At 38.7% G+C, this 288358-nt stretch overlaps 5 protein-coding genes, 1 long non-coding RNA gene and 1 pseudogene across 16 annotated transcripts; 6 read left to right on the forward strand and 1 right to left on the reverse strand.

Moving 5' to 3' along the window:
- Nucleotides 1–2008: 2008 nt before the first annotated feature.
- Nucleotides 2009–2125, forward strand: LOC130088209 (5S ribosomal RNA; annotated as a pseudogene).
- Nucleotides 2126–5390: 3265 nt separating this feature from the next.
- On the forward strand, nt 5391–75098 carry sema4c (sema domain, immunoglobulin domain (Ig), transmembrane domain (TM) and short cytoplasmic domain, (semaphorin) 4C). 2 transcript variants are annotated; one of them, XM_056254678.1, is made up of 15 exons: nt 5391–5524; nt 44156–44370; nt 56324–56478; nt 56749–56811; nt 56947–57045; nt 58255–58351; nt 58590–58709; nt 64628–64779; nt 67579–67754; nt 68058–68202; nt 69735–69948; nt 71712–71827; nt 72010–72167; nt 72444–72535; nt 73659–75098. In XM_056254678.1, exons 2-15 carry the CDS (start codon nt 44268–44270, stop codon nt 74558–74560), a joined length of 2592 nt encoding a protein of 863 aa, XP_056110653.1. In that variant the 5' UTR covers nt 5391–5524; nt 44156–44267; the 3' UTR covers nt 74561–75098. The 2 variants fall into 2 exon arrangements, with proteins under 2 accessions (XP_056110653.1, XP_056110652.1); XM_056254677.1 differs by lacking the exon at nt 5391–5524 and adding an exon at nt 11705–12156.
- A 13401-nt stretch (nt 75099–88499) lies between these two features.
- Nucleotides 88500–112309, forward strand: cdca2 (cell division cycle associated 2). Of its 3 annotated transcripts, none has more exons than XM_056254688.1 (13): nt 88500–88695; nt 89258–89447; nt 90076–90206; nt 91116–91275; nt 92113–92267; nt 92476–92587; nt 107304–107611; nt 107772–107832; nt 107910–108068; nt 108488–108591; nt 110090–110164; nt 110416–110578; nt 111127–112309. In XM_056254688.1, the coding sequence occupies exons 2-13, from the start codon at nt 89288–89290 to the stop codon at nt 112050–112052; spliced, it is 2514 nt and encodes an 837-aa protein (XP_056110663.1). In that variant the 5' UTR covers nt 88500–88695; nt 89258–89287; the 3' UTR covers nt 112053–112309. The 3 variants fall into 3 exon arrangements, with proteins under 3 accessions (XP_056110663.1, XP_056110665.1, XP_056110664.1); XM_056254690.1 differs by having other exon boundaries at nt 110419–110578; XM_056254689.1 differs by having other exon boundaries at nt 108491–108591.
- An 18359-nt stretch (nt 112310–130668) lies between these two features.
- kat6a (K(lysine) acetyltransferase 6A) lies at nt 130669–184719 on the forward strand. Of its 4 annotated transcripts, none has more exons than XM_056254679.1 (17): nt 130669–130814; nt 132855–134148; nt 156299–156407; nt 158061–158176; nt 160076–160157; nt 160351–160465; nt 160570–160934; nt 167094–167209; nt 169483–169598; nt 170656–170797; nt 175945–176106; nt 176470–176563; nt 176709–176940; nt 177641–177830; nt 177946–178695; nt 178858–179116; nt 179247–184719. In XM_056254679.1, the coding sequence occupies exons 2-17, from the start codon at nt 133519–133521 to the stop codon at nt 182492–182494; spliced, it is 6726 nt and encodes a 2241-aa protein (XP_056110654.1). In that variant the 5' UTR covers nt 130669–130814; nt 132855–133518; the 3' UTR covers nt 182495–184719. The 4 variants fall into 4 exon arrangements, with proteins under 4 accessions (XP_056110654.1, XP_056110657.1, XP_056110658.1 ...); XM_056254682.1 differs by having other exon boundaries at nt 160570–160925; XM_056254683.1 differs by having other exon boundaries at nt 160570–160918; nt 167090–167209.
- A 2158-nt stretch (nt 184720–186877) lies between these two features.
- On the forward strand, nt 186878–193988 carry ap3m2 (adaptor related protein complex 3 subunit mu 2). 2 transcript variants are annotated; one of them, XM_056254692.1, is made up of 9 exons: nt 186878–186993; nt 187430–187710; nt 189102–189273; nt 189362–189499; nt 189615–189700; nt 190189–190322; nt 191399–191606; nt 191985–192129; nt 192817–193988. In XM_056254692.1, exons 2-9 carry the CDS (start codon nt 187438–187440, stop codon nt 192915–192917), a joined length of 1257 nt encoding a protein of 418 aa, XP_056110667.1. In that variant the 5' UTR covers nt 186878–186993; nt 187430–187437; the 3' UTR covers nt 192918–193988. The 2 variants fall into 2 exon arrangements, with proteins under 2 accessions (XP_056110667.1, XP_056110668.1); XM_056254693.1 differs by lacking the exon at nt 186878–186993 and adding an exon at nt 187222–187341.
- A 3245-nt stretch (nt 193989–197233) lies between these two features.
- On the forward strand, nt 197234–233900 carry tet3 (tet methylcytosine dioxygenase 3). Of its 4 annotated transcripts, none has more exons than XM_056254684.1 (11): nt 197234–197650; nt 207707–207763; nt 220984–223903; nt 225415–225505; nt 228613–228706; nt 229099–229307; nt 229652–229802; nt 229913–230002; nt 230288–230425; nt 230691–231039; nt 231799–233900. In XM_056254684.1, exons 1-11 carry the CDS (start codon nt 197285–197287, stop codon nt 233523–233525), a joined length of 6192 nt encoding a protein of 2063 aa, XP_056110659.1. In that variant the 5' UTR covers nt 197234–197284; the 3' UTR covers nt 233526–233900. The 4 variants fall into 4 exon arrangements, with proteins under 4 accessions (XP_056110659.1, XP_056110660.1, XP_056110661.1 ...); XM_056254685.1 differs by lacking the exon at nt 197234–197650 and adding an exon at nt 206896–207282; XM_056254686.1 differs by lacking the exon at nt 197234–197650 and adding an exon at nt 206896–207278.
- Nucleotides 204959–217500, reverse strand: LOC130088081 (uncharacterized). The gene is made up of 3 exons (XR_008807436.1): nt 217206–217500; nt 216661–216740; nt 204959–205805 (listed from the first exon to the last, which is right to left on the reverse strand). It is a non-coding gene; the product is annotated as an uncharacterized LOC130088081 (long non-coding RNA).
- Nucleotides 233901–288358: the final 54458 nt, after the last annotated feature.

Consider the following 288358-nt stretch of genomic DNA (forward strand, 5'->3'; position numbering starts at 1 on the left):
CTTCAGAATCATTTGGATGTCTGACCAGGCCAGCGTTTGATCAGCTCAAGTAAAAAAAAAAACATGTACTGTTTAAGATTAGTTTACCCAAAAAATGTAAACTCTGTCATCCCCCTTATGTTATATTCAAAACATGTGTGACTTTCTTTCTGAATTGAGCACAAATGCAGAAATGTTCAATAATACACTAGTCGTTCATTTCCATGGAATTATAATGAATGGTGCCGAGGTTTCAAGCTTAAAAAAAAAAAAGTATCATAAAATCAGTCCAAATGACTTGTTATATTCCAAGTCTGAAGATATAAAATAGCTTTGTTCTGAAATGTAACATGCTATTGTTCATTGAGCTTCCGGATCATTGAATTAGTGAGTTCATTTTGATTCATGAATGAATCATTCAGACCAGTTTGATTCACTGAAAAGATCTGACTCCAAAGAACAATTAGTTCAGTTTCACTTTATTCTGATGATCCCTTTAACACATTCTGTTCACTATAAGTAACATTGCACCTATGTCTAATAACTTTCAGTAGAGTGTTAGTAGAGTTTTAGATTGGTAGGTTATATGGGTTAGAATAAGTTGACGTACTTTCAAAGTGACTGTTGGAGGAGCATCACAATAAAATGTTAGCAGATATTAAACAGACAGTCTACTAATACTCTAATGAGAGTTATTTGACATGTAGTAGCAAATGTCCTTATATGCTGCGTCCCAATTGGCATACTATCGATCCTAAATAGTATTCGGAAATAGAATTAGTACATTGAAATGAGTGTTCCAAAGAGACCCGGATGGTCTACTATTAATCCGAAGTGCAGATCGATGTGCACTCTAACGGCTAAAATTGCCCACAACCCATCGCGCGTTGGACGAGGATTCGGCTAGAACTACAAACACGAGTGAAAAGTGTTAAAAAACTACAGACATGGAGGTTGAGTCCGAGTCCGGCGGTGTAGAGAGGTTTAGATAAAGGGGTTTGAGTGATTAATTATCAGTATCTAACCTGACGAAAAAGTATTTTTTCAATTTTGGCCAAATTATATTGCATCTGCAGCAGCATTGTGAACTTTTGTAAAAATACGTTTAGCCATTAACTTTTAAAGTCCCCGTGAACCGGAAGTTGCAAACGACTTTTCTCCAGTGTTGTGACGTATTTCCGAGAGAAACGGAATACTAAATGAGGCAAAATAGTGGGCGTGGCTTTGGCTTTTTTTCCAACTAGCACCTGATTGGATCTAGAAAAGTAGGTGTTTTCATTCAGCCTGTCTACTGTCAGTTGGAGGGGCGTGGTTATGGATGTTAAGCAGACACCCAAACCGTAAAGCCTACGTCATCGGGCAAGGTCCTCCAATGCAGAGGGGAGGGGCATTTTCAAAATTTGATTAAAGATTACGAAGCCAAAACATTTTTTTTGTGTGGATTGACTTGCATGGATGAATTGTTCACCACAAAACGATCAATTTAGGCAAACAAAGTAAGTATGGTCAATTTTGATTTCATGGGGACTTTAAATGCATCATTATATTTAAATTGCAAACATGAGGAGAGTCTCCGCATGAAAGACCCACGACTGGCTGGTGAACGTGCTACAACATTTCTCTCCGAAACAGTAAGAAATTATATTAGATTGAATGGAGGATTTTAACAAGATGATTGACAGCGCAGTTTACGGTGACAGGGTGCACGCGACAGAGCTGTCCATTAAAGATGACGAAGTAGTATGTCCCAAAGCTTGCCTACTCTTTTGCTACACACTCAAAAGTATGTACTTTTTCTTCACAAAAAGAGTACATACTTTAAGGGGGTAGTATAAGTAGGCGCATTGGGACGCAGCCATAGTCAACAGAATGTTCAAAAGGGGCCATCAAAATAAAGTGTTACCATTTGTTCTCATTGAATCAATGAGCTGAACTAGAGATCCGAAACATGTTGATTTATGAATGAATCATTCAGACCAGTTTTGTGAACTGGATAAATTTATTTATTTAAAAAGCAGCCATATGGCTTCCCAGCAGCCATATCACCCTGTAGGCCAAGACTGGTTGCCCACTGAAGCTAAGCAGGGCTGAGCCTGGTTAGTACCTGGATGGGAGACCTTCTGAGAAAACCAGGTTGCTGCTGGAAGAGGGGAAGAGGTGTTAGTGAGGCCAGCAGGGGGCGCTCACCCTGTGGTCTGTGTGGGTCCTAACGCCCCAGTATAGTGACGGGGACACTATACTGTCAAAGAGCACCGTCCTTCGGATGAGACGTTAAACCGAGGTCCTGACTCTCTGTGGTCATAAAAAATCCCAGGATGTCTTTCGAAAGAGTAGGGGTGTAACCCCGGCATCCTGGCCAAATTTGCCCAGTGGCCTCTGTCCATCATGGCCTCCTAATCATCCCCATATATATATATACACTGATTGGCTTCGTCACTCTGTCTCCTCTCCACCAGTAAGCTGGTGTGTGGTGGGCGTTCTGGCGCAATATGGCTGCCGTCGCATCATCCAGGTGGATGCTGCACATTGGTGGTGGTTGAGGAGATTCCCCCTTACATGTGAAGCGCTTTGAGTGCCTAGAAAAGCGCTATATAAATGTAATGAATTATTATTATTATTATTAAAAGATCTGACTCCAAGAGCAATTCGTTCTCTCTGCTAAGGAAAACTAAGAACGATTTTTTTAGCGAATATGTCAAATTAATTTCAGTCTGTTGTATGGTTTCAGAAGACTTAGAATATAATACACAAGTCACATGGACTGCTTTTTCTGAACTCGACAGCCCCAGTCCTCATTTATGTGCATTTGTATTGAAACAACTGACTGTGATATTGTTTTGAAAAATGTCCTTTTATGTTCCAGGGTAAAAAGTAAATGATGAGTGAATTAGCATTTTCATTTCCTTTAACATTACCACCCAGGTTCGCAGGTGAAATTTCATCTGGCCTGACATCAATGGTCCCCTCTATCTCGGAACACGGTGAGTTTTGGAATTAGAACATTTTCTCTTTGAACTACCATTGGAGTTCTAATAGAACTTGTGGGCTTAGCTGAATTCTAATGGATTGTGTTATCATCAGAGTGCTCTGTGATGTGAAGCAACTGTTCGTGTGTGTGTGTGTCTGCTCATTAAAGTGAGCAGACAGCCAGAGACAGGCTGGCTAGGGTGGAACAGAGAGCCGGTATAGTCCCCTGAGTCTACCCAACATGCCTCCCTCAGCACTTTTCACTGTGCTGCACAATGGAGCAGCCAAAGGGAATTCAACCCAGTTAGTCTCGAACACGGTCCAAATGTGCTCGCAACTTTTCTAGTTACGTCCCACAAGACATTTGAATAGCGCAACGCGGTAACGTGACTTCAGCTGAGCATTGGCCTTGGTTGTAGTCGAAAACACGAATTCTCAGTTGCGAATCTGTGATACGTCTCATCATCTTCTCTGATGAGCGAATAATCCATCCCAGGCGACTCCATCCGAGCTGCTCCGAAGAATGAGAAATGGCACATGGTGCGGATTTACGTTTTTATCTGTGAGTGACTGACTGCACCCTTGTACAATATTTAACAGCGTCTCTGCATATTCAAATCTAATTAAACATTATCAGATGGAATTAACATGCTCTCATCAATTTGTAATTGTGCAAATGAATTCTAAACACAATCTTCCCCTTTGAGCCTCATAATTCTAGGCTTACCTCTCAGAATCATCCCGGAGCGGCCACCCAGCTGTGTGTTTGTACGTTTATTTAAAATTTCTGCTGCGAAAATGACTTTAAAGTGAAATGTGCGTTTAAAAAAAAAATGGATGTGCCACTCACGAGAAATCGTGTAGTATGGGCATGTAATTTCCTGCTGGAGCCACAAAGTGTCTAACTCATCTCCTCCCGACGTCTTTTAATGCCTTTCTCAGATGTTAATGAGTTTCGGTACTTTCTGCCAATATTGAAAAATACCACCCACATCTCAAATACATCAGGCCCCTTCCTGCGTACCCGCATGAAAAAATCACTATACACTTCAACCGGTTATGTAATGCCGAGTGACAGCTCGTCATTTTAGGAGACCTGGGTTTCTGTCAGACAGCCAATGTAGCGATAAAAACTCGCAGACGAGCGGGGAGATGTATCTGTACACAGCTTCAAACTTCACAATTCCATTTCACTGCTCATATATGGTTCATCGACGACGCTATAACTGTTAATTGTATAGTTGAAACTTACCGTAGATGGAACATTTCTCTTGTGTTTTATTAATTGCGAGCGCTGATGGAGTGTGAGTCTGGTGTTTCGGTGCATGAATGAGTGATGAACTAATCCGAAATGACACTTCAAAATGCTGCTGCAAAAACAGAGAGTAAATTGGGCACCTGTGAATCGCTACAGAGCCATTCATCAAGATGTCTCGCAGGGTTAATGAGAGAGGGCAGGAAGGAACAAAATAAATAAATAAACCGTTTATTTATCTTCTTGTAACATCTCTTCAAAGATCCGCCTCGTGTGGCGGATGACCTATTCACAGGTGCTGTATGTCAAGATGACAGGAGAGAGTTTCGGTCTGTTAGATCTGCTACACAAAACAATCACAAAGTCGGATGGGGTTCAATATTTCCCTAAAGACTGAAATAACCCTAAAACCTATGGGGCGCCATGTGTAACCTGATTAATTTTGTGGACTGACATGATTTGTAGTGTTTAATGACAGAATGCTGTTTTATTGCAGTTTGTACACAGAAAAACAAAAGCCAATTGGATATGTCAACGGAAATGTAAAGTCAGCACTATGATCTCCAATGAATGTGTATTTGGTAAAAGAAACGTGAATACATAAAATGAAGTGCTGACCTTACATTTTTGTTAACGAAATGCTACTGGCTTTCTTTATGAAAAAAATTGAAATTATAACTGCATTTTGTTTTGAAATTATGCATTTTGCACAATGTCGTTACAAAGTTTGGGATCATTTGTTAATACTTTTATTCATCAAGGATGCATTAAATTGATCAAAAGAGACAGTAAAGACATTTATATTGTTTCTATTTCAAATAAATGCTGTTCTTTTGAACTTTCTATTCATCAAAGAATTCTTAAAAATGTATCATGTTTTTTACAAAATAATTAAGCAGCACAAATGTTTTTAGCATTGATTATAATAAGTTTTTTTTCTTGAGCAGAAAATCAGCATATTAGAATGATTTCTGAAGGATCATGTGATTGGAGTAATGATGCTGGAAATTCAGCTTTGCATCACAGGAATCAATTATTTTTTGAAGATAAATTAAAATACAAAACAAAAAGTGATTTAAAATTGTAATAATATGATCAGATAATTGCAGCCTTGGTGAGTATAAGTATACAAAACCCAATGTTTTTGAATGGTAATGCATGTTTTGGGGGGTTCTTTTTATTCAGATTGGACCGTTCAAGAAGAGACAAGAAAATATTGAAGAGGAGAGAGGGAAATGGGATCAGGACGGAACCATGAGATGGGGTGCTGTTACAGTGCATCATTTTGCTCAAGAATATGGCTTAGACTGGCCCTCAAAATTGGTAAGGTCAAGCAAGTCCCAAATACATATTGCTGTCTGACCGAAGTTGATGTGTGCTTTTGGATGTTAAAATACTTTGTCCAGGAAACCTGTGTGAAAATAGTCACTATTTCTGCAGTCCACTTTGCTGATGCGTGTGCCAAAAAATGAGTCATTTCACCTTTAAGAGCTAAGATTGAGTAGTTCGCCCTTACTTGATCCAAGGACCTCATTAAAGGGTTTCATTGCTCTGACATGATTAGATGCTGTTGGCCGGCGTCTCGCAGCTGTAGATGCTTTGCAATCCATCATGTTATTTTTCTGCACTTCTAACATCACCGTGCACAAATACCAACTCACAGGGAAAGATAAAGAGAGGAAGAGAAGCAAAGAAAACCGCATATCGGATGTTTTGACATGGCATCATGGGACATTGGTCCTTAGTTTCAGCTTTCACTGAAAAGGGCATCTGTTTCTTTTCAGGTGTTTATAAAGTGTTAACTCAAATGAGAACAAGCTGTTGTTGTGAAAGAGAATCCATCCTCTCCCTTCTGTTGTCAATGTTTGAGGTCATTTGAACTCTCTGTTCTGTGAACGCTACCACAACGCCTTTAGCAAAGATGCAATCATGCTTAATTTGAAATTACCCTTCTGGTTGACCGTATCTTTAACAGATTTGACTTTCTTGGAAAGCCCTCACAGCACTCTCCGTTCCGAGATTACGGACGACATGGTGCCAGTGCAACTTTGTGCATGAATCTTCAAAAAGTTGGGCAGGGCTCCATGTGTGATCTGAAAGATCTGAGCTAGTTTTTGGTGCAGGATGAAAAGTTGCCAGAACATCTCAGGCGGTTCTTTCATATCTGAACTTATTCAAGCATTCAATGAATTCATCACCGCTTTGGCAGCAAGAGCAGTGCCAGACAGAAGGAATTACCACAGCTGTCCAAAGTATCCGTATCCTGTGAAACCTCCCAGCTTTCAGATGATGCATTAGTGATAGCAAAATTCTCTTTGCAACACGCTCTTTCTTGCATGCGAAATGAGTGGCTTGGTGATTTCAGCATTGGCCAAAGAGTTGTGTGAATAAGCAAGGCTTAATTAGGCCTGTACATGCTGTGCCAGATACTCGCTGTTTACCTAAACCCGAGGACTAAAACAAGTTCTCATCAGCATTCATTCCGTTTGAAAGTGTGTCTCTGCATCCGTATGATGCCAAAAATCTGCAGTAACCCATTCAACATATTAAAGCCACGATAGGATTTAGCTTCCTTATATCCTGCAGTGGTACGCAGTCCTTGATCTTCTTGTTTTCTTCCCAATTTCTATCTAATTCTGCAGTGCCGAGGATCCATCCACCCCCCACCCCAAAACCATATATTCAAGCTTTCTTGTGCTATTTTCTTGTTTTCATTTAATTGCTCTAGATTAGCTTATAGCAACGCTTGCGATAGCTCTGCTATCATCTTCCTGCTGTGCTCTAGTGCAAGTCAATTCCAGGCCTGTCATCCAGAACTGAGCGTGTTGGCTCTCTCCCTGAACTGTAGCTGAACCTGGCAGCGTTTCTCTTTCGGCTGCAGGTAAATAGAGTCAGACGACAGGAACGGCTAGCCTATCCACATCACTCCTGGGAGTCAGGCTGCAATGGAAATGCTCTTGTCGCTCTAGATTTATTTAGCTGTTGGGACAAAGTTACGACTTTTAAGATCATGCGCGCCCATATGCATTTGATGAAATGCATGCATTTATGGTGAATGCAGCCAAATGGGATTATGCCAATAGATGATAATTAATTGAGTTTGGTGTTATGGTCGAGAAAAACAAAACAATATGAGGGTCATGTTATAAATTGAAATAGATTTTTTTATATATATACAGTATATATATATATAAATAAATAAGCCTTTATATCGTCAAGAATCTGGAGTGTAGAACTTTGGCAATTGTACACAATTTTGCCCCTTCTTATCTTTCTAGTATGCTGACATTTTATAATCCATCTAGATCTTTGGGATCCGAAAATCAAAATCTTCTCTGTGTTGTCAGAACAAAGTACAAACATAAGGGCGACAGGGCGTTTTCCCGTGTCGGACCCAAAACTTTGGAATGATCTCCCTCTTTCTATAAGGTTAGTAAAGTCACTACCAAAATTTTAAGGCCATGTTAAAAGCAAATTTTTTAAAGACTTCCTGGGCATCTTCATGATTGGTATTTGATCATTACCTTGTCTATGTTGTGTGCATTTTATTTCTTTTTTTCTCTGTACTTCTCTTATTTTTATATTTCTTTTAGTGATTGTGAAGGAGTTTGGGCAACAGCTTGCATTAAATGTGCTATATAAATAAAAATTAAATCCTTTATTTTAAATTTTTTTATTCTTTTAGTTGTCTTGAATAATAATTAAAGTGGGATGACATTATTTAAATGGGAAAACATATTTTTACTAAATTATATTGATCAGCTGATGCATTAAACCCTTGATTAGATACATTGAATAAAGTTCATTACATAATTTAATTTAAGTTTAAATTAAGTTTAAATTGTTCTATTGTAATACAGTTTATTTATTTTTATTTTTGATAAAGTTACCCACAACATGATAGCAAGATACAATTTGTGTATGAGTTTGATCTGATTTGACCTAAAAAGAAAGAAATGTGCACAGAAATGCTTTTAAATGTATCTAGAAATCTTTTTTATTTAACAATTTTAGAACAAAAGCTGCTTTTCCACCGTTGGGCCAAACGGTTTCTAACAACCGTAAGGAACGGTTCCAGTTATGTTTCCACTTGAACCTGGTTTTGGCACGGCACGTTTACAAACCATCCTCGGCCCAGAATGTGTGTAGTGACGTCACAACTGTCACTTGTCTGTTGCCTGGTTACCAGTTTCTCTGTAGTTGTGAGCTCTGTAATCGAATGCTTATCAGCATATTAGATCTGTGCTTTTGTGTTTTAAAGTGACAACAGCCTAATAAACCTGCTGCTGTCATAACATTTAATGTTAATCAAACAACAAAAGAAAAAGAGAGAATCATTTACTGCTCTTCACTGAATAACTTTAGTAACTTTAATAAGAATCAATGTAATATGTAATTTATTTAATTCATACGGTGAAGACTATACACAGTTTTATTTTAATTCAATATCTGTATTGGCTATAGGCAAAAAATATATATTTTCTATTTTATTTTTATATTCTATTTTTATTTTATTTTTTCTATTGTATTTGTCCCATTGTTTGTCGTTTTATGGTATTACTGACTGTTTCAACTCACTATTGGTTGACAATGAAACTGCTCTGAAAGAACATATTAAGGGGTACGGGGTCATTTTAGGGTTTTTATGAATGCATTGACAGGAGCCCCCTTACAAAGTTTTGCTTAGAGCCCCCAGAAATGTAGGACCAGTGCTGGGCCCGACGGTAGAAAGGCGGCTAAAGAAACGATCATAATCTTTTTCTTCTCTTTCTCTCTCTCTAAAGCAGAGAGAGAACTTTAATGTAGTGAGCATCACTCTAACTTATTTGTGATTAAAGTGCCCAAACGTCAACCATATACAGTATTGTGCATCGCAAGGTTCTTCATTGATTCACAGATCTGAGTACTGTCTTCTCGTATGCACTGCATTCACCTACAGAATGAGTAAATCTAACCTTGTTAGTGAAGTTGTGTGGTCATATACTGTATTTTCGCTATCATGACTGTGCATGCTTTCAGCACTGTGGTTTGGGCTTAAATTAGAACAAATGAGCAGTAGTAATATATCTATAGCTGTAGCTTTGGGGAAGAGACCTCTGGTCCCCATCCTAATGAGTGTACACCTTACCTCTTTGTCCTGGCCTAGTTTCCACATTTGTCTGCTTCGTGTGCTATATTCCAAGCTGTGCTTGTTCCACATGACTAATACAACCTTGCTGAAGCAGGAACTGTGAATAGATACAAAGTCGGCTCTCACTCAAAAAGTGATTCTGCATTTCAGTAGAGTGCTGAAAGGTTTGTTTTTTGTTTTTTTACTCAAAAGGCAGCATCTCCTCAAGGTTCAGCGTGTATCAATAAGACTCACCCTTGTCCATATCTTGATCTGAATTGAGAATAACCCCTGATAATCCTTCCATCAAGGGCAAAACCTTTACAAAAATAAAGCCAGGTATATAAGGTTTGCACGTAAACCCTTCGCAGTGATGCAAGCGACAGGGTTGTTTCACTATGTATTGCTTAATGCTATTTATTTAATGATATTCCATAAGAAGCATATAACATTGCAGCACTATGAAGGCAAAGGGTACTTGCAATCAAACATCTCCATTTTGCATTCAGTTTATTTACAATATCTAAGAAATGGCATTAATTGTGGTCCAGAGAAACAACTTTATGGTCATAGCAGCAGTGTTTGTTACTGGTATCCGTGTCTTATCAACATAAATATTCCCAGTAGATAATCTATTGAAACATCTCACGATGCAGAAAAACAAATCAAACCCTTTTTCTCATATCAAATTAACCTTTATAGGTTCTCCATGCACATACCGTGGCAATTGTACATTTCACCATGTGACTTGGCATTGATGGAGATTGTTTTTGTTATAATGTGAAGGGTTTTCTGTTTGGTCTCCTGGGTCCCGCTGTGGACCGGTGTCCATTATCCATTAGATTCGCCTCCCAGAGTAAATCCTCATCCAAACAGATTCTAAATGATATCTATGCCTGCTCCGTTCCCAGCGCCCGCACTCAAGGCTTTTATTCGTGAATCTGAGGGGCCTCTGGGGCAGGACGCTTTTATTTAAGTAGCCTGTGTCACTCAGAAATATAATGAAGATTTCCATTATGATTACACTAGAGGAAGCACTGCCCATAATTGAGTGTCTCAACTGCAGTTGTACACGTTTAGTTCGTCTACTCAAGTGAAGCCAGTCCAAATGTTCTAGAAAGACCCCTCCTCATTCAGATCTGCTGCAGTCCCTTGACTATCCTACATGCAGGGTCCACTAGTACAGTTGAAGATGAAGTATAATTGGTTATGTGCTTTTCTAAAGAAATGTAGAAAAGAGACACACAAGGTTGAGAGACATTTGAATACGCTTTTCTTTCATTGCGATGTTTAAATTCACATAATTTAGGTTAATCCTTTGGAGATATTTTCTTTGGCTTTGGCAAAGGCAAGATGCTTATCTCTAAGTATAGTGTATATTACGTGGGAGATTGTTAAGCTGAGGATGCAGACAGACAGATTTATTCAAGTGTTAAAATGCAGAGACTGGCCATAATCCATTGAATCTACTAAAATGAGAATATACTGGATTATCCTAGGGCTGTTGTTTTGCTTCCTGTTGCTGCATCTCTAATGTTTTAAACATAACCCCAGACATGCATATCTATCTATCTATCTATCTATCTATCTATCTATCTATCTATCTATCCGTCTGTCTGTATATTTTAATTCTTAACTGTATTTACAGCAAACCATATATTTCACATATATTGAACCATATAATTTAAACGGATATAAAAAAGAATAGCAAATTTAATATTATTACTATAGAATATTATCAGATGTGAAGCACAAATTATGTGATGTGTCACACACATATACATGTCACACACACAAACACACACACACACACACACACACACACACACACACATATATATATATATATATATATATATATATTTACAATAATTTACTTATATATATTTTAAATGTAAATTATTCCAAAACTTTAAACATTGTATTGTAAGATTACATGTTTTATCATGTTAAATCGAATATATTCACTGTAATTGTAAGGTAACTTAAGTCAAGATTTTGCTGTAGCATTTTTACATTATTATTTTTTCCTGTAAAAATGTATAGCATTTTTTACTGCATCTCTATTTCTGGTTAAAAAGAGTTTGTATTACAATGCTCATGTTACAATATAAATACATAGGTCTACTTAATTCGTATTTTTTACATTTACTATATAGCTTGTATGAAAGGTAACTGTAAATGTTAGAAAAATTCATTAAAATAATGTAGTAGGCTACAGCACATAAGTCCATTAGAGAATGACAAATACTTCACTTCGCCTGATTATGATGATATTCCGGGCCCGTTCCCGTACAGGACAGGGCGATTGGGGCGGAGACCTGTTTGTACTGCTTTTGTGAGCCACCGGTCCGCCTCATCGCTTTCCCGATACCCATCAGGAGGCAGTATATCCTCCAGTGCAGTGTGTATGTGTGTGTGTATGTGTGTGTGTGTGGCGTACTGGAGCTGCGCTTCCCATCCGCTACCTTTGTCTCTCTCACAGAGCTTCACTTTAGCAGGGCGCGGGGTTTAAGTTGCTGAGACGGAGGGGAACCGCTTTGAAGAAGTGGATCTGGACGGGTTTAATACACCCTCCCTCTCTAGAACTACTACAAAGGGAGTGAACGGAGAGAGTTGCGCTGCGTAAACCGACACCGACCATCGCGCCGCTCGCTCGCTCCCCTAGACGTCAAGAAAGCAAGCATGCGGGAAAACACAAGGAGCTGAGTCTTTCTTTGGGAAATGTGGATTTTGTTGGGCTCGTTTTGAAATGCTGGTTCTCTGAGACCAAGCGCTGGGTGCGTTTTCGTGCGTTTTTGGACGCGCTGACAGTCCGTGAGCGTTACGCACTGACTCGCCAGAGGTAAGTTTGACGCCTCCAATACAAATACAACTGGATTATTGCAGCGTTCTATTATTACAGCGTTCCGTTCTGTTATAAATTGACGTCACAACGTCGCGTAATTAGTGCTTTTTGTAAATGTCGTTTATTGTTAAAAGGGATGGGGGTGGAAAGGATATTTGATACCGTCATTAAGTCAGCCAGTCGTTCAGTCGGCGGAGCTCCAACTGTTGCCATATTGTTTTGATAAGTTTTAAACCCCAACTAAAGATGATTGTATTAAATTTAGATGTCAGTTTGTGTCACTTTGGCGAAAACGCAGTGCGGTCTTGTTTGGACACGCATTTCAACGTAAAAACAAATAAGATACTAACATCTTTATGTGCCAGATTTAAGTGAGTGAACAAACGCTGATTGTTTGTTGCATATGCGATGGGATTGTATAGCCTACTATATTTAAAGCCCAACATCAGCACTTTTTTCTTAATGCAATTACAACGTCCCTGCCACGTTCACAGCGCAATAAAACGCTTCTTTCAAAACGCTTGATCATTATTTAGTGACAGGTTTAAGCGATGATGGTATTTTCTGGAAATTATATATAGCCTAGAAGTGATGTCGGATATTGACCACCACCAGCTGTGACACATCTTACAGAGTGCGTATTCCTTCGTTTCATATAGACTGGTCGTCTGTAATGAAATAAGTGCGCACTGCATACTGGATATTACAGTAATTACAGCATGAAGTGGACACTGGTGTTTTCATATGGCTGGGTGCTCATTCATGCAAGAAATGGTCAAAGAGACAGTTAAACTAAAAATAAGATATACTGTCATTATTTACTCACCTTTATGTAGCTCCAAGAACTTATGACTTTCTTTCCACTGTGGAACACAAAAAGAGACATTTTGGAGAAACACTGTTTTTCCATGCATTGACAATAAAACGTGACTGAAGATCTAAAATAAGATGTAAATCGCCATAAAAGTTGTACACATCCCAAGTCTTCCGAAGATTTACAGTAGCAGTCGTGAAATTTAAGTCATTATTCAGTGATCTTCCCCTCTATTGAGCTGTTAACAGCAAGTTGATCAATTGAACTCCAGAATCAGATCAGTCTGATTTGTAAACAAATCATTTAGATCAACTTTGTGAATGGAATTAAACATTTTTTGACTGCGATCAATTATTTATTCATGAATCGGACATAGGTAGTTCCCTAATGAATTCATCAATAAGCGTGAGGATGAATGTGAGGACTTAATTTTTTTCACACAAAAAAAATGCCTGTTTGTCACACAAACCTATTGGGTTTTTTTCCGGAGTCTTTGAAGTGACGACTTTTATTATACTCTTGTTGTGACCCTTATTTATCATATATTTCTACTGCATGGAAAATATCAATCAGTCATGGGGTTTGGATTGATGGTGAGTTAATGATTACAGAATGTTCTTTTTGTTTTTGGGTGAACAATACCTTTTCATTTATTTTTCAGGGAGAAGTGTGTGTTTGTGTGTGTGCGCATTTTGTGAGGGGTCCTCTTATGAGGTTCAAATAATGTCTTAAAGGGATAGTTCACCCCAAAATGTACTCACCCTCATGTTGTTCCAAACCAAACCTGTATGACATTTTTACCTGCAAAACACAAACAAAGATATTTTGAAGAATGTTGGTAACCAAACAGTTTTGACCAAAACGTCATACAGGTTTGTAATGACATGAGGGTGAGTAAATGATAGAATTTTCATTTTTTTTGGGTGGACCCCCCCCCCCCCCCCCCCCCCCCCCCCCAAATTTAAATGACAAAAGGTTTATACAGGTTGAGAGCAATGGATGTCAGTGGGGTTTTATAGATTGTGGTTGTGTATATGTGAAATAATGAGGTCAGTGTGTATCATCACATCCAAGAACAATTGATTGTTTATTATAATGGTTCATACAGTGTAAGCATAGAGGATACTGGAAGCCTCGAACAAAGCTCTTTATTATTGTGACGTAGGGCTGTCATACGCTCTCGTCATTGTCTGTTAATGAACAGTGGAAGGAGAGGAGAGCAGTAACTGTATAAATGTGCTCCATTCATGTTTGTTCCCAGCCTGTCCTGGACAGTGTTCCCGCATTAAATGCAACTGGCAGGGAATAGCTTGCTGGGGGACCATACACTGTCACCCCTTCAGCCCAGATGTTCCTCAAATCCATTGAGAGTCAAATTGGGCTCCTGGAGGGAAGATCTTCTCATTGTTGTGCCACAATAGACTCGCATCCTTCCTTAGTCAATAGTACCTAAAACTGAATCACACAGACACACACACATTGACATGAGGGATTCACAAGGACAGGAAAAGCTATTAGTATTCTGATCATCCAGTCTAGAATCTGGAATGTTGAATTCCAACTCCTAAAATTCAGACTTTGATCTCCGACTATTTAAAGAGAGGTCAGTTCATGTGAAAATGTTCTTCATGGAGTAACATCTAAATTAACCGGTTTGATCCAGTTCAAAGAAACTATTTCTAATGACTGAATAATAGCGGTTTCTCCAATGTAAGAATTTTAAAGGCTCAGATCAGGTAGAAATATCTACTAGTCTTTTTTTTTTAGCTGCATGTTCACGTTTACAGTGTATTTTCTTGCAAAATAAGTGCTATCCTTGGGCTTAAAAAGCTGTTTGACTAGATTTAAACCACAATTTGACCTTTTATGCAACTGTAAAGATGCATTCCTGGTAAAATGCCAGGAATAAACCATCCATATTAATTGGATCATCACGAACGCGGTCACAACTCTCAGTTGAAGTGCATCAAAATCGCATTATAATGTCAACAACATTCGGATTGCACAGAGCCATCACGAGTACCTGTATGGAATTCAAAGCCTCTTTTCTAAGTCGTCCCGAGCGCTTGCTATCTGCCCCTGCAGGAACTCATATCACATGAATGAATTATTGGATTACATCCCTGACATCATGAAGCAAATGTTCTGGCCTTGGGTCTTGTTATAATAGTGTGGTTTTGCGGACACTGTTGTTCAGTTAGCGCATGCAGCGCACCGTCATAACCAACGTGACTGTGTCCCTAAAACACCTCTACGCCGAATGAATAGAAATCAATTGGCAACCACGATACCTCGCCTTGCGTGACACCTTCCGTCCTCTGGCTTATTGTGAAGTGTGTTCCGTACAAGGGTCAAAGGTCATTTGTCCCCCTCTCTCTGCCGGGAGTTCATGTGTGGTGGCCGTGCGTATTGACGGCGACCCCTTCGACTAGAACCCTCATTATTCTCTATCAGTGTGCGCTCCTATATGCCATTTCCTCTCTGCCTTTAGTTAGTCTCTCTGTTTTCTGGCCTTCACCTGTATTTGTAATGAGTGCAATGGTGCTCTAGGAGTCTCAGGAGTGATGTGTAAAAGTGGAGAGAGGTCAAGGCAAGTCCGTGATCCTGAGTGGATGCAGGCGGATGGTGAGACGGGGGAGTGAAAACAGCAGGGGCTGGGGATGGACATGGGTGATGTTTAGATAAGAGGATGGGGAAGAGTGTTTTAAGAGCAGCACTGCAAATATAGAAGAAATTGCGTGTGTTTGGATGGAAGGGCCGCTTGTGTGCATTTGTGTTAAGGGTAGTGCTTTTTTCCACCATCCCCCAGTGTGTTTACACATATTGGAATGATGGTTGTGTGTGTGTGTGTGTGTGTGCGCAGCTGTGGGCCAGAGGTGGAGAAACACATCCGCACAGAGCTGTGAAAGTGATACAGGCTTGACTATTTTAGAAAAGACAAGTTTCGATAGACAAACATTTGTCATCGTTTACTCTCTTGTGTCATTCTAAACCGCTGTAACTTTCTTTCTTCTGCAAGCCAGTGTTATTTTAGTATTATACCTCACCGGCCCGTTTTCGGTAGCGTTCCTTCACCTCGTTTTTTCCTTCTTCCGCCCAGGGGCTCGTTTTCCTGGTGCTGAGATGGATCCATCAGGCCAGTTTTGCGTGTCTTTTATGAGCCTGCATATGTAGGCCGCGCAGAAGGGAAAGGTGGAGAGCGTAGGCCCTCTCGTTTGCTTGCAAATGACCAGTATCGACCATCTGCTATTTTAGTGTCCTTCCCCACAGGCTCTTCTAGTGATTTTTTCAAGCTGTGCATTTGTTGTATGTGTATGAGAGCGACTGTATGCGTTTGTGTTTGCAGGGCTTTTCTTCCAATCCATCCTAAAATTAGGGTCGTGTTTTTGTTTTTCGCCATTCAAAGCCTGGCAGCCACAGGTAGGAGCTGAACTGCATTAAAGCAACCGGTCAATGGTTTCCTTTAGTGTGAGCCAGTTCCAAATGTCCTTTTGGAAATTGTGTTTACAGAAATGTTATTTAGAGGCGCAATCACATGTCTGTGCTTTCGCTTTGAGCAAGTGCAGCTTTTCTCCTCCCTCGCTGCTCTTTTCTGTCTCTCGCTCTCTTCTACTCGTGCGTTCCTAACAGATGTTTGCCCTAATGCATCTCGGGCTCAGGTTGTTTACTGAGCTTACATCTGGTTTGGGTGCTTCATATCCCCCTTTGCCTGGAATTAATGGGTGTTTTTTTCTCCCCAAAAGCCAAATGTATTTACTTAAGTGTATTTTTGCACACAATGGAGTTGGAATGGGGAAATCATGGTCTCAGAGAGTATTTGGTACTCAGTTCAGTTCAGGTTGTAATGTGAAAATTGCAGTGTTTTAAACCCATCTGAACAAATAAGCAGTTGGGGGCTGTTCAGCCTTTACAGTTCATATTATTAGTGGTGCTAGAATTCAGACAACCCTTAAACTGAAGTACATAACGCGTCCCACACCATTTGTGTTTAGGGCTGCACGATTAATGATAATAAATCAGAAATTGCGGTATGACTTAGTGCGATTATCAAATTGCGAAGACTGTCATTGTAATTACATAAATAAATGCACTGCGTGTTTCAGAGTGAAGCTTATTATCCGCCGGTGTTTGCAGCGTCTCAGAGCGGATCGGTTCACAGTAAATGCTGCTGGACAAGAAGCTCTGCATTTGCTCAGAAGCTAGTTATTTTAGTTTATAAAGTTTTAAATATGGATATTTTTCTTACAAAAACCCATTGCTTTGCTTCAGAAGGCCTTTATTAACCCCCTGGAGTCTACTTGGAGATTACTTTTATGATGGATGGATGCACTTTTGTAGCCTGGTTCTACCAGACTCTCATACATTTCATTTGTACAGAGAGTCTGGCACCGCTCCATTGACAAGCGTTAACTTCCTTGTAGGCGGGTACTCTATTGAAGTCTAAAACTATTGGATCTGCCCAGAGTCACTCTGGATTTGCCACCAATTGCTAACGTTTGCTCGTGATGTATGTCGAACCCCGTGGGGAGGAGGGCGACAACATCATGGCCAAAACAAAACTAAGCAAAGATTGTTCTTGCTCCGGCTTTAACTTCTTAATATTCGGCAGCGTTGCTACAACGGACCGAATGGCTTCGCTCGCATCTTTCTCCGCTGCCATTACTGAACTACAACTCAAAATAACGCACAACGTCATCGTTCTCAGCCACTCCCTCTGTTCGCTGATTGGCCCTACAAAAAATTGATCGGAGAAAACCAAAGTCTACAGCAGAATCCCAGACGTAGTACTGAAGGAAAATGAAATTGAGCGGAAGTGCGTAGGAGGGCACAGCCAGGCTAGCACTTTTGTGGACTTCAAAATCAGGAGCGCCATTCACTGCCATTATAAAGCTTATAAGAGCAATGATATTTTTTAATATAACTCCGAATGTGTTTGTCTTGACGAAAGAAAATAGTCATATACACCTAGGATGGCTTGAGGGTGAGTAAATCATGGGATAATTTAAACAGCCTTAAATATGTATATATACAGTATATATACAGTATATATATATATATATATATATATATATATATATATATATATATATATATATATATATATTTATTTATTTATTTATTTTTTTACAGTGAAATATTACTATGGTAATATTTCTTTTGTTTTTATTTAGTAATAATGATATCGGTAATAATAATGCTAACGTTAGTATTATTTTATAGCCATATTGATATATAAATTGTAATTATTTTAATTAAATAGTTAAATAAATTATAAAATGATTGACGTATTGTGCAGCCCTACAAACAAGCACAACAAAACTGGATTTTTGTGCAGCCCTACAAACAAGCACAACAAAACTGGATTTTTGTGCAGCCCTACAAACAAGCACAACAAAACTGGATTTTTTTTTATCGCATTTTAAATCGCAATCACAATTTTTATCAGAAAAATCACAGTTCGATTTTTTTTCTCTGAATCGTGCAGCCCTAACAGACGTGATTGATGTGTCTTGTTGAGATGTGCATTACTTTTTAAAGGTACAAAAATTATAATTAAATCGTCATTTACTCAACCTTGTGTCATTCAGTTACATATCATTGCTTTTTGTCCATAAAGGGATCCAATGTTCTTTCCAAAGTTGTTTCGTTTAAGTAGTTAGATTCTACATTGGGGTTTTTTCAGTTAGAAACCACTTAGCAACACCCTAGCAATCTTTGCAATTGCATAGCAATGCCCTTTCAACCATGCACAGCAGTGCAGGCGTGTTGCAGTGTAACAACACGTTTTGGCCGTGTTCTTCAGAAAATTTAGCAATTTAACTCATTTTGGCATTGCCCTTTAACATAATTCTTTCCCGTGTGACTTGAAGATTGAACTGTTAGCAGCAGGAAACACCAGAGGAACAAACAGTCAAGCACACCAGCATTCACACACAATAAAAGTGGCTGTGTGTTGCCATTGGGGCAGAAACAGCTCCACAGCTGGGCTCGCCCCCCTTCCCTTAACCCTCCCCCCCTTCCCTCGGGAAATACGTCCACAAAAATCTCCCCGCACAGGCCCGGACCACCCCAACACCTCTGCCTCCTGGTGTAAGGCGGGTTCCTCTACCCGTTTCTACAGCTTGATCCCCAAAGCAGATCTCCCCCAGATGTGCAAGACCCACAGGATGGAGTAACAATAGTGAGGCTGTTGGACCATTAGACCCTGGTGAGGCAGTGTGTGCGAGCGCTTAGCCCTTCACCCTCCCCCCATCTTCTGCAGGACGACCTTTAACCCTGGTTCGCTACATGCTGCACACCTCCTGCTGCGCCTCTCACACGCAGTCACACTAGCTCTGTCACTCAGAGAGAGAGACTAATGCAGATAGAGACTGCGTGCTGATATAAAATAGCAAGAAAGAGAGAGATCAAATGCAAATGCTACTGGGGGAGGATAGATATGCATCTGCAATATTCATATTTGAGCTGCACACCTTCAGAAACCACTGCGATCATCATATTTAATGTTGTCTGTGCAATAGAGTATTCTTACAGCAATAGTTCAGCCAGAAATGAACAAAATCTGTCATTATTTATTCACCCTCATGTTGTTCCAAACCTGTATGACTTTATTTCTTCCATGGAACGGGATACTTTTATGGTGCTTTTTGTCATTTTGAAGTTTGACAGCCCCAGTCCTTATTCACTATATGGAAAAGAGTGGATATTCCTCATAAAGTCATGTGTTGTGTTTGGAATGACATTAGGGTGAGTAAATAATGACAGCATTTTTTTGGATGAACTCTATTCCTTTATTCTTGTAATGTTAATTCTGTCTTTGTTCGATTTTATTTATTTTTTTGTTTTATTTAAATGATATTTCAATTTTATTTTATTTTTGTACTGTAAATGGAAACTGAGAAAGAGAGAGAATTTCTTTCCAGAAGAGGCGAAAGAGAGAGGAAGATAGAGGAGCAAAGCATGGAAGCGCCCATAAACTCGGGACCTGAGAAACAGAGATAACGGCAAACCAGCAGACAGCAAATACAGCATCAATCTCCTCAGTCACTCCTTCTCTTTCTGCTCCTCTCTCCATCTCTTTTCCCTCCAGTGAGTCTTTTTTCCCTTGGATCCTCATGCCGAGTGCTCCTGTGTGTTTGTAATAGACCCTTTCCACGTGCTGCCTGCTCCTTCTCTCTTTTCCTTTGCCTCTCTCTATCTCTCTCTCTCTCTCTCTCTCTCTCTCTCTCTCTCTCTCTCTCTCTCTCTCTCTCACCTCTCCAGCACACATGGAACAGTTTATCTAGGAGCTTATTTTTTGCGCCTATTAAGCAAAGTTCCTTCTCAGACACACAAAAAAGGCAGCCATAGAGAGAAAAACTCTTTTTATTATGATTGTATAGCAGCACTTTGAGAAAGGCGGAGAGAGAGAGAGAGAGAGAGAGAAAACCCCCCCCTGGTAAGCCAAGGCTCTACCACGCATGAGAAAATCAATAAAGCATCTCTTAAAAAGAGGTTGACGGATAATGGAGAAAGACGGGTGGGAGAAACAGACCAGGTCCCCTGGATACCTTTCTGCCCTTTCTCTTTCCCCTTCATCCCACAGATACACCGTCAATGCTGTGAAAGAGCAACACAATTGTATCGCTGCCATAATTTTTTTGTTTGTGGCATAGGCTGTCTTGTCAATTGTAATGGGACCAATATAGTTGTCGTGTCACATCACTACAAGCAGTGTCAAGAACATTTTTAATTTCTGGAGATAGCTATCCGATAGCATTCCTATTCTTCTCAATGGCAGTTGCTCACCTGGTATGTAACCCCCCAAGTCGTAAACTTGGCATATACCTGAAGGATGTCTATATGATGCTGAGTCTATCAGATTTTGTTCGAATTGAACACAGGGTGGTGCTCTAATGTGTAAATGTACATTTCTTTGCATATGTTTCTGGAACTTATGGACCAGAATGTAGATCTTTCATCTGAATCTGTGAGCGTGTCTACATCTACATTCAGAGTTTCACACACCTTCTTGGCCATTTGACTGATTTTGCCATGTGAAATTTGGTATACGTCGACTACAAGCAGACCTGGTAAAATATGTATCAAAAGAATTGTGATTTGTTAAGTCATTTCTATGAACCTGTAAGTTTTTGGGGCATGACTATCTGACATGGTCTGCGTTTCCAAGAAGCATCGCAAACCTAATCTTAAGACTGTATCTGATTTTTTTGAGCATCCATTAGTGCATTCTTTAAGGTAGGGTAGGCAATTTACGGGGCGTTTAGCAATAGCAAGCTAGCTTTAAAAGCATGAGATCCCCCCTCCCTTCAGAGCGTCTCCAAAGCCATGTCTCCTTCAAAACACGAGAGAGTTTGCAAAGCGTCATGAGACGAGAGACAGCGTTAAACTACTGCATGTCTCAAAGCACATAACATCACAATAATGATGAACATAAACAACTTAAAGAGCTCTGACCTGTAGCACCTCACTGCTGCAGTTCATTTAGGCGTTGATAGTGTTGCCATTGAAACCCATAAAATTGAGTCACAAACCAAGTATATAACGTCACAGGTTTCCATCTATTTCAGATTGCATTCGGATCAAATGCAATGATTGGATGAACATTTTATGGTCAGATGCCTTCCACAGACTGTATATACTGTACTGTATAAATATAAATAGTGATTGCTATCAGGATGTAAAGAGACTTTCACCCAGCATAACACCAAACAAATCAAATCCCCTACCCTGCCTTTAAGTATGCATGCTAATTTTCTCTATTTTTACATTTAGATACTTTTTCCGTCATCTAAAATTATAATGTGGCGTTGTCGAAATATACTTGTGGCATTTAAAAGGATTGATTTTAGTTTTAATTTCACCAACCCTTGCTTGCTATATAGTCTACTTTGTTGATTATAAAAGGTGCGGTCTAGTTTTGTTGGATCGCACTGCTTGCTTGCAGGATAGACTGCATTGTTGATTATAATGCAATCTAGTATAAACCACTCATTATGATTTGACTAATGTGATCAAGTTTTGTTGCATCGCATCGTGCCACAAGCTGAAAGAGAGCGCTACGGCAACACAGCGTGACATTACCTCTCTCTCTCTCTCTCTCTCTCTCTCTCTCTCTCTCTCTCTCTCTCTCTCTCTCTCTCTCTCTCTCTCTCTCTCTCTCTCTCTCTCTCTCTCTCGCTCTCTGCCCATCCAGACTTCTGATGCTGTTATTGAATGTGTGTTGATTAAATTCACACAATCCACACACCCCCTCCTCTCCCTCAGGGAGCTTTTATTTAATTAATAACGCAGGCCTACCATTAAAACACTTGCTGTGTGTGTAGGTGTGTGTCTGACAGAGCGAGTTTCATGGCTGTTGTGCTTGTGATCGCCGTGTGACGCTGTGTGTGCACTTGTATTGTTGTGGTGGTGGGGTTCCCCACCCGGCGTTAACAAAGCAGTATTGTGTGTGTGGTTATTGTCGTGGGTTAAGCTGTGCTCAGGGCTGTCATGGGTAATCTGAAGCTCTTCACTCCATTAGTATGTACCTGGAGATGCAGGTATGACTTACATATTAGTGCTGGATTGTATATCACAGATATGATGTGCATTGACTGAACGCATCATGTGTCCTGGAGTATTGATGGAAGGGAAGTGCCGGTGTTTTTGTAGGGATGCTGCTATTTTTAGGAATGCACAATAAAATGGTTAACCTATTGATGTTGATAGATCTGTCCGTCTGTCTGTGTAATTATCTATCTATCTATCTATCTATCTATCTATCTATCTATCTATCTATCTATCTATCTATCTATCTATCTATCTATCTATCTATCTATCTATCTATCTATCTATCTATCTATCTGTCTGTCTGTCTGTCTGTCTGTCTGTCTGTCTGTCTAGATAGTGAGAGATGCACTGCCTTTGGGCTAAAGTTTTGTTTTTGAAAGTATCCTATGCTCAACAAGGCTGCATTTATTTGATTACAAATACGGTAAAAACAGTAATATTGTGGAATATTATTTCAATTTAAATTTCTATTTTAATATATTTTAAAAATTAAATGTATTCCTGTGATGCAAATGCTGAATTTTCAGCATAATAACAGTCTAATCAGTCTTCAGTGTCACATGATCCTTCAGAAATCATTCTAATATGCTAATTTAGGGCTCAAGAAACATTTATTTTTTGGCAAAGTGAGACGACTTTGGCAAGTTTACTTGAGTTTATTGAACACAATTTATCTTTGGCGGTATGGTTCCTTGTGGGGGTTCTTGCTCCATAATTAATGACATACGAAGCTTTAGCATTAACCCCCCTATGGAATCATCGGCTTGAGCATTATACAGATGATTAAGACAGTTAGTAATGTCTTTAAGCCGTGGTTTAACATGTAGATGTATCAGTGAAGTCCGGGACGTCTATGCTGTAGCCTGCTATTTGGAAGGGTGTGTCTCTCATGATGATGTCCGTGACTCTTGGACTTGGAAGCCTTGATAATCTGAAACAAAGAAGACGACAGCCAAAAGGTGCACAGAAAAATGCTTGATACTTATAGTGGTCAGGGTGGGGGGGTTGCAAGCAGTTTAAGCATATTTCCCAGGCGGAAGTGCCGCATATATATATATATCCTTCCGGTCTAACAGGAGAACGGTAGTGGTTGGAGCGATTTGACAGCTGAGCGCATCAGCTGATCGCAGCCTATGCCTACGCGACCTGTCTGAACTGACGCTGTGCTCGATTTTATTTCAAAATTGTCTATTACATTGCATCCTTGTGAGTTTAGTCCTGTGTCATGCTGTCTATAGGGGTTCATTTTGTGATTCCAGAATGATAATTGTTATAATATACATAAACATAATACATTTACATTTATTCATTTAGCAGACGCTTTTATCCAAAGCGACTTACAAATGAGAACAATAGAAGCAGTTAAACTAACAGTAGGACAACAATATGCAAGTGCTATGACCCTTCTCCGTTTAATCTAACGCAGTACATGTACCTTTTTTTTAAGATAATGCGTGCGTGTGTGCGTGGTTGTGGTGTGTGTGTGTGTCTGGCTTCACTTTTTACAAGTGTAATCAAGGATGCTGCACAGGTGGCCTGCATCCTCTGACCTGAAGTGCTCTCCTCTTCTCTGCTGGTGTTTCACTTTCTTTTGTTTTTCACTTCATGCCACTGACCCCAGGCCAGCCCGGTGGCGTACTTCTCCCCATCTTTCCCTTCTCTCTCATCTCTCTTTGTGTGTCTTCATGCCTCTTTGAAATGTTATTTTCCATTGCACCCCTTAACGGAAAATATATTCTCATTTTTAAGTGCCGAATCGCCTGTAACCGAATCACTTTCCACCCTGAACGTATCAATTTAAAGATGCGTGTGAAGCGCGATGTGAGCTAGCTGCACTGAAAGATTTCACAGTTGGTGATTGCCTCTGGGTCCGTTGTGGATTTTAATAGCAGCTTTTAAACTTAGCAACATTTACCAGCAGTTTATTAGCTAGCCGTTGACCGAAAGTGGTTCTAAATGAATTTAGGCCGAGGCCAGAGAGGGTTTGAGAGCGTCTGCATGGGTTCCGCTGAGTAGGACAGAAAAGGGGCCTTTGCTTCCTCTTTCTTAGCTTTTTACCTATTACAGATCCATTACCAGAAAGATATCAGGACTAGCAACCCTATAGAGCAGAGAGATAGAATTTCAATCCATGTCTACTGAGAGTCTCTTCAAAATAAAAAGAGTGAGAGAGTGATACACAGCCTTTAGTAGTAGGTTAGATTGATTTAGTGGTCATTCAGATGGACATCCTTCAGCAAAGGCCCCAAAAGTGCAAGTCAACAGCAAGTGCACCATAGTGGATAGTGCCAGAGCTATAATGTAAAAGATATAATTGTAAGTCCATTTAGAAATTAATTGATAATAAAAGAAAACAATTGGGCACTGGCAAAACATCTGCTATAATATAATGAAATATTTGTGTTTTATTTGTATATTTATGTATATTTATATGTGTATGTATATTTTTTAAATTATTTTTTAAGTACATTTTGTAATATGTATTTTGCCATTTCAAGGTTTGAACAAAATGCATCATCAGTTTGAAAAGTATATTTCATTAAGCCACGTTATTAATAATAAATATTAAATTAAATACTCATTAATGCAAATATCTAATCAGCCGATCAATCACAGGGCAACAATGCAATGCATTTATGCATGTAGACAAGGTCAAGACGCTCTACTGAAGTTCAAACTGATCAGCAGAATGGGAAAGAAAGGTGATTTGAGAGACTTTGTCAAGGTTTGTGGGTTGATGCCAGATGGACTGGTCTAAGTATTTCAGAAACTGCTGATCTATTGGGATTTTTTCACGCACACAACCATCTCTTGGGTTTACAGAGAATGGTCCCAAAAAGAGAAAATATCCAGTGAGCGGCAGTTTTGTGGGCGAAAATGCCTTGTTAATGCCAGAGGTCAGAGGAGAATGGTCACACTGGTTCGAGCTGATAGAAAGGCAACAGTAACTCAAATATCCAGTTGTTACAACTTCAGAAGAGCATCTCTAAACCCACAACACATCGAACCTTGAAGCACACTGGTGCCGCTCCTGTCAGCTAAGAACAGCAAACTGAGGCTATAATTCGCACAGGCTCACCAAAATTGGACAATAGAAGACATGTTGCCTGATGAATCTCGATTTATATATATATACATATATAATGAGCTCTCCCAGAGAATGCATGCAAGTGACTGTTTGAAGTCGTTATGTGGCACAACAGATACAGTAGAAAGACTAGTGTCTTGTTTTATTTTTGTGTCGACGTGGTACAGAAGTTACGTTACTTTTGACATTCCTAATCACAGCGGTAAAATGTGCAGTTGGCAGTAAGTCAGCAGTATATGAGTTACTCTCTCTCTCTCTCTCTCTGTTTCTGTTAGCTTTTGACAGATGTGCCTCTAATCCATCCAAGCTCCCAACCACCACCATGGCCCTGTGTAACCTCTATTTTTCTGGCTCTCTTGGTCTTTCTTTCTTTCTCTTCTCTATGCAGTGTTCTCTGACAGATCTGCTCTGCTGAGATATATCAGGGGCAACATGTCCTACTAAACAAACTTCTACACACACATACACAGGAGAACACAGGCACACACACATGCATGCACATATTGTCCCATTAAAATGATCCTTGTCTGTACACACTCTGTGCCTGTTTGCATTAGTAGGGGTGTTATTAATAAATATGACCTCATCTGTGTCCGCAGAGAACTTCCTCTCCCTTCCCAGCTCTCCCTCTATGTACTTCATTTGCTTTTCCCTTCTTTCTTTGCACTGTTCTCAACCCCCTGTCTCTCTGTCTCTTGGTCTCTCAATGCAATACATCTCTCTGTGTCTCCAATATGTCTTGCCCTCTGTCTCTCACCTTTTCTCTGTTCTTGTTCTGTTTCCTCTGCTGTTGTTTTTTTTTTTTCCAGTATCATCCATCTGCCCGCCCTCTGTTTCTATTTACTCTAGTAGTCTGTTTCTGCCCTTCATGTCTGCTCCTTGTCACTCTCTGGCTCTCACATGCTCAGCTGTACTCTCATATTCTCTGTGTGTGTGTGTGTGTGTGTGTGTGTGTGTGTGTGTGTGTGTGTGTGTGTGTGTGTGTGTGTGTGTGTGTGTGTGTGTGTGTGAGTTGGTTTATGTGATTTATGAGGACACAAATTTGTATAATGACATGTGTATTACACTGGTATTACAACTTATGGGTGGTTTATGAGGACATTTCAAAAGTCCTCATAAATCAAATGGCTTAAAAAACATAAAAAACAATGTTTTATTAAAAAATTAAAAATGCTGCATGTCTCCTGTGATGGGTAGGTTTAGGGATAGGGGCAGTGTAGGGGGATAGAATATATAGTTTTTACGGTATAAAAACCATTACGCCTATGGAGAGTCCTCATAATGCTGTTGCACCAACGTGTGTGTGTGTGTGTGTGTGTGTGTGTGTGTGTGTGTGTGTGTGTGTGTGTGTGTGTGTGTGTGTGTGTGTGTGTGTGTGTGTGTGTGTGTGTGTGTGTGTGTGTGTTTGAGAACACAGAGAGACCACTTCTATTTACCAGGGTGAAGCCAACAAAAGTATGTTTCACCCTAAAATCAAAAGAGGAAATACATATTTAAACTTTTAAGGTAATTTTAATGACAATTCAGCACCCTTCCTATATAATAAATATAATATTTAATAAATATGTAATATATTTTAGCAATAGAAATTAGCTATATGTTCTATATTCTAATTATTTCAATCTGTGTTGAGTGTTGAACTATTGGGTTAAATGCATTATTTACTCTAATGCATTGATTTAAATGTGTATATATTTATATTTATATTAAAACATTTTTAGCAATGCAGTAATGATGTTAAATTTAAGATTGTACCTGATAAAAAATATTTTTATCATCTTTCTGCACACTTTGTGTGCAAGTATACATCACATTGCAAAACAATCTTTATGGACATATAGTTTATTATTTGTTCCTTTTGATTTCTTTTGTAATCCTTTAATGCACATGAATGATTCACTCTGGTTGTTGTTCTGTTTTTTGAGAATTCCAGCTGCATATCTGCATGAATGTTTCAGTTCAAGATGCATCACAATTAACCTTAAGATAGCGTGTAGCTCAATTATTTTTAACGATAAACAACTGGCAGCTGGTTTACTTTAATTTAACAATCACTGAATGCATTAGCTAATTTACAGTGACAGACTGCCATCAGACTATTTACCTGATGTTTAAACAGAAACATTGATTCATTTTAGAGCACCGGCCATATGTGTGAATTATTGCAATTAGAACCAGCATCTGAGGCTTATCCCAAAGGCTTGATGTCATCACGTCGTAATTAGGGACAATGATGTTTCTTTTATGATGTGATGTTTTATACAGGGTGAAAAGATATATTAGGATGCATCAGAGACTGCAGTAATCAGCTGGATACCATAGTATTTCCTCATTAAAGCGTGTAGCTCTACTATTTCCTTTGGGATGGAGTCTGAGGTAAACATATGAGCTCACCTCAACCTTACCTCACCTCTGTGTGTCTATGTGCGCAAAGGTGAGCCATCACATTTTTAACGGTCAATAAAGCATGTCAGTATGCACTTATTTGAAATGGATATGTGCATTTTTCTATTATTCATATCTCATGAATAAAACTCTCCTAAAATATTCCGTTTTCTCCAGTCTCATCGAACACAGCTGAGATATCAGTAACCTTTGGAAAACTGACCCACAAGCTCTCCTTTCTCACCCTGCGTGGACGTCTGTAGACCTCCGTAGGGCTCACAAACACTTGCTGTTGAAAACGGAAACGTCATTTAAAAATATATATTATGTATTCGACTGTCAAAAACAGATAAATGAGAGAGCAGATTGTTTTATAGCGGAGCTGAACTAATGCGGAAAGCAAGACAAACTGATTTTTAAACAATTGAAGTAAACCAAATGACTTAATGTTGTTTTTCATGCACCATACAAAGTCACCATCTGTCGCTTTCGCTCAATCTCTTTGCAGTATACAGCAAAATATAATTACGGCCATTGTGAGAAACGTCCTTGAGAATAAGGTGGTAATTCTGGGTCATAAAGTTTACCCATATGAAATGTCATCTAACAAGACAACTAGTTTTGTATTGTAATAATGCAAGATTTTCTTTATCCTTAGCGCCCTCACAGCAGGACAATATAAACAGGAACACTTAATTATGTACCCATAAGAGAAGGAAAGTTTGTTTGGTGGGGGCAGGTTTGAATCCAGTGCTTCAGATCGGCTGTTTATATCAGTGGGCGTCTCCTAACATGGGATTTGTTTGGTTTGTACTTTTTTTTATGAGAAAATTTTCAGATAAATCTGACACAGCCCTGGGGTTTGTTGTGAAAAGGCTTGAAATGAAGCCAGAGCATTACTTTGTTAGCCTCCCACTTATATAAACACAAAACACTCACACACACTAAGCAAAGGCACCCAAAATCTCTCTACCCACTCTCATATAGCATACAGATCCTCTCACATACTTTATAATGAATATAAGCATGACTTACAAAAATACTCATCAGTGTGTATAAAACACACACCCAGTATGGCAAAAATACATTTTCAGATATATTTTTAATAAATGTCAAACAATACATTGCTAACATATTTGTAAAAAATTATATTTACATTTTACACAATGATAATTTAAATTTCCGCATATATTTTTAAATACATATATATATATATATATATATATATATATATATATATATACTATATTGCTCACCAGCCACTATTGCTAGTGGTTTCCCAAAGTTAGCCACTCAGCATTTTCACTGGCCACAATTTTGAAATTGATACCATGGGAAAAACCTGCCATATATATATATTTTTAATTTTAATTCATAATTTGGCAGCAGGTATATTAGGCTGGTGTCACTTTAAGACCTGACACACAGATCCATTATACTGTTACACATGCGTTTTCTTTCTTAACTGTTTACATTCACTTAAAACATAACTGTGTATACGTAAATACTCGCCAAGCCCGGCATTTTGACATTATTTTGTGTGTATTGTTTAAGCTGTTTAAGCGCAATAAGCAGCGAAAAAAATAACTCAATTTAGTACTGAGAGGCGGCTTTATAATCTGCGGGAATGAGTAAAATGATGTACAATACTCGCAATCCCATGCCAAATCTCAAGCCCATTAACACCAACAATATTCATCCGAATTAAACGAATAAGTGAGGGGAGGTGGGTTTGTGTGTCAACTCTCTGCCGGAGAGGGGAGAGAGCGAGAAAGCGTGGCTGGTATCATGTATCTATTCTGCAGAAAATTAGTATTGGAAGTGTTTCAGATATTTCAGTATTGATATGTATCAGAAAATCGATATTTTTGACGACACTACATTGCACTTACTATTTCAGATTCCTTTTTAAAAGACTACAATTGAAAAATGTAAAAAAGATTACAAAATTCACCCGGTTGGCGGGTGTTAATGTCAAGCCCTGTATATATATACACTACCGTTCAAAAGTTTGGGGTCAGTTAGAATTTTGTTTTTATTTTTTGGAGGAAAGAAATCAATACTTTTATTTATCAAGGACAGTAAAGACATTTATAATGTTACAAAAGATTCTATTTCAAACAAATGCTGTTCTTTTGAACTTCCTATTCATCAAAGAATAAAAAATAAAATAAAAAAACTGTACAACTGACAGACCAACAACTGTTTCAACATTGATAATAATAATAAATGTTTCTTGAGCATCAAATCCTCATATTATACTGATTTGTGAAGGATCATTTGACACTGAAGACACTGACACTGGTGATGCTGAAAATTCAGCTTTGATCACAGGACTAAATTACACTTTACTATATATTCACACAGAAAACAGCTGATTTACACTGGAATAATATTTAATACTATAACTGATTTATGTTGTATTTTTAATCAAATAAGCGCAGCCATGGTTAGCAGAAGAGAATTCTTTTAAAAGTATTTAAAATCGTACCGACCCCAAACTTTTGAACGGTAGTGTATATATATATATATATATATATATATATATATATATAACATTTTTAGCACTTGAACTATATTTTGGCCACAAAACGAAGAAAAAAAAATTGCCAAATGGGAAACACACAGTTCAAAGCTCAAATAAAACACATTTGAACCAAACACTATGTGCTACAGTGAACTTGTTAAACATATCACGATTTCTGGACAGAAAAGTTGCACAAGTTCTTTCAAGGTCACGGACCTCTTAAAAGGTGCCGTATGAGTGAAACTATTTTAGCACCAAAGATTCTCTAGACTGTTTCTCAACCGTCTCCGAAAGGCCGTCCTCCCACACACTGTCTAGTCATAGAGTGTGTGTGTGTTTGTATGTGTGTGAGCGTCTCCATGCTGGCCTTGTTGGCGGGTTGCTAATTTCTTGCCAGGCCCAGCAGCAGGTGGAGGGTATTACATGGTTCTTTCCCCACACATTGGCATATAGTTAAAGAAATAACAAAAGCAACCCACGGCATTTTTTCTCAGACATGCTTTTATCGGCTCGAACACACCACAGCCAAAGCCCACTCTAATGAATGCGGCTCTAGCTGTGTGACTGCATGTGCTAAATATTCATATTTGTCACAACCACAATGATTGCTTCTTTCCTTCTTTTTATTCTCGTCTTTCTTTCTATTTTTAGTGGATGGAGGGTGAGGGTCAGCGTGACAACAGCAAATTTAAAGCGAAGGTCGGCCATCATGACCCTATGAATAATTTGCTTCTAGGGGTCGAAGGTCAATGCAAAAGTGCAGTAACTCAACAAAGAGGGCACACACACGGGCCGACACTTCTGCTTAACTGACCCACACTGCCCCTTTTATGTGTGGACAGACTTTTATGGCCTTACGAATGACCTTGCAAATGGCCACCGGTAGAAAATAAAGGACACTTTGATCAATACTAGTGCTTACAAGCATGCTAGTTTCCACATATGCTTCTACATACTAAGCTGGTTTCACTTCATTTCACATACCATCAAGTATGCACTACTGTTGCATTTCCAAATGCATTACTAAAATTTTTTAGCATTGCATCATTCTCAGTTTTGACAGTGTTTCAGTTGTCATTTTATAATTCTAAATGGTGCTTGTGAGCTGATTTGTAGTTGATATGCAGTGCACACTTTGCTGAGCATTTGTGGGATCTCCTTTTCTATTCTGCAAAGGATTTTGGGTAATTTGATCAAACCATGCACAAATCAAAAATTACACCCTTCAGGCACTCTATTTTCAACATGCTAGGATTTGGAATATGTTAATTAGGATGGGTAGTATGCAAATTGGGATACAGAGCAAGACTTTTTACACTTTGAAAAGTTCCAATGAAGTCGAAGCCAAAACCGCAGTCGAACGAATGACGTCCGATATGAAAATCACGCAGTAAGCGCTAAGCCAATACTCTCATAATTATCACTGCTAGCACCAGCGTCTTCACCATACTCAAGCCAGAGCAGGCCTCAGATAAGCATCAGAGAGCATATGACTCAGCAGTGTCTCCCAAACGCTCTGCACGGCTGTGATTAGCGTTAGCGATGTCAGCTAATGAATCATCCGTATTATGCCGCTGTCACGCTTGATTTCAGGGTTTAATAAAGGGATGTTTTAATTTAGCTCTGACTTCTCTGTGCTCTTCTCCATAGGTGAAAAGGTGGTCAGATTGGTTTGAATTTATTCATGGCCGATGCTTTTACAACAGTACTGTCCGAAACTCATTACAGTTGCCCATGGTCGATTTGCTATTAAACGAGAGGTTTTAAACAGCATGCATGGGCTACACATGTCTAATTCATGAGGCTGTTGAAAGGGTTTCTGAGTGAAACAGAAAGTTTGCTGAAACTTGTTACTACAAGTTATCTGAATTTGACCGACAGAGTATTTTTTCAAGGGAAAAAACTGGTTCATAAATAAACAGTGTTTTTTTTTTGGATTCAGTAAGTTAAGATTTAGTAGGTTACTGAGAAGCTTAAAATTCAGTTCAACTTTTAGTGCAATAGTTAGGGGTTTTAATGTTTATGATAAATACTTTGATTGTCACTTAAATCTGCCACATTTTTAGTTGTAGATAAATTATAAATGTTATCTAGATTATGTTCACTACCTGAGCGATGTATGTTTATGCTCAAATATGATTATGAGTCATGATGTGCATTGTGCATTGATCATGATCAAACAATTTATGTTTCATGCTTCAAAATTTATGTCAAGGCAACATAGTGAGCAACGATGATCCCTGGTTTTCATGGCAACGTTTCTGTGCACAGTGATTTTGCGATTATGACAGTCCTAAAAATGGCCAATTCCCTGACTATTGAACTAGCGGGCTGATTAAGATGTACCCTAAGATTAGAATAAATAAGTAAAGTTTAGTTTCTAGTTGATAATATTACATTTGTATCAAGCTAGCATTAAGATAGCTACAGTATGTAAATATTTGTGTGTTTTGAGAAGCTAAATACTCAGAAGATCAACTTTTAGTGCAATAGTTAATTCAATTCAGTAAGGTTAGTTTTTAGTAGTTATAATAATTAACTTTGAAAAGCTAGCATTTAGATAGCTACGGTATGCCAAAGATTATCCGTGTTCTGAGATGCTTAAAACTCAGGAGTTCAACTTTATATGTGCAGGTGTTTTTCAGATCCCACATTCTCCACCAGAAAAACATCCAGCCCCACCACTGGATCGGTTTGGTGTGTGTGTGTGGAAATTAGGTTTTCTGATGGCCTTTATTTTGGAAAATCAACACTGAGCTCAGTAGCAAAACGTGCCGGCAGACATTTTGTACACAAGTGTGTTTTTATGTGTGCGTCTTTGTATTTTCCATTAGTTACCATTAGTTTAACATTTCCTTGCCTTTAAAGGACAACTCCGGCGCAAAATGAACCTCGGGTGTTATAACACATTGGTACAGACTAAATCGTTCCCTGAGATTTGTTTTCATGATAATCGAATATAAAGAGTTTTATCTCTAAAAACAGTTTAGCTTATAACGCTAGTATATTGGGCATCGAGTAAGCAAAAAGAGATCGCTAGTTAATACCATTAACAAGGCTCAAATTAGCCCCACACTAACACGGCAGCATAATGAGTGTCCTTACATGCAAACCGAAGCATTGAGAACTTTGTAAGTGTATAGACAGTTTAATAAGAAGATACTTTACACAGACAGTACAGTTAGCGCATACAGACAGCAGCCATCTTGGAAAACAGTCTCGATCAATCGAACCACGAAGGTGAGCGAACAGTACGTGTAGATATTGAAGATAAGATAAATTATATTTATTTTTTTATTTTCTCTGTTGCGTTCAGTGCTTCTCTTATGCGCTCAGTGCTTTCTTCCGGAAACAACGGACCATATGAGATTCCAAGTCACAGTTCAGCTCACATATCACCGTGTTCGTGGTTTGACTGATCGAGACTGTTTTCCAAGATGGCTGCTGTCTGTATGCGCTAGCTGTACTGTCTGTGTAAAGTATCTTCTTATTAAACTGTCTATACACTTACAAAGTTCTCAATGCTTCGATTTGCATGTAAGGACACTCATTATGCTGCCGTGTTAGTGTGGGGCTAATTTGAGCCTTGTTAATGGTATTAACTAGCGATCTCTTTTTGCTTACTCGATGCCCAATATACTAGCGTTATAAGCTAAACTGTTTTTAGAGATAAAACTCTTTTCGAACATTCGATTATCATGAAAACAAATCTCAGGGAACGATTTAGTCTGTACCAATGTGTTATTACACCCGAGGTTCATTTTGCACCGGAGTTGTCCTTTAAGTAGTGTGCATTCGTTTCCAATGCATCCTAGATTTTGCCAAACAGATCATAAAGCCATGGGGATTTTTCTTTTTTTCTTCTTCTTTTTTTTTAATAGTTCGGAAGGTTCAACTCCAAGCAGAGGGACTCTCTGTTAGGGGTTAAACGTTTTAACAGCAGAAACACACACACAATAGTTCTCCCAGATGGGTTGTGCTTCTTATTATGGCCCAAATTGAGTTTGCAGGTCATTTGATTAAAGTAATCTGATATGAGATATTCGCAGAACTTAATTTGATGTGCGTGGGTGTGCAACTTTAACATAATCAAAGGGACAGCGTCCCTTTTTTCTTAGTGATTCAATGTGACTGTGCTTTATTATAGCATGTGTAACAATATCTTCTAATCGATCACAGGGTGAAAGGATGAACTCTTCAGAAACCTAATCTGTTTAAACGTCCCCTCCTGTCTTATTCGTTACTCTCTATTCTTTTTTTGTGCTATATTCTTGATACCCAATGGATTCTTTCATCTATTATATGCATGTGTGTGACAGCTGACAGTCTGTTATATGAGGGAGTATTTCAAACACCCTGGCTTCATCTCTCCGTCCCCATTCATGCGGATGCGTTTCTATCTCAGAGAGAATGAGAGAGAGAGAGATCACTCTCTAGAGAAGGACATTAACCTGATTGAAAGCGCCCACCCCTCACCCCCCGAGCTAGCGTGACCTTCAGTCACTTGTCTGTGTGTGTATCTTACACTCCCACAGGAACTTGAGTGAAAAAAGGGTCCTCTGGTACTTTTAGAGTTAGAAGCAGAAGAAAGACTCAAGATAAGGAAGACCCAGAGAGAAGATGGCTGTACATTTTGAGGCCAGTAGTTTCACAGACGGGCGCTTCATACGGCTTTGTTGATTATAAAGGGAGTGGTTTGGATTTTGATGTGTTTGATGCGTCTAGTCTTTTATGCATTTGGCAGATGCTTTTATCCAAAGTGTCTGGCATTGCATTTAAGGTATATATTTTTCATGAGCTCATGCATCGAACCCAGGATTTTGCTGTTGCTAGCATCATGCTCTAGTGTTTGAGCTACAGGAATGCTAGCTTAATCACTCGCATCTAGTGTAGAAATGTGAACAACATGAGAGTAGGTCAATTATGCTAGAAATTTTTTATTGAACTACCCCTTTAATATCAATGTGTGCTGTGCATTTACACTCTAAAAAATGCTGGGATTTGAAAAAAAATTAAACCAACGGTTGGGTTTGTCCATATTTGGCCCAAACTTGGGTTGAATCAACCCAGCATTTTTTAGAGTGTAGTGCCTCGTTAGCTTAGCAAACTGCTTACATCATAATCCATTGAAATCAATAGTCTCCTGTGCATTTCACAAGTCTGTTGAGCTGCTGCCTATGAAGAGCGTTCCAAATCAGTCACTTTTGAGGATTCTTGGAGGAAAAACAATTTAAGCAATCTTCCATCCATGTTCTTGTAAATCAAATCAGCATAAATATATGTTTTTTGTTTAGTTTTATGTTTTTAAAATGCCCACTGTAATATGCAATGGACATTGTTAAGAGTGCTGTAGCAACAGTTGAACTTGATCAGACCTGTCAAGCTTTTTATGAATGAATTGGTTATAATGAAATGCATTATGTATAGTTTTCTGAAATGAGATTTTATTCTAGCTAGAAATGTAGTCTTAGATACTTCTTGAGTAAAAAAAGGATCTAAGCAAAACAGGAAGGGGGATGAAATGAGATGAAAATTACAGGTATTTGAGAAACTAGTCAAAGAGAAGAAGTGATTTATTCCACAGATAGCTTTCTCTCCCCTGACCGCAGCACGGCGGTGGAACAAATAGGTCCGTAGGGCAAGGAACAAAACAGAGAGATGGAGATGGCGAACGAGAGATGGAGGGATAATTTGGGTAAGATTGGGGTAGTGGGGCGTGCGGGAGAAATCAGAGACAAATTATTGTTGTGTGAGGCAATTGTTGCAATAGAATAAGCAGCATTCAGTTAAATTGAAGACCTCAGACTTTTGCAAATTGCCTGAGATAACAGTGTGGCGAAAACAAGGCAAGTCGTTTGTATTCCCGCCGTCGCCGAACCTGCACACAAAAGAGGGACTCTCAGTCAATCAAGAGAAAGAGTAAAAATAACCCACAGTGATCCCTTCTTTCAATCTCTATTTCTGCTTATCTCGCTTTATCTCTGAAGCTCTCATTTGCGTAGAGGAAGCGAATGGATTGAATCTGGCCATTGGTTGATGATCATAAATAGCTTTACGCCGCCTAAATCCCCCTCTCGCATGCTGGGAAGGAGGAGGCCGGGGGAAGGAAGATGATAAAAGCAGGGTGCGGGGAGGAGAGAAGAACGGAAACAGGAAGATAAAGAGGGAAGTCTGAGGTGAAGTGAGCTGGGAGGGATTTGAAAAGAAGCAAAACTACATATCATGACAGTAAAGACGTGCATTTCGAACACATAAACACTAAAGATATCCGGAGATGAGTGCAGGGACCGATGGATTCGTGTTTCGGAATAGACACCGCAGTGCCTTCTCAGCAAAATAAAAGAAAAACAACACCAGCGATACGAAAAGCCAAATTTGTCCCAACATGACATGCGAGTGCATCGCAGATACTTGAGAATCAGCATAAATACAACCCAGTGTTCCTACAGATGTGCACTGGATGTTGATTAAACTCGATCTGTCCTCCTTCCGTCACTGAGATCCTTCCTGTTTACATCCCAGCAGATTTCATCATTGATCTCTCATCTTATCGTCTGCTTAAATGCTCTTCCTCTTTTGCGCTCTCTCTCTCTGTCTCTCTGTATTGAACAGTGTGATGTGAGTCGTGTGGAATGAGGTGTCAGTTTCGTATCGCACAGCATCGCTAGACAATTGCAGAGCAGCACCGCATGACTCCACATTAACTCCGCTAACAGGAAACACTGGAGAGATGCAGAGGTGCATCGTGGCCTTCCCTGCACCCCTTCTCTCTCTACTTTCACTTATTTCAGCGGGAAGACATAGATGTCAATGAGAGAGGACACAAATAGCCTCTCCACCTCTGCCCACCTCTGGCCCCAGTACCTCCGGCTGTCAGGAACTGCGGGGCGGAGGGAGAACGGTGAGGAATAAAAGTATGGCCTACAGGACAATTAACCCCCGAGGGAGCACAGTGGGCGTCCTGCACTTCCAGCCTATTAACATACTAAAGTACTCAACCTGAGTAAGACACGGCTATACAGATGGCCTAAGGGGGGTTTTACACACACACACACACACACACACACACACACACACACACACACACACACACACACACACACACACACACACACACACACACACACACACACACACACACACACACACATAGAGAGAGAGAGAGAGAGAAAGAGAGAGAGAGATGTACAGTCTATCTATCTATCTATCTAATATATATATATATATATACATACTGTATATATGTTTATCTATATATCTATATATACACATATATCTGTTTATCTATCTGTCTATCTATCTGTCTATCTATCTATATCTGTCTGTCTGTCTATCCATCTATGTCTGTCTGTCTGTCTATATCTATCTATCTGTCTGTCTATCTATCTATCTATCTATCTATCTATCTATCTATCTATCTATCTATCTATCTATCTATCTATATCTGTTTATCTATCTATCTGTTCATCTGATATATCTGTCTGTCTATCTATCTATCTATCTATATCTGTTTATCTATCTATCTGTTCATCTGATATATCTGTCTGTCTATCTATCTATCTATCTATCTATCTATCTATCCATCTATCCATCTATCCATCTATCCATCTATCTATTCTATCTATCTATTCTATCTATCTATCTATCTATCTATCTATCTATCTATCTATCTATCTATCTATCTATCTATCTATCTATCTATCTATCTATCTATCTATCTATCTATCTATCTATCTATCTATCTATCTATCTATCTATCTATCTATCTATCTATCTGTCTGTCTGTCTGTCTGTCTGTCTGTCTGTCTGTCTGTCTGTCTGTCTGTCTGTCTGTCTGTCTGTCTGTCTGTCTGTCTGTCTGTCTGTCTGTCTGTCTGTCTGTCTGTCTGTCTGCCTGTCTGTCTGTCTGTCTGTCTGTCCGTCTGTCCGTCTGCTTGCCTATGTATACCATAAAACAAATTAGAATAGTAAATATTGGTAGTAAAGTAAATTTGTATTTGGTATCTCTCAACATGCTCACCATTTGCTTTGTGTCATGTTTTGGTGGTTGTGTTGCAATGGATGTAGTGGCGTAGAATTTGTGCGTATTTCAATATGTGGAATATTATACCCCTGCACAATAACAGGAACTAATGCAACCGTGTCCCTGTAAGATATTGTACACAAAATACTGAATTTCGCTCCCAGGCTCCTAGCCAGCTCTCCAAACATGCTACAGTTCTCTGCTGAAATGATTATGCGCTCCAGCAGTCATTGCTGAAATCATAAAAGTAGAACATAACCGTAATCGTTATTGCATAATGTTAAAGCCGATCCTGTCGCACAGCTATTTCCTTCGCTGATCGCTGGTGTCTTTAACAGAAACACAGCAGCCTATATGTCTCTCTTCTAAAGGCCCCTGTGGGACCGTATGCACACAATGTGGTTACCGTTGCATTGTCTTCTAATTGCTGTTGTTCTGTTGATCTGCTAGCGTGCGCTAACTCAGCATTCATGTGAGGTGGGGAATCAACCTATGGATGTGCCACACGTGTGAAAGCAGCTGGGTAATGAGGTTGTCGCAGTTGTCGTTAATGAAGCTGATTGAATTGGCAACACATGCAGCAGTAATGACAGGTCACAGAGGGTATCCCAGCATCCCCTGCTCCTGAGGGCATGGGGGAGGCATGGAAACACGTGAGAGTCTCTCTCAAACACATGACCAACCAAACACACACTCACTCATCAGTTTGTGCTTAAAACTCATCATTAGAGTAACTGACAGAGCAAGGTCAGAGAGAGATGGACTACATTCAGAGAGAAAGGTTTATAGAGAGATGATGAAAGAGGGAGAGGGGGGAAGAGATGTGGTTTTACCAACCCAGGCTCATTGGAAAAACTTGCCTGTGGCGACTTTTCTGCTAAATTACATTACATTGCATCTTGCACCACACATTTAGCAAGACTTTCGAAGTGAAATGTCCAGTGAGTGGCACTAAAAAAGGTATATGCTCTATCTATTGAAAATAACATACATCTGGTTTGGTAGGAAATTAGTGTTTTTGCAACTATAGGCACTTTTGTCACTGCAGACTTTTGAATAGACACTCTCTTAAACACTTTTATACTTGAATTATTTTATAAAAATGTTCTACTAACAATGTCCTAGGAAGTATACACATACATAAGAATTATGCCATTTTTATCATTTTTTCATTCTCATTTCCACCACAGATTACATTTATTGTTTATTAGCATTATGTGCTGGAAATAGTGGTTATGGAAATTAGATTTCACTTTATGAAAAACTTTCATGAAAATTAACCCTTGGGACATAAAAGTTAAAGGAACACCCATAAATGAAAACAAAAGGTTAGATCTACATAACAGTAGACACAAAGTGAGAAAAAAAGAGGGAACAGATGATCCCAAAGGGCATCTTAACACTCTTTCTTTCTGTTTTTCTTTTTAACTCTTGGGTTGATAATTAAGTGGATTAAACTGTTTTTTTTTTTCCAGATTGAAAGGTGACCTTGATCGTGCTCAATGGGCCAAGGGCCACTGGGAGGGGGGATCCCGTGACAGGAAGGTTTTCCTGTGGAATAGGAAGTGGGACGCGCCTGCAGCTGATCAAACTCCATTTGATTATTAAGACTTTCATCTATTCTCATTCACTAATGAAACATCACACTGCCTGTTGATGTCATAGAACAGACACACACAATCATTCAACACACACACAAGCTGTCTGCCTCCCACTCTTTCACACACTCCCACATCTAACATCATCAGTCACACTTACAGCACACATGCAGTCCGACCACAACAACATTCACACTTTCTTCTACAAAAAAAAAATACATAATACATGCATGCCAGCTGCAGGCGCTGTCACAAAGGCATAAACAAAGAGCAAACAGCATTAAACCTTCAGCTCAACACTTTCATCAGCACAAGACTGCAGCCTTCAGTTCAGAGTCACTCTGAAGTCCTGAGACTCTTTCTGAAACTCTGATGGCTGAGTTCACTAAACCATCACGCCACTTTCGTCGGCAGTATTTCAGTGCAAAATGCCTCATTTATTTCACAAACGCAAAACAGTTTAACCAGGTGGAATGCAGCTGCTGTGCCGTGTTATTCAAATTAAATCATTGTCATTCTTTTCAGTGCAAAACACACCTCCTTTCTATGTAAATCAGGCTTATTATAGATTGTGCCTAATTCACAAATCTCTTTGCTTGGCGCAGTTAACATTGTGCTATTATCACCTGCGGAAAGCAGGCAGTAAATGGAAGTTCATTTAATAGAGGTGTTTCATTCAGGGTTGTGTGCCATTCAGAATTGAATGGAGAATGCATTTAAATTTCAATTCGAATGTAAGGAAGAAAAATGTAAATAAATTAGAGTGTTCATAATTGTAACTAAAAAGCAAAGTTTGACAAGACCAACTTTATATAATGCCTTGATAAAGACTTGTAACAAAAAGCCTTAAAGGTTTATAGACTTAGATTAGATCCATGGATGGATGGATGGATGGATGGATGGATGGATGGATTGATTGATTGATTGATTGATTGATTGATTGATTGATTGATTGATGGATGGATGGATGGATGGATGGATGGATGGATGGATGGATGTTTTTAATTTTTTGGAGTGAAAATTGTTTCAAATTAAACCCTACCCCATTTTTTTTCAATGCAGTAACATGCCTTTAAAAGTAAATTGATTTCATTAAATAATTTTAAATCTAGAAGTCGACATCTTAAGACTTAAATATAAACTTAGGTGCGTTGTTGTTTTGTCTGCTTCTTGTATATGACCAACTACCTTTACTTGAGTAGGATAAATATACTGTAAACTACTACTGCTTACTGACACTTACTGCTGGTTTACCTGATATTTCCACTTCATGGTTGCCTGTCGTTTTGGAAAATAATCCAATGGAAAATATATAGAGTAAACAGCTCTCAGTGCCATTGAGATGTACGTGTCTGCGGTGGTTCACGCCAGACTGAATGCGTCAAGCATAAACAAGACTTAAGGGCCAGTAGACCTTGAGAGGGCTGGTGGCTCCTCTAACCACCTACTGCCCTGCATCTGTGGCTATAAAAGAACCCTGCCTGTTACTCTAGGGGATGAAAGCATGCCGCCCTGTTTTGACTAGTGCCATCTGATCTTATACCGAAATAAATAGATCATATGCTGAAGGCAGATTTCTTTTATTCTGATCATTCTGTTTATGCGGTGTACATTTCAAGAGAGTTTGGGTTTGACGTAGGTGCTTTTTTGAGGATTTGTTGAGCAGCTGGTGTTGAGTGGTCAGTTTCTGCAATCGTTGACATGGTGTAGAGATAGTGGCAGGATGTTGGGAAATTACCGGCCACTGACATGCGAAGGGCTTTTGTTTAAGTTTCATTAAACGAGGGATGATTGGGGAACGAGGGATGGAAGGAAGGAGGAAAGCTCTTGAGTGAGACACTGGAAAGATGTGTTTATGTTGAGGGGTGGAGTTGTTTCCTCTTGTGCATCCGTATGGTCACAGTCCACCATCATGCTGTTGCCTTGACATCTGCTGTCTCTTAGGGGTCAGTAGGTCATAGTTCAAAGGGTCTTATTTTAGTTTAGATGATGAACATGGGGATTGGCTGTTGGTTCTAGAGAAGAGCTTATTATTGACAGGAAGACAAGAGCAGATTGGAAGGAGATGGGAAACTCTTTAGAGCCACAAAGCTGGTCATCACTCAACCTTTGACCTTTTTCCGGACGTGCATGAAAAAACGGCGGATGTTTGTTTTCTTTAGGGAGGAGTTCATTTCAAAACACGCTCTTTGAATATACGTCCATCTTCACACAGATCACATCCTTTGGCAGAAGGACAATGTTTATTACATGACTTGTTTTTTTGTATGTAATATTGAATTATTACTTTATTCTTTTGGAATTTGTGTAACTGTAAACTGTAATTGTTTTGAAATTCCTTGTTCTTTCCATATACAGTTTTAAAATATGCTGTAAATATGTCATTTTTACAGAATTAATATTAAAACATACCTAACAAATATCTTTACATTATATATAATAGGCCTATATATATATATATATATATATATATATAAAAACTAATATAGCTTTTTATATTTGTAATTTGGTCCACCAACAGCAATGTTCCTCCTTATTCGCACATGACAAATGAGATTTGCTCTCTGTTCTTGCTGGTTGAAATGGTTGTTTTCCAGAGATTTAGCACAAGGCTTATTTACAAGGTCTAATTTAATTAAATTCTATCTATCTTTTATTATCTCTTTTAAGCAGTATATAATGCAGTAATATTATTCAAAGATATAAAGTGTAGAATTTATAGTTTAAATAATTTATAAATATATAATATACTAAATAATATATATAGAGATAATAATATGTAGTATGTATAGAAAAAAATAGAGCTATATATTTTTTTATTATATAATAAAACATTTTTAAAATGAATAGTAATTTTAAAAACATACAGAGTTTATAAATCTTTTTTATATATATATTATATATGCAGGGAGAGAGCAACGTAGCATATTTAGTTTGGAACTGCCGTGCATGAAAAGGTGCAGAGAGAACACAATCACCTGTTTTTAAAAGTCGAGTAGAACTAGACACCACCTGTCACAACAGTCTGACGCATTCCAGATATAACACAGATATAAGCAATGGCGCATCGATCCAATAAAAAAAATGGCGTGCAAGTGGAGATGTGAGTCATCGAATTGCTATATTGCAACCCCTCTATAACGGACAACTCATTTGGAGTGAATCGCCACCATCTCTGACTTCTCTTATCTGGCTCTCTCTCTCTTTCATGCTAATGAAAAAAGAAAAACAGAAATCAATGGCCGTGAGATTGCTACCGCACAGGTCCACATCTCAATCCAATGATGGCAAGAGGCCACCCCTCCACACTTTCTTATCGTTGCGCACATTTAAATTCACACAACCTTTTCAGACTGAATGATAAAACACGGTGCAGGCAGAGAGAGAGAGAGCTTTACATTGTTATCTTCACCGCTAAACAGTATTTGACATTTGACGCACATTTAAAAGTCAATGGGTTTGCTCTCAAATCAGCAAATATTATCAAGGCCCTAATTTCCCTTTTTAATGGAGAGAAACAGGTGTGAGTTGATGATTAGAGCAAACGTGTGAAAACGGCTATTGCTGAACAGACTGGACCGCTCAGGCCTTTTTTTTCCCCACTCTTTCCCTTGAAACCTTGCTTCGGGCATCATCATAATGCATTCAGGAGAACGCTGACTCCAATTATAATTACAAGCGCACGTCTCGTTTGTCCGTGGCTGTCAAAAACAGGCCTTCTTAAATGTGCGACATGTTCTTCGGGACACGATTGTGAGTTGTGTTGATGCAGCCTTGCTCTGACAAGCATCCTCAATTTGGCTGCTGGTCTGCCAAGATGCATTTATCATTGTACCTTCTGAAAGAGTGTAAAATCTGTCATTAAAATGGTCCTGACTGTGTTTTCTCACTCCATAAACAGTTCCAGCTCTATTGGGATAGCGACAAGAAGGCTCTAGGGATGTTGGCGTTCGTCTCGTAATCACTTTTGTTTATGTTTTTTGTTTGTTTTCTTTATCTCCCCTGACAGGAGCCGTTGTGCGCATCTGGAGCCTCCACACCTCGTCGTCCAATCAGAACCCTCGCTTCAGAATCTGAACCTGCATTCCGTGGAGCAGAATAAAAGAAGTGGGAGCGGAGAAATGGGGTGTGCGAAAGTTCTTCTCGTGATGTTCGTGATCGGGTTTGAAAAGGGGATTTGCGTCAACTGGAACCCCGTCCCACGCAAGACAGTTAAATATAATGGTGAGTATCTAATGACCAAACAAAACTGTGAGCGATTCCTCCCAGCGGTGACTGCCCAGCAAATGAGTGTTCTCACAGTATTTTTATGGCACTTTCTTTATTTGTCCGTCTCTTTCTTCTTTTCTTCAGTCGACCCCTCCCTTCATTCTCTATGCAGATTTGAGATAAGAGGTGTGATCTCTGCTTTGAATTTACTGAGATATCACATTACTGCCTGGTTTTATAGGCTTTTATTGTAAAGAGCTTACATCCCCATTCATTTGCACTCGCTTCATTTGTGCCTGTTCTCCCTTTCTCACACTGTTCTCTATTTCGCGGCTCTCTACTTCTCTTTTTCTCTTACTCTTCCTCTGGAGGGAATTCAATGAGAATGAATTGTGCCTGGTGAGAGAGCTTATTAGAAAAAAAATATTTTTCTTTATCAGTATTTTTGTCTATTCCTGGAAAAACTTCTAAGCATTCATAAAAATGCATTTACTTAAGAAGCAAAATTGCATATTTTTTTTTCAAGATTTGTTCTCAGATAATATCATTTGAATTATGGGTATTTTTCTTATCTCATTGGCGAAATATATCCTCCTGGGACCCAAGAATAGACTTTTGTCCACTGTAGTGGACATTATATTTTAGTGAATTTCTCTGACATCATACATGTCACATGACACAACCTGGCTGTCCTGTAAAGAGCACATTCAGGACTTTTCAGAGATACCAAATGTTTGGAGGTTTCACCATGAAAACAACTTCTCCTTGGCCTTTAAAAATGTCTGACATTAATTTAGTGATCAAATGTAGCATTCTTATGGAAATATGATAATATAGTGTAATTATAATATAAATTGGACTACTTTTCAAATTGTATTTCATAAAACAACATCTCAGGAAAATGTTAAGGGGTTTAAAAAAAAAAAAAACTTTCTGTTACAGAACAGGGCATTGATTTCAAACGTGTCCACTGTAGAGGACATCAGGACTAAAATCATGTTTATCAGGCATTCTGGGAGACACAACAAGTGAATATGGAAATAAATTATACATCAATATTCCTATGAAATGTTAGATATTATTATTAAAATGTTGCCAATTATTACTCCAATTATTACCCTTTATTCTTTCATTAAATGTTGCTCCCAGAACACATTAATGTGCAAATTAGATACAGTGTATAGATACATTGCATTGAATGGGAATATTAACTTATGGCCATTTTACCCACATATTGCAAAAACTAAAATGGTGTATCAATTCATTCCATTATTTCTTTCATAACATAGTTGAGAATAATCTTTATACAAATTTTGGTTGAAAAAATCCTGAAACCCCAAAATGTATTGGTGATTGAAAAAAAAATCCCATTGTTTTTGCCTATACATATAATTTCATGTCATTTTATTTTTTAAACAACTTAGTCCTGGCGTCCACTACAGAGGACATAGCATAACGTATGAATAAAATATTATTTTATATATGTGTTTTTTTACCATTTGTTTATTGTGCTCTAAACAGTGTGATGACATGGAAAAAAACTAAATTCAAAAAACTTTTTTTTTCTGGGTCTCAGGAGGATATATATGTTTTAATTAAGCATACATCTGACAACATTTAATGAGGTCTATGCTTAAAGTAGGAGAAAATCTATTTGCCAGTGGGGTTATAAAAATAATTTTGGCTGTCAGACTGAAAACGCTCTGGAAGCTTATTTTCACAATTTTGTTTCTCAAGTAAATCTGTCCTGTTTTAGTCATTTGTAGATGTTTTTACAGCAATATGGAATGAAAACCTGTCTAAGAGATTACAATTTAGCACTGATTTCAATCTGTATGCTTTTTGCATGCCAGTCCTGAATAAAAGGTAGTGGAGGACTAGCGTGATGTGGCATACTATGCTGAGACTGTAAAACTTCCCTTCATTACTGTAGTCCAGGCCCCTGAATCGGCTCTTTAAAATGCAGAAAGTGCACTAGTCTACGCTGCGTGTCTGGATGGATGCCCTGTCATAATGCTCTTCTCCATCATTTGATTAATTACCTCTTTAAAGATCAATAGAAAATGTACTCAAAAATAAAACATAACAATTTAACATAATATCACAGTCAGTTGTGCCAGGTAGCTCTGTATTTTGTAAATGAGCAAGTCGATTTTCATGGTCAGACAATTTTTCAAAAATATTTTTAAAGAAGTGTCTTATGCTCATCAATGCTATATTTATTTGAGTAAAAAAATACAGAAAAAAAAAAAACTATTAAGATTTTTTTTTTACTCTTTCCCCCACCATTGACGTAATTTTCCGTCTTACCGTGTTTTCACTGTTATACGGTAGGGGGCGCTACTACGCATCTTCTGAGTACAGAATATCCTGATCAAAAAAAAAAAGCAGAAACAAGTGATAGCATATGTAAGCAGATATGTAAAATAATGCGATCATCAACATTAAGCAGCATATAAATCGAAACTGCCTATTGTTACCGAATGAAATGTCTACCCAGGATGAGGTATAGGACTGTGAAGCTTTGGGGGTGTTGATGGACTCGATCTACTCCATCTATGTTTTGATCATTGTTCATGAATCCGATCTGGATGTAGTTCTTGTCAAAAATGCGATTTTCTCCTCTTTTTGCTCAAAATGTTGCATTTTTTATGAAACCCTAATTCTGGCCTATTGCATATTCAGATATTCATACAACAAAATATTCTGGTAGCCATGAAAGTTTTGTGAAAATGATCAAAAATGCTGGTGCTGGCTGGCAAAAATGCTGTTTTTTATTTAAATGTATTCAAAATGTTATTTATTCCTGTGATGTCAAGAATTAATCAAGATTCTTTAAAGAATAGAAAGTTGAAAAGAACAGCATTTATTTGAAATGAAAATCTTTTGTAACATTACAAATGTTTTACTGTCACTTTTGAGCACTTAAAAAAAATACCGCTGTATACTTAGAAGGAGTCATGTGTAACATGATTTGGCTTAAATCAAATACTCTTGGCACCGCAGTATTATAGCTTAGCGACTTTCAACTAGATTGCTGAAATGCTGCGTGCAAAAGTGGCACAGCGTTTAGTTAATTTGCCCCTCAATCTTTTCCTGTTTTAATCTAAAACAGCTACAATAAACATTAAGCAGTACTCATGATTTTATGTACACCCATAAATTGATAGCATCTCCTTTTAAGCCCTCGGTAGAGATCGTAGCGGCTGGGAACACAGCCTTAAATGGACAGGAAATGGATTTAGTTGAGCTACAGCAAGTGAGAGGGACGTCAACGAAAGTCCAGAAAGAACAGAAAAGTACACAGTGTGTCTGCAGTGTGTGTTTAACTACTGTTTCAGGTCATGTGTGACTTCATTTGGGCCCTAAACCACATAAACAGTAGGCCTGCGCAGCACACATGCGCTTTTCGGGGAGGATGAAAGCCAGAAAAACAGGCAAAGCATCGGAGTGCACTTTAATGTTTGTGTGTGTGAGCGCGCAGAGTGCTTAGACTGGCAGTCTGAGGGATTTAGAGCTGCAGTAGCGTGTGTGTGTGTGTGTGGTTGGAGGTGGAGAGCTGGATCGCTGCAGAGATAATATTTACCCAGTACTTTCCACACCCCCTAAAGACCCCTCCTCCACAATTATCCCCATCTTAAAAACACAGAGGATTCGCAAGCATTGCAAACACTTGTCTTTAGTCTGCAACTAAACGTCTTTTCATTCCCATTTTCCCCCTTTGTTCATTATCAAAGCTCTGTACGTGTCTCTGTGTGAATGTGTGATGAGGTTTCATCAACTACACATAATGAAGCATCCTTGAGGCTCGTGGTGTTTCCAGGATCTGCCGTCTCACTTTATGAGGACGTGAACACATGAACTTTGTCTCCAGAGCTGCTCTGATGCTGCGTTCACACCATGTCCTAATTACCGTAGTCTCGTAGGGCCCTATTTTAACAATCTAAGCGCATGGTCTAAAGCACAAGTGCACTTAGGGCTTGTTGAATCCACTTTTGCTAGTTTAACAGCGGGAGAAATGGTTGGCGCGCCCAGCGCATGGTCTAAAAGGGTTGTCCCTATTCTCTTAATGAGTAATGGGTGTGTTTTGGGCGCGTAACGTCCAATAAAACAATCAGAGTCTCATCTTCCATTCCCTTTAAAAGCTAGATGTGCTTGCACCATGGCGGATTGCTATTTACATGGCGGAATTTGCAAGCAGAAAAACTGAACGCTTCTCCATAGAGCAAACGGATCTGCTCGTGCGCGAGGTTAAAGCGCGCAAGCAGACCATCTACGGGACAAGCCGGATTCCACCATATCTTTATGTACACACAATAACAATCTTTTACATTGTAATCCTTTTATTTTTCATATTTGGCATGTTTGTGTGCTGCACGTCCCTGTGTGTGTGTGTAATAAACAGAGTGTATGAGCGTTATGGACCCACCTATAGGCGCATATTACTAATGAAAAATACTACATATTACAAAAAAATACTGCGCCATTGACTTTAGACCAGGTTTTTGTTGGTCAATGGCGCAGTCTATTTCAGTTGCCTCAAAATAGCAACGTGTCATCAATGCGCCTGAACACCCCTCTTTATCAGACCAGCACGCCCATGGGCGCATATGCATTTGCTATTTAAACAAGGTGGTGCAGGACGTGAAAATGATAACTGCGTCGGGCTGAAACTAGCAAAAGACACTTGCGTTGCCTCTAGCGCTGCATTACGCCGGGTGTATGATAGGGCCCAAAATGACAACACGTGACGTTCTATTCGGAGCTGTTCACATCCTTGGACTGGGAATAATCCATTTCTGTGGCACCACTATCAACACCTAAATTAATCTGTATCGGTCAGGTGGTACAGCAGTCACGTGATACAAGTAAATCTTACAAGCTGTAATTACATGCTCTACGAGGACGTGAACGCTTTTTACAAGTTGAAATCTTGTAATTACAGTAATTTAAACCTGGCGTGAACGCACTTTGAGAGTTCACTTCACCAGAAGTCTTCACGACAAACTGTCAAAATCAAACTTCTGTTTAACTTAAAGAAATTGTGAAAGAAGTATGTTATTATTGTGATAAAAAAATGTTCCTCCATGTTTTCATTTTAACAGTAAACATCTGTTGTGCAGCACTTTGTTTGCCAAAAAATAAAAGGAATTGTTAAATTTTCATTCAATTACATTTTAAAATGAAATTTTTTCATAAATTATAAATCCAGAAAGATAAAAACGAACACAGAATTTCTGAAAAAGATAAAACATTTAATAGGGACCAATTATTGTAAAAACTAAATAAATCATTAATTTTTTTATGAATTATATCGATTTTACACATTCATTTTGATTATTCAAATTTAATGACCACTAAATGTAATGTCCACTAATGGAATCCAGAAATATTAAAATGGAAAAAATAAATTTCAATGGGCCCTAAACTTTTTTTATTTTTTTTATTTTTATTTAATACATTTTGTATAAGTTTCATTATTTAAAATAATTAGACATTTTGATTACTAAAATTTATTTAACCATTAAATGGGATCCATACATTTATATTTTGGGGCTTTTTGCCTTTATTTAGATAGCAGGAGGACAGACAGGAAATCACAGGAGAGGAGAGAGTGGAATTGGACTGGGAAAGGACCTCAAGCCGGGACTCGAACTCGGGTCGCCCGAAGTGTAAACGCAACATACATCGGAGCACTTGCCCCACATGGCTCCAGTGGAATCCAGAAAATTTTAAACTGAAAAAAAAAGGAATTCGGCAACAAACAAAAAACACAATATGATAAAAAATAAAACTAATTTCATAGGGCCTTGCTTATTTTGGCAGCCGTTAAACTGTTGTCTTCATGCTAAAAAACAGCTCTGAGAGTTCAAAGGGGAGTCAGATGCCCCGCCCCGTCAGACTTCCACGCCCCACCCATAACTTTCCACAGCAGAGCTCCACAACTGCCATCCTGGCACGACAGAGACCGAGAGCAGGTCAAACAGAAAATTAAAGACGAATTTCAACGGAGGCCAAAGGAAACTCCCGCTGACTTATAGAGGAATAGTATATGAACGTCCAACATGCTGAGGATGGCAAAGCTACAGAGAGAGAGAGAGAGAAAGGGACTGCCTGCTTAGCACATCTCTCTACCCTCCAATTACTATAATGACGGCCTCGGCTGAAACGGACAGGCCCACTGCGAGTGTATGTGTGCGTGTTTCCGTCTATCTGTGCCGAACTCCTCCCCACACACAGATATACACAGACGTCTGTGATTTATCCTCTCTAACAGACGCCCTCTCCTCCGCTTCTACTTCTCATTGTCTGTAAAAGTGTTTCTTTTTTCATTCAATAAATCTGTCTCCCATAACCTTTGTAGGACTGTTCGCTCCAGAGTCTGTTTGTTAAAGGGGACAGAAAAAAAGAAAGTCTTTCTATTTTTTTGTGCGCTTGCCACTTTCACGAAAAGGTCAAACTTGGTACAAACTGTGAGCTCAATTCTCGAATGCAGTCCCCCCATCCCCCCCGTTCTGTCAAACGACGGCCTATTTTCAACAACCTTTCACACATCTCTCCCTTTTACCGTCATCCAGTCTTTTCCACTAACTCTTTCATTTTCTTTCAGTCTTGCATCCCCCCCCCCCAATTTCTACCTTGCTCTTTTACTCCCGTGCTGTAATTTTTCAGCGCCCACACCTTTTTTGCTCTCTCTGCCATTCCTGCATGTTTGGCCCTGAGGACAGTTTCATTGCTCTGATGTTGCTTTTTCATAACTCAGGAGACTTAAAGTCACCATGAAATCAGAACTGACCTTATTGACGTTCCTAATGCACTTTCCTGGACTTCTTGTGTCTGTTTTGGCAGTTTTGCCCCAAAAATCTTGCTCTGCCTATAAAATGACTGCTTTTTAATTTACTATCCAATTATTTAAGATATCCTATTATATTAGTCCTGTGCTACTTTTTGTTGTTGTTTCCTTAGGTAATTTATTGCAGACTTTGGTAACTTGTGATATTGTTGAGATCTCTTATGAAACTTTCCTGGTGTTTTGGAACATTGTAACTGGTTTGTAACTGGTAAGATAGTCATTAGTTAGTCAAAGATGGCCATTAGCTGATGCAAGTGTTCGTTTAGCATTATTTTTACACTCTAATAGTATTTATTCAGTAGTGAATTAGCTTTTATTTTTGTTTTCAATTTTAGTTTGGTTCAGTCATTTTGTTATGTGCTTTTGTCATTTTTATTATTTTTATATTTCTATTTAGCTCGGTTTTAGTAATTTTAGTACATCAACTTAAAAGTTTTACATCAGTTTTTTATATTTTATTTCAGTTTTATTAACAACACTGTCAACGTTTAAACAGCTACAAGTTAATCTTTCCAACTTAAAGTAAGGTTAAGCTGGTTTTTGAAACATGGTAGCTGGCTAACCAGCTAGCGCCATTAACTAATGAGCAGCTGTTGACTAACAACTTTCCAAAACCCAGCAACTAGTATGAGATTTTACAGAGAATACTATAATAAGGGTTGTTGTTTTTTTAGAAGAAAAACATAATTGACTCAAAAGTGCTTTCAGCTAGCTATTTTGCTAACTCCCACCATTTTGCTAAATTCAACCACATGTCCTCCTTTCAAATCCCATCTAAAACATGTTAGCAAAGCAGATCAGCAATCATGAACATCATGCAAAATGGTTCACATGTAGAGAGCGTTTCTGATAGGCTAGTCTTCAGGCGTGGCCGCTCACCTGTCTCTTTTTTGCTGTTTACACTCTAGCGCTGTCACCGAGACACATATTCCAGTGACATCTGTCAGGAAGTTGGGATGTTGGTCATCATGATATCAAAATTGACCTTTTTTTTTTTTTTTTTTTTTTTTTGAATACTGCAGTATTATAAATGATTTATCTGTGCACATCATATTCATGTGCCCTTATAATCTTTCATCAAAACAACTTCCCCTCCCTCTTGCAGTGACATCTCTTCCCTGATGATGTACTACATTATTTTTCATATATTTTACATTATTGCTACGCTTCTCTTTCCAGTCTGTCAGTAGCGCTCTGTTTAGCTCCGGTCTCTATGAAGCCCCTCCTTTGGAAAATCATAATGTGCTCTGATTGGTCGGCTGGATCAGTGTGTTGTGATTGGTCAACTGCTTCAAGCGTGTTTCGGAAATGTCACGCCCCTTACGGCCTTACCATAACTGTGAGTTTCAATGCACTACTAACCCAACACAATCAGGTCTGTTCCTTATTTTTTGCGTATGCCTGGGTGGGAATTATTTAAATGAGGTATATTGTGACGAGTAATTTCCCGGAAGAAAACGTAAGACTAATCGAGGTGTTTCAAGGAGTTCAGAGGGACTTTGTAACTTTGCAGACTTTTTTAACACTCAAACAGCAACATTACACAGTAAAAAAAGTTGAAAATTAAAAAAAAAAATCATAATAAATATCTGTATGCTAAGCATTTCATTGCTAACCACTACCAGGAAAACCAGCTATTCCAAATATGTTTTTTCTTTCCTATGGAGACAGAAATATATTCCCATATACTGTTTGTGTCGTGTTCTCCACAACTCTTTCTGCCGACGTTCGCTCGCTCTCTGCTCTTTAGTGGCGTTTGTGAGTTTTACAGGCTATTGTTGTGGTAATCCGTTCTGACCATTTCCTGCTGCTGAGTTGTGTTCTCCCTTTCTTCCCTTCCCAAAGCAGCGACAGCCCCACCACTCCTTCAACTAATCTACTGCAATTACAGCACTTCCCCTCGTCCCCCCAAACGCCCACTTTACAGCACTTCCCCTCGTCCCCCCAAACGCCCACTCTCTCACGCTCTTAAGCTCAACGTTTGTGTTTGTGTGTCAGCGTAAACACGCCACCTGTGTCTTTCTTAATGTGTCTCTGTTCCCTTTCTTCTCTTTTTAATTGTACTGTTATGTGTCAGCATCAGACGGTGGCTCCTCTCGTCTTTGTCCTAGAGAACGTGGGTGTGTTTTTATAGCTTGTATATGAGTGTACGCGCTTTTCTCTTCCTAATTAGTGTGTGTGTCCATTTTCTGTGTTTCCAAGTCATTTTTTGTATCCATGTCAAAGCTTCAAAGGCCTTAAAATAGGTCTTTAATAGCAGAGTGTGTGTTTGGAGTGCTGCGGTTATGAGCTATAAGCAGGGCAGGACTGTATTTATAGCAAAGCTGCTTTGTAAGGAGCCGTGGAGGAACATCAGAAGAAAACTGCAGCCTTCAACTTGACTCGCTGGTCCCTCAACCAGAGCTCACTGCTCTCTCATTCGGCCCAGCTCAGAACTCATGAAGGACAAAGACACACACACACACACACAGAGTTCACCTCTGTTCCCTTTATGTTGCTCACATCTGGATTCCATTCAAAGTGACATCTATTTTTAGATTGTTCCTTTTTTAGTCTGTTCACTTGTAGATAGAGGCTCACTCTCTTCCCATTAGATATGCTGCTGGTGGCTTTGGTCAACTTGTTCTTTGTGTATTCCATGTTTTACATCAGCTTGGTCAGTTTGATTGGTTTAACTTTTTTAATTAAACACTGCTAACCATACACAACCAAGTTTAGCATCAGCAATCAGCCCCTACTGGTGGATGCTGTAACTACACCATATGGCATCTTTCTCCTTTGACGGCCATTCAAAAATATACATCCACTTTTTATACACACACTATAGTACACGTTTTTCCAGTGCCCAATTTGTTTTTGGAGGGATCCTATTCATATTTTCCATGGTATGCACAATTTTTATTACATGAAGTCTTGTATCATTTTTCAAAAAACTAATTTAATTACATTGTTGTAATATCATAAATTTACATTATAATGTTGTGATGCCTTTTCCGTGGGGTGCACAATATTTATTGTATGCTTATTATGAATATAATATATGACTTAAGTTTTGTATAAATTTGTAAATTATTTTATTAGTTTTTAAATATTTATTTAGCTTTAATTTTTTATTTCAGTATTAATTTTACTCATTTTAGTATGTCGTCTTATGTAATATTTAATATTGTAATAATTATATGATGTAATATTTAGAGTGTACATTACAATGTTGTAATGCCTAAATTCAAATGTAACATACAAAATGATTGATTTTATTTTTCATTAACTTAAAACAATATTTTAGCTAAGTAAGTAGTAGAGGTTTTTATTATTTTCAGTCATAAAATGTGATTAATTATCAGCGTATCATCTCGTCCTGAATTTTAACATTGACACGCCCCTAAATTTCCCTCTCAGCTGTCGTTCACATCACAACTCAGGATACTTACTAGTGAATGGTTTGCCACTATGTATTTTGTTTGTGATACCATGAACCAGAACACCTTCTAGAAATCAGACAAAGAACCCCCTCAGTGGACAGTTTGCTCAACGTTGCCACTTTCTGGCTGGGATCTGTAAGTGCGTCCTGTCCCACTGTGTATAATTGCCAATGCCATGTTCTCTGAATGATAATTAGAAATGACACTCTCTGCTCGGCTCAGCACAAAGCTCAAAAAACTTGCTCTGTGACTGGCTAAGAGGCATTTGAGTAATTATGCAGGTATTTAGAAGTGTGAGCATGTGTGTGTGTGCGCTCTGTCACATCTCCCAGGCTGTTTGCATCCTAGCAGATGTTCTCCGTCCTCCCTGGGGGAAGTCTGTTTCTCCTCTTCTCTTGGATCATCCAGCCCTCTTATATGTTAACAAGCTGCCGCTCTCCAACTAATAACCACACACTCTCCTGACTTCCATCCTGGCAGAATCTTCATCACCACTCATGGTGTCTTTTCTCCCCTCCTGGAGCACTTGCTCATCATAACCCTCTCTCCACTCTGCACCCATCTGCCATGGTAACGGTGAATCTGATGAGGCACAATGTTCTTGTGTGTTCAAGGGTGCATGGAATACTGGTGTCCTCTCGTGGCTTCTTCACTGGCTTAAGCCAAGACGGAAGATATCACCTTCTGTTTTAATATTGCGACAAATAGCCACAGATAGTAGTGACTAGTAGTGTCAGGAAGTTGAAGATGCTATCTATCTATCTATCTATCTATCTATCTATCTATCTATCTATCTATCTATCTATCTATCTATCTATCTATCTATCTATCTATCTATCTATCTATCTATCTGTCTGTCTGTCTGTCTGTCTGTCTGTCTGTCTGTCTGTCTGTCTGTCTGTCTGTCTGTCTGTCTGTCTGTCTGTCTGTCTGTCTGTCTATCTATCTATCTATCTATCTATCTATCTATCTATCTATCTATCTATCTATCTATCTATCTATCTATCTATCTATCTGTCTGTCTGTCTGTCTGTCTGTCTGTCTGTCTGTCATATATTTAGTTAGAATATATATATATTTCAATCATTACAACTCTCAGAATAGTTTGAGCATGTTATTGAATATGGCAATGTTAATGTATTTGGTCTTGGCAGAGATCTGCTATGTAAGCGTGTAAGATATGTTGCTGCTTCATAAATAGACATAGATAAACCCCATAGCAGATCTAGGCAGGTGGAGCTGGGGGATGTCAGAGGAATAGTTTATAGCAAACAATGAACCAAAATATTGAAATGTTGAGTAAGCAATCTCATTGGCTGCAGGATCAGCAGAAGCCAATCAGCTTATGTCATGTGGTTTTTCATGGAAAAGTTTTTCATCTTTATGCTAATTTCTACAACTTGAAATGTTAAGACCACCATCAAACCTGCGCAAACCAGCATAAACCAGCCTGGATCATATAAATTCATTTTAGCCCAAATGAATCTTTTTAACACATTGCCAACCAGTTTAAGCAAAGGTTATGAGTATCCATGAAAATTCATGCTTGCCTAAGTTGGCATTTTCAGCTGGGCTGGGACGTTGGTGAAAATGATAAATGTGAGAGATTTTTTTAAGCCCAAGAGTCATATTGGATCAGTGACATTTGGATCACATCTAATACCCCTAAAAACCTTTTTTCCTCTCTTTTCAGATGTGCACGACAGTATGGCGAGGTTTCGCGCTGTTGGGGTGTGGAACTACACCATGTTGACCCTGGCAGAACATGAGAGGGTTTTATACGTGGGCGCCAGAGAGCACATCTTCGCCCTGGATCCCAATGACATCAGCAGACAACTCCGACCACAGGTATGTTCTGCAAGGAAAAGGCTTTTTTCGATTTATTTCATTAAAAAAAAAAACTCCAAATGCACCCAATAAATACTAATCCACAAGTCATCAAGCAAAAAAGGGCATTAGCATTTTATCATTCAAAAATATCAGCATTTAAAAATGACTCACTCTTCCAATGCCACAGCCATTTGTAGTAAATTGCCAGTTGCGGCTGTCAATAGTGAGTGCACATTTTAAATGCAGAGTGCTGTTTGCTTGTAAAAGTCATGTCTCTTTCTCTCTTAGATTGAGTGGTCGGCTCCTGTGGAAAAGAAAAGAGAGTGTGCAGCGAAGGGGAAGAATAACCAGGTACTGGCTAATGTTGCATCCTTTATGTTTTAACAGCTTTACTTTGTCTGGCCCCGCTGAAATACATTTACTCTCCCTCTCTCTCGCTTATTTTCTCTTTGTGTCTCTTTCTCTCTTTCCTCGCTGTCTTTTCAGACTGAGTGCTTCAACTACATTCGTTTCCTGCAGAGCTACAATCACACACACCTGTACACATGCGGGACATACGCCTTCCAGCCCAAATGCACCTATATTGTAAGTGTGCGCTTTTATCTTTGCCTGAGAAATCTGTCCGACCCACATGATCAAGTGGAGCGGGCTGCAATATGATGGAGAAACTGTGTGTGTGTGTGTGTGTCAGCGAGTGGCTTCTAGTGTGTCAAGTGAAATATATCAAATGTAAATGAGGTTGTGTTCTCACACTGTGCGGACGATGTGATAAGACGGCATGACGTGGCTTGTGTATTTTTGTGTGTATGAATTCATTTATTTCTTATTAATTTATCATTTATAGGGTTATGTCATTTTTTAACTATTTACATTTTTTTACAGCATTTAAAAACTTACTCTACTAGGTTCTTGATAACACTTCATAGCAGCCTTTATATATAATGCATTATAGAAATATTTTTAATGTATGAATTATACCTAATGCATTGTATGATTTCATGAATAATTGTAACCACAGTTATAATACATTATGTTATTATAATCTATTAATTGTAATATAATCTATTCATACTTTAATCTATTCATACACCTTCAGAAAGTATAATGCATTAAAACACGACAAAAACAATTTCGCAGATCTGCAAATATTATGATGGAATTTAACTTTGGTTACAGTTATTTATGAAAAGATTTCATGCATTATAATGTACAAAATTAATACCTTTATAATGCATTACACATAAAGGCTTTAATTAAACCAATGTTTTTATGAAGCCTCTTCTGCTCACCAATGCTGCATTTATTTGATCAAAATACAGAAAAAACTGATTTTTTAAAAAAAATATTATTATAATTTAAAGTAACTGTTTTCTATTTTAATCTATACATTTTTTATATTAAATATTATTATAATAATATATTTTGAAATGTAATTTGTTCCTGTGATGCAAACCTGAATTTTCAGCATCATTACTTCAGTCTTCAGTGTCACATGATCCTTCAGAAATCATTCTAATATGCTGATTTGGTGCTCAATTATTAATAATGGTTCTTATTATTAGCAATATTGAAAACCGTTTTTGCTGCTTAATATTTTTGTAGAAAATGTGATAAGACGGCATGATGTGTGTGTGTGTGTGCTCTTATTTGTGTGTGGGCAGGAGGACGATGCAAGAGGGCTCAGCTGCTGCTTAAACTGCAGTTGGCAAACAGCCGGTGGCTCAGTGTGTGTGTCAGTTCATGTGTGTGTGTTTGCTTGATCCATATGTAACTGTTTCTGTCTTTCTCTAATAGAATGCAGATCATTTCACTCTGGATAGCGCCGCCCCGGAGGATGGTAAGGGAAAGTGCCCCTACGACCCCGCCAAGGGTCATACAGGCCTCATTGTGGGTGAGTCAGCTGTATGCACACGTTTCTGACATGTAAAAACCTGCATTATTATTCTTGCGCCTTGTGTGTGGGTGTCCGTTTGTGCTCGGTGCCGCCTGTGGATGCGTTTAGGCCTCCTCTCTTCCCACACTTGGGAGAGAACGGAGTCCCTCTTTAATATCTCATAACCGTGAGGCTGTAGACAGGAGTGTGTGCATGTGTGCCTGTTCCCGCTCTAAGCGTTCTTCTCCTTTCCTAGACAAAGAGTTGTACTCCGCCACCCTCAATAACTTCCTGGGCACAGAGCCCGTAATCCTGAGGAACCTGGGACAACAACATTACAGCATGAAGAGTGAATACCTACCGGCTTGGCTCAACGGTAAATCTGAAAACAAACACAACATATATTTCATTCTCCTGCTGAAAAGACTATCTTATGTTATGCTGGTGCACATGGTTGACCAGCGTTACCAGCACCAGGACAGAGAGTAAACCAGGCTGCTCCTTCAGACATGGATTACTGAGTTCTGGATTCAGTTGTTGGCACTTGGCGACTTGACACGATCCTGTAATTCTTATATTATACAAATAGATATTACACATAGTTATGTAGATTTAATGCTTCTTAGCTTTTATGTGTAGTACATGTCCGGTTGCATTTAGGTATTTATAATTATATTAAAAAATTATATATACATATATATATATATATATATATATATATATATATATATATATATATAGGCATTTTTAAACCGAACGGTTCGTTGGACCATTTTTCCTGCCCACCAAAATTTTGTTATTTCAAATGTAGGCGCGTCTCACGTGGCAAGCGCGCCCATAATGTAATGGTGTGTTCACACCGAACGCGAATTTAATTATTTGCGCGAGTAGATTACATACAAAGTCAATGCAAAGACGCGAATAGACGCATCATTCGCGCCGGGCGTTGCGAATGACGCGAATTGACGCGAATTGGGTTTGCCGCGAATGTCTTCCGCGCAAGTTGAAAAATTTGAACTCGAGCGAATGTTCAAGCGTTTAACTAAACGCGATAGACGCGTATTTGACGCTCTATTCGCGTTCGGTGTGAACACACCATAAGAGACGCTGGCATGACCACAACATTGCCCAACATCAAATGGCAAATGTAATGTAAGCGGAACGAAACCACTCGTTATTGTGTGGTTGACGGACCGTTTATCAGTTTGGACAAATGCAGCGCGAGCCGATGGCCCTGTCCCAAATGGAACCCTAAGCACTCGCGGTCTTCCTCTGAGTCCGCACTTTCGCGACGTAACGCCGCTTTGAATGTCGGGAAGAAGTCTGCTGTGGAGTCTGCATCAGCGCGTGCTCGCCAAAAGTGCGCATCAAGGGCGCAAATCGACCGCAGAGGGGGCGCTCGCGAGCACCCTTCTGAGATCTAAAAATGACAAATGGGACACACTGCGGTCTCACCAAGGGGGTAATCCATCAGCCGGAAGTTGAAGCTGCCTCCGGGGGCCGCCATTGTAGCTGGCTATCACCTGCTGTTAGCATCCCATTGACTCCCATTCATTTTGGCGTCACTTTGACAGCGAATAACTTTACATCTGAGGCGTCCAAAGACTCCATTTGTCCATTATTTATTTCTTAAGAAACACGACAATGTATAAAATGCTCCATTACCTTGTATCTTACGTTATAGCCCCGTAGAAGCCATTCTTGTAAAAATAGGCTAACGATTGCGTCATAACCACGGGACGCTCTGTCGCACAGTAGAGAAATTACCGTATAGACAGAAGTAGAAGCTCGTAGGCAATCGTTTACTGTCTATGAGGCAATCGGGTGGACATGGAGGCATAAAGTCAAGGGAGAAGCCCATAGATGGAGAGTTCATAAAAGCAACGGGACAAAATATTTCAACAACAGATTTGTTTCAGATTTCAATTCAGATTTGTCCCGGCACAGCTACTAGAAGGTCAGAACGGTTGCTCACGTGACAACTACGTCGTCAAGCTCAGTTTGAGCCTACGCAGTGCGCTTGGCTATCAGGAAGTGAGTGCCCATGTTGGGCTTCAACTCTCTCCGTTGAAATCAACGGGGTCGCTGTGTCCATTTCTTTTACTGTCTATGGGTCTCACGGACTTAACGGACACGCGCACGCGGCAGCCATTGTAAGGCCCTGTCCCAATACCCGCACTTGCGCCCTTGTGCCCCTCAATGCGCGTTCTCGCTAAGGGGTGCAAGACCGTAGGGTGTCCCGATCCTCTAATAGTGTTCTTCAGGGGTGATCATAAGGGCACTTAATGCACCCCTTTCGCAAGTGCGCATCAGACCTCACTTTGCTGTGGGATATTACCCAGAATCCTTGTAGTGTTGTGACGTTTCGAACAGCTAACCAATGGGGGAGAATGGTTGCTATGGTGCTGTTCGGGAGCGGAAACTCCGAAGATAAAGGAAGCCGGTGTGGTGAAGTGTTTTTCAAGGCCGCGAAATTTAAAAATATTAGTGTTATCGTGTCACGAAATGTAGTTATCAGAGTGTTTCAGTCGAGAATATAGTTGTTTAAAGCTCAAATCTGGGGTTTGTTTATAAAGATAGCGCCTATTTAAAATTTTGATCTGACTTTTTCGGAGTTCCAGGGATCAGCGGGCGCACAGCGCTCATGTACCCCGCCTGGAACAGCCTTACCTCGGCTAGTCATTCTGACGTTTCCCGCGGGCTCTGTGTCTAGTGGTTAAACATGAGCTATAAATCGGCTTGTGTATATCTAACAGGCGATCTTTGGTCTCATTAATCTATGTTCCCTGGCAAATCGTTTTGGCTGAGGGCAAAGTGAAGTTTCATAACTTTATATATTTAACGTTATGCTATTTAACTGTAACGTTGTAACGTTAGCCTGTTGACTTATCTTTGACTGAATCTTTTAACTTGCTTTATTTCTTGACTTATATAGCTTCTTATACTTTTTAGGCTACTTATAATTTAATAATGGCTATTATTGATCAATAAAACTGAAATTTAACAAAAAGAGACAGGGTTGTGTCATTTTATTTCATATAGCCTATGTAAGACTTTTAATATAGCCTTAGCCTATATATAATATATCACCAACACGTCATGTATTTTTTCATGTATGGGATGGGAAGAATTTCATATATCAATTTCCATAATAACATAATTAAAATTGCATTTCGAATCGCTGTGAATACGGTAAGGCAGTATAAGCTCAGGTAAACCCCAATCACAATTTATCTTAGCCAAAAACTGTTTTAATATTAATAACATTAACAGAAAGGTTGGTAGCTAAGAGTAAAAAAAGATATTATTTTTTTCATTCAAAGGATTGTGTCATGTTACAGCTATTATAAGCAGCACACACATTAGCCAAATGAATGGTGTTTGCTCTCCTGATCACAACAGAAGTGGCGTGTGCAAAACTGTGTCTCTTCACAGCTTTGGGCCCTTGCGCACTTACTCCGCTAAGTGCACTTTCAACAAGTGTCCACTTCCAGGAAGGCCTTAGGGCTCAAGTGAGAATTGGGACTGGGCCTAAGTCCACAAGACCGAAAGTGCACATGAAGTGTGCCATTTGGGATTGGGCCGATCTTAATGGTCTCTATGCACGGCGGTATTTCCGGTGAAGGTCTAAGGATGCTGGATTACTTCCGCCGATCGTAGAGTCCAATGCTATACCGATAATTTATATTGGTTTTTATACTCTATTGCTATACTAAAGAAATGTTAGTCACAAAAACAGATAAAACAGACAACCCTCATTTTGTTTATGCTTCTTTGTTTATTATATTAAATAAACATAACTATATATAAAATTACATCTAAACGTATTAAAGTTTCGTTTCAAAGACGAGAGGACAGTAAATTTTGAAGACTCTGCCATAATCCCGTTTTCCTCCGCTTTAAATCTCCCCAACCGGAAACTGAAGAGCAGCCTTGCGTAATGCAGAACTTATGCGTGCATATAGCCTATCAAGCAGCACTGTTACTACACAGAGTTACTACACACAAATCCAGTAAAGAAAATTTTTGAATTCGCCACTGAAGTAATAACATCGCTGCGAGATATAGTGAGAAACATTCACATTTCTCTGTTATTAACGGATCAAACAGCGCTGACGTGGAAACCGGGAAGGAACATTTTGCCATGAATGAACTATCCAGTGTCCACAGATCAGCAACATTCACCATGGATTACCTGTAGTAACACTACTAACTGTAACCATTGAAGTTTGGCAGGAATAGTAGGCTATAATGCTTTCAAGTAACATTACGTCGCTTTTATTTTGACATTATGAATACAATTGCTGCCCTCAAATGTTAATCTGAACTAAAATAAACCTTTGTTTATAACTACTACAATATTACATTTCATTTTGTCCAAGGAGCTGTTTTGTTTTATATGCTCCTAAGAAAAGTCAAGTATAGCTCCATCATTGCTCAAAGTAAAAAAAATATCATACTTTATGATGTTAGTTTTAATAAAAATATAATTAAAAAAATGAAATCAAGGAAATTTCTCTGGCATTTCTTTCTTTTTGCTGTATCGAAAACGTACCGAACCGTGACGCAAGTGTATCGTATCGAACCGAACCGAACCGTGAATTTTGTGAACACACCCCTAATATATATGAAGCGAATACAATTTTTAATTGAATTAATTACATGACGTGGTGATTAATTCATCTAATTATTCGCACATCAAATTTGGCAAATATGTCATTATTGTGTAAAATGAGAACAGCATAAAGTAGACAAAATAGAAAAAAAATATTTGATTCAACATTGAATTTATTACATATAAACTTTTAGGCTTCAACAGCCATGAGGGTGACTAAATGATGACAGAATTTTCCTTTTTGGGTGAACTACACCTTAAATTGATTTTTTTTTATTATTCATATGGAAATATGGATAATATTTGTAATGAAATGATACTCTAAATAAGAAACTAAAACTGCCAGTGGTTGGCGGTAAATAGATATAATTTAACAATTAACATTTTTTTACAGCATTTGTTAGCGGAGAATAAACCATGTTGCTTCTTTGGACATGGATTACTGAGTTATCTGGATTCAATTGTAGCCGACTTGACACAATCCTGTATTGTTTCATTCGCCAAAGCTCATCTCTGAGTCGTTGTCATAGCAACAGGTCCGTAAGCTCAAACCTTTTTTGTTTAACGTAAACAGGATTAGATTTCGGATGGTAAAGTCTGTCCCAGCCTTTGCACCATTCTCAACGCACCCAGGGGATGTAAGAATTTAGTATTATTATAATTATTTTAATAATAGCCTAATTTAAAAGAACATAATCTTTTTTGTAGATGATAATAGGCACAGACGTGTTACTCACTGTGATGAACTGCTTTAGGTGTGCGGGGGGAATTTACCTCACATTAGATGCACAGTTTGTCTGGTCTGTGCATTAACTGCAATGCAGACATTGTGTTTTCTACAGCTCAGGAGATGCTCTCTGTCGTGCCATTAGAGAAGAGTACCTGGCCCTCCTACATAATAAGAAAACATTTATGATTTTTGTTGTTTTCCCGGTCACATAAGAAAGCAGGCTTTTACAGAGAGCTTTTATGCCGTGATGCAGTGGCATTGCAGGGCCTGTTAAATTAAATGTTAAGTTCATCTGAATACATTAACATCTGACACATGAAACCTGTAGAAATGCAAGGGAAGTGAAAATGGAAATATAATGTAACGGTTAAATATTTACACGTTTAATTCTTCCCCAGCTTTCAGCCAGTTCTTTCTCCTTGTTGCCTTGGCAGTGTTTCGTTGCTCTTTTAAGGTCCAGAAATTCAGACTTACTTCTTGTTTGGCTTGTGAAAAAAAAATTCCAAAGAAAGATGTTTATAATATAATATAATAAATAAAAAAATTCGGAAAGAAATGAATGCTTCTATCCGGCATGAACAGAAGTGACGGTAAAGACTTTTACATTGTTACAAAAGATAAAGTTTATGATCTCAAAAACTCATTCCACTCATGCTAATCAAATCCAACCATGTGCTTGATAAACTGAATCAGCCAGAAAGGAATTATCACAAATTAAAAGATCTGGTCTTACAGCATTTGATATATTATCTCAGTATTAAGCGATGTACAGGGAACAGGGCCCTGATCTATCCAGCAGGGTTAATCCGAAATCAGCTCAATAAACAATGTCCCAAGGTGGATTTTTAAGATCTTTTATCTGTTTCATCAAGTAACCACCAGCCCCTTATCTATTAAGTGCTGTGTCTCCAACACGTTCTTCCATATCTTCCCCTTTTGTCTGGGACAGAGCCAAACTTTGTGGGTTCGGCGCTGGTCCGGGAGAGCCGTAACAGTAAAGATGGAGACGACGATAAGATCTACTTCTTCTTCAGCGAGAGAGCGTTGGAGCTGGACTGCGACAGCGATCTGACCGTGGCACGGGTGGCGCGTGTGTGTAAGGTGAGAATGTAAATACACCAGAAGTATTCGACCAGAAGGTTTCTGAATGAGCAAGGCACTCAACATCGGGTTGCTCTAGGGCAGGGTTTCTCAAACGGGGGTTCATGAGGGAACTGCAGTCGATGAAAAGCTGATAATTAATTGATTAAATCAGATTAAAATAAACAAATTGAGCTGCACATTAATCAAAATAAAACTGAAATAATGTTGCGCTGCGTGTTTCAGAGTGAAGAGTGGCACTGTGGTATAATACAGTGTTATCAGAGCAGCTCGGTTCACAGTAAATATTCTGCTTCTCTTTAACTCTCTGCAAGCGTTTAATGTGCATTTCTGAACCAGCGTTATTTTAGAATCCTTGAGGTATATTATAGTTTTTATTAATAGTTTGAATTAGTTTTCATTCATATATATTTTTTATTTAATTTTAGTCTTAATTTTAATTTTGGTTTTTAGTTTAGTTTTGTTTTGTTTTTTGTTTTTTTATATGGTTTAATTTTATTTCAGTTTTAGTTCGTTTTGTATCGTTCGTTTTGTACATCAAGCTAAAATAAAAATGGGAAAATGTATTTCCTTGGCAGGTTGCTCAAATAAAAAAAATTATATATATATATATATATAATCTATTTCAGTGTTTTATCTCAAGTAACAACTTTTTAATGGTTTTACTTTTTTAGTTAGGAACATAATGTGCACTAGGTTCACTTTATTTACATTCACATTTGCATAATTTTTAACAATTATGTGTGCAGAATGTGTGTCTCATTATGAGACATTTTCATATGAAATTAAATCTCATGGCAGGTCAAGCAGCCTATTATATATATACAGCTCTGGAAAAAATTAAGAGACCACCGCAAATTTTTCTTAAATCAGCATCTCTACATGTGTGGCAGCCATTGTTGAATTCCAACACAGGCACACTTCATTCTACTGAATGAGGTGCTGATTAGGTCATCACTTGAACCAAATCTTATTTAATGAGGAAAAGTATAAAAACCACTGCTGTGGTCACCACTGTCCTCTTGCAATAGGACCAGCTGGATGGCAAAAACAGCGCTAGTAATACCTCAAAATTAATTGGAATCAAAAGATAACTATTGACCATGCCAAAAGAGTTGAAAAGGAAAAGAAGGGTTCAATTCTGGCTTTACTGGGCAGAGGGATGCAGTGAGCGTCGGGTTGCTTCCATCCTTAAAATTTCAAAGACGGCGATTCATAAGAACAAGGTCAAGCAGCAGACATTGGGGACAACAAAGCTGCAGACCGGCAGAGGGCGAAAACCACTCTCCACTGACCGGGATGACCGCTAACTCATTCGAATGTCACTCAACAACCGTAGGATGACATCAAGTGACCTACAAAAAGAATGGCAAACGGCAGCTGGGGTGAAGTGCACGGCGAGGACGGTTCGAAACAGGCTCCTAGGGCCAGGACTGAAGTCGTGCAAAGCTAGAATAAAGCCCTTGATCAATGAGAAGCAAAGAAGAGCCAGGCTGAGGTTTGCAAAAGACCATAAGGATTGGACTGTAGAGGACTGGAGTAAGGTCATTCTCTCTGATGAGTCAATGTTTCAGCTTTGTCCAACACCTGGTCATCTAATGGTTAGACGGAGACCTGGAGAGGCCTACAAGCCACAGTGTCTCGCACCCACTGTGAAATTTGGTGGAGGATCGGTGATGATCTGGGGGTGCTTCAGCAAGGCTGGGATCGGGCAGATTTGTCTTTGTGAAGGACGCATGAATCAAGCCACATACAAGGTTGTATGAGGATTCCAACTCCGAGGATTGGTTTTTCCAGCAGGACAATGCTCCATGCCACACAGCCAGGTCAATCAAGGTGTGGATGGAGGACCACCAGATCAAGACCCTGTCCTGGCCAGCCCAATCTCCAGACCTGAACCCCATTGAAAACCTCTGGAATGTATTCATACCTATATCTAGTAAAACCAGAGAAACTGATAATTTTGCAGTGGTCTCTTTTTTTTTTTTCCAGAGCTGTATATATATATATATATATACAGGTGAAACTCGAAAAATTAGAATATCGTGCAAAAGTTCATTTATTTCAGTAATTCAACTTAAAAGGTGAAACTAATATATTACATGCAAAGTGAGATATTGCAAGCCTTAATTTGTTATAATTTTGATGATTATGGCTTACAGCTTATGAAAACCCCAAAGTCAAAATTAGAATATTGTGAAAAGGTTTTCATAAGCTGTAAGCCATAATCATCAAAATTATAAGGCTTGAAATATCTCACTTTGCATGGAATGGGTCTATATAATATATTAGTTTCACTTTTTAAGTTGAATTACTGAAATAAATGAACTTTTGCACGATATTCTAATTTTTCGAGTTTCACCTGTATATATATACTGTATTGGCTATACAGTATACTATACTGTATGTGTGAATATATACTGAAGGGAGGCACAGGCAAACTTCAAGCAATATATATATATATAATAAAAGCAATTGAAATAATATACTTAATGAAAACATTTGAATGTGTTTTTAAACGTCTAAGGGGTTCTGCTGAAAAAAAAGTTAAGGAACCCCTCCCTGCTGAAAAATCCTGCATAAACCAGCAAGAATTCCATGTTGGTCCATGCTGGTTTATTAGAGCTGGTTTATGCTGGTCTAGCTGGTGGAATAGCATAGTCATGCTGTTCTCAAGCATTCTGGTGAGAAGCAATGCTGTATTTTTCAGCAGGGCTGCTCTAGGGCAATTGTACCTGTATAAAGAAAATCACTTTGAACAAAAACGTCTGTTAAATGGCTACTTGCTTCACTTTTCAGGGAGACCTGGGTGGCACACGGACCCTGCAGAAGAAGTGGACGACCTTCCAGAAGGCCCGGCTGATGTGTTCTTTCCCCGAGCGCCACATCACCTTTAATAACCTGCGGGCCGTCTTCACCCTGCCTGGGGCGGACTGGAGGAGCACTAGTTTCTATGGCATCTTCCATGCGCAGTGGTGAGCGAACCCTCCTGCCATGCCAGTCCGTGTCATACTCATAAATATTTCTCTCTCTTCCTCTTCCTGACGTAGTTGTGAAAGTCACTCTGTCCTCTGCTTATATAAAAGTGTCACCGTGCCAAACACCCAGCCGTGATCCTCAAGTGTAGAAAATGCTGCACTGTCATTATGTTGACAGTAAGACTATAACTGTAATAAACCAGCCAATGTAGCGCAGTCATTTAGTTCAGACTGACTGACTACTTTTTTTTTTCTCTCTCTCTCTCTCCTTCTCTTTCTTTATCCTTTGTTCTCTCTCAGGGGGGATGTGGATGTGTCTGCTGTGTGTCAGTACCAGATCGGAGAGGTGAAAAATGTGTTCGACGGGCCGTATAAAGAGTACAGGGAGTCGTCTCAGCGATGGGTCCGATACACCAGCACTGTGCCCAGTCCTCGACCTGGAGCGGTGAGCTGACCAGCCGATGAGATGAGAGGCCGTGACTAAGCACTCGGATAAAAATAGCACACCATTTTTGTACATACTGTGATATTTCATAACAAAATAAGAACTTAATAATATTCCTGTTGGATTATAACATTTTATAAAGATCTTAACAAAGATTTTGAGTCCGATTATGTCAGAAAAATTTGCGGAAAACATTGTTTGGAAAACTTTTATTATGTAATTTCAGGTAATGTTAATATTTTGGGATGAAGAAGTGCAAAAGTATACAGTGATGTTGACTGTGGGCCATTCAGAAGTAAATTTACAAAAAACTAAAACCATTTACAGGACCGTTCAAATGCTTAATAAAATGAATACTTTTATTCATCGAGGACGCATTAAATTGATCAAAAGTTATGTTGTTATAACAAAATTATCTATTTCAAATATTCTTTTGAACTTTGTTCATCAAAGATCCTGAAATTTTTTTTTACTGTTTTGAACATTGATACTAATAAGAAATGTTTTTTGAGCAGGAAATCAGCATATTAGAATGATTTATGAATGACCATGTGATACTAAAGACAATGATGCTGAAAATTCAGCTTGTGTATTAAATATTACTGTTTTTACTGTGTTCTTGATCAAATAAATGCACTCATGGTGAGCATAAGAGACATCTTTCAAGAACATGAAAAAATCTTACCGACCACAAACTTTTTAATAGTAGTGTACATTAAAATAAAATTACATACCTGAATTTAAATTAAGGTTGCAAAGAGGTAGCAGATTAAAAATGAATTGAAACTGAAAGAAAGAAAATTATATTGCTGTAATTTTTGTATTTTTAATTTATATATCTCATCACGTTTATTAATTAACTTTTGTGAACCGGGGTAGAAGGATACTTCATTTCCCATAATTCTTTGAATTACAGCTCATTCTTTTTCCTGTTATTCCAATGCAAGTTCCTGTGGGGTGTGGCTAGTTTGATTCAAAGTCCAGAGCTGCGTCCGAAATCGCATACTCTCTTGAGTAGGTACTTATTTTGAATAAGTAATATAATAAGTAATTACTTTGCAAGTAATTACTTCTATATTGTATGACTGTGTGTAGTTTGAATGCAATCTGGACGTACTACATTCGCCATGCTGTCATTATCATGTGACCTACCAGAGTCAGTTGCGCCACTTCACTGCCGTTCACAAATCCTCTCCTGTGGCCTTATGGGATAGTAAAGTGTCCAGTGTTTGCACACTTCAGATTTTTGATAGAAGTAGTAGGTCAATTGATGAATTCTGACATACTTCTTTTGTTTTTCGCCTACTGTAGCAGGGAAGTACGCGATTTCGGATGTAACCCAACTCGTGAACTGACAGGGAGCCAGTTTGAAGTTTTGTAAATGTCAAAGCGTTAAACAAACTGAGAATAGCCTACTATAATGGTTGTATTTTAAATTTGTATGATGTTGTTTAAAAAATACACATTATGACATAGGTATTATTAAGTAAAAATGCCTAATCAAGTAAAAAGACTTTCGTTTCTTTCTACAGTGCATCACAAACTTTGATAGGGAAAACGGCTACAACAGTTCTCTTCAGCTGCCTGACGCTACGCTAAACTTTGCCAAGAAGCATCCGCTAATGGAGCTCAGGGCGGAAGCTCGCCCCCTGCTGCTTACTAAAGGGATCAACTTCACCCGAATAGCTGTGGACAGAGTGAGCTCACTGGACCAGAGATCCTACAACATGCTCTTCATAGGCACAGGTGTGTTATATAGGGTCAAACGCACACATGGATCATTGTACGGAACGTTACACAGCTAATAAGAGCAGTGTTTCTTTGTCAAGAGGGTCTCCTGCATTGTCCTTCTTGTTCCTTTGTCCTTTTCTGTGTAAATATAAATAAAGCAGCCAAAGAAACCATTTTATTAGCCATAATGTTGCATCTAAGTGGAAATGTCACCTCTGCCAATGAATTCCTGTCATGCAGGAAGGTCAGTCCTTGAAATATAAATTGAAAAGATGTATTTGGCCTTGGCACTCTCATATAAACACACTCACAAGGCTCAAGGCTCAACCATTATTGGTATCCAAAAGAGTTCAGTATTTCACCAATCCCTCGCAAAAGACAAATACATCTAGACAATCCTAGTTAGTTGACGTTAAATATTTTCAGAAAGCAATTTTGCCATTTTCTTTTAGAATTATTATTCAGTTTAAGCATATAAGCATTATATTAAGCATCATATTAATTGAAAGACTTCATAAATCTTATTATAAAATATATTTTTATAATAAAATATATGCTTTAAAATAACATGTATTTGTTATAAAAAATACTAGTAAAATTACTTGTGAAGGCAAAAAGGGGTTTATGACATCATATTATTTTAGAGACTACATTAGTATTATTTTAAAATATATGTTTTAATACAATATATATTCCTAAATGTATTTTTATACTTTTAAAAAAGTATTTATCATACCACAGGACTATTTAAAATGACTAGTGCACAAAAAAAGGTTTGTATGACATAATATTAATTGAAAAACGAATGAATATTATTATAAAATACTGTTTTATATAATATACATTTTTATATACATTTTTAAAAAATGCATTTGTCATACCGCAGGACTATTTAAAATTACTAGTGAAAGCATAAATGATTTTATGACATATTATTTGAAAAACTACATGAATATTATTCTAAAATATATTTTACAATAATTTTTTTTTTTTTACTTAAACATGTCACACCGCAGGACTATTTAAAGTGATTAATCAAGGCAAAAGGTAAAAATGCCTAAAATATACATTCAGGGTATAGTGTAACCCATTTTGAGTGCAGTCAGCATCTGAGGCAGTGTGTGCGTGTGCGTGTGTGTGTGTGTGTGTGTGTGTGTGTGTGTGTGTGTGTGTGTGTGTGTGTGTGTGTGTGTGTGTGTGTGTGTGTGTGTGTGTGTGTGTGTGTGTGTGTGTGTGTGTGTGTGTGTGTGTGTGTGTGTGTGCGTGTGTGCGTGCGTGCGTGCGTGCGTGCGTGCGTGTGTGTGTGTGTGTGTGTGTGTGTGTGAATCTTGGATTGAGGATTAAGAGTCAACATAGATACTCTGACATGAGCAAAAGTGCCAGGGTGGATTTGTAAAGCACACCCTGTAGCTCTTCAACTCTCCTCCATTATCCCTTTTCCGCACGTTCCCTTTTTCTCCCAGACTGAGTGAGAGGTCAGTGGCACATTATCTGTGACAAGCACTGTGTGAGAGGACGGGATAAAGTACACACACGGAGTTATGATAGGTCACGGCACCAGCTGGGGTGTATTCAATTTTCCTCCCGGTAATCTGCGTAACCTTGTTCCTAAAATCCAATGACGGAAAAATATGCCACATGTTGATGATACATTAATGGACTATTTGTCTCTCCTTTCTCTCCTTTCCCCCTCTCTGTCCCCATCACATTATTTCTCCCCCTCTGAATATAATCTATCCCCACCATCTTTCCTCCCGGCCTCTTTGTTTGTCGTTCAGCGGATGGATGGCTCCAGCGTGTCGTGATTTTGGGTTCAGAGGCCCATGTGATAGAAGAGATCCAGCTGTTTGATCGGCAGCAACCGGTGGACAGCCTCACCATCTCGCACAGCAAAGTAATTTCTGATCTGTTTTCTTGCTGAGCCAATCTCTTTGATGCCAGCTCTCCCGCCTGACTAGCATTAATGGGTTTTGTTCAAACAGAGTAGGAAAACAGAATGCACCGATAGCTGAAAATAATTTATTTGCTATTGTTTTCCTTCATTTAATTCCAAATCCTCCCATTCTTTCTCTACAGAAGTATTTGTACATTGGCTCACGCTCTGAGGTTCTTCAGCTGCCCTTGGCAAACTGCAGCCGGTACCATTCACAGCCAGACTGCCTGCTGTCCAGAGACCCGTACTGTGCCTGGGACAGCGAGGGACGCGCTTGTGTCCGCATCGACCTCCACCGCGGGTAAATTCATCAATCTTTTGGTTCTACTGCTAGCATCCTTGCACCATCCTCCATCTGCTCCTTTTCTGTCTTTTGCGCTCTCCTCTTTATTTTCTCTCTGATTCTGCTCTTGCTCTCCTCCGCCGCTCGCTCCTCATCATTTTGCAAAGGCTTTCCCTTTCCACCCCCTCTGTTCTCCTCCACGGGTCCCTTTTTATACTTTTAAGCTGCATCCCCATAGCAGTGTGTCTAACAGCCTTCTGACACATCGTCAATATTTGTTCCCCCCCCCCACAGCTCCACATCCACACTCTCGCAGGACCTCATGCTGGAGAGGTTCAACCGAGGAAAAGCCAAGTTTGATAAGCCTTTCTCCATCCCCAGCCCTGGTACGTCAGATTTACGCTGCCCCCTACAGGCCTCCCTGCAGTGAGCGGTTTCCATTAGGGGACACGCACACTTTTAAAGGAAAAGTTCATCCAAAAATGAAAACTCACCCTCACTTGTAAGACTTTCGTTCATCTTCGGAACACATATGAAGATCTTTTTGATGAAATCTGAGAGCTTTCTGTCCCTCCATTGACACTTTGATGCTTCAAAAAGTTGATTAAGAGATCGTAAAACTGATCCATATGAATTAAGCGGTTTAGTTCAAAGTTTTCTGAAGAGACACAATCACTTTATATGATGAACAGATTGAATATAGGTATTTATTCACATATAAACATTCATCAACTCACACATCAGTTGTGGTAAACGGAAGCTCAAGCATGTTCGCTTGACATCCGAGAACCAATCAGGTTCATTCTTGTGTGTTAAGCAGCATGTATGAGCTTCCTCAAGAACCAATAAGGTTTGTTCTCGCGCCTCAAGCATGTTCGGTTGAGCTTCTGTTTATGTTCGTTGAATAATGTTTAAATGTGAATAAAAGCCTAAATTCAATCTTTTCATCATATAAAGCAAATTTTAAAATTAAACCGCTCAATTCATATGGATTAATTTTACAATCTCTTTATGAACTTTTGAAACATCAAAGTTTCAGTTCCGTAGCTGTCAATGGAGGGACAGATTTGTGTTCCCAAGATGAATAGAAGTCTCTATTCGGGTTTGGAATGACAAGAGAGTGAGTAAATGATGAAAGAATTTTGGGTGAACTAACCCTTTAAAGCAGTGTATATCTGGTCAATGAAATTACTAACAAAAATAATCAATTAAATTAGAAAATTACTTTTATATTTTAATTGAATCAAATTAATTAAATATAGCAAGAGAGAAATAATACTGTAAAATATTAACAATGTACTAACCATGTTTTCCGAAGAAGAGAAATCTAGACAGAATATGATTTGTTTCAAATAATCTATTCACATTCAATAATGTCAGGGAATTTACCTACATGAGAACAGACTAAAACAAAAAGCTATGTAGAAAACTTTGAATGTTTTAATGAATGTTATTTCAATTATTTTATTATTTTAAAAGTGAAATAAATCTTCTTTTTTTTTTTCCCAGATCATTCTAGGTTGAGAAATGTGACTGTGGTCGTTGGGTCGGATCTGGTATTGCCCTGCAATCTGGTTTCCAACTTGGCCCAGCCCTTCTGGGAGCTCAACGAACGTGAGCTGGCCCTCGTGGAAGGTGAGGCCATTGGGCCGCGATTCGACAGAGCCCTCCGCTCCCTCGTTATCCCCCAAGCCGGGTCCCTTCAAGCGGGCCGCTACATCTGCTACTCGGAGGAGCAAGGCGTGAAGTTCCAGACGGAGAGATACCAGGTCGCAGTGGTGGCCAGCGCGCCCGTCTTCATGGAGGCCCGCGCTCCTGACGGCAGCATGGGTTTATTCTGGGTGCTGGTGATCACATTGGGTGCCGCTTGTCTGTTGCTGCTAATCGCGTCTTTGTACCTTCGTAGAAGACTGAAGTTGGCACTGGGAAAAGGGGCGGAAATGAAGCCGCTGGAGAGCACTTTAGTGTACCCCATTACTTTACCCAAAGAGCCTCCCAGCCGGCCATCATTCGTGCCGAGCAAGATGGCGAACGATGACGATCGCTTCTGGGAAACGGGAGCTAATTACTACTACTCGGACGGCTCCCTTAAAATTGTCCCAGGGCATGCAATGTGCTCCACCGGCAGCACGGCATCTCCGAGTGCTATTCCCGGTCAGCCCATCCACTCGCCGAGCAGGTTGAGCCTCACCAACATCCGAAACTCAGGCACCAATGGATACATCCGCCTGAATCTGAGCACGGCCGGAGAGGAGAGAGCGAGCACGGGATCGGGAATGGGCATGGGAAGCGGACTCGGACTGGGCAGCCGAGAGAACGACTACACCAGCCCATTCAAAGAGGAGCTCCGGAGAACTCTGCAGCAGAGGAGCGTGCTTCCCGATGCCAATCCCGAGGAGTCTTCTGTGTAGACCTCACAGGAACCACAGAAAACCTCACCTACCTCCCTCCTGCTTGGGGAACTCTCTTCATCTTACTCGCAACCTATTTCTTCTCTGTCAATCTCCCGTGCCATAAGGCCACCGACATTCCCTTGGATTATTCTGGTTCTCATACGTAACTAACACTCAACCGAGACTGAACACATCTCGCAAAGCTTTTTGTAAATGTCTATATTTAATGGACCAGACCGACAGGGCCTCGTGTTGATCTTGGCTAACAGGCGAACACAGGTACATCTCTGAGAGGAACCCAACCAGCCAAATGTAGCCGTCAGTCTGATCTGCATTGGGCAGATGTCTGGCAACCTAATCATTTGGCAAGATGGAGGATACAGAGCTTATTTTTGACGTCCAGAGGTTGCTTGCCCCCGTGTTTTTTGCACCCTTTTTATGGGTAGAACACATGAGAGAGGAGGCGAAAAGGACATGCATAAACTTAAAGCGCAAGATGACAATCACGCTCTTCTCTCAAGAGTAAAGCAGAGGAGAAATTGTTTAGGGGAAAAAACTGAGTGAGCTGTAAAACTGAAGCAGGACTTGAATCATGAACAAATGCTTTGCCTTTCTTTCTCTACGGCTCAAGAACTTTTTGTAAAATTTTGTCTTTTTCTGAGAATGTGTATTTGAGACTTGCAGCACTAATATATTGTGAGGGTTTTTTTCATGTCTGTTTATTGCAACTGTTAAAGAAGGTTTTCTTCTTTTCTTTTCTTTTCTTTTTTTACGATTAATAGTTTCATCTGAAATGTGAAAGGATTACCAGTGGTAGTAGCATGAGGAAAGTGTGAACAGAATGTGTACTAAGACTGTGTTGGATGTGACAACAAGTGCATTATTGTATATATTTGGCTTGAACTGCCAAATTAAGTACAACCCCAGTGTTTGCCTACATGATGATGGAATGAAACTTTACTTCTGGAATGGTATAGAAGACTCCGCCCATGTTCTAAAGCCGGATTGTTCTACATGAAAGGGATCCTTGATAAAGTCCAGGATGCGTAGTAGAGGCTACGGCTGATCTAAACACAGGTAAGACTACAGCAAATCATACTTTATCATACCCACATTTTATTTGGGCTGCTTACTTTTTAAAAAATTAAATGAAGATTTGAGACCTATTCATTACCATTCAAAAGTTTGGAGTCTAAGACTTTTTCATGTTTTTGAAAGAAGTCTCTTATGCTCATCAAAAAATACAGTGGAAATTGTAATTTTATGAAATATTAATACAATTTAAAATAGCTTTTATTAGAAATCATTCTAATTTGCTGATTTGACGCTCAATAAATATTTCTTTGTGCTGCTTAATATTTTTGTAGAAAAATATTCATAAAAATACTCACTTTAAGAATTCATAAAAATAAAAATAAAACTTACCCCAAACTTTTGAACTGTAGTGTATATAAGATTCTTGGAAGGTTGATATATGAGACAGGTGAAAAGATTATGACAATAAAAATATATCCTGTGTGTAATAATAATTTATATAAATGTTTTAATGACTGGTGAATGTTTATTTCGTTTTTTCATGTAATAAAGAATTCTATAAAAGACCACAAAAATTATGTTAAAGACCATATTTTGACTTGATTTTGTCGTAAACTATAAACTAACTGACTATATCTTTCTTATCTCTTTCAGTGTGGGCTTTGCAACTCTTAAACCGAGACTAAATACAAAAACAGGGTGAAAACTGAAAGCAGAGGACATTTCATTCCATTGACTTTGATTGTGAAGACAAATGAAGGAGATTTCGATTATCCGTGACCCTGTGGGTGGAGAGGCACTATGATGCTCATCACTGGTTCATACTTTGTTGCATGATGTTCTGCAAAATATATTATATAAGTTTCAACAATAAAACAATAGTCTCATATGTTTTAGAAAAAATATGAAAAAAACTTTTCGTACCTGTGCCTCTTCACCTTGGGTGAAGCCAAAGCAGACTGCAGACATGTTTTTCTTCTCTGTTTACTCTTCTTCTTTCTTTTTTTCAATTCTCTGCTTTATGTTCTGGAATTGGTCCATTGCACAGAACTCAAGTATTGTCTGAAATCTTTGTTACTACTACTCTTGTTTTGGTGGAATGCTATTCTTTGTGGCATGAGAGCTTTACGATTTTGCAAGCGGCTTTCCATTCTGTCATTTGCTCTTTTCTAGTCTACACTTGTGAGAAATGTCAGATTAACAAGGACCGAATACTTTCTGCCAGGCCTTCTCAGGGCTCTCTTGAAATTGTGAAACTTCACTAATTGCTTTGATAAGCCTGTCTAATGACTTAAAGCCTGTCATAATTTCACTGAGCGACCAGAAGTGTTGCATATGCTTGTTTGCATCATGCATGGCTTTTTTTGTACTGACCAGTATTCCCTGCTTGATAAAAAAAGAAAAGAAAGAAAAAGGCGGTCATCTCAGTTCATTCAGTTCATCTCCCATGGCTTTAAATCTGCAATTTCTTTGTGAGTTTTTGTATTACAAAATTTCCCTTTTCTTGCATTTCAAGATATCTTTAAAAATGTTGCTGTTTTTTTTTTTTAGGTAATTATGTTAAGTAACTTATTTTGCTTGTACAAAAAGTTGATATTTATTACCATTGTACATATGCCCTTATTTTTTATATATGTATATATCTTCAGAAAATAAAAGTAGAGATCAGATCACAGTGAGTAAGTCGTGTATGCTTATATGAGTAACTGTTTAAAGCAGAACTAAGTAGGAATTCCGTTTTTGTCAAACAGCGACCCCTAGAGTCGCTGTGGAGTACTTGTACTGTCGTAAATAGCACTCACGCAGAGATGGCTCTGCACTCACGGCCGGATCCCCTTCCCCTGTACACCGGTACCTGTTCAGTAGGATGGACGCTGTAACGAGTGGAAATAAGGTATGGCCCCTTTAAGAGCTGCGCGCGCCCAAAACCTCATGTATACGGCGCCGGGTTATTTCTGTTTGATGCTCATTTTATCAGATCTGTTTTTTTGCCGTAAAACAATTCGTTACTTCGCGAGACCTGATATCACACGATACTTCCTAACACTGAGGCCAAGGGTGGTTTTGCGGCTCACAGGCACCAGGGGGGTGCGAGACGACCACCATTCAACACGAAATCAGTAATATAAACATTACAATGACTCCAAAGCTGTTCGGTTAAGGTAAAAAAGTGACTTAGTTCACCTTTAATTGACTTAAAAGAGGACCTATTATGCTTTTTTTTACATTTTCAACTTTCTTTACTGTGTTATGTTGCTGTTTGAGTATGAAAAATGTCTAGAAAGTTAACTTACAAAGCACAAGGTCACTCCAAAGGGAGTTATTCTCTATATCAGTAGGCTAAGCACTGTTTCTGAACTCCCTGAAATGCCTCATTTGTAGTCTTGAGTTTTCTTCCGGGAACATACACGTCTCAATATTCTTCATTTAAATAATTCCTACTTAAGGCATATGCAAAATAAATGAGCGAGGCCTGTTTGAGTTGCGTTAGAAGTGTGTTGAATTGTCCCATTGCCTGCGAGCTTCTCCTCCTGTCTGTACAGTAATTTCTGTGCAGCGCGACAGAGAGTCGAGTGGTTATGACGCAATCGTTAGCCTATTTTTACTAAATCTGTTTCTACGGGGCCATAATGTAACATAGAAGGTAATGGAGCCCTTTATACATTGTCGTGTTTCTTTAGAAATAAAAAATGGACAAATGGAGTCTTTAAACGCCTCAGATGTAAAGTTATTCGCTGTCAAAGTGACGCCAAAATGAATGGGAGTCAATGGAAATGCTAACGCAAGTGAAGTTCTGCTACAACATGGCGGCACCCGGCCGGCTTCAACTTCCGGTCGATGGATTACCCCCTTGGTTGAAACTCGTAGTTTTGGTAAGAGGCGTGACATTTCCGAAGCACCCTGGAAGTGGTTGACGAATCGCAACACACTGATCCAGCCGACCAATCAGAGCACATTACGCTTTTCGGAAGGCGGGGCTTCATTGAGACCGGAGCTAAACAGAGCGTTACTGACAGACTGGTAACAGAGGTGCCGCAATAATATAAAATATGTAAAAAAATAATGGTTTTTTTTAACATTCAAGCAGGAAAACCAATAGACCCCAAAAACAAAATCAAAACTAAAAGGGCATATAATAGGTCCTCTTTGAAATGCCATTGAAATGTCATGTGCAACATTTGTTGGTAATGCAAAATGGCTATAGTGGTTTTCATATTGCTTCTGCTAAACATATGTCAAGACAGTCATAGTGACACTTACCTTAACTCTTAGACAACCGCTAGTGCAGTCTTTCCTGCGTAGTATCTATGCTTTTCTCTTTCATACTGTGCATCTAAACACACTCTCACGTGTACAGCAGGGCAGACACAGCTGTGTGTGACATCAGCGGTGCATCATCACTGTCTACACAGCTGGCCTCTACTTCTGGAACAATCTCTATACATTATAGGACACCAGTCACAGCTGACTATAAAATGAGGAGAGGAAGAGAGAAACCCAGAGATCACATATTATTTAACCATCACTGACTTCTCGATTACCCCACTTTAAAAGCCCCCGATAACCAATTCCAATTGTTTCTGGGCAAATTCAGCCACAAATGAATAAAGCTCATAAAGACAAAAACTGCATTGGGTGTAAAATCCTCGAACAACCTCTGCATGGTCTGGCCCTATTACCTTCAGTCATTGATAGATTTCCAAGGTGTGTCTGCAGAAAGTTCAATAAAACACTTCTGGCTCCGGCAGACTGATCTCAAGCCAAGCCTGTTTGCCAAGATCTCTGCAGATGTCCATCGCTCTGTAATAGGAAAAATAGAAATATTACATTCATATATGTGTATAATTTTATCTGGAATATCAAGAGGCATCCAGCTGCAGCCCCGCAGACTCACTTCTCGCTAGACACCAGTGGCTGGACACCAGTGGATGGACAGCCTACGTCATTTCCGTATCGTCATTTCCGTATCGTCATTCACTTTTCAAATTTGACGCGCCATGCAGATGTCAGCGGTAAGAAAAAAAATATAAACTGTCGATGATTTATAGGTCATGTCAGAATTCAAATGCACAAACTAGCTAGTTAAAAAATCGTCTTGTTTTCAAGGTACTTTGTCGTGTTTTTTAAAGGTATTAGTGAACTCTGGTGTGCCTCAATTCTAGAGCTAGGTTGCTACAATAGAACACTTGTACTCTAATATAGTTAAATATAAACATGCTCATTCTAATCATATTGTACATCTGTTCTTGCTTTAGGTGTGGTGAATGTCAAAAAACTGCCCCAGGCTGTAAGAGACATGTGTGTCCCTTTTAAAATTGTACAATGCAGAAATTGCAGATGTTCTTTCAAAGACTGGGTGGGGTACCGTGGAAACGGAAGACGTGGAGACCTGGCTGCGAGGGTTTTATACAGACCCTGAATTTCCTGAGCATTGCCCAGACTGCCAGTTTTAGGGGGCAGGAATAAGGTGTGGTGTGCACAGTGTGCAATAGTTTATTTGGTCTATAGTCTATAGTTTATTCTCTTGAAATAGGGACTTCCCCCACAACCTTACGGGCCTGACTGTGGCATCTTCATTCTGATGGTCAGATTTGACTAATTTTACTAATTAGATTGTGTAATTTCCAATAAATATTGCAAAACCATGAAGTGTTAATTTGATCTGGATTGTTTGGTAAATTGTCTGATCATGTGAATCTACGTATATTTTAAAAACAGAAGTGGTTACATTTACAAAAAAAAAAAAAAGAATTGAATATCCAAATGGGCAAGGCAAAAACTGTGGTCAATTAACATGTACAAGTCTGTTGTATTGACAAAACGTTATAGTCCATTGATCTAGGCTGAATTTAAGTCTCAAAAAATAGTGATATGATCTGAACAATATATATTTTCAAGGTGGTTCTTGTGAATGCAGTTTGCATGAATTATTGAAGTTATAATATTAGGTATATAATTGAGAATTGTTTTATGTAAAGAGATATGATAAAGATCATATTTCAATTTGCACACAGCTTTTATATTATATATTTTAAGTCATAAAAGTAAAATGACAATATGGAAAAGACGTGTGCAATTAAGCCTGCAAAGAATGCTGTCTATCCAGAGGTGAAAACAGAAAATAAAAATGCTGTCTATCCAGAGGTGAAAATATAAAATAAAAATGCTGTCTATCTAGAGGTGAAAATATAAAATAAAAATGCTGTCTATCCAGAGGTGAAAATATAAAATAAATATGCTGTCTATCCAGAGGTGAAAATATAAAATAAATATGCTGTCTATCCAGACAGAGGTGAAAATATTAAATAAATATGTCTATCCAGAGGTGAAAGAGGTGAAAATATTAAATAAATATGCTGTCTATCCAGAGGTGAAAATATAAAATAAAAATGCTGTCTATCCAGAGGTGAAAATATAAAATAAATATGCTGTCTATCCAGAGGTGAAAATATAAAATAAATATATGTCTATCCAGAGGTGAAAATATAAAATAAATATGCTGTCTATCCAGAGGTGAAAACGGAAATTAGCGGCAAAACGGAAATGACGGAGAAAACGGAAATGACGTAGGCTGCCCATCCACTGGTGTCCAGCCACTGGTGTCTAGCGAGAAGTGAGTCTGCGGGGCTGCAGCTGGATGCTATTGGGAATATCAGGTTGACACTAGCCTGGGAAAACCCAGACAACTTCCGGCAAATTTAGATTTGCTCTGAAAGTTAGTCTGGCAAAGAGCTCACTCAAGCCCATTTCTAATCCGTCGAAATCGAGGCACCAATCAGAAACGTTGGGGCGGGCTTTACACGATGACGACAGCGCTGGGATTTTGAAGCAGATTTTGTAGCCTACATTACAAAGATGGATGCCGCCGTCGAACATCACTCGTTCGAATCAGCTATCGCGTCTGTTTTAAGCGATTTGAACGTTTCCTTTTTGTTTTCCTTTTGGTGCATACGTCATCTCCTTTATCGCTCTGATTGGTTTTTTGGTCTATGCGCGACGTCCGTTGGTGACGCCCCTCTGGAAATGATTTGTCTATGACGCTTTGCCAGACCATAACTCAGTTACAACTGAGAATGGTCTGGTTTTAACCAGGCTAGGTTGACACTATATATTTTTTCTTTCCACCACTATACAGTACTGTAAGATAGATACATTTTCTTTCAAAAGTAAAAATAAATAAATAATTAATTCATACTTTTATTCAGCAAGGACACGTTAAATGCCTTTTGATGTTCAGTAAAGACAATTATAGTGTTACAAATGATTTTGATTTCAAATAAATGCTTTTGAATTTTCTATTCATCAAAGAATTCTGAAAGGAAAAAAAACGGTAAGCAACACAGCATTGATAATAATCAGAAATGTTTCTTGAGCACCAAATCAGCATATTAAGAAGAATTTCTGAAGGACAATCAACTGCCAACAATGTACTTTAATATGCCTACATGACATTACAGCATCTTATTGATGGAGATAACAATAATGATGATGATCTGCATTAGAGTTTGAGACTGGTACAAACCACTCCAGCCAGACCAAACTGTCATGTTTCAGATTCACCTGAACTACTTTTATTCTTAGTGCTTGAAGCAGCAGATACAGAATCCAGCCACCTCCAAAACCTCTACTGTTTTCAAGGACTGTCATAGCTAGCAAAGGCTTTCTTGGATGAAATGCATGGCATTTTAAAAATAAACAGCGCTTACTGTCTCTGGGCTAAAATTAATTGCATTAGCCTGCATAAACAATGCAATGTCTCTTCAGGCATTTCTTTCTTCCATGCATCCAGTCAAAGGATCAATCACAGCATGGGAACATTTGAAACTTTTTAATGTGCATATGAAAAATAAATTACCTCATTTTTTAAATCACTTGGAATGATTACAAAAACATTCACATTTCCACTCTTTGTTTTTATACTTCAAGGCCCCCTGGGTGTCAAGACTTTATTTCTGAGTGTCCTTCTGCTGGCATCAAGAATATTTACTGAATAATTTTCTGTTAAATTAAAAAATACTCTGTTCATTTATTTAACCAGAACAGGCTTCACAAGAAATCGCAAGAACTGGCATTAATTATAAAGAAATAATTCATCCAAAAATAAAAATGCTGTCCCTCGTGTTTCCAAATCCCAAGACAAAATGAGAGCAAAATGCCAACACAGTCTCATGGCAAATTGTAACTATTTTATGTTTTGGCAAATTCAAAACATGAATTTGTATGAATTCATTGGTACGTTTTGTATGATGTGCTTACGCCGCCCTGACGGTTGGGTTTAGTGGTGGGGTTAGAGGCGGACCTTCATGCTTCCTTGTTTTCTTTAAACTGTCAATTTTTGTGCAAATCACAAAAATTACTGAAAGCATGCGACCACAGAAAAAGTCAAAGAGTTTAAAGTCAGCATGAAACGGACGTCGTGATCGGTTTTTCTTCCCTATTGTGACGTATATCAGAGTGAAACGGCTTCTTGAACAAGAAAAAAAAGTTTTGAATAAAAAAATTGTCCATGGGGAATTGATTGGATTGTTGGATGGCTGTGGTTTGCTATTGGTCGATCTCATTTGAGTGACAGGTTGCCCCGCCCTCATGTCAGTAAGAAGAGATGTCAGAGAAGAGATATCACAAGTTATTTTGATTAAAGATTACAAAGGCAAAAAAAAAAAAGACAAAGTGCATGGATAATTATTTATAATAAACACTGCTCTATTCCATAAAAAGGCATAGAAGAAATTGTCCATTTCTATTTCATGGTGACTTTAATGGTTGGTTATTTGATGTGTTTTGCAAAGGTGTAACTGTTTTGAATGTTGGGGCAATGACTTATGAAGGAGTCCTTTGTTTTTGACTAGTTGCAGCTCTGTCTATTTTAGCACATCTCCTGCCACCATGTGGCAGGGGGAAAAAAACGTTTTTGTGTATATGGCAACACATCCAGCAGCTTTTGATATATTCATTATGCACCTGCCATAATTTCTCATCTGGCAGAAGGCCTACCATAACTATGTCATGAAAATTGCCTTAGTTGAAAGTACATTTACATTCATGCATTTGCAGATGCTTTCGTCCCAAGCTACTTCCATTGCATTCGAGCTATACTTATTAATCAGTATGAAATTGTGACCTTGATATTGTTAACTTAGCTGGAGTCTCTTTGCAATGTTTAAACATCCGAGCCTGCCAGCCTATACCTGCAAAAAGTACTGTAAATTACCGTATTCAAATTTGTCAAAGCAAGGAATGGTTGCAGTACTGTAAACCCGAATAAGTTGGCACAACTCAAAAAATTTAAGGCAATAAATTGCCTCAAATTTTTTAAGTTAAGAAATTCAAAGTTTAAGTAAGCAGAACTGACATATTTTTATTTTGTATTTGTACATTTGAATTGTTCTTAACTTGAAATGTTTGAGTACACTAATTCATACATTTAACTTAAAATTTCATGTAATCTCAATGTGAACACTTTTATTAGTATAAACTTAGCTAGCTTTAACAAGCTAGTTTGCTAACATACTATTTTGTTAACTTCTTAACAATAGTATGCTATACAGTAACACTTGCAGCAATATAAAGGTATTATTTGCTCTCAAATCAAGCTCATGCACCACTTGTCACCATGATGGTAACTATCCTAAAACCAACATTAACAGAAATTCTTCTAAATTAGCATAACGAAACATTAATCATTACTAAATCACCCGCTTAACATTAATCTTGCACAAAAAAACATTGTATTACACTTAATTTTAGCATTTACTCTCCCTTTCGAGTGCCATCGGCAAAGCATGCTGGGAAATATACATCCCAGCCGTTTCAGTTAAACTTAAGTTCGTCTAAATTAAAAGAAATAATTTCATAAAACTCAAAACAATGAAACAGTTCAGTTTACTTAAAATATATCCATTCTGTGAACTTGAAAGAAAAAGAAAGTGCTAAATACTCATAAAAGTTAATTTGACTGAACTAATTAGTTTAATTTAAGTTTTTCCTACTCAAACCAATTAAGTATTTTGAGCGTTAGGGTTTACAGTGATAGGCAGCAAACGTGTGTTCAAAGAAGACAGCAGACAGATTCTTCAGACATCCACGCTTAGCTCAATCTCTCACAAAGAGGCACCTCCAGTCAAACAGAGAGCGAGATATTTCAAGATCACACGGTTTATTTCCTTCGAGATGGAGGCTGTTTGCAGTGCCTGACTGAATATCTTAAGGAATAAATTATGACTGATCAGTTTCGTTTAAAGAAGCTTTTGATCTTTCACTCTGCAACCTATAAACTGTGTCATTCTCTTTCACTTAAACAGATACAAAATGCAAATTTAATGTTTGCTAGGTTTTTAGACCAACATGGAAAACTATAATTACAAACTGTCTAAATAACAGAAGGGGGATGTAATGTGATTATCAGCTAAGCTTTAAAACCCTAACCAGACGAAATATAGCAGTGTGTGTGTGTGTGTGTGTGTGTGTGTGTGTGTGTGTGTGTGTGTGTGTGTGTGTGTGTGTGTGTGTGTGTGTGTGTGTGTGTGTGTGTGTGTGTGTGTGTGTGTGTGTGTGTGTGTGTGTGTGTGTGTGCTAAAGTTAGAGGCAAACTGCTAATAAGAAATCAAAGTGGTGTTCTGCAGCCCAGCTTAATGCTACCACAGGCATCAAAGAATTAAAGTAAAAAAAAAAAAACAGTTCAAGTTCTCAACAATATCTGACAGAATTGGGGTGCGCTGCAAGAACACGTCAAAGAGACAATGACTCAGCCATAACTGTCACTGGATCCAAATTAGTGGATATCAGCTGTGCTTATGGTGAAAGTCAATGCTAAACCAATTCTCTAACTTTACATGGTGCGTGTCAAGCTCTCACTTTCACATCACTATCTCTTAGACACATCAATCATGTCAATTAGATGTTCTATTGGTACTTTGTTTTAAAATGATAAGCTGTTATTATTTTATCAACTTGGTTGTCATATTAGAGTGCAACAAATACCAACAGACAATGAAATAAAGTTGTCAAATATCATTTTATTAATTAAAAAATACTTTTTTCAAATTAATTTGTGAATTGTGAAATGGCATTTACAAACTGACCCTATATGTTTAAAATGCAATTTATTTAAGTGAAATTATTTACGTCTATTTATTTGTTTATTTGAAAAGTATATATTTATTTAGGCCTATTTAAAATGCGATTTAATTGACTAATTAAATGTATATGTATTTGTTAAAACGTAATTTAATGCAATTTAATTCAATATTATTTTGAAAATCTGATTATTTGTCTATTTAAAAAGTAATTTATTATATATTCTTTTTTAAATGCAATTGAATTAAATAAAAATATTGAAATGTATATTTATTTGTCCATTTGAAAAGAAATACTTATATTTTCATTCTTAATGCAATTTAATGAAATATTATTTTGAATATCTGATTATTTGTCTATTGTAAAAGGAATTGTATGACAATTTGCATTCAAATGAAATTTTAAGTGGCGCTCCTATACTGAATCTGGAAATTTCATTTATTTATAGTTATTCGTTCAAAAATGAAAATCACAAAGCCAAGTTTTACCTCTGATGAACCTGTACCCTGACAAGAAAGTACTTCTAACAGGCATTTCGCATGATATATATAAAAACCATGGTATTACCCAAAGTAAAACATGGTATTACAGTACCACATCCAAAAAGTATAAATGAAGATTAGGTAACAAAATAGTGCTCTTGATTTTGTCTATGAACGTTTCATCTCTGCTCTACTACTTTTATGTCTCAATTGACCTTTCCGTGTATTTGTTTACGCCACTTATTTTGAGGCTTAAATTATAGCTTTGGTTGTAATGAATGATGTTGGGGAATGCTGCTGTTTAAGTCAAGGTCAAACGAATAAGAAACAGAAAGTTATATTCATTATTAATGGTATTAAACCCATCAGTATGAAATGTTAACTGAAAATTGGAGAGTACCATAGCCTGAAGCAGCCTCATCTGTGTCTGTGAAACACCTGGGCTCCCCTGGCACGTCCGTCTGGATCCTGTTCGTGGTTTTTAGCTCTCCATTCAACACAAACAGACCAGAGCATCTCCTCCCCAACACACTCGAGACAAACAGCGGATCAGGCTTTCCGATAAAAAAAACAAAGTCTTTGTGACGCACGAACATCTACCTGTCAAACCTCATATCTGTGAGACTCCTGTCAGACCTCAGGGTTCTCTACTCCCTGATCACTAAATACTGCACATCTGGATAGACCCTCGGGCAACTGCTTAAATATGCAGATCACATCACTCAAAGTGGCATCATCGCTATCAATGATGTATTCATCAACAAACTTCTGATATTATCTTATACAGGTCAAAAGTTAGTGGTCAGTCTTTTTATTATTAGTCTCTTATGCTTACCAAGGCTGCATACATAAAACAGCAATTGTGATATATTAAAATGTAAATTTATTCCTGTGATGCAAATCTGAATTTTCAGCAGCCGGGCCATTACTCCGTCTTCAGTGTCGCAAGATCCGAAATCATTCTGAGAAATATTTCTTATTATTATCGATGCTGAAAACATTTGTGCTGCTTAATTTTTTTGTGGAAACTGATACATTTTTGCAAGATTTATTGATGAATAGAATGTCTTTACTGGCTTTACTTTTGATCAGTTTAACCCATAGACAGTAAAAGAAATGGACACAGCGACCGCATAGATTAACGGAGAAAGCTTAAACCTTGCTTAATAAAAGTAGCCTATTAAATAAATAAAAAAATCTTTCTGACCCCCAAATATTTGAACAGTGGTGTACCTTCTTGATCTCTACGCCTTTTTTAATTTAATTTTAATTTTATTTTTCAATAATGTTGCTAGCAATAAATGTAATCCTTTCAGAACATCCGGCTGCTTTTGAATGTCGAGCTATAGAGAAAACAGCATGCTTTTTGCCTGCATAAGGATGTAGGCCTATGGCATATTACCAGCAGGGGCTTAAAGAGATAGTTCATCCAAAAATGTACTTGCCCTTAAGTTGTTCCAAACCTGTGTGAATTTCTTTCTTCTCCTGAACACAAAGGAAGATATTTTGAAGAATGTCAGTAACCAAACAGTTGTGGGGCACAATTCTTCATTCATCAACCTTTTTCAAAATATACTGTATATATTTTTTTTGTGTTCAACAGAAGAAAGAAATTCATACAGGTTTGAAATAACTTAAGGGTGAGTAAACGATGACAGAATGTTCATTTTTGGGTGAACTATCCCTTTAAGGTCACCATCAGCCAAACCCTGTCCCGCTGCAAACGTGCCAGCAGAAACCCAACAGAGATGTCTGTTGTTCCTCTTGCATTAGAGGAGGTTGAAAAGTGTTTTACAGTTGAAATTAAAAGATGTTTAGTAGTTAACTGCACTCTATGACTCTAATGCAGAGAAAATTGCTGTCACTTTAGAAATATTTCCTTATAAGATAGGCCTACTTCAGCTCCAAAAATAGCAAATGATGACAGCATTTTAGGGTGAAATATTTATACTTTTTTAAATAGGCTACTTAATTTAGAATGTAGACAACCTACTGTATTGTACAGTTTTATGAAATGTTTATTTATTTTGTTCTTACAGCCACATGCTACATATAACGGCTAGCACATTTTCATTTCCAAATTATTTAAAAAACAATATATATATATATATATATATATATATATATATATATATAGTAATTAGTAAAGTAATAACTTTACTTTATAGTAAAGTAATTTTTAAACAATCTTCATTATAACTACACCATTATTTACAGTCTACGAACTACACATAACGTGACAATGTGCAACAGGCACGTTGGGTACGCCTGAATGTTATTGGCCGTTTTGAAGCACATGACGCATTTTCTTAAACCTGATTGGCTGATTCATATGAACAGGACGTTGTTGCCAGATGGACAAGGACAACCAGATGCGTTAGAACTAGCACTCTCTCTTGTCCAGGAAATACGCATACAAATACACATTTAAAATTCAGTAATATTTATATACAGATGTATGGTAGATTAGTGGCTGTAAAAATACGTTTATTTTAAGGTCCATTCAGGTGATTTCAGCTTCCTTCACAGCGGAAGAATATTTGCGTCGTTTTAACGTGCGGGTAAGGAGCGAAGTTTGAACATTTCAGTAAGTTACAATAGAAACAAATATTTGTTTTTACATATTAGATGCCACATTTCTATATCTAAACTAGTTGTGGTTATGTTGGTAGCTACGCAGTAGGGTAAACCAATGCAGATATGTAATGTTTATTATAGTGCCTGATGTTTTAAGATGTTAACAGACGTGCATAAAGTAAATTGCTCCTGTCCAGGGACCAGTTCCATAAACATAACATTAGCTGCTAAATGTAAACAATAAAATTCAACTAACCGTATAATTGTGTGTGGTTAGGATAATTAAACTTAGATGATGTGAGTTTGAAGTATTGTATATTAATATCAATATCTGTTGTGTAATCTGTATATCTGACCAACTAACAGTTAGCATTTAGCGGGGGCTAATCAGTCTTACTTTTCAGATTCAAATTAGAACAATCTACCTTTTATGTAACAGACTTTAAAAAGTTATGACTAGTCTTGAAGAGTGGAAGATCTTGTGATCGTACTATTTGAAGTTTTAGTATGACAGTCTCTTATCTTCAGTTCATTTATTTACTCAGATCTAATTTCTTATGTACTGGACTCAAGCATGGAGGATACTGAAGCCATGGACAGCAGACCACCACTGGCAGCCCTGTCTCCCTCTCGGCAGAACACTGAAGCTGCTGGAGATGTGGATTTCTCCAAACTTACTCCTTCACAGTTTGGCATATCAACAGACAGCTTCTTATCGTCATCCCAGATTAAAGGTTAGCAAAAATAAACTGGATTTAAATGGGTTAGTTCACCCAAAAATGTCAATTCTGTCATTAATTACTCTCCCTTCATGTTGTTCCAAACCTGTAAGACTTTTGTTCATCTTCTTAACACAAATGAAGATCTTTTTAATGAAATCTGAGAGCTTTCTGTTCCTCCATTGACAGATACGCAACTATCACTTTGATGCTTCGAAAAGTTCATAGAGATCGCTTCAAGAGATTGATAGTTCATAAAACTAACTGAAGAGACTCGATCACTTTATATGATGAACAGATTTAATTTAGGCTTTTATTAAAGATCTTTTATAAAAAGATCTTTATTTGTGTTCTGAAGATGAACAAAATTCTTACCGGTTTGGAACGGCATGAGGGTGAGTAATAATGACAGAATTTTCATTTTTGGGTGAACTATCCCTGCCTTGTGTATGTGCCGTATGCACTTTTTGTTTAGTTAATGCCTTTTATTGTTACATTTTTATTATTTATGATAATTTTCTGTACAATGTTATTTTATTTTGCACAATTTTACCCTACGCAGTTCTGTTTTGTCACTGAAGCACACTAAATTAATTTTAAATGTAACTGAAAGCACACTTTTCATGCTGTGTTATCTCCTCAGATAAGTCCAGAGTGGCTCAACTGAAGTCTAGGAGGAGATCCACGATTGGGGTCCGGGGATCTCCAGAAACGAACTCTCTTATCTGCTTCAGAGCCAGACAAGCTGCAAAAACACCTCCTCGAACACCACAGGTAGATGCACGGTCTAACACAGCTATTTTTGTTTTAGGAACCAGATTTTACATTGATCATCAAGTGGTGACCTAACACAGTACCAAAGTGTTTATCAAACAAAAGTAAGCATAATTGATTTAATCATTAAAGCTAGGCATGAGTTGTTGTGGTTGCCTTTTCTTCCCTATTGTGATGTATATCCAAGTAAAATGGCTTCTCAAACAAAACAAAAAAATGTAGGGACTTGATTGTGTCCATCATGAATTGATTGGATGGTTGTGGTTTCCTGTTGTTGTGATCTCATATGTGAGTAACAGGTTGCTCCGCCCTCGTGCCAGTAAACACATCATCAGAGAAAAGATGTCATTGCTAGAGGGAGGGGAAGTTATTTTGATTAAAGATTATGAGGGCACATGAATAAAAAAAAAGATGTGCATAGATAAGTCATTTATAATAAATACTGCAATATTCCATACAAATAAGAATTGTCCATTTTGATTTCATTGAATTTTGTGAATGCAAAAGTGATTTCCACCCTAACACATTGAATAAACACTGAGCAAGAACTGTACAAGTATAGTAAGCTAAATTATTAGTGACATAAATGTGTGACAGAATACCATACAGTTTGATTAGAGACACAGCCTTTGACATCAACAACAAAAGATATGGGCCCATTCAATTTGCTATTCAAAATGCATAATTATAAATGATTATTTGCATTAAGCATCACTTTTTCCCTCAATGTCTACAAACCTATCAGGACAGACTTGCGATCCATTTATGGGACATGACCCACCAGTGTAATACAACATGAATGTGTTTCATAGAGTGAGGCACATTGTTTAACGTCATTATGATGATGATGATGAAGGTTGTTTGCATTTTTCTTTATCTGCTGTAACTTTGTGCCCTCTCCTCATGAAGCTTTTGCAGGGGAGTCCGTTTCTTTTACGCTGTGACTCTCTGAAGAAGAAGATGGCTGCTTTCCAGTGTCTGATGGAGGAGGAGGACGAAGAGGACGAACAGAAGAAAAATGAGGAGAATGGGAGTGCGAAAAATACTTTGGCTAAATATTCTAGGAACGGTCAGTCTCTCCTCAAACTGTTAATTTTCTGCCAACATAAAAACAGAATGTCTTTCAGATGCAGGCTTGTAGGACCAGATGAAATTGTGAAGTTATTAAGAGAATGTCATACTGTCATTGTTTGCTATTTCCAGCTAATAGAACTTATTCAGAAAAAGCAGGCACCATAATAAATTTGACGCAATTTGATTTCCTCCATTGATCCCAGTTAGAGCACAGCAAGATGATGTGCAGAATAAATCAACTGAAGCTTATGAGCCTTCAAATAAATGTGTTTACATTTCAGAGGGCTTTCAGATTGAAAAAGCATATCTAGTCTTCCAGTTTGAATGATCTGTGATCATTTCAGGTTTTGACACTTTGAATTTGTAAGTTTTATTCAAACGTAAACAAGACATTTGAGGAATATCATTTGAGGTCCTTTCAATACTATCTCATTTTTAAAATTCATAATGTCAACCTGGAAGGTTGAATGCTATTTAATGTTATAATAACGCTAAAACCACTCTGAAATATGAACATATTTATATTAAAGTTTATAAGCAGCTGTTTTTCTTTTGATTTACATGTCAGCGGTAGGATTCTCTCTTGCACGCTGTGCTTTAACTGGAATCAGTAATAGGATTCCAATCATTAGAAGCAGTTCTTAGTTCTCTGTGTGGCTTTCATACATTTTTGGTCAGCTACTATTGAGATTAGCAATTGCTGATTCACTGCAGTTTTAAAATGAGCACAGATTAATTATGTTCTTATGTAGCATGACCTGTTTTTGCTAAATGTAATCTTGGGCCATTATCTCGATGAGGACATCTCTTTCTGCTACTGTCTGTCCTGTAGGAAAGGAGAACACGCTGACTAAGCAAAGTCAGTTCACTTCGATGACGCCGCCTCCCTCTAAGAAACGCTGCTGGGCCCCACCAGTGGAGTGTGAGGACAAGATTACTGAGACGCCACTCCCCTACCCCACTTTCACAATACAACAGGAGCAAGGGGTAAACATATCAGCATTTAACGGCACCATGTTTGATATTCGATATCATCTGTTAAATTGCCATTAGCGGATAAAGTGGCACAGGTAAAGTGCTTGCAATGCAACCAATGGATGCTACACTAACTCGAACAGAGTTTGCGGTCACTATTATTAGTCTGGTGGTGTTCCTGTAGTCAGCGTTGCGGTCTTCTGTTTTTCTCTGATTATAGGTGAAATGCTCTGAGTCTCAAAACCAGAGGTCTCTATCTGGTGTGGATTCAGATGCAAAGAATGAGCTTTTGTCTTTACCCATGCTGTCAAAACCAGATGTTAAGCCAGCAGGTAAGGGAACTTCACCATGGCAGCGTTTATTTGAACAAAAATACAGGAAAAACAGTAATATTGTGAAAAATAATTACAATTTAAAATAACGGTTTTCTATTTTCATATATTTTTAAATGTAATGCATTCCTATGATGCAAAGCTGAATTTTGATATGCCACACCTGTGAGGCTCACTAACACAGATTTAGACAGATTTGTGGACAATATTTGAAAGAAATAGGCCTTTTGTGTACATAGAAAAAGTCTTAGATCTTTTAGTTCAGCTCATGAAAAATGGGGGCAAAAACAAAAGTATTGCGTTTATAATTTTGTTTAGTGTAGATTATCATGACAGAATATGCTAATTGAAGATAGTTAACTCCACATCAGCAACAAATTCATCAACTAACCATTCAGAAACGTCCTGTTGCATTCTACATGTTGTCTCTGTCTCCATCATTGTCCGACTCCAGTTTAGACATAAAAGGCAAAACATTTTAGTGTGTCTTTGTGAGGTAATCGGAGCTGCTAACACACACACACACACACACACACACACTAGCTCTTGAAGCTCCGCCCTCTTTGACCAGCAGCTCATTTGCATTTAAAGGGACACACATGAAACAACGCGTTTTTACTGACCCTCATAAAGGGACAATTTTAACATGCTGTATGAAATTATCTGTTGGGTATTTGAGCTAAAACTTCACATACACACTCTGGGGACAACAGAGACTTATTTTACATATTGTAAAAGGGGGCATTATACCACCCCTTTAAGTTGCCAGTAGGGCTGGGACAATGCGTCGACGTCATCGATGACAAAATATTCGCGTCGATTCGTCAGACCCAAAACAAAGACGGCGGCGCCGGAGACAGTAGTATAGCAACACGAGTGGCTCCTAAGTGCAAGGCGGCACGCACGCACAATGCATGCGAGAGATGTCGCGTCATGTTTTTGTTTGGGCCGCAGTTCCGAGATTCCTGTCTGTTGGATTTATTACAGCACGTGAATTCATCAGTTTCTCCCGAAATACATGAAAGTAAGTGGCCGGTGAACTGGGAGAAACTATAAATGTATTGTTTTACTATAAATTAAATGTATTTAAATGTCTGAAACCTAAAATAAACATTATGTGGTTAAAAACACTGAACAGTTGTGATATAGCCTATGATGACAAGCGCTGAGCGCGTCCGTCTTTGGCTCAGCGCCAGCCATAGCGCGAAAGCACAGTTTGAATCTGGCAGTGATGTCACGTCACTGTACATTCGCTCCTTAGTGCTCAGCTGCTGCAGAGCGTGCCGAAATCGAAATTGCTGATGAGATATAGAGGAACAAATCTAGTGGAAAATGAATGTTACGAAAATAAGAATGCATTACTTTGCACTTATATAGTCTTTTATTTTGGAATTTTAAGAGCAATAAACATATATTGCAATGTTAAGGAATTCATGTTTTTTTTTCATTCAGATATGTAAATCAACATGTATAAAGTGCTATTAGTCAATTAATGGGGAGATAATCAAATCGAATCGGACTGGAAAAATGAATCGTTAGATTAATCGATGCATGGAAAAAAATAATCGCTAGATTAATCGTTTAAAAAGAATCGTTTATCCCAGCCCTAGTTGCCAGCCACCGCCAGCATTTTTGATCATTTTCACCAAATGGCCCCCAGAACAGACGCTCTGCTTTTAAACAACCCCCCCCCCCCCCCCCCCCCCCCCCCCCCCCAAAAAAGCATTCTTTTTTATCAACACTTGAATGTGGGTAAGTTTGCATGAATTTGAACAAATTAAAACACATTTTATATAAAACACTCATATCAGAATAATTTCTCTCAAGCTTGTGTATATTTTTAGTTAAAGCTGTCAATGTAAGAAATGTCTCATGTAGGTGTCTTTGTGTTTTATATAATGACCACTAGGAGGTTCTCTAGGCCAGTGGTTCCCAACCTTTTTTCCAGGAGACCCCTATTTTAACATTCAAAATCCTTAACGACCTGCAGCAGCTGCAGACGGATTTGATTTACAACATGTCTAACATGTATTACATGTTCAGATAAAGTATTGACCAAATGTTTTATTAAATTATAAACCTAATATTCCAGCCTTTAAACCATTTTTAAGAAACAGGATGAGTCAAAATGATTATTTTATCTGCTCAATTAAAAATTCTAGATGCCTTCTCCGAATTGTGTACATTTTTAAAATGCACATTAGCTTATTTTCCATTAACTAAATTTACAACAGTACATTCAAATACAAGCCGTCTCCATTGACTTTGCATTGCGAGAAGCTGCCTCCTTGTCATTTCTGACAAAAAAACAAAACAGTCTAAAAGCTGCTATTTGACAAGGTGTAAACTGTAAAGCCTGGAACACACCAAGCCGACGGTCGGCCGTCGGGCAGTTTTTGTGCGTCGGCCAACTAAGTTTCCTCTGTGTGTTCCGCACGGTTCCGTGCCGTCGGCTGAAATTGGTCCTCGTCAGCTTTGTTTCGGCCGATTCGACATGTTGAATCGGCGTCAGGCCGTCGGTGAAAGAGGGAACTCTGATTGGCTGTTCAGCTTAGTGAAAGAGTCAGTGCACGAGAATAATAGCAAAACAGCGAGCAAAGAAGTCAAAACTCTACAGATAGAAGGCTTATGTTACGTCATCTTCCTGAGTGTTCCTTGGCGAATATTTCAATATTAACACGAGCGGAGTGGAATAAAGAAAGTGTTTAGCAGGATTGATATTTAAAACAGTAAGCATGCACTGCTTTGTTTACGGTATGTTTCCCCGTTTTGAATGACAAATTTTGTCTCATTTACACTCAGGCGCAGAACGCGCATGCTAGCTGACAGTCGGCAGTAGTTCTCTCGGTGTGTTCAAGTGCAGCTTTTTACCCCGACGCAAGGCGACAACACAGTCGGCTTTCATCAGCGCTAGTTCGTCAGCGTTGGCTTGGTGTGTTCCATGCCTACAGCAAACAACCTAAAAAAAGCTGTCGACCCCAAAAAACAAGCGTTTAAGGACACAAAAGTAGTCCAAGTTTTTTTTACTATTGTTTTTATATATATATACACTCACCGGCCACTTTATTAGGTACACCTGTCCAACTGCTCGTTAACACTTAATTTCTAAGCAGCCAATCACATGGCGGCAACTCAGTGCATTTAGGCATGTAGACATGGTCAAGACAATCTCCTGCAGTTCAAACCGAGCATCAGTATGGGGAAGAAAGTTGATTTGAGTGACTTTGAACGTGGCATGATTGTTGGTGCCAGAAGGGCTGGTCTGAGTATTTCAGAAACTGCTAATCTACTGGGATTTTCACGCACAACCATCTCTAGGGTTTACAGAGAATGGTCCGAAAAAGAAAAAACATCCAGTGAGCGGCAGTTCTGTGGGCGGAAATGCCTTGTTGATGCCAGAGGTCAGAGGAGAATGGCCAGACTGGTTCGAGCTGATAGAAGGGCAACAGTGACTGAAATAACCACTCGTTACAACCGAGGTATGCAGCAAAGCATTTGTGAAGCCACAACACGCACAACCTTGAGGCGGATGGGCTACAACAGCAGAAGACTCCACCGGGTACCACTCATCTCCACTACAAATAGGAAAAAGAGGCTACAATTTGCAAGAGCTCACCAAAATTGAACAGTTGAAGACTGGAAAAATGTTGCCTGGTCTGATGAGTCTCGATTTCTGTTGAGACATTCAGATGTTAGAGTCAGAATTTGGCGTAAACAGAATGAGAACATGGAACCATCATGCCTTGTTACCACTGTGCAGGCTGGTGGTGGTGGTGTAATGGTGTGGGGGATGTTTTCCTGGCACACTTTAGGCCCCTTAGTGCCAATTGGGCATCGTTTAAATGCCACGGCCTACCTGAGCATTGTTTCTGACCATGTCCATCCCTTTATGGCCACCATGTACCCATCCTCTGATGGCTACTTCCACCATGTCACAAAGCTCTAATCATTTCAAATTGGTTTCTTGAACATGACAATGAGTTCACTGTACTAAAATGGCCTCCACAGTCACCAGATCTCAACCCAATAGAGCATCTTTGGGATGTGGTGGAACGGGAGATTCGCATCATGGATGTGCAGCCGACAAATCTGCGGCAACTGTGTGATGCCATCATGTCAATATGGACCAAACTCCCTGAGGAATGCTTCCAGCACCTTGTTGAATCTATGCCACGAAGAATTGAGGCAGTTCTGAAGGCAAAAGGGGGTCCAACCCGTTACTAGCATGGGGTACCTAATAAAGTGGCCTGTGAGTGTATATATATATATAATTGTGCTGTCATTATTATTATTTCTTTTGTTATTAATTTATTATTTATTTAATTTTATGTACCATTACTGTTCATTAACATCATCTAAGACAGTTTGTTCTGGGTTGGATGAGGGATTGAAAATGTAAAAAATGCGAACTCTGTACTAACAATAGCATTTGTCTTTGGAATAAAAATGAAGAGAAGGGAAAAAAAGGACACAAAAGTGGATACAGGCAGAGCGTAACGTGTCATATTACTCTGAGAACTATGCCCTCTGGAGCAGAACGTAATCGGCGACAGTGATAGCTTAGCTTACAGAAATATAATATATAAAACTGACATTTGGATATTTGATTTACCAGAGACAAAATGTTTTCTGCACACATAGTGTATTTATAGTGCTTACTGAGTGTCAGGATCCCACAATTTACCCATTCGTTCCAGCCTGTATTCACTTTTGTGTCCTTTAAGGTGCAGTGTGTGATTTTTAGCGGCATCGGAGGTTGCGAATTGCAACCAACAAAATTTACGGTGGCCGACAGGAAAAGATGTCTTTGTCTGAGACAGCAGGGAGTAGCCAGTTAAGCAATGAGGTTTCTTTACAAAGATAAATTAGTAGTGCTGTCAAACGATTAAAATATTTAATCGCATTAATGTCATAGTTAACTCGCGATTAATCGCAATTTATCGCACATTTTTATCTATTCTAAATGTCTCTTGATTTCTTTTTGTCCCATTATTTTTTCTCATTTTAATGCTCTTATCAACATGAAAAAGTGGATCGGCTTGCTTTGTGCAAATGTTTTTTTTATTTATTGAAAACAACATTGGCATATACTGTGTTCAATTTCACACTAACATTCTCACTTGGAGCAAATGATCTCTCACACAATGTAACACTGTCCATCAATAAAAGGGTGAAAGAAATACTGACGAGGGCCTGATATTGACAAGGGGGCGGAGGATTCGCATCAGCTGTGTGTGTGTGTGTGTGTGCTTGGCCATCAAGTGGTATTTCAGACTGGACGTGCTGCGATGATGATACCTCAGTTCACAACGACAAAACACACAAATCACTTTGGTCTTGTCAATGGAACCATTTGGCACCTTTTTAAAAGTAAACTTTCCATTCAGAATCTTATTGGCATTCATTTCGGCGTCTCGCGCTCGTCATCCACTCAAAACGTAACGTTAACCTACTATTTAGCCGGCTCGCAAGCCCAAACAAGTGTGTGCGGCGTGCCTGTTGTTTTGTTTCCGGTCTACCTAGATAGCTTGCGCTTTCAAAACGTCCTCGCGTGGCGCAAGCCATTGAAATGAATGGGTTTCATAGCGCAGTGCACCGCATGCCGCGTCCTGTTGCAAAAGCATGTGAAAAAAACTACAAAGTTTGCTAGGCCAAAAAGACCGTTAATTATGCGATAAAAAAATTAACGCCGTTAAAATGGGTTTGCGTTAACGCCGTTAATAACGCGTTTAACTGACAGCCCTATAAATTAGGTTTACTTTAGTAAAACGATGTTATTGCGAATATTATTATTACTTGTTCATCATTCTGTCAGTGTTTTATTTGCTGACTTTAGCTAGCTTCCTGCAGAAACATGTCGGCGCATTTCAATGTAAGGGGGCCCGCGGTGAATGTAGATAGAAATGGCTCATTCTAAGGGGTCTCCAACCTTTTCATTTGAGAGCTACTTTCTCAAAATGAAAGTGGCCGAGAGCTACTCACACAATACTTAAATCTCTAACATAATGTCTCATATTACTCTCTCATATTAATAACTATCCAAACTGTTTTAGACCTAAAATCGTTTTTGTAGGCCTATACACTCACCTAAAGGATTATTAGGAACACCATACTAATACTGTGTTTGACCCACTTTCTCCTTCAGAACTGCCTTAATTCTATGTGGCATTGATTCAACAAGGTGCTGAAAGCATTCTTTAGAAATGTTGGCCCATATTGATAGGATAGCATCTTGCAGTTGATGGAGATTTGTGGGATGCACATCCAGGGCATGAAGCTCCCGTTCCACCACGTCCCAAAGATGCTCTATTGGGTTGAGATCTGGTGACTGTGGGGGCCATTTTAGTACAGTGAACTCATTGTCATGTTCAAGAAACCAATTTGAAATGACTCGAGCTTTGTGACATGGTGCATTATCCTGCTGGAAGTAGCCATCAGAGGATGGGTACATGGTGGCCATAAAGGGATGGACATGGTCAGAAACAATGCTCAGGTAGGCCGTGGCATTTAAACGATGCCCAATTGGCACTAAGGGGCCTAAAGTCTGCCAAGAAAACATCCCCCACACCATTACACCACCACCACCAGCCTGCACAGTGGTAACAAGGCATGACGGATCCATGTTCTCATTCTGTTTACGCCAAATTCTGACTCTACCATCTGAATGTCTCAACAGAAATCGAGACTCATCAGACCAGGCAACATTTTTCCAGTCTTCAACGGTCCAATTTTGGTGAGCTCTTGCAAATTGTTGCCTCTTTTTCCTATTTGTAGTGGAGATGAGTGGTACCCGGTGGGGTCTTCTGCTGTTGTAGCCCATCCGCCTCAAGGTTGTGTGTGTTGTGGCTTCACAAATGCTTTGCTGCATACCTCGGTTGTAACGAGTGGTTATTTCAGTCAAAGTTGCTCTTCTATCAGCTTGAATCAGTCGGCCCATTCTCCTCTGACCTCTAGCATCAACAAGGCATTTTCGCCCACAGGACTGCCGCATACTGGATGTTTTTCACACCATTCTTTGTAAACCCTAGAAATGGTTGTGCGTGAAAATCCCAGTAACTGAGCAGATTGTGAAATACTCAGACCGGCCCGTCTGGCACCAACAACCATGCCACGCTCAAAATTGCTTAAATCACCTTTCTTTCCCATTCTGACATTCAGTTTGGAGTTCAGGAGATTGTCTTGACCAGGACCACACCCCTAAATGCATTGAAGCAACTGCCATGTGATTGGTTGATTAGATAATTGCATTAATGAGAAATTGAACAGGTGTTCCTAATAATCCTTTAGGCGAGTGTATATGTCACCCTTAAATGTCAAAAAAGAACAGAATCAGAGATAATAAAAAAAATGATAGAAAATTTTACTTTGCATATTATACTGTAAAAACACATAATTATAGTTGATTTTAGTTGATCATAGGTGATCATAATTAGAGATGAAATGGCATGAAAATTCCATTTCATGATTATAGTGACCAAAATGATCACGGTTATCACAGAATCCTGTTCAAAAAGTACTAGGCTAATACACAATGAAATCAATTCACCAAATTTTATGTCAAAAAACAGCAAATAACAAATAAAATTAGCATCAATATCCAATTTTTGTTTACATAAACATCAAAATAATAACATTAAAAATGATGGCCAGGGAGATTTTAAAGGTGTCTTGCAAGTGTTATCTACTAACATGTACAAGTTCTAATAAAGTTTTGTCAAAAAAGATTTTATAAAAGGATAAACCTCACATATTTCAGCCTTTTAAGTTAAAAAAAAGATACATAACTGACATTTACAATGCACGTTAGCTTATCTTGTATTATCAATAGTAAAATTCGGTCCAATTTTCCCTTGACGTCTGTCGTTGCTATGCAAACATGCACTGCGCTCTCCACTACGACAAAGAAGTTTTAGTAATGGTGCGTTCACGTGCTATGGAAAATATGATATTTTCCACTTGTGAACTGGTATTTACCAGTGTGTTGCGTTCAAGTGCTTTTGTTGTCGTAATGTGGTAAAAAGATGGAGATCCAGACCTGTTATTTAGCTAAAACTATTTTAGATTGCTTAAGTCATCTGCTACAGCAAGAAGATGATTTATCAAAACTCAAATGGTAAATAATATGCTGTATATTTTCTAGATCATGAATAGTACATATGTTTACCAATCACGACTCTCGCGTTGCTCTCTGCCATTTTGAAAAGGTCAAAGGTTATCTCATCTCGGCAACTCGTGCATCAAAATATTCTACGAGTTGCCCAGTGTAAAATACCACATGAGGGGGTGTTCATGTGCATTTTCCACGTCGGCTTTTGGTATTTACCATAATTACCATAGCACGTGAACGCACCATAAGTTTGAGAGGTTTTACTGTTAAAAGCGCGTTATAAATGAAGGTGACTTGATTTGACTAGTAGTTAATGGATTTCCACCACCGAAAAACACTTGCTGTAGCTCTGCTACATGATTTATTTACGGAGAAGAGAAAAACACCCTTAATGTTTGGGTGCACTGATCTATATAAGTTACCGGTAATGAATCGAGCACCTATACTTACGTAATTGTTACACAAAATCTAAATAAATAGCCTAATTTTGTGATATTTTAAATAACAATTAAACGCATTAAAATCAATATAATATTACAGTAACATTGTTTTGTTTTTTGTTATAAGTCAGAAATGACAAGACAGCTTCTGCAATGCAAAGTCAATGGAGACCCCCCACCCCCCATAATTTCAGATTATGACGCGTGTCGCTCTGTCTCTGGAACACCTGAAATAGAGCTGTTTCCCCGGTAACCTCTGTAAACAAAGCAGCACTACGCTACACGGAGGAAAGAAGATGAAAAGAAAATGCCAGAAAGAAAGAAAGAAAGGCAGTCAGTTTATTCAGAGATACATTGATAGAATTCATTCATACTCTAATTCATTTGATTTTCGTCAGCATTATGGTTGTAAAACTGCCCACTTCTTTCCGTCATTTAAAAAAACAAAACCTGCGCTGCTGTGTCTGCGTGAGACTGCTGCTTGTTACTTTTCTTTATACTGGGCAATATTTACCGTATAAACCGTATTTAAAATATAAAACTGTAATACATAATACCCGTCGGAAATTGCATCTTAGTTTTTTTGTCAACCTGGTAACTAATTTAACCGTTCCATCCCTAACCCTCAAACTAATTTAAGTGTGGCGGGGGGTTGACTATCCATCAGGGGCGGACTGGCCATGTGGAGCACCGGGACTTTTCCCGGTGGGCCGCTGGCCAATGTGGGCCGGCCCGGTACACATATAAAAAAAAATATCTACAAATAAAAAGACGGAAATCATAATATTACATTTCTTTTCTACGCAAATGGATGAGGGAATCGATCGCGCGGGCGCGGCCAACAAGGAGTGTGTTTCGTGTGCATGCATGTGAGTGTATTGCCCTCCCTCCCTGTTAAGTTTGGTCTACTCCAGATTGTGTATCTTGAAACACGCCCTCTTTCACGTCCTGGAAACACACCAAGCCAACGCCGATGAACTAGCGCAGAATCAGATGAAAGCCGACTGTGTTGTCGCCTCGCATCGCCGCGTCGCCTGTGTCGCGGGAAAAAGGCTGCACTTGAACACACCGAGAGAACTATAGCCGACTGTTAGCTAGAATGCGCGTTCTGCGCATGCGTGTAAATGAGATAACTGTCTATTTCTGCAGATATATTCGTCTATATTCGTCATTCAAAAAGAGAAACCGACGCTGCCGGCTGCAGATACACACCGTAAACAAAGCAGTGCGTGCTTACCGTTCTGAATATCAATCCTGCTTAACACTTTCTTTATTCCACTCCGCTCATGTTAATATTTAAATATTCGCCAAGGAACACTCAGGTAATATGACGTAAATTAGAACAGCCTTCTATCTGTGCCGTTTTGACTTCTTTGCTCTCTGTTTTGCTATTATTCTCGTGCAGTGCACTGACTCGGTCACTAAGCTGAACAGCCAATCAGAGTTCCCTCTTTCACTGACATGTCGAATCGGCCGAAAAAAAGCCGGCGAGGACCAATTTCAGCCGACGTTTAAAAAAAGCATTAGAGGTAGATGCTGTGAAATGGTTCAAATTAACAGATTATACATTTGGCGCGAAGAGTAGCAGTTCAACAGGCTCTGATGGCTATACCTAGCTCCCCCTGACTAGCTGATATGCTGTCCTGATAGTTTTATTTGTGTTTTTTAATGTTCTTCTGTTTGTTTCCCTTTGGTTTTACAAATATGACCTAATATATGTTGTGTTACTTAAAATAAATGTTTAAATAGCATTTATTTTTGTATTGAGTTATGTTTTTATGCTATAAGTGGTGTTAAAAAATATTCTGCACATTAATGGGCCAATGTGTTATGATTTGGGATGTGATGGGCTGCTGTGTGCCAGAAAGTCCAGGGCCACTTTTTGCCTTTTTATCTTTAGCGCCCCCCAGGTTGGGAAACACCAAGGCATATGTTTTCCTTGATTGATTTTCCCTGAAAGAGATATACAGGCGTAAGTTACGTTGTTGAAAACGAAAGTAAAAAAGGTTCGTTGCATTTTACTGGTAAATGACAGTTCCAATGCTTTATTAAAATCAACACATTAATGATTTATCTCATCCACCCGCAAATTTTGAATATTTTATTTCTTGACCCACCCCACCCGACCCGCGGGTTATCCGCAGAGTCCGCGGCGCATCACTATTATTCGATAGTTTGATTTTCTTGAGGGGGAATAAATCTCTCCTAACTAATGCTGTAAACTAGGGAATATTCGATGTGTAAATATTAATCGAAAAATAAAATACTATTTGAATTTTACTACGTTGCTTTGCTGGCTGTGAATCCAAGATAAATCGCAAGCACGAACTTTGGGTGGCGCTGTGGAGCGTGTTAAGTTGAATGTGTTTGATCATAACGTTGTCGTTAAATCATAACGTTGTCGTTATCTTTGGGTGGCGCTGTGGAGCGTGTTAAGTTGAATGTGTTTGATCATAACGTTGTCTGCCTCGCGAAGTTTGGAATTACTTGGATGAAAATGGAATTACTTTTGATCAAATTAATTAATTAAACTGAGTTATCATAATAACACCACCACAATGAGAAATCACATGAAATCCAAACACCAGTCGAATGAGGAAATACAGCTGTCCATCACTGCATTCACGACTGCAGGTAAGCGTTGTTACCCCGAGTGAGCCGCGAAGACACCTTATCTTAGCAAAATGATTTCTGACATATGCTTCCTGTAAGTTTCGTGGAGGGACAGGGTTAAGAACAGAAAACACAAAGTGCTGTTAGAAACTTCGCTTAGCACACCATTATATTTGTGACTGCAACGTCTGTCAGCAGCGCGTTTTCTCACTCGAGCATGTGGATATTGTTTTTCTCAACTTGTCTTGAACGTGATACAATGAACATGAAAAATAAACATGAAAACCAAATGCTGACTCTACTAGTGTATATGTACGATTATTGGCGCGGTCTACTTTTGTGCGTTTATTGTCGTTTGCGCTGCTTGAGCTTAAATGCATTTGCTCTTTATATTTTTGTTTACACATTGTTTCATGTTTTCAATTAAAATAGAACCTTGATATATAACGTAAGCTTGTTGTGTAACGTTATACAGGTGAAACTCGAAAAATTAGAATATCGTGCAAAAGTTAATTTATTTCAGTAATTCAACTTAAAAGGTGAAACTAATAGACTCATTACATGCAAAGTGAGATATTTCAAGCCTTTATTTGTTATAATTTTGATGATTATGGCTTACAGCTTATGAAAACCCCTAATTCATTTCAGTAATTCAAATTAAAAGGTGAAACTAATATATTATATAGACTCATTACATGCAAAGTGAGATTTCAAGCCTTTGTTATAATTTTGATGATTATGGCTTACAGCTTATGAAAACCCCAAATTCATTTCAGTAATTCAACTTAAAAGGTGAAACTAATATATTATATAGACTCATTACATGCAAAGTGAGATATTTCAAGCCTTTATTTGTTATAATTTTGATGATTATGGCTTACAGCTTATGAAAACCCCAAATTCATTTCAGTAATTCAACTTAAAAGGTGAAACTAATATATTATATAGACTCATTACATGCAAAGTGAGATATTTCAAGCCTTTATTTGTTATAATTTTGATGATTATGGCTTACAGCTTATGAAAAAGCCAAATTCAAAATCTCAGAGAATTAGATATTGTGAAAAGGTTCAGTATTGTAGGCTCAGGAAGGGAACTGTGTGGAAGAAAAAGGTGCACAAGCAGCAGGGATGACCGTAGCCTGGAGAGGATTGTCAGGAAAAGGCCATTCAAATGTGTGGGGGAGCTTCACAAGGAGTGGACTGAGGCTGGAGGTACTGCATCAAGAGCCACCACACACAGACGGATCCTGGACATGGGCTTCAAATGTCTTATTCCTCTTGTCAAGCCGCTCCTGAACAACAAACAACGTCAGAAGCGTCTTACCTGGGCTAAAGAAAAAAAGAACTGGTCTGTTGCTCAGTGGTCCAAAGTCCTTTTTTCTGATGAGAGCAAATTTTGCATCTCATTTGGAAACCCCAGAGTCTGGAGGAAGAATGGAGAGGCACACAATCCAAGATGCTTGAAGTCCAAGTTTCCACAGTCTGTGTTGGTTTGGGGAGCCATGTCATCGGCTGGTGTTGGTCAACGCAGCCGTCTACCAGGACATTTAGAGCACTTCATGCTTCCTTCAGCAGGCGAGCTTTATGGAGATGCTGGCTTCATTTTCCAGCAGGACTTGGCACCTGCCCACACTGCCAAAAGTACCAAAACCTGGTTCAATGACCATGGGATTACTGTGCTTGATTGGCCAGCATAGAGAATCTATAGGGCATTGCCGAGAGATGAAAGACATGAGACCAAACAATGCAGAAGAGCTGAAGGCCGCTATTGAAGCATCCTGGTCTTCCATAACACCTCAGCAGTGCCAAAGGCTGAACACATCCATGCCACGCCGCATCGAGGCAGTATTCATGCAAAAGGGGCCCAAACCAAGTACTGAGTACATATGCATGATTATACTTTTCAGAGGGCTGACATTTCTGTATTTAAAATCCTTTTTTTTTTTTTTTGATTTCATGTAATCTAATTTTCTGAGATTTTGAATTTGGGGTTTTCATAAGCTGTAAGCCATAATCATCCAAATTTTAACAAATAAAGGCTTGAAATATCTCACTTTGCATGTAATGAGTCTATATAACATATTAGTTTCACCTTTTAAGCTGAATTACTGAAATAAATGAACGTTTGCACTTATTGCCTAATCGTAAGCTTGTTCAGAAATGGTGACAACTTGATGAATAAAAAAATAACGTCTTTCCCGTTAAACGTTATTTAAATAAAGTAATATTCGATTTTTATGAGCCCAAATATTCGAATAATATTTTTGAAAAATACCCATCCCTACTGTAAACCTCTCATTTGGTACATTACTATAATATTAGAGGTTAACCTTACTGAGACCAAACTATTTTATTCACCTGCTAAACAGCACAAGCTGTTTTATTGATGTCTTTCTGGGTTGAAACAGATTGGGTGATTTACATGAGACATTATACTTTTTAGTAAGTTGCAATGTATCTTTCAACATACTTTCTGATGTTCATACATGTTTTTACGTGCTGTAATTTAAAGGGTTAGTTCACCCAAAAATGAAAATTCTGTCAGTAATTACTCACCCTCATGTTGTTCCAACCCCGTAAGACCTTCGTTCATCTTCGGAACACGAATTAAGATATTTTTGATAAAATCTGAGAGCTGAATCACTCCTCCATAGGCTTCTTCAGGGATTGAACTTGCCGGCCTCGAAAAGTTATTAAAGACATTGTTAAAATAGTCCAAGTGACTACAGTGGCTCAATCTTAAGTTTATCAAGCGACGAGAATACTTTTTCTGCGCAAAAACAAACAAAAATAATGACTTTATTTCAACTATTCATGTCCATCTCCTTGGGCCTCGAGTCAGTTCACTAGTGTAATAGTGTAAGCTTCTGTTGTTGTACGTCACACGCATCACGCACATGACCAGCGTCGGCCAATAGTGAGCCTACGTGTGACGTAGCTCTACGGAATCACACTACGTTAACTGACTAGAGGCCCAAATAGAAGGACATGAATTGTTGAAATAAAGTCGTTATTTTTGTTTGTTTTTGCGCACAAAAAGTATTCTCGTCGCTTGATAAACTTAAGATTGAGCCACTGTAGTCACTTGGACTATTTTAACGATGTCTTTAATAACTTTTCGAGGCCGGCAAGTTCAATCCCTGAAGAAGCCTATGGACTAGTATGGAGGAGTGATCCAGCTCTCAGATTTCATCAAAAATATCTTAATTCGTGTTCCGAAGATGAACGAAGGTCTTACGGGGTTGGAACAACATGAGGGTGAGTAAATACTGACAGAATTTTCATTTTTGGGTGAACTATCCCTTTAAAGTGGAAGAGATGACTTGTGCTCCGCACTGCTGCTTGAACTGAGGATCTACAGCGATTTATCAGATTTAAGAACGTCAAAACGAGAATGTCATGTTTTCATAGTCCATTGATCTCTTTATTTAAAAGATCAATGAAGTTTGATGCTAAAAATCCATTATATGACCTTTTAATCCATTTCTTTATTTATGGTTCAGGTTCATTTTGTTTGAAATGCTAAACTCATGAAATCTTTTTTTTCTTTATAGATGATAACATGGGCTCCTCTATGCGCAAGAAGAAGCAGGTTCGTTTTGGGGCACCGCTCTCTCCAGAGTTCTTTGACAAAACCCTCCCTCCCAGTACCCCACTGCAAAAAGGAGGCACCCCAATGTGTCCTCCATCATCTACGGGACTTAAACGCTCTCTGCTGAAGACCCCTCAACGATGTGATGCCCCTCTTCCCCAACCTGACTTCAACAGTCCCCAGTTCAATGGAGCCTCTCCTGTCCTTGTTATCAACAGACGCAGTGCTGGACTGTTGTACAGTGATGAAGTATTTGAAGAGATCGAGAAGGTTTGACACTTGCCAGCTTCTCCAAACTAACTTACCTGATTGTAGATTAATCATGTCCGTGGCTTGTGAGTTTATTCCGTCATTGCACACAGGCTCCTTCCTCTATAAAGTTATGTATTGATGGTGAGTTTTTGTGCCTTTCTCCAATTAATCTCCTCAGATAAGTTTTCCCAGTATGGAGGAAGAGTCTCCCTCACACAAGCCTTCAAAGAACTGCAAGGGTGAGTTATGAAACGATTTTGAACAGAAGGAAAGTTTCTCTGCGGCCTGTATTCTAATTGTGTATGTAAAACTGTAGATGTACTCTCTGCTGAGGACCCACGGCAGCCTCAGGCGGAAGACTCAGAAGTTATGAACGCTGCTTTTCAAGAGGAAGATGATGAACCTTCAAATTCACAGACAGAGGAAAAACTGCCATGTCCCACTAGTGATCAGCCACTGGCTCTCTCCGTCTCCAGTGAGTTAAACTTTCTTCCACTTTTTTTTAGCATGCTCTCTTTCTCGCCCTTAATAAATTCATACCAGTTTTTATTTCTCTTTGCTAAAAAAAAAAAAAGCAAAATAGGATAAAGATTATGGGAGCTCAGTGCAGAAATATAAGTTACTTTTTTTCTAATACATTTACAACACATCTGTTTTTATCTGTTTGTCTATTTTTCTCCCGTTTTTGTGTTAGTTTTAATATTCAATCATTATAAATTTCTTACAGATTCTGCAAGGAGAATGTAAACTTATGAGCGGAAATGCGTTGTTTAAATACTTCTTAACTTTATCTGTTAGACTCTTATGTCCTAATTAAATGTATTTCAGAACAGAAAAGTACATCAATATGTATTTAGTTAGTTTATAACATTTGAAACTCATGTTTCTTGTCAGCAGTAGAGGTGGACCAGGAGTCAGAGTCTTCTGCCATCTCTGAAAAGACACTTTCATCCAACTCCAGCACTGAACCAACTCGCTCTCGCAATAGAAAAAGAAAGGTGAGGACTCGTATCTGCAAATCACTTCTTTAAAACTGTCCATTTTGATGGATCAGTTCAAAGCACAGATTAAAGGGATACTTCAGGATTTAGCATTAAGCTTTGTATTAGTAGAAAACCTGTAGTATTTTCGAATTACCATGCTTTCCACCCTCATATCCCCCTGAGACGAGAGATTTATGTATTTTTTTGTCTGGAAAATATCCTCCGATGACGCAAAAATCGTCATTTTGCGTCATCGAGGATTTTTTGGCCAGAGGCTAAAGACTACAGTCAGTAGTAGGGGCTGTCCCGCATGTTCTCAACCCGCCCATAGAGGGTGGGATCTCACTCACAGAATGTACACAGTGTCAGCCATCTTTTTTTGGAAGCTAAGCTAGCAGGCTCTTGTTCTGTGGAGAAAGCTGAGTAGTAGGGGTTACCATCCTCTTTTTCCCGGACATGTCCGGCCGTCGATGTCTGGGATTCAGCTTTTGCTTTCTGCAGTCGCCATTCATTACATGCTCACCTTTTGTTTCAATCTAACTGAATTCATTCCGATTGGTGAAACTGAATGTAGTGTTTACATGAATGAACGCTAAACAAGTGATTGGTTGATGTGCGTTTTAACGTTGCTAAGAAAATTCACGCTCCTCCATGAGAGATACGAGAGCGTTGCGTCTCACAGGTGTCGCTCATCGGTAATCACGCCACTGGCCTCGCGCCGTGTTCTCCCGCGGCCCTAGCCACGTCCTGCTCGCCACAGTAAACAACATAATGAATGGCGACTGTAGAACGCAAAAGCCGAATCCCGGACATTTTGGCCGATTTTGAAACACATTTTTGGGTAGACTCATCACGGAGACTCACTAGTAGCCTAGACTTGCTGTTTAACTACTGCGCTCTGTTACCGGTAGGCGTGGCCTCCTAGGGCAGCGAAGCAAGTGCATTCTGGGAGTTGTTGTCTTTGATCCAAATAAGCCAAAAATACATTTTCTGGCTTTTCTCAAAAATAATTTCACATTTCTTCTACATAAATGACCCATTTTAAATACATTCATCTTTCCAGAGGTGAAGTATCCCTTTAAGCTCTTTATCATTCAGAAGAGTTTGTAATAGACACTTTGTGACCAAATGTACTTTGTAATATCTATATATTTGTATATTGGTAGAATATTTCTTCCTTGTCTGTACTTTATTTTGATTTAGAGATTTTTACTGTGAGAGAGTTCTTTGAACCAGGCATTATTTATTTATTCAGTCAGAGAAACCACAATTTGAAACTGTTGCCATTTCAATGTTGCATTTTTCAACAATAAAAAAATTCTTCCCAAATGGTATTATCAGCACAATATTTGATCTTTTTTACTTTTATATTCTTTTTCATTTTAAAACTTTATTTCTAAGTTAGTAAATCCCAGATTTTCAATGTGCTTTCAGGCTTTATATTGAAGAACATCAGAAGGCTGAAAGAAATATAATTTCACTCATCCAGCTCTGTTGTGTTCCTTTGTTTCAGCAACCGGGGGAGATTGAGCCTGAGAAAAGGAGAAGCTCGCGTACTGCAGCAGCTTCTGCTTCAGGAAAGATGAAGGTATGAAGCTTAAAAAGTGGATTTATAAGCTGACATTGATGAGTCTTGGTGAACGGGGGCTTTTTAAGCTCTAATTATTAACACTGGCATCAAACTGACATTGAGCCTGAAATAATAACACTAATGTGACTTGGACTTACCATTTGGTATATAAATAGCATGATGCGTGATTTCATTCGTCTGGAGCCTTTGAGCACATTTGTGTGAACTCTGTCCATGTTCATCACTGCAGCTTTTTTTTTTTTTTTCAGAAGTCGTCAGGAGTAAATAAACGATTTGGCAATAAGGTGGATCGTTCTCTGTACGGGAAAAGAGACTATGCTTCAAAAAACCCTCTGCTCAGCCCCATATTTGAGACCATGTCTACCAGTCTCAGCAACACACCAACACAAACCCAATCAGGAAAGCTAACAGGTACTCTTGTCCAAGCGTTTCATTTATGATTCAGCCAATTTTGTCATCCCTGCTTAGTCTGAATGGACTGATTAATCTAAATTAGATTAATCTTCTGCAGAGAAAGACTGATGAGTTCATTGCACACAAATATGTTCTGCTCTATTCACCTTCATGTGTATGACTCTTTTCCCTGTGGGAAAAAAGTTTGGGGTCAGTAAGATAATTTTATTCTTATATAGAATTATACTTTATTCAGCAAGGATGCGTGAAATTGCAATTCTTTCTTTTGGGAGACAATAACTTTATTTATCGTGCACTTTCAACTTTACAACTTTGTAGAACGTTTACATTCACAAACAGCTATATTATACACTGCATGAAAGGGAATATTCAGAAAACCATAATGGGGCATTTTCAAATTTGTTGGATGAACTAGCCCTCTCAAACAGATATTCTGAATTAACTTTACAATCCAGAATAAGAGAACGCAGCTTTGTTAACACAGAACTATATTATGTTGGCATTTTGAACAACTAATGTAAAGGTATTACTCTCTTCACACACAGATGGAGAGCAAGACTGCATTCAGACACCCAACCTTCCCCATAGCAAGACAGTTTGCCCCATGGTAATTCCGGGTACTCCCTGTTCACAGACCAATGAGAACGAGCAAACGTTGAGCTCCTCTGTGACAGACACCACTGACAACCAACCAGATTTGAACGCGGCTTATTTGGAGCCCTCAGTCGGCACTCAGAGTCCCGCAGGAAGAGTAAACTCAGGGTCTAAGACTTCCAAGGCCAAACGATACTCTGGGAGGCCTGAGCGCCAACGTCGTAGCTCAGGCGCAGCCAAGAGAAAGGAGCTCAGCAATACAGCTATTAACTCCACTACTGAATCAGATTATGAATTTGGGGAACAAGATGCTGAGAGCCAAAAGCCAAATCAATCTGCAGGTTTGAGCCCAATGTACCGAGACAGTATTGATTGGCCAGTGCGTCATGAAGCTGAGTGCTCTAAGAACAAGGAAATTGAGGCTTTGAACAGCTATGTGCTACCAAATGAAGACTCCATAACCACTGATAGGTTAGAGCAAAAGACACCAAGTAATAGAAGACGTGGACGTGTCCACACGGTGCTGAACAGTCCTTGTGTAAAGGTCGATGAGAGTGGTCAATCAGAGCGAATTACTGTTGGCATGTCAGAGAGCAACGCTGGACCTAAAGAGCCCAGTTTGGCCCCCTGGCAGCAGGATGACTTCAATATCGACGACATCTTGAAACCTGTGGCGAAGAGTCGAGGGTCAGTGCGACGCAGCCTGAGGAACCGGAGGAGCGTGGACCTGCAGGCTGTGGGCCTGGCCTGGGTGGACCACACGTCCCCGGAGCTGAGTAAAGCGGCTCGGAGAAGGACGCGTGGAAGACTCAGCGGAGTGACGGAACCACTCTTCTTTCAGGCCTCTGAGGAACCAACACCAAACTTGGGAGAATAACTGACCTCAATCGTTTGTGTCAGTAGCGATTTACTGTCGAATAAACTTTTAATGAAAAGTTTAGTCTTTTATCTTATATGTATTGTTTTAAATTAATTTTTTTTTTTATGGATGAAAATTGCCTCTTATTAAGAAGATTGTATAATTGTTAGATTACTTCTGCTCATTAAATCTTCATTTAGATGAAGGATCCTGTTTGAATGGGATTTTCCCGCGGTGATCATTTTGTTTTACATAAATGCCTATCCCAGGACAACGTTTTTTGTTTTCTTTTACTGTATATTTGCCTGCTTCACAATTCAGTTGTACAAACCAATATTTACATCCGAACCTTCAAACTTCTTTTCCATTGGCACTATTTGTCATTAGCATCACTTTTGAAACAAGTTATGGGGCCTGCTTTAAATTTTACATGGATGAATGTTATGAAAACATGTCTGGATCATATTTCAACCCAAAAGCAAGAGAATTTTTTTTGTGTGTGAATGTTTTGTGACATTCATTTTCATAACGGTTAAGCACATTTTTCATTACCGTAATGCATTTTGTTATTCTAACTACTAATATACAGTAGTTAGTTATACAATAATTTTTTTTAAAACAATTTTAAAAAGCCTTTGCAGTATACAAATGCATAACTTTGTGTGTGTGTGTATATTGTAGTTTATATTTAATTGACATAACTATATATATATTTTTTTTAAAAAGGCTTTGTTTATTTTGCATAAACAAAATGTTCAGAAATTTTAATGGTTCTAAAATATTTCTTGTTTCAGGGTTTTTTGGGGGGTGCAATATGGTCTAGTCTAGACATGTTCTTGACATTTGAAATTAATGTATGAAGCACACTCTAAAATTGCAGTCAGTCATTTCTAAAAACAATTTGGAATAAGACTAACAATCTTTTGAAGCGCAACATGTCTGATTCCCTCGGTGGGGTTTAAACTGGCACTCTTCTCAGTTGTGTACTACACCTGTAATTGAGTTTGTGCTGAACAAAGAGCCAACTGTATTAAAATCTAATGGACAATTCAAAGGGGGACTTATGAGTGAATAGAGCACAATAGGGCTTCAATATAATTATATATTTACAACAGTTATATTTACGTTTTTTTTTTTTTTTCCCACAAAACTGAGTACAACGTGGAAATAATTACTCTAGCCATTGATTCATAGCCTTGATTCAGCTGTGTTTGTTTAGACTCACATTATGTTTTATGTGAATCAATCCTCAGCAGTGCTGCTGTAGTCGAAATAGCACTGCAACAGCGTTTAAATATTTATGTCCTGTAGTCAGTCTCCAGTTTCAGAGATCCAGAGGCATTATTTGAACATGGACTTACACCTTTGCTGTACGTGATCAATAGCTTTTCACAAATCGTGCTTCCAATGCAGCTTAAGAATTGTTTTATTATTTAGTTTAAGGTCTTAAAATGGCAATTGAAATTGGGTCTGGCCAGGCAGTTTTCTTGTAGTAATAGAACACTGCCATCTAGTGGAGGCCATAAGTAAGGCTATCACATCCTCACACAGGCCAACACAAATTTGACTACAACAGGATAAAAACGTTCTCTCTTTTTTTTTTTTTTTTTTTGAGAATGCATGATCACAGAGTTTTACTTTTTCCCAATTTTAGAATAACTACATTCACTTTACATGAGTTTACAATGACCTAAGTTTGAGTTTGACTACAACAAATCAGCTAATTGACAGTGATTAGACATTTCGTCCTGGTTTCACAGACGGGTCTTAGATTAAGCCAGGATTAGGCCTTACTTTAATTAGGACATTAGGGTTATTGTATTTATCATGTGCTCTTTTTGACCTTCTGTGTTAACCTATTTTTTACAGTCTATGGTGTTAACACCCTTGAACGTCTGACGGTAAGCACTCAGTGGTGCAGGTGGTGATGTGTTGTTTGCGTGTGTGTGTGGGTGTGTGCCAGTGTTGGGGTTAAAATGATTGTGCTAAGTGTTTTTTTTTATTTTTCGTGGCGTGTGAAGGAGGGAAACCCCTCTCCCCCATCCTGCAGGCCCAGGGAAGGCAGCTTAGCACCAGAACAATGGGGTCCTTTGACCAAATTGAGGCCCTTTAAGACATGTGGCCTCTTGTCACCGTGGCAACCCCCCGAGACAACGTACTAGCCGACAGCTGGAGAGAGAGACTAGAGAGAGTTCATCTCATTGAGCTTCAGGACTCTCCACTTTGTTCTGCCCATTATTTTCTCGCCTACGCCCGCGCTAAGCGTTGAGCGCCTGTCTTCCTTTATTTGTTAATAATGCATACATTTCACATCCCTTATCGCCCATCATCTATTCCATCCAGAGTGATGCTTTAACTAGATCCTTAACAGAAAGACTCATGCAAAATTGATTATGAGTGTCTCATACCACGATTAGATTAAAGTGGTCTGAGGTCAAACGTTTGAGCTGGTGGGCTGAGTGTTTACGTTTTCCAAGTGTCATCTGCTGCGTCGCTGAATTATTCACAACGTGTAAAGTCTGTTTCTAGTCTGTTCCATTGCACATAACTGTCACTCTCCATCTATGCTTTCCATTCAGCGTTCATATTACTCAGTGCTGTCACAAGGGGCACTATATAGGGATTAGCGTATGTTTTACAATTTTCTCCTTCAGTTCTGCTGCTGTCGTGGTTGAGCAGCTTTAACACTTTAACAGCACAGTAACAAATGAGTAGCGCACTACTAACATTATAGTAACTACTATTAACTAACAAGAAACTCTCTGATTAACGAATTAGTTGGCCTAATATCTTTTTAGGTTTTATGTCTCTAACCTGGCAAACTGCCAAATTGTCAAAGTTCTCCCTGTATTAACTCTAACCCTTTGTTTGCTGATGGACTGATAAGAAAACACCTGTGTGCTCTTAATTATATAAATATGCATCCCTTTTGATCGATATGGTTTTGATAATGGTTAGTGCACAGACTGTGTCATTTGAGTCTATTGCCACAGTAAAGCAAGAATACATGCTTATTAAATATGTACCACTTGCGATGCATTAGCAAAATAATTATGTTTGTGTACTTAGAGTATTTCTTGCCTTATTTCACATTTACCTGATGCGTTTTTTTAACCTTTGCACTGTTTTCAGGTCCACTCCTCTCTGTGCATCATAGGTTTCTTTTTACAGCATACAAGCATTGATTATTGTAGCCAATCACAATTATATCTGTTGAGCGCGTGAACGCAATAGCCTATCAGAGGTAGTCAGTTGCCCTGTTCACACCTGCGTTTGGCTCGATCAGATCACAAGTAGACGAGGTAAACACAGGGCCGGCGCTCCGCACACGCACATCACGCGCTGCGCGTAGGGCACCAAGTGCTTGGGGGGGCACCAAAAAATCTGGGTCGTGAAAAATCATCAAAATAGGCTACTAGTATAAATAACAAATAAAATATGTCTAAAGCATGTTAATATACAAAAGCAATACAAAAGTAATATAGGCCTAGACCAAATTAGTCGAGAAAAAGGTGAATCTCATTTTTCGTCTCCCTCTGGTGCCCCCCCTTCCCAGTGGTCTGTTCGATTATGCCTCAATCAATGTCAAATTTGGCAGACACCGACCATAGACATGGCCTCGGAAAGGCACCAAGAGTCGGGGGCGAAAAAAGGAAAAAGAATAGACAGCGGGATGATACTCGCGCGTCGCTTTGCAGGTAAGACAATGTTTTAAATAAAAATGTTAGTTTTGTAGCGCGGGCGCCCTTGCGTCGTGTATGCATGTCCAGGGGGCGTCGCTAGTAGTGCAAATGATCCGGGGCTTTTTTAGCCCTGCATGTTGAATCTTTTATTTTAACGGGGGTCCGGGGCTTTCTCCCCCGGAAATTTTTTAAACTTGGGCTGTTTAAGATGCAGTTAGTTTGTTTGAGAAGAAAAGGAAGACCGCTTAGATACGTTTTTCCGTTGTTGTTTTATGCGGATAATGCGTTCATTTTCAAGAGGCCAAGGCCCAAGGGCGACATCTGTTGGTGAAACTGCAATTAGAAAAAAAAACCCCACAATCTCAGTGTTTGTATATTTTCATATTCACAGAGTTGTCAAATTATTAGGGCTGGGAAAAGATTAATCGCATCCAAAATAAAAGTTTGTGTCTACATGATATATGTGTGTGTACTGTGTATAATTATTTTGTATATATAAATACACACACATATGCACGTATATATTTAAGAAATATTTGCATGTATATACTGTATATATTTATATATAATTTATATTATATATAAATTTAAATATTTTATATATAAATAACAAATATTTCTTAAATACATACATGCAAATGTGTTTTTATATACACTACCGTTCAAAAGTTTGGGGTCAGTGAGAATTTTATTTTTATTTTTTGGAGGATAGAAATCAATACTTTTATTTATCAAGGAATAGTTAATTTGATTGAAAGTGACAGTAAAGACATTTATAATGTTACAAAAGTCTTTTGAACTTCCTATTCATCAAAGAATCCTAAAAAAAAAAAAAAAAAAAACTGTACAACTGACAGACCAACAACTGTTTCAAAATTTGATAATAATAATTAATGTTTCTTGAGCATCAAATCCTCATATTATACTGATTTGTGAAGGATCATTTGACACTGAAGACACTGACACTGGTGATGCTGAAAATTCAGCTTTGATCACAGGAATAAATTACACTTTACTATATATTCACACAGAAAACAGCTGATTTACACTGGAATAATATTTAATACTATAACTGATTTTTGTTGTATTTTTAATCAAATAAGCGCAGCCATGGTTAGCAGAAGAGAATTATTTTAAAAGTATTTAAAATCGTACTGACCCCAAACTTTTGAACGGTAGTGTATATACAAAATAATTATACACAGTACACACACATATATCATTCATGTAGACACAAACTTTTATTTTGGATGCGATTAATCGCGATTAATCTTTTCCCAGCCCTACAAATTATGTACAGAATTATTATATTGTGCTTCATCAGACTAAGAAATTCTGAATGGTTGTTATTCCTTGGGTGGGTGAGGGGGTGAGTGGGGTGGGGGGGCACCACCAAGCATTTGTGCTTAGGGCACCCAAATGGCTAGCGCCGGCCCTGGGTAAACACATTCACGTTTGTCAGAAATTGCGATGATTGACAGTGATAACCAACGGACGAGACAAAACAGAATACATTTTTTAAATTTCAAGTTTTTGCTCTGGTACATAGAGCTCTGGTACAGAAACTCCTCAGTTGGGGTCAAATGTCTTCCTAGAAGCCACAGTGGTGCTACAACATCTGAGCAACTCTAGGTGATCGAGCCCCCGTACTTTGGAAAGGAACCTATACAAAGTTAGTGTTTGCAGCCCAGATCACGGATCATTAGTTTCCCAGGAGCCCAAAGGATCCAAACAGCAGGGCTGCCAGTCTTTGCTGTTTATCTCTTTGAAATGTGCTCTCTTTACGTCAAGTCATATTCCTTGGCCTGTGAGCGAGTACCTGAGACGCGAGGAGGATGTGCTCGCCGCATCTCCATTGGGACGGACTTCAGTAGAGCGATGTGGAACCCATGCCTGCTGCTCCATTATTAATGAACTGTTGAGTCCTCAGCGCACTCTGTCTGCTGCTGAAAGATGACAATGTAAGAACTGTGCGAGCTCTACAGCTGCTGCAAACGATGTCTCCGTATGAGTAGTTTTGTTTGCTGGTACAGTACCAGTGCCTGTTGCCTATACTTCATGGTTTTTGGGAGGGAATTTGACATGGTAGAAAGCAGACAAGAAGTTGTTGGGGAGAGACGTGGAAATGTTGTAGATGATTTTCATTGCGGGTTTGCATTGCAAGCATTCCATAAACAGATTCCATTCTTTTTAAAAGTAAATTTTTAATTACATTTGTTTTCAAATAAATAACGAGTTACTCTTTTATATATATATATATATATATATATATATATATATATATATATATATATATATATATATATATATATACACTCACCTAAAGGATTATTAGGAACACCTGTTCAATTTCTCATTAATACAATTATCTAATCAACCAATCACATGGCAGTTGCTTCAATGCATTTAGGGGTATGGTCCTGGTCAAGACAATCTCCTGAACTCCAAACTGAATGTCAGAATGGGAAAGAAAGGTGATTTAAGCAATTTTGAGCGTGGCATGGTTGTTGGTGCCAGACGGGCCGGTCTGAGTATTTCACAATCTGCTCAGTTACTGGGATTTACACGCACAACCATTTCTAGGGTTTACAAAGAATGGTGTGAAAAGGGAAAAACATCCAGTATGCGGCAGTCCTGTGGGCGAAAATGCCTTGTTGATGCTAGAGGTCAGAGGAGAATGGGCCGACTGATTCAAGCTGACAGAAGAGCAACTTTGACTGAAATAACCACTCGTTACAACCGAGGTATGCAGCAAAGCATTTGTGAAGCCACAACACGCACAACCTTGAGGCGGATGGGCTACAACAGCAGAAGACCCCACCGGGTACCACTCATCTCCACTACAAATAGGGAAAAGAGGCTACAATTTGCAAGAGCTCACCAAAATTGGACAGTTGAAGACTGGAAAAATGTTGCCTGGTCTGATGAGTCTCGATTTCTGTTGAGACATTCAGATGGTAGAGTCAGAATTTGGCGTAAACAGAATGAGAACATGGATCCATCATGCCTTGTTACCACTGTGCAGGCTGGTGGTGGTGGTGTAATGGTGTGGGGGATGTTTTCTTGGCACACTTTAGGACCCTTAGTGCCAATTGGGCATCGTTTAAATGCCACGGCCTACCTGAGCATTGTTTCTGACCATGTCCATCCCTTTATGGCCACCATGTACCCATCCTCTGATGGCTACTTCCAGCAGGATAATGCACCATGTCACAAAGCTCGAATCATTTCAAATTGGTTTCTTGAACATGACAATGAGTTCACTGTACTAAAATGGCCCCCACAGTCACCAGATATCAACCCAATAGAGCATCTTTGGGATGTGGTGGAGTGGGAGCTTCGTGCCCTGGATGTGCATCCCACAAATCTCCATCAACTGCAAGATGCTATCCTATCAATATGAGCCAACATTTCTAAAGAATGCTTTCAGCACCTTGTTTAATCAATGCCACGTAGAATTAAGGCAGTTCTGAAGGCAAAAGGGGGTCAAACACAGTATTAGTATGGTGTTCCTATAATCCTTTAGTTGAGTGTATATATATGTTTTTTTTTATTCAATACAAAGGTAAGTAAATAATGACAGAATTATCCTTTAGTTGAGTGTATATATATATTTTTTTTATTTAATACAAAGGTAAGTAAATAATGACAGAATTATTCTGGGTTCCTCACAATTTAAAGGGTTAATTCTCCCGAAAATGAAAATTTTGTCATTAATTATTCACCCTCATGTCTTCCAAACCCATGGTTTTCGTTCATCTTCGGAACACAAATGAAGATCTTTTTTGATGAAATCTTCTGTCCCTCCGTTGACAGCTACGCAACTACAACTTTCACGCTTCAAAAAATTCATAGAGATCGTAAAACTAATCCATATGAATTGAGCGGTTTATTCCAAATTTTCTGAAAAGACTCTATCACTTTTTATATTTAGGCTCTTATTCACATATAAACATTCATCAACTCACACATCAGTTATGATAAACGGAAGCTCAAGCATGTTCGCTTGATGTGTGAGAACCAATCAGGTTCATTCTCGTGTTACGCACCGCGTTTGAGCTTCTGCAAGAACAATGAGGTTTGTTCCCCCCGTCTCAAGCATGTTCGGTTGAGCTTCTGTTTATGTTCACTGATCAATGTTTAAATGTGAACAAAAGCATACATTAAATCTGTTCATCATATAAAGCAAATGACTCTCTTCAGAAAATTTGGACTAAACCCCTCAATTCATATGGATATTTTTACGATCTCTTTATAAACCTTTTGAAGTGGCAAAGTGGTAGTTGCGTAGCTGTCAATGGAGAGGCAGAAAGCTCTCAAATTTCATCAAAAAGGGATGAAAGTCGTACGTGTTTGGAACGACATGAGGGTGAGTAATTAAAGCTGCCGTCAGCAACATTTTTTTTATCATATTTAGTGAAGTCGACACTATAATCCGACAGAACAACAAATAAAGTGGTTTTAGAAAAAAAACCCGAGCTTCTAACTCCACCTGAAGCATGTTATTTGTTTTGCAAAAATCCACAGCTCCCGGTTCATCGGGTCCAATCAGCGCAGGGGGGTGTGAGATCTGACTGTCAATCACAGATCGAGCACACGCCACCCCTCGCGCACGTTACAATCACATGCACACGCCTGAAGTTCGCGGAAGCTCGCGCAGTAACGAAGAGTGATGGCGGAAAATCAAGTAAGCTCATTTAGAGTATAAATGACGTTAGCAATTGCAATCTATCGGTAGATTAGCCAGGACAGCATACCTCCAAATAATCCATGGTGTTGATGGATGCTGATGAGACGGGCGCGTTCACTGAAAATCTGGTGCACACGCACTGACGAGCATGAACTCGGTGGGAGGGTATTCGTTGATACTGGGGGAGGGCAATGAGAGTTGTAAACATTCAAAATTTTGCCTAAGTCCACTCAATGTGCCAGACTTGCCGACTGCAGCTTTAATTACAGAATTTTCATTTTTGGGTGAACTATCCCTTTAAGTTCAACTGACAGCATGGCATAATGTTGATTACCCCAAAAATATAGTTCCACTTGTCCATCCTTTAAAAAAAAAAAAACCTGGGTTACATTGAGTACTTCTGCCAATTAGTAAATATATATTTTTTTTTAAATGTTCTTAGTATGGCCACTAGGGTTGTCAAACATACCGATACCACTGATACCAGTTGGTATACAAAAACAAGTTGACGGTACTAGGATTTCTGCAGTACGTTAGATGCTGCTTTCTGTGCATTAAAGGTTTCTATTTACAACATGTTTTTACAACCGTTGATAATTGTAGCCAATCACAATCATATCTGTTGAGCACTTGAACGCAATAGCCTATCAGAGGTGCTTGTTAGTGACCCTGGTCACACCTGGTATGTGTTTTGTTCGATCAGATCACAAGTAGACGAGGGAAACACGATTATAAGTTTAGTTTTCTAAACTTTTTGGTACACTGCAAAGTTTCTGTATTGACAACTGTGTGATTGACAGTGATAACCAGACAAAATGGGACAAAATATACATTAGCCTACTCACATTATAATAGAATAATTAATGTAAGTGCTTTTATAATGATAAGCTTCACATTCCTGTTTTTAAATCTTCCAAAAATATCCCATTTACTTCCGTTGTAAGTTCCTCCCTGTAGACATGATTTTTGCTACTTTCTTTTACTGTTTTTTTTTTTTGTTAAGAAAACAAGGGACGAGTCAGAATTATTTTTGTCGAAATCAACACAAATGCTGTTAATTTAGATTAACTTAGATTAGATTCCTTTTAAGAAACCTTATGTATCTGGTTTATTGATTTAGGAAAGATTATATTTCAGAAGCCTGGCTGTAATGAGGTCATTTAAAAGTATTTGGGGGGTTTTTTTGTTGGTTTTGACAGAACTTTAAAAGTTTATCTGATTACAGTAGAATTAGTTGAGCACACACTGAGTAAATTAACCAGGGTTAAGCAGTGATGTCATGAGTTGTTGACCAGCTTGCGATGGGCAGAGGCAGACTGATGTATTAGATTAGTGATCGTCAGAGGTCAGGGGTCACGCTGTCCCGGGCCAGAGGGTCTGTGCTGTGAGGATATCTGAAGATATCAAAACAAAAGCCAGAGCAGCCGCCCACAGACTGCATGTCAATTATGACAATGAAAATATTCCATTGTGACAAGAATGACGGCATTATTAGAGGGAGATATTGTTGTGTAAATAAAATATCTGTGTATGAATAAAAAAATGCAATGTTAAATGACAATTTATCAAGACAGTTCAGAGAGCAGGAAAGCTGTCTCTGTGTGTCCTGGAAACCGGACATAATCCAATAACAGTAATTCATTTTCCATGTACTGTCGAAGCTGATTTTATTTCATTTGAGACATTGCCCTTGTATTTTACAGCTTTTTTGTTTACTCACAGAGCATGAATGATAAATAACTACAATCAGCCAGCCATAGTAATGCATTTCAGCTATTTCTGTCAGGATCTAATCATATTTGGATTTGTACTATTGAATTAAAGACACTTTTCACTGACTCTTAACTTCAATTTCATATCGATTAGTCTCATTAGACTGACAGGCTCTTATATCAGAGTGCCAGAGCTGATATAATGAGGAGTACAAAGCAGTATTGGGGGTAACATGAATCTGACTGCTACACTTAAACTACATAAAATGCAGAATGATCTAAACAAATCAAGTTAAGTTTGGCCTGAAGGACAAACCCTTTCAAAATAGATCCAAAACACAAATCATAAAATCAGGGTTTTAAAAAAAATAAATGTGAGTCATGCGTACCCTTGTAAAAGTCACAGACATGATTTTAGTTTGTGGATGGTTTCCAGGGTGTTGCTATGCCGTTGGGTGTTCTTGGTGGTGGCTAGTTGAATGCTTGCTGGCCCAAGACATAAAATCGCACTGCAAAGTCTCTGGCCTATGCTCCTTCGATGCAAATATATGGGATTTTTTTCCCCTCCATTTTATTGTCCACCAGACAGAAAAAAGTCTGAAATCGTATATTTATTAATTAATGTTGACTAACAATTGGAACTTTATTGTACAGTGCAATTTTATGACATATATTTAAACATTATAGTATTTTATAATATATAAGCCTATTTATATTTTCAATTCGGGTGGCTTTTGATTAAAAAAATAAGAGGGGGTTAAAAAATAAAGTGTGAAATTTTCTTTCTTTTTTTGGAATTTATGATGTCTTTGCGCTGATGAATCATTCACAAACATCTGTTAAAGAAATAAATATCTATTCTGTTTTTATTTTTGACTTTCAACAAAATAGCATGAAAATTTAATTGAATAATCTCGACATGCATGGCTTTGAAATTACACACTAAATCAATAATGGCATGAACTCATTTCACATTCAAGGTGAAGTGCATAAAGTTTTGACTTGTGTTTTGAGGATATAGTCTGGCATTACGTGACCTCAGAAGTCAGAATCACCATCAATTTTTACTGTAAAACAAAAGACAGATGCACGCTGATGAGCTCTTAAGGGAATGTATAGTGAGAGCTCCTAAGGGGTGTGCGCTGCTGGGCTGAGAGTAGGAGAGGGCGTCCTCCACTCACTTCCAAAACAGGAGAGAGGGAGGAGGAAGAGTGAGAATGAGAGAGGCATACATTGTCTGCTGCTCAAAAGAAGAAATACCCGCCAACAGCCCCTGCAGGAATTCAGGAAGGTCTTAGGTTGCATTGTTGTCTGCATCGTATCCTGCCCTGTAAATATACACGGCACTCCAGCTATGGCCTGTCACATGACCACGTGAAGAGCATGTAGTTTATGTCTCTGTTTCCATCCACCTATTGTAATTATAATGCAAACTAACAAACTTTGAGTAAAGAACTTTTTGGAAAGAGTTTTTCTTTTTCAGACGGTGGGCTGCCAGGGGACCAAATGCTCCATGACTTTGTTTCCTTGCTCTGACTGCTCTTTGTAATTTGAGATATTGGCCCTTTGCGAATAGGCTACTCCACAATGACTGGAGAAAAAAGACTTGCTTTTATGATAAACTCATTTTATGATTTCGCCTATGATTTCTGGGTTGAATTGAGAATGCTTTTGAAATTCCAGTTCCTAAATTTGAATTCCAATAGGAAACAGGATGAAGAATAACTGCAATGTGAAACTGAATGTAGGAAAGTAGAAGATAGATGGATGGATGGATGGATGGATGGATGGATGGATGGATGGATGGATGGATGGATGGATGGATGGATGGATGGATGGATGGATGGATGGATGGATGGATGGATGGATGGATGGATGGATGGATGGATGGATGGATGGATGGATGGATGGATGGATATCGAGAATTGAGAATTGTTTTAAAGCCACAGCCTCCCTGAGTATTGTTGCTGATCATGTCCATCCCTTTATGACCACAGTGAACCCATCTTCTGATGGCTACTTCAAGCAGGATGCGATGTCACAAAGCTCAAATTATCTTAAACTGAACATGACAATGAGTTAATTTTGAGTTTCAAATGGCCTCCACAGTCACCAGATCTCAATCCAATAAAGCACCTTTGGGATGAGATGGAACGGGAGATTCACATCATGGATGTGCAGCAGAGAAATCTGCAGAAACTTGAGAGATGAACAAATAAACCTCAATAATCATCAAAAGCCTGATGTATCATATTTGATACTAACGTGATTTTTCAGTTACACTTTATTTTAAGGTGTCCTTGTTAGAGTGCAATTACTGTGTAATATCAATTAGCTTAATACTGTGCTTATAGGGTTAGGATTAAGGGTTACACTTTATTTTAAGGTGTCATTGTTACAGAGTAATTATATATTTAAGTACTGAATAATATTAAGTAACTACATATAGGGTTAGGGTATAGGATTAGGATTTGGTTGAGGGTTAGTTGCATGTAATCATGAATAATTTACTGTTATTAAGTGCATGTAACATAATGTAACAAGGACACTGTAAAATAAAGTGTTACCGGATTAAGATTAGGTTTGGTATAGTAATTACTATAGAAACTACATGTAAAATGTGTAACAAGGACACTGTAATGTAAAGTGTTACCGTTTTTTCTAAAAATGATGTGGATAGTCAAGTAAACCTAAGTTGCTTGAGTCGAGTAAGTGTTGTTCATCCTGAAATATTACTTACAACACAATAGTTATTACATTTACTTAAGATCAATCACGATTTCACAGCAAAAGACATGCATTCATACAACAACCTAAAGATGGACATTGTTGGAAGGCCTAAAATGCCTTTTTCTTAAAAAAGCATAATAAACAAATGACAGGTCTGTAGAAGATTGTGTACAACAGGTTTTTCAGCAATGTTTTGATCATGCTGGCAATTTAGAGGCCTTAGAAATGTTCCTATCAAATATGACACAGTTAGCCATAACTTGCTTTGCTTTCATTTTCAGTTGAAATCGCCAATAGCCGACTGCTCAAGTGACAACATATCCTGGCAGTGTTTCAGAAGGGGAGGCATTCAAGTCTCAATTCCCTATATGGAAAAAAATCACCTTATATCATAATTTTTTCATTAAAGAACTTTTTACTTTGAAATATGTGACATTACAAAAGCAAAATATAAAAGCTGTGAACACAATTTCATGTTGAATTTAAAACACAACACTGTAGCATACTATTTACTTTTAAAGGGATAGTTCCCCTAAAAATGACAATTTTGTCATCATTTACTCACACTCAAGTTGTTCCTAGCTTTATGAGTTTCTTATGAATTTTAAAGAATGTTGGTAACCAGACAGTTCATGGTAGCCCTTGACTTCCATAGTATGTTTTTCCTACTAAGCCAATGGTTACCCTCAGCTGTTTGATTATCACTGTTCTTTAAAATATCTTCTTTTGTGTTCAACATATGAAAGAAACTCATACAAGTTTGGAACAACTTGAGGGTGAGTAAATGATTTTTGGGTGAACTATCTATTTAAAATCACTGTATGTTTCACATTCAGATTTTCAATAGTTTCTTCACAAGCAGACACAAACACCGGTCCTACAGACCGGCAGAAGTACACTCATACTTGAATGAGGAGGGCACTTCTGTGCACTTGAGGGATCGAGAAGGAAAAACAGAACTAAAGTATAGTGTCAGAGAGATCTTTCTGAAGTTGCTCTCTGCTTAGAGGCTTTGGGATGAAAAACATCTATAGTGGATTGGATGAGGTGTTTCAATTGAGTTGAAAGTGAGGTGGAGGAGGATTGGGTCTCTCAAACAGGCCCGACTTCAGTTTCAAGAGCACTATAGGTTTAAATGGACAGATTGGAGGTAAATGTCCACATTTAACCTTCGTAATGTAATTTTTTTTTACTGAAATGAAATATTGAATAAAAAAACATAGGGTGCAACTTGATATTTTCATATTCTGACATTCTTTTTTTTGTTTTCAATTTTTTGTCCCAGTCATCAGGCCATATTTATGTTAGCTTCTGCCTTTTGGGAGCCAAAATTATGTTTAACTAATTGAAAGATTTGGAAGCTATTTGGCTGTTAGTTAAAATGATTTTGGCATAAAAGATTACATTGGAATCAAACACACTGATGAATCATAAATCATACCCCAGCGTATAAAGGAAGAAAATATGGCCAGTTTTGAATTCCTTTTGACTTTAAAGTGAGAACCAACAGATAGATTAGTTAAAGTGGGTGGGGAGCCTGGTCTCTCAGTTACATATGCCTGGAAATTTCCGTTGTATAGGCCTCAATCTGCTCCAGGATGGGAGGGGTTTGCGTGTGTTATGGAGAAATAAAGAGCAGTGGTTTGGGACTGGAGTTGGGTTTTGAGAGTTGGCCATGAGCCAGCCTCAGCAGGAAGCCTACTGGTTCACACGGACAAAAGCAGTAATGACTAGTTCCAAGGATGTCTGTGGTGCGGACATGACTGTCATCATCCACCCCAACCCCCTTCAAAAGTGTCTCTTTTTCTTCAAAGCCAATATCTGGCCCACTGTAAACGTGACTTAAGTTGTGACTTGTGAGAAAACACTTGAAATACCCAGAATTGTTAGTTCTGATGGCTTCAAGAAGTACATGGAAACTAAATGTCATTGGATTGGATCACTGTGTTCTTATACTTAAAAAGTCTCAGTGTTGTTGTCCATATAATGAAAGTCAATGGAATTTAAATGTTATTCGGATCCCAACATTCTTCAAAGTATGTTATTTTGTGTTTTGTATACGAAAGAAAGTCATTCAGATTTGGAATAACATGTGGGTGAGTAAATTATGGCAGAATTCTCATTTTTGGGTAAACTGTCCATTTAAGCAATTTGCACAGTTAGCAAAAATGCTTTAGAATAGAATAGAATAGAATAGAATAGAATAGAATAGAATAGAATAGAATAGAATTAGGGTGACCAGACCCTCTAAGTTTAGTGTCCCGACTTATTATGAAAAAATCATGTTTTGTCCCGTATTTCATCGTTAATATATATTTTTATATATTATAGGTTTCGTTTTCGAAAGGCTACGTGAATATGTATGTATGTTATGTTCAAAACCGTGTAGCGCGCGCATGACAGAGAGGGAGAGAGCGAGTGAGAGACCAACCCCCCCCCCCCCCCCCCCCCCCGGTTCTGTGTCGGTCCCGTATTCAACTCCGAGAAATCTGGTCACCCTAAATAGAATAGAATAGAATAGAATAGAATAGAATAGCTTTTCCAGCTTTTTTGTGACTTGAGGCTAAGCTGTTTACAGGCCCTTTTGAGGAACCTAATGTTTAAGTTTATGGGTCGACTTAATGAGTCAAGAAACTATATTATAGTAAGGCTCAAGTCCCAGGTGTAGCTCGGTCCGATATCAATCACACTATATGGAAGCATTGGTATGAGTGCCTTTTAAGATTTTTGTAAAAAAAAAGGGTGTATTGTATATGTTTATGTAATTCTTTTAAATAAAAAAATTTTTCTCTTCTTTTTGTGTGTATGTCCTGTTGTTGGGCCTAGAGCCTGTAATAAAGTTTATATATGGAATAGAATAGAATAGAATAGAATAGAATAGAATAGAATAGAATGTTTCTTGTGGAATTTATTTCCACAACTTACTATGGCACATATGCTCTGCATCTCATCTTAAGTTACAGGGATATCCCCCCCAGGTTAAGAGTCTTGCTCAAAGGCACAATTATGATAGTTTTTTTTAACAAAGATTGCCCTTACAACATACATCACCAGTCCTGATCTTTATCCACAACGCCACATTAGAGAAACCAATGTTTGACAGAAGAGTATGGGCCTTTTAAAAGCTCAAGTAAACACTGGCAAAGGTCAGAGGAAGCTTTTCTGACCTGAATTATGCTTACAGTTGGTCTGTGAATGGTCTGGACCCTAACAATCAGATGACCCCAAAATGAAGATCTTCTCTAAAAGTATAGGAATTGCCTTCACTCACATGTAAGGTCAGCTCTTTTATTTCACTACAAATTGTATGCTTGTTCTTCTTTACCAATTAAACATGCTTTGATCCTTGTTAACACTTTGTGTTTACCAAAGCGGGAATGACCCAACAGTTAAACTGAATGTTTTAATTAAACTGTGATGATCTTTATTTGATGAAGTTTGTGCTTCAGGGCAACTACAGCTCGCCCACATAGTGTTATGAAAGTCTATCAGATGCCATTGCTACCTACTCATAGTACGGCTTTATTTATTTTTATATGTGTGTTTCTATAGTGACAGTGCTGGTAGCACTCAAAAACAGGAGAACCCCCTCATGCATTGAGAAGGTTGACATGATGCTGTTTTCACACTTTCACCAGCATAAATTCAATTATTAGGAGGACTTTGCAAAACAGAGGATTCATTTCATTTGACATTCATCATGCAAAAGGAATTTCAGAATTTTTACTTTAAAGGTGCAAGGCAACTCTTTAAAATGAACAATTGGAGAAATATTAGTATGGCCCAGAAAGAAACCAACGTGTAATAAAAGTTAACAAATACTGAGGTAAAGTGTCAACAATCAGCAATAATAGTGCTTTGGGTGAGTTATACTCTTGAGTCATGCTGGCACGAATGAATCATAAATAGAAAAATTTAGATGTATTTTTTTTTTCTTACCGCTAGTGTTTTGGATGAAAAAGCAGACATTGTTTGTACAGCATCATAGTGGTTTTAGTATGTGTGATTACTAGTTTATAACATCAGTGGCATCATATTATTCAATACATTTAATAAGTCTCTTCATAACTGCAGTTCATTGAAATAACTGGTTCTATTTGAGAAGTATATGTTGAAGACTTATCACACTCTCAACTTCCTTCACCAGCCAGCCACGTCTCTTTCCTCATGTACTCCCATACATATGAGAACTGTGGAAGGGAAAAGCAGGCAAAGCTGACTTTACTGCGTGTCAATTAAATGCCTAGACAATACTGAGTTTAATTCTTTCGAAAGACTGCAGCTTTAAAAAATGGCCACAAATGGTTTAAATGTGACCCCTTTTTTCAATCAAGCTTAGTCTAACAGGTGAGCCATTTTGTATTACATACAAAAAAAAGATTGATTTGTACACAAAGCTTGACCAAATCCATGTTTGAAAATTCTGAATTCATTTCCCTTATAGTAGTTCCTGTTTTTAAAACACCTGCCAGCTAGCTCGGTATCAGCTGTCGAATAGACAAGAACGACTTCAACATTCTGCTGTTTGTAAGAATATATAAAGTATAGGCCTATACATTTAAAATGGGCTGTCTGGAGTCCTTGACAGCAGTGAGTCAATATTGGGTGCTGTTCAGGAAATAATCCATGCAAAAATACATACTGTGTGAATATGTGCATTGATTTATAATATATTTTATCCATATAGCTTACATGGCTTACTTTTTGACTTTCAAGTATACTTTGATTTACCATATTGGTTTCTGCAGTTAGCCATATAAAAGGTCATATTCACACAATGTAGTTACAGGTGATCTACTATGATGTATCAAAGTATGTCAACAATTATCTCATTTTACTTACACATTAAGAAAATTGAAATAAGCAGAGATATCAGTTTTATATTTTAAACACCAAACAAACATATTGTGTGATATTAAATACAGAGATATGGCATATAAGAAAGACCCTATGTATTACATAATTGCAATTATTCTGAAACAATTATGATAGTCTTAACTCTAATGTTTCCTAACTTTCCTCTTTTGAATTTTAAAAATGATCTAGAGCATGCTCTAAATAATGATGTAGGCTATTCATAATATTAATATATTCACGCAGCTCAAACATTACTGCAATTACAACGCAACTACATCATATCATAAATATTCTATTAATGACTAGGGATGGCACTAAAGCAACAGATTCACATTTCCCGAGTGGGTGTTAAATTGAAACATCTCTCGCGTGGAGCACCGAAGGGAAAGGTGTGTGTAGGTCACCTGTCATCACTGGCTTATACAGCACTGCGGGAAATTTACATAATCATATCTAGTAGTGACTCTCACAGGCATTGTTTATATAGTGCGTCCCCGTTCCCAAAAATCAAAACATATGCTTTTTCAAAAGCGCTGTCGTTTGCGTTTATTTATTTATTATTTTACAGCATTATGATTTCTCTTGGAAACAGGGGACGAAAACAGCAGAATGGCTACGCAGAACCCCGATGGGAGGTGTCGAGGGGCCGTCTTTGATCTTTAAATACCCTCTAACATTAAAACCACACTCCATCGCTTTGATTTCTTTTGTCGCTGCCAAGGCGCGACTGCAACATTCAGACGTTCCCTAAGCGTGCCACATCGCCTTTTCTTTTTTCCGCTCTACCATCTGTCCCTTTCTTCCATTTCACGCAGAATCAACGGACATTCGCCCTTCAGATGTGTGCAGCCGTATCCCCCCTCTCTCCTCCCGCTGCAGTCCCTTTCTTATCCCATGCCTCTCCCTCTCTCACTCGGATTCGCACGATGCAGACGCTCCCTAGCGCCGACTGTTTCCCCCCTCCCCCACCCGCAAAGCTCCTGTTTCACTCAAAGATGGCGTCAGCTCTGGAGCCACTGCTCTCTGGCTGCATTTTTCGGGCTTGTTGTTGTCTGTGTTTCGAACGCTTTCTGGCACCTTCTCCTCGGCCACTCGAGCCGAAATTCTGGTGAGTAGCTCACAATTACACGCAGCGTTCAAAATGCTCTCGGCTCGAGAGCCCGAACTGGACTCGTGGTTCTGCCTTTCAGGGAAGGAGCGGGAGAAGGTAGAGGGAACGGGGGGTACGCGGAGATGAAGGGGGAGGGTGGGGGGAGCTAGCCGAGGCCTAACTACTTCCCTCACGGGCCTCGTCTCCTCCGCTACCACCGCCACCGCAGGCTCTCCGGTTGGGGAGGGAGGGTAGGTTACAGTAAGCGGGGAAGGAAGTGGCGGATAAAATGGTGGAGGAAGCGCGGAGGAGCAGTCGAACATCTCGCGTGAGGATTTTTTTTGTCATGCGCTTATCCGAGGCAGAGATTGAGGCCGCGCGCGGCCGTGTCAAACGTTGGCGCGAGGGAAGGAAGGAAGGAATCTTGGCGTCCCTTTTTTGTAACGGCTGAGGCGCGCTAACCGCGGTAGCCACTGGTTACGGGCATTGTGTTTTCAGTTAGGCCGCGATGTTTTTTAACGGAATATGAGGTTGGAAAGGTCTATAAAAATGTCCTTTTTCAGATTGTTATGGTGTGAAATCTCAGGCGCTGAGAGGAATGGAGGAAACATTGTCCTTATTCTCAGCTGCACGTTGCTTGTGTTTTGGAGCTAACAACATCCGCTCAGTGCACTGGCTTCGTTACTTCAAAGTTTACATCGTTTGGAATGGGAAAATATACCTTAATAATCTTTAGTAAAGTATATTTACTGGTGTTTAGCCACTATCAAACTGCTGTTTGTAATATTGTTTACATTTTTTCAGCGTTCAAGAACCGTTTCTGTTTTGTTTACTATTAGCCATGTGTTGACATTTATTACGTGCTTTCCTTTCTGCTGCAGTTTGACATGTGATTAGCACCTCATTACAGATGATTTCTGACTGACCATCTGTCATAGGTGTTGTGAAGTTGCTCAACGTCTGTTTGAAGTTATAATAATAGACATGGCATTACACAATTTACATTTTGTTCATGAAAGAACAGTGCTTTTCTTTCAGTCATATAACTTTTAAAAAAAGTATGTTTCAGGCACTCTGGTTGTAAGACATATTTTTTAATATAACCCTTGTCACTGATCTGCTGTCATTGAAAATAGTGTATTTTTAAAAGTTTATTAGCCAGTTCTCCTTTGCAAGTTGTTTTTGTTTAGATTATTGGGTTACACTTTATATTAGGGTGTCATTGTTACAGTGTAATTACACAAATAAGTACTAAGTGATATTTTAACTTACTATAGTATTAGGGTTTCGATTTGTTTAGGGTTAGTTGCTTGTAATTATGCATGATTTACTGTTATTACTATAGTAAGTACATGTGTAGCAGGGATGTAAAATAAAGTGTTCTATTATTGTTGATAATATTGGCTAAAACTTGTTTAAACCAAAGCTTAACTTGGTTTAAAAATGTAAAGCGCACCCTTCAGATGCACTTTATATTAAGTGTTTTTAACTACTATGTGCTATAACATTTCAATTAACCATTTGATACAATGCACTTATTGTGTACATAGATGTTTTTATGTTGTACTTGTATTTAAAATGACCTGTATGAGTGCATGTAATTACATCTGTAATTAATTTCTATAGTTACATCTATAATTGCACTGTGGACCCACCCTTAAAACTAAACTAACCATACCAGTAGCCTTAACAGTATCCCAGCTCAATAGCAGCAAAAGTGTTTTGCAGTAACACACGAAGACAATAAGTACATTGTACCGATATATATATTTATTTTTGTAACATAAGTTCATGGTAGGTAAAGACTCCTAATATAAAGTGTGACCCAAACATTTCTGAAGAGTTAGTTTGCTGTCATTGTGCATTTAATGCATATAGATATTTTACCCTTCTTTAGTGAGGCTGTGTTTCCGTAAAACTGTTTCTGTTTTCGGCCCTTTTTATGTACTGGATGATTAATATTGATGAGTGTTCAATAATTTTGTTGGTTGCAATGTGTTTTGTGTGCTTTTCAGATGCTAATCCTTTTCATGTTTTTTTTTTTTTGGTTGTGTGCAGGTTGCAGGAGTTTCTGAAGAATACCCAGTAGGAAGATGGTCAGCCTACGTCGCTTCCTGGAGTGAGAGTTCTGTTCAGGACCGCTTGTTCCAACAGCGCTAGGAGGATCAACAAGGAAGGAACGAACTGCTGGACAGTATTTTCACACTTACATTTCCTCAACGGAAGAAACCGAAACTCTCCGAAAGTGCTGTCACAATTCTTAACAAAGATGCTCCATCTAAACGGATAACAATAACCGTCAGAATCGAGGATTCTACTTTACTGACTGCTTTTGAGACGGGCAAATAAGACGACACCCAAGGCTCTTGCAACTTTTTCTCTTGGAGTAGCTGTTGTGTCCGCCTGTTGCATACCTCACCTCTTTGCTTTGGTGTGGCAGCCCTTCAGGAGGAAGGGTCACTGGGTTAGGGGAATCTTTTCGAGGTTGGGGGGGGGGGATTTAGGGAGCCTATGCTATGGTGATCGGCTCCCTCACTAACAGCTCCTGCTCAGGCACAGAGAGACTTACTACACCTCCCCGGGACAAAGGATAGCCTCCTGGAAGAAGAGAGAGGAGGAGGAGGACAACGACGTTGAGGCAGCGCCAGGGCTGAGGCCGCTGGGTGCTCCCTAGCGGTTGTGAGAGTGTGTTGGGCTTTGGCCCAGCAGTATTACAGCAGCCATGGTGAAGCTGGCCAACCCGTTATACACCACCTGGATCTTGGAAGCCATCAAGAAGGTGAAAAAGCAAAAGCAGCGGCCCTCCGAAGAGCGCATCTGCAATGCTGTGTCAATGTCCCATGGGCTTGACCGCAAGACGGTTCTGGAGCACCTCGAGCTCAGTGTTAAAGATGGCTCCATACTCAAGGTGTCCAACAAGGGGCTCAACTCATACAAGGACCCCGATAACCCTGGACGTTTATCGCTCCCAAAACCCAGGGCGGCAGGAGGTGGAGGCAGTTCCAGCACCTCCAGCTCCAGCAAAAAACCAGGCTTGGACTGGAACAAACTCATAAAGCGCTCTCTGGAGGGGCTTCACGAACCTGGTGGATCATCCCTAAAGAGCATCGAACGCTTTCTGAAATGCCAGGCAGATGTTGCAGGTTATCTGTCTGGCAGTGGCTCTATGGGGCCAGGCATTTTCCACCAGCAGCTCCGGCTTGCTCTGAAGCGGGCCGCAGCTCACGGGCGGGTGGTAAAACAAGGACCGCTCTTCCGGTTGGTAAGCAGGAGTTCTCATAATGACGGGACGGGCTGTGTGTCTCTGGATTCTCTGCCTCCAGTGCGTCTGCTGCCCCACGAACAAGATCGGGTGAGCTGAAGTTTTTTTTGAATGTTTTGAAGTTTTCTGCGTGTATTGAGCAAAGTAAACTTTCAGTTTCCTTTTCTGATGACCTATATTTCACTTCTGTTTCAAAAACCGGCTCTCAGCTGTGACATGATTAGAGTTGGCAAACGGATTTCTTACATTCGCTAAAATGTCCAGAAATAATTTAGCATGTTAAAGGCATCCTCATAAAGTGCATGTTACATTTTCTGACATTTTCTATAGAGTGCAACAGTCGGGTTTGAAAACTGATTTTTAACAATAACTTATAATTCTTAAAAGACAGACAGGTGTGAGCAACAAGGTTGCTAATCAGTGTTATATGCTTTTGTTGAAGCTGTCTGTTAGGGTTTACAAACATATTTTTTTATATAATTGTGTTTAACAGCGGTATTCGTTGTGAAAACTACATTAATCATGACGCTATAAGAAAATTCCACCAATCAGAGAGTCGCAGCAAGCAAATCACAAAAAATGAGAGCCCTGAGGTCAGCCCTCTCTATGAAGCACCGCAAATGATGTTATCGAGTTGGTCTTCCTACGCTCTCAAAAAATGTTTTTTTTTTTATATATAATTTTTGTATATTATACTTATTTTGCAATAAATTAAAAATATAGCCTATTGTTTGTATAGATGAAATAAAAAAAACTTAAGTTTTATTTTTCATTCGCAATGCTTCATGGGATTGTAGTTCTTTCCCTCACTAAAGTTAAGTACACAGTGTTGTTTGTTGTCTTTTTGTCTGATTTTTAAATACGTTTTTGCTTCAAATCAAATTTGTAATGTTGCGATTCACTTTGTAGCTGGTTGGTTTGGTTCATGGCTTAAAATATTTTACCAAAGACTTAATTTTTTCCTATGGGAAAAATTTATGGAAAAATACTTTCGAAACCAACAACACTGGAAAAAGTGCGCAGCCACGCACTGTTGCACTCTGACGTTAAGATGTGCAAGTCAAAATCCGCTAAAGCAGGGGTTCTCAAAGTTTTGATAGGTGAGGGCCAATTTAGGAACCCAACATTGAACTGAGGGCCGCCAAAGTGGCGGGGGAAAAAACGAAGAAAAAAAAACTGAAAAGAAAATCCCATTTGAAATTATTTTAATGACCAGGTTGCATCTCTACAGTTTACATTAGTTGCAATAAACACATTTTAATTCATAACTGAGGCTAAACCTGACAAAACTTGTGAAAATTTTGGGGGGGAGAGAAAGAAACTTTTAAAATAGAAGCTTACCAAACAAGTCATCATCATCATTCATTTCTATCATTGCTTGTCAGTCGCGTTTCCATTATTGCAGATTTGCATATTATTATCTATCTTTTTTAACCCGTAACTGAAAAACGAAAAATGAACGGTTGTTGTCTTTTTAAAACGCAAAGTTGAACAAAATTTTAATTTGAACTGGCTTCACCAACTGCTGCGCAAAAAAAGTAAATATCGACAGACTTTTTCAGATTTTTGTTTAAATGACTTTCTGCCCCCTTATTAAACATTTTAAATATTCACAAATTAATATGGAAAACATGTCGATTTTACTGGTTTTCTAAGGCCAAATTAGAACCTGGAATTTATATTTTTCCCGCAGTGATGAATGAGAAGAGCCATATAGCCTGTACGTGTCTGATCTAGCCTGATTTATAGGTGAGTTATAGGCTAATGATAATAAATGCGTCTGAAAAAACAGCGAGGCATTTTAATTGTTTATTAATAAACTATTGTTTTCTAAGTGTCAGCTAAAAACATATCTCCATCTCCGCTGTTAAGCAGATGCGCTTTTAGAGAGAAATCCACCTTTCATACGGATTACATAATCAGGTATTTGCTTTCGATTCGAGTTTGTTTGTTTAAAAGTGCACATTTTAAGCTTTAGCCTACATAGGCTATATTTTGTTTCAGTTCTCGCGCTCCAGTTCACGGAGATCATGAAAGCGCGTAGTAGCCTAGGCTACTGATTGTTTTATTTTATTTTACAAAAGCACGTTTTCTTGTTATGAGTTTACACAAATAAAAGTAGTTGCGAATAATGCATTATTATTTTCTGTATGACCAGAAATGATAGACTAGTTTAAGTTGTTTCCACTGTTGATAGGAAAATGCAAGTGTTCGCGCCCGCGAACATTTTGAAAGGTAATGGAAACGCGGCTATTAATAAGCTTGACATTGTTAAGATTATTATTAAGTCACATTGAATATTGATTACTTGGTCAACATACCCTTTTAAATTGCAATGGGATTTGTGGTGCTGGTTTCGGTTGGCCACGATTCCTATTCCTGTGTAGACAACCACTGTTCCTGGTGGCCTTGGGAGTGAGGTCAAGTGCGATTGGTCGGTCGGACCATGTAATTACCGCTTATGCCTATGGATGCCGCTAAACACCACTAAACAGAGATATTCATTTTTTCAAAGCAATAGTTTTAACAGTTTTACAGATGTTATCGCGGGCCGCCAGAAATGTTTCGGCGGGCCGCACTTTGAGAACCTATGCGCTAAAGGGTGGCCTAATTAAATCTAACAAATCATGTAAAAATGTATTATCTTTTATTGGAAAATTAAAAAATGTTATCGAACTTTGATAACTGCCTCAATATTTTTAAACAACTGAGAAGAGTGGTCAAACTACATTTTTATAAAAATTGCCTGTCACGTTTATAATATCTGCATATTAGTGTCATATTGGACAACTACAAGGACTTCAAGATCAATAATTTAACAGTTCACCTATTGCCAAAATTATGAAAAAAAGATCAGTCCAGAATACAAAATTATTGAAAATATTAAAATAAGGAATGTCAGAATCAGAATGCGTAGTTCTTGCATAAAAATAACCGTCAAAAAACACGTTGAACGATCGGCCAATATGTGATCCTTTTTAATGCTATCATTATCGACCCGATAAGAAAATTTGGCCAATATATTAAAGCCGATAAATAATGGATTATTTCCTTCAGCTGAGACACTTTTTGCACGGTTTGCCATGATGGTTTTGAATCACTTTGAAAAGGAAAATACAGAAGTGCAACATGTGCAGCGCAACTCTCTCATATATGCTACATACAATTATAATGAAAACGCTACTGTAAAAGAATATTACGGGAATATTACGGGAAGATCCAAAACGGAGTTACATCTTTATGACTATACGTTTGCTTGCCTTGTGCATTCGCAGCCTTTTGTTTTGTGCAATATAAGTTGTATTATTGTTTACTTTGTGTATATATCTGATTTATCTCATATATGATGTGTTTGGTTAAGAAATAACGTGGTAGTAAAGTGTGCCGGTGATGATCTTTAGCTTCAGCGCATGCAGCTCAAACAGCAATGGATGACAAACTATGATTGGGACTAGGGGTGGGCGGTATGACCAAAATTCTATTTCACGGTATGACTCATTTTATTTCACGGTAACGATATATTTCACGATATAGATATTTATATATGTAGTTATTCTCGAAAAATCGACAAAAAGGGCTTTGTATAATAAATAAACCCAAATACTTTAGAAATGAAAAGTACTTCACATTGTTTTCTTTTTCTCTTATTTGGTAAATTATTTATTTGGTAAACTATTTAGATAGCTAAATATAAACAAAACACACTCATCAACTTTTAGATAAACTGCCCCCAACTGATTGATATTAAATACAACTCATAGGTGCAATTAAACTTTAAATAAAGTGTTTCTGAATTATTTTTCAATCTCATGTTATGCTTTACTTCATCAATCAGTTTATAATATCTGAATATTTTATATTGAACTATTCTATTCATGATAAATTAGTTACTTCCTTTTAATTTTGTAGGATAGTAATACTAGTTGTTTAAATGTGTTCCCCGGTACATTTTTGCCATGTCTGCTTAGGCTACACTGCGTTTTTAAGGGGCTTGTTTTGCTCTTTTTGTGATATCTGGCAACCCGTCACCCTGCGCTTTAATCAATAGAAGTTCAGAAGTGACTAGCAGGAGAGCAGCAGTTTGAAAACCGAACAGCAGCTACTGTTAGTGCTGACTAAGTAGCCTAGTTTAAATTATACACACCTTGTAACTGCGTCATTATTTGACGATTGATAGACCGGTGAACACCGCGCTCCCTCAGTGCGTGTGCACGCGCGCGTCTTCTGCATCAGTAAAATGCGATCGGTTAATTTGAGTGTCAAGTTGTAATCACGGATCGAATCAAAGGAAGATTTTATCAGCTGGTTCGGTGGCCAATTGTTTGGAGTTAGAAATATATAACTCACGATTCATATTTAGTAATTTTGCCTCAGATAGGCTACAGGATTATACATTCACTTTAACAAGCAGGTTGTTCATTACCACGCGGCAAGCTGTTTGCGTGTTTAAAAACTATAGCCTACATAAGAGACGGAAAGATGCAGATAACTATACATTATTTAAGGTTATTTCTATTCGTTACGATATTGATAACTGTTGTTGTCCAGCTTTCCCCGTTGCGAGCGTGCACTAATCTGTAGCCTGGGTGCTGCACTGCTCTAGTTAACTGCTGCGCCTTTCCCCCCGAAAATATCACGTTAACAACAACAACCCTTTAGAAAATGTAATTCCTTTGTGGATCCTCTTGATCTGCTTTCTCCGTGTTTCTTTTTACAATTCTCAGTGTTTCAGTCTTACGCACGTTGCACGCGAGTTAACCACGCCCACTTATTTGCATTTCGCGGTATACACGGTATAAAAAAATCTGTTACGGTTGACATTTTCTACCGCGGTAACGATATATACCGTCATACCGCCCAGCCCTAATTGGGACATAACATTATAATGAGTAGGGCTGTATTCAACCAAAGAAAATCTTGGTCGACTGAAGTCCTGACATTTTCGACTAAAAATCGACTAAAAATGACGTTAGAAAAAAAACCCGTTAAATTAATTAGCTGGGCACAGTGCGCAGTACTTGGTAGCCTTGTTGTCCGCCTAAATGAATTATAAATAAACATAAAAAAACTAGTAGGCTGTTTGCAGTATATTAAATCGTTTTTGGCCGAATTATTTTGCACTGAAATGAGTCTGACACACAAGTCTATCGGCTCTGACAGCGTTGCATCACGTGCACCTGCGCAATATCATAGCCTATGATTTCCGAAGATAGTACTATGGTTGTCAACTAGTGATATCATCACAAGAACTGTTGAGGAATATGCAACATAATTTAGACAATTATTTTTGTCATATGTTATAACTGTCAGACACTATCATTTCAGCCGCTCTGTGCATGTCCTCGCACAGGCTGAACATAGGAGAGATCAGCTTCGCGGCTGACACACGAATAGACTATAAACTTAAAGCTTTTACTCTTAATAAACACACTTTAATAAAAAAAAAGAATATTTATTAAACAAACCAGATCAAGAGCAGAAACGAAATAAAGTGCATAACTGAAAAATAAAGCATCTTAGGCTCAAAACTAACACAAACAGTCGGCACAGCGCAATTGCGCATTAGGCTCCAAACAAAAAAATAAAAAAGTTAGGTTATCACACTAAAACATTGAAATATGCAAATTCTGATTTGTTCATATAGCCTATTCAAAACAGACAGGGCAAGCTAACGCAGACAAGTGAGCTTAACTTACCACTTTTAGATGATATGTCATGTTTGTCGTCGAGGTGTGGTTGCTTGCACACTTTGCATTCGATCTTTTTCCCGTTATCAATTTTAACAAAATGCTGCCACACTGTCGATTTCTTTGTTGTTGACATGTTAGAAGAGGACTGACTATTAAACGCTCTCACAATTAAATAAATAATATTCAGCATCAAACCTTATATAGCCTACTTATCGTTCTCTCTTGGGTTGGGCTAATCCAAAAAAGGTGAAAACAAGGGGGGTGTTCTGAAGACAGACTGTTACCTGTGAAACAAGGGTACTCTGAAAACACCCCCATTAGCAGTTAGTGCTTTCCACCTGATGAAATGAGCGCGCCTCAGCGCGGCAAAACCCTTTTTTTACAGTCTATGGGCAAAATGAACGCGGGGAAAAAATCGACCAATCAGAATTTTGGTCGAACCAGAACGTATCGACCAATTAATCGACTAATCGACTAGGACAATACAGCCCTAATAATGAGAACACTATTGTATGATGAAACATTGTTAATTCTTTGGGTTTTATTGCCGTGTTTCAGTGCGTTGTTACGGAAAGAGCCATCCACAACAGAAGGAGTTACACATTCTGACTAGCACGTATTTTAGTTAAAGTTCACTTGTGCATTTGTCATTTTTTGCAGATATAAGTTTTAATATTGTTTATGTCATGTATTTTGATTCTTTATACATAAGTAATGTTGTCCAATGACTTGTTTGCATTATGTAGGCCTTATTTTATTTGTATGGCAGTTTTTTTTTTGTTAAAGAAAGTTGGCCATAGTGTAAAATGAATTTTAGAACTTGCACTGGTTCAAACTTGGCTTCTGTACTGTTACTGTATATGTTTGATTTATTTGGAAGTGTTTGGGACATGGCTTTTTATGTTGAGACGTTTTGTTTTTGTAATCAGGCTCTCAAAAATGAGTATTTAGATTTATCTGCCAATATATCGGTTATCGACTTTAAAGAATTATCGGTTATTGGTATCGGCCAAAATTTTCATATTAGTGCGTCCCTAATGTTTACTAACCTGGTAAAGTTTTTCAATTGGTTTGCCGTTTCTTCTCTTTAGCTTGTAGTCAGTGTGTGAAGTATTTCACTCAGTTCCCTGATCATTCTTATTCAATTTTAGAAATATATATCACATATATCATGACAGACTTTCAGTGTGTGCGCGTTATTTTTTTGACAGACATCGATGTCTTGATATTCTAATGATGTGATTTGAAAACAGATGGATCGAAAGGTAATAATTTATTTCTTAGCCAGCAAGTATTCAGTGAAGTGATTGATGCCCATGAGTGTGCTGTTGATGTTTTTCCGTCTAATAATACAACCGATAGCTAGCCTAAGTTTTTGACGGACGTGATAACATGCGTGACTGGTGAACTATGTTTGATTTTTGGGTAATTATGAAATGTCCTGGGGACATTTTTTTTTGCGTAGTTCATTACGCGTATTTAAATTACGTTACTCAGAGACTGACACAGGGCTCCAGACTGTGACCATTTTTCCTCCCAGTGTGACCAAAATTTTGTTGGAGGTCGCGCTGGCACAACGTTGGCAAACTAAATGAAAGCGGAACGAAACTGCTACTCATTAGAAGCATTTAAATTCGCCATAGAATTCTGTTCATTTCAGATCAAACCGCTTTGACGTGGAAGCCAGGAGAAACATTGTGTCATGAATGAACAAGTTATAGAAGGCTTTAAGTCCACAAATCAGCAACATTCACCATGGATTTAATGTAACACTAACTGGTATTGTGACAGAAATAGTCAAACGCTTACGAGTACTAGGCCTACACATCACATCGCACTTCAAATGTTATTTTTAATGTGATGACCAAAACATTATTTGGTCATCCTTCAAATATCGTCCCATTTATAAAGCTAAGTTTCAAGATGTAGGAAAACTCACACTTATTTATAAAAAAAAATTTAAATTACCATTGTAACCATTGAGCACTTATTGGCTACACTCCCTAATATTTTTTCCACTTGTTTTGATTTAATTAATATTAAGACATTATGATTAATAATAATTAAAGCTAATTTTATCTACACCTCAACTTAAGCTCAGTGCTTTATTATCATCCCCCAGTGCTACCAAATACTCTCTGTAGAACTTAGTGACTCTGGTACTGATGCCCTCAAATGTTAGTCTGGAGCCCTGTGAACTTAAAATAAAACTGCACATTGTAATTTCTATACGTTAAATCTATTTATTACCAAGGCGTTTGTTAGTAATAGTCCAAATGGGGAGAAATGTGAATAATTGTGTTGCAGGTTGATTTAAGGTGTGCCTCTAAATGTTCTGCTTCTGCTCCTAAAAATGACCAGTTAGGGGCTACAGCGCTTCTAGTAAAAAAAGTTAGTCCAGAGCCCTGTGACAATTTTACATTCAGATGTCGCAGATTCATTGATTCATTGAAATATGGTTCATTTTTTACCAGGAAAAGAGTGGTTTCAATGAGCAAAGTTGTTTTATTGTCTCTTATAACAAAACTATTTTATTTAAACCCATGAAAATGCACATCCTGTTGTAAAAGATAGTAAAAAAGTCACTTTTTAAAACTGTTGTTCCATGATTATCCCTTTAACTTGTTTAGATGACATCCTAATGGATTTCAGGAGTTTTTGGTTGCATGTTCGGTACATCCAGGGTAGGGGCAGTTTCTCAAAATACTGCAGTTGTCAGTCTGAAATGCCTTGTTTAAGCCAGATAATCTGAAAGAAAACATTACAGAGATGGTCAAGAATGAGAGGTCACGTGAGTTTTGCTTCCTGCAGCCTAGGCTACCAGCTGCAAGATGGGCTTGTGCTGTTGGGGAGAGAAAGAGAAAGACAACATGTGAATGAATGAGAGCGTGCGTGTGTTCGTTTTTGTTTAGAAATGTATGAAAAAACAAGGGTTTATGTGTTGGATGGGACAGATGAAATGGAAGGTTATGTCCAACGTGTACCGTTGGCAGAAGAGATCCACACATGCTCAGACCGATAAACTCCATACCATTCTGCACGAGAGAGAGAGAGCGAGGGATGAAGAGAGAGAGAGATAGAGGCTGAACAGCAGACATACAGGCGACAAGAGCAGCACAATACACACACCCACTTTTTTGTAACCTGATAAATAGCAGCTCTGCCTTATGCTCCCCAGAGGCTAAACACACACGCATTCACACCCACCCACCCCTCCTATCACATCTGATATGGGTCACATCCATGATGTTCACTGCAGGGTGTTGGCTGTCAGAATCATGCCATGCTAAATCTGAGCTCAGTTTGTTGCTGTTCAGGTCTGTGTTTTGATTTGTGAGCATGATGTTGAAGTTGTTACACGCTTCCAAGTTTCTCCATGTGTGTTGTGTCTGGCCTGATGTCACATGACCACACGTCTGCAGTGGAAGAAAAGGTTTAGAATATAATCTTGGCTTGTTTTAGATTGGTTCACCAAAGGGTCATTCCGCGTCAACTCAACCAGAGGTCCCTGGCTCAAATTTTTGATTTTGTTAATATTTTTTCTGTAGAAAGACAAACATAAATAGTGATGAAAGCCAAAATATTAAATTGTCACAGAGAGATGTATATTATTTACGGAGTAATTCACTATTTTGTAGAGGGGGGTCAAAATGACAATTTTCACCCTATATTTGGAGACAAATTATAGGGGTGTAAAAATGACTTTAGAAAGATGGCAGCATCATTATTTTATTTTTGCACAGAGATTGGCAGGTCTATTAGAAAAATCTGTTGACTTTAGCAATCTTTGTTGCATTGTATGCCAATGGTGACAGTTTAAAAATGGCAAAAAGTACTTGTTTTTTGGCCCCGTTTGCATGCCTGTAACTCAAGAAGTATCTCGAGCCCTGCTCTTTACAGTAACATTAAAACGACAGTAATTTGAACAATAAAAACTTGAGTATTGTTTTCAGTGTAATCGACTAATTGTTTTCAGTGTGGACTAGTAGCAGCTGCACTGTATTTTAGACTAGTCGACTAAACTTTCTCATTTACCGTCAAGATTCAGCAAATGCGCATCCTACTTAATTTAAACAAATCTCTGAATATCTAATGAACATTTAATTTCACAAACCTTGCAGATTTAATCAAATCCAGCTGTGATATTTTGTGAAGTGTGCATTTGCAGCCTGCATAAACGTGTTACTGCGAGTGACGGTCGGTCCGTGCGACTGCGACGTGAGTTAATGCGAACAGAAGATCAGCTTCACAGGAGACGCGATCGAAAAACTTTAAATCCTTCATTTTAAAATATGCTGTGCTATATCCAGTTGCCCACTGTGTCATATTCATATCGTTTTCACTGTGTTTTCACATAGTGAATGTTTAAATACTAATATCAGCTTACAAGGGAAACGGAGGCGGAGTTAGTGGTGCTTCAGAGGCTGCTACTGCTGGAGATGATTCGGGAGAGGTCTGTGCCCCTTTACCAATCAGAGCGCGCGCTGACACGGAGTAAAGCCTTGTTTATACTCGACGTGTCCGCACGAGCACGAAGGTGCGCGCAGCAAAAATGACGCGTTCGGTGCGCAAGACCGACCCCATTTCGCTTTTTTGTAACAGCGCGCGTGGCGCCGCGTCTGAGGATGAACGACTTCAAGCTGAATCTGCCCGAGCATGTACGTCTCACCGCACCGGCACGCAGTTTGCGCGTCTAAATTGCAAAGTTTTATTTGTTAAGGTTTTGTTTACTGTGTGTGATTTATTTAAAGGTGCTCTAAGCGATGTCGCGCTTTTTTTAGGCCAAAACATTTTTTGTCACATACAGCAAACATCTCCTCACTATCCGCTAGCTGCCTGTCCCCTGAACACACTGTAAAGAAACGCGATCTCTGTAGGCAGACCAGGCTCCACAAACAGCAACAAAAACAAACTGCGGCGACCCGCACCACGAAACATGAGGCCATCCTTAAAAATATTCTTGTTTGCCGTAACCCGACCGACCCTGTCAAATTAGGACCGACCCAATTATTTATTTATTTTTCCCTTTTAGTCCGACCGACTTGCCGGTTGTAAACTTGCATTAAGACCGACCGATTTTTTTTTTACTCTTCAAACAACTAATACAAATGGATGCAATAAAATAATATACATTTATTATAGTAAGTATTGTGAATATAAATTGCGTAGGCTACGTTCTTTCTTTTAAATAAAAACCCGTGGCGTCATCTATTATGATTATGTTTACACCATTGGTTTACGCATGTCACACTATGGCCTGTGCGTTCGCTTCGTTTCATTCACTGTCAATGGTTCGCGCTCGGTGATGATGGCTGCGGCGCGGCTGCTTGTGAAATACGTCTGCATGAGCCTACATTTAGTCGCTCATTATTCGAAATTCTTAATGGTCAAATAGGGAATCGATGTTAACGGCCTTTTCTCGGAGCGCGTCCAGCTCGTCATGACATGCCCACCGCGAACGCGCGTCACACAGCAACTGCAGGCTCTGACAAACAAACACACATAAGTGTGGGAAGCCAAACACACCGAAAGGGGGACGAAACGGCGCGGTGTGTTACAGAGTTCGCGCTGCGCTGACTTGTAATCTGCGTGGCTCAATGGACCGAGACGCGCGAGCGCGACAGACTCGACAGCGCAGAGAGAAGTGTTTGCTTGCGGCAGTCAATGGTCAGAGCGGCGGGAACTAATCTCACCAGCGCCACGCTGACCAATAAAACAGCACATCCCATACCGAAATGTACTAAATTGCACAAAAGAAAATCGACCATTCCATAATATGTCAGGACTACTTAATCGGCCTATAGTTTCCTACAATGCGCCTAGCTATTTGACCACACTGATTTCTGTTAATAATAGCAGATGTTTATGGGTCAAATCTTTCACTCTCTCCCTGAAACTTTCTGTTACCTTCCTTTCCTGCCCCTAGACCAGAAAGGGGGCTTGTAACAGTATGGGTCAAATGTAAACGAATGGTGCCAAACGCGCTGTTTTATTGGTCGGCGCGGCGCTGGTGAGATTAGTCATTTTAATTTATTTGTTTCCCTCTGAAAATCCACTTTCATTGAAATCTAGTGGCTCCTTTTTTTTTTTTTTTTTTTGCCTATTTTTTTCCAAACGAATGCAGCTGGAATTAATGCAATAAATATGTTTTTTTTTTTTACAAAGATTTCAAATTGTTTGTGGTCTATAACCTGCATCAGAATGAGGTTTGCAATGGTGCGCCCGAAGGCATGGGGGTTGAAGACCCAGTCAGTGACGTCACGATATGCACATTTGTTTAAATTCATACCGACCTAATCACCATGACCAAAATTATCCTTTGTTTTTAACATTGAATCTTGAAAAAAAAAAAATATAGACCTACCTACCGACCCTTTTTTTTTTTTTTTTTTTTTTTACTGCAAACCAAAATATTTTTAAGGATGGCCTGACAAACAGTTCCAGCCAATCACCGACAAGAAAGACTTGGGGGCGGGGTTTGGGGGGTTAGTGCGCGGATGAGGAGGAGGGAGGGTCTAGCTAGCCTCCGTTTTGTTTGACAATACTTTAAACGTCAACAAGAAGTGACGTCACCCGACATTGCTTAGAGCACCTTTAATGGAAAGCACATTCACTTAGTTGTCTTGCTGTTAATTTTAAATAAACGTAGAGCAAGTAGGGGTGTAAATCGGAGCCTACATGACGATACGATACCGATTTCTTAAGCCAACGATTCGATTATGTTCGATACTTCAGAATTCCCCGCGATGCGATTCGATTCAATAATCGATAATTTTACATGATATCTATTAAGTTTCAAATAAATCAACAAAAGTGTTTATAATTTCCCTTTTATTGAGAATACAGGAACAGTATTCTATTCACATAATGTGTATGTTGTGCTCAATGCACTGCAAATAGAACAGCAAATATAACAGTTACTGCATACAGTTCTAAACTTGATTCTATCGAATCCTGGTGCGTTTCCGTGCATCTTACGTCATCGCAAACGTGCACGACGCATGATAGAAAACAGAACGCGGGTCAATATATTGTGTTTTTTTATTTTATTTGGTGCTATTATGCACAGCTAAGTGAACAACACCGTTTTACTGTGTGTCGCATTTGGCTTTTTGCTGATTGCAAACGCAGGAGACAGTGGATTTCCATTAATTTGTTGCCCTGAGTCCACGCGCTATGTGTGTGCGAATACAGACTCACTCTCGCTCTTATCCAAGGTAAATTATCAACACTATCATCCCTTACATGTGTTTTATTTAACTAAATACATCATAATCAGCTAATGCGCAGGTCACTTACTTCCTGAACAAGTGCGCACCCGAGTCCGTGATGCTTTCAAATTCACGCGAGCCGCGGCACGGTTCGAGTGCAACCGAACTCAGCGCACCTCCTCCAGGCAGTCTCGGGTTTGGTACCCCAGTGCGCACCCGGGTCCGCATAACAGACAGCGTTTACATAATTAGCGATTTTTCATGCGAACCGTTTCCATTCCGTTCCGAGTTGGTGTGAAAGCACCCTAGACTTTTCAAGTAAGCTGTTGAAGTAGCCTTTTGTACACGTTAGCGCCTGTTTGTTTACGTTAGTAACTGCTAGCTTAGAATTCGCCGACTAAGTGACTGAGGGTCCATTCACACTGGCAGTTTAGTTCGGTGACTAACTAACGTTAGCCCAGTGCATAACAACAATCGTTTGTACGCATATGAGCAGATGCTGAAAATAGACTGGCGGCAAAACAAACACATTAATCGATACTCTTGCGAACGCATCGATGCATCGATACGAATCGATTAATATTTACACTCCTAACTAGCAAGTAGCTAATCAGTATCTGCTCGTTTATTCAAACTAAGTTGTTCTATAACAGACGAACGTCGCTCTGCATACGTCATCTCCTTCAGCGCTCTGATTGGTTTTAGGTCTATCCAATTGCGCCCAGAGGCATTTGAGCTACGTCCGTTGATGACGCCCCTTTGGAAATGATTTGTCTATGAAGCTTTGCCAGACCATAACTCAGTTACAACTGAGAATGGTCTGGTTTTAACCAGGCTAGCAATCTCTATAAAATGAGAATGCATTTAAGAATTGGCTTTGGACAATAAATAAGTGACGGTCCCACAAAATGTATGTAATGGCAATTTGAATTGATTCATGTCCAGATGTAGCCTCGTCCCACCAGACTCTCGTACATTTCATTTGTACAGAGAGTCTGGCATCGCTCCATTGACAAGCGTTAACTTCCTTGAAGGCGGGTACTCTGGGCAGATTTAGAATAGTTTTAGACTTCAACAGAGTCACTCTGGATCTGCCATAACCAATCGCTAACGCTTGGTCGTGACATATGACGACTCAAACTAGCGCTCAACATCAACGTCATCATTCTCAGCCATTCCCTCTGTTCGCTGATTGGCCCGGTAAAAAATTGACCGTAGAAAACCAAAGAATACAGCACAATCCCAGGCGTAGTACTGAAGGAAAATGAAAATTAAGCGGACGTACGTAGGAGGGTGGAGCCAGGCTAGTCCAGATGACCAACAAACCCCAACATTACTGGTGCTTTTTTTTCAACGCATTCTTGACTCGACCGTTTTTTGTGTAAACCTGTTAGCAGATGAACCTAAAAACACCAATCAACTTATTTTGTGCAAACAAAACACTTTGGCCCTGTCTTAAGCTTTTATTGCAGCAATTATCATTTGAGGTCATTGAATTAGTTTTAACGCAGCTGTATTTAACTTTGATTTAATGCTTGAATTTAGAAGAATGCACTCGATTTTTCACTAACAGGTTCATGTTTGTCTGATATGGTGTTTGACCGTTTATACCCGCATATTGCTGACTATTCCCATGCAGCCTGTATACGATCATTGAGGGTTCTGCTTCAGTGCAGTGAGGAAGGGATCAAAACAAATGGGCGAGCACTGGCTGTGACCCCGATATGAAGGAGCGATTTGTGTAGTCAACACACGAATGACACACTCCTCCATTTAAACATGATCGCAGACTCGCTCACACGTTCTTCCTCTAATAGGGGGTCATTGCCAGGGCATATGTGGGGAGTGAGAGGGGGGCTGAAGTCAAACAAGGGGCATGGAGGTATAGATGGGAAATTTCATCGCTTTTGGGGGGTTATTATGATAGCGTGTGTATTTAGGACGTCAAGTGGGCTGGTCCTGATGAGAGGGTTTTGTATAAGAGTCAGCAGTAAGAGGGATGGGAGTCTCGTGTTGCCCTTTCACAGCTGAAAGCTCCAGGGTTGAAGGAAAGTTCCTCAGGCGGTCATTCAGGGGACGTGTGAAAAATCTGATGACGCTCAAATGTATGTCATGTGAATTTGTAGCCTGATGATGTTCAGTAGGTTCATAGTCAGCATAATGTGAGTATGGACCACTGAAATGGTGATCAGGAGCAGCTAATTGGTAAAACCTGGACATTTTTCTTACTAGTAATATCTAGGATTGTAACAGTATATATTCATGTCACGATTTGGTTCGACACACGATACTGATGATGATACTGTAAACAAAGCCATCAGTGGACTTGAATAGGCTTGGACTTGGTATTCTCCCCCATGCACATAATGGAATAAAAATATTGTATCTTATTTGATTTTTTATTTTCAGTTTATTAATAGACATGGAAGCTCAAATGTGTGACCTTCTGGGTTTACCATGTTCAATGCTAAATAATTAAATGTCTAAACTTTTGTTTTGTGTGGACTGGTCACAATACATATTACAATCCACTTTGCATGTTGTTTGCATTTATTGATATTGTGACACAATATTTTGTTACACTTAATCTCACCAAAAATAAAATGATGAAAGTAGTCTGCACTCTAAGTTTCCATTGTAAGTTTGTCATTTTCATGTCCAGATGCAATTTGCAGATCTTATTCAGTGATTTTGGTGGAAAATCTGCAGAATTGATTTAAGCGTTGTTAAATAGGAGCTGATAGCTCTGCACTTTTGTATAGGAAGCTGAAAGCATAATCCGATTATCCCAAAATATTGAATAAACAGTTTATATTTAATAATTCTTCATATTCCTGTTTTATACTCTCTTCATTCCTCTGAACAGCATTGTTGTAATGACCTGCACCCCTCAAACCCATCAGCACATATAAATGTGTACTTTTTCACCTTTTTCTTGTTTCAAAGTGAAGCTGTAGAGAATACAAGAGACATGCATACAAAATTGCCCCGTACATTGATTATGTGTCTGGATTGGAAGGTAATCAGTGTTGGCCCCTTTGTCCTGACTGCTCTGGCATGGCATGAGTTGACCATAAACGTTTCTGGAATGTAAAGAGGTTTACAGGGCTTGTGTGATAACCATTAGAAATACTATCATCCCTCTATATAGGTCTAAGGTCATTGAGGCATTAGAGCATCAGACGCTGTTTCCTAAACACACAATTTGATTTAATAGTTTCTCTGTATGTAGTGAAATTTCATTGGTCTAATTCTTTTTTTATAGTTAATGCTGATGCAGTGGCAAATTAAATATCTGGTAAATATAAGGAGATGTAAGGATAGCAAATGAGATGTATGCAGAATTAAGTAAATTCAATGAACACGTTTGATACACAATATTTGATCTATTTATTCAAAATAAATCAAATTTGTTGTTGACAAGGCTGTTGGTAGATTTTGGATCTTCTCTGTTTATCAGCCAAAATGCAGTTATCAGCTGACACATGCTCTCTCAATAGTTTAACATCCAGGCCTGTTGTGTATTAAACTATTATTCTGATTGTTTGTTGTTGTTTTTTTGCTTTGTACAGTGTTGCTTTTAGTGAGGACAGAAACAACAATGCTGGAAAATTTTCTTGTGACGGTGTAAGAAAATAGAAAGTGTGGATTGTGCTGGATGGTTTTGTATTTGCAATATGGATAGCTAAATATTTCACAACTATGCACAAGTTTCATAAAGGGAAACTTTTACATCTATAAATGTATCCTACTTAAACCTTAATTTCCACCTTGCTTTATGTGCGACTGCATCTCTTCACGTTGACTCTTTCATGACCTCAGGCATCGTATGGTCATCATGTCCCATGATGGACTTGAGCTTTACAAGGTTGACCATTATTTAGCACACACATGTTCTCTGCTTCATTGCTCCCTGCTGTTAGATGTATTTGCAACTACAGCACATGTCATTGGTGTCACTAGCGTGACCTCCAAATCTAAATCCCTTATTTTAGATAGTCTATCAGGGATGGTCTACACATAGTATGATGACTTGTTTGGCTCTTCTATTTGTGAAGCCACCCTGACTTGATGTATTAACCAATGGGCTTCATTTCTCGTTGCTTCTCAAGTCAGCAGGAGGCGTTTTGGCAGTTGCACCCTATCTGAAAGGTGTTTTATTGTTTGTGTTACTGTGAAAGGTCTTTTAGAAATGGAGGGAATCTGTTTAAAGAATGTCTATCTATTAGAGCTGCATGATTAATCGTTAAGATCGCAGTATCGCTTCAAACATCCACACAATCTTATTACTAAACGACAACGATTTGGCCATTTGTATTAAACCTTTGACAAGTAGCCTATGATCACAGTGAGCATCTCTGTTGGCACTGCTGCTGACCAAGAGAGAGCAGTTGTCATGTAGCCTATAGGTATGAAACAGCTTCAACAACTTTTCAACCACACATTATTATTGCTGTTAAAATAATTCAAATCATCACAGAAATACTGGGATAGTCATAATAGTTTATAGTTCGGATATAAACACTGATGTCTATGGTAGAGATCAAAATACAGTAAATCACCTTCTATTCTGAAAGAACTTGACGCTTCAAATAAAGATTGTATCAATTGCATTGTTACGCCACTATTTAGCAACAAGTGACTGTTAACAAAGTCCCTGTATTTGTCATTGAATCATTCATTCAAGAGATTCATTCAAAACCGCTGATTCCTCGAGTTGTGAAACAAGTGAAGTCTTTATTGATTATTCAAACTGATTTTTTTAATGAATTAAAATAACAATTTAAAAAGTTAACATTTTGTCAGAACCTCTAGTCAATTACATGTTATTTTGTTTGTCTCTTTAGAATCATGGGAGAATCGTAATCTCTATTTGAAAAAAAAGAAAAAACGTGATTCTTCTATCTATCTGTCGGATGGTGTCTATTTTTCACTCACAGTATCGTTTACAGTTGTTTGAAGTGAATCATTTTATTATGTTACTAATAATACAAATTAAGTTAACATTTCAGATTTGATGTTGATGAAGAAGGGGTACTTCTGTCTTACTGGTGCGGGCGGCTATGGGAGTACCTCAAGACAAAAAAATGTTGTCTACCATGCATGGCAATTAAAAAACTTAAGGTCAAGGCTGAGAACACCCCATATTCCCATCCAAAAGACGTGTATGCTATGCGGAACCAGTGAGACAGTGAGAGCCTGCTTTGTCGTTTGACAGTATTGTTGCATCTGCACGTCTCTGCCCTCTTGTTGTTTTCTTTCAGTTCCCTTTCTCTCACTTGTTTGTGTTTGGTTGTGTTTTTTAGTGTGTGCGAGTGTTTCCAGCTGTCTCCCCCTGTACATTGATCAGTGAGGTTCTTGCACAGGGGCTTGTGGGTGATGGGTAGGGGGCTGCACGAATGCAGAAATGAGTTTCACATGTTAATGAGAACCTTGACAGAGCCAGAGACAAGGACAGTAGGTTTTGTTCTCTCACCCGCTGCCATTCCTGTTGTATCCCCATCTACTCATTCAGGTTTCCAGTGTCTGATTGCCCACGCACAACATGCACTCAGCTTTGTGTACATTAAGAGGAAATTGAAGGCTTCATTAGAATGGGGAAAAACTGGCAGATTGATGCGTGTGTGTGTGAGGGGGCGGCTTTTGTCCTGTCAGATGCGCTTCTGTAAGAATAATTTTTCTCTCCTACATGAAATATTTTTAGATTTCCTGTGGTGGTCTGCTGCCTGGCAGCTGTGCTTTAATTTTGCTCTGTGTTTGCTCTTTTTGAAGAATGAAAGAGTTGTTGTATGAACTCAAGGTGTGTCCGCAAACTGCCCAGGTTTGCTACTTGTCCTGACTTGTTCTGAACAAAAACAATTATCAAGTGCTATCAAGCACTATCCTAAGTTGTGTGTGTAGTAGTAATAATAGTATTAGTAGTGTACTGTTCAAAAGTTTGGGGTCAGAAAGATTAATTTATTAATTTATTTATTAATTTATTCAGTAAGGATGCATTAAATTGATTAAAAGTGACAGTAAACACTTTTTTAATGTTTCTTTCCAACAAAGAATGCTGAAAAAAATGATCATTTGCACAAAAATATTTAGCAAGACAAATGTTTTCAACACCATGTGACCCTTCAAACTGGATTAATCGTCTGCTAAATCTTAGTCTGCTAAAAATCATGTTTGCCATCACAAGAATAAATTACTTTGTAAAATAAATTAAAATAGAAAAATAATTTTAAAAACGCTTTTACTGTATTTATCAAATAAATGCCACCTTGGTGAGCATAAGAGACTTCTTTCAAAAACAAACAAAACAAATCTTACAAAACAAGATTTTTTTTGTGTGCGTTTTTTTTCTCCAGATTTTTGCACTCTGTCTGGTGAACTTAGATTTTTGGTCCCTTTTAGTTCATCCACCTTAAACTCAGGCATGAGCGCCAGAGCGCCGAACAAACGCCCAATATGACATGCACGTTAATTGCTTTTGTTTACCAAGATATAATCAAATGTGCTTCTTTAAGTGCATTTTTACAACAAGAGAGCTGTATGTAAGGGTTTGGTTTTCTTTCTTAGAGTCCCACCCTTGAGTATGGATGCGTGTGGACCTGAGTCAGAGGAAAATGAACCCAATAAATCACACTGTCCTCTCTCCTCCCTGCCTGGACCTGCACACACACACACACACACACACAAACCATAGAAACACCCTCATATGTGCACTGACCTTTTTTCTCCCAGCCTAAATCTGCCATTTCTTACTAGCCAGTCAAGAAAGCTATATGAACACACTTCCAGTCTAATACCATTGTGTCTTTCTTTACAGCTACTGCCATAATAGCCTATCAGATTGAGCCGCATTCAAAATCATAGTAGCAATCTTCATATTTGTACTGTTCCATTGGCTGTAATGTTGTACAATATCTGTAAAGAAATATACGTTCAGCTCTTCTTCTTGAACTTCTCCTTGCACTCACATGTAACTGTGTGTGTGGTGTATGATGCATACTGCATCGTGGGTGGGTCTCTCTTGGACACACTGAAAGATTAATGTTGCTCCAGAAGCAAATGTCAGATGGTGTGGCTTAGAATAAGCATCAACACATGCTTTTGTGCCCACCCCTTGCCAATAATCCCACCTCTAGGCCCACACAATCACTGTGATCATGCCCATTGCAGCCTCTTTGATTATCAAAACTCTGGGCAACACTTTATTTCGATGGTCCACTTCAGACATTCTACTAACTTATAGTAACTTTGCACCATATGCCACCTTACTCTCAATAGAGTTAGAGATCAACCGATATTGATTTTTTTCTTTTTTATTACAGATACCAATTATTTTCATGTTTATGTGCCCGATAACCAATATATACAGAACATAACCTAGCTATATTTATTTGTTGGTTTATTTCTGTTTTTGACAGTTTTTGCTGCACTGAACTGAACAAACTGTTTAACACATTTTTAATACTGTAATTTCTGACATTTCACTCCCTCCTTGCATGCAAAACAAAACGCACTTCTACATCAATAAATAGTCTGAAAGAGTGCAAAAAAGTGCACTGTCACTAAAATGTCTCTTTTAAATAGGATCATTAATCAGGTAAACAAACAGGTAACGAATATAGCATGTGCAAATACTCCTAACAAATAAAAAGCATAAAAGAATCTAAACCGCCTGAATAAAAAACATTACTACTTTAGTGTATCTTAATAATCCCAGTTGCATCTTTTTATTACATAACAACAGCATTAATATTAACAACAGGCACAATTAATTTACAAGTCTGTTTTCAAATGCAGAAAATGAATAAATGACAGGGGAATCTATCAACTCCCCATAAATATAAGCATAAACTACAGTTAAACATAATACAGTTTTAAAAGGTTTATGTGATGTTTGTTAAGCTAAAGAGTTAAGAGAATGGAACACGCTGTAATATTCACTGGAATACATAAACATTGTCAGAAAAATAAAACGGCGAATACAACGGCATGTTTTCAGAATTATTAATAATGTTTTTGTCCATCTAGATTATAAAATACCTGCTGACAGAGTGCTGTTTTTATCTGTGCGTTACACAGACCTTCTCTCGCGGAGGAGATCATAATTAATTATTGAGCTGTAATTATTTCGATGTTTTTTTTGCGAAATAAAGGTTATATAGTTAATGTTAATATAATTTAAGGAGTTTTAAACGAGTGGCTCGTGTTAAAAGCTGGAGCATCAACCTGGTGAGTGAAGACTAATGATGAGCATAGACAACAGAGAGAGCATTAAATTCAGTGCTTTTATTTCCAACATATACTCATTCATGGCTGTTTTATTCAATTAATGTAAAGTTGCATCTTTATTGGGACAGGACTGGCCAGATTACGTGACTGTCAGTTTGTCTCTATTCTGTAGCGCCAAGTTAAAACTACATTTCAAGCATTTATGCAACATATCGTTTGTGCATTAATGGCTGTTATGTTAAAGTTTATTAAATAAGGGAGGTCAGTTATTTTACCTTTGAACACCGTTGTTGATTCATCTCCCCTCAGACACAGTGCTTCAATGGCGGTCTTGTGTGCAATCTATCTTTGAATCCGATATTACAAAACCGATACCCGATTATGGGAAAATGCTTAAATATCGGTAAAACTGATTATCGGTCGATCTCTAATATGGACTATTTGTAGAGGGTTAGGGTTCAGGTGAGTAGAATAGTTGACAGTTACTTATAGTCAGTAGAATGACTGACTGTTGGGGGAGCATCAAAATATAGTGTTGTTAGCACATATTAAGCAGACAGTCTGCTAATACTCAAATGAGAGTTAGTTTACATGTAGGTGCAAAGTTACTTCTAGTTAGCTGAACGTCTAAAGTAGACCATCACAATAAAGTGTTAAACTCTGAACCACTAGGTTTGTGTCAGATTTGTTTTTGGGCTTTCTGATGCCACTCATTGACTGACTCTAGAGAGCTTAGCAACTGGCTGGCAATGAGTTTTGCAAAGGGCAAATACCACTCAGAAAATGTAAAAAAATGTTTGGACACAATTTGTAACATTTATATACGGTTTCTTTCTTCCTTTTTTCTTTTTTCCTTTCCTAAAGAATGTAAAAGCTGATCTGTTTGCTTCAGGCTTTTCTAAATCTGTCTCTGTAGAGAGGTATAAGCAGTGCTCAGAGCTGAATGAAGCAGACCCTAATATGGTTCATAAAGGGCAATTAATTCATCCATGCTGTCCTCAGCTGGGCTCATTTACACAATATTCAGACCTCTGTTTCATTTTTGCAAAGTTTATGTATTAATATTAAATATTAATATTGTTTATTAAATAATTTGCTGTTTTTCTCTCTCAGCCTGTGGCAGAGCCCATACCCATCTGTAGTTTCTGTTTGGGGACCAAGGAACAGAACCGCGACAAGAAGCCTGAAGAGCTAATCTCCTGTGCAGACTGTGGGAACAGCGGTAAGGAAGGGGTGAAAGTTCATTTGAACAATTTAGGGACGCACCGAATATTTGGCCACCGAAACAATACGGCTGAAATGTTGTGATGACGCAAACAGAAACCGCGACCTGCACGTGCTTGTCTGAAGCAACATGTCTGCGGTGTGGATGTATTTCAGTATATCTGATGGTGCGTTCACACCAAACGCAAATAGAGCGTCTGGCGCGAATGATTTCAATGTTAAGTCAATGTAAAGAGACGCGTTTACGCGTGTCTAGAGATCATGCAAATGACGCGAATTGAGCGTCTGGCGCGTTACGCGCAAATTATTTTATTTGGTGCATTCACGCGTTTGACGCAAATTTGCGTCTGACGCCCAAGTTGAAGATTTTTATTAATAAAGCAGAGAACCTACTCTTCATCAAGAGTACCTCAAGAAGTAGAATAGGCGTGTCTAGTGTTTAAATATTTATTATTTATTATTGCACATCTGCAATTCTTGGTGCATTTGTTGTTGTTAAAGTTCTACAGATAACATATGGGCTATGGCAGTCTTTGTTTTGATACACTATTATGTTGAAGGCCTACAGAGAAAATATTGTTGTATCTTTAAGCAGTTGCACTTGTTCTGAATGCACTTTCTTGTAGTAGTCTTACAGAGAAAATTTTTAAATGCCCTTGACCTAAATGCACTTTGTTTTTATGAGAGAACTTTTCATTTTAAAACCTTTCATCAGGCCAGTTAGGCCTGTACATTTATTATTTAATGTACACATGATGAGTGGGGTCAAGTTAAACATTTTAGTTTAAATTTTATTTTATACTGTGCATTGTTGCAATGTGCTAAATAAATATTTGCATAATTTGTAATTGATTTATTCTTTGAAACTTTAATATTAACTTATGCAATTGCAATGCCTTGATTTTAGTAAAGTTAGTACACAGTCATAGCCATAAATGCAATGGTACTAATAATTGGCATAATTTCTTTCGGTGTTTCGGTTTTCGGCCTTGGTTTCCTCTTTTTCGGTTTCGGCCAAGAATTTTCATTTCGGTGCATCCCTAGAACAATTATATTATTTTATTTTAAAATATTAAAAACACCAAGTATGCTGGAAGTAGTTTTGGACAAAGGCATCTACTAAAAAATGTATTACATTTTAAAATACAGAGTATTCTTCTTGTATTCAGTTTTTTTAAGTTTAAAAAGGTCTTAAATTTGTGGATGGCAAAACATGTTTTCACACGCCATATCACATTAATTCGTATCGGCACAATGATCTGTTTTTTGCCTTTCTTTAAACGCAATATTGTCGTATAAACAAAATCCTATATCGGTTGACCTCTAATCTGTATGTATTAATATTATGTTGGTTTAATTTCAGTACATATGTATGTATTGGATAAAACATGTTAAATTAGGTGAAATAATCTTATATATGTGAATTATTTCGAGATTGAATTTGCTTGTTCATTGGATATACAATATTAATTTTAATTGCGCATGTCTTAAAGATTTTAAAAGGTTTTAAATTTGATTTTCAAAACTCAACAAATACCCTGAAAAATAATTATGGTTCAAGATAAGAGTAGAATGCATGAATGGCACTGTCTTCTCATCGGGATGAGGCTTTATTCAGGTTATTTAAGGTTGTTTCATTCTGTCTTCTCAGGGCACCCATCCTGTCTGAAGTTCTCTCCGGAGCTCACAGCACGGGTCAAAGCTCTGTGGTGGCAATGTATTGAGTGCAAGACCTGCAGCAGCTGCCAGGACCAAGGAAAAAATGCAGTAGGATTTTCCAGGGTCTTTCTCATTGTTGATGCCAGATCATGTTAATTTAGGCTGCGTCCTCATTTACGCTACTGTTCAAAAGGTTTAAAAAATCAAACGTTTTTAAAAGAAGTCTCTTATGATCACCAAAGCTGCATTTATTTGATCTAATGATTTGGTGCTCAATCATTTTTTTTTATTATTATATAGAATATTTGTACAGAAACTGGACTTTTTCAGTATTCTTTTGCTGAATAGAAAGTTCAAATGGAACAGCATTTGAAATTTTAAAGGCTGATTTACACTTCTGCGTCGGACCTACGCCGGAGCCTCTACGCTATAGACTACGCGTTGGTTTTCATTTATACTTCTGCGTCGTTGTCCGCGTTGATGCGCAATTACACATGCAGAGGGAGCGTGTGAAACCCGAGGAGCGGTTCTAGCAGGCCAATCACAGCGCTTGCGGTACGCGTAGAATTGACGCGTTGTTACATTTTTGGAGAGGTGCACATCAGGGTACGCCGAAGGGTACGCGCGCTACACAACCTACGACACAGCTACGGCGTGAGTTCGACGCAGAAGTATAAATTGGGCTTAAGTCTTCACTGTAACTTTTCATCAATATATATAATGCATCCGTACTGAATAAAAGTATAATTCTTTTTTTTTTTTCTGACCCCAACTTTTGAATTGTAGCTTACATTATGCAGTTCGGTATGTACTTCCTACTTCCTAAAATCCTATTTCAAAATATGATAATCTTTTTTATGATAACAATGTATATCACAATTTATTATATTTTTATTATTAAAAATAAGCCAATGACAAACAATAGGACAAATAGTATAGTATAAATATGCAAAAAGTATAGTATAAGTATAGCAATAATATGAATTAAACAAATTAAGTTTTTCATGTACATTAAGTTTATTTAATGTAGTTAAATACACAGAAACAGAAAATGAATAATCAAATGTACACAAAGTACTGCATAGTCTTAACAATATGAATTACAGACATGCATAAATACATTTAAAGTAAAAAAATACATTTATCTTATTAAGGCTACAAAAGTTATTCAGTCAGGAGGTGAGAGTCGAGCAGGAAGTTATTTTTTCTGTGTTTGATTAACATTAATGACAGAGGGCAGCAGGTATATTATGCTGCTGTCACTTTAAATATGTATCAGTATAATAGATCCGTGCGTTCTGTCTTAACTTGCACTCAACTGTTTCCTTTCATTTGAGACATAACCGATTGTGTTTACATGAACACTCCTCACGATGGGCATTTTGACAATTGTGTGTGTATTCGACCTTTCAAGTGCAATAAGACGTGAAAGAGAACTGAATTTGCGATCCAATGCTTAGATATGTGGCTTTTTGTGCTCGTGGTTCAGCTGTGTGTGTCAGTCAGCGCAAGCACGCATTGAGTTCTTTATCACGATTTATTGCGCTTAACTGTTTTTAACATCAAGAAAGTCCTGCTCTTTGGCTCATTTATGCGTTTCATCACTCTAAAGTGTCAATAGTGCTGTGCTACACTTATATGTTTATGTACTGTGATGTACACAATATAGCAAAATCTCCAATGATATACCTTTTATACACTAAGATACATATCGTCATACCGTGCAGCCCTAGTGTAGTACAACAGTGTATTAGGTGTATTGGGACGTTGTCAAAATTCTGTCCTGATACCACCGATTTCTGGTTGTGTAATGTTTACATGAAGCTTGTCTTGGTTTACATTTATTTTTTTATTTTTTTTTACTTCATCGTAGCCTTGCGTTCCTTACCACATCTCTTTAACTGAAGATCTCAAAAGCAGTCACAAACTCCTAGCATTCAAAATGGCAAAAATTCATAATTAGGGTCCTTGACTCTTGTGTTGTCTGTGTGCATTTGTATTCTACAGGACAACATGTTGTTCTGTGACTCCTGTGACCGAGGTTTCCACATGGAGTGTTGTGACCCCCCACTGATGCGAATGCCAAAAGGTGTATGCCCACACACTCAAATGCAGGCCGTTTCTACTACAGTGTAATCAGTGGATTTGTGTCTAAGGCTCATATGTTTAATTTAACGTTCCCTCTATTAACTGCATATCGTGTTGATGAATTCCTTCACACACAAATTAGTTTTCTTTCTAATTATACATCCAAGTAATGATTCTTGATTGCTGCTCCGCAGGCATGTGGATCTGTCAGATCTGTCGGCCAAGAAAAAAGGGAAGAAAGCTCTTACATGAAAAAGCAGCACAAATCAAACGGCGATACAATGCACCACTGGGGCGACCAAAGGGCAGGTATATTAAACTGTTTGATTCTCTTTATGACCATGATTGCAGAACTATGTTGAAATGATTTGCATAAGTTTTCATAAGACTACTACAAGCTCTCTTGTTCTTAGACCGGGCCGACCTTTTAAGAAGCTTCGAGGTGGTGGGCGTGGCAGGAGAAGGCGGGGCACCGGAGGGGTGGATCGGTGTTCACAAGGCTCCTCCTCCCCACACTCTTCCTCGAGCTCCTCATGCGAAGGTTACCCTGGTGACGATCGCATGCTGTTCTCTCTCCGAGAAGAAGATTCTGGGCATGGTGGCCTGCGTTTTAACAAGAAAACAAAGGGTCTGATTGACGCTCTCAGCAAGTTCTTCACGCCATCCCCGGATGGGAGGAAAGCCCGTGCTGAAGTGGTGGACTATTCCCAGCAATATCGTATACGCAAGAAGAGCAACCGCAAGGGCGAGCATGATGACAGGACAGGAGGTGAGATAGGTCAGTTTAGCTTTTTTTTAAATTTTTTATTTTTTTTTATTTTTAAATATCCATATTCGTTAGGGCTGTCACTTTACGTTCGAAAATCGATTGCACAATCGATCGGACTAACCAACACAAGTTTCGAAAACGAAAATAGGGAATCGATTTTAACGGCCTTTTTTAAAAAAAGATTTTTTTTTTACCAAAAATGTGTTTTAGGTGGACAGATCAATACAGCACACAGAACATGTAGGATGTTGGAAAATAACAATGTCTTTTCTGTTAACCAAATGCTTTTTAATATTCGCTATTACTTTAATGGAAGTGAACAAGCGCGCCGCTATTTGTTGCTTAGTGACGTGTGTGTGTGTGTTCAAGTAAGCCAGAAATGCACAGATTCTGCGCAATACGCTGTATTTTATATATCATGAGGATCATCAGTTGTGTATTTGCGCTTTACTCACTTTCCCCAGCAAAGTGAGTAAACACAGAAACACGCCAGATTGGCTCGTGATTTGACAGCGTTTCCCACCAAAGTTCATTTTTACCCGCATTTAGCGAGTCGGAGGGTGTTAATTTCAATCCCTGAATGTTGCGCTCCTGTTTGTCATTGTGCACGAAACTTCACGCCAATAAATCATCAGAAATATTGCTGACTTGTGCGTCTCAAGCGCCCTCTTTACGTTCGTCCTAATGCCTGTTAATTGTCCGTGGATTTGCCTATATTTGGTGTTGAAAATGGAAACGTCTTTAGACATGGAAAATCGATTTTACAATCGATTCAATGAACACTTATGTCTCAAAAATCGAACAGGATTTTTTCACAAAAGTGACAGCCTTAATATTAGGTAATGTGATGGCAAAGCTGAATTTTGCCAGTCTTCACATGATTCTTCAGAAATCATTCTGATATGCTGATTTGGTGCTCAAGAAACTATTATTATTATCAGTGTTGAAAACAGTTGCACAATGCAGGGCTCCAGACTGCAACCAAAGGGTCACATTTTGCAACCTTTTGTCCTGCCGGTGTGACTAAATTTTGTTAGAGGTTGCACTGGTGTCACCACCACGTTGTCCAACTGATAAGAGCTGCCATTTCTGTTGCATATGAGAAACATCAAACGGCAGATGAAAACCGAAAGTGGGACGCTTTTATATGGAACGCTACAATATAAATGTAACAAATTATTATTATTGCTAATATATTTTTTTCACACATTGTGCTTTTGAATTTATATTTACACACTATACAGTCACTTTTATAAAATATCAAATCTTCAAGAAATCACTTTTGTGTCAAAGTTTTGCACTTTTTATGCTTAAGTATGAAGATTGTGTAGAAGTCACAATTTCATGAAGATTTTTTTTTTTTAAATGTGTATTACACACAGAGCAATTAAAGAGCGCTCCTTTTATAAACACTGAGGCTGTAGGTCAGTTCAGTATGATATCATACTATAGAAGCTCTACCAAATCCGGTGCCGGTCCCCATCATCTGTAGAACTGCTCTCAAATGTTATGCCAGGTTTGCATTTACTCCATTTGCAGTGCGTATTTAGTGTGTAGTAATTTCACCATAAACGCATATAATTAAACTCTACTGTGTTTCACAGTCAACACATTACTTTTTGACCCGCAGGATTTCTTGTTTAAAGTTTTATATGCAAAAGAAAAAGCATTAGAGTTAGCTGTTTTTGTCAACTTTACATTTTAATTTAAAATTGTTGTGATTTTAACATAAGAAAAGAATAGGCTATGTTTAAAGGTTTTGCCACTTGCTTGAGCAACTTAATATATAAATATATATAGAAGTAATAAATTGAATAATATGTTTAAATAGTGCGTTTGTCTATGAATGATTGTATAACTCTACTGCAGTGTTTCCCACACATAGACTAATTCGTGGCAGTGCGCCACAGATTCAACACCCGCCGCCACAGTGTTACCCGCAGCCTGCGTTTCGGGTAACACTTTACAATAAGGTTCATTTATTAAACATTAGTTAATATATTAACATGAACTAACCATGAGCAATACATTTGTTACTGTTTTTGTTAATCTTTGTTAACGCTAGTTAAATACAAATCCAGCTGTTCATTGTTTGTCCATATTATTTCACAGTGCATTAACTAATGTTAACAAGATTTTAATGAAGTATTAGTAAATGTTGAAATGTACATTAACAAAGATTAAAGGGATAGTTCACTTTGAAATTAATTTTTAAAATATGTTTTAGCTTACCTACAGTGCATCCAAGATGTAGGTGTCTTTGTTTCCACAGTATCTTCAATTTTGATAATTTTAGGTAAAACCGTTGTTGTCTGTCAGTCATACAATGGAGGTGAAGGGGGTCCTCCTCAAAGAGCATGTCAAAATTAAACATTATTTAATGACTCGTAAATGTAAGTACACATTGATGCCCTAAGACACGAAACGAGTGGTTTTTGTGAGAAAACGAACAGCATTTATATTGTTTTTACCTCTTGTAACCACAGCCATGCCCAAGTGATCTGAGGGCGCGGACGCTTCCGTGTGTGACGTGTACGCAGACTGGTGCATAGATAAACTAGATGTCGCCTTGGCTAAGGTTTCGTTCCAATGAACTGCCGTCGCCAAGGCGACATCTAGTTTATCTATGCACCAGTCTGCGTACACGTCACACACGGAAGCGTCCGCGCCCTCAGATAACTTGGACATGGCTGTGGTTACAAGAGGTAAAAACAATATAAATACTGTTCGTTTTCTCACAAAAACCACTCGTTTCGTGTCTTAGGGCATCAATGTGTACTTACATTTACGAGTCATTAAATAATGTTTAATTTTGACTGCTCTTTGAGGAGGACCCCCTTCACCTCCATTGTATGACTGACAGACAACAACGGTTTTACCTAAAATTATCAAAATTGAAGATACTGTGGAAACAAAGACACCTACATCTTGGATGCACTGGAGGTAAGCTAAAACATATCAAAAATTAATTTCAAAGTGAACTATCCCTTTAACAGATGCTGAAGAAGTATTGTTCATTCTTAGTTAATGTTAACTAATGTAGTTAACTAATGAACCTTCTTGTAAAGTGTTACCGCTTTTCGTTATTCTTTTATTTTTACGCTATTTAAAACACGCAGCGTATTTGTTCAGCTGCATTTCCTTTCCCTGCTCTCCCTCCATCTCTCTTGGCCGCCAAAGCGAATTTTTGTCCAGCCAAAGCCTTATTTGATTGGTGAGTGATGTAGATGATTGCTGCGCTTGTTTTTTTCCCTGAATTACCGCTGGGTGTGAATTACACGAATCTTGTGCGATGTCCTAAACTGACGGGATAATCACACAACGCGTGCCGTGGTCCGCTAATGACGCGTCCGATTTGCGAACTTATGACTCCTTGAACCGATTCAATTTAATGAATGGTTAAAACAACTGATCTGTCCATCACTGAACTCATGAGACGTCCGAATCGGTGTATAACAAATCGGTAACACTTTACAAATAAGGTTCCATTTGTTAAACTCAGTTAACTACATTAGTTAACATTAACTGTTAATAAACCGCACTTCTACAGCATTTATTAATCTTTATTATGTTAATTTCACCATTTACTATAGCCTATATTATTGAAATCAAAAGTTGTATTTGTTAATGCACTTTGCCTAATGCACTGTGAAGTAACACGAATAAAACTTTTTTTTTATTAACTGAGATTAACAAAGATGAAAAAATACAGTAACAAATGTATTGCTCATGGTTCATGTTAGTTAGCTTAATACATTGACTAATGTAAACAAGTCAAACCAAATTTACTCAGAACACCTCTTAAAATGAGAATGTAAGTGTGCTTACCCCATTTTTTTAGTAGGAGTGGTTAGCAAGATTTAACCTTAATAAACTACAATATTTTCAGTTTATTTATATGAAAATGTGTTGAACGATTACCAAGTATGAACTAAACCAGTGAGGCGAAACCAGAAAAAAAGTGCAAAGCAAGTTGTTTATAGCTAACTGCTAATTGTATTCGATTGTATATGGTAGAAAATTAGACTCTTAGTTAAAATAAACTTTTTAATGCTACTTTTTTTATTCTACTTTTTGAAATTGATATGATATACCAAAAAAATGATTAGGTCTAGCAAAGGATTTTATCTTTCAAAGCTATGAAATCCAGAGGTAAAATCACAGCTTTTAAGAAAAAAAAGAGGGCAAGAAAGGAAGACCGTGTCCGTCGGCCACCACCGAAGACCAATTTTGACCCAGGAAAAACAAGAATTTTGACCCCTTAGCAAACAAGCGATTGCGCCTTCTTTAGAAAGTTAACTAGTCGCAAGTTTGCGGTAAAATGCAGTTGGGTTGTCGAGGTCAAAACACTAAGCTGTGAATCAAATAAACTTAAAATAAATTTGTGAAGGTGTGAATCATTTTTGATTAATATTTAATATAACAAAGTTCTGTGTAACGAATTATTAACGAAGGAATTATTTTGAACATTATAATTGTTATAATAAATGTGAGTCTGCTGTGTCTTTTATTAGTGTGTTTGCTTTGTACCTTCAGTTTTGTGCTCGCACTCACTCTGGGTGTTTTTTTTTTTTTATTAACTTTTTAACAACATATATTACACACACACCAGGAACAAAAATACAAAATACAGTATAGACGCATATTGATGTCTTTCGCATCATTACAACTTAGCATATCTCAATTTGTACAGGACTCACATCCTCAAGACTAATGAACTAAAGAAAAAAAAGAAAAAAAAAGAAAAAAGAAAAAAAAACATACAAACTATTAAGGCCTCCTAATACAAATACATCCTATAATCTCACATATCTTCAATTGTCTCTTTAAACATGTCACTATCCTCCTTCTCTATGAAGGATCTAAAGGGATTCCAAACATCTTTAAAAGTCTTACCCTTTCCTTTAATAATATATGTTATTTTCTCCATTGACATATTCAGTACCATCTCCCTGAGCCACCTTTTAATGCTGGGTGGTTCTAGATTCTTCCATTGTAATGCAATGAGGCGTTTAGCTTGTAAGATACACATAGAAATAAAGATACATTCCTTTGACTTAAGCTTAGGATACAAATGCAGTAGAAAAATCCTTGGTCCAAAAGGAAGACTCACATTTATAATTTTACCAATCATATTATGCACTTCTTTCCAGAATTTCGATATTTCTTCACATTCCCATATACAATGGAAATAGGTACCTTTACAAACATTACACTTGGGACATGTATCTGGTATATTTTCATTAAATTTGTTTGATAATACTGGAGTTATGTATATACGCATAAGCCAATTATATTGCAACAACTTTAATCTTATATTAACTGTTTGTACTTGAGCATCTTGACAAATCTCACTCCATTCATCTGGTGTGATCTCCTCGTTAAGATCCTTACTCCATGCTCCTAAACGAGAGCTAGAAGACTCCGGGGAGCCCTCTACCAAAATATTATACAGAAGTGAAATCCGACCTTTATCATAACAATCTTTGGTGACTACTCTTTCCAAAACTGATAATGGTGGTATATTTCCAGTACTTTTTTGAAATGATAAAATGAAACTTCTTATCTGTAAGTACCTAAAAAAATGACTTTTAGGTATATCAAATGTATTACTCAATTCTTGAAATGACATAAGATTGTCTTCCTTATATAAATCTTTTATACTTTTAATACCTTTTTCTGCCCACGTCTTAAAACCTACATCTACTTTTCCGGGACTAAACTTAGGGTTTCCCCATATTGGACAATAGCGAGATATCTCACTTGTATAGGAGATATTCAAATTACTCTGCGTCTCATGCCATACCCTCACCATATTTAAAACCATTGGATTCGTAACATTACCCTTCATTTTCTGTAAAATTTTACGATCTAAATCATATAAATATGATTCCAAGGGTATTTTATTCGGAATAGAGTTTTTTTCAATTTCTACCCATACGGGTTGTTCATTAGATGGTGAGAAGAAAAACATAATAGATCTTAACTGGGCAGCAGTATAATACCCTTTAAAATTAGGGCATTGAAGCCCCCCCCCCTATCAAATGGCAAATATAAAAGAGATAATCTAATTCTGGATCTTCTATTGTTCCATATGAATTTAATAATTAACTTTTTAAGTCTACACTCTGGGTGTTTTAACTGTCTTGGTGTCTGTTTGCATCACAGACAATCAGGAGTGTGGAGACAACTGGCGGGAGGACGAAGACAAGCTGCCAGGACATGAAAATCTAACTGAGAAAGACGTGGAGCTCTTCAGGCACATTCAGGAACTGGCACTACAGGTACAAAAAGGGAGGGGGAAAAGGCTTGCTCTGCAGCTCAGTTTTTTGAAATCACACAGAACAGAATGAAACTGTTACCAAAAAAATGCATTCATGACATTTAAAACAACAACAACATTTAATTAAATCCATATACTAATGTGTAAACTTTGACAGCCCTCAATAAAAATCAAACCGAATCCTGTCTACAAATCGTATGTTTGATGGTAGGGGTGCCCATTGCTTGTTTGCAGTCACTGAATTTTCTTTTGCTATATTAGTGAAGACTTGGAAGCTGTCAAGGCCTTTATCTCTGCAGAATGTAATGTGGGGGATTTGAGAGTTTCCATTATCTTGACAGCTGGTGCCTCTCTCAGTGATACACACACAAACACAAATGCACATGTGTAGACTGTTTGGCTGATTTGTGTGCGTGTGTGTGTGATTTGAAGCTCCCAGCAGAAGCAGCCACTCTGACTGCCTGAGGCCATCAGTCGAAGAAAAACACACACTAACCCAGAGAGATACAATCATATTTGCACACACTGCATCAGAAAGAACCAGCACGCTTGTGTTGAGCAGACAGAAAGAAAGAATACCATGCTATAGTTTGTCAATAAAACTGAATTTGTTTGCTCTATAACATTTAGGCCATGTGCACTGCAAAGATGTATTATCTAATAAAAACTAGGGCTGGGCACAAAAAAAAAAATAGATTTTGCAATTAATCGTTTTTTTTTTTTTTTTTTTTTTTTTTTTAATCTGGTCGATTCACAATTTTTTTTTAATAGATTTTTCAATTAATGTTTTTTTTAAATGTGGTCAATTTGATATTGATTTTTATATATTATACATATATAATAATGTATGTTTTAATAATTATATATTATTTATATATTATACATATTTTTTTGTTTTATTGTTTTAGCACTATGGTTAACTTTGTTGTATTATTATGTGCTTTATAAATAAATTGGAATTGTGTGAACTCACCTGAATCGCACAGCTGCGCGTCTCAAGACAGCGTGCAAATGATAAAATGAATTCTCTTTCACGTCTCCTTGCACCTAAACGGACAAATTCACGCAAGTTTATCTCAAAATGCCCGCCTTTGCGAGTATCCAAGTAAACATAGTTGATTTTGGCTTAAGTAAGCAGTAGAGAAAGAACGCATGTGTATCATTATTAGATCTGCGCATTAGTCTTAAAGTGACATCAGCCTAATATTCCTGTTGTTAATCAAACTACAAAAGACAGAGAAAATCACTCCCTGCTCTTCACTGAATAACTTTTTTGTAACTTTAATAAGGATTAACCTTTATTTAATTTGTACTGTGAAGATTATATGCAGTGTTATTTTACATTTGATTACTTTATTACATTTCTGTACCTGAAAACTACTGATGATAGACCTACCTGAAAAACTTTAAAAGCACTTATTATTTTATCTTTGTTCTGTTGTATTTATTTATTTGTGCAATTGCTTGTAGTTTAATTATTTGTTCTTTTTTATTAATGACGGTCTAATCTTTGAAATTGATATTAGTTTGGTGTTTTAGCTGTGGTATCGAAAATGGAATTGAGAATTGTTCAACTTCACTGGAATATAAAATATTGGTTATCATAACCTTATTTATTACAAAACAAGGATACATGGGTCAAAAACTAACTCTTTTATTCAGTGTATCTGAATGTGACCATGAACATTTGCATTGATTCATGTGCAGCTTGATTGCTAGTAGAACTTGTTATACATTAAGTATAGACCTGCTCATATTTGTATTTACTTTTGGTTGTTTGCATTTGTGTTTTGTTAGTTTCCTTAAAGTACTTACTCTTGAACATGGAAATGTTACAATTAATACACATTTTTTTCAAAACCAACATGACATGATCTAAACGGTGGTTCAACAAGCTGATTCGCCCCTAGTTTGTATATGGAATAAATGGATTGCATATGTTATTGAGATGCAGAGCAGAAAAGTGTGTGATCACTACTGAGTGTCAGCAGGCTGGTGAGTGGCAGATGCTCTCAATGTCCAGTTGGTCTGTGGGTAAGAGCTAATAATAATAATCTTGTAAGTCTTAGTGGGGAGCTGTATGCTTGTGAAAAACTGTTCTTGATTATTAGAATAAAAGTCAGAGCCTTGACACATTTCTTGTGTAAAAGAGTGACTTTGTTCTCTTCTGTGTGTTGCAGGACGCTCTCGGTGCCATAGTGGCCTAGTAGTCTCTAAATTGTATGTGCCCACTGGTATCTTTTTCTTAACTTTCTTGTGCTTGAACTGTTATAGAAAGTCGGAGTGACTGGTCCACCGGACCCCCAGATGCGATGCCCATCAGTTATTGAGTTTGGGAAGTATGAAATACAGACGTGGTACTCTTCGCCATACCCACAGGAGTACAGCAGGTAACCAACAACATGTGCCATAATCATCATCATGAAAAAATAAAATGCATTTTGTTTTAAAAATGCATATTTAGAATTATATTTATTGGATTATATGTGGCTATTTATCTCCATCATCAATAACAATGGACTCTGCTGGTTGACATACTTTTTATAGATTGGTATTTTCTTGTCATGATCCAAAACTACAAGCAACCTTGGATGATCACATTTTCTTATTTCCAATATTTTTTTAATATTGAGTATTTGGTCAATTTAACATGGTAATTTAGCAGTGTTGTTATTGTTAACTAAAACTATAAAAAAAAGAATAAAGCTGAAATACAAAGTATAAAGTACTAGAATTAATAATAATAAAAAAATGACAATCATATATCAAAATTACTAAAACTTAAACTAAAATGAAAATATAAAAAGTAAATTTATATGAATAAATAGTATAATAAGTGAGGTTTTATATATATATATATATATATAGGGCTGTCAAACGAATAATCACGATTAATCGCATCCAAAATAAAAGTTTGTGTTTACATAATATATGTGTGTGTACTGTGTATAATTATTTTGTATATAAATGCACACATGTATATATTTAAGAAAAATGTTATTTATATATAAAATGTTTATATTTATATAAAATATACATTATATATAGGCTACATTCAGTCTATATACAGTATATACATGCAAATATTTCTTAAATATACATGCATGTGTGGGGATTTATGTATTAAAAATAATTATACACAGTACACACACATATATTATGTAAACACAAACTTTTGTTTTGGATGCGATTAATCGCGATTAATCGTTTGACAGCCCTAAAAAAAAATATATATATATATATATATATATATATCTATCTATCCCCGCATGCTTTTCTCAACATATGTATATGTTGACTCTATTATAGTGACTCTGCATATTAGTGTCAAACTTAAACTCTTGCTGTTTTGATTTTATTTAAATGCTTGCACGAGAGATGTGTTTCTGCACCTTGATTTTTTTTTCCGGCTTTAAATACTGATGTGTGATCGTTTCAATTTGACAGGCTCCCTAAGCTTTACCTCTGTGAGTTCTGTCTACGCTACATGAAGAGCCGCAGCATTCTCTACCAGCACATGCGAAAGTGCAGCTGGTTCCACCCGCCTGCCAACGAGATCTACAGGAAGGACGACGTGTCCGTTTTCGAGGTGAGGAAAATAAATCTACACTCCGGATAAAAACCACAAATGCACACACACTCGCACATACACCTCTGTTTATACACACCTGGGCAGCACAGACAAATGCTCGTCAATACTAGTCATGCACCTGCACGTGTGTTTTCGTACGTGCTGAGCCAACAAAGGAAATCTCATTCACACTGATAGACACTCACACTCCCACACTGGCTCAGGCAACAACATCCGCCCACTTCCTGCCCTTACGAGGTGTTGCAATGGTGCCGCACAGCAGGGTAATAAATGAAGAGTGGTAAGCGCTCATTGTTTCAGAATCACTATGGTGATTTACTACAGCCATTGTGTTTCTATAAAAGGACATTTAGGTGTAAACATGACATGCAGATCTGTATCGGTGTGGTCTAAATCAGTGCTTTCTGACCAGAATTAACTGCGCTTACATGGTTACGTTCACACTCTTGAGTTTGGGGATTGAAAACCATATGATTCTCAAATTATCCACTACAGAAAGCAGCTTACAGACTGCTATCTATATGAACAGATAATCCTTTTCTGGCCCTTTTTTCCAGGGGCCCTGCTGGTCATTTAAAAGTTTAAATGAAACCGCATCTACGCCATTCATTCGCACAGAAATACGCAGAACATGCAGGATTCGTATTTAAATACTTTTTGCAGTTTAATATTCACAGACACTGGTTTATATCACGATTTGTTTTAAGTGTACTAACCTGCTTTTTATTTATTCTTCAAAAATTTGACACATTCCATGAAAATCCACATTATACAGTAAATTCCGTTTTTATGACTGGATTCCGTGATTCCATCCCTGTTTTCTAGTAATTTTTTTTTTTTTTTTTTTTTTTAAATTGTAGCAGTTTTTTATACAAACACAAAACATATCCAAGTCTCACAAAATGTTTACAAAAAGAATGTTATACATAAAATAAAATAAACCCCCCGCCCGCCCGCACCAGACAGAGAGAAAGAAATTACACTTTAAATCACTTCATCAAACTTTACATATATGCCCAAACATATTTCAACTCTTAGAAAGATACTTAAGGAAGGGGCCCCAGACTTTATCAAATTTTTTAAAGCATCAGCTTTAGAAAAACGAATCCTTTCGTTCTAGTAAGTTTTTGATTGGTTCATTTCCATTGTAAAAATCATTAGTTATATTAACTATGGGGCCGCTTACACCACACCGTTTTCTACTGAAAACAGAAAACTTTTATTGCATTCTGGATGTTCATTTACACGACAAGTGTTTTGGTGGCCTGAGAACACAAATGATCAAATAGTTTTCTGAAAATGAGTTTTGAAAACGATATCGTTATCATCGCCGTGTAAACTTAAAGGAACACTCCGACTTTTTGGGACTTTAGCCTATTCACCTTATCCCCCAGAGTTAGATAAGTCCATACATACCTTTTTCATCTCCGTGCGTGCTATAAGTCTGTTTGACGCACCCACCGCTAGCCTAGCTTAGCACAAAGACTGGATGTTAATGGTTGCAGCTAGCATACTAATCCAAATAAGTGACAAAATAACGCAAACATTTTCCTATTTACATGTTGTGATTTGTATAGTCACAGAGTGTACAAAAAACAAAGTCACATGAGACACAGACATATTTTAATATAGCACGCACGGAGATGAAAAAGGTATGTATGGACTTATCTAACTCTGGGGGATAAGGTGAATAGGCTAAAGTCCCAAAAAGTCGGAGTGTTCCTTTAACCTTGAATTTGTAAAAACGGTGACGGCATGCACATGCGTATTACGTGTTCAGTAGGCGTGCACATTTCAATGCGCATGTGCGTGGGCACGTAGTCTTTCTTTACAAAGTGACTTCGCCAAATCACTTGTCTACTTGTCTGTATTACTTGCATAATACAGCATTTTATGTAAAAATAATTTGACCACAGAAGTTTTTCAAACACGACTGACGTGTGTTGTATATAGTGAATTGGAGCGAAACATGATATTAATCTCATAAATTGTCGTGTTTGACGCTATGCTAGCAAACATACTAGCTATCCCTGTTGGCAAGAGCGATTATTTTATTACTAATTTTGAGAAGTCCACCTAAGTGCTTTTGCCCTTCTTAAAAAAACACATTCAAATGATAAGAAGGGTAAGTAAGAGGTCTGATCAAATGAGGGATTAAAACTGTATGAATAGAAAAGTGCCTGTAAAAAATTGTGGCCTACAGTTTAACATGTTAAATAAAATGCTCTTTTTTCATTCTACCAAAAAATGTGCCAGGAGCCCACTGTTGCTATAGTAACGAACTACACTTGTATGTGCATCTGATTGACAGATAGATCATGCAATCTTATTTCACTTTTGCTAATATTGAGGTTATTTCAGCTTCGTAGAAAGTTTGCTTTGTACATTTGGTTTAACTGCATTGTTAAAGAGGGCAAGCTTTACCATTAAACTGAACTGTGCGCATGCATTTTAGACACTTACATTGTTCTTGCACTGTCCATACAATAACTGCGTCCTTGTATGAGCAGAGTTTTCTATTTACTTCAACTGCTCAGTGCTCTGGTTATATCAATGGTATGAACCATTTCAGGCGCTGCCACAATTACAATTTAAAATCAGAATGAGCATAGCTAACTAACATTCACTAAAATATTGAAACTTTAGCGATACTGATTCAAAACGTGATATCAGTGATTGTATGTCAAAGAGCGGTTTGAACGCCCCACCCCCAACTGAACTGGAAGTTTTGATTGGTTTTGCACCCGAGTCAGACCTGTCTGTTATTGGCTGAAGCACAGAGCTCCACCGCAGTTGTTTGAAAAGTGACAGCTCGCCCTGTTGCTCGGTCGACACCTTTATCAAAGTACTTTTGGTGAAAAAAAAATAAATGTAGCAATAATAAATGTAAGTTGAATATTTTTATTCAACACAAATAAATACAATAGAGCAAAGATACAAATAAAATAAACCGTGCTTTTCAGGTTTTTCAGGTATCTAACAGTAGTTTTCAGGTATAGAATTAAATAAAGTAATCAAATCTAAAAGAACTTCTCATACAATCTTCACTGTATGAATTAAATAAAGAATAATCCTTATTAAAGTTACAAAAGCTATTCAGTCAAGAAAAGTGAATGGTTTTCTTGTCTTTTGTTGTTTGATTAACATTAAAAACACAGACAGCAGGATTATTAGGCTGCTGACACGTCAAGACATAATGCACGGATCCAATACACTGATACTGATACATATGCATTCTTTCTCGACTGTTTACGTTCACTTAAGACAACCTACTATGTTTGCTAGGATTCTCGCCAAGACGGGCATTTTGACATAAATTTTGTGCGAAGTTGTCTGTTCAAATGCAAGAGAACTCAATATTTGCCCACTGTTTCTTTCATGCCTTGCGCTTGAATATTTAAATTGGCAGGGTTTAAATTAGTTTAGTTTAAACACAGATAGCAATGTGTGCTGTTCAGGTCTCTCTATCAACACCCTGGTGATGACGGCATAAATGACTGGCCATATTAGAGGATACTGCACTTGCATTGAACAAAGTTTAAGGGAAGCCAGAATTCGTATTTATCGACAGAAACATACATTAGCCTAGCTCTGTCAGAGTTATTTTCAACAAAGCCATATTGTAGATTTTAGATGAACCGCGCGCGGTGCAAGTGCGTTTCGAACCGTGGTTGGAGCAAGGTAGGGTTTGGTTTTTACACCCTTAGTGAAATCATAGAAGTGTTTTTTTTTTTTTTTTTGCTATTTCTAATTCCTTCCCTGCTGTAGCTTCTATTCAAGACTATGTTTAAAACATAGACATTTCCAATTAAGACTCCCCAGTGTATTTTAGGCTTTTTTATAATTAAAAATCAAGCATTATGCATAAAATCTTTTTTTTTTCTGGATACTTTTGGTATTTTGGTTACCCTATGAACTGTATCTGTCATTTAATTCAACGTAAACTCTTATGGCTTCTCTCTGGGCTGCCCTGTCAGAGGTAGGAAAGACTAAGAACATAAGAAACATTCAGTATATATATATTTTTTACTAGTATCAACTTGATAATCTGTTTGCCTTTCTTAAAACACATTATTATTGTACGTAAAAATTCAATATTGATCGTTTAGCAGTTGAATGTGTGGCCCAGTCTAAGTAAAGGTGTCTGATTGATTGCATAATATGCTTAGAGTAGTCTTGCAAGAAAGTCATCTAATTTGTTTCTTCAAGGCTTTTTTATTTTTTTTAAGTCAGTTACATAAAAAGGTAGATTGATCTAATTTGAATCCGAAAAGTAAGACTGATTAGCCCTAACTAATTGCTAGTTGGTTAGACAAGTTCTCAAGACACAGTTTTAACTGGGCAGCTATGCTTATGCAACTGGCCCCTGAAATAAAGGGTCTTAAGTCTTACAATTTAATTTTAAAACTATGTCGATATCCGTATCATTCTAATGATGGTCAATAACCCCTGTAACCAAAGTGAGTGGCTGCTATACTGTATGATGTTTCATAACTAGTCCTTCATTGCCATTCCATTCACCGCAAAAGTTAACCAAACGTGGGAACCTTAAAAATTTCAGGAGTCTGTTATCTGGTTATACAATGCAGTTGTTTTTTGTTTATAACTAAAGTATGTGTGAATGTAATCATGTTTAGTGCACTTAAGCTGGACTGACAACTTTATTCTGCCGCTGTGTGACCTGCCTGTATGTTCCACATTAATCAACACCACTTGGTGTTGGGTGTGTTACTGCTTGCCTTCCTGTTTGGTCAGTTGGTTTTAGAGGCTCAGGTTTCAGAGCTGCTCCTGGTCTGGTCCTGACTCAGCAGCATACCTGTGGTGGCAGCACTGCAAAAAGCTAAAATGGTTGTTATTCAGCCGACAGGAAAAGCAGGAGCCGTGCAATTTGTCATAGCCTCTGTTCATGTGGAGCAAGTTTTGTGCCAGTCTCTGCTGCATGACTTTTTTCAAAATGTTGATTTAGTATTTAGAAATTGAGAATCTTACTGGCATTGCATTTTGCTATTATGATTGGGAGCTAATTGTTAGTGTAACCGTGTCGGAATCCTAGCAAATACACTGCACATTGTTGCTTTATAGCATTATATTTGGTTAGGACACAGTAAGTTGACCAAAGTCTGAAAAACTTCTCTCCACTCCAGGTGGATGGAAATGTCAGCACAATATACTGTCAGAATCTGTGCCTGCTGGCCAAACTCTTCCTGGACCATAAGACGCTGTACTATGACGTGGAGCCCTTCCTCTTCTATGTACTCACACAGAATGACAGTAAAGGCTGCCATCTCGTAGGATACTTTTCAAAGGTGAGCAAATAATTTCACTCAGATCAATTCAGTTACTTTTACATTCTCTAAAGTCAAATGATGATGTTGAGCACTTTGGGTTCATTATTATATAAGGTAGCATGCCTTTTGCACATTATTGCTGCTTTTTGGCTTAATTATAGAAAATAGTCTGTTTATTTGTGGGTTGATTATGCTCCTGGAAAATATGTTTACAGTGAGTTGATTTAATAAACAGGTTTTAAACACAACAGTATATGGCACAAAATGCAATAAATATGTGTAAACGTTAGTGTATGCAAGTAAGATCTTACCTAACAAATATTTTGTGTGGTATGTTTGTTACATTTGCTTTCATTTTATACTTTCTTTTTTTATCCCTAGGAGAAGCATTGTCAACAAAAATATAATGTATCCTGCATCATGATTCTTCCACAATATCAGCGCAGGGGCTATGGGCGATTTCTCATTGACTTCAGTAAGTACACTGCATTATCTTTCCTCTCTTCCCTCAGTCTGTGGTTTTATTTTTTGTTATTTAGTAAAGAAAATATTTGACAATTATACTCCTTTAGATGGTGTCATTAGACACAAAGGATAAACCGTTATGGCTCTCTCTGCAGGTTACCTTCTGTCCAAGAGGGAAGGCCAGCCAGGATCACCAGAGAAGCCATTGTCAGACCTTGGCCGGCTATCCTACATGGCATATTGGCGTAGTGTGGTGCTGGAGTGCCTACACGAGATCAGAGATCGACAGCTCACCATCCGCAAACTCAGCAAAATCACCGGCATTTGTCCTCAAGATATCACAGCCACCCTCCTTAGTCTAAATATGCTGGAACAGAGAGGGGACCGGTGAGAGAGACGCTCGCACACTATAATGTCTGATTTAATGTCTTACCTTTTCTGTACAAGCTGAAGCAGAGAACAATAATGCAAGTTCTGTTTCATAGCTGTCACAGATTAATTCTCATGTTTCAACCTAAAATATTTGCATTCCAAAATGTGCACAGTGCTTCGTCTTCAGCATACTTGACTAAGTACATGATTATGATTTTGTGCTAACAAGAAAAAAAAAAAAAAAATTGTTTAATTCAGCAAAAATGCACTAAATTTGTCAGACGTGACAGTAAAGACATTTGTTACAAAATATTTTTATTTCAAGTAAATGAGTTTCAAAGAATCCTTAAAAAAATACATCATGTTTTCCACCAAAATATTAAGCTACACAGCTTTTTTTAGTATTGATAATTAATGTTTCCAAAATCAGCATTTTAGAATGATTACTGAAGGGTCATTTGATACTAAAGACTGGAGTAATGATTGCTTAACATTTGGAGGAATAAATTACATTTTAAAATGATAAAAGTAAAAAAGTTTAAGTTGTAATTATATTTCACCATTTTACTGTTTTTATTCATTTGTTTATCAAATAAATGCATCCTTGATGACAATAAGAGTTCTTATTGCCCCTAAAATTGAGCAGTAGTGTACATTTGTTACATTTTTAGCTCTCTTTATAGTCTCCTCATTTTGATTTCTTTTCCTATTATAGGGTGATTATTCTGCGCCGAGAGAAGCTGGTGGCTACTCACATGGTCCGACTGAAGGCCAAACCTCGACTTCTTGAAGTTGATCCAGACTGCTTGCGCTGGACACCTGTTATCGTCACCAACACAGTAGCATCTGAAGGAGAAGGAGATGAGGAGGAGGAGGAGGAGGAGGAAGGAGAGGGACTTAAAGAGGTAAGCATCTTAACTTTTATTCAAGGTTCATTAGATGAAGTATGCAATATTTGTGATGTGTATCAGTACATTCTGAAGCTGAACTTCTGTTATGTGCACCTTATCTCTTGTATAGATCAAACCCAGCCACAAGAGTTCCCCACTCTCCTGGCATATGAAAGGAGAACAGGACAAGGAGGACGAGAAAAAGTGCTTCACAGCATTGCCTAAAAACCAAAGCCCTCCACAGTCCTCTTCTGTTTGCAACAATGTTCTCAGTCCTGAACGTCCTTCCCTTTTTCTTACGGCTAATGGGGAACGCAGGGGACCTGGGCGCCCTCCCAAAAACTGGTTATGGGGCAAGGTGAAGGATGCACCACGTCCAGGGCCAGGTCGACCCCGTAAACTAAGGCCCCCAGAGGATGATGATGAGGATGATGAGGAGGAGGATGATGATGATGATGATGAAGAAGAAGAGGATGATGAAAGAACTGGCATTAATAAAGTGACAACAACATCGTCAATGCTCCTGGCCTTAGAAAATGAGCCTGACTCTACATCAGCCTGTCCCTTGGAGGCTTCCAGGCACCCTGCAGTTCCACCCCCACGCAGCAGAGGGCGTCCTCCACGAAAAAAGCGTGGCCCAAAACGCAGGCTCAGTGAGGGGCATGAAGATGACCTGCCATTGTTGCCCCATACCACAAGGCTGAGTGAACCCACACCAGTCTGTCCGGCCTTTATCAGTGAGAGCAGTGAAGATGAGGATGAAGATGATGATGAGGATGAGGATGAGGATGAAGATGATGAGGATGATGAGGATGAGGATGAGTTAAGGGCTCGTTCACCACCTCTCCTCACTAAGCCCACATTAGGGCTTAAATGCAAGGTATGTGCAATATAGGTCAATGTATGTATTTTCTTTTGCATGGCATGTTTATTTAATATAGACCTTAAAAATAAGTATGTCAGTCTATGAAAACTTTTTTATTATTTTGAACATAAGATGCTGTGGATAATAAAGATTTTTTCTTTTTTTTTGCTCCTGTAGTCTCAGAAGTCCTTTCGAAAGCGACGTGCACGTCAGCGCAGCCATCCCCACAGCAGTGTAGTTACAGAAACCATCTCAGAGACTACTGAAGTTCTGGATGAGCCATTTGTGGATTCAGATTCTGAAAGGCCCATGCCCAGACTAGAAGAGGAAACTCCATTCGGCAACCCTCTCCGACGCTACACAGCAGCCCGCAAACACATGGGACCAGCCCTTAAAAGTATCAACAGAGGGAATCTGACTGAATCGGAGGAAGACGGTTAGTACACCAAAGGACTCCTGCTGGGGTTATTATATGTGCATTCTTGAAAGTTTTGTGTAATATTTGTTTGCCAGAGTGTGATTTAAAAAAATTCTTAAAGAATGGTTACCTCTTTTTTTTTGTTCAGATCCCACTCCTGTGCTGAAGCCAATTGATGTCCTGAGAAGACCTGAAACTTCAGAGGCCACACAGAGAACAGGGGCAACAACTGAGATGCCTGAGGTCCCAGTAAAAAAGAAGAAAGGCTGGCCTAAAGGCAAGAGTCGCAAGCCACTCCACTGGAAGAAACGCCCAGGCAGGAAGCCTGGTAGTGGAGCCGGTCAGACAGCTGACACTAGTCTGGCAGTTCCATCCTCAGAGGACCCACCTCCCCCAAAGATCAAAATGAAGCCTGGCAGAAAACCTCGCAGCTATTACCTTCAGCGGGCCCAGGAGGAAGCAGCGAGACAGGAATTTGAGCAAAGCCGATTAGCTCAGCAGAAGCAGCTAGATAATTCAACATTGGAGGACAAGACCTGTAAGAGGACAGCCAGAGCCATAACATCTGACCTCAACCCTGATAAGCAGAAAGACTCTGAAGAGGAGGATGATTTTCTTCAGAGTTTTAGAGAGCCATCTAAACCCAAAAGGCGAGGTCGGCCACCAAAAAATTCCAACCTCCCTCCCCCTGTACCTAAACCTTCTCCTCTGTCTGAGCCAGAAGATGATGATGAAGAGGATGACCGACCATGGGCAGTGGAGAAGATCAGCTGTCCAACGTCTCGTTCCATGCCACAGTCTTCCAGCACCAGGGTCTCTCAGCCAAGAGCTAACGCAGATGTGGCAGATGCAGAGGATGAAGAGCAGGATGATGAAGATTGCGATAATGGGGTTAAGCGGAGAACAGCAACTACACCAGGTTCAGGAAGCCGACGTAGTGATGATCATGATGCAGATGACGAAGGGGACGGTCGTCTTGAAGAGAAAAGTGACTGCAGCAGTAGCAGTAAAAGGAAGAAGAGCCAAGACTCTGAGGATGATGTGGAGGAGCAAGAGGATGATGAAGAGGAGGAACCATCGTCGCCTGCTCGCTCTCCCCCTGTGAAAGAAGAACCCCAGAGTAGTGAGGGTTTTTTAGACATGCAGGTCAACGTGACACGGGATTATGTCAGCAAACAGGAGGAGGGCGAGGACGAGGAGGAGGATGCAGAGGAGGTACAAGAGGTGAAGACTAGCTCTGCTGATACAGATGAACGCCGACGACGAGAGCAGGAGGAATCTGCAGCAGCTGCGGCAGCTGTAGAGACAGTAACCACCATTGCGGTCCCCTCTGAACCTCTGGACATGCAGCCTTTACACGTCGAGGATAAGTCCGTGCTCATGATGGGGGCTGAGCACTCACACCAGCATCCTGACTTCAAAGATGACCTGAGCCACCAGCAACACACGCATCACCACAGCAGTGAGCTGGATTTAGAAACAGTGCAAGCTGTCCAGTCACTTACGCAAGGTGAGTCTCAGGAGGAGGATGCAGAGTCCCATGGAGCCTACCAGGACTGTGAGGAGACGCTAGCTGCCTGTCGAACCCTCCAGAGCTACAGTCACGGTGAGGGAGAGGAGGAAACACTAGCCCTGGTGGAAGAGTGTGGAGCCTCCCAGCACAGTCCCATGCCCAACCCACCAATGCCCACGTTACCAAACCAGTCTGTCCGTTCAGTCAACAGCCCTGGAATGACTCCTGGTCCTATGGACCCTGGACCAGGGGTGCCTGGTGCCACAGGAACTGGAGGGGGAACAGGCGGAGGGTATACCCAAATAACCCCAGAACATCCCAGCTCTCTATCTGCTCCCTCACTGCAAAACATGGAAACCTCCCCCATGATGGATGTGCCATCCGTTTCTGATCATTCACAGCAAGTGGTGGACAGTGGCTTTAGTGACCTTGGCAGCATTGAAAGCACCACCGAAAACTATGACAATCCGAGCAGCTATGACTCAACCATGGGTGGTGGAGGTAACGGAGGAGGAAATGGAAGTAATGGAGGTGGCATGTCTGCAGCTGCTGCAGCAGCAGTGGCTGCTTCCTCTTCGTCATCTTCATCCTCAAGTTCAACCACACCATCGTCATCATCTTCGCAAGGCAACAGCTGCTCCTTCGTCTCAACTCCTGGGCTGACATCCTCTAGCACAGGCGTTGGCTCTCAGATCACCATGGGGAGCTGTAGCCTTATCCAGCAAGCGGGTCCTGGACCAACTAATGGACCTGGAGCTAACAGTGGTAGTGGCGTCCCACAACCTCCACCCCCACCTCCTCCCCCTTCTTCCAGCACTCCAACTTGTGGTATAAAGTCTCCACAAGGCTGCGTCATCGAAAGGCCTCCAAGTGCCAGCCAGCAGCAACAGAAGAAAGTCTCGCAACCACCTCAACAGCAGCAAAACCCTCAGCCTCCACCCTCTGCTCCACCACCCCCTCCACCTCAACAGCAAGCACTCTCGCAGTGCAGCATGGGAAATGGGTTCGCTTCCACACCCATGATCATGGAGATTCCTGAAAGTGCAGGCAGCGGTGGTGGAGGCAGGAGTTTGTATGACCGCATGGGCCAGGACTTTGGAGCGGGTGGGTACGGTCAACCCTCAGCTACTTTCAGTTTAGCCAAACTCCAGCAGCTAACCAATACCATCATGGACCCGCATGCCATGTCTTACTCGCATTCAGCTGCTGTCACCTCATATGCCACAAGTGTTTCGCTATCCAACCCAGGCTTAGCACAGCTTGCTTCTTCCCCACACCCACCCTTGCCCCAGGCTCAGCCCACTATGACCCCACCTCCCAATTTGAGTTCTGGCTCCATGAACCTGGGCTCTCCCTTGATTCAGTGCAACATGACAGGCGCTAACATCGGACTACCTCCCCCTCCCCATACTCAGCGGTTGCAAGGCCAAATGGCTACTGTCAAAGGCCACATTTCAATTCGTTCCAAAGCCTCTCAAATTCCTGCAGGCTCCCCTCACCAGCAGCAATTGTACAGTCGCAGCTCTGGCGCTGTGACCATGCAAGGCTCCCCACGCACTCTAGCGGTGCAGCGTGGCATGATGACCAACCTTATGCCCACACCTGCTGCCTACAACTCTATGAACATGAATCAGCTAAATGCTGCCATGTCAGCTGGCTACCGCATGCCGCAGCCCATGATGAACAGCGGGTACCACAGTAACCCGCCCTATATGAACCAGCCGGCCCAATACCCCATGCAAATGCAAATGGGCATGATGGGAGGGCAGGGTTACCCACAGCAGCCTATGCAGCCCAATCATCATGGAAACATGATGTACACGGGCCCCTCACACCACAGCTACGCTGGCGTCCCCAAACAGTCGCCTTACATGAGCAGATGAGCACCAGAGAACTAGCAGAGAGAACTGAGAGACATTCCCCACCAGACTCTGCATCTCTGTACTTGATCCATTTGTTTCCACCCTCCAAAGTCTGGGCGAAAAAGCAACACGATAAGTGAGCTTGGTGGAGGAAGAGGACATAGAGACTACGACGATTTCTTTTCCTTTATAAATATTTTGTCGTCAAGCTCTGTTCCTTTTAGGTTCATTTCCCAATTGCCTGAGCTGATGGAGCTGGGGAAATGATGATGGGCTGATCATGCGAGATGATCTAATGGACCTTTATTGTGGCAAGTGTCATGCTCCTTCAGTCCTTCAGACCAGTCTGCCACGGTTGTACCAACAGGGTTGGTCCGCCGAAGTGTCCGCCACTCCATCCATGCGACAGAAGGGGCAAAGCATATAAGCAGCTAAAGGGGAAGTGGACCTAACTTTTCAAACTGAGAAACAAATACATTTACGTTGCTAATGAACATACATTGAATCATGCACACAATCGTTCAATTGACATAGGAAGCCTTACCTTAAAAGAGACAAAATAATTGTAGATGGACTTTTTTTCTTTTTTTATATTATATTATTATTATTTACTTTATTTTTTAAAATGTTCTCTTTTTTTTTTTCAATGACTGTTGAAATGCTTGTGTTTCAGTTTGACCTTCTCATGCTTTATGTGTGTGGTTGTTCTGGACAAAGTGATTCATGCTCGCTCACTCGTACACTCACTCACTCATGAATACAGTCGCTCACACACACAGCTCTATAGCCACTTGAAAGCTTACGTGGAGGCACTTCTAGTCGGGACGCACAAGGTGTCCGAGTTGTCTGTAAATCTGTGTCTTCCCATTATGGAACCGTGTACATCACAACTTAATAGTGGTAAGAGCCCTAATGGACTTAAATAGTAATGACCATGCGTCCATAGACTGGACTGAACAGAAGTCCATGGAAATTAATAATGTAAATATTCTGGTACTACCTGGTTCACAGCACATACTCGTGAAATCTATTACACACTTTTCACGAACACTCCACAGATGTCAATAGTGGGAAGGTCTTTAATTTCATACTACACAGTGCAGCGTCCACTTAATGTGGTGGGTCAAAAGGGTTGAACCACACAGGAGTACATCTGCTGAGCAGTTAGCTTTGAACTGTGCTCATCCAATGATGTTAACGATGCCTCCTAAAGTAGGCCTTACTGTGGCACCAGTAAGTAGCGCTCCTCGTACTCCAGCTGATCATGCAGAGGAAATGTTGTCTGTTAGCCACGAGAGGGAGTTGTACAAATAATTAGATCCGTGTCTGCAATGCACACATGGACAAACGAACACTCATACCCGGGATAAAGGTTAAAGTGCATGATGTCCTGAGATGTTACTGTTTTAGGACAGCGGGCAGAGAATTTCTTAATGTTCCAGTATTCATTGTCAATATGAGGAATCTTTCTCAAAGACCTGACGTTTCATATATTATTTGTGCGCTTTTGTTTTTCTGAATTTTATCAGACTGGGCAGCTTTCTTTTATGACACAAGCTGACTCTTTTTGACTTTAGAAGACTTATTGTAGAGAAAATGTTTTTTCTAAAATATAAAAAAAGAAATTCTGACATGGATATTGGTACTGTCATTTTTTTCACTTCTGTTTCAGGAAAAAACAATGCATATTTTTTAGCTCGACTCTTGGGGTAAAATTATTAAGAAATTCAAAACTAAAAAAAATTACAACTCACTTTTAGTGAATTTAAGATGCCTTTAACCTTTCCATTCCATCTCATCTCTAGAGTTTTCTATCTTTGTGTAGTATATTAATGCTATTTTAAAACAAAAGGAAAAAACAGATATCTAAAGGTCACTTAGCGTTATTTTCTTTATTTTCTTGGTTATTGTGTGTGTATAGGACAACTTCCTTACATCTATGAGGCATGTAAAAATGAGCTCAGTATATTTCTGTCTGTTTATATTGCTTACCTTTTCGTATACTTTGTAATTGTACATGGTGAGTTGTAAGCTAAGAGAGAGCCTGGTAGCCGGAGAAAGAGAGAGAGCCAAGCCGGGGCGCTCTGTGATGGTGGGAAGCGTCCACCTTCCACTCCTCTCTGTTTTGTCCTTGTATGTATTTCCATTTATTTGTTTCTTTCTTTTCTTTTTTTCTTAGCAAGTACTTTCAAAGAACTCTGTACATTTTAACATGAAACAAAAATAAATTATGTTGAGCCATTTCACTTGTTGTATTTCTTGAAAAATTTCAGGAGCAAATCATTCATTTATTTTAATAAAAAGTCATGCTACTCTATCATTTCAAAAGCAGAGTGTGCTTCAGTCAGATGGAGTTTGTTCAGGTTTTGAAAACTGGCTAATCTTTACTGTGTTCCTAATGTAGTCAGTGGAGTCTTGTAAATGAGTAAAAACTGATCTCTTATTTAGAAACTGTATTAGCTGAATAAGGTTTCTGAGCTTTTCCATTTTATTCTTTTACACTAAACTTCTTTAAACATTCTATCAGACAAGTCTTTTTGTTAAATTGCGTTGTGCCATCTGTCGCTAACTTGGGAAATTCTTTGCATTTAAAAACAGGGTTGTCTGTTTTAGTTTATTATTGTGCTCATCATTAAACTATGATGTATTTGAAGGGTTTTGTGCTGATTTTTCAAATTTATATATATATAATATTTTTATTATATATTTAAGATTAAATCTATTTTTACAGTTAGATTACCTTTGTCATCATATACCACACACTTAAAGTCTTTAATAACATTGTTTAACAATGTTTTTTAAGTTAATCTTTAGTAGATCTCAAAATATGTCCATCTTTTATACTGGACTATAGGATGCTGTCATACCTAAATAAATCACTTATGGCATTTTATTTCTAAATATTTATTTAATAGTTTATTTATTTATTTGACAGGGAGAGTGTACATTAATTAACATTGCTGCAAATGCACCAGAATTAGCCAAAATGCTATTTTTCATCCGTTGTTTTTATATTTGTATTGTTCACTGTATATCTAAAAGAAGATTACAGTGAACAATACAAATATAAAAAGCAGTAAAACAGATATAACTCTTCAAATCCTGTTGCAGTGTACAAGTTTGCAATAATACAGGCATTATGTTAAAATAAAATAAAAGTTATTATACACATTGACACAGCAGAGACACAAGTGGCAGCAGGTTGGGTTATGGCAAGATACATATTCTTATTAATGCTGACATGTCTGATGTGTTATGAACCAGTTTTTTAGATCTTTTTGAACAGAGTGTATGTGGTGAGTTCTCTGATGTTCTGAGGGACAGAGTTCCACCTGTGCTGCTGAAACTGAAAAGGCACTCTGACTAAATGCACTTTTCCGCAGAGGAACAACAGTCTCCTGGGCCGACCCTCGCGTTACTCTCTGGTGTTCCTGATGTTTACGAACTGACTGAGTGGAGGAGATGACAGACCATGGATGATTTTGTATACAGGTTTGAATACTTGATGACATTTTCCCAACTTAAAAGCTTATGCTTTTGTAAAATGGCACAATGGTGATATCTTAATGTTTTTATCCACAATTTTGATTGTCTGTTTATAAAGTGACTCTATAAAGTGATTTTAGTGTTGTTTTGTTTGCCTGTGACCAGGTTGTAAGACAGTGATGTGAGACAGAACCATACTGAGCATTTTAGCTGCCTGACGTGACAAGTGTGATCTTAAATTTGACTCGATTGCAGACCTTTTTTTAAAATAGTGATTTAAAAGTTAGTTTAGAGTCTATTATGATGCCTATAGGTATTTGAATTCGGACACAACTTTTATTTATTCCCCTGTCACATAAATATCTGCCTGATTATTTGCAATGTTTGATTTAGAAAAGTAGCTACATTGAAACTTTTATTTACATTTAGTTTTAAGCAGGATTGATTTATTTTTATGTTTGTTTTTGGACAGTGTAGTTTAACAGTCATGGGGACACAACTGGCTTGAATAAAACATTCTGTTAATACTAAAATTAGTTTTATTATTGTATATGAAAATGATCTGTCTATATAGAAACACAAGATGGTGACAGGATTAACAGGCATCTATGTGGAGACAAAATATTTTTAATGATTTTTGTTTATATGCAAAGAAAGCAATATGTCTTATATAAATGCATTATGTAGAGAGTTTATTATCCTATGGAGATGTTGGCAGCCCTATTTTCAAGCTTTATTCCCATTATCAGAGGGCACGATACCTTGAGCCAATAAAAAAAAACGCTGTGCGGTGACGTTTATTTGCCCCTGTCCAATGACCTTTGAGTATTATTGTCAACTAGCTTCCGCAATATATACCAATTAAAACTAGAGTGGGCGGGCACACGTGCTATACGTAGCCCACCATTGGTCAGAACGAATGACAGTCAATAACACATTTTCTAGTCTCAAAATAACAGAGAAGGAAGCGACATTTCTGGTTTTGCTTTATTAAAAAAAATCACGGGAAGGGGCAGAAATAAAATCCAGAAATCGTGAGTATTATTTAATGTATACGATATGAGCATTTACACCAAAAGAAAAAGAAACGCCTGGTGAAAATGTCGAATGAATGAACCTTTTTAATCCGTAGCTTGTCACAAGACAGTCCTGTGATGCGAGAGAGGGGAGGAGAAAATATTAACGCATAGAAACGGGGATGGTGATGTGATCATGTTAACAACAACTAAACCAACTCGTTCCTGTCTCTTCATCCGATCTATTCTCTATCCGGTAACCAGATAGGGATGTAGAATAACAAATGAGCTCAGAGGCCTATCAGTTACCCATGAAGATGCTGGCAGGTTTACTCTTCTGTTGTTGCCTGAACGACTAAAGACCATGTAGGCTTCAGATCTGCATTAATCATCATGTCTGTCATAAAAGTATTTTGTAATTTTGCGTTTCACATTTTTTGATTTGTCTTTCCAGCTGTCACGATGATCCACAGTCTTTTCTTGGTTAACGCATCGGGGGATATCTTTCTGGAGAAGCACTGGAAGAGTGTGGTCAGCCGATCCGTTTGCGATTACTTTTTCGAGGCGCTGGAACGGGCAACGGAACCGGAGAACGTGCCTCCGGTGATCCCGACCCCGCACCACTACCTCATTAACGTGCTCCGACATCGCATCTACTTCGTGGCCGTCATACAGAGCGAGGTGCCTCCTCTGTTTGTCATCGAGTTCCTCCATCGTGTGGTGGACACATTTCAGGTTTGTGGGATTTTATTCTTCTAATTTACCATGATGTTAGGTTGTAATACCATTTTGCCTTGATATATGGGTCAATGTCATTACGTGCATGTTTTTGTGTCCTGCTTTTGCATTATTGTTGTCTTAAACCCCCCAAAATGTCAGGTGGTGCAACTGTCCGAACAAATGAACAGAATAAGAAAACTATTTTAAATGGTGTCTTAATTATAAAATAAAATAAAATTCGTCCAGCAATTTGTTTCCCCCCAAATGTCAGGGTGGCACAACTGCAAACATGGCTCTTTTGTTATGAATTGACAAGGTAATAGGCCATGAGACGGGACCCCAAATTTGGGGTACCGGTACCATTTTGAGGGATTAAATTTCTTTTTGATTTTCATGAAGGTACACATCTCTAGTGTTGGAAAATGTGTGATAGCATCCGATCCATGGTAGCTTTCATTAGAAATCAACACTTATATCATCCTACCTCAAGGTAAGGTGTTCAGTGACTACAAGAGAGAAAAATTTATCCTTTTATAATTTAAAAAAATTATTAAAAAAGTTATAATTTTTTATTATAAAAATTTATAACATTTTATAAAAATTTTATACAATTTTAAATTGTAAAAATTTTTTAAAGATAAATTAATTTACCCTTTTTCTTTGACATATGTTTGAAAATCATCCTCCGTAATCAAAAACTACCTTGAATCTAATGCTATCACACATTTTTCAAATACAGGGTCATATACCTACACAAAAATCACCATTCGGTTTAATCCCTCAAAATGGTACCAATCAACCCTCTGTCTCACGGCCTATAATGGTCAACATGATAATGCATCATCCATAGGAGCCCAACTGATCCTTGTAGCAGAGTGAAAAGGTTTGTAGATCTCTCTCAAATACTGGTAAAAACTGCTCATTTCAAGTATGGGTCGGTTGGTACACTTTCCATACAACTATTTGGTTGTACCGCCTGACATAAAAAAGTAAAAAAAATAATTTAAACACATTGAAATGTTATTTAACAGCTGAAACTTGTTTAAACTCATTGTTCATGACTCATAAATATAGTAATCACTATAAATTAAACACTGGTACAGTGATGGTATCAGATGTTGATAACATGGTAGATCAGTATAAAATATACTGAATGAGTACGATATTCATAGAACATGGTATTTACACATAGTACATTTACCGTGGTTACATTACATGTGGCAGATTAGATTACCGTGGTACATTACATGATCTACTGATCCGTTAATATATAATATATTATAATATATTAACGTATACTGATAAAATATATTAACGTATTACTGAACTTAATATAAAGCATTACTTTTAAGTGCAACTATTACTTCTGAAAACATTCAATTAACGTGTTATATTTTCCCCTTTAGGACTATTTTGGGGTGTGCACAGAGGCAGCTATTAAAGACAATGTTGTTGTGGTCTATGAGCTGCTGGAGGAGATGTTGGATAATGGCTTCCCTCTGGCCACCGAATCGAACATCCTAAAAGAGCTTATTAAACCTCCAACCATCCTGCGCACAGTAGTGAACACCATCACAGGTATTCTGTGTGATTTTGTGGTGTGTTAAATGTCTCTCAGCTCGTGAATCCATAATAATAATTTCTTGTGTTTGTTATATGTGCACAGGAAGTACTAATGTTGGCGAGCAGCTTCCTACAGGTCAGCTGTCAGTGGTACCATGGCGGCGCACAGGAGTCAAATATACCAACAATGAAGCTTACTTTGACGTGGTGGAAGAAATCGATGCTATCATTGACAAATCAGGTAGATCTTATTATTTGTCTGAATCTCGATTTTCGCAGATGACATTGCTGTCTGATCACTAACCTATGAATCAGTAAATCATTTATGAATATGAATTAATATATTTCCCTCAAAGGTTCCACTATCACAGCAGAGATCCAGGGAGTTGTAGATGCCTGTGTGAAACTTACAGGAATGCCTGATCTTACCTTGTCATTTATGGTAAATCTTTAACTTTTTTGAAGTCCTGAACAACCAATACATCAGTGTCTTGGAGTTTTTTAAAGGAATAGTTTACCCAAAAATGAATAATTTACTCACCCTCAAGTCATATTAGTTGTAAATGACTTTCTTCTTTCAGCCGAACACAATCAGAGTTATATTAAATTATATCCTGGCTCTTCCCAGCTTTGTAATGACATTGAATAGTGCTAGAGTTTTTGAAGCTCCAAGAAGCGTATCCATCCATTATGAAAAAAGGTGCACTCCATAATGCTTTGCTTGTGTTATCTTGGGCTGACATCTTCACTTTTCAAAATTGCTTCTCAATTCTAGAACATTTTTCACTTTTAAAAAATGACCAAATGCACTTCTGAAGTTCAAGTCTGCAATATATTTTATATTACTATATACTACTAACTCTAACCCATATACCTCATTCCTTTTCTTTCTTTTTTTTTCTTTTGCATTCGGCATCTTTCATTCTGTAGAACCCTCGACTCCTGGATGATGTCAGCTTCCACCCCTGTGTGCGGTTCAAGCGTTGGGAAGCCGAGCGAATTCTTTCCTTCATCCCACCAGACGGAAACTTCCGTCTCCTCTCTTACCACGTCAGCTCTCAGAAGTGAGAACATCCCAACATATGATTAGCTTTAAAGGCAGGATTAGTAACTCATAGTGGGGAAATGGCCCAAAAAAATCCCTTTTAGATATTCACTTTAGGGGCTTTCACACCAGAGGAACGTTTTCATAGTTCTTATAACTATTGGTGGAAGTACCTGCTTTTTGGGGTGTTCGCTCTGCAGGAACTGTGAACGATTTTAGTTATAGGAACGCCTCTTGGGGGAACTACATTATCTCCTATGTCAGAGTAGGGTCTAACCCAGCACAACAGGAACTATCAGTGACATAAGTGTACGTTGATTGGCCGAATGCATGCCATACAAAGCACCGGCACCAACCTTTTTTAAAAAGCCATGTAAACGCAAAGGTTACATATACAGGAATTAACTCCATGAATATGGAAAACAGTGATGGCTAGCATTTACCTGTCGCCTTTGTCTGCCTCGATGAAATGTAGCACAGAAACTTGTAGGAGATTTAATCTCTTAGCCCTCTATTTTGCTTTTTCAATCACATAAATTGTACGACTACATTCCATCTCCACTATCACGAAACCCACAACACACAACAAAAACACAGTGCCGATCACGCCATCCTCCAGTTGTTGAATACCATGCTTAAATGATGTCACTGTCGGCCGGCTTACGTTGCGAATGCAACCAGGAAAATGGCCCTAGGGGGAAATTTCGTTCTCAGGGGACCGCCCTGGTGGTTATAGTTCCTATGACTGAGTTCCTATAACTTCCTGGTGCGAAAGCCCCTTTTGTGCAGAGCAGTGGGACAATCTCAAGAATCCCTTACTAATATCAGTCATTTCATTCTGTTGTTGGTAACTTTTTTTTTTTTTTCATGTTTTTGGAAAAAGTTTCTTATGCTCACCAAGGCTGCATTCATTTGATCAAAAACACTGTAAAATGTTGTGAAATATTATTACAGTTTAAAACAACTGTTTTCTATTATAATACATTTGATATAGAACATTATGTAACATGTTTGAGCAAAGCTATAAGCTGTTATTTTGCAGTTTTATATACAGTTATATCTGTGATTTGAATACTTCATTGCCTTATTCTTCAGCCTGGTGGCCATCCCAGTGTATGTAAAGCATAACATCAGCTTCAGAGAGGGCAGTTCTCAAGGTCGCTTTGAGCTCACCCTCGGCCCAAAGCAGACCATGGGTAAGGCGGTGGAATCGGTCCTGGTGAGCAGTCAGCTGCCCCGTGGCGTCCTCAATGCCAACCTCAACGCCTCACAGGGCACTTACACTTTTGACCCTGTCACCAAGGTAAACAAGCATTTGGTTTCTGTGTTTGTTGTTCTTTAGGTGCTGCTGATGTTCATTTTGAGCAAACTTTTTATTTTCACACTGTTTTTCCTTGTAAAAATCAGTTAGTGATGTCAAGTGTGCATTGTATTTTTCACGTGCAAAGGCTAAGAAGTGCTCCCTGATCAACAGATATCAATTGGTTTAATGGTGACATCAAATAAATACGTCCATTTTAATAGCAGGTCATGATTTACCAGATATGGGCTCATAATATAATAAATTTTATATAATGCAATGCTGTCATTATGTGCATCAGTCTTTTTATTTAGTTTCATGTGAATTTTTAACTGGCAGAAGCTGCATATTAATTTTGCGATGAATTGTTGTTATTTGCAGCTTTTGTCATGGGATGTGGGTAAGATAAACCCCCAGAAACTGCCCAGTCTAAAAGGATCTGTGAGTCTCCAGGCTGGAGCCTTTAAACCTGATGAAAACCCAACAATCAACATCCAGTTCAAGATTCAGCAGCTGGCCATTTCAGGTACCATAGATCATTGATTTCTTAACTGATTTTGCTTCAGAATTTATATAGGACATCAAGTGTTGACCCAACACAACACCAAGATTGTTCATAGAAAAGTAACAAAAAGTTGTATGTGTTTTATACATTTTCGAAACCATTTTAGCCCACTAATTGAATTTAAACAGTTATGGATTACACACGGTTTTTAGTTCACATTTAATTGTGGATATTTATTGTATTATTTTACTATGCACAGTAGAATTTGCCACTGGGGATATAAAATGTATTGCATTAATTAGTCCATTCAAATATAAAATTAGTTTGTTGTACCTCAGAGATTGACATTTTGTTCTGGTAAAATAAATGTGAAATAAACAGAGAAATTTTCACAGTTGACCTTCAGTCAAGAATAATCTCCCACAGGGGATGTAATAAAGTGCAATTCTGCATATGAATGTGCAAGTGAGACTGTTTATGACAATTGCATTATCTGGCCAGGAGGTGGCGCTGTTTTGATTCTCAAACAGATGGCTGGAACAGCTGCACCTGTAACATGGCACTGTAAGACAGAGGGTTTCAAGCGCTTTGACGGATCATTGATTCAGTTCTTTTAGCATTCGCAACCTTTCCCCAAAGACTCTATCGTGCCACATGCATACGTGCTTCGCAACTGACATGTTTGCTTTCCGTTTTCTCACCCGACAGGTCTGAAAGTAAATAGGTTGGACATGTACGGCGAGAAGTACAAACCTTTCAAAGGCATCAAATACATGACCAAGGCTGGCAAATTCCAGGTCCGAACCTAGAGGACCTCTTTCTGCTTCCGTACCATAATTAAAACAATGGGTTTATGGCAAAATGGGGATGAAGAAAAGAGAGAGGGAACAGGTTTGAGTAATTACATGTCCTTTGGAATGCATTTCAGGATTTTTTCAGGAAAATGTATGATAAGACTGTCATCCATTAATGGAAGCGTGTGACTCCCAAAGATGCAATGTTGTTGTTATTAACACTATCAAATGTGCTATTACAGGTCCACCCAGGTTAAAGGGACAGTAACTACAATTCTGAGCCTCATTTTCTTATTTAAAAATGTTTCATCCATTTTATTTACAGCTTGTTTGGATAACATTTGCTCTCAAACCTGTGTTCATAGTACTCTTTCTTGGTTTATTTCTTATTGTCAGCTTTATAACTCTGTCCTTCACACTGTATTTCCATCCTGACATTTCTGAGTCTCATTTCTTCATGAGATTGAACTGCGCTGTCATGTATTGATCTGTGCCTCCGAGAAGTGAGGCAATAGGTGACTAATTTCTGCATTGCAGAACAATAGTCTTATATTACCATTACAGACTGATTTTGGCTTCCGTCCTCAATGATTGTGTGCAAAGTAAACCATATTTCTGATGGTTTAACACTGAAGCTTTTCTTTATTTGTTTACTGTACTATTTTGACAGTATAAATCTATTTTGTTTGAATGTTTTTGAAAACTGTTTCTCATATTATTTATTGCATATATGACCATAACCAACCTATTTGAAGCATAACTGAAAATAACAATCCATAATAATGCTATATGTGATGCTTGATTGTATCATTTGTCTTACCCAGAATGCGACATGCATTGAAAAAATGATGGACTTGTAGCACAGTTCTTGCATCTGTCCAGTCATTTAAAGTCCAGTTCTAGAGATTTGATGATGATGATGATGATTCATGGTTTGTTTGCTTATGGAAACTGAATGAAATGTAGTAGGAAAGATGTGAATTTTGTTTTTAGTATACTATTGATGTTGTTTTCTTTCCTCCTTATTGTTTTTCCGATAAATACAACTGTTTACAGTGCTATGTAATAAAACATACACAAAACGCCCGTTTGGCAGTGTGCATCTCTTAAACCAGGCAAATTTAAAAAAATGTATTATGTTAATATCTGGAGTTTAAATGTCACCATGTGGTAAGGATGTTGGCAACGTGATATACCATTGGGTCTTATAGAGAGCGTTTAACATGAGTCTTCCCTTAAAAGTTCTCTTCGAATCTAGACATCTTGTTGTCACCGCGATGACGTAATTTTAACCCCATCGTTCCACTCTGAACTCCATTCCGCAACTTACTTTAGTCTCTCGCCGCCTCTCCTTCCTCCTCATCGTTTTTTAACTCTAAATCTTCCCTTGAGTAAATGGATGAGACTTAGAGGAAAGTTTAAAGGGTCTGTCCCATAATGAAATAGCAACTTTTTTTTCTTATCGTGAAATTCGCCATGTCATGTCCTGGCTGTTTAGTGTGTTTTTTAACCCGTGCAGCAAATGAACTTTTCCCTCATCTGCACTGCATTTTAAGATAAAAACGACTTGCGTTTTAGTCATTCTAGTCATGTGGAGTTTAATATGCATGCATTTTTTTGTTTTTGTTAAAAGTAAATCATCTTTTTAATCTAAATGGGGTTTGACAAGACGCACGAGCACGTTTCCATCGCTTGGTAAGTCCTTCCTGCATATTATTTCTTTACATTTTGGAAACTTTTTCTCCTTGGGGGAAAAAGTTAGAAAACGTAAATTTTGCACAAGTGAAAGATGTGTATTCTCATGTGTACGTTTTTGTATCCCTAATGAGGTGATTAGCGCAATACACATCGATTACTGATAACTTTTTCGATTGTATTAGGCTATGAGGTGAAATGAGAGCTCAATGTAACGAGAACACCAGAAAACGTTGGAACTGCCTTTGTTACAATGTATTGAATGCTTTATAAATGTAACATTCTGTTCACTCAGAAATGTTCTATTTTGTGTCTTTGTAACAAATCGCGCACGGCAACGCTCCAACACGCACCCCGGGGTGTTGTTTTCTTTATGCAGAGGGGGGGCCTTGCTGATGTGTCGTTTCTCTCACCCTTCCAAGGAAAACTGTCACTTGTTTGTCAACTTTAATCGGAAAAGCTAATACAGGCGTGTATGTGTTCACAGTTTAAGCGATCATTGCCGGTTTTTACACCTCAGTTTCTTGAACTCTTCATTTTTGCCGCCAGTTAAAGCGCCCGGCTGAATGAGGAGCCACGTGCTCAAGTCTCATTGAGCGCGTGCGACACACTTGACTGGCTGGTTTTTATATTTGGGCCATTTAACGATTAGGCAGGATTCCTTAGTTGTCGATTGCAGGATAGACTATACTTTTCATTTCGCCATACTAATAGGGTTCATACGGGTTTATTTTGCTCTAGCTCTGTGCTTATGTAGGCTACTCAGTTTGAATGTCATTAACAGTTACTTTAGTTTCATTCAGCAGATACCCTTACATATTTTGTAACATGGGTGTAACACCGTTATTTAGTCATTTATAAATTACCTACATGGGTGAAATTACGGTTACCACCATCATCGTGAGGTGACAGTAGCCTATAGCCTAAGTGTAAAAATATGAAGGATTTGCAAGACAAAACAATTTTCACATGTAAGTATTATTTCAAGTAAGTTACAATAATTAGTAATTAATGAACGTTAAAAGAAATAACGGGGTTCATCCGAATCAGCAGGTTCTCTGCTTTAATTCGATAGATATAATCTCTAGTTTTTAATCTACAAATTAAAAATACTTGACTAACCAGACTTTCCAGTGCTGGACTCACAGAAAGATTGCACAAGATAGGATAGTCATGAATACCGGCGCACATATTTTCTGTTATCCTTTTAGAATGCTTTTTACCTATGTTTTCAATGTGTTTACAACGTTTTACACGGTTTATGGGTGCGTTGTAGGCTATATGTCTAAATTATCTTTTTTAATTTGTATCAGATAAAAATGGGAATGTTGTTACAGTTTAAGAGCGGGTAAAAACTCTGAAAAATGCTGCTGACTTAAGCATTTACGTTACTCAAGCATATCGATCTATATTTTGCTCACAACAATGTCTAGACTATGTAGACTTGACTGGTACAACTTATATCTTAGTAGGCTATTAAAAAAAAAGAGTTTACTAAATTACTATGGTAGTAATATATAGGCTATATATAGCTACCGTAGTAATTTCTTTGCAGTGTGTTTTATCGCAACATTAAGCCAGGCACAGAGTGATTGCCTCATTAAAACCCTATTATCGTCCACCACACAAACTTTATCAAATAAATAACGCGTCATTGCGAATCATATCGTTATGTTAACGATTCCTTAACCTTAACAACAATGCCCAATAATACGTGCGCTGCGTGACCCGTAGTTACTGTTAAAATATTTGAGTTTATTGACGGTCCCCAAGCGATGAACAAAGAGAGTCGAGCGAAAGACCTGCATTGAGACTCATAGAGGACAAACAAAGAGCTGTGGTGGATAGCAATGCAGAGCTGTGCTGTCTCATAGGGATTCGCCATTCTAACCGAGCATTTTCTCACATTTCACACGTAGTACCGTGATTCAGTATATTTGTCTTGTTTGGGGTTTCCCCCTTTGGAGATTGAACGAGACTGAACAATGATCATGAAATTTCAGGCTGATACTGTCAATGTCTTTGACTTATAACCTTTATGAATCTTATTAAAAACTTTATATTACATAGATAATATCCCAACTTATCTTAGCCTAATATACAGCTAGATAGATTCTAATACTTAGCCTATTATTTTGATCTTTATTTTTTATTTTTTTGTACATATAATCCAAACTTTGGCAATATTGTATTTACAGTCATGCCAATAATGCAATATTTTTTAAATTTGAATTTAAGATGAAAAATGTTTTTATTTTTATTTTATTGACAATAGTTAATTTAACCAAAACTGAAATATATCCTTATCCATATTTTCTCTCTCTCTCTCCATACAGTCCCCAGACTGCCTTAAGTGGCAATGAGCTGAACTGCTTTATGTCTTCATCCAAATGACATCAAGTTTGTGTAATAGAGAGATGCTCCCCATCACCTGCGGCCTTATTCCTAACATTCCTGCACCTGCAGGTGAATGACGTCATGCTCAGAACTACCTCTTGTGCCCATCGCCACCCTTTAAACCCCATTGCAAACTTTCTTCCTTGTGGTCCTAACACGGCACACACACTTTATGGACTGGTCTGTGCTGTGCTGTGTTGTAAATAACCTTATATTTTACCTTATATTTTGAAACCGTTAGTGGCCACTTTTACCACTCTCTTGTCCTTAAGGAGAGTGGGACCCTCAGTATGCACAAGCTGAAGGGTGGCTCTGGCCCTCCCGTCCAGGACATATATGAATTCTCTATGGACGAGGAAGACCCTAAAGTGTTCCTCGGGGCCAGGAGCACAAGGGTGGTTTCTCCTGCAGCTGACTACATCAGGTCTGAGCATGAGCAAGCAGGCATGTTAACTTTGCCGCATATGGAGGACCAGGAACTGATGGAGCCTCTGGTACCCCAAAAAAAGAAAAGGAAGAGATGTGGCGTATGTGGGCCTTGCATGCAGAAGGAGAACTGCGGTTCCTGCAGCAACTGCCTGAACAGAAAGATCGGACACCAGATCTGCAAACTGAGAAAGTGTGATGAGCTCAAGAGAAGGAAGAGCCCATGGGAGGTAAAAGATTTGATCATATTACACTTCTGTTTTTGTACAGGGCCGGACATAGCCAATAAGTGAGGCAAGCAGCCACTTAGGGCCCCAACAAATACCCAGAAGCATATAGAAATAATATACAATGTATTAATTTTCTTAATCATTAAAACTTTAATGGTGATATCTTGAATATACAATAAACGATTCATGTTAATATAGCATCTTGCGAATGCGGGGACCCCCTATCGTGGATTTCTCGTGGATCATTTCATTAGTTCTGCACAGGCGAGTAGCAACCTGATACTTAGAGAAAGTTAAAGCAGAGTCAGTAGGGCTAGAGCGAGTGCGAGTAAAACGGTAAAGTTTTCAGGAATAAATTAATAATAAAACGCAGTTTACCGAAGCAGGAAAAAAAGAAGAGACAAAAAGGAATGTTGCCAAACTCCCCAAAGTGGTTTTTTTTCATGGCACTGCTATGAGCCACTCTCCCGTGACCCTGGAAAATGCGGTGCGGTGAGTGTAGCATATGAACAACAGACGTATTACAGCACACAGGCAGGGTTTATGAATGGTGAACCTGCCAAAACACTTGTCAGAAAAAGAGTGCTCCTGTGAGCCTGTTAGGAAATGCCTAGTTCAAATCACAGATAATTTCCCAGTTAACCGTGCTGGTCGTAGATACACACACATACACACACACACACAGAGCAACTACTTCATTAATATGAAAAACAGTGACAAGATCAGACCCGATTCTACGAGATTCTAGAGATTCTAGAGAAACCTTAATAATAGCATAAGCAATAGCAAACGCTATTTGTATTTTGCATTCTGGAGAACGTCAAAGGTTTTTATTTACAATGTGTTTTTGCAGCTTTGAACAATGTAGCCAATCGCAGACATCCCAGTTAATTTAGTATTTATTTGTGAATTCATTATTAATTATTTTATTTCACAATGAGAAAATACAACATTTACAGATTACATTAAATTAAGATTTGATATATAGTTTACAAATGTAAAAAAAAAAAGAAGGGGAAAATAGACAGAGAAAGAGACAGCAAAATAAGGGTTACAAAGGTGAAAGGGTGAGTAGATGGTGTGTTGGGGCATCATACCTGGAATTGCTTAGGGTTAGGGTCCCCAAATCACAAAGTCCACCCCTGTACGTAAAAGCATGTTGCATATCTATGTAATATGCAAATGTTGTTTGGAGAACTTAACACTCAAAGGCAGGGCTTCCTGTCTGTTAACTGTTGGTCCACCTAGACTCATTCCTTACCCGTCCTGTCTTGACATGTCTGCTTTCATCCCTTCATTCTCGCCTAGATTGTAATTAGGCTACCTGACAATATGGCAAGTTTCTTAAAGAGTCTCAAATGAGAATAATTTTATATAATATATAAAACTCTTGATTTTGAGCATTAATGCAGTCCTTTCAGTACAATACACTCAGTGCATTAATTTCCACTTGCTATATTTGATATTTTAATTATGATATTTATTATGATTTTTAAATTTATTTTAATGTATACTTAACATGCGTATTATATGATTATGATTAATGGGAGTTAGTACTTTGTTACACTATGCATCAGTGACATTAAGATGGTTTGACTCCAGTATTGTAACTGGCTGTTAGTGTGTAAAGGAGCATGTTTGTGTTTGCACATCGCTTTGGGAGGTTAGCTAAGGTATGGAAATCAGCCCACAGAGACTGAAAAGCATTGAAGAATTGCTCAGCTGCTTACTGCAAAGCTCCCTCTCAACAGCTTAACAAAATGAGCCTCTCTTTGTTTGTTTTGTTGTTTTTTGTTTTTTTTTAAAAAAGTGGCAGCTGCTGTAGTGTGTCCTTTTTCCTGAAGTATCACATATGAGTGGCTAATCATACCTTTTATTTTTCCAAAGAGCAGCTGTCTAAAAGTCTGTTACTCTGACAAACAAGAATTCAATTTTTCCTCAGTGTATTTGGCATTATAGAATCTTTACCAAATTCAAATTTAACAAGATTTGCACTTTGATTTTCATTTTTCTTAGTGTTTATCCATGCAAATGTCATTGCCATCACGTTAGGGTGTTGTGGATGGTTGCCAGGGTGTTGCTTTGCAGTTGAATCTGTGTTCTGAATGTTTTTTTTTAGCACATTGCTATTTTTGGTTCTTGCTAGGGTGTTCTGAGGGGTTGCTCGGTAGATACTTACTGGAATGGTCAAAATATTCTAAAGTTTTTAGCATAGGGGTTGGACAATGAAACTGAAACACCTGGTCTTAGACCACAATAATTTATTAGTATGTTGGGGCTCCTTTTGTGGCCAATTCAGCATCAAATTCGTCTTGGGTTGACAGATACAAGTCCTTCACAGTGGCCAGAGGGGTTTTTCCTCTTCCAGAATAGTGGCCTGGTCACTATGGCCCTGTTTTCACATGGTATTAAGATGCGTTTTGGTCGATCGGATCACAAGTGATCATTTTGAGCTTGTCCACTTTCAGTTAACATTAATAATAATAATAATAATAATAATAATTAATAATAATAATTTATCACATTTATATAGCGCTTTTCTGGACACTCAAAGCGCTTCACATAGGAGGAATCCCCTCAACCACCACCAATGTGCATTAAGTTTGAACAATACTTCTACAGCATTTATTATTTCTAGTTAATGTTAATTTTTAACTAATACATTATGGAAATCAAATGTTGTATTTGTTAACGATTTTTATGCACTCTGAACTAACATTAAAAAACAATGAACAGCTGGGCTTTTACTAACAAAGATTAGTAAATGCTGTAACAAATATATTGTTCATTTTTAGTTCATGTTAGTTAATACATTAACTAATGTTAACAAATGAAACCTTATTGTAAAGTGTTACCGTTCTACTTAATAAAGTTAATCTTAAGTATGTTTTTAATGTCCATTTTAATTGTTTACAAGGACATAAAATGTATAATTCAGTTAATATTACTTGAATAGTAATAGCAGCTCTCCTCGCCAAGCCACACGATTTGAGGTATCATTCATGTCCGAAGCACAAACTGTGCTGAGTTATGCACAGAAGTTTAATACTTAAATGGCATTCTGCAAACTGAGGAGCAATAGCAGTTGAGATGTTTCCTATTAATCATTACCACTAATGATATTTCTTAATTTACTTTTTTGGTTATCAAACCTTCATTTTTTTCCTATTTCTACTCCAGCTTAAAGAGTTTAGGATCTTTTTTCTTTATTTTGAGGGTAAGCGCACTCACATGGGTTCCAGTTGTGTGTGTGTGTATATGTGTTTGAGCAGGTTTAGAGTCTCAGTGCAGAGAATTCCTTTCGCTTACTTTATATACTCTGCTCTTTGACCTTTGACCATTGGAGTCGTGGGGGCTGACCTGTGGCCAAATAGAAGAGGAAGGAGAACGGGGGAGGGATAGAGTGAGAGACAAAAAGATGAGAAGTTCAGGAAGCAAAAGAAATAGGGAAACCGTGGAAAGGTAAAGGAGAAATGCAGATAAACAGAAAGGGCAGAAAGTGCAAAGGACAATTGAAGGAAAGGTATCCATGTCTTTGTGTGCTTGTGTGGGAAATAGACAGAATTAGATCTTTGATTCTATAACAGGAAACCACAATACTCCCTCTCTCTTACACTCCTTCCCAGTCTCCCTCCGTTTTCCCTAATTATTGACTATACAATTCAAGGCATTGAATGCTTCTGGTTACATTTTAGCAAGAAAAAGTGGTGGTAGATGTGTAGAGATGGATGTCTGACTACTCCAGAGACTGACTGGCTTCAGTTCACAACAAAGCACGTTTTTCTACAAGCTTTTAAATTGAAAGTGCATTCCTCAATTTCATCGTGTTGTACACATACACCACCGTACAAAAGTTTGTGGTCAGTAAGATTTTGTAAATGTTTTTGAAAGAAGTCTCTTATGCTCACCATGGCTGCATTTATTTGATTAAAAATACAGTAAAATTGAAAAACATTATTATAATTTAAAACAACTTTTTTTCTATTTTAATATATATTAAAGTGTAATTTATTCCTGTGATGGCAAAGCTGAATTTTCAGCATCATTACTCCAGTCTTCAGTGTCACATTATCCTTCAGAAATCATTCTAATATGCTGATTTGGTGCTCAAGACACATTTCTTCTTATTATCAATGTCGAAAATCTTTGTGCTTCTTAAAGGGGTCATATAATGGTACATGCACTTTTTCAAGTTGATTGTACTGAAATGTGTGTTGGCAGTGCCTGTACACAACCATCATATAATGATAAAAATCCATCCAGTGTTTTTGTTTTAATCGCCTTATATGTTTTCCCCTGCGTCAAATCAAGCCGTTCGCTTTTGTGACGTCACACGGTCGGAAGCCCCTCCCACGATTGTTGATTGACAGCCGCGTTTCAACACAGACCCGCCCTCGCTCGTGAGGGAGCTGTCAATCATAGTCTGTGCGGACCGGCGCGCTCATTGTTGATATGCTGGAGCACTGTCTATGAGCAGAATGGCGTCTAAGCGATTGGTGTTCTGTTCTTGGGTGCAATAACAAACACAGCAGTCATTTTAATGTTCCTAAATCCGAACCGCTGAAGACACAGTGGCTGAGTTTTGTTTTCGAAGGGAATATTCCCCACGAGCAACGTCAATGCTTTCATGTTTGCGTGAATCATTTCTCAGCAGACTGCTTTATAAACGAGAAGGGTCAGTATAAAGCTGGTTTTGCTAAGAAGCTGCTCCTGAATAAAGGATCGGTACCAACTATTCGTGTTCCTGCTGAATCTCCAGAAGAACGGAAGTGAGTGTAACGTTTTATTAACCTTTATATTAATATCTATATCTTTGCAAATCGCTTGCACGCTTCACGATGAATGCTTCTAAGGTTTACACTGAGGGTACATTACGGCAGGTTTTCTATGTACGACGTTCTCAATATAATTCATAATCCCACGTTTATAATGAACAACGCGTTATGGTCATTGTGTTACAAACGTGTACGCACAGAACAGAGAGGCGGAGTGAGCACAGCTCATGATCATTTAAAGTCATATGCACTGAAACGGCGTGATGAAAACAGAGCTGTTTTTGACCAAGTAAAATAACTGTTTTCTTACAATACTAATGAGAATTTTTAATTAAAGTATATTACAAACTTTTAATTTAGACCCTAAAGAATCATATTAGCTTGTACAAAAATGGCATTATATGACCCCTTTAATATTTTAGTATTAATTTTTATTTAATTTAGTATTAATTTTTCAATAGAAAGTTAAAAGGAAGAGCATTTATTGGAAGTGGACATTGTAACATTTGTAACATTGTAACTCTTTCCTTTCACGTTTAATCCTGCTGAATAAAAAAAAGCATTCATTTATTTATTTATTTTTTAATCTTACTGATCCCAAACTTTTGAACATTTATACTCAGTTTAATTCAAAGTGACTGAGTGCATTCAGACAGTCTAACAAATTAATAATTGTAAATGTAACATGTTAGACACAAAGCTGTTGATTTCCAAGTATAAGGACTGTATGAAGTCATGCTAGAAGCAGGAAAGTGAAGTATTTTCTCACAAAATGGGAATGTTTAACTTGTATACACTTATACTTATTGCTATTACTGTTGCACTCACAAAGCATTTTATCAATGAACCTTGTAGCCTATTGTTATCTCAAACTCTAAGTAGCAGTATATAGTTAACTATAGTAATAGATACCGGTATGCTTCTGATAACAAGATTTTTATTTTTATTTTTTTACCAGTCAAAGACATTTTTGAAAGACCAGTTTGCTGTTTTTATTTACTAGCTAAGATCAGACAAAGGATGAGGTGGATTAGATTTAAATGTCTGTCTGTGTGTTCGTCAGGGTCACCCATCCCCCCCTCGCCTCTCCCACCCTCTTTCCCCCCTCATCACTTCACTGAGCACTTGAAAGAGACCGGCTCCAAAATCTGCCCATTGAAATCTCACATGTGCAGCAAAACATTCATTAATAAATCACTGAATTCTGAGAAACCCAGTAGCATTAATCCAAATCCAGATTCACAAAGCATTTTCACTTGGCATGTGTGCACAAAACCTATTCTGAGCACATGCCTTGTTGAATTTGAGATTGAAAGTGGAAAGATATTATATTTTGAGAGCTGGAACAGCAAACCTTGCTGTGCTACAGTGTCCAAATTGGCCATATTTCATTGAGCTGACCTCTGCACTATACCACCAACTGACTTAACTATTGCCTGGCAACCAAATCACATTATAGCCTGTTCCACCAATCAGAGCTTTGCTCCGAGTCCGAATGAATGCAGACCCTGCATGCATGACAGGTAGCAGCACTCAATAATGCTAATAAACCCCAATCACTAACTGAACGAGAATAATTACTGTAGCTGTTAGCTTTCTGTGTGTTTGGAAGATGAGCAACATTAAGCAGTTTAGAACTAAATCTACATTATATTCGATACAGATGTAAAATGGTGCATTTGAAAATGAATGGCAAAGTTAAATAATGCAAACTAAAGAGGGCTCTTCACAAATGACTATCACTGCCCATTTATTGATCCATTCACTGCAGTATGGATTAGTCAGTGCTACAGCATATAGAGATTGTCAACAGGGCTGCTGCATCAGTCATGTAAGACTACTAGAAACTGAGATACTTTGTGGAGAATTAATCTTAAAAGAATGCATTATTACATCACATGCATTAAAAGTAGTGCACTTTTTGCATTATTATTTTTCTCTCTGTCATTTGGTCATGTCTCTTCCAGAACAGCAATGCTACGCTTGGCTTGCAGGAGATTTTTGGTTTTGTTTTATATCGTGGACAAATGATAGCCCCCTCGACATTAGCTTGCATGCAACGACTAATACCGCTTTATAGATGTTGTCCCACTTGAGGGTTTCTATTTTTATTTTTATTTTGTCATTAAATTAAATACAAACTTAACTCATTTTTATTTGGGTAGCTCATGTATTAGGGTTAACATTCAAACAGTAAAATGTAACTTATAATACTACATTAACTGGGTAATCATTTAGTCATTTTTAGTTTTTATGTATTTCCTATTCCCAGTGATGATTGTTATTGCGCTCTCATTACTGTAATGAGACCCAGAAAAAAAAGTTTTTTGAATGTAGTTTTTTTCTCCATGTCATCACATTGTTTAAAGCATAAGATGATATTTTATATATGATATTAAAAATGATATGTTATTCATATGTTATGCTATGTCCTCTGTAGTGGACACTAGGACTCAGTTGTTTAAAAAATAAAATGTTATGAAATTACATGTATAGGCAAAACCAATGGGATTTTTGATTTAATAACATAACGCAGTTTAAATTTTCAATTTATGTGCAGTACTAGGCCCGAAGTGTGTATGTGTGTGTGTGTGTATTGGAGCAGGTTCTTAGAAACTCAATGTGGATTAGTTGAATTTGGGGTGCCATTGTTTGACAAAAGTGGGAGGAGGGAGTTAATTAGGATTGTTAATCCTTCTGTTATTACAACGATGTCTCAACCCTCATTTAAACTCACGCAGGCTCACACACCTTTGCAATTCATTGACAATGAAGCCCTAATGATGTTTCTGCAGTCTAACCACGAGAACTTTACGTAAGCGTGTGCGTAGAAGTGGGTTGGGGGGGGTCACAGGTAGGACTATGACAATTTTCAGACAGCCTAAAGGGGATTTGCTTTGATACAGCCTGAATCACCTGGCCTGTTATGAGAGTGCTAGGAAGGAGATTTATGACCACTTAGGCACTTTGGCTCTCATGACGAACCAGGTGATTCAGCCTGTATCAAAGCAAACAGATGAGATAACATCAGGAAGACGGCAGTCATTCTGAATGCATTTGCACCACAACTCTCTCCGTCAGTAGAACATGCTTTTGACGATTCCATTGGGCAAAACCTCAAAATGACATTCACATTGTTTCTTATGATGCTTGAAGCGTAAAGAAAAAAGTTAAACAGAAATTTGGTGCCACAGCGCAACCTTCCCTAGTCTTGTGGTTACTGCAAGCCTTCACGCAGATGCACACATGCACGAACACGGTGTTACTGGAACTCCCACGCTGCGTAATCCACTCTCATCACAACTGCTGCGTCACCAATCGTCCGCTGGTTCTTCGAAAGCCTGAGCGCATGCTTCCCTCCACTCTCGTCCTCCACATGTCTCTGCTTAAGGAAAATACAGGCAAATCCTGAGGATTATGAAGTCAAATTAAAGCAAATTAGATTTTGATCTCTTTCATTTTCACATTTCTGATTTTGTTATTCGCAGTTGCTGTTTTCTGATTAATGAATGGAAGCACGTACGCTACTAACCTTTCGTCGTCAGTTGTGTTGCAGTCGAAATAACCTAACTCGCGCATTTCCATCTAACAGGCTTTTGTAGGTCTGGCCAGCAGAGGTTGTAGTCTGTATTGTTTATAGACTTTGAAAGATTGAAATTGGAGCATTTATAGTGCTATTTTAAGCATGCACACATGCTTTGCACAGTCTGTCATTCCTGAGCGTTTAAAACAGCTGCGATTTGACTAGCATTTGCTATGCAATGTAAGATCAGACGAATGTAAAATGGTGTTACGTTCTCATATGGTATTCACAATGGGGTAATTTTTTGGTTGGCGGAACGGAAGAAAACAAGAATTTGTATGTTTCCTTTGTGTTTTTTCAAACAACTGTTGGCAGCTGATCGTGTGTCACTGGCTGGATCAAGAGGATCGGATATGTGTGTTTTTTCTGTCAGTGACATTGTTCGTCTGCGTCATGGTACCAAAGACACGGCGTGCACATGCACGTGTGCAGTCCAGTCCAGTTGTTGCAGGCAGCCGAGACACAGATGGTCTTCAGTGATACCACATTCCAGAGCCATTGTTTAAGGAAGGCAAGCCGGGTTAGATAATTGACAGCCGCAGCGCAAGAGAGAGAAACCCTTCCCCCCAGTCTGAAACGCACAGACGCACATGCACACGCATTGTTCACAGCACGCGCCCTCTTCTCTTCTCTTCTTTATCCAGCACATCCCGCCCTCGCGCTCTCTCTCTCTCTATGTCTCTCGCTCATTCTCTCTCTCCTCTTGTCTGTTTCACCCTAGCAGCAGTGCTCATGCTCGCCTCCGATTGGCCGACGGCCGCTCTTTGTGAGCTATCGGTGGCGTGACGCCGCCTTGCGTGCGTTTGTTGAGTGTGTGTATGTCGGAAAGGAGGCGGGGGGAGTATTCACATCACGTATTCTGTTAGCTTTTTCGTTTGGAGAGGGGGGAAGGGGGGTAGAGGAAAAAGAAAGAGAGGGAGGAGGCTATAGTGCAGCAGTGATAGCGATCACACTGCCTTTTAAAAAAAATGCTCTTCTGTGTATATGTGGTCGAGCCATGAATTGGAGGAAGTGAGAGAGAGAGAGAGAGGCAGGGAGGGCGAGAACGAAAGAGCGTACGAGAGCTAATGTAAAACAGGATTAAGAACACAAGATGGCTTCCTGAATGGACAGAGACCAGAAGAGAGAGGGAGAAGAAAAGAAAGATAAAGAAAGACAGACAGAAAGAGAGCGAGAGAGAGGTGGGGGGACACAGAGAGAATGCTTCGGGTCTTCTGATGGGGGATACCTCTCGCCACCGAAGAGCAACACGCAAAGGCAGCGAGGCTGAGTAGGTAAATATTTATTAGCACAGGGAAAAAATTACGGACAGTAATGGCAGATGGGGGGGGGGGGGGGGGCTTCTGAACAGCACTGGTTTATAGAAAAGCTGGGGTCAGAAACAACTACCTCACAGTTAAATGTCTTTTTATGTCATACAGGTTTGTTTTATATCATAATTGGCAGGGTTGTATAAATGTAAAGGACAGAATTTGATCATTTATTTAACATGTTCTGTTTTATGCATGTAAATGAGCCCTGTCATAAGTAAAACCTTTCTGACTCTTTCTGATAAAAGTGGTTTGTTTTCTCTCAATAATTATCATGGGTTATGAATGTTTGGATAATTATGATATGGTATTTTCATTGTCATTAATGGTTATTGATTGATCTCAATCCATTTTTTTTCTCTTTCTTTTTACATGATTGTCCTGGAAGGTGGAATATATTGAAGACGTAAAAACCCAGTCCATAATCCCAAACCTGGCTAAAGAGGTGAGCTAAATAACCTTTGGCCAGCTGTCTCTCTGTATGTATCTTGTTACAGCACATGTCAACTATATTTGATAGTCCTCTAGTTCCCTGGGGTTTTCTTCAGCGCATGGGTATGAATGAGAAACGGTACGATGTTTTGAGCTGCAGTTGATGATTTGTGCTTTTTGCGTGACTCAACAGGCTCAATGCGTGCCCAGATGCAGTGTGACTGCTTGGGGTTGAAGTGACAGCTGCGTTCAGGCATCCACCTGTGTGCTGCAGGTGTGACTCAGTGTTTGTGGCCTCCGTTTCAGATCCTAGTACTATGCAAGGTCCGTTTCGCAGCGGTGTACTGTAGTGTGTCTTCTCCAGCCAGAATGGGGTGAGCGGACAATCTCGTGGACTAGGCCCCGGTTTAAAGGGACCCGGGCTCTGCGCTTATTGGAAGAGACGTAGGCGTGAGCTTCGCCTGGCAAAGAGAAGAGGAGGAGGAGGTGGCCTCTCTCTCTCTCACTTTCTCTTTCTCGCTCAGTCTGTCAGTCTGTCTGTCTTCCTTTTTCTCTGCGCTCTGTGTCAAGCCTGGGAACAGAGAAAAGAGTGGCAGGCGGGACTGCCAAAGTTTCCAGTCATCTGAGGTAAAGGGAGTAGAAGTTAGTGGGTCACATGCGTGTACGCATGCGCGGTGACGGTGCTGGTATTTGTGTGTCCATGTGAGCGAGCACGTGGCGGAGTGTTTATGGACTTGAGTAACATGTCGCGTCAGAGGTAGAGAGACTCGACGAGCCTTGAGAGCTTTAGTGGCGAATTCCTCGCAACAAATATGCTGAATTACACGTAGGAGTAATCGTGATTGGTGCAACTGCTGCAAAATCAAGCAGACAGTCTCGACAGCAGCGGCGCTCTGACTACACCATGGCAGGTTTAGCTATAGCTTCGGCCAGGATTCATTGTTTTTGAATCCAGAATTATAATCCATGCCAGTTCATTTCCAACTGGCTATTTTTGTGCATCGCCGCTAAATCCTGTACACCTTCACACACTCACAAAGAATTACATAACCTAACACAGACACGTTCGGTTAAAGTACAGCTAAATCTTGCTTGCCTAAAAATACTATCAAATTTTGCCGCTTACCAGTTGGCCAACATGCCCTTCATCTATCGTGCATTGTTGTCGCTAGGCCACAAATAGCCAGTTTGCCGTGAAAAGATGGTTTGCTTCACATGCTTATTTGCTCTCACAATAATTTGAATTTGGATGACTTTGGATTGGCATTGTCAAGCTTTGTTAGGAATTTTGCTATGATGCGACACTTAGCATGCGGTGATGTTCAGTTGTATTTTTATATAATTACTCAAATATACCCAGAAATTCAAGGCGGCTTGAAGAGGTGTCATTTCTGTGTAGTGCTTCTTTCCTTTGGCTTGGCTTCCGATTGACGTAATGTACTGTAGTTGTGGGGATAACCATAACATGAAAGTGCTCTGAAATTGACTATAAAAGCTGACGCCATTCTACTGTAAGCGTTTGATCTGTGGGGTAAATGTACACCATCACCCCAGTTTATATTAGTTTAATAGGCTCCGAAAGTTGCATGGGAGGCAGTACCACATAAAAGAGCTCATGGAAAATCTGTAGTAATGGTGCATTTCGAGGTGTGTGGAATCCCCTGGCGTGACGGGAAAGGGTTAACAGTGACCTAGATTTTGCGGCAACAGTGAGTGGCAGATGACATCACAGCTGTAATTATAGTTCAGACCCGCCCATTAGGCTGCTCACGTGATGTGGTATTTGTGTGTATGTATATGTGAATGTGTGCTTGTGAGGGGAAATGGTTTGTGAGTGTGAGCGTTTAAAGGTAATGCGAAAGGCAGGAAGCCGCTTGTTTTCATTTCATCGCACTCCTGAAATCACGGGCACATTGTAATTTACCCTGGTATAGACTGGTTGTGTTCTACAGATGCCACTATGAGTTAATGGTGACGGAAGTTCACTTTTGAGAAAACAGGATGTTAAAAATGATGGCTGTAAACAATTTTAATTAGCCTAGCTGATGCACTGTTGTCTCTCACCACATGACCATTTCCTGAAAAAGAAAAAAAAAACACATGCACAAGCTATAGTTTAAGCTTAGTTTACGTAACATCATTAGGTCTGTTTTTTTCCCTGTCTATTCACCCAACCAAACATTCCAAAGTCCAGCAAGTGACCTAAAAAGGATTTTCTAGCTAAATATACCACCATCTTAGTAGCACGCACTAGGACTTACTAGGTACTAGGCATGATTAATTTGATTAAATTAATTCTTAACCATTTGTTCATCTTTAAATCTTTTAATTGTTTTGTTGTATATCTATTCTTAGCTGTGCAAAACGTTTTTGTTGCATTAAACAATTTCCAAAAACAGTTAAATTCTTACCTTTTTCATTGTTTTGATGTTTTTGATTGATAACTGGGTCATTCCTGCTATGCAATATTTTTCTAATTCTGTAACTTAAAAATATATATAATATGCATGTATGCTTGTTTTAAATCATATAACAAAATTAAAACTTATTTTGTCAACAAGAATCAATAGTAAGCACAGCATGTTTCTTATAGTTCAAACATGACAACTCTCAAAATAATTTTAGCATGTTATTGAAAATGGCAATGTTAATGTATTTGGTCTTGGTGACCAAATACATCAAGATCTGCACCCAGATCTGCCACGCTTCTGCTGTTGATTATTTCTGCTGCTGCTGCAGAGCAAGTTCTTACTTACTACTGCTAACAGATTCACAGACACGCTGCTGTGAGCTTGTAATATATGTTGCTGCTGCATAAATAGACATCCAACAATTATCTTTATTTGTATGTTTTCTGAGAGGTGTACCTTCCTAAATCTTTCCTGAAACCCCCCCGCACTCTTAACCCGAATTAGTTGACTTTACTCACAAATCGCGTGGAAACCCGTTGCCCTATACCACTTTAGTTTTTACACAAGCTGAAACTAAACATGTTGAGTTGTATTAACATGGAACCCTAACTTTTTACACAAGCTGAAACTAAACATTTTATAATCTTAAGTGGGTGCAGTAGACGAATCAAGTTTACATTAGTAGTCTTTACTGAAAATCATTAGTTCACATTCTAAAAATGTTTACCCAGCATGCATTGCAACATGAAGCTTTTCATTTGGGTGTCACCATTGTTGAGATTCATATGCTGATTGTTGATGTCTATGTGTGACAAAATAACAGGACACACGTTAAACGCGGGTCTTTTCACGTGAATTAGCCCCCTCCCCTTCCTTATGAAACTAAACATCTCTGCTAAACCTGATTAGTGCAGTGAATCTTTCAGCTAAATAGTACAAACAACTAATGTTGTTTAGTAATGATAGCAGGTTTTTACTAAACATAAAAGAATAAGTAAAGATCACTCGTAAGTTTAATTAGAAACAAAATCTGGGTTTACAGCGCAGCAATTTTTCTGCTCGCTTCTTGAAGACTGGTGATTCAGACAGGTGTAGCTCAATACTTTTTTTTGTCTGATTCCAACAAATCATATTCATTTTGAAGTTTATTTTAATGAGAATGAATATAACAAGAACATTTTTGAAAATTTGCTCATTGTGATTAATTTTGCCAGCACGGGTCACAAATGACATTTAAACTTTGAGCAAGCAATCTCATTGGCTGCAGGATCAATAGAGGCCAGTCAGCTTGTGCTATGCAGTCATGTGATTGCTTACAGATTGCATGTAAAATCAGCCTGCACCCTATAAACTTTCATGACTGAACTACTGTAGATAATTGTCTCTACAAATTAATCTGGTATACAAACACTTTTTTAACTTCCAAAAAATGACACCTCAGCAGACCATGCATCCTGTTTTGCATTTTTAAATGTCAAGTGTGTGTGTGTGTGTGTGTGTGTGTGTGTGTGTGTGTGTACACTGGTTTGACCTACATAATGAGGACCCAAACTCCTTATATTGTGGTGTGTATTCAGGATCCTGGCCAAGCCCCTATATTATGAGGACATGCCAATGTCCTTGTAATTCAAAATGCTAAATAAACGTACTAAACTTTTAGTATTATTATTAAAAGTGTGTGTGTGTGTGTGCATGCATAAGACAGAAAGAGAAAGGTGTTAACATTAAACATATGCAGGATTCTTCACAAAGCAGGCTAAACATACTCAAATGATCCTTAAGAGCGTCAGCTTCAACTATCCAGGCTTGATCAATATCAGGAGGCTGGAAACTGATACAGCTAAAATAAATGCTTGCAGATCCTTGTCTGCTTTGAAACTGCTCTGTGCTGAACCATCATGCATGCCCTGAAATATTGCATGTGTCTGCAGATGCATTTAAGATAATACAATAACCAAAATAACTTGTATAGTTAAAGGTTAAAATTGAATTGAATTTTGATGTTAAAATACTCTCTCAGCTTAACATGCAGAGACATTACTCTTTTGTTTGTGCATCACAACCAATGGCTTGAATTTGGGAGAGGCTATCTGTTTTTATGGCCAGTGACATAAAAAGTAGGTGGAGGATAGATGGACTCTAGTGGCAGAGAAAGTACATACTTCTCTAGCATGTTGTTTGTTATGCTAGGAAGGAGGACATGGTGTGAGACCATTGTTTGGTGTCCTAATTCATTTTTTAACCAAAATACTCTCTATCCAGGACATTTGCACCTAGTTGTTCTCAAACTTATATTGGGTAAAGTCAACCACACATGCATTAATGTGTTTGCCCTTGGAATGGACTCCTGTGGAATGGATGAATGCACTACTGCAGTTAATGAAACATGAATGGACAGGATGTACTGTGGCACATCAGCTGAGAACTAGTTCAGTATCGGTGTGTTATCTCTCTTTTCATCTTACCCCTGACCCCTGGTGATTTTGTAATTTCTACATGCAACATTCACATACACAAAGACACACACAAATACAGACAATACCGTTGGGGTCGGTAAGATAATCTTATTGTTTTTTAAATATAATTTTAAAATGTAATTTAGACCTGTGATGGCAAAGCGGAATTTTAAGCAGCCATTACTCCAGTCGTAGTGTCATATGATCTTTCAGTTATCACTTTAATACTCTGATTAATATTAATCAATACTTGGTGCTAAAAAAAACCCCATCAATTATTATCAATGAAACAGTTAATACATGTTTATAACATATCATATATATATATATATATATATATTGATTGATTGATTGTACATCCATGAAAGACAGATTGGCTGAGAGCTGGAAGGCATTTGTGCTCAACTGTATGTGAAAGTGAGGCTGAGACAAAACAGCCCATGCATTGCTGCAGTGTACTTTGTACCATTTTCAAAGAGACCCTGGCCCTTTAAGAGCAGCTACGCCTGACTTGAACATATGGGGAGCTAATCTTAGCCTTACTCCTGAGAGAAACAAGGCTGGCAACACGCCACTGCAGAACTGGAGTCTAGAGATAGTATTCTCTCTCTCTTATTGCTGCTTTTGCCATAGATGTTGAACAGAATAAGGTTTTGGGGTTAATAGTGGGTAGTGGCAGATTTTTGCCCAACATAGATTGAGTTTTGAGGCTTTTTAAAAAAAAAAATTATTTGATGTATTATTTCTCAGCCATATGAGAATATATAGCCAACCTAGACTGGGTTATGGATCTAGTTTCTTTCTATTTTGAAAGAGATCTGCATGATGTCATCTATCTATCTCCTTCAACATGATTGTCTTTCAATTTTCTCTGTCCTTCTTCTCTTTCAAGCCTTCATCTCTTTACCAGTCTGCTATTTTCTGCTTTCCTCTCTCTTGTATTCCCCTCATCGAATTTCACCAGTTTTTTTTCCTTCTCCTCCAAAACTTTTTGCACAAAGACCACTCTTTAGGCTGTGTTATTCCTCCGTCTCATACCTCCTCCTTTCCCACCATCTTACTGAGTGATGAGGGTCGCTCCTCCCTTCCCTTCCCCCTCTTTCCCTGTCTTTTCTGCTTTGCTTCCCCCTCACTTTCTCTCTCTCTCTCTCTTTCTCTTGGTCTGTCTCTCTCTTTCCCTTTGTGAGTATTTGTGGGGTAAAATGAGGAGGGGGCTCTCAGCTGAGTTGTGCGTGCTGACTTGCATGTGCCATGTGTCAGGCAGGACGAATTATGACACGCACACACAGACATTTACATTTAACATCCTACACCTCACAGACCTACCAGCCTTGCCCCAAAAAAAGAGGGATCACGTCAGGGGATGCCAAAAATAAGGTGCACGCAAAAAGAAAGAGGACGAGGTTGGGAGGGAGGGAGGTAGTTAAATGTTGGGGGGCTGAGAACAATAGGTAGAACTAAAGAAATGGGAAATACAAAAAAAAAAAAGAAATAGGAATTACAAAGAAGATGGGAAAAATGGAAAGGTAATTCAAGAGAAACAGAAGTAGATGCCTTGATAGTCTCAATGACTGTCTGTACCATTCATGATCTGCCCCAGACCTAATGCACTCAGTGACCCTAAGCTTATTTGCATCGGCATGTAAGCGTACAAGTGTTCTGCATTCGTTTTAGTGTGCGCGTGTGCCCTCACACGCAGTCGTATACATTTCTTAGAAAGCATGTTTGAAACTCTTCCATGGTTTAGCCTCTCGTTGGGCCCCTAGTTTAGCGCAGGCATGTTTTATCTGTTCATGTGAAAGTGTTTCGGCTCTGGACGGGAGGGAGAGGTTTAGTAAACAAATATAGATAATGAAAGGGAGGGAGGGTTTCTGAGAGAGAAATGGAAAGGGAGTGTGGATGAACTTGTTGTGATAGACAAAAAGACTGCTGTGTTTTAAAGTAAAGTTGGCTTTGTTACCCTTTTTTTTTAATTCTTGTCTATACTCTTCCTGAAATGTTGGAATTTTCTTTGGGGATACTAGGCTTTTGGAAAACTGTGCTTAAGCAGACCAAACAAGATCAAACCGTTATCTTTCTTTATTCTAATCCAATTAATTTGAACTGTTTGTTTCATGTAGATATATATACGGAATACTTAAAATGCAGTATTTAGAATCTAAACATTCCATCCTAAAACACTGTACACATATTCAACCTCACATGCTTCATGAGTTATTTCCCAGAAATGTTTGAATCCTTGTGTGTGTTTATGTGTTTGCTTGTTTCCTATGGGTGTGTGTGTGTGTTTCTTTCTGTTTTTCTGTAGGTGGTTTTGTGTGGGTGGGGGTTTGATTTATTTTTTTTCTCCCTTTTTGGTGAATGTGGGTGATTGTGAGCAACGGATGAGTCACTACACTGATGAACCAAAAGACAAAAAGACCGTAAATCATCAAATGCCGTAACAACTAAGGTGTCAGTCATCGTTTTTCAGAGAACTTGCAAATCTGAGAATGAACATTCTTAAACTGAGTTCCTAATCAAACATGAGTATTCTTTAGATGTTGCTTGTAAATAATTGGAAATCATTGTTTAATTATTTGTGCTGTTTTCCTAAGACTTGGTGGTTGAAACCCAGAACTTTTACATTCAGTATTCTCAAAATCAGCCTGGCCAATCTATCAGTATAATTCATCACTAATCCCAGGCATACTCTTATCAATGTTGTGCCGTCAAACACAATGTCTGTTCATAGTTTTTACAGGATAACTGCCACAGCAAGCTGCATCTGCCTAGTAGCGAATTTCAGTTCCTGTCTACCAGTGGTAGTAGGTCAACGACTCTCCTATCTTAAGTTTGACCTTGAACATCTTGTATTCTAATGGTGGTTTAAGATTCAGGTGAGACTCATCTGATGAGTAGTAACTTGCAAGAAAGAGCATTAAGTGGTGACCTTTTGTATCTTTTTGAAATGCCAAATCTTTCCGTGTATTACCGTGGTCTTTGTGAGACCTGTTTAGTTTCACATCCCCCGTGTCTCTTGTGTTTGGATCAATGATCAGCTGCCTTGTGACACTGTGGATGTTGTGGCTTGCTTGGTTTAGATTTCTCATATTTTAAAAGACACAAGGCATCTCAGGCATTTACTGTAATGCAGAAGCAAAGGTCCCCTGTGTATACTTGTGAAGAATCAAGATTTTTAAGATTTTTGGTTTAGTAGAGCTGATCATATAGGACAGGTATGTATCATTTTTGTCTTTCAATATTAGCAACCAGCTTGTCACGTCTTGCATCGAGGTGAGAAGAAAGTTTGTTAAAGTGACAGTTCACCCAAAAATGATAATTCGGTCATTATTTACTCACCTCAAGTTGTTCCAAACCTGTATGCATTTTCAAATTTTAGTTTTTGTTTTTTTGTTCATACAATGAAAGTCAGTGGGTTCCAATGCTGTTTTACAGAAGTTCAGTCATAGAGGTTTGTTACGACATGAGGGTGAGTAAATGATGATAGAATTAACATTTTTGGGCGAACTATCCCTTTAAATGTGTGTATGTTTGCATGTGTACATGCTTAAATTGTGTTGGTTCACCTGATTTATGTCTATTTATGGTGTGTTAAAGGTTCATTGTTCGTTCACCCGATAAATAAAGTCCAAAGACATCTTGTGGCTTAACAAAATAATGCTTGTAGGAATGTTGCCATGTAATCAGTGTTATGTCAGCTCCGCATTGCTGAATATTTTGTTAGTGCTCCGGTTTCGCTCCTCTCAGCATAGATGCGCCGTAACTTGTAATAGGAAGGGTGAGGTAACTGCAGGGCACAAGAACTGCTGTGTCATGCTGAAAGGAGTGAGGGATTACGCTTAGACGGGCTAATGTGTATGTGTGTAAGGGGAGGCACATCTACATTTTGTGTTATGACACATCTGCCCAGCCCTCTATCGCCAACTGGAAGCATTGAATGATTGTGGTGATGCAACTGCAACGTCATAACGGTTCCCACTCTCCATTTTCCCTTCCTCTCATTCACGCACTTCTCCTCCGCTGGTGACAGTGCACTTTACCTCTCCGCTCGGGCTTTGGGTCTGTGTATGTTTGTCCATGGGGTTGCCTTGCCTTCACTGTGTTGATGGTGGCGATCCAACTGGCAGGAATCAACACCAAGAGAGCGAGCGGGAGAGAAAGACACTGATCATAAGGAAAGACGACAAAACGAGAGAGTCGCGGACATGGCAAGGGGTTATGCGGGTTAATACAAATTGCGTGTTACGCAGTGTGCGATCGCACCCTCATAATACAAAAGCGATTCTACCGAGGGGCTTTCTGGCGACTGTTAAAGACGATTGCCATATTTTTCTCTGAACAGAACGAGTACAAAAATAAGCTCATGGAGAAAAGGGAGAGGTAAAGATAGAAAAGATGCCAGCGAAAGAGCGAGTGTGAGAGACCCAGCTGAGAAGCTTCGGAGTTCGAAGAGATTGGTTGGCATGAAACAAAGTGTTTAGACAGGAAAGAAAGCGCAAGAGTGGCTCAGAAAAGGGAAAGCAGAACACGATTAAGACTGCGAGACTGATAGCAAATTCATCTTTTACACTGAACACTCACTTACCATCGTGGTCTCTATCTTCTGCGCTTCCCTAGCCTTGAGTCCGGCACACGAACATTGCACCTTCTGTATCACTGCAATAGCACCTCGTCACCCTGTCTCGCTTCCGAGCAGAATAAACACCATCGACAAGTCAAAATAGTTAAAAAGCAGCAAATTTTGTGCATAAACGCATGTGTGTTATGTGTCGTTCGTTGTCTTTTCCCTCAAAACTTTGAGCTTCCTATTTCTCTGCGGTTCCCGTTAACCTCCCTGTACCTTGTGGTTGCTTCTGACAGTCGCTGTGCTTTTCCCCCTCACATCCTGTTCCTCGGCTTCAAGACTTGTTTGCTGCTGCTCGACTCTTATATCTGTGGTCTATATAAGCGCACCCATGTTTATGCTTCGTATATGATGTAGATGACTGCCATTCCTTTCACGGTTTGACAGTCTCACATGATTTGGTTTAAGCTGCAGCACTTGTATATGTTTTGTCTGTAAGCATCTTCTGCCAGCTATCATCTGTTCGAAATCAACGTCTTGTGATGTTTTGCAATATAAAGCTCATGTCAATAAAGAGTTCAAATAGACTGTGAACTATTGAGGACGGCACTATAATGACAGGAATAAATATATCGGAGCCAGTAATTTCCCTTTCTTTGTTTTTTTTTTTGTTGGTATTATTCTTAAACACTAAATGGCAGCTGCTGTGTGATGACTGAGTAAATGTCTGCATTTAACCGCTGCAGCCTCCATCTTATGGAGACCAAAACACCGTCCTCTACAATAATATAGCTGCTCATTTTTGTTTTGCATGCATCTCTGCTTTCACATTAGCCATAGATCTGTGTTCATATAGTCCTTTATTTAGCACTGTAGCCAGCCAGTCTGCCACTCGTGCTTTCTCTTGCTCTCTACGCTTTGTAGCAGCTGTATTTCCTGCACTATCCACCATTCCATCGTACGTGCCCAGTGTGGCTCAGATAATGGCCTCTCTCACTCTGCACACACAGAAAAGAGGAGGGGGAGGAGAAAAACGAAGGGAGGGAGAAAACGAGGGAGGGGGGAGGGAGTGAACGAGCAAATGAAAGAGAGAGAGAGAGAGAGAGAGAGAGAGAGAGAGAGAGAGGTGGGGGCTGTAAGGCAAAGCAGACGGTGAATGCAAAAAGCAGAAAGAAGAAGGAGAATATAGAAAAAGGGAAGGGAGGAGCAGAGAGACATAATGAGAGAGGGAGAAAGAGAGAAACGACAGTGGCAATAGGAAGAGAAACGGAGTGAGTGTGTGTGCGTGGGGGAGGTGTGTATGACAGAGTGCGTGCGTGCGTGTGTGTGTGTCCGTGTGCCGCACTGCCTGGCTGACTGAGAAGAGAGGGAGAGAAAGAAATAAAGAAAGAAAGAGAAAGTACCCATAGTGGATTTCCACCAGCTGGCTGCTTCTTCTTTTTTTTTCTTTTTTTTTGGCACTGTCTCGAAAGCTGTATTCCATGCACTTTCTTGGTCACATTTCCCACCTTTGTCTCTGCAGCAACGTTATTGGGACAGCTAGACCACTGTGAGTAGACGCCAATCTGTTCATTTCTCTCTCTCTGTATGCTTGAGCTTTGTATTTTGATTGTGAAAGGCACCGGAGTACGGGGAAGGGGAGGGGGTAAGGTTGTGTGTCTTACCGTGTTCAGCTGTCTACTACTAGGCTTTAAACCCCATCCACACTCTCTCTGTTTTTTTGTTTGTTTGTTTGTTTGTTTTTGTTTTTTTGCTTTGTGCTGTCAACCTCTGAGACAGCTGTTAATTGTGTGTAATTTCTGAGACATAGTAGATGCAACATAGGGCACCTCATACTTCTGAGTAAAACCGGTTTTACAGTCTCTTCTGGTTGGGCGTGTTAATGTTTTGGTAGTAGTAGTAGCTCTGTGTCTGTAAGAAGAGGGAGATAGTTTTGGCAGCAATCAAAGCTCTGGCACGCCTCAGATAATTGCCTGACCACGTGCTTTCTGCTGTCAGACAGGTGTGTATTTGCAGGTGTACGGCATATATATGTGTCACTGATCCAAAGAATCTGATACACATCTTGCATGGCGCATGTAATAAATCAACTCTCTCTTTAGAATGCAAACTATCTCGTGCTTTTTTTGCATGTAAGTGTGTTCTAGTGAACTCTGCGGTGGCACTAAGACTATACTGTGAAAGTTTTCTGCGTGATGGTATGCACATGGGTGTTTATTGCATCACTGAAAAGAGGAAAAATAGCCTGTTGTAACAATTGTGTGGTTCAGCTTTTTTGAAGAGTTAAAGTGTGACCATTGTTGGTAAATGGGGTACAAGTCTGACACATGCCTTTGAAACACACACACACACACACACACACACACACACACACACACACACACACACACACACACACACACACACACACACACACACACACACGAACACAAACTGTCTGCTCAGTAGCTGGCACACTGCCCATGGGGGTCCAAACAGGCACCATCAGTTAAGGTGAATTCAAAGTGTCTGAACAGCTTGCCAATCAGTAAAACCCATTTAAAGACCTGTCACAACGAAGACACAATCAGAGAGATTTAGACATTTATTTACAGAGCTAACAGACATTTAGGCAGGTTTAGACATTTAGTTGCAGAGCTATTGGGTTAGAAGGGTGCTTATGAACATGCACGTCTTGTCTGCGCAGTCTAAACAACTTCATTTAATGGAAGAAAAATTCTTATACTCAAATATTGTAGATACTCCTACAGAATTACTGCTTACGACATCTGAAAAGACAGAGTTATGTATGTTAGTGGGTTTTTCTCATGGGTGTTTTTTTATTTATTTAGTTAACATGATAAAACCACAAGGTCCTCTTTTCTAAGATATGCCTTCACCATGGACAACGTTCTCTGTGTTTGTCTTCTGTGCAGCAAACAGGTTTTCATTTTATCCACTCTTTCACATAGAAGATCACTGAAGGGATTATACAAATCATTCACATACATTTATAATAATATGTTGTGTTTTAGAGATACATTACCATTTAAAAGTGCCACTAAATGGTTGCATGGTGATATTGCTCTTTAACTTATCTGGAGCCAGTTAGGAGTTTCCACAACTTTCATTTAACCCTTTCAAGATAAAAAGCACAATAGAGACCAGCAAAGAGGATATTTGAAAACCAGGAAGAGTTTCTCAGTATGTTGACTTGGGCATTACCCGTTGTATTGTAATTGTAAATATGGGGTTGTATTTGCATGAGACAGTTGATCTGGTTGAAGCAGTCTTCATTGTGACCTTGAAAAATGTACAGGTAGGCTCATGTTATTTTAGTAGCATCTAATAACAAATTAAATTAGACAATACAGCGATAACCAATTTTATGTTCTCTTTGCGGAATGTGTTTTCTTGTGAGCAGAGAAAAAAAAACAGAGAGAGAGAGCAAAAGAAGAACATAAGACAACTCTTTCTTGTACAAAGTATTATGTAGTCTTCTCTCAAATCAGGCAGCAACTTTACAGAGAATACCAAGATGAATCAGTCCAACAGGTCAGAGTATGTTGTTTAGTTAATAGAGGTCAATGATTATGTCACTATTCCAGGACAAAATGCTATGATGCTTGTTTGAATTAGTCCGCAATTAATAAATTAAAATAGTATTTGCCCTACATTTTTGTGTGTAATCAATGCATAACACATCGTTGATACAAAAGGTTTGAGAAAGTTTTGAAAAGGATACACACACTCGATACATATAAGTAAACTGTCAGTTTGCTAAATTGTCAAATAACTTGTGTTTTTTACTCTTCCACAGACTGTTTCTGTGGTGGGTTCAGTGGATGGCCCCAGAGGAAGAGGCCAGATGGAAATTGGGTCCCATGACCGCCTGGAAGAAGGCATGTTAAACCATGAACTGCCTAATGGGCTTAGCAAACATGCAGCAAATGAAGAAAATATTTGTGATGAAGAAGTCAGAGGCGTGGCCAGGGAGCAACACCAGCAGAACTACCATGAGGGGGCTGGATGTATTTCCCAGACACCGGGCTGGGTCCCTGAGCAAGCTGGGAAGTCTTCAAGTCCTGAAACTCAACAGGGTGCTTGGAGTGGCCAAAATGCTAGCACTCCAGTGAATGATGTGGATATGGAGGATGCACGAACCCTGGTGGCCTTTTCTGCTACAGTTGGCTCACTGCCACCTTACACCAACCATCAAACTTCTCAGACTCCTACAGCTCAGCTGTATGAAAGGTTCCATCAGGAAATGTCTAATGGAGGTGAGGAGGCCAGAAAGAAAGGTGTGGATGGTGAGTTGTGCCCCCCTGAAGATCTAAACACTCTTCAAGCAGCACTGAGCAAGGCCCGTCATGGCCACAAGCCACCTAACTGTGATTGTGATGGCCCAGACTGCCCTGACTACCTGGAGTGGCTGGAGAAGCAAATCAAAATGGTGGCTAACTCCCAGGATAAAGGTTCCTGTAAGATCACTGGTGCTCCTCCACAGCCACATGCACAGCATCGCTATTCTCAATCCCAACCACAACAATGTGGAGGTAACCTCTTGTGTATGCAAGACACAAATCCACAGCCCCTTGTTAACCAGCCTTCTGCTCCTAGACCCTTTGGCCCACCAGCACCTATTCCCTGCTCCCCTAGTGTTCTGTCCATAGCCAAGGAAAGAAATGTTAGTTTGCAAACAGCCATTGCAATTGAGGCTCTGACTCAGTTGTCTGCCACTGTCCCACAAACTGTTGTTCCTCCAGGCGAATCTTCACCTGCAAATCAACATCAGCATCTGCCAACCTCCTACCCCCAGAGTATGCCACAAGTGGTCTCTTCATCATCTGGTCCTTTTTTTTCCTCCTCTGCTATGTCACAGCCCATCCCTTCAGGACGTTACCCCCAGGAGGTATCATCTTGGGAGCAGCTGAGACCTCAGTCTCAGGGTGAGGCCCCTGCACCTAACTCATCTCACTATGCTTCCCCATACCCATCCTCCAAGTCCCCATTTTCAAGCATACACCCATCCTCCCCCAATCCCCGACCCCAGCAGTGGAACCAGAGCACAGCTGGAAGCTGCGAGAGAAGCTCCCCTCGGAACCCATGGATGATGGAGAACACAGAGTCCCAGCTTCGTTTTGTAAACCCATCCCAAGGCAGCAGTGACCCAGTGTCCGAGCTAAAGCAACTCCTTGGAGACACCGGTGGAAAGTACTCCAACTCAGCCTTCAAGTTCCCACTCCTTCACCCCAGCTTGCAGGATGGTCGCAAGGGCAGCCTTGCTGGGATGCCTCACATCAAGCAGGAGGCAGACACAAAGGAGTACCTGGGCTCAGGATGTGCAGTCATGGCTCAGGAGGGGATGGTAAATGGCCAGCAGCCGTTCCAGGGTCAGCAGTTTTCACCCACAATTAGGCACTCAACTCAGGCAGCACTACAGCAGCACCTTCATCATAAACGTAACCTCTTCTCTAATTCTCCTGCCTTTAGTCCGTTAGCCCCCATGGCTTGTCAGAACCTTCGTAAATGGTGGCCACAGTCTATTCCAGAGAGTCCTGTAACCATCAAGCAGGAGCACAAAGAACCCAAAAAGAAAAAGGGTGCTCAAAGTTCTCCTCTTCTCAAGCAGTCAGTGGGTGGGCTATTTGGTCCACTAGGCACACCTCTTCCAAAACCCAAACAGATTGTTATCAAGAAGCATAAACAGAAAGCTTCCCAGCCAACTTTTCTCCCACAGAAACAGATTACAATATCGAAACCTCCCTTCATCTCCCCAGGATATGCTCCATCCCTTTCTCAGCTTGTTCCATCTCTACCAGGCATGGAAGCTGGGCTTCCCCCCTCTCAGGTGGCTGAGAGCCACCCAGCTCCAGCTCAATCTCAGGAATCCATTTTGAATAGCAGTAGTGCACCCATCTCTGAAAACACTCATTTTTCTTTTACCCCTGTGTCAGTTCTAGCACCATCCACCCAGAAGGTGATCGCTTGCTCAGGCCCAGCTGGGCCAAATGACAGCATCCCAACAACCAGTATCACGCCTCAAACCTCTACAACACAGCCAATTCCTTCTCTGGCTGGCCTCAGTAACCTAGATCCAAAATTTGAAGAGCTTATTCGCCAGTTTGAGGAGGAGTTTGGGGACACCATTTCCTCAGCATCTGCAGCAGAGACCCCAGAGAATGGCCCTGCTCAGCCAGTGGTGACCGAGTCACAACCAAACTCAGGACAAACCAGACCCGAGTCACCATCCCCAAAGCAGTCAGTTAACTGCCCCCCTGTTCCCACAAATGAGTCAGAGCCCATGGATGAAGGTCAAAAGGACATGACTGAAAGACTGAAAGAAAAAACATCATTGCCATCTGAGGAGCTCTATACTGTCAAACAGGAAAGTGAGGAATGTGAGGTGGATGTGAAACCTTCTGGGCAGCTCCTGTCTGTAGCTCAGGATGCATTTCTGGAGCGACAGCACCCCTTCATCACACCTTTCTCCCCTCCAACTAAACGTATAAAGATTGAGTCATCTGGTGGCGTGACTGTGCTTTCCACAACTGCATGTTTCTCTGCAGACGGAGAGGGGGATGATTTGAATACTCCCACCAAGGATAGCTTTCCCTCCTCCCCTTCACTTAAAGGTTTTCTTGAGTCACCATTGCGCTACCTGGACACTCCCACCAAGAGCCTACTGGATACACCTGGGAAAAATTCCCAACCTGATTTTCCCATCTGTGACTGCGTTGGTAAGTGTGAGAGAATTCAGCACACAAAAAAGTCTTGTCCAGTAAAAAATATTGGACCAAACTGGGAAAGAACACTCATATTCTCAAACAGAATAAAAAAAGCAGATAAACAGACATTGAGATTTTGTGACATTATAGCACATCACCCCAGATCCCCTTTCAGTCTACTGATCAGGCTTTGAGAATCGCTTAGCTAACCCACCTAACCCCCTATCTTTTTGCTTTATTTTAACCACTGACATTTTTCAGCTCAATTTATATTTTAATACAGTTTAGCTTAATTGCAGTTAGCTTTATTACCAGTATATGTTAGGATTAAGGTTATTCCAATAGACTATAACTAAATTGATCATCAAAATTCCCTTCAGGAAGACCAAAATGCTTCTTTTTCATCACATTATTTCTGTATCAGCACATTTCTCAGGGTAGTGTTGGGCCATGTCTGAGAATGTGCGCTCTATCAGGGGCCGTGCATTGCTCTGCAGTCTGTTCTGTTTGCCTCTTGCAGAGGAACAATAGTTTTAAAGAAAGGAGCCCATTGTAATTCTTTGGGCCAGTGCAGTGCAGTGCCTTCTGTCTATGTTCAGGCTATTGGTACAGTGAGTACAGCTAGTTTTCCAAAGGAGGCAGTAACAATGAAGAGAGTCTGCTCATATATCATATGATATACTGTGGCTAGACATCAAAGAAGGGAGGGACTAGGGAGGACAGGGTGAGAAGAGATGGTCTGCAACCTCTCAGCTCAGCCCTTGTATCTCTTATTTTGTCATTTCAGAGGTTTTGGTGAACTGTGTGAAATTTTCCCTATTGCATTGCAACAGTAGCTAAGAATTATTTGCAAATTTCAACTGAAGATATTCCAATAAGCTGTCCTCATTATATAAACCGTATTATATGTGTAATGTGTAATTCTCAAAATGATTTGCCAAATATGAAATAAATCAGTTAAGAAAGTATTCATTCAGGGGTAGTAAGCTGTGCCTGAACACTTGTTGGAGCTTGACTGTTACTAAAAGCAAAGGACAATAGAAGGGAGGTTTCCATAGTGAATCCTTATAGCACTCTGTCAACACCACAGTGAACACCCAGTGCTATTTGATACTTCCAAACACGTTGCATATGTAGTACATTCAGCAGTTCTGATTTTAACATGGGAGAATATATCTAGTATATATTTTTGACTGTTTTATTTTATTTTTTTCTCATAGTCTGTGCTTCTCAAAATCACTAAATTGTTCCTATTTTGTTAGCTATTCTTACATGTATTGTTGGTACAGTATTTTACACTGCTGAGTAAGCAGGTAGTATGCATCCACTAGATGTTTCTCTTTTCTCACAAACACTTTTTTCATAAGACTTTCTCTCTTTTTGGTCACCCACACACATGACTAACTCATACTATCGTTCTAATGGAATTACACATTACAATTACACATCTGAATTAACCATCATTGTATAAGAGTGTGTCCATGCTTTAACCTGCATTCTCTTTCACTATCTGTCTCCCTTAGACCAAATCCTAGAAAAGGACGAGGGCCCATACTATAACCATTTGGGGTCTGGGCCAGACATGCCTTCAGTCAGAAAACTGATGGAAGAGAGGTGAGATGCACAGATTTCTGAATCATTATTGCATACCATAATGTCTCCTCCACAGATTTTATTTGTGGGCATGTTTGTTTGCTAACACAACCTGCAGGACATGTAAGGGCCATGTGGGATCCTACTTTAAGGCGAGACACGGCAGGCAAAAACATTGGGGTTTTTTCACTGGTCAATTTTGAGATTTTGGGATATTTGTCTTCAATAACATGTCTTCTTTCAGACTTGTGGTGAAAAAAAGTCAGAAATACACATTTAGGTCTTTATTTTACTACACTTTGTCTGTTTGCCTCTGTAGATTTCTAATTCATCAAAAGTTGGCGTTCTAAATCTTCCCGCTGCTCCGCGATCGCTGTCTGCACCCTGTCATCACATACACCGTTAGAAAGCTCTCTCTCTCTCCTGTACAATGCTGTCGGATTCAAATATGGTCATTTCCTTTTTATCAGAAACCAATCGTGAAAGTAAAAGGGGGGATTTAACTCTAAATGCGCAATCTCATTGGCTGATGCTAAATCTTTAAAGCCCATTTTCTCAAAATGACTTTTCTCTCATACTCCAAGTCCGAAATCTCCACTTCAGTAGCACCTATATACACCAAACTTTCCAGTCTTGTACCTAGTTATATTATGAAGACATTTACAGAGGGATTTGTAAATATATTATTCCTAGCCTGATTTATATAACATTTTATTCCAAAAAAGATGGCGAAAATCTTTTTGACAGTATATTCTGATTTACAGAATAACAAAAGGAGACATCAATCCCTCTGTAATTTTTTCCCCATCTAATATGTAAACACAATGAAAAAAGAATTTTGAACCTGGCTTTATCTAATACTCAGATTTCGTTTTTTTAAATGTATGCAAATTAGGACATATTTAATGAGATAATGCCCAATTTGCATATTTAAACATTAAATTACAGAAGACTTGTAATACATTTTTTTCTCATCTTAATGTAGGTAATCAACTGGGAAAGTTTCATGGTGATATCTGCTAGTTAAACAAATTACCCTATTCACCTGTAGTGTCTCGCCTTAAAATCAAGTTTTTTTTACTTTATTGATCTACTATTAAAACAATGGAATTAGCTGAAGAAACTAGTTTGAATGTTGAATTTAATGGTCAGCCTGCTTGCTTTTACTCTAGCAATTGCCTTTTCTGTCTTGTCCTTTTTTTTTAGTAATGTTAACCAAAAACAAAAAGATAGAGGAAAAATACAATGAGTAACATTCAGACAAACTCAAATGAAAATCAATTTATAGATTACAATATATTTTTTCTACTGTTTAAACCAGAAGTTGTTAAACTTCTGAAACCACAGAGGAATACTGCTGATCCTACGTCATTTGCTTTAAGAGTTCCCTAGTGACCCTTTCATTGTTCTTTGAGAGTTGTTTGGAAGCTCTGGCAGTTGGATCCTGGCAACAGATTCTTAACCAGCCGAGGATAAGCATCTCCCTTTTCTGCCGTTTGCTCTCCCCTTCCCCTCCTCCCACCTTCCTTCTCTATGATCTTGTCCCCAGGGAATTCCTGACCCAGAATCCAACAGGAGTAACAGGAAATATTGGCATCAGCAGATCGACACAGGGGAGAGACAGGGAGATAGAAAGACAATGAATAGCAGGGGAAGAGAGAAAGAATTTAGAGGAAATCAAAGAAGGAGGTGATGAAGTGATGAAAATGGTGGGACTGTATATAAAGGGTATATTAAAACTTGAAGCAATGAGTATCCTGTAGTTGTTGTTTTTTCCAGATACACATGGCAAAAGGAAATAACATTTCCTTTTCAGCAGCGCTGTCATGTGGTGTCCATATGTTCAAAATATTCACTCTATTTATGCTGAAAATCAAGTTAATTTGCTGTATATGAGATTACTTTATAGATTCCCTTAGGTCTGAAAACTTTTACTAATACTTAAAGATCCTGTGATCATTCAGAAGTGAAGAGGAAAATGAAAAGCTCCACAGGGTGTCTTACCCCTTTCTCCTGTAAGCATACAGAAGCTAAGACTTCCTTGACCCATTTGGATAGAGTATCTCCACCTTTGCTGACCTCTGGTACACTTGTCCACTCTCATTGCTTTATTTGAGTGCTGATTGAGGGCATAGTGGCTGTAATTTCTATAGCTCGAGTCATCTCCTCTGAGATAGAGGGGGAGGTGGTGGGTAGAAGAACCACCTCCCCTTTGTTTGTCTGTCAGACAGTGGCTATAGCCTTCTTAAGCCTAAGCCTGACCCTTTTGTGGCCTTTGACCTTATAGCCCATCCCTGTGGATCTTGGAAGCTTCTCCATCAGACTGTGTAGTTATAGCTGAACAGTATTTATACTTCCCACATGCTGCTGTCATGCTCATGCACTGAGAGTTTCATTTGAGGAGACAAGCAATTGTGACCCTGGATCACAAAACCAGTCACAAGTAGAACATGTATATTTGTGGCAATAGCCAACAATACATTGTATGGGTGAAAATGATCGATTTTTCTTTTATGCCAAAAATCATTAGGATATTAAGTAAAGATCATGTTCCATGAAGATATTTTGTAAATTTCATACCGTAAATATATAAAACATTTATTTTTGTAAGTGAATGCAGCACAATCGCGAACATAAATGGACAACTTTAAAGGCGATTTTCTCAATGTTTTGATTTTTTTGCACTTAGATTCCAGATTTTCTAATAGTTGTATCTTGACCAAATATTGTCCTATCCTAACAAACCATACATCAATGGAAAGCTTATTTGTTCAGTTTTTAGATTATGTATAAATCTTCATTTTAAAAAAATGGACTGGTTTTGTGTTCCAGGGTCACAAATGTGTGTAAACATCAGGACTGAGTATCATCAACTACTTCACTATATGACATGCATCGCGTCACATATGTAACCGTTCAATACATTCCAACGTATCACAATATCATAATTGCATTACTGAAGCTATACCAAACTCTCCACACTGGCTCTGACTGCCAAAAATCTGATTTAAGTATACAACGTGGTTTAATCTTCATTAAGATTGAGGAGGGCAGTTGTTTTCATGTTGCAGTATCAAACTGTGTAATTTGAGTTACAAATGTCCCCTTCTCTCTCTTTATTTTTCCAGGTATGGGGAGAAGGGTGAGGCCGTTCGTATTGAGAGGGTGGTTTACACAGGACGAGAAGGAAAGAGCTCTCAGGGATGTCCTATCGCTAAGTGGGTAAGTGTGGGAAAACTACATATTTCTAATATCAATTAGTCATTTGGTTACCTGAATGATCGGACAACTAATCGGGCTTAAGAAAGTCCTGTATAATTCGGATGGTTTGGAGTTCACATAAGCCAAACAAGCATGTTTCTTAGAACCTTCTGGCATTCAAAAATAGCTTGTCAGCATGCACTGTGGGACTATTTTAAACTTCAAACGTCACAAGACATGAAATAAGTCAAAGACATCCCTCCGAATCATTTCTTTACATTGTGACCCTGCCCAAGTGGGAAAATAATTTACAAGTTACATACATAGGATTTCTGTCTTCCTGCTGTAAACACACCTACAGATTAGCATCTACCAAATGCCTTCATCGTTACTGACTGTCTTTCTCTCTGTAGGTGATTCGTCGCAGCAGCGAGAAGGAGAAATTGTTATGCATTGTGAAGCAACGGCCTGGGCACCACTGTGCCAATTCTGTTATTGTTGTTGTTATCTTGGCCTGGGAAGGTGTGCCCCGTGCTCTAGGAGATAAACTGTACAGAGAACTCACAGAAACCATCATTAAATACGGCAACCCCACCAGCCGCCGTTGTGGACTCAATGACGAGTGAGTTTTGAACACAACTGATGTTTTTATTTTTATTTTTGGCCTTTTGTGTCTTCAAGAGATGTAGCAAAGAGGTCACAAGAAAATTATATTTCCGATTGACTAATTTGTTTAATGATTGTAAAGTTGGACCTAATCACATGTGCATCAGTCAAACATCAGGTGGAGTTACATTGGATGATTTACTGTCAAAATTTCTTGACCTAAAGACAATTTCTTAATCATTCCTTTGATTATATTAGGTACATTTTTCTAGACTATTTTACAATGACTCCTACTTATGTCACCTATTGTAAGAGTTTATAGTTACACCTGATTAAATTCATGGTGGGTGCCTTTTGCAGTCGAACATGTGCGTGCCAAGGGAAGGACTCAGAGACCTGTGGAGCTTCCTTCTCTTTTGGCTGCTCCTGGAGCATGTACTTCAATGGATGCAAGTATGCTCGAAGCAAAAACCCTCGCAAGTTCAGACTGCAGGGAGACCACCCCAAAGAGGTTAGTTGCTCATAAAGAAGGGGAGAAGAATTCTTTAATGTAATTAGTGGTTATTTGTATAAGCCCAATAAAAATAGCCAAGATTAATTTATTTTTTATTTTTTGTATAGGAGGATGATCTCAGGGATAACTTCCAAAACTTGGCCACGCATGTGGCCCCTCTATATCAGCGGCTGGCTCCCCAGGCCTACAGTAACCAGGTTTGTTGAACAATTAAATTTGTAAATAATCAATTTGTTTGACAATTAAAAATAGTCAGTGTAGTCATACTACACTGAATGGTTCACAATTCATACCATTCAGGCACATTAAACCTAACATCTTTTCTTGTAATTGGTTTGGTGCGGTTTATGTGATCAAAAAGTTTATTATTTTAATGTTTCAGAACTTTATATTTATACAGTTAAATGACTGAATCAGAAAGTGTTAAAGGAATAAACAGAAAAATAATTGATTTATTTACTTTTTTTTTCTGTGTTGCTCAGTGTGTAAATGAGAACATTGCTTCAGACTGTCGGTTGGGTTTGAAGGAAGGACGGCCATTTTCAGGAGTCACTGCATGCATGGATTTCTGTGCCCATGCTCACAAAGACCAGCATAACCTTCACAATGGCTGCACTGTGGTATGTTATTAATTTTCATGTATTTGTGTAAATAATGTGTGATTATATACAGCGTATTTTTTTGTCTGTAGTGGCCATTTTAGATGTTTTATTTTTTTAAGTGAATGCTCTCCAGGGCTGTACTGTGATCACTTGTCGAGTTTAGAGTTGTTTTGTGTGAACATGTTTGTGTACGTACAACAGGTAGTAGGAGTTAGATGCACCCTATGGTGGAAGTAGTTGCTATTTACTTTAGCTTTACACTTCCTAATTTTGTTACTTTCAGGTGTGCACTCTTACGAAAGAGGACAATCGCTCAGTGGGCACAATTCCAGAAGATGAGCAGCTGCATGTGCTTCCACTCTACAAGATCTCTACAACCGATGAATTTGGTAGTGAGGAGAACCAGCGTCTCAAAATGCAAACAGGAGCCATCCAGGTGCTCTCTAACTTCCGTCGAGAAGTTCGAAAACTTCCGGAACCTGCTAAATCCTGCCGGCAGCGTCGGTTGGAGGCCAAAAAGGCAGCATCAGAGAAGAAGAACAGAAAATTGCAGCTCGCAGAAACCCCAGAGAAGACTGTCAAGATGGAGATGCACCACATGGAGTCACCCCACCCTCAGCAAGGCAATAAAGGTCAGTGGTTAAATATCAGTTTAACTCTATATTAGGGGTGTAACGGTAAACAGAAGTTACGGTACGGGACGTACTTAGGTTTTGGGGTCATGGTTCGATACGAGTTCGTTACAACAGGAAAAAGCAACAAATCACCAACGCTAGGTTTCTTTTCATTTATTTTGAACGGGCATCAGTGCAAATTACAGTTTGTTCCACCTAGCGGCATTTAGTCCCCTAGTTGGTACAGTACTGCCCCCTTTATTATATTAAGCACAGAGCAGTAAACAGAATGCACTCTTGCATAGGTCATTTTTTTGTAGGGCTGATAAAAAACAAAAGGTATTTGGTAAAAAATCAGTTACAAAACTGAAAAGCATCTCTTGTGTTACAAAAGTAAAAAATAAATAGAATAATGAAAAATAAAACTTAAAACTGAAATGCATCTCTTGTGTTACAAAAGTACAATATAAATAGAATAATGAAAAATAAAACGTAAAACTGCAGAGATTAGTGTTTGCACTCCTGTAGTGTTTTTCTGCCTAGCTCCGGTTATTGGCACATCTGGATGATGTCGTCTGATATGTGTTAGCATGTTGGTGGGCAAAATCTCCGGGTCTTTAATTTGGCTTAAGTGGAAGTATATAGAGATGTGGACTTTAGATGCAGTGCTTTTATTATTTGAATAGAATTTGCCATTCCAATTGAAGGTTTGGGACTCAATAACTATAAATTATACATTTAATATATACTTTTTTTTCTCGTTTATCTGTTATCTAGCTATTCCAAAACAAGAGGTGAAACCAACCATCAAAAAAGAGCCTGTCGACCGCTTCCAGCCCTTCAATGGAGCCATACATGGCTACCCAGCACTAAGGAACGGCAAGACAACCCCTGATCCCCACAACATAAGCAGTTCATTCTCCTACCCTGGTAACTATGCAAGAGGTCGCATCCCTACCAACAGCCAACCTCCTGCACAGAGCCCCATCAATGGCTTTCACCCTAACCTCCAAGAAATACGCTACCGATATTACAACTACCCTCCTAGTGCACTTTTTCCTCCTGAGCTCTTGGGATATGATAACGGAGCCTGGCCCAAAGCTGGAGAACCCTCTGCCACACCATTTGACCAAAAGCCAGATGTTCGGTGTCTCCAAGCCACACTGGCACAGGCCTATCACAGCCGTCCTGGGCAGTCACAGCAACAAATGGCTGATGCATCCATTCAAGGCTACCCACACCCTTCTGAGATTTCGCTGTCTCCTGTTCCACCTAGTCGTACTCCATCAGTGTCACTTGAACAGACCCACCGCTCAACACCAATCATCAAGCAGGAGCCCATGGATGTGCCACTATATGATGGCAGATCAGATGGGCAAGCTCAGAGCTGCCCTAGCACTCCCAGTACCACCCCAAAACCTGAAGGCTGGCCTGAGCACAAACCAAATGGCAGCATAGTCTCTAAAGGCTGGGATGGAAACATCAGAACTGCAACTAATTTGCCTTTCACTCCAGATAAGCAGAGGCTCCACCAGCAACACCCACACCAACATGAACACCTTCAGTATCCACAGCAGCAACAGTGGAATCCCTGCCCTAACACTCTAATGTCATCCCCTGCCCAATCTCCATCCCCATCCCTAAAAAGCTGTCCATCACCTGCACCCTCTCCACACCCATCCACCCCAAGACAGTGGGGTAGCCCTGCCCCTAGTCCACAGCCCAAAGCATGGGGTCCTTACGGTCCCATGGGTTACGGCACTGGTGGTATCAGGCAAGGCAACCCTGCTGGTGCTTTCCCAGATAAAATGCTTTCCCAAGCAGGTGAGAATTGTGGCTCTGCACCTCTGGGACTCCAGGAGAAAGCCTGGAAATCTGGTGGTGGATCAGCAGCAAGCAGCACACCATCTCCAGCTCCTGAGGGACGCTTGTTTCCTGATTCACTGCAAAGGTCGAATGGTCAGGCATGTTGGGACAGTGAGGCAGAGACCCAGAGTGAACGTGACCCTGAAGAGGATGAGGTGTGGTCGGACAGTGAACACAACTTCATGGATCCCAACATTGGAGGAGTTGCAGTTGCCCCTGCTCATGGCTCTATCTTGATTGAGTGTGCCCGTCGGGAGCTCCATGCCACCACGCCACTTAAAAGGCCTGACCGATCTCACCCAAGTCGCATATCCCTGGTATTCTACCAGCACAAGAACCTGAACCAGCCCAGCCACGGTCTGGCTTTGTGGGAATCCAAGATGAAACTCCTGGCCGAGCGAGCACGACAGCGGCAACAAGAAGCAGCTCTTTTGGGTCTCTCACAGGAAGAAATTAAGGCCTATGGGAAAAAGCGCAAGTGGGCAGCTGGATCAGCAAGCCCATCCCCTGGACAAACCAAGGACAAACGAGAGGGTGTGATGACACGAATGGCGCCCACACAGCATACCACCACCGTAGTCACAGTTTCACCTTACCCGTCCACACACCTCACTGGTCCTTACAGCCGATTCGTGTGAACTCTTGTAAACTGTTGCCCCCTAGAGCCAGAGATGGGAATAGAAATGAAAAGGATCATGAATCTTACACCTTTACCATTCGCTTCCCCTCTTCTAGCTCTAACACCTCTCAGGCCACCACAAGGGAGGGATATTAGAAGAAGGGGCACTTTTTTTCACTTTTTTTTTCTTTTACCTCAAATTTTGGCAGCAGTTTGGGAACTCCCCAAACGGACACGCTGTCTATGGTGCTCTTGCTCTCTCCAACGTGGGAGGGATTTCCATAGCTACCCCTCCTTAAGTGAATTTGATCCTAATTATTATTGCTCTATTATCAATATTATTACAATTGCTATTGTTACTGTCAACGTTGATATTACAGGTATTGTTATTATATTATGAAGATGACTATTTTTTATTTTAATGTTAATGTTTTTTTCATAATTTCTATTAATATGATTCCCCCCCCCTCCCCTCCCCCAGACTGAGAGGGACTTCCTTTCTTCATTCTCACTTGTTCATTATGAACATGAGAACAAGCTATTCAGCTTTTTTTGTCGCGCTTTTCACCTCTCCCAACCCCACCAATCTCTATATTAATGAAGCGCCTTCACATCATTGCGAGTCATGTTTATGTGACTGCATTAAGGCAACTAAAGAGTATTTGCTCTATATTGCGCTAGTCACCGAACTCTTGCACAAGAAAGAGAGGGCCAGACACCAGCTTGGGCCTTTCTGTTTGGTGCCACTCTAATGAAATCTGTGAAGTCTCTCATCCCTTCAAATGGTGCTTCTTTTCTGTCTCAAGTGTCTCTAATTTTGCCCTCACAATGTCGAGGCAGGTGCTGGACCTGGGTGCTCTTTAGCAGCAGATGTCAGTCATGTTCAGTGACAGGGACCTCCCAGTCCCGGTGATTGGTTCAACCTTAAATCATGTCATCTGATTGGTGCTGACTCATTTGCCTGCAGTTTCATTGGCCATCCTTCACTACCCATGTGACATTTTTAGAATAAGTTCTCTAAGGTGCTGATAGTGCTAGCAAAAATCCACCTCCATAAAACCGCCCTAAAGAGCTGCAGATAACCCACAGTATTTAAAAAAACAATTAAAAAAAAACATTTGCTGCATTTTGCTGCAAACATTTTTTTGCTGCAAACATTTTTACATAAAAAACATTGCTGCAAATTTACAGATGAGTAGATTTTAAACAATAGTGGATCTGGTTGGTTTCAGTCAGCAGACTGTCCAAAAAAGATCTACACAGGGTTAAAGCTAAAGGTGGACTTGCCTAACAGGTTCCCTTAGTTCCCAATATTTGTTTTTATGTATGGGATTCCCAACACAACCGGCCCTGTGTCTTCCATGTCCAGATTTATCTGTAGTTACCCATTTGTGATAGACAGAGCACACTTCTTGGAGTTGGTGCTACTATGAGTCTTTAATGCTCCTGTAAAGTTGCCCCTCTCGTTGTAAGCAGCCCTCTTCTCTCTTTTTAACCTGAGAGATCACCCACACCTGGAATTCATGGTGCTGAATGTCAATGCATACAGTTTCAGCTCAGTTGTGTGTGTGTGTGTGTGTGTGTGTGTGCGCGTGCATTTGTGTATGGATTCTTAAACATACACGCTGGTTAGAATGTATGTGTGCCAGTGTGAATGCCTGTCTGTGAGCTTCATATAGGGAGCAATGCAGGGCTGCCGCTGGTTTACACAGGGCTTTAAGATGCTTGACACTCACAGAGGAGAGATCCTGGTGCTCATTAAGTGGTCCTAATGCTCTTTACCTCATGTTGTACAGACACTGGTCCCAGTCACAACATGCTATACACACACGGGCGCTACAGACTGCAGGCTTGCTGCCTACATCCACATTCGTACCTACTTTTTTATTATTATTTATTATATGATAATGATGATGATTATTGTTATTGTGATTGCTGTCATTTTATTTTTTGGGTTTGTTCATTTTAGAGAAATTGTAAATATTGAAGAGAGGATTTTATAAAAGCACTTTTAATCTTGATTTTAATGAGAAAAAAAAATAAGAACGGATTATTGACAACTTGAAACCTAGTTTTTGTTTTAAAGGAATTTTATTGGGAGAGATAGAAATGTAAATAGTTGAATATTTAGGTAAGATTATTTAACTGGTGAGGGATGATGGCCTAATCATGAATGATTCCTGAATTTTTAGTCTTCAGTTGTCTGTATGTCAAGCCGTCAACAACAGACCACAAAGCAGGATGCTTTGTCAGTGTACTCAAGATACTGCTGTCCTTCCTTTCGTGAGTACTGTACTTACACCAATACCTCTGTACTACCATTGTCACCGGCTTCCTTCCCCTGCATCTGATCCACGTCTATAAACCATAAAGTAATGGAGAACAAAGAAACAAATGTGAGCATGTTGACTGATACAGTTCGCAATGATTCAGGACTCACTTTTTTTTTAATAATGGGATTGGAAGTACATCTCTTTTACATGAAAATTGCCCATAGAACCGAAAATAATCAGGTTTAAACTTGCAGCTTTCAGTTTAAATCTCCAGGTAGATCATGTAATGCTGAATTTTGTTCAATTAAATATTGTGTGGGGTAAGTTTTACAGAACTCTGAGTCTGCACTGACATTATATTCTCTAGATTGTCATTGTTCTCTGAGATGTGAGACTTACCCCTGAAGTTGAGGAAAAAGCTGAGTTTCAAGACAGCTCTTGAAGCCTGGTGCAATTTCATTCACCCTAAATGTCTTTTGAATCATGGTGCTACCCTCTAGAGTTCACTGTGGAAATGACTCTTGGCAAACACTGTTGCTAAAGTTTCTTGGGCTCTTAAATTGATGTGAACTCGTTTTGAGAGTATTTGAGATGAAAACCTATATGGTGCTGATCATTTTAAAATATTTTTACATAGTTATTTCTGAAACACTTCTGATGGTCACAGTTTTTTTTTTTTTTTATAAATAAAAAAGCACTCCAACTGATCCAGTTTCCCTTTTTAGCCATCACCCTAAATAATTGAAATGGTACTTGAAGAGCATGATGTCAGGTAGAGGAATAGGTACTCATGCTTTTGATGTGAATAGACTGTTAATTTAATATTCTGGTGCTACCTAAACTGCCCAGAAATGTTTTCACCCATTCAGAAATTTTTATACATTTTGTCATTTAATTGAATATTCTCACTTTTTCTTTACTCACTCACATTTGGCCAGATTGTCACACAAACTCATACAAATACACACAAACACAACACTCTCACATACACACACTACCCTGCCCCCTCTATCAGCACTCAATGTTATGAGTATAAATCATGCCCAGTTTAAAACATCAAAAGGACAAAATGTCTAAAAAGGAAAAAAAAAGAAAGAAAAAAAACTGGCAGCTACATTCCTTTATGAGTTAAAGATTGTTCTTAGTTCTATTTTTCATGTTGAGTATGCAGTATGTAAAAAGTGTTATCTTTTGTTTGGTCTCTCTCCTTGTAGCTGTATGGTGTATTATGTGAATACATAGTGTATGTGGTAAGATCCACAATACTGTTTTATGTTCTAAACTAAGAAAAATAATAATAAAAAAAAATTAAGAACTTGTGTGGCATTGTTTATTCATTTATTGACTGGCGATTTTGACAGTTCTGTTGAGCATGGGAGACTATAGATTTTTGCTGTACATTTTGATTTTATTTCAAAACTAAACAATTTGGCTTTAATGTAATGACAAAGTCTGAATAAGACTCGAGATGTACTATTGCTAGAAGCCCACATGATGGCAACAGAGTTCTGTCATCCGCATATTGCACAGAAGTGCGAGTAGCAATATCCGAATGGTGTATCATTAAAGTGTTGTTGTGTAATTATTATTACTAGGAGAAACTGTATTTATCTGGGTGCCAGTCAGTGGTTATAACAAAAGACCTACTAATCAGCAACAGCTGTTAAAAAGATTGTTAGATTTCTTTATCATATTATACCTGCTGTAGGCTATGAAGTGATAATCAAATATTCATGTTCATTAAAATTCCTGAATCGTTTTCTAGTTTATAGCCTAGCTACTGTTCTTATACCTTTCCGTTTGGGATTAAAGCCCACGTGGTACCAAACCTTTGTTTTAAAACTATTTAATGGTTAATTACATTTTAGAGACTGAAAAGTCGTCCAACTGTTTATTTTAAAACAAGTAGGCTATGACACTTGCCCCCAGCCTCATATCATAATGATTCATAATGAAACTTTAATCAGCAGAAAAAAATATTAGACTCCAAAAACACTCACTTGCATATAGGCCTATCATAAAATCAGGTTCCTCTTCATATTTTTTTTTCCAAGAGGTCAGCTTTTCATTCCCTCAGAGGGACAGAGTTTTCTTCTGCGCATGTCCTGAATAAAGTGGCCATGGTTCGAACAGGCTTGTTTGTGAATTGTTTTAATATTAATTTCTTTCAGAACAATAAACTGATTCAAGTAGCCTTTATAATTTGGATTATAAAATAACGTAACAAATGACCAAAAACTAGGCTATTCTACACCGTATTAAGCGACAGGCAAAATCACACAGCCCAGACAATTCAGTAGGCTAGCCTATTCATTATTGTTCAATAAGTTGAAACATCCCGAGACAGACAACTATCAGTTACTCCATTTGCACCTAATTTCAGTTCAGAAGATGTTCTTGTAGCTCTCCAAAAAAAAAAAAAAAAAACATTCGGCGTAACAGCGCCCCCTGCTGGACACTTGTGCAGTAACAATTCATGCACGCTTAATGGTGCGTTCACACCGGACGCGAATAGCGCGTCAGGCGCGAGTGATTTCAATGTTAAGTCAATGCAAAGACGCGTTACGCGCGTAAAAAATTCCTGCGGCGCGAATGAGGCGTAGAGCGCGGCGCGGTAGACGCGAATACGCCTCATTCGCGCGTCAAGTTCGCGCGAATTGAGCGTCTGGCGCGTTAAGCGCGTTACGCGCGAATGATTTAGTTAGTGCTATTTGTGCATTCACGCGTTTGACGCGAATTCGCGTCTGCCGCCCGAGTTGAAAAATCTGAACTTCTGCGTCAATTCGCGCCGCGTTAACCAATCAGGAGCCTAGCTGCTTGCTGCTGTCACGTGGTGAAGTATCTGGATGCTTCAATAAATTATTTTGTAATATATGACTGTGGTTCTAATGCACAACAAAGCAAATATTTTATCACATAAAACTTGATTTCAATATATGAGACACATTCATTTTGCATTGAATGCTATTTATTCCATATCTAGATTATATGAAATATTATTATAATGTAAAGACAACCAACATATAAGTTCGTGTCTGGACAGTGATGTGTGAGAGAGAGAGAGAGAAAAATCACAGGACAGATTAATCACTTTTGGAGGCTGGCTTCATTTATTATCAAAACAAAAATAAATGACAGATTAGGTGGATGCGGGCGAGGGTGAACCCACGCGCCGGGCTGTAGAGCGCGGGCTCGACAGGCATAGCTAGACCACTCGAGGCCGAGGGCTTATACGGCCTACGCTGTCCTCATCAGCGTCCTCACCATTAGGTCCACCAAACCTAGCTCCTGGAGCAAATTGTGAAACTCCTGAAACCCTCCGGAGGTTCTGGTGGACCCGAGTACAGCGACGATGTCCCCTACGGAGCTGCTTCTGCTCTCCAGAGCATATACGAGCGGTGACTCTCTCGAATAATGCTAATGCTAATGCTCGATAAACATCTAAAAAGATGGCCGCCAACGGGTTTCGAAACTTTCGCCTCCGGATTTCGCCTCTGACGCGCGTAAATTTCGCTTCAAACTTTTGTTTTTACGCGCGTCAATTTCGCCATTGACACGCGAATTAACACAAAGTGGTCAAGCGTCAAACTAGACGCGGTAGACGCGAATTTGACGCGCTATTCGCGTCCGGTGTGAACGCACAGTAAGGCCAATTTATACTTCTGCGTCGAGTGTTGGAGTTGGAGCTTATCGAGGTGGAAAAGGTACATTTTTAGTTTTTTTTAACAGTTTCGCTGTACTTAGAATTTAAAAATGGCGGGCGGTGCAGAAGAACACGCCGGAAATGCATAGGAGGACCGCAAGATCTGTGATTGGTCGGCTTGGTAGCATCGCGTTTCCTCCTATGCATTTCCGGCGTGTTCTTCTGCACCGCCCGCCATTTTTAAATTCTAAGTACAGCGAAACTGTTAAAAAAAACTAAAAATGTACCTTTTCCACCTCGATAAGCTCCAACTCCAACACTCGACGCAGAAGTATAAATTGGCCTTACTGTGCGTTCACACCGGACGCGAATAGCGCGTCAAATTCGCGTCTACCGCGTCTAGTTTGACGCTTGACCACTTTGTGTTAATTCGCGTGTCAATGGCGAAATTGACGCGCGTAAAAACAAAAGTTTGAAGCGAAATTTACGCGCGTCAATTTCGCCATTGACACGCGAATTAACACAAAGTGGTCAAGCGTCAAACTAGACGCGGTAGACGCGAATTTGACGCGCTATTCGCGTCCGGTGTGAACGCACAGTAAGGCCAATTTATACTTCTGCGTCGAGTGTTGGAGTTGGAGCTTATCGAGGTGGAAAAGGTACATTTTTAGTTTTTTTTAACAGTTTCGCTGTACTTAGAATTAAAAAATGGCGGGCGGTGCAGAAGAACACGCCGGAAATGCATAGGAGGAAACGCGATGCTACCAAGCCGACCAATCACAGATCTTGCGGTCCGCGTCGTCGCGACGTGTAGTTACATTTTTGAGGAGGTGCGCGTCAGGTTACGGCGAAGGGTACGGCGTATGGTACGCGTCTGTGCGTATGCTACACCGTACCTACTGCGCGCACCTGACGCAGAAGTATAAATTGGCCTGTACCCTTCGCCGTAACCTGACGCGCACCTCCTCAAAAAGTCTGTTTTTGTGACTAACGTTTCTTTAGTATAGCAATAGAGTATAAAAACCAATATAAATTCTCGGTATAGCATTGGACTCTACGATCGGCGGAAGTAATCCAGCATCCTTAGACCTTCACCGGAAATATCGCCGTGCATAGAGCCCATTCAAAATGTAACCTTTTTAGACTAGTATCGTGATAGTCTTTTTCTAACCATTCCCGGCAAATATTTCTGTTTGAACTGAATTGTGGCAAGGTGCCAATGGGAAAATATTTCCTTGCATGTGAATGAGGATTTCGTGTAATGTGTCTTGTCAAAAAGCACATCTAAAAAGTTTTCAGTTAAAAATATTCTCACTAACATAATACTCTAGCCAAAGGTTGATGTGAAGGAATTGTTTTATTTTCCACTTGTAGATTCTTTAAATTGGGCCATTCACATAAAACCTCAAATACATCTGCTTGATACATTTTCCCACAGCTGTGTCAGAATTTACATAATAAAAAATATAACATTATCAGTTGTTCAACAGCTTCTGCATTTTGGAATGAATTTTCCATGCATCATATAAAGAGGTTATGTTTATTTTGACATAGAGCGGCTACTTTCACAAAGATAAGTTACCTTTTGACAAACGAAAAATGAGGGCCATAAAATATGAGATGAAAAAAAAGGGTATGTGTCTTGTGTTCTGAGATATATAGAGAATTTCCAAGATCATGACGAATCATAAGCCAAACACAACAAAGACGATGAAAGGGTTTAAAGCTGGAAGTGTCAACTCTTTGCAACAATTGATGACATGAATTGATGAATAGGCTAATAAAATGTCACATACTGTAGATAGCACTTTATGAATTATGTACCCCTAGATTTTAACGTGCACAAACATTCATTTCATTTCATTTTATTGTTTATTTTTACAGGGACAATGCACAATTAAAAGTAATTGCACCAGAGTTAGCTAATAGCTAATAGCTAATTTACATCTGCTGTCCCTGGGCAGGTAAACAAATAAAATACAATATTACACATACACCACATAAAACATCACAATACATATGTCCAGGAATGTAAGATTGACAAAATCAGTATATAAAACATAAAACATAATTTACAACACAGTCATTAATGGTTGCAGATTTGTTCTGATGGTAGCCAGTACTTAAGCTTGTTTTTAAAAATTTAGAAGCTATCAATGCTTCGGATGTTTATGGGTAAGGAATTCCCCATATCCCCACTACTAGCTTTTTGACCAAAGGCTGGTTTTCTATACTGCGGTATCAAATCTCCCCTGGCAGATGCTCTCCTACCGGCACTTCCGTTATGGGCCAGGCATCCTTTAAGAGGAGGGGGAGCAAGATTATGAATGATTTTGTACATCAGGCACACATCAGTATAAAATACAAAATTATTCAAATTTAAAAAATGGAACCTTTTCAAAATAGTACAATGATGATAGTCCCTTGTTTTTTTTGTCTAGCACTTTCATAATTTGTTTATGGAGGGAGTACACAGGCTTAAGTGTAGTTGCACCTGCTTGTGACCAAGTTGTTATACAATACGACAAGTGAGGGAGAATCAGTGTGTGTACTGTACAAAAAGAAGTGCAGGCGATTGAGAAAGCTGGTGCCTGATGTTTTTACAATTATTTAAATTAAATTTAACATTATTATAACCCTTCTTACTTGCTTTTTAAAAGACAGGTGTTGGTCTAATATTATTCCTAAATATTTAACATGTGTCACAGATTTGATTGCTTCACCATTAAATATGATGTCTGGATTCACCGAGTTCTGTTTTCGTACAGTGAAATACATGCAAACTGTTTTGCTTACATTAAGAGACAAACAAGACTTATTTAACCAATTTGAGACTTTCGCCATTGCAGATGACAGTTTGCTTGCAGCTAGTTCTTTAGTTCTTGCATGAGTAAAAAGCACAGTATCATCTGCATACATTATAACACACCTGGACATGCTTGAGGGAGATCATTAATATAAATACTAAATAAATTAGGTCCTAAAATTTACCCTTGAGGAACCCCTATGGGACAGCTAGCAAAAGAAGAACACTTATCAACCACTCTTGTACATTGTTTCCTATTAGTCAGGTTGGTATGATTTCATGCACGTCAAGGCAGTAGCAGATAAATTCAAATTCTGAAGCTTGGAAATTAAACAGTTATGATTCACTGTGTCAATTACTCCGAGTCGCCTCCTGTCGTTTCAAAGAATAGTACAACGGCGAGCGCGTCAAGTATAAACGCCTCGTCCGTTTGGGGAGGTGCGCGCGCAGGCAGCGGAGGCTCGCGCTGCGGACCCAGGCGAAAGTATAAACAGGCAGGCTTAAGTCCCAATACTGTAAAACTCGACGTAGGACGTAGCCTACATTCACATCACATGTAAATGCAGTGGTAGAGTTACACTCACAGGACACTGCAATTATTCGCAATCACAAAAGTTAATTATTACTTTAAAGCTTTGCCGGGTAAACATTTCATTGGCGTTCTGTTCTGACATGATGCACTATTTCTGAGCGCGCGCGCAGTCAAACAGCGCCAAACTGGACTTTATCTTTCGCGTCTGATTTTTGTTAGGTCAGAGTCAGACCCATCGTTGGGCCGAGACTGAGAGAGCTACATGGAAAATTATACACCAACCAAGCCACTTTGAAATGTTGCTTTTTTCATGAATAAAAGTTGGGCGACCCTCCCCTCAACAAAGAATAAAAAGACATGACACTCCCCTATTTTCCTCCGGTGGTCCATTCCATAAATACTGAACGGTCCCTAAAGCCTGGAACACACCAAGCCGACGCCGACGAACCGACTGTGTTGTCGCCTCTCGTTGCCTCTCGTCGGGGTAAAAAGCTGCACTTAAACACACCGAGAGAACTACAGCCGACTGTCAGCTAGAATGCGCGTTCTGCGCCTGCGTGTAAATGAGACAGCTGTCTATTTCTGCAGATATATTCTCTATATTCGTCATTCAAAAAGGGGAAACCGACGCTGTCGGCTGCAGACACAAACCATAAACAAAGCAGTGCTTACCGTTTTAAATATCAATCCTGCTAAACACTTTCTTTATTCCACTCCGCTCGTGTTAATATTGAAATATTCACCAAGGAACACTCATGGTAAGATGACGTAACATAAGCCTTCTATCTGTAGAGTGTTGACTTCTTTGCTCGCTGTTTTGCTATTATTCTCGTGCATGACTCTTTCACTAAGCTGAACAGCCAATCAGAGTTCCCTCTTTCACCGACGGCCTGACGCCGATTCAACATGTCGAATCGGCTGAAACAAAGCCGACGAGGACCAATTTCAGCCGACGGCACGGAACCGTGCGGAACACACCGAGGAAACTCAGTCGGCCGACCCACAAAAACTGCCCGACGGCCGACCGTCGGCTTGGTGTGTTCCAGGCTTTACAGATTAATAATTTTGCACTTCTGTCATAAATTAAGAAAAGAATGTCACTGCAAACCAGTTTTTATCATAAACAGTGGTCACCTATCGAAGCTGGAGTCTTAAATCTTTCTAATGATGGTCAGTTTGTCCAGATCAAATAAGTAAGAGTGTGATGTTTTAACGAGTAATGAATGTTGAACAACAATAATCTGGGGCCGTCTGTGATCTTTGCAGCGAAAGGGGTTAAATGAGTGTTTTTGGTGATCCAGTTCGGTAGGTGGCGCTGTCACAGAAAACTAGGGTCCTGGAACTGCGGTCCTAGAACTGCAGCCTCCGGTTGTGCAGGAATACCCTTCTCCCCCTGTGAAGGCCTCCTTCCATAGATATATAGGCTACACTAGGGGTGCTTCTCAATATCCCTCCTCGTCTCCTCGCTCCTCCGTCCTCCATCCTATGACCCGGAAACCAATCGAGCTCAGCCATCTTGAAGGACATCTCAATTCTCTAATTGCACCACGAGGAGGCAAGGATCGAGGAGTGAGGAGGCTTCCAGAGGAGCTATGACCGAGGATACACAGGTGTACCCTTTGCGGAAGAGTTTTATCGACTAAACATGACGCACGTATCAATTCTCCTCCCCCTTCACATCTGTCACAAACATTTGAATTTATACTTTACTTTTGTAGTTTACATAAACCACAAAACTCACATATTTCAACAAGGTATCTTGCTTTATTATTATTTATTATGAATTTCTTAAATAAACAAACTTTAACAACATAAGGGCAGATCCTTTGAGCACTGCTGATGACGCTGTGAAGTGACGCTCGAGTGATCAAGTATTCCAATGTATAAAAACAGCTTTCATTCAATTCCTCCGTCCTCATTTTTCTTCCTTGCAGCCTTCCCTCGCGTCCTGCAGGGGGTGGAGCTGAGACGCAAGGAAAGGAAGCGAGGAAAGGAAACGAGGATGCACAAATAAGAATTGAGAAGCACCCTGTACGTCGCCTTGGGTTTCTAAGCATGCGCCAAAACCGCCGCCATCTTGGAACAGGGGTCTTGTCATAGGAAGTAGGTAGGTAACGCTACTATCTCCGCCTGTACTTCGAATTCATGGATGATGCTGGACTTTTGTGCTGCGTATGGATGTTCACACGAACGAAATCTAAAAACCAGACAGCAAGGGAGTACATTTCACAAGTGAGAATGTGTTTTATTATATTGAATGTTAGGAAATTATATTTCTGGTTAAGTTGGTTTGTTTCAGTCCTTGGTTAACGATCCATGCTAATCCATGCTAGTTAGCTAGCTAGTTACCCATTAGTTTTTGACAGGAAAACTGACAATGAACAGAATTTATTTATAATATATCAATGTAATATGATCGTAAGATGTTGGAAATGTGGACAGTTGTTTTGGTCTCTATTCAATAGTTTCTTCGACTGGCGCTGTGTGGCCCATAGATATATACGTATACATATACATATACATATATATCTATGTGTGTAGCCGAGTTGAGTCTAAGGTAAGTAGCGATAGTTCATTCTAATTTTATTCAAGTGGAAGAATGTGACTAATAAACTTAGGCCTACTAGCACTGTGGATTATATTTAGAAAAGAAGTAGATTATCTTAATATCAAAACCTTAAATTTTCTCTGGACTCAATGATAAATACATGTCTGACTGTTGGAACGAGCCAAAAAAAACTAGAAAATCGCATTCATGGCGATTTATGGTGATTTTATTTCCGTTAGACCTTTGCCTACATTGACACTGATGCATTAAAGAGGAGGGGCTCCCCTGTTCCATGATGGAGGCTCTATTGACGCATTCGTTTCAATGAACTTCCGTAGCCAAGGCGACATCTAGTGTATATGGCCTCCTTCCCTTTACCTCTGTAAACATAAAACGTTGTCAAAATGATTCCAGTTCACATGGATACGCGTAAGCGACAAAAAATTCAGTATTTTGAATTTTTAAGGCCAGACAAGTAATTTGGTGAGGTCAATTTGAAATGTGTCCGAGTGCGGTCCGCCTTGCTCTGATGTCATGCTGACGTATGTCACAAAACTCTCGCGACCGCAAGGCGCACGTGTCGGATTCTGCAGTCGCGTGCAGTTGCTCTCCACCGACTGCGCTGATCAAAAGCATGATGGGAAACGACTTGCTGACGACACAGCTTAAAGCTCGTTTGATTTTAAAACTCTGATATCATGTTTTATGTGTATGTAGCCTATGTTATGGGTGAATAAACTCTCTGACAGTGCGATCTCTATGGGTTATGCAATGTGTCATATTATATTTATTTTCATATAAAAGCAACAGAACTTAAATTACATCCAGTTTATTAGCAACACTGTGCATGACCGTGAATCCCGTGAAATCCGCCTTTGATCTCACAGGTGTCTGATCCACTGCGAGAAGCGAGATCTGTCCGGCTTGCCTGCAATTTCTTCACTCCTCCCCTCACTGCAGCTGCCTACTCTCGCATACATTTCAGGCGAGGCGAGGCGCATCTCAAACAAGCCTATTGAGACGTGGTCTGGGAACCACATGTTAATTTTCTCGTATTTGAGGCGTGGTTTACGAATGCCCAGAGCAGTTTATTGGGTGCTACGAATGTCTATCAAATGCGCATGTACGTAGCTCATAGCCAATCATTTCAATTATACCAGATGACGTATGTAGAGTGACAGAAATTTGACGAGGAAGAAGACGATGGGTCAGAGATGTATGTCTACTATAAACTACTTAGAACTCTATCTAAGGCTGCATCGAAAGGTAACTTCGCGTTTGCTGCCATGTTGGATCCATAGATATAGAGGGAATGCATTAACGTCACTTCCCCGCCGGAACACGCCCTCCTCAGCGGGACTGAGTGGCAGAAGAGCTGCTGCGTGACTGGAGTTAATAGGGGAAACTGCGTTAACGCGAGTAAAACAAACTATTATCAGTTTAAACTAAAAGTTGGACTCGATATAGTGTTCCTTACAACTTATCAAAGATCCAGTGATCCATGGATATTGACATGCAGCAGGAATCGTGTTTCCTGACATTTATATGTGCCTGATTTCGACGCCGGGGAAATAAATGAAGACAATTTGCCTGTAAACGTTTTATATAAATACAATATAGATAGGTCTAAATCCGAGTGATCACTTACATTAATGTTATACTGTATATCATCATATCGTCCAGCCCTAAAACTTGTATAGTTTTTTGTCAGTGTTTATTTAAAAACATCCAATTATGCAGAATATAGTCTGTTCTGTAGCTTTTTGCAGTCTGTAAAAATATACAGTACCTCAGATTTCTGGTCAAATCTAGTTGTACAGTCAATCGCAAAGCTCTTTCCCGTTTTAGATGTGTTTTGTGTGATTTTCACGGCATTCACGCTGAAAACAAATGCTACCGCTCAGTCTTTTTGCCACTTGTGGGCGTGACCGCATTCACTCCGGCCGACGGTGACGTCATGCGCATACCCTCTATAAACAAACTGCTTCGGTGTGTCGCATAGACGTCGTCATCGTCTTGCTGCTCCCTCCCCGTTATGTGATTGGTCCCCTCGCTGAGGTGAAAATCTGGTTCATGGTATCCAGACTGCCTAGCAGCGTGAATAAAATCGCGCTGCGGTCAAGGCGGCATGGGGAAACCCAGGCTAGAAATAAATGGTTCACTCAAACCATTATATAGAAACCGAGGTGCCCTTATAATGGTCAGTAATGGAGCTTGGATGTCATCTAGTGAAAAAGTTTGGTATATGCACCCAAACGAAATCTAACTGAAAGCAATTTTTTTGAGATATCAACCTAAACAACCTAAACTTTGGAACACAACTTGTTCAGATTTTTGGCTTCGATTTTTTTGCAGTTTTAGAGTAAAACATATTTTGTAAAATATATATTTTATATAAAATATAAATAATTATATTTTTACATTGTACATCTTCATAAACTCAAACTTATATAATTTTTTTCTGTTTCACTTTCATAATTTATTTCACTTCTACAATAATCTGCCAAATGTCTTTATTCCAAGGTCTATATTTCAAAGCATTCTTGAATTACAACCATTTAAATTTGGATAGTGATTTTCATGTCTATGCGAAAAATAGATGGGTGACAGTTAAGTTCATAACACCACAAATCTACGCTCAGGTTAGTAACCGACTAAAATACAGCTTAGGTGGAGCAATTAGGGCATGCCGACTGATGTTTTAGAGCTCTGACTAACACAGTGGGATTAGTCAATTAATACTTAGACTGTAGAGACTAATAATGGGTTTTCCATTTTGAGCAACGGTGTGTTGTTAGACCAATCTAAATAGGGTGAGCCTCAAGCTCTGATTGTTGTTATATTAATCTGACTAAGTGTACGTGGGCAACCACGGCATGATTATACAAAGTTACCTTCAATTAATTAATCACCTTGAATACAATAACCTGCTCAGTGATTGTCAGCATGGTTTTCGACCACTGCGGTCGACTATGTCGGCTTTGCTACTTTTTACTGAGCAGATACGGGCGTCTTTAAATAAAGGTCAGGTTACTGGAGTCATATACATAGACTTTCGAAAAGCCTTCGATACAGTCAATCATCAAATTTTGTTAAATAAACTTTTTTCTTTTCATTTGTCCTCCTCTGCAATAGATGTTTAAATCATATTTAAGTGACAGATCTCAGACTGTAAGAATCGGCTATGGGAGTTCCACAGGGCAGCATCTTAGGTCCTTTACTTTTCCTTATGTACATCAATGATCTTCCTAATGTGTTTGATGTTTCTAATACTTTATTATATGCTGATGACACTGTCATTTTTTTGTCTGGCTCAGATATTGATACAATTAATTACAAACTTAACTTAGACCTACAGCATCTACATGATTGGCTCCAGGATAACCATTTAACACTGAATACTAAGAAAACAGAATGTAGTATTTCTATTCATCTAGGAAACAACTGTCTATATCAAATTTCATCACCTTTTCTAATCAAAAACTTTCAATTGTATCCACGTATAAATATTTGGGAGTCTCTCTTGACTCACATCTTACTTATCGTGACCATGTCCAAATTTTAATCAGAAAGTTAAACCAAAAGTTATTTGTTTATAGTAAAATTAGACCATATCTACTGCATTCTGTTTCTAAAACATATCTTCATGCCATTATATTGTCCACTCTGTCGTATTGTTTACCTGTTTGGTCACTCACAACAAATGAGATCCTTGAACCTGTAGCGAGACTCTACAATAGAGCCTATAAGATCCACAACAGGCTTCCAGGCTGGACTCACCACTGTGTTGCACTATCTTTGAGTAATGCCTTGACATTTCAGAACTATAGAATAAGCCATGGTTTGAACCTTTTTTATCAGATTTTAAATGGTCATACTACTGCGGGATTGACTGCGCTGGCTCCTAAACTCAGTTCAAGGCTCGTATGCACTACGAGATCTGTTGCAAATGGACTTCTCCCTATACCGGCTTTTAGGAACTGCTATGGACAGAGATCTTTCTTTAATTTGCTCACTAGAGCCTGGAATGAGACTCCACAGCACATCAGATCTACAACATCAATAAGACTATTTAAACAAACTTTTGCTCGCCATCTGATGGACAGGTATATCTGTGACCACTGAGATGGCTTTATGGCCTCCTGCTGATGCTTGTTTACTGTCGTGGTTTGTGTGCTTGTTGTGTGTTTGTTATTGTATGGTCTTGGAGTTCTGTTGTGTTTGAGGTATTCATGTTCTGCAGAACAGGAACCTGCTGAAAATCAGTTTTATACTGAGTCAGGCCCGATTGCTCTTAATCTTTTCCTGTTTAAATAAATAAATAAATAAAATAAATAAATAAACCATTAGAGGAAGTTAAGTTGGTCGGCTTGGTTCTATGGTAATGGTCATGACCTCTGGTTAGATATAATCTTACCTTAATTAAGTGTGTACAGATCTATGGGGACTAAATAATATGCTAGAATGAGCAAGTAGAGTACGGCCATCTAGAATATTAGTCAATCCCCTCTGTTTAATGACCAAGACTGACGAGTTTGTGATTATGATATCGTATACCCGGCCGGTGCGAGACTCAAAGTGTTATAGGAGGAATAATCAAATGCCTAGCTAAACTATCATACAAATGACCAATAATCAATTGGCACTCTAACCTAAATTCGTGATAAAATGGAGTCAGATAAAAGTAAATTGGAATTAAACTACTTTGCCACGCTGAAAAGACAGAACGCGCAGTAAACCTTCACCCCCTCTATTGGAAACCGCCGTTGATCCTATTGAGCGGGCCTTACAGATCTCTTGGCTCTTGATCCACCATTGGAATGGTCTCATGTGGAGCAGGTCCAACTGAACCCCAGAGGATGCTGCTGCCATAAGACCCATCAGTCTGCGGCATAAACCCACATGGACTAGACGTCCTGCCCTAAACTGACTCAGACATCTCTGTAATGTCTGAACACATGCTGGAGACAGCTGTGACCACATCGTGCGAGACTCTAGGTCCACATCCAGAATAGTCGTATGCTGACATGGCAGCAGCACACTCTTTTGAAGGTTTATGCGTAAACCTAGGCTCCTCAAATGACTGAGTACCAAGTCTCGATGAACTATTGCCAAATCCTGAGATTGAGCTAATATCAGCCAATCGTCCAGGTAGTTCAAGATCCTGACACCCTGGAGCCGCTTCCGTACACTTAGTGAACGTTCATGTGGAAGTACGCATCTCTTAGATTGATGGCCACAAACTAATCTCTGGTTCGAATGTGAGACAAAATTGACTTTAATGTTAGCATTTTGAATTTGCTTAACCTGAGCACAAGGTTTAAGCGACATAAGTCCAAAATCGGATGGAAACCACCATCCTTTTTGGGCACAACAAAATAACGGCTGTAGAAGCCTGACTCCATCTGAGCGGGGGTATCTCTTCTACAGCCCCTTTCTCTAAGAGTGACAAAATCTCCTGACTCAAAGCCGAGACCTACCAAGGATGCACTGTCGTGGGAAAGATCTAGCTGAAATTGGAATGGTGTAGCAATGTCGAATGGTACGTAACACCCATTGCGAGATCTCGGGCAGGCTCTGCCATGCGGCCCAGTACTCTGCTAGGGGTGTTAACCATTCTATTTTTGGAACCTGCTGAACTGCCGGTGTCAATACATTCCTTGATTCCAGAGAGCAACTGGCGTCTGCTGAAACAGGAAGCACATGTGGAGTGACCACAGCAAATTAACTTTTTTTCATAGACTGATGCCCCTGCATAGGGCCCTAGGCACACAAGTGTAGGGAACCTCTAAAACAGGAAGCTGTCCAATCGCCCAATCGGGCTCGCCCACCACGTCGATAGAGGGGGCTTTGAACACCGTCATAAACGTGCCACGTGCACATGACCCTAGGGCCTGCCCCCGAACTCCGAAGGCTGGAACGCACGGAGTGTCTGAGGCATTACTCATCGAGAGGGCTAGGTCTAAAACTGCTTGAGGCGCAATCTGCGGCGGGACAGTTAAGACCGGAGCCAGGAGGCCACAATGAGAGAGGCGAATACGCTTCTGCGGTTCATCCAAACTCTCCAATGGAGGGCCTGGCCTTCAAGGACAAGCTAAGAAATCAGGAACTGCTGCTGGGGACCTGAGAACAAGAGGCCTTGGTCGTCGAACTCAGGTTTATCTGTCTGCGTTGCCGCTAGTGAACCGGTGGATGACCCCACCTAGGACCCCAGTCTCTGCGAGGGGGCTCCATAGGCGATGGCATACTTCGTTGTACCTCAAGGGGACGCTGTAGAGAAGACGAGCGCGAACAAACTATAGGGGGTTGCTGCTCAACCTCTCTAGACCTGTGTGGGATGAGCTGGTAAAAAAACAGCAGATAGCTTTTTCGCTGCCTGAAATTTCACCACCACAGCAGTAACAGACTGCTGTGCAAATAGGAAAGTCTTATCCTTTTCTTTGATGTTAGTAAGAGTGAGCCAAAGATGGTGCTCTACTGACACCATTCCTGCCATGGACCTGCCTATTGTCCAGGCAGTGTGCTTGGTAGCTCTAAGCGCCAAGTCAGTAGCACGTCTGAGCTCCTTAACAGCCTCTGGTGTCTGGTTCCTCGTCCAGCTCCTTAAGCAAGTCTGAATGCAAGTCTGAGCCATAGAATGAAGAGTGGCTGCTGCCTGCCCAGCGTCCATGTAAGATTTTCAGACTAAAGCATAGTAATCCTACATGGTTTGAATGGCAGCAGGGGCTGTGGCTTCCAAGTTGGAGCCTCTTGAGTGGCGAGAGTCTCTTCTATGACCGGCATCGCCACGTAGTCGTGCTCCGCCATATTGGAAACAGTGGCAAAATCAATGGCAGCAGGGTTAGTAATGCATGCCGAAAATGGCTGCTTCAAAGACTTCGAAACCTCATGGTGGAGGTCTTGAAAGAAGGGGAAAGGCTTATGGGGCTGGGATGGGGTGCGGCTGGTCAAAAATCAGTCATCCAGCTTCGACTGGGCCTGATTTTGAGCAGGCTCGTTGACCCATTCTAGCCCCAGCTTGTCTACCGCGCGAGTAATCACGCCCAATAGCTTGTTGTACAATGGGGAAGTGCGTTTCTCCTGTCCACTTGGAGAGAGAGAATTGAGAGAGAGAGCCACAACCGAATGAAAACGAGTTACGAGCTTCTGGGGTAGGTCGTCAATCGTCTCTAACAAAAAAAAAAAACGGGGTCCGCGACACAATCTAGTCAATGAAATCCTGCTCCTGGAGGGCCACTGTCCTGCAGAGTTTAGCTTTAACCACAATTAAACACCTGGACCAGCTAATCAAGCTCTTACTAGAAACTTCCGGGCAGGTGTGTTGAGGCAAGTTGGAGCTAAACTCTGCAGGACAGTGGCCCTACAGGACCAAGTTTGGAAACCCCTGGTATAAGGGTATAAGGGCTTCAGACATTAGTCACACCAAAGGTGTTCCCATAGCGATGGCTTTGCAGCGTTGAGTGAACCTACCTATGAAAGGGAACATTTGAGATAAAGTACACAAGTCAACAAAATATAGTATAACATTGTTTTAGTGGTCTTTGGATAATTTAATCCAAAAATCTTACATCTTATTTTTTTTTTTTACATGTACATTTATAACACTACACTTTGTGTTATACTACTTTTGCATCAAATTACATAAAAACTAGTTAACGCTGCTGTGAGAGTTTTTGTTAAACAGCGGCTGTGGGAGTGACTGTAAAATTGACATCTTTCTCTCTTCTGACTGCCAATGTCAATACTGCCAATTTTTTGAAAGTTGTGAAAACACTATTGTGGAGGTTTTCTTTTGCTATTTAAGCAAATGGGAACACAAAAAATTCACCGCTATAAAAGTTTACCCAACTATGACGACTTCCGCTTCTGAGAAACCCGGATATGTGAAAATGGTCTATAGGCCTATGTCACGTAACGTAATATTTAGCTTCCTCAGTAAAGCCGTTCAATGTCCATTAACTCAGTTTTCACTATGTTGCATATTCATTGTATTTATACTAGGGCTGTCAGTTAAATGCGTTATTAACAGCGTTAACGCAAACCCATTTTAACGGCGTCAATTTTTTTTTTAAAAAGTTGCCAAATGGTTCCATTGACAAGACCAAAGTGATCTGTGCGTTTTGTTGTTGTGAACGGAGCTATCATCATCGCAGCACGTCCAGTCTGAAATACCACTTGATGATGGCCAAGCACACACACACACACACAGCTGATGCGAATTCTCTGCCCCCTCGTCAATATCAGGACCTCGTCAGTATTTCTTTCACCCTTTTATTGATGGACAGTGTTACATTGAGAGATTATTTGCTCCAAGTGAGAATGTTAGTGTGAATTTGAACACAGTATATGCCAATGTTGTTTTTAATAAAAAACATTTGCACAAAGCAAGCCGATCCACTTTTCCATGTTGATAAGAGCATTAAAATGAGAAAAAATAATGGGACAAAAAGAAATCAAGAGACATTTAGAATAGATAAAAATGTGCGATTAATTGCGAGTTAACTATGACATTACACTCAAAAAATGATATGTTGGCTTTACTTAACTTTTTTTTGTAAACAGGTTCCACCGGTTCCACATAACTATGTTTCGTTAAACAAACATAATATGTTTATGTAACTTCAACATCATGGAATTTGGTAATTTTAAGCGACCCAATTAAACTCTGAGCTAATGAGTTAATTAAGTGAATAATTGAGTGATGATTGAGCATTATTGAAGACACCTGATGTTAACAAGCAGAATCTCTGAATGAGAAAACCGGAATGTTTAAGTCACCATTATGGAGATAAGTGTGTGTTTTAGTTGGGCTCTTGACCATTAACTTGTTAACTTTAGATTTTGTTTGGTTGCTGTACATGAGTTATAACAGCCGGATGAACAATAAACAAAGGTCATCTGATGGTATTGGTTGTGTTTTAACATAATCATTATTTCATAATCATTTGACCTGAGTCACTGAACTTATATTAAACCGAACTTCTGAGTTAAGTTTACCTTATGGATCATAACAGCACTGTCATTGTAGAGCATACTATTTTTTTGACTTTTCAATGAAATTCAAATGATCAAATCAATAAATAAAAAAGAAACTTCCTAAAAAATATCTTCAGTAGACACACACAGACATCAAGAATCAGCCTGTAAATCTCACCAATGGTGACAATTATAAAGCATTTTGTAGTGCATTCTGGGTGCCACCAATCAAAACTCATTCATGGCTCCCATCATGCATTGCTGCATGAATAAATAATGAGCTTATGATCTGTTTGTCACCATTGCTGAGATTCATATGCTGATTCTTGATGTCTGTGTGTGCCTACTCTAAATATTTTTTAGGAAGTTTCTTTTTTATTTCTTGATTTGGTCATTTGAATTTCATTGAAAAATCTAAAAATAGTATGCTCTACAATGACAGTGCTGTTATTATCCATAAGGTAAACTTAACTCAGAAATTCGGTTTAACCCTCTGGGGTCTGAGGTGTTTTCAGGGTCCTTGAGATGTTTTGGCATGCTCTGACATTTCTGCTTTTTTCAGTTGCTTATAAACATATTAATGGCACAGGTTAAATTACACTCTATATAGCACACACAGGGCTACCATAATATGTGAACAACATGTTAATACATGTTTGTATTGTTGAGAGAATATTGTTTATGCGTGGTTATTGAAAAAACTAAAAAATAAAGTTTCTAATATAAGGCCACAAATAACATACTAAATATCTGTCCACAAGACTTTTGACTAGTGGATGTTGTCGCCTAGAGTTTTTGCTTCGAATTGATCTGAAAATCATTCTGCCTAATCATTCACATAAAACAATAGATTGTTTTAAATTGTGAAAAACATTTTTTTGTTTGCAAAGGCAATATGCGGATGGGCGGAACGGCCCAACCCCCTCATGAATAATTAGGCAGTTCTAACCTGAGCAGACTGCATACTAATGAGCCTTTCATTCAGTGGTGTCACACAAGAAAGAATGCAAGGACAATATATATATATAAATAAATAAATAAATAAATATGTATACACACACACACACACACACACATATATACATATATATATATATATATATATATATATATATATATATATATATATATATATATATATACACTACCGTTCAAAAGTTTGGGGTCAGTGAGAATTTTATTTTTATTTTTTGGAGGAAAGAAATCAATACTTTTATTTATCAAGGAATAATTAATTTGATCGAAAGTGACAGTAAAGACATTTATAATGTTACAAAAGATTCTAACCCTAACCCTATTAATCAAAGAATCCAAAAAAAAAAAAAAAAAAAAACCTATACAACTGACAGACCAACAACTGTTTCAACATTGATAATAATAATAAATGTTTCTTGAGCATCAAATCCTCATATTATACTGATTTGTGAAGGATCATTTGACACTGAAGACACTGACACTGGTGATGCTGAAAATTCAGCTTTGATCACAGGAATAAATTACACTTTACTATATATTCACACAGAAAACAGCTGATTTACACTGGAATAATATTTAATATTATAACTGATTTTTTTTGTATTTTTAATCAAATAAGCGCAGCCATGGTTAGCAGAAGAGAATTCTTTTAAAAGTATTTAAAATCGTACCGACCCCAAACTTTTGAACGGTAGTGTGTATATATATACAAACAATCAAAATATAAATGAAAGCCAAAAGCACATTTTTAGTCACACCTTTTAGCCATCCACATACCATTTTTAGCCATCCACCGCGGTCAAAATAAACCAGTCGCATTTCAAAGTCGTTCGCGAAACGACCGCCAGGTGGCGCAAAGGGACATTTAGCAAAACGTAAGTGGGGCTAATGTCTGTAGCCTAAGGATGAAATACTACAAGTTATGGTAATTTCCAAATAAGCCTACAACAAACATTTATAGCCTACTCCGTAATTGTTGGTCATACAGATAAGATATAATCTTTTAAAACTGTAAAAGGCTAAAGTATAGGCCTACACTCACAGGCTAAATGAAAAAATCGCTCATGTGAGAAACAGGTTTGGGTATTTCTCAGTGAGTAAATTCATAGCCGAGCGGTAGAACTTAGGGTTCATCATCAAGGTGACACGGGTTCAAATCCCGCACAAACAAGGTCTGCTGTATATTTTATATTTATTTAGATTTGTCTAGCTCTAAAACTCTGTTACACCATACAGTTTTTTTTGCTTATATTTATAAAATACAATTATCATGCATTTCCATTTTACACTAAGGAAAAAAAATAGTATCCAACAGAACGACTTTGCATCTGTATAATAATAGGCTACCAATCATAATTTCAAAAGCAGTTATGTAAAAAAATTAATTATATATAGCCTATATATATATATATATACTATATATATAGTATATATATATATATATATATTTTTTTTTTCAGGGCTGCCAACTCTCACGCAATTGACCCAAATCTCACGCTCTCACGCCACACCCCCGATTTCTCACGCTGAAGTGTCAACCCGGTCGGTCAAATTCCTAAAAGATATAGTTTATCTATACATCTACCTGTTGAGCCACTCGTGATCGACTAGTTATACCGCAAATTAGTTAAAATATCCCGTAATCTATCTAGACCGAGCGTGCATGCGAGACAGATATTGTGCTCCAAACCATGCGCGCGCATGGCAGAGAGGTCTGTTCCCTACAACCTAGAGTTTTTAAAAACATGGTTTTAAGTAAAGTGTGATTTGCCAGGGGGGACTAGGATTTCCTTCTGGTCTAAACATCCCTGCTTCTGCTGAATTATTTTAATCCCCCCCGTAATTTTTTGGTCATACAGATAAGAGTAGGCTTACATCGTTCAAAACTGTAAACTTGTATTCATATATAGGCTAACGACAAAAACAGTATAGGCCTACAGAGGATCTACTCAAACATGCAATGTAAGCGCTTCCCAATGAGAAAATGACAAGACAAGGGTGAAAATCTCGCTCTATGTAGGCTAAATCGCCCTGAATTAAAATGTAAAAACAAATCAAATAATGTATTTGTCGAAATGTTGCGATATTGTTTCATTTAAGTTCATAATTATTCTATAAATGTTATTTAATTTAGCAGCATTACCACGAAGCACCGTGTTTCGATATTTATTTGAATAATACAAAATAAAATAAAAACTTAATTCACAAATTGCATGCCTTGTAAGGATCCAAAGATCCCTGTAGAATTTAATATTGAGTTGAACAGTTTGTTCATGACAACAAATTAACATGTGTTTTTTCAGATTATATTTAGTTTTGCTTGGAAAAAGCTGGCCCAAACCAGTTTTATTTCATCAATTATTGAAATAATGAAATATTTAGTAATAAACTTTTGTGACAGAAATATCACTAGGCTACATGTAACTTAAATCATTTAATTCCTTCATTATCAACACTGTCTAGAATAGCGATTTAAGTGTGAATTGCGACTTCTCTTTGTGTTAAGTCAGCCTCAGACTCCGATAGCCTGTGGGGGGTTGGAGGGACATTGCTGGACAAAGGTGTTAATGTTCCTCTTTCATATGGAGAGTGTCGGATAGCCAGCCTGATGAGCAGGCAAAATTATTGTAAGGATAAATCTGTGTCCAAATGTAGACCCCATATCTTATTAAATTATAAACATTGTAGTTTATTTATTGTATCCTATTTAAAGTTTTTTTCACACAAAATTTCAATTGAAGTTATTGTAAGGTGAATTCAACAAGGCATGCTGTGTCTTTGAAGCAACAATTAAAGGTTAAATAATTATTTCGTGATTTGTATGGCTGACACGCAGCGACATATACAGTATTATCAGCTGTATGATGTGTTTTTACCCTGAAATGTTTAATTTCGAGAGAGAGACCCGCGCGCGCAGCGAGGGAGACTAAATAAACTTGTTAAAAAGAGATCCAGCGCGAGAGAGGCAAAGAGAAACGCATGTTTTTAATTTAATTATGTTTCTTTGGACAATTTTCGTTTTGTAGGCCTACTGTTTTAATTGTTTAATTTAGCTGTAATTTCTTTGGCAATACAAATTTAAAATGTCGCAAGAATAAGATTAGCCTAGTGTTTCTTATTTTGCATCGCAAAAGAAATAAACTCTAAACAAGATGCAACCCTGTTTTAAATTAAACAATTTAAACCTTGAAATGTTCGAACTTGGTTTCAAACTTAAGTAATTTTAGTGTTCTTTTACATTACACAATAATTTAGCAGACTAAAGACGAGCTTCTTCATTTTCATTTTCTGATGCAATCGGCTGACTATCTTCCTTCATCAGTTTTTGTCGTTTGTGCAGCGGCTGCGGTTCTACAGGAATGTAGCAAATTTATGTTGTAATGATAATCAAACAAAACTCTTGACTTTAAATAAGTAAACAGATATAAACAGTTACCTATTTAAGCATCAAGGTGGGAAAATATAAACGTAGGACAACATCGGTTAACAACATGTATGCTACATTGAGATTCGATCTCGAGTCGAATGAAGCTCCTCGAAGCTCGTGTCGTTGCGTTGATCACTGAGCTGTCTTATGTATGCTGTTAAAGTTGTAAAGCCTCATTCATGTAGCCTAAATGTTTTTATTGCAATGTTTTATGTTGAAATGTTTTCATTATTTATTCAATTACATTTCAGTAGCCTAATTTCAGTATTGTGATTATGAATTATTTTAACTACGTTTCACTTGTTGAATTCTTCTGCTACCAGCTTTCAATCGCTCTGAATCAGCGCGGTGCGGCAGCAGATTACGCATTAGAGAGAATAAACCGGAATAAACGAACACTTTTCAGAGTCTATGATTGTAGCGCCTCTTAGCGGTAAAAGGCAGCAAATACACCACACATTTTACCGCCGCGGTGGAACGGCTGATGTGGGCATTGTCATGGCTTGCCTCGACATTTGCGTTTGAATAGCGCGCGTCCTCCGTGGGCGTGTCAGATTAACGCGTAATGAAGTGTAATGAGCTGGGGAAAAAAATACTGACAGCACTCTCTTTTCATACAGATTGCATAAACTGAGAATATTTGTTTTTTATATAAATTACTTCATTTAAAAGAAGAGAATTTAAGCTTCATAAAGAAAAACCTCTCGTGCCTGTGTGACAAGTAATTGCGGAGTTACAGTTAATCTTAGGACGCGTTTCAGAATGGACTTCACTGACAGAGAGAACGCAGAACTCGCATCATGTTTGTTTTTCTTTATTTGGTGAAAAGCACAACACTTTGTTTTTATTGTGAGTATCCACAAAAAAATAGAAACTTAACAGGATCTAATGATGTACAACACTTATATGTAAGATCAAAATTAACCGAGTATTTTGAGTCTCTTTTACACTGATAAGAAAAAAAGCGAGACAATCGCGCCGGCGCGATAGCCGACCCCAGGGGGTTAATATAAGTTCAGTGACTCAGGTCAAATGATTGTGAAATAATTATTATGTTAAAACACAACCAACACCATCAGATGACCTTTGTTTATTGTTCATCCGGCTGTTATAACTCATGTACAGCAACCAAACAAAATCTAAAGTTGATAAGTTAATGGTCAAGAGCCCAACTAAAACACACACTTATCTCCATAATGGTGACTTAAACATTCCGGTTTTCTCCTTCAGAGATTCTGCTTGTTAACATCAGTTGTCTTCAATAATGCTCAATCATCACTCAATTATTCACTTAATTAACTCATTAGCTCAGAGTTTAATTGGGTCGCTTAAAATGACCAAATTCCATGATGTTGAAGTTACATGAACATATTATGTTTGTTTAACGAAACATAGTTATGTGGAACCGGTGGAACCTGTTTACAAAAAAAAGTAAAGTAAAGCCAACAAATCATTTTTTTGAGTGTAATGCGATTAATCGCGATTAAATATTTTAATCGTTTGACAGCACTAATTTATACTTATCTTGTTCTTTAATATTTAACGTAGCAGCAAATAATTCTGTCATGTTTTTATGACAGCCACCATATTTTAACAAACGAGCATAAATACATCCTAATTATGTCATTAAAAAGTTATTATTATAATGTAAAACACTATTCAGAATGTAGAAATACTTTGAACAATTTGTGTATTACTAACATCAAAGAAAGTGAGACAAAATAGGTCAGCCGAGTTTATATCCAAGCTATAAACCTGGCAGAGTCACTGAATAGGTTTCATTTATAAAATGCTCAAAATCTCTCAGACCAAATTGAAAATGCTATTGACATCTGGAGAACATTTGATCCGATATTCATGGCATCACCTGAAACCATCAATAACTGGTTGCTTTCATTCACTATGTCAATACATTAGCTCTGATCTTTTACATGGTTTTAATTTGCTAGCTATAATTGGGTCTTGACATCCTTTCATATCATCTGCATCTGAGTTCCATGTTTCATCCAACAGTGAAAGTTCAACCAATAGAACAGGAAGGCAGATTGCATGTTCATGTAAATGATGATAGGCTTAGAGGTGCAAATATGCATACTAATATCCTAATTTGTGAAAATCACCATTCCCACCCATTTTAAATAATTTATTTATCTGTTTTTATGGCTCTGTAGTGACATGTGAAGGGGAAAAAACATGCAGCATGAACAACGTTTATGTATAGTAACTCAGCTATGTGATAATTGGCTTTAACTCTTTCTTTCTTTTCAAATCTATCTTTCTTTTTTTTGTGAACCGCTAATAATAGCTGGAAGCCTGGATTTGACCTATTCTGGAGCCAAGCACATTTACAGAGCACATTCCTTAAAGCACTGAATGCAGAACATAAATGTGGACCATTGTTAATGCCAAAGAAGGTTAAGAAGAGTAAAGAAGAAACTGCAATTAAAGCTGGCTTATTTGGATCAGATTCCTCTCGTCTTCATATGTATGTGGTTGCAAATAATTCAGTTTAGTATTCTTGCTCAGAAAATCTCTCTCTTTCTGACTGCAATTATTGGTTGTTTACATTAAATTACTGTCAGGAGAGTATGTGCTTTTTGAATACAAAACCAGAATTCAAGACCTTCAGATTGAGAATTTAGCGTGAGACCACTCAAAAAAGTTGCACGTTAATGCAAAGGGCATTTAATTGGCCATTTAATATTAATTCTACTATGAAAGGGTTCTCAGTACAGTCAATATGTGATGCTGTATGCTGATGCAGTGAACTCATTGTCATGTTCAAGAAACCAATTTGAAATGATTCGAGCTTTGTGACATGGTGCATTATCCTGCTGGAAGTAGCCATCAGAGGATGGGTACATGGTGGCCATAAAGGGATGGACATGGTCAGAAACAATGCTCAGGTAGGCCGTGGCATTTAAACGATGCCCAATTGGCACTAAGGGGCCTAAAGTGTGCCAAGAAAACATCCCCCACACCATTACACCACCACCCCCAGCCTGCACAGTGGTAACAAGTAATGATGGATCCATGTTCTCATTCTGTTTACACCAAATTCTGACTCTACCATCTGAATGTCTCAACAGAAATCGAGACTCATCAGACCAGGCAACATTTTTCCAGTCTTCAACTGGTCAATTTTGGTGAGCTCTTGCAAATTGTAGCCTCTTTTTCCTATTTGTAGTGGAGATGAGTGGTACCCGGTGGGGTCTTCTGCTGTTGTAGCCCATCCGCCTCAAGGTTGTGGGTGTTGTGGCTTCACAAATGCTTTGCTGCATACCTCGGTTGTAACGAGTGGTTATTTCAGTCAAAGTTGCTCTTCTGTCAGCTTGAATCAGTCGGCCCATTCTCCTCTGACCTCTAGCATCAACAAGGCATTTTCACCCACAGGACTGCCGCATACTGGATGTTTTTCCCTTTTCACACCATTCTTTGTAAACCCTAGAAATGGTTGTGCGTGAAAATCCCAGAAACTGAGCAGATTGTGAAATACTCAGACCGGCCCGTCTGGCACCAACAACCATGCCACGCTCAAAATTGCTTAAATCACCTTTCTTTCCCATTCTGACATTCAGTTTGGAGTTCAGGAGATTGTCTTGACCAGGACCACACCCCTAAATGCATTGAAGCAACTGCCATGTGATTGGTTGATTAGATAATTGCATTAATGAGAAATTTAACAGGTGTTCCTAATAATCCTTTAGGTGAGTGTATATATTCAATATTGGTTGTATTCAATACTGTTAGCCTTTTGAAGATACTACAATAAACAGGCTCATGGGTTTTTTTCTTTTTTTCATTATCAGTAGCACTTACTAAAGTATTAAAGCCTATCTCACATGTTTCACATAATATCCTCTCGCACTGTTTGCACTGCAGACATGAGTAATACCGCAAATTATGCAGCTTGATGGGGGAAGGTGTGCTTTTTTTAAATCTGATGATTGCCTGGTGGATTTTTTAACAGAGGCCATAGCTATAGGAACAAAATATAATAGAGACTCTAGAGTGGACTCTCTTAAGGCTGTAAACAATCATCCCAGGAAACTCTGGTATCCAAACACCAACATGCTGTGGGGGAAAAAGAGACAATCTCGAAAATGTACATCTAGTTTATATGTTTAACATCTTCAGACTTTCTAGTTGCTTGTTCAAATTTCCAAATGTACAATTTGTTAATGCAAATTTGTTTTATTAGGGTGCTGAATGTGATGCCTGACATGGATATCATGGCAATGGATATCATGGCATTATTGCACATACAAAATAGTTAGAACTTTTCTGAGCACATATTTTTACTGCTAACACAACCAATGAAGCAGAATTCCAGCTGGGCTCTGTTACCATGTGAACTAATGTGCATGGTGTGTGCCCTTTCGCATCCACATAACCCACATGGCAAGAGTTCTCTCGCTGTCTGCTTTTGTACATGTACCGGTATTTTGATTAATTTATGAACTCTTTTCTTCAGTGATTTTCAAACCTGGTACATGGGGGTCTCTGGCACTGCATTTTGGGAGCACTTATTTGACACCTTCAACTGAGGTCGTGGAACTTTTAATGAGGTGATGAACTGAATCAGCCATTAGATTAGAGTGCTAAAGTGCTGGGGTCCCCCAGGAGCAGGCTTGAGAAACACGCCTTCACCGAACAAGCATTTTATTTTGCTATCGGGTTGGGAAACCTTTAAAAAGGACAGCGGCAAATGATTTTAATGATGTTTTATTCCATTAATATCCTGTTTTCATTGATATTCAGTTTTGAATGTCTAAATGTCATTTGCTGATGAAGACAAAATAAGACCTCACCAGAGTGCACAGCTATTCACCTTATTTTTAACGCAACTTAAATTTGACGAGGCTTCCAATCTCATTCGTTCCTCGTTATTTTAGCAGTCTGATATGCTACTTGATATTGCAAACTGTTATTTATAATATTATTTGAATTTATTATGGTAATCATAAACACACAGGTTTGTAGTAGAGATGCAAAGATACTAACATTTTCAGTGACATTCAACACTGGTCAACATTGCGGATTTATCTGGATTGTTGGAAACATTTGGGATAATGTAAGTACACAAGTCAACAATGTTCCAGTGGTTTTTGGACATTTTAATTCAATAGTGATTTTTCAGAATCATATCTGCCGAAACCAATAATTAGATTTACTTAAGGAAAAAAAAAAAATCTCGCCAAATGAATGCTGTAAACTACAGGGAACCCTCTCATTTGGTAGCTACATTACTGTAATATTTGAGGTTCAAATTAACAAAAGAGCCCAAACTATCAAATGCTATTTATGTTTAGATGTAGGCTAATAAATACACTAAAATAATACAATTAAATGTTTGTACACAAGGTAAAACTACAAGGTAGGTTTCATAAACACTTGTCTTCATGACACATTTTTTTCAAACATCATTAACAGTGAATAAGCTCCTCTTTATTTAAAGGTGCAGTGTGTAACATTTTTGAGTATTTATTAACAGAAATGCAATATGACATCCATAACTATGTGTTCAGTGGTGTATAAAGAACTTACTTAATAAACCGTAATGTTTTTATTACCTTAGAATGAGGCATTTATATCTACATGGGCGCGGGCACCCCCTTCTATGAAGGTCGCCATATTGTGACGTCATGTTTCTACAGTAGCCGAACGCGAACAAACAGCGCTACAGAGCGCGTTTCGTCACTACCTTGAAAGAGAAGCCGCAGGAAGCTAGAAGAAGCTAAACACCGTGAGTAGTGACTTTTCCCTTGTCAGTGGTGTAAATATGTAGTTGGATTGTTTCATGTAACTTAATTCTTCTCCCTCGCTGTGTTATGGCTTTGCTATGTGGGGATAAATGTGCTGGTTAAGTTCGTGAGACAGCTGATTAGTAGGCTACTCTTGTCATTGACCGTAAAACAGTTACAGGAATCACCAACCCGTCGATCTTGTAAGCATTTTAAGTCGATCGAGTTTCCAAAATCAGAGAAAAAAAGCCTATTGTGTGTGTAGTAAGTGTGTCTAGGGGATGCGGAGGCGCGCGCGCTGTTACAACATAGAGTGTTACAATCACGTCATTTTTGCCGCACGCACCTTTGGGCTCATGCGGACGCGTCGAGTTTAAACAAGGCGCTTTAACCAGCTCAGCCACAGTAACAGCTCATATTAGCCAGCTAAACTTTTACTACCCTGTTAGAAAAAATATATAGTTGCATAGTTTCATGTGGTTCTTCTCCCTCGCTGTATTATGGGTTTGCTATGTGGGGAGAAATGTGCTGGTTACGTTCGTGAGACAATCAGCTGATTACTATTATTATATTATGTATTAAGACCCTTGATCCTCACCTGAAACTTTATCCATGATGTGGTTTATAATGGACTGTGGTACAGAAACTTGGCTTACTCTGGCTATTCTCTGCTGTCTCAGACGACGATGTTTGTCTCGTTTTAGCCACCGTAGCTTCTTCGAAAGGGAGGGGTGAGCGGTGGGCTGAGCCCTTAGTGTAAACTCGCAACCGAACCGCTAGATGCCGCTAAAAATCACACAGTGGACCTTTAAAAAAAAAGAAAAAAAAAGAATTAATAGCTAATTGAGGAACTGTGAATTTTGGATAACTTTCCTGAGGTTAATGCAACTTTAAGTGACATATTGTTCTCAAGCTGTTTTATTGACGTCTTTCCGCAGCTGAAACGCTGATTGAGCAACTGCATGAAACATGATAGCCTACACATCAGCAAGTTGTAGGCCTACTGCATCTTTCAACAAGCCCCCTGATGTACATTCATGTTTTATCCTGCTATAACTTGAATTAAAATAGAAGAAAAGACTGCTCCATGCTGCCGCTTGAACTGAGGAGCTACAGCGATCTGTCACGTCACATTTAGGAACTTCAAAAGCAAAACGCCATTTATTGTTTGACTTTTGTGATAAAAAGGACAGAGTTTGAAAGCTGAGACTTCATTTCTGAGTAACAAAGCATGATTATTTATAGAAGGCGCGCAATAAATAATGTTTGGTGTAGTGTAAAAAACACTGACCTGGCAACCCTGGCTTGATCTACTACGGCTGATTCATAGGGTCAAATACGAAATGGCGTATGTATGACACGCCAATTAGTATTTCCATTTTTGGCGTGCTATCAACACGCATAATCGCTTTTCAGCGTATTTATCAACGCCGTTGACTTAACGTTACATACTGTCTGTATATATAAACATGACCTACCCCAACCCCGTCCCTAAACCTACCTGTCACTGGGGTTAATACCATCTTCCCCTTCCATCCTAGGAAAAAAAATATCGCTCCCCAGATGTAGATCTACATTTTGCTTCGTTTCGCTCGGACATTTAACGGCGTGTACATACACGCGTAATCACTTGGACATTTAACGGCGTAGACATACACGCAAAAGATGACGGTTCGTTTCGGCGTGGACATACACGCGGATAGCTCAAAATGCGTATAGATAACACGCCACTTGACTTGAAAGTGGCGTGTATGTTTACGCAAAGTCATGATGCCATGTTGTCAAATAAAACGTGCTTTAATGAAGACTAGCTGTTTTTAATTGTTAATGCGTTATTGTCACGTAGACCTAAATTCAACACAAGAGACATTTTTTTCACACACAGTGAGATGCAGTCTGACACATTTTCCCACCTCCTTTTGATAGACAGGATATAATCGGCCCTGATCAATGGCTGATACCCGACTATTGACCGATACATCGGTGCATCCCTAGATTGTAGCACAAATTGTTAGCTACCATTTACTGCCTTTACTTGTCTGTCCAGTTATTTCCTATAGGGGAACATGAATCAGAATTTAATTAACTCACTAACGAAAACGTGTGAAATGTTTTAAATAAAAATTAATTCACAGCTTAAATATACAACCATTTTGAATTTCAGCCCTTAAAAAAGCAAGCCCTAAAAATACAATGCATTAAACTGCAAGCTGGGTAAATGCCATGCATAGTTTTTCAAGTAGTGCATTTAAACAAGCTGTTTTGTTTCAAAAACATTTGTCATTATTTTACTTCCATAGTTCCTGAAAGAAAGAAAAGATTGCAAGGTCTATAATATACTATTTAATGGTTGCATTGTGACAACTTACCCCGTATAGTGTGACAATATGCCCTGCTGTTAGAAGGGAGGGAGAAGAAAGAAAAAAAAGAAAGAAAAAAGAAAGAAAGACTTACATTAAACTACATGTTTTAATAATTGTGGATAAAGGATTCACATCTTAAACTGCACAAGCTGCTGGATTGAAAATTAGATTTTTTTATATATATATTTTTTTACAATGAAATAGCCATAAACTTCTTTGACAATGAAATAGCCATAAACTTCTTTGAATGTATACAATATACGTGATTTACATCTTATTAAAACAATTTTAAATGACACTGTGACTCTTCATAGATTTGTTTCTGTATGAAGATGTCTTTTTTTTACCTTATTAGTATTTCATAATCTGGCTTTATTTCAGTAGTTTCAAGGTAACATGCAGACAGCTTGTTGAGATATACTCAAAGGACTCGTTTGTGAAGCTTTAAGCTTTGAGCCATCACAAATGCCTAGAAGTCTTTGATATACAGAATAAGAAAAAAGTTTTTGCTTCAGCTAATATCTTGTCTTGTTAGTGTGAACCCATAAGATTTCGGTTTGTTAAGATTTTGGTTTGTTTGCAACACACACACACACACACACACACACACACACACACACACACACACACACACACACACACACACACACACACACACACACACACACACACACACACACACACACACACACACACACACACACACAATTTGTCTTTCTTTTTTTAATCAAATTACAGTTTAAGACAGACTGACAAAGAGTCCTCTGAACTGTGAAATAGCCTGGCAGAAATCCACTGACTTCTGACCTGTAATGCTGCCTGAATCATAATCATACACTGTTCGTTCTTTGGCCAGAGGAGAACTGGCCCCCGACTGAGCCTGGTTTCTCCCAAGGTTTTTTTTCCCTCCATTCTGTCACCTGATGGAATGCAAAAAACGTTGTTTCTGCCGTACAGCAGATCTAGAAGAAAATATAGCTTCATAGTCCAGCTTAAGTGATGGTTAATTTTTGTTAATTCATTTAAATTTAATTTAGTTCATTTATATATAGCCGCTCTGGAGAAAACAGTGATGTCATCGTCCAGGAGTGCGTTTCCCGAAAGCATCGTTATCCAACTATGATCGCAATTTCCATTGAACTCTATTGGTAACGACGGAACTTGCGACCATAGTTGGCTTTGGGAAACGCACCCCAGCTTAGTTCAGTTCTCATGGTGTCAATGCTGGCTGATCAATAATATTGTTGAATATTAAGTATACTGATACTGAATAATGACTGTTTACTATTGTCTTTAAAAGCTGCTTTACAGCAGAATTGAATTCTGTTTGTATCATTGAATCACCATTTTCCTGTTTATCACTATAAAGCTGTATCTCTGTATTGTATAAAGCACTATTAAAGGTGACGTGACTAAACACTGTGGGACAGTGGACCTCGAGTGCCAGAGTTGAGAAACCCTGCTGTAAACTGTTTAAACTGGCATGTTTACAATTCTATCATACTTTATGGACACTCTTTGATTTGATTTTCTTTGATGAATGTTTTCAACTTCCTTTAAACATATTTTCAACCACATTACAATTTCATGAAAAATACTCTCACTATTGCTACTCATACTCTTGCTTTAGAGCTGCTCAGAAGTTGCACCAAAATAGTTTGTAGTATTTTAAAAGCAATTTGCATCTTTGATCTACTTCATTTTCATTGATTCAGTTTTTTTTTTGTCTTTCAGCCCAGTATGTAAATGTTTGACTGGTGTTCTTCTCAGCTGGAGAGAATGAATTTCCCTGAAGGCTGCCACTCTAACGCAGTGTGCCATAACCATCACACCATTATAGAGTCCTAAGAGGAAAACTTGATGCATAATATATTACTCATTCAGTCTCTCCATAGCCAAACACTTTCGTGAACACATTCTCTTTTATTGCATCTGGGTACATTAACTGTTCACCTGTTAAATGCATAAAGAATGATCTTTTTGTTTATAATCAACATTTTGCAACTCTTCCCCAATGGAGTGATATATATGTCTTCTCGGGTAAAGAACATTTCCACCCCAAAAAATGCATGATTGCTTATTCATTTTTGTCTTGATTTGTCCCTCCATGCATTTTCACTCTAAATTCTACACGAAGCTGAGCACTAAATACAGGGCAAATATTGACAATAGCCAACACTAACAAACTAACAACAAACTGCCAAGATGTCTAATGTCTATATGCACAGACACCCTTTTGTTCTTGTTTCACAACAATACATGTTTAATATTTAATCACAACCACAAATTTGAGATTATTTTTGTTATAGACCCTTGCAGAGTGATCAACAAGGGTATAGCATGGAAATGAACTTACATCAGCACGACATGACTGGTAATGTATTATTTGTCACTCAGACCAGGAAGAGGCAGATTGTCCTACTTTAGCTGATTCCGCTTCTGCTCTCTCTCAAGGATGTGTTTATTACTTGGAGAAAGCAAACTGTTAGCATTCCCATTTATTCCAATGGCAATTTTTCTTTTTCTTGAAATTGGACATCTTTGGTCATTTAAACCCACCGGCAACTATAGTTGCCACAGTGTATAGTTGTCATTTTCCTTTTTTAAGTATTTTTCTAGATGTTATCCATGTTTATGTCTCAATGACATGCAAGCAAACAACCAAATAAAGGATTTCAAGTTCCAAGTAGAATCGCTACTTTTTTCAAAAAGAATCGCTACTTTTTCAAATAAAATCGATACTTTTTCCAAAAAGCATCGATACTTTTTCCAAAAAGGATCGCTACTTTTTCACATAGAATTTCCCAAAAATGAATCGCTACTTTTTCCAAAAAGGATCGCTACTTTTTCACAAAGAATTTCCCAAAAAGAATCGCTACTTTTTCACAAAGAATTTCCCAAAAAGAATCGCTACTTTTTCCGAAAAGAATCGCTACTTTTTTCAAAAAGAATCGCTACTTTTTCAAAAAGAATCGATATTTTTTCCAAAAAGAATCACTACTTTTTTCAAAAAGAATCTACTTTTTTCAAAAAGAATTGATACTTTTCCCAAAAAGGATTACTACTTTTTCAAAAAGAATCGATACTTTTCCCAAAAAGGATCGATACTTTTTTCAAAAAGAATCGCTACTTTTTCAAAAAGAATCGCTACTTTTTCAAAAATGAATCGCTACTTTTTTCCAAAAGAATCGCTACTTTTTCAAACAGAATCGCTACTTTTTCAAAAAGAATAATGTAACAAAATAATAATGTAATAAATTTATAATAATGTAACAAATGTATAATAACACTGTAATCAATGTATAATTACATTGTAATAAATGTATAATAACAATGTAATGTATAATTACATTGTAATAAACGTATAATTACATGGTAATAAATGTATAATAACACTGTAATAAATGTAGATTTAATAATAATAATAATAATAATAATTCATTACATTTATATAGCGCTTTTCTAGGCACTCAAAGGGCAAAATTTCTGGGCAAATTTGGCCATGATGCCGGGGTTACAACCTTTCGAAAGACATCCTGGGATTTTTAATGACGACAGAGAGTTTACATTGTAATAAACGTAATAAATGTATAATAACAACCTTGAAAAGAATCGCTACATTTCTCGAAAAGAATCGCTACTTTTTTACTTCAGAAGTAAACAGTGTAGCTGACTTAATGTTTAGCTGACAGAATGTTAATTTTTAAACCACAACCCTCTCTAATGTCAGAATGTTTATTTTTAAACCACAACTTCAATGTGTGCTTCTTTTACAGATATATTTAACGATATCTTTTGCATTTCTAATCCAAACAACGTCAAAATCGGCACTGCACTTACTCGTGCCCGTAGCAAGACACTTGTCAAGTTTGAAATCCATTGGACTAACGGTTCGAGAGATATTCTATTAACAGACAGAAAGAAAGACAGACACACACACAGACAGACAGACGTTCCTGTAATTTATAGATAGATAGATAGATAGATAGATAGATAGATAGATAGATAGATAGATAGATAGATATAGTCAAGTCAAGTCACCTTTATTTATATAGCGCTTTTTACAATATAGTTTGTATCAAAGCAGCTTCACAGTGATAACATGAAAATAATACAACAAAGTTTGTTTCTAGAAGAAAATGTTGTCATCGTCCACCTGAAGTAAGGCAGATCAATAATATTGTTGAATATTAAATGTCCCCAAATAAGCAAGCCAAAAGCCAAGGCAACAGTGGCAAGGAAGGCAAGGCAAGTTTATTTATATAGCACATTTCATACACAATGGTAATTCAAAGTGCTTTACATAGAAGAAATTAAAATAATCAAAAGAAACAAGAATAATTAAAGCTGCAAGCAGCATTTAGCGGTGTTCAAGCATTTAAGGCCTTTAAGGCCCTTAAGCACAAAAGCATCAAAAGACATTAAGTTGTATGTAGCAAGCATTTAACCACTGAGAATAGACCATGTTTTAGCATGATTTACCATGATATACCCCATTTCAGTGTGATTTTTCATTATTTACAATGTTCCAGTATGATTTACCATGAATCTAGCATGATTTACCATAGTTTACCATGATATGCCAAGTTCTAGTATGATTCACCATGATTTATCCTGTTCTAGCATGATTTACCACAATTGAACATATTTTAGTATGATTTAATATGATTGTAGCATGATTTACCATGTTATAGGATGATTTACCATGATATACCACATTCTAGAATGATTTACCGCAGGATTGTAGCATGATTTGCCATGATACACCATGTAATAGTATTGTTTACAATGATTTACCATGTTTCTATCGTGATTTACCATGATGCACCATATTGCTAGCATTAATGTGAAGTGTCAATAAAAATGAAGTGATAAACTTTGACAAAATATAATTGTGTTATAATAGTTCACATGGAAAAACTGGTTTGCTTTAGTGCAGAATACTGGTGAAAATCAAGTGTGTCAAAATGAAAGTGAGCCAATAAGTGGTCTTCTACTGCCCTCTGCTGGTCACTCTACTTATTAATAAAGTGTTTTCACAAGTGCTTTTGCATTCATATGTAGACATATGCTTACACACACACACACACACACACACACACACACACACACACATGGGATATGTTATTGTGAAAATCTCTTTTAATGGTGTATAAGCATGCATTTAACATATTTCTTTGTGATGTAATAATATAAAACTATATTAAAACTAATAAAAAAATAGCTTTAAGCGTTTGTTTGTTAGCCAATGCTGAAAGCTGATAAAAAAGATTAAAAATGTCGGTAACACTTTACAATAAGGTTCATTTATTAAACATTAGTTAATGTATTAATTAACATGAACTAACCATGAGCAATACATTTGTTACTGTTTTTGTTCATCTTTGTTAACACTAGAACGGCCACGACGGTCATTTTGACCGTTTTGAATTTTATATCTGCAATAACTTTGTTGAAAAAATAAATAAAATCCTGCTGGTACCCGACTTTTCCTAAAAGTGTCTGTATTTTCATTTAAAATGTTTTTAATATAAATTACACATAAGGCAAACAAACAAATTAACATATTTACCTATTTCGGCCATAGACGGTCATATTGACCGCACTGAATTTTGCGGTATTCTTTTGTTACATTTCTCGCGGTTGACCTTTGTTTATTAGGAAATAATCAGAAGATTCAATTGCAAAATGACAGATATGTTTATTGAGAGCTGGTCAGATGCTGGGAGAGTGAAGGTGTGCAAATGTCCGGTATGAAGCCCTTGGCAGCACAGGGACGCTGGAGTGAGTGCTGAACCAGGAGTGCTGAACACGGGATGACACACGGAAAACGTATACAGGCAGGGAACAAACATGCAGGAAAAATCCACAACGATCTGGCCTTTCTCAATCTGTGTTCTTGTCTGTACTTGTGTCCTTGTGTTCTTGTGAAACGTCATCTTTTGTGGCCCAAGTACTGTCCCAATACAGAAGTTTGCATTTTGGCAAGAACAGTTAAAAATCCCGGATGTGTTCTTGACACGCCCATTTTACCGAGGATGCATCGGTTGGTAACTTGTGTTGACTTGACGGCAGAAATATCCCAGCATTCAATTCGGCATTCGAGGAAGGAGAGGCAGGTCAATACAGTATTTCGTTTTTCTACAATTACGTACACTATTTCATCACTAAATTCACTTCTGAGAACATTTGATTTCAAAGATTGGCAAATATTAAATATTATTAGATTTCAAATATTGGCATTTTTACGAAAATGTATGGCTAATCGAAAATGTGCTCAAACGTTTTCGGAAGTGAGAATCTCCATAAGCGCCTGCGGGTGTAACGTTAGCTATCGAGCCAACCGGCCAGTTTGCTCACAGACTCGTTTTTCCCCACAGCCAAGAGACCATTGCAGCCTGGCTGTTATCGTCAATAATTCTCGTTATGTTTGGGTACTGCAGACGGTGTCTGTGCGGGGGTATTATTGCGCAATACCAGCAAGAACACATCGTCTCAAACTGTCAGCAGCGTTCTGTGTGCTCGTTAGCTTGTGAGTTCATTCTTCCAAGAACAACTAGCAAGAGCGTTCTCCCCAAGAACACAAGTCCGTTCTTTGCATTCTTGGTTTTGAGAAACACCCAAAGACTAGGCGAGAACAGTAACACTGAAAAGGGTCGAATCGCTGATCAGTTGCAGCTGGCGCCTTGATCAGAGCGCACGTGCTGATAAGCTGCATTGATCAGCGACCACGAACACACACACACAACAAGACGAGAAAGGAGACAGCGAATTCATAAACCGTGACATTGTCTCTCTCACTGTCAAAAGAATATCTAAATAAGATACTTTTAGTTGTTATTATCTTGTTCTGAGTTATGTTGAAGGGATATGGAAATATAGCTCTGTTGTGAATAGGCCCTATGCGATAATTACGGGCTACTGATATTATTATTTATAAATGTATAATTAAACTTTTTAAAATGTACAGTTTGGTGTTGTTTTGTTTTTAAAAGATATCCTAATACAACAAATGCATTAATCTCTCAATTGGGTATTTATCATTAAAGATATAGAGTTTGCAATCTAACGGTCAAAATGACTGCTTGTGGCAGTTCTAGTAGTTATGGAATTCTGGCACTTCTAGTGTTAACGTTAGTTAATACAAATCCAGCTGTTCATTGTTAGTTCAGGCAAAGAACGTATATTGACAAGAAGTGAAAGCCAATAGAACGTTCCATTGCAACACCAGCGCCCAGCAGCAGCCCTACGCGTCCGCCATTTTGGGGTGAAAGCGACTCGGCAGTCATATATTATACATATATTTAGTCCAGTGCAGAGGTCATTTTTAGGTTGAAATAATTAGGTGATTATTTTAATTCACAACAGTTAACGTTATATCCGTTAAAAAGAAGTTGCTACTAGGCTTTTCCCCCACATAACTTGAGACAGGGAAGTTCAAGGATTTAATTAATTATATTAATCTCTACATTAAGTTTGACAGGTAAGAAGAATAAAGTGATGTAAGTTCATAAAGTTATAACGTTAGACCGTTTCCCAGGAGGTACACATAACCTTACATACAAAAATAAGTTCAATGAAATAAATGAATTCAGCAAATAAATGTAATTGTACTAAAATGTAAATGTTGGACAATAAATATATAACAGCAATAGAATAGCTTTACAGTAAACTGTTTTTTTTGCAGTACTATTTTATATTAATGACCGTTAAAGCAAGCCTATGTAAACAAAAAAACACAGATAACGGACACACCAATGCATCATGTTAAGATCATCATGTTTGTAGCACGATCCAGGGGATTAAAACGTACAAAATATATTTCAGGCCTAGTGGAGTTGGTAACTAATAATAGTAGTAAATGTGTAAAGTTGCATAAAAATGCAAGAAAAACTACCTAAAAAACTGTTATCTGTGCTGTTGCCCAGTAACTCCAGTTGGAATTTTCACCCCAAAATGGCGGCTGCGCCACCTAGTGGCTGTTACCAGAAAAGCATCGGAGTTTCGCCTCTTGTTCTTCTATACTCTTTGGTTCAGGTTAGTTCACAGTGCATTAACTAATGTTAACAAGATTTTAATAAAGTATTTGTAAATGTTGAAATTAACATTAACAAAGATTAACAAATGCTGAAGGAGTATTGTTCATTCTTAGTTAATGTTAACTACATTAGTTAACATTAACTAAGAATGAACAATACTCCTTCAGCATTTGTATAATGCTGCTGCTCCATCTATTGGATAACAGTGGTATTACAGACTATATACAGTTGAAATAAATGAATGGAAATTTGGTTTTCACTTATATCTCGGGAACGAGATAATGAAAAAATTATCTAAAGATTGGGGGCGTTCCCGAGCCCCGCGACGATAGATTTGGATCAAGAACCCCGAGAGAACCTTACCATCAAAATTTGAGCGTGCAGCGACTTTCTGTTTTCGAGTTATGAGTGAATTTGTCCTTGGGGGGCGTGGCCCAACGTTATACTTTCGTTTTCAGCCTTCCTGTGACACAATTGTAAATAGTAATAAATAAAATAAATAAATGCAGTCCATAATACTCCAATAGATGAATTTGGACAAAATGTGATTGTAAATGTTGAAATAATGATTTTAGAAATTCTAAATATGAATTATAAAACAATATTAGGGAGTAGTATGATGAAATGACAGCAAGGGGCAGTAAAATACCACTTTGGTATTTTTTTAATAAAAAAATAGCTTTAAGCATTTGTTTGTTAGCCAATGCTGAAAGCTGATAAAAAAAAAGATTAAAAATGTCGGTAACACTTTACAATAAGGTTAATTTATTAAACATTAATGTATTAATTAACATTAACTAACCATGAGCAATACATTTGTTACTGTTTTTGTTCATCTTTGTTAACGTTAGTTAATACAAATCCAGCTGTTCATTGTTAGTTCATGTTAGTTCACAGTGCATTAACTAATGTTAACAAGATTTAAATAAAGTATTTGTAAATGTTGAAATTAACATTAACAAAGATTAACAAATGCTGAAGGAGTATTGTTCATTCTTAGTTAATGTTAACTACATTAGTTAGCATTAACTAAGAATGAACAATACTCCTTCAGCATTTGTATAATACTGCTGCTCCATCTATTGGACAACAGTGGTATTACAGACTATAAACAGTTGTATAAATAAAAACTTTCGTTTTCAGCCTTCCTGTGACACAATTGTAAAGAGTAATAAATAAAATAAATAAATGCAGTCCATAATACTCCAATAGATGCATTTTTACAAAATGTGATAGTAAATGTTAAAATAATGATTTTAGAAAGTCTAAATATGAACTATAACAATATTAGGGAGTAGTATGATGAAAATGACAGCAGGGGGCAGTAAAATATCACTTATTGGCTGTTAGCCATGCTTGACCTTTTTTTAAGAAGCTATGAGCATTCATTGAAAAGATATTGGCTTTCGGTCAAGGCTACATATTGAAGTGACCCTATTATAGTCATCCAAATGTTATACATTACAAGTTATACATTTTCTGATAATTATTGTTCTAGAGAGTACAGAGCAATAGATGAATTTGGACAAAATGTGATTGTAAATGTTAAAATAATGATTTAATAAAGTCTAAATTTCAATTATATATAACAATTTTAGGGAGTAGTATGATGAAATGACAGCAGGGGGCAGTAAAATACCACTTATTGGCTGTTATAGCCATCCAAAATGTTATAGCCATCCAATTTACACTATTACAGCCATTCAAATGAAGAAATTACACCTTTTCTGATAATTATTGATCTAGAGAGTCCAGATAATTGTACTGCACTGGTTTTAAACATTAAGATATGAAAATTTTACGATCATAGATGGAAAAGGCCATTTACAGCCAATACAGGCAATTTACCATAGGAAATATATGGTTTTAAAGCTTTTTAACAGTTATAGCGCCACCTATGGTCCGATCTCTATGAAACTTTGCATGCTTCCTCACCATGGTATGACACATATGCTCATCAATTTTTGTCAAGTTCTGAGTTTTCATTTATGATTTATAGGCTTTTGAGTGTATTTTGACACGCCCCTTTTCTAAATGACCCTGTTACAGTGAACCAAAGGGCAAAGTTCAACTTTTTTTTGATAATTATTAATCTAGAGAGTCCAGAGAATTGTCCTAGACTGGTCTGGTTTTGATCGGGCGAAAAACCAGGGACTAGTTCGCAAAAGTAGGTTTTTAACATATTCGTGAATATTTAATGAACGATTTGATTGACAGCAATGGTTCTAGAGGCAAAGTTGTTCACCATGAGGATATCTATAAAATGATATGCATTTTGGGGGGATGTGTGCAACACCACGTGATTACAGAGCCGTAAAACTCGTTAGCGCCAACTAGTGGCCGATTTCTTTCAAAACTCTTACAGACCTCTTAGGCCATGAGTCGAACATGCCCATCGAGTTTCGTTCCGATTGGCCTCCGTTAACCTCGTCTCATAGGGGCTCAAACTTCATTGGTCAATGGTGGCCATGTTTTTTGAGATACGCCAATGTCCTCATAGACATACATGGGGCCTTGGACCAAGACACTGCATACCAATTTTCAAGTCAATCGGACTAACGGTCAGTCCTTTATATGTTTTTTTCATGTTATAGCGCCACCTAGTGTTCGATCGTCGCGATTTTTTTACTGTGACCTCAGATTGAACTCATGCACAACTGTACCAAGTTTGGTGAACCTACCTAATTTACTTCTGGAGTTATAGTCGTTTTAGTAAAATAGGCTCCTCCCACAACGTTCTTTTTGCGCCCCCTAGCGACCGGAAATCAAAATTTCAACTTTTTTACGATTATAATTTATATTCAGACTCCACAGAACATTTGTGCACTGGTTTGGTTCCGATCGGGCAAAAAATCAGGGACTAGTTCGCAAAAGTCGTTTTTTGACAAAATTCAAAATGGCGGAAAATCTATCATGACGGAAATGAAATCGGAGATATACGTTTTTTAAGTCAGGAGTCCAGCTTTCCAATGATATAAGACACTTGAGTCTACGATTTACGGTCTAGGAGTTATGAGCAGTTTTGCGCAATTGGTTGCTATAGCGCCACCTATGGGCCAATCGGGCTCATAATTTGATAAGCTCTCCTCGATTTTTGTACTACCATCTGACAAAGTTTCAAGTCTCTAGCACTTACGGTTTGGTCTGCACGATGCGTTTTACGGCAGAAGAATAATAATAATAATAATAATAATAATAATAAAAATCCTTACAATTACAATAGGTTTTCAGCACTTCGTGCTTGAACACCTAATTAAAAAGAAAATACAGTAAAAACAGTCGGAGGAACAGTGGCACAGTGCTCATTCAGTAAATGCATAGCTAAACAGATGTGTTTTGAGTCTGGATTTGAATGTAACTACTGTAGGAGCACATCTGATCTCCTCTGGAAGCTGGTTCCAGCTGCGGCCAGCATAATAGCTAAAAGCGGACTCACCGTGCTTAGAGTGAACCCTTGGTATTTCTAGCTGATGTGATCCTAATGATCTGAGTGATCTGTTAGGTTTATATTCAGTGAGCATATCTGCAATATATTGAGTTCCAAGCCCATTGAATGATTTATATACCAGTAATAATACTTTAAAATCAATCCTAAATGTAACTGGGAGCCAGTGTAAAGACCTGAGGACTGGTGTGATATGTTCATATTTTCTGGTCCTGCTCAGAATCCTGGCAGCAGCGTTCTGTATGAGCTGCAACTGTCTTATGGTCTTTTTAGGAAGGCCAGTGAGGAGTCCATTACAATAATCCACCCTGCTGGTGATAAAAGTATGCACCAGTTTCTCTAAATCTTGATTGGAAACGAAGCATCTAATTCTTGCAATATTTTTCAGATGATAGTATGCTGATTTAGTTATTGCTTTGACATGACTACTGAAACTAAGGTCTGACTCTAGAGACACACCAAGATTCCTGACTTGTTTTTTAGTTGTTAGACCCCTAGCGTCAAGGTATGCAGTCACCTTGAGAACTTCATCTTTGTTTCCAAACGCAATGACTTCAGTTTTGTCTTTGTTTAACTGAAGAAAGTTTTGGTACATCCAACTGTTGACTTCATCAATGCATTGGCACCGGGAGTCAATGGGGCTGTAGTCGTTAGGCGATAGGGCTAAGTAGAGCTGTGTGTCGTCTGCATAGCTTTGGTAAGCAATTTGGTTCTTTATCATTATTTGGCTCATTGGGAGCATATACAGGTTGAATAGGAGTGGCACAAGAATTGAGCCTTGAGGGACTCCGCATGTCATGGATGTCCACTCAGACTTATGGTCTCCTATACTCACATAATAACCTCTCCCTTCTAAGTATTGTGATGATGCGGCTGAAGAAGCAGGAGGAAGCAGGATCCAAATGCAGCACACTTTATTAAACAAACTATAACAGACTAGACAAATACTCAGACTAGGGAACTGAACAGTCAACGTTACAACATCACACTAAATCAAGAACTCACACCGACTGGACTAAAACACAGAGCTTAAATACAGAGGAACAGATAAGTGAAACAAGACACAGCTGGGGCAAATCAACTAAGAAAACAGGTATATATCTTTATGAGCGCTGTCTCTGTGCTGTGATGCGATCGGAAACCAGTTTGAAAATTGTCAAAGTATCCATTCAAGCTTAAGAATTTGTTCAGCTGATTGAAGACAACTTTTTCAATGATCTTGCTTATGAAAGGAAGATTTGAGATCGGTCTATAGTTGCTTAAGATGGTCTTATCCAGATTGCTCTTTTTCAGGAGGGGCTTGACAATTGCAGTTTTTCCCAGAGAGAAGCGAGTCATTTACCACTTTTAGGAGATCAGCTTAAGCTGTTTAACACACTTTTGAAAAAAGATGTGGGAAGTGCGTCAAGGGCGCAGGTTGATGTTTTAAGGTGCTGTACGGTTTCTTCCAAAGTTTTGCCTTCAATTTCTTCGAAAACCGACATAGTAACTACTTTCTCAGGTAGTGGTCTGATCTGTCTGACCCCAGAGCAACTCAAGGATGTGCTGATCACCTTTCTGATATTATTGATTTTCTCAGAGAAGAAAGAAGCAAACTCACTGCACTTGCTGTCTGAGAGCATTTCACTGAGAATCTGGCTTGGGGGGTTTGTCAGTCTCTCTACTGTAGCAAAAAGAGTGCGTGTGTTATTTAAGTTGCTGTTTATAATATTCGAGAAGAAAGTCTGTCTAGCTTTGTCTAGTTCCAAATTTAAAGGAATGGATGCTGTCTTTGTAGATGTTATAATGGACTACAAGTTTTGTCTTCCGCCACATGCGCTCAGTTTTTCTGCATTGTCTTTTCATATTTTGCACAGCTGTTGTGTTTCTCCAAGGTGCTTTTTGTCTACCACTCTTCTTCCTGACTTTCACAGGAGCAATATCATCAATTACACTTTTAACTTTTGAGTTAAAAGAATCAAGGAGGAAATCAACAGAGTCAGCAGATATGCTTGGTGTTAAAGATATAGCCTTCATAAATAGCACACTAGTGTTCTCATTTAAGCATCTCTTCTTGACAGACACAGATCTAGCTTCAATGGAAGGAGAGATCAATATATCAAAGAAAATACAGAAATGATCAGACAGTGCTACATCCTTAATAACAATCGATGAGATGTTTTTGTCCCCACAGTAATCTTAGTTGGGCGTGTAATAGGCACCAGATTAGATTGGTTTGCTGTACGGAGGAACCAAAACTCCATCAGGTGACAGAATGGAGAAAAAAACCTTTGGAGAAACCAGGCTCAGTCGGGGGCCAGTTCTCCTCTGGCCAACGAATGAACAGTGTATGATTATGATTCAGGCAACATTACAGGTCAGAAGTCAGATTGGATCAGAATATTTACAATGTTTATCAAGTTCCATCTGGTTTGAGGTCGGAGTCTTCACGCCGGTATGGAGGTTTGTTGAGGTGTCCATGAGGCCTTTCACAGGGCTGATGAGGCTGGCACTTTAGGGATGCGTTGTGGTCGTGTCCAGGCGCAGGTTCACCATCTGATCTGGATACGGCCCTGATCCGGCTGATTCAGTAAGCCTCGGAATAAATTGCCCTGTGGGAAAATGCCTTGTAAGTACATAATCATGGGGAAATGGGGTATACTGTGTTAATAGGTTAATAAATCAAGGTTATTGGTCTTGTTTAGTGCATAACTTAACCCTTTAAATTATATCTCTACTGTACAGAAATGGTCTGTATGCACTGTTATTTTTTTATTTAAATTTTCTTTGTTATATAGATGTATTTTTTTCTTCATTCTATTTATTTTTATTTATTTTCATTTAACTTTTTGATACACAATGCCCTGTTATGGCTGCAGTTTTTTCTGCACTTGGTTCCACCACATTAACTCTTGTGCGCTGTTCGTTTGCGGTTTACACTCGGGCTGTTTGGACCCCAGGCATAAAATAATTGTTTTTTGTTACTAATAATTATTTATGTAAATAAATAGAATTTTCTTTTATAAAAAAATTAAAGTTATATATAGTTATAAAGTTATATAGTTTATATAGAAAAACCAACAGCTTTTTATGTAAAATACACGTTATAAAAGACCCACATTTCTAAATTTCATTCATGGGGATAACCTGGATAATTTGACATGGTTTAGTGTAATATTATTGCCCATCTTTTGGAAAATGCAGTTTTAAAAGTAAAAAATTATCACTTTAACCAGTAGATGGCTGCAGAGCTCCATATTGCTATTTGGCTAACTGAAAGACATCTTTTCACAAGTTTTTCCAGTTGGAGTCATATCTGCATATTATGAAATCACAATTATAACAATAAAAGTTACTTTGTCAAAGTTTAGCCATTTTTGTACTGAAAAAAAAATCAGTTTTTAAATAATGTTACGCTATTATTAGAATCAACCCTGAACAGGATGTTACAAAGATAAAAGTTTTTAAAACTTTAAGTCTTTAGAGTTTATCATTTATTTCAAACATCTGTGTTTCATATAATTCTACAAATTTAAAGTGTGCCACTTCATTTCTGTCACACAGAAATGTGTGTTCTGTGTTGTTTCTGATTTTGAGGAATTCATGAATTCATTTGATTCTAATCATAATGTAACATTATTAAAAACTGATTTTTTAGTACAAAAAATGCTAAACTTTTATATTTTTTTTATATTTATACCCATGAAATGTGGGTCTTTATAAAGTGAATTTAACATAAAAAGCTGTTTGTATAAACATTTTTTTTTTACATTTATTTAAACATTTTAAAAATATAATAAATCCTCCCAAAACTGCACAAATGTGGAGTAAAAAAAATAATAAACTGAGTAAAACAGGTTTTTATTTTTATTTTTTTATATATATATTTTGTTACAAAATTACATTTTGTTGCCTGGGGTCCCCAAACAGCACAAGAGTGACTTTTTATTCCACACTAACATAAAAAAAAGATATCATTCCAATTCATTTTTTTATTTGTATAAAGTTTTGACAACTGTAAAGTCATTTTTTCCTCAGCAAATATCATTTGGGGTCAAAAAGACCCCGAACAGCGCACAAGGGTTAAGACAAATGAATTTGTCATTTGTTGTGTTTTCATATTCAAGAGATTAATTTGTTTAAGAATAAAGATTGATCTGTTGAAAGCAGTTATTTTGAATTAGATGCCAAATGTTCTCCTTCTATTCAAATTTGACATTGAAGGGGTCCCTACAACATATTTTCCAACTGGCAACTACAGTTGCAGCACATTCAAATACGATTTAAAAAAAAAACAAAAAAAACAAAAAAACGGAGAAAATAAATGCAGAACATGTTCACATAGGACACTATTAACACGACTATATGCATGACACCATTCAGAAAAAAAATGGGCACAAATGGGTTAAATGCCATGTGCCTTATTAAAGGAAAAAGAAGTTTATTAAAAGAAGAACACCACAGCTCCACAAATAGAATTTTTTTTTATTGCCTGTTCTCACCAAAAGAACATCCTTTCTCTGATTGAGCACCCTGATTGAGCTTTTTGCTTGCTGGATGTGCACACTTTCTATCTAATTGCTATGTGTATGTGTAACAACAACAACACACTGTCATATTTCCTTCAGTTACTATGCTGATTCAGGCACTGGTAAAACATTTACTTATATATATATACACTCAATGAATGAATACTCAAAGGAGAAAGATGCTCTTTGCAGCCAGATAGTGTATTTAAAAGATCTACCAGCAGGGGCAAACTGGACCATGCTAACCAGCCAAATCCTGACCCCTTGCTTTTCTCCTACCTTGCATCCCCTACCACAGCTTTTCCCATTCTTCATTTGAAATGATATGTATCAGTGTTGCCCATTCACTGAGTGCATTAAGACCTGCATCTTATTTAAAGTGGATTGTAAAATTCTCTAACTAGAGATGCAAATTATTTAAACATGAAATCCAGTACTGAAAAGAGGAAAATCAGATGCATAAGATTAATATCAGTTTGGAAATTATTTATAACTTAGCCAAAATGATCTTGGTCTGCCTTGAAAAATATAAAAATGTAAATAATAATACATTTAAAAATAAAAGCCTCCTTAAGGCAATGTTTTCTTTTACAGTTTTTCTAAAAGGTTTTTAGGTTTAAATCAGTGCAATTTAAGTATAGGCCTTGGGCAAGTTTCAAACTTATTTTTTCTTGAACTCTGCACAGACAAGCTGTGCAAAGTCTGAACTTCACTTTCATCCCCACCAAGAACACCATAACCTGTTCTACACTTCCCTGTGGACCCTTTAATCCCTTCTTTTATTTGTATTTTCATTTCAAATACAAGTCTGTCTGAGGCGCATCACCACACTGCATCTGTCTTCACTCAATGCCACGGAAATACCCAGGGTCTGTGGAGTGGAAAGAAGCCCCTGAAAGCCCTGATATTTGAACAAAACACGGAGCTCACGGCACCTTTCAAACGCCCTTCCGATATTTATCCTTGTTTTCGCATGGGCCCGGTTGCAGTCTCTTTTTTTCTGTAGCCACTCCGAAGTCTTTTGCATTTTACAACGGAGGAATCTGTTGTCACTGGTGATTGTCGTTTGAACCTTTCTGGATCCGCCATCAAATTGATAAGCTTAATTATATCAAGTGCTGTGAGAAAAGGCTATAAATCTCCACCTCCAGCATCCTCACACGCAATATAGCCTACTAGCCGAGACTCCTTCTTTATGTGTACAGATGTGACGTAATGACGCAAAGACAGGTTCGAATTTCCCGCGGAAATCCACCAGTACCACTGGAATTAAAAACATTATTGCAAGCTTACAGTTTTGAGTCGAGCTACGGCAAGCAGATAGTTTTGAACACTGGCTCGTTATGTACCTGCTCAAATTATTTTGGATAATTTTTAACCCTGTTACGTCCACATACTTGGCATCTAGAGGTTATGGGACGCAACATACAATAAAAAATAAGAATAAATCCAATAGAAAGTTGTTTAAAGTAATACATTTTTAACTCTATTGAGGAAATGTGATGTGATAAATTAAGAAACAGGCAGAGACCAAACTGAATTTGTACTTGCTTTTAGTAAGTAAAGTAGTTGGATGTAACAAGACACCCATTAACACAATAAACCGTGAATCAAATATACTTCCAAACAACAAACATCTATTTACAAATTATATACAACATAAAAGATTAACGATTACAAAGTGAGGGACAAGAGCGGTGCTAAAGAAAATAAATAAATAGAACAAACACGTTAACTAAACCCCAGTACAAACACTAAACTCAAGTAAAGAAAACAAGAGAAAGAAATAATCTTCAGCGTAAGACGCCGGTAACTACACTATCTAACAAACAAAAATACATAGGTTAGCAGCACCCGCTCATAAACTAGTGTGTTAAACAATTTTACTCAACGGGTTGTGAACATAGACTTAAAAAAAATATGGACGTAGTGTCCGTGACGTCACCCGTAGGTTTCTGAAGAGCGTTTTTTAAAGCCTAAAGTGGGCGTCGCCAACCGTCGCCATCTTGGCAGCGCGTCACCTCTCGTCACCACCGGATAAAATAAAATGGGCAAAGAGGCTTGACGTGGGTGGAGCTGAGGTGCTAATGCTATATGCTACTGGCCTCGCGCAAAAGTGACAGCTGATTGAAGAAGTAAAGCCAATAGTTAAAGTTCATGTTTTTGCCCTTCGAAATATTATACCGGTAATATAGTTATCGTGATGTATTATTATTCTGCTATAAAAATGTATTATCATGCAGTCACTTACAATATTGCTCTGAGCTTGTGCGTGTGACAGTGATTCATGCGCATACATGTCAGTCAGCATGGCCTCGCACGTCAAGTTCGTAAAGAGCTTTATTCAGTCCATTTTAAAATCTGATTTTGGTCGCCTCTCAATTTCTCAAATGGGTTAAACCAAAGATATTACCTCAGAAGTTCAAGTAAATGCACTAGAAATCTGCACTCATTCAAGTGTGTGCATCTACTGCATGGACGGAGAGAATGCACTGACACCTGCAGGATTTCATCTGACGGTCCTTTTTATTTAACACTAAAAAGTTAAATAAGCATATCTGTTCCGTGAGAGCAACAGTACCGCATAACGAGTGTGGTCTCTATACTAGACGTTTTTAGCAACGAAATTGTCAGACATCCATTAATGTTAGTGCATGCGAGGAAAACAACTGGAAATACAGCGCTGGTTGTTCTCTCCATACTCGACAACGGAATCCAACGGCGTGGGCGAAGGTATAATGCTTGTATTAAATTGTATGAAATAATCCCGAAAAAAAACACAAACACGGCAGAGATGGTAAGTACAGCAGCTGCTGGAATTAGCTGAGAGTGACGTTAACAGACAGCAGACAAACGGCCGCAATCCACCTGTCACTCAAGTGGCCACGCCCTTAATTATGCAGGCTTAATATAATTTAAACGGATGAGTTGTAAAAAAAATTCACCCCCCTCATGGTTGTCATGAAGGGCAAAATAAGCTATAAAGACCAAAACCACTTTTTGCTCCAGGCTGTAAAGATGTTTTTTCTGCTGTAAAGTAGGGCATTTTAACATGGGGGAGATGCAGATTTGACTCTCTTCTGCAGCCTGCCTCAAGCGGTCAGTAGATGAATTGCAGTTTAATTCACTTCCGTGTTGGTTTCAAGAGAGAGACAGGGAGGTTGCATAGACAGTAAAAGAAATGGACACAGCGACCCCATAGACTTCAACGGAGAAAAGTGAAGTCAAATAGAAGCACTCACTTCCTGATTGCCAAGCGCACTGCGCATGCTCAAACTGAGCTTGAAGACGTAGTTGTGACGTGAGCTACCTGACTGACATTTGTACGTCTTCTAGTAGCGGTGCCAAGAGGAATCTGAATCATTCCCTTCTGAATCTTGCAGAGCCGGAGATCGTGAGTATTAGCTGTTCATGAGCTCGCAGCAAGAGAAACTTTATGACTCTCTATGGGCTTCTCCCTTGACTTTATGCCTCCACGTCCCCCGATTGCGCGTGAGCTTCTACATCTGTCTTTACGGTCATTTCTCTTCTATGCGACAGAGAGTCGCGTGTTATGTCGCAATCGTTAGCCTATTTTTACAAAAACTGCTTCTACGGGGCCACAACGTAAGATACAAGGTAATGGAGCATTTTATACATTGTCGTGTTTCTTTAGAAATAAATAATGGACAAATGGAGTCTTTAAACGTCTCAGATGTAAAGTTATTCGCTGTCAAAGTGACGCAAAAATGAATGGGAGTCAATGGGATGCTAACAGCAGGTGAAGGCTTGTTAGCCAATGGCGGCGCCCGGGGAGACTTCAGTTTCCGGCTGGTGGATTACCCCCTTGGGAGGTTGCCGCTTGGTTGTGAAATGTAAATCACGTGATGTACTAACCTGGTCCCATGCATCGAATATAAGTTCAGGGAAAAATCAAGAGTCGGATCACAGCATAAACGCAGTAAAACAGCGTTACTAAAAGTACAGTTCCAACAGAGTAAACTTTAACACACAAAACTAAGCAAAAAAAAAAGCAAGAGCAAATAACCGCAAAAATGCAAGAGAGCAAAACAAAGGAAAAACGAAAACGCTCTCAGACTCCCGCGCTCGCATCATATCCGGGTCTTTATACGCGCCCACTAGTCTCTGATGGGTTCTTTGGGTGTCTGGTGAACTCGATAACTGGCAGGAACACCATCCAATCACTGGACCTGTGAGAAAATAGCGGAAAGAGAGAGAGGAAACAAAAAAACAACCCTCCCAAAACACCACAGGACATAACATCCCAAAAAAGTCACGGAACTGCAGTCTGCAGCTTCAATCTAATGAAAAGTTTGTCATTATTTATTCACCCTCATGTTATTCCAACCCCATATTAACTTTTTCTCTGGAATACAAAATGAGAAATTTTGACCAAAACAGACCTAAGTAATTCTTTTATAAAAATCTTTCTGCTTCATTTGAACTAGCCAGACAGAAATTGTCATTTTGTGTTTATGGGATGTTGGGGAGGTCTGACCCTAATAAATAAGGCTTGATCAAAACAAAATGTATGTGGGGAAGGGGGTGTCGTAGAAAACAGCCTACTCGTAAAATTAAGCTTTACTTTTCTATACATTTCTATAGTTATATACACTGTATATATACTGTATATGCATGATGTTTTGGGTAGTCAATTCATGAAAGCATTGTATGATTTCTTTGTATTTAAAGTAGAATCAAATCTGTGTCTATCACAAATAAGAAGCAAGGTCACTGTGGCTATGAGGCATCTGCTGAAATTATATTTGTGGCTGGACTGATTTAAAGCAGAGAATTCTGCCAAATAGGATTTTAGACTTGAGTCTAATACAATCCAATAAGATTTATTTAATTTAAAAAAGGATGGATAAAGAGGAAATATTAAAGGGGCATGGAAGGTGAAAGGCTTGTTCGATTCATATATAGAGCTTTATAAATGACTAATTAAAGGGCAGAAAAGAATCAGTGTGCTGATGTCTGCAGAGCATATAATGCTTGCTGTCTCAGTGACGTGCACAGTGGAAGCATCAGGCATGACAGTCATTTCTGTTTTGCAGTATCTTTTGCACCCTGTAACTTTATACAAATTAATATGCATGCATTGTAATTTAAGAAAATATTTCCAATATACCAAACTTTCAGTAATATGCTGTCGTCAGGCTCAGTTGCACAGCAAGTTGCTCAGGGATTACTGTAAAAAATTATCACAATTTAACTTCAAGAAGGCTGGAGTTTATCCCAGACTTAACTTAAAGGTTCATTATGTAACAATTTTTTTGTTCAAAATTAACTAAATTTAAATAATGATTCAATACATCATCAATTCTTCTTCCAAAATGTGTTTTTTGTCTTACCCTGATTCACCCTGATTCACTCCTCGCTCACGCTCGCGCCTTTTACGAATCCATCAAATAACTGTGGTAAGTATAGGATCAGTCAACAAACACGGTGAGTAATGTCTTCTCCTGTTATTGTCACTTGCACTTCATGTCACATGTATAGTATAGCTTTCTCTGTCAGCCATATTGGATTTACATGTGATAAATGCAGGGAAAAAACACAGCTCTTCCGTT

The sequence above is a fragment of the Rhinichthys klamathensis genome, unplaced genomic scaffold (assembly GCF_029890125.1).
Source record: "Rhinichthys klamathensis goyatoka isolate OS25496 unplaced genomic scaffold, OSU_Roscu_1.1 h1tg000114l_1, whole genome shotgun sequence".
NCBI lineage: Eukaryota > Metazoa > Chordata > Actinopteri > Cypriniformes > Leuciscidae > Rhinichthys > Rhinichthys klamathensis.

Excerpts from the sequence above, each read along its gene's own strand:
- cdca2 (XM_056254688.1), top strand. The coding sequence starts at position 89,288 with ATGGAGGATACTGAAGCCATGGACAGCAGACCACCACTGGCAGCCCTG. Across the intron at positions 92,588-107,303 it reads ACCAGATGTTAAGCCAGCAG|ATGATAACATGGGCTCCTCT; the intron begins GTAAGGGAACTT and ends TTTTCTTTATAG. Across the intron at positions 107,612-107,771 it reads TATTTGAAGAGATCGAGAAG|ATAAGTTTTCCCAGTATGGA; the intron begins GTTTGACACTTG and ends TAATCTCCTCAG.
- ap3m2 (XM_056254692.1), top strand. The coding sequence starts at position 187,438 with ATGATCCACAGTCTTTTCTTGGTTAACGCATCGGGGGATATCTTTCTG. Across the intron at positions 189,274-189,361 it reads AGTAGTGAACACCATCACAG|GAAGTACTAATGTTGGCGAG; the intron begins GTATTCTGTGTG and ends ATATGTGCACAG. Across the intron at positions 191,607-191,984 it reads CTTTTGACCCTGTCACCAAG|CTTTTGTCATGGGATGTGGG; the intron begins GTAAACAAGCAT and ends TGTTATTTGCAG.
- sema4c (XM_056254678.1), top strand. The coding sequence starts at position 44,268 with ATGGGGTGTGCGAAAGTTCTTCTCGTGATGTTCGTGATCGGGTTTGAA. Across the intron at positions 57,046-58,254 it reads AGCCCAAATGCACCTATATT|AATGCAGATCATTTCACTCT; the intron begins GTAAGTGTGCGC and ends TTTCTCTAATAG. Across the intron at positions 72,168-72,443 it reads CGCATCGACCTCCACCGCGG|CTCCACATCCACACTCTCGC; the intron begins GTAAATTCATCA and ends CCCCCCCCACAG.
- kat6a (XM_056254679.1), top strand. The coding sequence starts at position 133,519 with ATGGTGAAGCTGGCCAACCCGTTATACACCACCTGGATCTTGGAAGCC. Across the intron at positions 178,696-178,857 it reads CATTAGGGCTTAAATGCAAG|TCTCAGAAGTCCTTTCGAAA; the intron begins GTATGTGCAATA and ends TTGCTCCTGTAG. Across the intron at positions 179,117-179,246 it reads GACTGAATCGGAGGAAGACG|ATCCCACTCCTGTGCTGAAG; the intron begins GTTAGTACACCA and ends TTTTTTGTTCAG.
- tet3 (XM_056254684.1), top strand. The coding sequence starts at position 197,285 with ATGCACAAGCTGAAGGGTGGCTCTGGCCCTCCCGTCCAGGACATATAT. Across the intron at positions 225,506-228,612 it reads AGAAAACTGATGGAAGAGAG|GTATGGGGAGAAGGGTGAGG; the intron begins GTGAGATGCACA and ends TTATTTTTCCAG. Across the intron at positions 229,803-229,912 it reads AGGGAGACCACCCCAAAGAG|GAGGATGATCTCAGGGATAA; the intron begins GTTAGTTGCTCA and ends TTTTTTGTATAG.